We start from the raw sequence: 230,193 nt of genomic DNA on the forward strand, positions 1-230,193 counted from the left end.
AAATTCCGAGACTCAGTGCACTGACCAGTAAAGGCAAGTATACCATTGCTGCTTTCACTGTCCTGTCTACCTACAACTCCACTTTCAAGGAACTATGAGCCCTGCATTCTAAGGTCTCTGTTCAACAATGTTCCTCAGGATCTTAGAATTAAGTGTACAAGTCTTGCCTGATTTGCCTTTCCAAAATGCAGAACCTCACATTTATCTAAATTAAACTCCATTTGCCACTCCTCAGCCCTTTGGCCCATCTGATCCAGATTCTGTTGCACCCTGAGGTAACATTTGTTGCTGTCCATTATACCTCCAATTCTTGTGTCATCGGCCATCTTACCAACCATACTTCCTATGTTTGCATCCAAATGATTTGTACAAATGACAAAAAGTGGTGGAGCCAGCACCGATCCTTGGGGCACACTGCTCGTTACAGGTATCTAAATGGCTCGCTCTCCCTGTATTCCCTGTGATCTAACTTTGCTGACCAGTCTACAATGAGGAACCTTCTGAATGTTTACTGAAGTCCATATAGATCACATCCACCACTCTGCCCTCATCAATCCACTTTGTTACTACTTCACAAACTCAGTCAAGTTAGTGAGACATGATTACCCCTGCACAAAGCCATGTTGACTGTCCCTAATCAGTCCTTGCTTCAGGATTCCCCACAACAACTTGCACACCACTGAAGTCAGACTCACCGGCCTGTAGTTCCCTGGCTTTTCCTCACAGCCTTTCTTAAATAGTGGCACGATGTAAGCCAACCTCCAGTCTTCCGGCTCCTCACCTGTGGCTATCGATGATACAAATATCTCCAAATAGGGCTCAGTAAATCTCTTCCCTAGCTTCCCACAAAGTTCATCCAATCAAGCCCTGGGGATTTATCCATCTTTGTTTCATTTTAAGATGTCCAGTACCATCTCCTCTGTAAAATGGACATTTTCAAGATGTCAGTATTTCCCCACGCCCCTATCTTCCATATCCTTCTCCACAGTAAGCATCAATGCAAAGTACTCGTTTAGTATCCTTTCCCCCATCTGCTGCAGTTCCCTACATAGGCAACCTTAGAACTCAGAACAGTACAGGCCCTTCGGCCCATGATGTTATGCGGACCTATTATCCTACTGAGGTCAATCTACTCTGCATACCCTACATTTGACTATCCACCATGTGCCTATCCAAGAGTCACTGAAAAGTCTCTAAAGTATCTGACTCCACTAACCACTGCTGGCAGTGCATTCCACACACCCACCACTCTGTGTGAAGAACCTACCTCTATCTCTCCTATACCTTCCTCCTATCACCTTAAAATTATGCCCCCTTATAATAGTAATTTCTGCCCTGGGGGGGATTACCCACTGTACCAATGTCTCCTCATCTTGTTAATCCTATCAAGTTGGGCAGCACGGTAGCTCAGTGGTTAGCACTGCTGCCTCACAACACCAGGGACCCAGGTTCGATTCTAGCCTCGGCCTGTGTGGAGTTTGCACATTCTCTCCGGGTGCTCCAGTTTCCTCCCACGGTCCAAAGATGTGCAGGTTAGGTGGATTGACCATGCTAAACTACCCATAGTGTTCAGGGGTGTGTGGGTTAAAGGGGGATGGGTCTGGGTGGGATGCTCTGAGGTTCGGTGTGAACTTGTTTGACCAAAGGGCCTATTTCCACACTGTAGGGATTCTATACCTCTCATCCTCCTTCACTCCAATGTAAAAAGTTCCTGGCTCCCTCAACATTTCCTCATAAGACCTGCCCTCCAGTCCAGGCAGCATCCTGGTAAATCTCCTCTGCACCGAAAACTGCCACATCTTTCCTGTAATGAGGAGACCAGAACTGAACACAATATTCCAAGTGTGGTCTAACTAGAGTTTTATAGAGCTGCAGCATAATCGCATGGCTCTTAAACCCAGTTCCCCTGCCAATGAAAGCCAACGCACCGTACACCTTCATTACAATCCTCTTAGCTTGGGTAGAAACTTTGAGAGAGTCTTGCAGATCCTTAAGGGATCCTATTCTCTCCCTAGTTGCCCTTTTGTCCTTAACGCATTTGTAGAATCCCCTTGGATTCTCCTTCACTATATTTGCCAAAGCTATCTCATGTCCCATCTTACGCCCTCCTGATTTCCCTCTTAAATATATTCCTCCTGCTTTTATACTCCTCTGGGGATTCAATCAATCGCTAAACATGACATATGCTTCTTTCTTATTCTTGACCAAAGTGTCGATTTCTCTAGCCACCCAGCATTCCTGCCAGCCATGTCCTTCACCCTAACAGGAACATACTGTCTCTGGACTCTCATCATCTCATTTTTGAAGCCTTCCCACTTTCCAGCCATGCCTATGCCTTTAAACATCGTCCCCAGTCAACTTTTGAAAGTCCTTGTGTAATATCATCAAAATTAGCCTTCCTCCAATTTAGAATGTTAACTTTTAGATCTGGTCTATTCTTTTCATCACTATTTTAAAACTAATAGAATTATGGACACTGGCCCGAAAGTGCTCCCCCACTGACACCTCATTCACCTGCCCTGCCTTATTCCCCAAGACCAGGACAGGTTTTGTACCTTCTGTAGTCGGTACATCCACATACTGAATCAGAGAGTTTTCTTGTACACTCTTAATAAAAGTCCTCTCCATCCAAGCCTTTAACACTATGGTAATTCCAGTCTCTGTATATGTCTATGAATTCCCTACCATATTCCTGTTAGGCTTCTTGCATTGAAATTAATGCGGCTTAATTTTTCAGTCCTACCGCATTCTCTGCTTTATTCCTGCCTACCCTAACTGTTTGCCTTACTCCTTTTTCCAACTGTACCAGTCTCAGACTGATCCCTTTCCTCACTATCTCCCTGGATCCCACCCACTCATTACCCGAGCAGCTCGAGCAAATCTCCCTGCCATTCAGGTGCAATCTGTCCTCCTTATCCAGGTCATTTTTACCCCAGAAAAATTCCCAATAATCCAAAAATGTGAATCCATCTCCCCTGCCCCAGTTCCTCAGCCACACATTCATCTGGTCTATTCTCCTATTCTAACCCTCACTAGCTCATGGCACTGGGAGTGTTCCAGATGTTACTACCCTCGAGGACCTTTTTTTTTAAATTCTTGCCTAACTTCCTGTATTCTGTCCTCAGGAAGAGAAAAGGATAAGATTCTATGTCATCAGTTCCACTGTGTACAATGACCTCCTGCTTGTCGTCCTCCCCTTTGACAATATTCTGCACCCTCTCTGAGATATCGTTGATCCTGGAACCAGGGAGGCAACACACCATTCTGCTGTCTCGCTGTTAGCTACAGAAACATCTGTCTGTGCCTCTGATTAGAGAGCCCCCTATCACAGTTGATTGCTTGGAACCTGGAGTACCCCTCATTACATTAGAGCCAATCTCGGTACCAGAAACCTGGCTGTCAGTGATACATTCCCCTGTGAGTCCATCACCCCCTACGTTTTTCAAGTAGCTGTGGGAGTCGGTGGGTTTGTAGTGGAAAACTGACTCCCGCAGCTCCCTGGACTATACATCCTCACACCCCACTTTGTGTAAAGACTCCATCCCATTCTCCCAGTTCCTCTGTCTGTGTTGGACATGGTGCATCGCCTGCCCATTTACCTCCTCCCTCCCCAGTATCCAAGTGCCCAAACATACTTTCCAGATGAAGTAACACTTCCACATCCACATTCTGCTTGCAAAAAATACCCTGAACTACCTGTTACCTTTCACTTAAACACCCCACTCTGTTCCCTGCCCAACATCTCTGTCTTGCTGCAGTGTTCCAACGCAAGCTGGAATAACAACACCTCATTTTCCGCTTGGGGACCCTGCAGCCCTACAGACTCAATATCGAGTTCAATAATTTTACGGCCTAAACTGTCCGGTGTCCCAGCCCGATAACCCACACACCAGGACTTGTTACCACATAGCCTGCCATTACACACTACCTAGTGTTAGTCACTAACAGTCCCCAATAACAACCGTCCCAGCCTGATCGTTATCAACTCCTTTGTCTGTCCCACTGCTCTGTCTTTAGGCTCTATCCTATTAGAACATAGAACACTACAGCGCAGTACAGGCCCTTTGGCCCTCGATGTTGTGCCGACCTGTGAAAACAATCTGAAGCTCATCTAACCTACACTATTCCATTATCATCCATATGTTTATCCAAGACCATTTAAATGCCCTTAAACTTGGCGAATCTGTTACCGTTGCAGGCAGGGCATTCCATTCCCTTACTACTCTCTGAGTAAAGAAACTACCTCTGACATCTGTCCTATATCTTTCACCCCTCAATTTAAAGCTATACCCCCTCCTGCTCGCCATCACCATCCGAGGAAAAAGGCTCTCCCTATCCACCCTATCTAACCCTCTGATCATCTTGTCTCTATTAGGTCACCTCTCAGCCTTCTCTCTAACGAAAACAGCCTCAAGTCCCTCAGCCTTTCCTCATAAGACCTTCCCTCCATACCAGGCAACATCCTGGTAAATCTCCTCTGCACCCTTTCCAAAGCTTCCACATCCTTCCTATAATGCGGCAACCAGAACTGTACACAATACTACAAGTGCGGCCGCACCAGAGTTTTGTACAGCTGCAACATGACCTCATGGCTCTGAAACTCAATCCCTCTACCAATAAAACCTAACACACCATACACCTTCTTAACAACCCTATAAACCTGGGTGGCAACTTTCAGGGGTCTATGCACCTGGAAACTGAGATCTCTCTGCTCATCCACACTACCGGGAATCTTACCATTAGCCCAGTACTCTGTAATCCTGTTATTCCTTCCAAAGTGCATCACCTCACACTTTTCTGCATTAAAGTCCATTTGCCACCTCTCAGCCCATCTCTGCAGCTTATCTATGTCCGTCTGTAACCTGCAACACCCTTCCACACTATCCACAACTCCACCGACTTTAGTGCCATCCTCAAATTTACTAACCCATCCTTCGATGCCCTCATCCTGGTCATTTATAAAAATGACAAGCAGCAGTGGCCCCAAAACAGATCCTTGTGGTACACCACTGGTAACAGAACTCCAGGATGAACATTTCCCATCAACCACCACCCTCTCCCTTCTTACAGCTAGCCAATTTCTGATCCAAAACACTAAATCACCCTGCAGAGTAAACAATGGGAGAGATAATGGGAAGTGCAGATGCTGGAGAATCAGAGATAACAAAGTGTGGAGCTGGATGAACGCAGCAGGCCAAGCAGCATCTCAGGAGCACAAAAGCTGACGTTTCGGGCCTAGACCCTTCATCAGAAACACTCTGTACTCCATACCCCGCCCCTTTTTTCTGCATATTAGCTGATGTTTTCCCAGCTCCCATCACTTCTGAGGAAGGGTCCCTGGACCTGAAACGTTAACTCTGATTTTTCCTTCAATGATGCTGCCAGAGCTGCTGGGCTTTACCAGCAACTTTGTTTTTGCCCCTTATGAAAAAGGCCAACTTACTATTTGTCTTTCTAAACACCTGCCTGCATGCTAACTTCTTGTGTTCTTTCTTTGAGCACCCTCAACTCCCTTTCAACATTTACAGGTGAAAGTGACCTCACATGTACATTATACTTCATCTGGTAATAATTGCTACAAGTTTAGTCTTTCTAAACTTTGATGAGGAGAACATAGAGGCTACAGCTTACGGCCTGCCTGGATTTCTATTGTCAGTAAATTTTGATGCATTGGTCTCTCAGTCATTAAGATAGCTGGTAAACAGCAATGAAATCCCAGCAGTAATCCTTACAACACACCATTAACTGCAGCCTATTCCCCACTTCTGCATTTAGGCTAATACAACACCAATTCTTTGAAGCCATATCTTGTGTATTAAACTTTTGTGTGTCATTGTATCAAAGCTTTTTTGAAAGTCTGATTATTTCACAACGACTGGTTTATTTTTATCTGTCCAGCTAGTCATAGATTCACAGAATGAGAGGCCTTTTGTCCCATCAAATTAGTGCTCATCTGTCTATTCTAGCCCCACTTTCCACCTCATCACCCTTAGCCTTAAATGTTATGACATTTCAAGTGCTCATCCAAGGTTGTGAGGCTGATCCTCCCAGCAGTGCCTTCCAGACTCTCACTACACTCTGGGTGAAAACAAAAAGGCTTTCCTCAAATACTTCTAAATTTCCTGCCTTTCACTCAAAAATTATGGCCCCTTGTTATTGGGTCAAGAAGCTGATGTTGAATTCGTTAGACCTGAGCTGAAGGATTGTGTACAGTTGTGGACGCCACATTATAAGTAAGGTATAAACACAGTGGAGAGAGAGTGCAGTGGTGGTTGACAAGAATGTGTCGAGGAATGAGAAACCTCAGCTCTGAGGGCGGATCGAAGAAGTTGCAACTGTTTTCTTTGGAAAGAAGGTTAAGAGGAGACCTGATTAAGATTTTCAAAATCGTGAGCGACTTGGAGAAAGCAGATAAGGAGAAGCTGATCCTGCTCATAAAAGTGACAATAATGACAGAGGCAGAGAGTTAAAGTGATGTGCAATGAGGTTGTCGACTTGCTCGGGGAAGCTGGTTTGTTTTTGTTCGTACGTTTCGTCACCATTCAAGGTGATATCGTTAGTGGAACCTCCGAGAATGCGACGTTATTCTGCTCAGCTTGGAATGTATACTGTCCGGCTCGTTATGGTGAGTACTCTCATTTCCGGATTTGATCAGTGTGCGTTAGTATATGGGATCCAATTCTATGTGTTTGTTGATTATATTACAGGTGGAGAACCATGCCTCTCGGAATTCCTGTGTGTGTCTATGTTTCACTTGGGCTTACTTTGGTTACCCTGTTCCAGTTGAACTGATGGCGTTCATTGTCTGAGTGTCTCGATATTAAGGAAAGACTGTCATGCCGATTTGCTGCTGGTTGATGTTCATGTATCCTGATGTGCAATACAGGCAGGTTGTTGTGAGCAAAAGATTTTTCAGCAGGTTTTTGAAGTTTGGAATGGACAGTCTGGAAGAGTGCAGGTATGTTCAATTCAGTCATTCAGGAGGGGAACTGGCTATCAGAGGGTCAATATAAGGCCGCACTCTGGGAGGGTCAGCATTGAGGGAGCGCCGCACTGTCGGAGGATCAGTGCTGAGGGAGCGCCGCACTGTCAGAGGGTCAGTGCTGAGGGAGCGCCGCACTGTCGGAGGGTCAGTGCTGAGGGAGTGCCGCACTGTCAGAGAGTCAGTGCTGAGGGAGCACCGCACTGTCAGAGAGTCAGTGCTGAGGGAGTGCAGCACTGTTGGATGGTCAGTGCTGAGGGAGTGCAGCACTATTGAATGGTCAGTGCTGAGGGAGTGGGCACTGTCGGAGGGTCAGTGCTGAGGGAGCGGGCACTGTCAGAGGGTCAGCGCTGAGGGATCACTGCACTGTCGGAGGATCAGTGTTGAGGGGGCGGGCACTGTCGGAGGGTCAGTGCTGAGGGAGCAGGCACTGTCGGAGGGTCAGCCCTGAGGGAGCGCCGTACTGTCGGAGGGTCAGTGCTGAGGGAGCGGGCACTGTCGGAGGGTCAGTGCTGAGGGAGCGCCGCACTGTCGGAGGGTCAGTGCTGAGGGAGTGCCGCACTGTCGGACGGTCAGTGCTGAGGGAGCGGGCACTGTCGGAGGGTCAGTGCTGAGGGAGTGCCGCACTGTCGGATGGTCAGTGCTGAGGGAGCGGGCACTGTCGGAGGGTCAGTGCTGAGGGAGTGCCGCACTGTCGGAGGGTCAGTGCTGAGGGAGCGGACACTGTCGGAGGGTCAGCGCTGAGGGACCGCTGCACTTTGAGAAGCGCATTCCCTCCCACAAGATATTAATGTGAGCCTCTACTCTCCTGTCTAGATGGTTGTTAATGATTTTTTGACCTGTTCGAGGCAGTGAACTACTGCAGGGATTAGTGCTGGGGCCACAATTATTTACAACATAGAGTGATAAGTTGAATGAAGAAAGTGAATGTGCTATTGCCAAGTTTATGCATGACACAAAATTAAGCAGGTCGTGAGGATAGCATGAAGAGTCTACAGAGAGATGTAGTCATGTTAACCGAGTGGGCAAAAGATTGGCAGATGGAATATGGTGAGGGAAATTGATTTTCTTTGGCAGGGAGAATATAGGACTGAATATTATTTAAATGGTGAAAGACTGTAGAAAAGTACAGCACTGTGGGATTTGAAAATCTTCATTCATAATTCTTAAAAAGCTACCATCCAAATTCAGCCAATAATCGGGAAAGTAAATGGAATATTGGCTTTTGTTTGAAAGGGAATACAGTATAAAAGTAGGGAGATTTTGCTGAAACTATACAAGGTCCTCGTCAGAACGCAGCTGGAAAATTACTGTGATAATAAAATGTGAGGCTGGATGAACACAGCAGGCCAAGCAGCATCTCAGGAGCACAAAAGCTGACGTTTCGGGCCTAGACCCTTCATCAGACCCTCTCTGATGAAGGGTCTAGGCCCGAAACGTCAGCTTTTGTGCTCCTGAGATGCTGCTGGGCCTGCTGTGTTCATCCAGCTTCACACTTTGTTATCTTGGATTCTCCAGCATCTGCAGTTCCCATTATCACTGAAACAATTTTAACCTCACTGCGAAGCCTCTTCCAGGGATGCCTGACCTGAAGAAGTTACCCTCCTCCCTCCGGACCAACCTCAGGGAATCTCTCTCCCACTGCAACTCTTTTGTAATCTCTTCGGCCTTGAAACTGCTCGACCATGTCCTGAAGCAAACCAGGTACCACAGCCACATCACCTTCCTCAGCACCTGCCTACGGAACCGGATCATCCCCAATGGACTACAGTCTGCATTTCAGCCTTCCCAATTTGGCCCCAACCGTGACCACCTCTACACCCAGCATATTCAGACCCTTCAGAAGCGTTTCTCCCTGCGAGTCCTGAAACAGACACTCGCAGCCATGCGCCGGCACCTCCAGGCACTGCAATCCAGCCTGCCCCAGCTCAGAGCCTCCCTCTCCCAGACCTGCACAGGACCCCTGCTGTTTTTTATCCTCCGCAGGATCCACAGACTGAACACCCAGTTTCACTCAGCTTTACTGGACACCAAAAATCGTAAGTACAGCAAACTCACTGGCCCCTGCCACCCACTAGAGGATTCCTGCGCCTCCCAAATCCCGAGTCTGTCCCTGTCCCTGCCCCTACCCGACCATGCACCCGCCGCCATTGACCATGAGGACACGGCCGGAGACCCCACCGATGACGTCACATCCGCCTCCGCCGGCCACACCACTTCCGGAACCGCTGCTGCAGTCACCGCCTCCACTTCCAGGTACAACACCTCACACACCACCCTCCCCACAGCTGCTGCCGCCCACCCCGACACTCCCACCGCCGACGGAACCCCGCCCACGGCCGATGCCGATGGAACCCCGCCCACGGCCGACGACCTCATCGCTCCGCCCACAACCTCCACAGCCAGCAACCCCAGAGGAGACAGCCACACTGAGCCCTGCCACATGTTCACCGTCTCCCCAGACCTCCCACTGACTGAGGACGAACGGTCAGTCCTTAGCAAGGGGCTCACCTTTGGCCCCCTACAACCACACATCAAACAATACCAGTCACGGTTGGACATAGAGCAGTTTTTCCGCCGTCTTCGCCTTCACGCTTACTTCTTCAACTGGGAGCCTAACCCTCCCTCCACTGACCCCTTCACCTGCTTCCAACACAAGTCCTGCTCCTGGACACCACCCCCAGGCCACCTACCCTCCCTCGACCTCTCCATCTCCAACTGCCGTCGAGACATTAACCGCCTCAACATCTCCACCCCTCTCACCCACTCCAACCTCTCCCCCACAGAACGGGCAGCCCTCCGCTCCCTCCGCTCCAACCCCAACCTCACCATCAAACCCGCAGACAAGGGTGGCGCAGTGGTAGTATGGCGCACTGACCTCTACATCGCCGAGGCCAGACGCCAACTCTCCGACACCACCTCCTACCGCCCCCTCGATCGTGACCCCACACCCGAGCACCAAACCATCATCTCCAACACCATTCACGACCTCATCACCTCAGGGGACCTCCCACCCACAGCCTCCAACCTCATTGTTCCCCAACCCCGCACGGCCCGTTTCTATCTCCTTCCCAAAATCCACAAACCTGCCTGCTCTGGTCGGCCCATCGTCTCAGCCTGTTCCTGCCCCACCAAACTCATCTCCACCTATCTGGACTCCATTTTCTCCCCTTTGGTCCAGGAACTCCCTACCTACGTCCATGACACCACCCACGCCCTCCACCTCCTCCAGGACTTCCAATTCCCTGGCCCCCAACACCTCATCTTCACCATGGACATCCAGTCCCTATACACCTGCATTCCGCATGCAGATGGCCTCAAGGCCCTCCGCTTCTTCCTGTCCCGCAGGCCCGACCAGTCCCCCTCCACCGACACCAGCTCTGATGAAGGGTCTAGGCCCGAAACGTCAGCTTTTGTGCTCCTGAGATGCTGCTTGGCCTGCTGTGTTCATCCAGCCTCACATTTTATTATCTTGGATTCTCCAGCATCTACAGTTCCCATTATGTCTGGAAAATTACTGTGGTTCCTTTTTCTCGGGAAAAGGAACAATTTCCTGCTGTTTGGTTTTGTTGGCAGTGGCTGATCCTGGGTCTGGAGGAGCTGTCGAATGAGGAGAGGTTTAGTTGATTGGGCCTGTATTTACTGGAGTTTAGAAAAATAAGAGCAGACCTTATTGAAACATTGCAGATTCTTAGGGGATGTGACAAGATTGATGCAGAAAGAGTGTTTCCCTTGTGGGAAAGTGTAGGACCAGAAAGAATCATCTCAGAATTAGGCGTCACACATTGAACAGAGAAATGAAAGGAAACAACTTCTTCCAAAAGGGAGTGAATCTGTGGAATTCATTACCAGAGGGCACTGTCAAGGCTGGGTCATTAGGTTTAGTCACGGCTGAGATGTACAGATTTTTAACGAGTGAGGAGAACGAGGGTTCTGGGGAAAAGACAGGAAAGTGGAGTTGTGGGTTATCAGTTCAGCCAGGAATGGCAGAACAGAAAACAGGCTTTAGTGATGAGGCTAAGACTCCGTTTTTGTGGGTCAGGTAACTGGTCGGTGTGCATATCACTGGAATAAAATAAACAATTTCCTGTTGTTTGATTTTACAGCAATTAAAATAAATTTATTAGTCTGTTCATTTCTCATTTGGCCGAGGACAATGTTGATGCTGAATACTGGCTTCAGATGATGCTCACAATGTGAACCCGGCGTTGTGCACAGACCAAGGGATCCATCCTTGACTTGAGGGGTATATGTGTGATCACGTTGCTGTCCTGCAGGTCCACTGCAATGTTCTCTGCCCCCTGGTAGACTGGGCACTTGAAGGATGGGTAAAGGTACTGGGTGTTAGTCACCTCATTGAGTTCTGCCCTGAGCCACACCACTGGCAGGCTGCATGGTTTGACAGAGAGAGTGTCCTGCAGGAAACCGTTCGTTATGTCCCAGAGTGCATTGTGTATCCTGAGGCCAGTTATGTAGATACCATCCGCTGGGGGACTGCTGGGAGGGAGGGAACTCCCCAAGACCTGAAACATATTAAACAAAGGTCTCAAGATTGATCAACACCTTGTGGACAGATTGGCTTCACGATCAGCTGTCGGCAGAGACGGCCCAATTGAATCCCTCACTTCCCACCAGATTCCAGTCAGGGGCAGGAGAGAAACAGGAGGATGCACTGATCAGGCAGCAGCAGGTAATCGAGGAAGACACTTAACAAGAGAGAACAAGGTGTGGAGCTGGATGTGCGCAGCAGGACAAGCAGCATCTCAGGAGCACAAAAGCTGACGTTTCGGGCCTAGACCCTTCATCAGAATAAGCGCGAAACGTCAGCTTTTGTGCTCCTGAGATGCTGCTTGGCCTGCTGTGTTCATCCAGCTTCACACTTTGTTATCTCGGATTCTCCAGCATCTGCAGTTCCCATTATCTCAGGCCAATTAACAAGCAAGGTCATGTTCTGGGACAGGGGGAATGGTTGGGGGTAGAGGGTGTCATGTTCTGGTTTGGGTCACCTTCTGGGTTGGTGATTCAGCCCAGTTTGTGATGTGGGTATCACTGACAAGACTGGCATTTATTACCCATTTTTAATTCTCACCTTATGGGATGGGGGGGACGCGGTAGGCGCCTGGAGGCACTAAGGTAGGGATGAGGTTTTATACCAATTAACAGTGGTCATATGGTCACTATTGTGGGTGGTCTAAATGTACTGCCTGGGCGGGAGCTGAGGCACGAAACTTCACAAACTTTAAGAAAAGGTAATAACCCACACACCAGGCCTTGTTACCACATAGCCTGGCACTCCACACCCCCTGTTGTTAGTCACTAACAGTCCCCATTAACAACTATTCACCCTCCCAGCCTGATCGTTAGCAACTCCTTTGTCTGTTCAAATGTCTTTCTCTCTCTTTGGGCTCTATCCTATTGTTTACTCCCTATCCTACCCACATCCCTATTTTCTGCAGATAAACTGACAATTTCCCAGCCAACATCAGTTCTGAGGAAGGGTCACTGGACCCAAAACATTAACTCTGATTTTTCCTTCACAGATGCTGCTAGACCTGCTGAGCTTTTCCAGCAACTTCTGTTTGTGTTCCTGTGTTTAAAAAAGGTACTTGGATGAGCATCTGAAATGTCATTACATTTAGGGCTATGAGCCTTATTTGGATAGGCTAGTGCAGACTAAATGGGCTGAATGCCCTCTTCTCCACTTTGTGTATTTGTATGAGGCCGTTTTTTTTTATAAAATTGACTTTAAATGTGTCCATCACCCCTGATGGCATTTGACCCTATGCCTCCAGAGGTTCTGGGTTCCTAGTCAAGTGGTATGACCACTACATCAGCACCTCTGCTGAGTGCCATTGTCTCTGCTCTTCCTCCATGGTCCTGTCATTGATCCCTTTCAAGTATTTCTCCAGTTCCCTTTTAGAAGGCTCCTGGTGAATTTGTTCCCACCATCCCTTCAGACAGCACGTCCCAGATCACAGCAACTAGCTACAGGAAATAAAACCCCATCTTCTCCCCTAGTGCTTTGGAGAATAACTTCTTTGTGCAGGAAGATTAGTGAGGGGAACAGAGACTCAGCCAGCGTCAATATCAAAATGCTCAAAATAAAAGTATGCTGAAGTGAATGGAATCCAACAATCCCAGAGATTCATCCAAACAGGGGTTTTGCTCCAGGAGTCCTTCCTAGTAAACTTACCAGTTTTCTGAGGCCGCAGGATTGGACAGAAGCCTGAGTAGGAGGCAGTATTCCTCAGGGAGAATGGATCTGAACCAGGATGTAACTGGCCTATTGGTTTAGCTTTAGTTCTAGACACTGGGATTGGGGAAGGTCAGAGGTTGGGATTGGGGAGGGAGCTGGGTAGGTTCTGGTCTCTGCCCTGCAATGGTAGGGCCCAGGACATGCCTGGGCCTGGCCAGACTTTGTTACAGTGACGTACCTCAGTTTGTATGCTGTAACTGTTCAGATCAAGATGCTCAGACTGAGCTTTCTGCTGCAGCAGAGCTCTCAGTAAAAGGCGTGGATACTGAAATGTTGACAGGTTGTAGGAGACAGGAGGCTCTGGGCCAGCCAGATAATTGTTCAGAAGCTGCAGCCTCATCTTCAGGAGCAGTACCCACTGCGGGAGTGGTGCTGTCAGTCGGCTCAGTGACCTCCAGGCACCAGGAAGTTGGCCACTCCTCAGTGATTCAATCATGTCATCTGACTCGAGGTTGGAGACCCTGGATCCCTCCAGAACGTGCATCACATTGTTGAGGTCACACAGGACCTGGTTAACCAAGTGTTTGAAGTGACTCCTCTCCCTCAGGAGGAACCTCCTCACAAGCTCTGGGCTGATCCACTTGCCATCGCTGTCTTCAACCTCAAGGTTAGTTGTCATTGAGTTCTGCAGGTCCTGGAGAATGCTCAGAATCTCACTGGTAAAGGCTTTCATCTTCTGGTTGTGGCTGATATCTATTTGGAAAGGGTGAAGTGGGGTCTCAGTCTTGAAGAGAATAGAGCTCATGAACTCACTGCTTTGGATGAAGAGTTGCTCCTCGAAGCCATTGCAAATTCCTATAATGACAGATTCGATGGAGTGGGACATGCGGTTGATCCGTTTCTCAATGTCATCATGGGTGAGATTTGTCAATGGTGTCCCTGGAACAGAGCAAAAAGCAGAAGGCCATTACTTGGAATTTTTTATTCTCCCGGTTTCTCCTATTCTCAGCTTGTCTCACCATCGGACAGCCAATAACTGAGGCTGTAAACAAGTTGGGGGTTAAATGGAGCATGAAGGATACGATAGGAAGCAGAATTGAAATCCAGGGGGATATCAGTAAATTAGAGGATCGAGGGAAAACTTCAAACCCATAGGTGGAAGGTTATGAAGATTGATGGGAATGCGAAGCAGTCAGATCTTATTCAATTATGGAACAGGCTCAAAGGTGTCAATTGCGCTACATTTTCCCCTAATCTGTATGTTTCTACACAAAAGGGAGGCTGGAAGGTAACATGAATATTGAAAGGGACGGAGATATCTCTGACTAACAGTGACACTTTCCTCTGCTGCTATGCTTAGGCTTTGTGAGTGGAAACTACTGTCAGTCCAGAAAACACATCCTGCCTCCCCCACAATTGAGGAATGTTGTACATGAAGTTTAGTATTGGTGTCACATCAGCTACTTAGATATGACACCCCAGAAATTGGCTGAGCCAATCAAACCATTTGTCGTAGGCACCTACTCCCTCCACTGTATCAGTATCAGTAATGTGTACCATTTACAAGATGCGATGCATCTTGGCTTTACCCTTTGTAACTGAATCCCTCAGCTTTCTGACCCACACCCCACAATCAGTGAGGAAAGGTAACTGCACCCCGTCCATAAAAACAGTGAACACCGCAGCCCCCAAAGCATGTGCTCTCAGACCCTACTGTACTCCCTGTACACCTGCAGCCGCGTTGCCAAATTCCGAAGTTCACTGATGACACCACCGTGGCAAGATGGAGATCTAACAATGATGAGCCCAAATACAGAAGAGAGGTAGAGGGCTTGGTGACACACTGCAATGAGAACAAGGTCTCTCTTAACATCAGTAAAACTAAAGAACTAATCACTGACTTCAGAACGAAAGGGGGAGAACACACCCTCATCTACATCAACAGAGCTGAGTTTGAGAGGGTGGACAGTGTCAGAACGTCCTACGAGTAACAATAACCAGCAACTTGTCCTGGACTTCCCACGTAGATGAGACAGTCAAGAAGGCACAGCAAATGCCTCTTCTTCCTCAGGCAGCTCAGGAAATTTGGCATGTCCATGAGGACATCACCAACTTCTACAGATGCACCACTGAAAGCATAATGGCCTGATATGGCAACTGCTCTGCCCAGGACCATGAGAAACTACAAAAGGTGGTGTGCACTGCCCAGACCATCATGGACGCCAACCTTCCATCCATGGGCTCTATTTACTCGGCTCACTGCCGCGCAAAGGCAGCCAACATCATCTAAGACTCATTGCTCCTCGGTAACAATCTCCTACAAACTCTTTCATCAGGCAGAAGAAACAGAAGTGTGAACACATGCAGCAGCAGGTTCCAGAACAGCTTCTTTCCAGCTGTTATCAGACTGATGAATGGACTCTCTACCTTCAAATAATGCTGATCTTGCTAACGTTGATCTTGCTTTGTGCACTGCCTGTGCAGTTATGACTCGTAATGCCTCTGTTTCCTTTTAATTTCACCATATGATCTGTATGTTCTTGCTTATTATAATCTGCCTGTGCTGCTCATAAACAGAGCTTTTCACTGCACTTAGGTATACGTGACAATAAATCAATCAAATCAAATCAAATAACTTCCACCTAGAAGGACAAAAGCAGCAGATACTCGGAAACACCACCCCCTGCAAGTTCCCCTCCAAGCCATTCACCATCCTGACTAAGAAATTTGTATTCCTGTTCCTTCAGTGTTGCTGGGTCGGAATTTTGGAAAACTTACAACACATGAACTGCAGCGGCTTAAGGAGTCAGCTTACCAACACCTTCTCAAGGGGCAACTAGGGACGGGCAATAACTGCTGGCCAGCAGGCGATGCTCAACATGCCATAAAAAATAATTTAACTAGTGATAAAACAAAATGTCTACTGTTTGGTGATCCCACAACTGGGCAGCACAATAACTGATTTAAAATAACCAAAAGCTCAGAACATGATTCATTCCGCTTCCTAAAAGCGACATGCACATATTTTCGCATGGACTCATTCCGTGCAAAGAACAGAAATGTGCTCAAGCTGTGTGTCCTTTTTAAATTGCCCCGGAGCTGGGAGCCTCTAGTTCCCTGTTACCTTCTCAATGGCAGTACCTCAGCCAATTGGAGCTGACTGGTCCTTTCTTCTTTCCTCCTACACTGTGAAGTCTTATGATGGTTTTGAAATGGTTACATTCTAATGCTTGTCTTGATCAGTGCAAGATGGAAAGCTTTCAGCTACATCTGTCTTTTCAGCAACATAGGAAAGTTATTGAGGGTAAGGACAGTAGTGAGTGAGCAGTTGAAGATACAGAGCAGTCAGTGAAAAGACAGGTTGTGCAGAACACAGGTGCCAGAAACTACCCAAAGCCCACAGCACAAACTGTCCGTGGCACCTGGTGCTCCCAGAGATGGCACAACCACAGTTTGAGGTGTGTTTGTTTTCAGAGAGAGTGCAGCTATCTGCTGGTGGTGGTATCACTTAGTTTACTGACACGCAGCAGAAATGGACAGATAGTTTTACTGTTCACAACCTGAATGAGCAAACCATCTCCTATCCCACCGTCTAAATTGTGAAATTAAATTCACTGTTTGTCGCACAGTTTGAAACACTACATTGGACAAACTGGCAGAAAGCTAGCCACCAGGATACATGAACATCAACTAGCCACAAAACGACATGACCCACTATCACTCGTATCCTTACATACAGATGAGGAAGGACACCACTTTGATTGGGACAACACATCCATCCTAGGACAAGCCAAACAGAGACACACATGAGAATTCCTAGAAGCATGGCATTCCAACCGGAATTCCATCAACAAACACATTGACTTGGAGCCCATCTACCACCGTCTGAGGGGGAAAAACAGGAAATGACATCACCACATGAAATGACATCACCAACACAGGAAATGACATCACCAACCCAAGGAAACCTAAACACATAAATAGAAAGCGGGACATAACACCAGCGCTTCGTCAGAGGCTCACTGATGATGTTACCTAGAATGGTGATGAAACGTCTGAAAACTAACCTTCTAGCTCAGCGAGCAAAGTCACATCCGTAAGAATCTATATTGAGGACCAGAGAATTGTAGCTTGCAAACGGCATAAACACATGGAAAACAGGTGCAGGAGTGGGCAATTCAGGCCCTACAGGACTGCTCCACCATTCAATATAATCATCGCCAATCATCCAACTCAGTCCACTGTTCCCACTTTCCCCCATATCGTTTGATCTCTTTATCCCTAAGAACTGTACCCCAACTCCTTCTTGAAAACATTCTCCGCTTTCTCTGGCAGTGAATTCACAGGATCCTCACTCACATTTTTACTCAGCTCAGCCCTAAATGGCCTACTCCCTTTCCTTAAACTGTGACCCCCTCGTTCTGGACTCCCCGGCATCAGAACCATCCTTCCTGTGCTTACTATGTTTAGTCTTGTTAGAATTTTAGAGGTTTCTTTGAGATTCCCCTTCATTCTTCTATCCAGCTGTTATTACTGCTTGTTCAGCACAATGTTTACATGATGCCCGCAATTGATTTCAGGTTGTTACAGAGATAGTAGGAACTGCCGATGCTGGAGAATCTGAGATAACACAGTGTGAAGCTGGATGAACACAGCATCAGAAGAGCCGGAAAGTTTGAAATTTTGGGTTGAGACCCTTCTTCAAAAGACACAAAACGTCAAACTTTCCTGCTCCTCTGATGCTGCTTGGCCTGCTGCGTTCTTCCAGCTCCACACCGTGTTATCACTGATTTCAGGTTGTTTGCTTCCAATACAAACACTGCTTTTAAAGCAACTCTTTCTTGTTTCAGGCCATAGTTTAAAAAAAACACACACAAATTAAAATGGCATTATGTTTTCAAATTTAGAGAAAGGCCAATGAAAGTAAATTGTAAGACCACTGAGAAAGCATGAGGTGATGGGCAGAGATCTGTTAGGCAGAACTACGTCAGGTATGTGCCATGTGGATGTAGGAGAGTCAGGACCAAGAAAACAACACCGTTGTCAGCAGTACACTGCATCCACTGTACATCTGCCAGTGTGGTACACTGCATCCACTGTACATCTGCCAGTGTGGTATACTGTATCCACTGTACATCTGCCGGTGTGGTATACTGCATCCACTGCACATCCACCAATGTGGTACACTGCATCCACTGCACATCTGCCAGTGTGGTATACTGTATCCACTGCACATCTGCCAGTGTGGTATACTGCATCCGCTGTACATCTGCCAGTGTGGTATACTGTATCCACTGTACATCTGCCAGTGTGGTATACTGCATCCGCTGCACATCTGCCAGTGTGGTATACTGCATCCACTGTACATCTGCCAGTGTGGTATACTGTATCCACTGTTCATCTGCCAGTGTGGTATACTGCATCCACTGTACATCTGCCAGTGTGGTACACTGCATCCACTGTACATCCGCCAGTGTGGTATACTGTATCCACTGTACATCTGCCAGTGTGGTATACTGCATCCACTGTACATCCACCAATGTGGTACACTGCATCCACTGTACATCTGCCAGTGTGGTATACTGTATCCACTGTACATCTGCCAGTGTGGTACACTGCATCCACTGTACATCCACCAATGTGGTACACTGCATCCACTGTACATCTGCCAGCGTGGTACACTGCATCCACTGTACATCTGCCAGTGTGGTACACTGCATCCACTGTACATCCACCAATGTGGTACACTGCATCCACTGTACATCTGCCAATGTGGTATACTGTATCCACTGCACATCTGCCAGTGTGGTATACTGTATCCACTGGACATCTGCCAGTGTGGTATACTGCATCCGCTGCACATCTGCCAGTGTGGTATACTGCATCCACTGTACATCTGCCAGTGTGGTATACTGTATCCACTGTACATCTGCCAGTGTGGTATACTGCATCCACTGTACATCTGCCAGTGTGGTACACTGCATCCACTGTACATCTGCCAGTGTGGTATACTGTATCCACTGTACATCTGCCAGTGTGGTATACTGCATCCACTGAACATCCACCAATGTGGTACACTGCATCCACTGTACATCTGCCAGTGTGGTATACTGTATCCACTGTACATCTGCCAGTGTGGTACACTGCATCCACTGTACATCCACCAATGTGGTACACTGCATCCACTGTACATCTGCCAGTGTGGTATACTGTATCCGCTGTACATCTGCCAGTGTGGTATACTGCATCCGCTGTACATCTGCCAGTGTGGTATACTGTATCCGCTGTACATCTGCCAGTGTGGTATACTGCATCCGCTGCACATCTGCCAGTGTGGTACACTGCATCCGCTGTACATCTGCCAGTGTGGTATACTGTATCCGCTGTACATCTGCCAGTGTGGTATACTGCATCCACTGCACATCTGCCAGTGTGGTACACTGCATCCACTGTACATCTGCCAGTGTGGTATACTGCATCCACTGTACATCTGCCAGTGTGGTATACTGCATCCACTGCACACCCACCAGTGTGGTATACTGCATCCACTGTACATCTGCCAATGTGGTATACTGCATCCGCTGTGCATCTGCCAGTGTGGTATACTGTATCCGCTGTACATCTGCCAGTGTGGTATACTGCATCCACTGTACATCTGCCAGTGTGGTATACTGTATCCACTGCACATCCACCAGTGTGGTATACTGCATCCGCTGTACATCGGCCAGTGTGGTATACTGCATCCACTGTACATCTGCCAGTGTGGTATACTGTATCCGCTGTACATCTGCCAGTGTGGTATACTGTATCCGCTGTATATCTGCCAGTGTGGTATACTGCATCCGCTGCACATCTGCCAGTGTGGTACACTGCATCCGCTGTACATCTGCCAGTGTGGTATACTTTATCCGCTGTACATCTGCCAGTGTGGTATACTGCATCCACTGCACATCTGCCAGTGTGGTACACTGCATCCACTGTACATCTGCCAGTGTGGTATACCGCATCCACTGTACATCCACCAGTGTGGTATACTGCATCCACTGTACATCTGCCAATGTGGTATACTGCATCCGCTGTGCATCTGCCAGTGTGGTATACTGTATCTGCTGTACATCTGCCAGTGTGGTATACTGCATCCACTGTACATCTGCCAATGTGGTATACTGCATCCGCTGTGCATCTGCCAGTGTGGTATACTGTATCCGCTGTACATCTGCCAGTGTGGTATACTGCATCCACTGTACATCTGCCAGTGTGGTATACTGTATCCACTGCACATCCACCAGTGTGGTATACTGCATCCGCTGTACATCTGCCAGTGTGGTATACTGCATCCACTGTACATCTGCCAGTGTGGTATACTGTATCCACTGTACATCTGCCAGTGTGGTATACTGCATCCGCTGTACATCTGCCAGTGTGGTATACTGTATCCGCTGTACATCTGCCAGTGTGGTATACTGCATCCACTGCACATCTGCCAGTGTGGTACACTGTATCCGCTGTACATCTGCCAGTGTGGTATACTGCATCCACTGTACATCTGCCAGTGTGGTATACTGTATCCGCTGTACATCTGCCAGTGTGGTATACTGCATCCACTGTACATCTGCCAGTGTGGTATACTGCATCCACTGGACATCTGCCAGTGTGGTACACTGCATCCGCTGTACATCTGCCAGTGTGGTATACTGTATCCGCTGTACATCTGCCAGTGTGGTATACTGTATCCACTGTACATCTGCCAGTGTGGTATACTGTATCCGCTGTACATCTGCCAGTGTGGTATACTGCATCCACTGCACATCTGCCAGTGTGGTACACTGCATCCACTGTACATCTGCCAGTGTGGTATACTGTATCCGCTGTACATCTGCCAGTGTGGTATACTGTATCCACTGTACATCTGCCAGTGTGGTATACTGCATCCACTGCACATCTGCCAGTGTGGTACACTGCATCCGCTGTATATCTGCCAGTGTGGTATACTGTATCCGCTGTACATCTGCCAGTGTGGTATACTGTATCCACTGTACATCTGCCAGTGTGGTATACTGCATCCGCTGCACATCTGCCAGTGTGGTATACTGCATCCACTGTACATCTGCCAGTGTGGTATACTGTATCCACTGTACATCTGCCAGTGTGGTATACTGTATCCACTGTACATCTGCCAGTGTGGTACACTGCATCCACTGTACATCTGCCAGTGTGGTATACTGTATCCACTGTACATCTGCCAGTGTGGTATACTGCATCCGCTGTACATCTGCCAGTGTGGTATACTGTATCCGCTGTACATCTGCCAGTGTGGTATACTGCATCCACTGCACATCTGCCAGTGTGGTACACTGCATCCACTGTACATCTGCCAGTGTGGTATACTGTATCCGCTGTACATCTGCCAGTGTGGTATACTGTATCCACTGTACATCTGCCAGTGTGGTATACTGCATCCACTGCACATCTGCCAGTGTGGTACACTGCATCCGCTGTACATCTGCCAGTGTGGTATACTGTATCCGCTGTACATCTGCCAGTGTGGTATACTGTATCCACTGTACATCTGCCAGTGTGGTATACTGCATCCGCTGCACATCTGCCAGTGTGGTATACTGCATCCACTGTACATCTGCCAGTGTGGTATACTGTATCCACTGTACATCTGCCAGTGTGGTATACTGTATCCACTGTACATCTGCCAGTGTGGTACACTGCATCCACTGTACATCTGCCAGTGTGGTATACTGTATCCGCTGTACATCTGCCAGTGTGGTATACTGCATCCGCTGTACATCTGCCAGTGTGGTATACTGTATCCACTGTACATCTGCCAGTGTGGTATACTGTATCCGCTGTACATCTGCCAGTGTGGTATACTGCATCCACTGTACATCCACCAATGTGGTACACTGCATCCACTGTACATCTGCCAATGTGGTATACTGCATCCACTGTACATCTGCCAGTGTGGTATACTGCATCCGCTGTACATCTGCCAGTGTGGTATACTGTATCCACTGTACATCTGCCAGTGTGGTATACTGTATCCGCTGTACATCTGCCAGTGTGGTATACTGCATCCGCTGCACATCTGCCAGTGTGGTACACTGCATCCGCTGTACATCTGCCAGTGTGGTATACTGCATCCGCTGCACATCTGCCAGTGTGGTACACTGCATCCGCTGTACATCTGCCAGTGTGGTATACTGTATCCCCTGTACCTCTGCCAGTGTGGTATACTGTATCCGCTGTACATCTGCCAGTGTGGTATACTGCATCCACTGCACATCTGCCAGTGTGGTACACTGCATCCACTGTACATCTGCCAGTGTGGTATACTGATCCACTGCACATCCACCAGTGTGGTATACTGCATCCACTGTACATCTGCCAATGTGGTATACTGCATCCGCTGTGCATCTGCCAGTGTGGTATACTGTATCCGCTGTACATCTGCCAGTGTGGTATACTGCATCCACAGTACATCTGCCAGTGTGGTACACTGTATCCACTGCACATCCACCAGTGTGGTATACTGCATCCGCTGTACATCTGCCAGTGTGGTATACTGCATCCACTGTACATCTGCCAGTGTGGTATACTGTATCCGCTGTACATCTGCCAGTGTGGTATACTGCATCCACTGTACATCTGCCAGTGTGGTATACTGTATCCGCTGTACATCTGCCAGTGTGGTATACTGTATCCACTGTACATCTGCCAGTGTGGTACACTGCATCCGCTGCACATCTGCCAGTGTGGTACACTGCATCCGCTGTACATCTGCCAGTGTGGTATACTGTATCCGCTGTACATCTGCCAGTGTGGTATACTGTATCCGCTGTACATCTGCCAGTGTGGTATACTGCATCCACTGCACATCTGCCAGTGTGGTACACTGCATCCGCTGTACATCTGCCAGTGTGGTATACTGTATCCGCTGTACATCTGCCAGTGTGGTATACTGCATTCACTGCACATCTGCCAGTGTGGTATACTGCATCCACTGTACATCTGCCAGTGTGGTATACTGCATCCACTGCACATCGACCAGTGTGGTATACTGCATCCACTGTATATCTGCCAGTGTGGTACACTGCATCCACTGTACATCTGCCAGTGTGGTATACGGCATCCACTGTACATCCGCCAGTGTGGTATACTGCATCCACTGCACATCCACCAGTGTGGTATACTGCATCCACTGTACATCTGCCAATGTGGTATACTGCATCCGCTGTACATCTGCCAGTGTGGTATACTGTATCCGCTGTACATCTGCCAATGTGGTATACTGCATCCACTGCACATCTGCCAGTGTGGTATACTGCATCCACTGCACATCTGCCAGTGTGGTACACTGCATCCACTGTACATCCACCAATGTGGTACACTGCATCCACTGTACATCTGCCAGTGTGGTATACTGCATCCGCTGTACATCCGCCAGTGTGGTATACTGCATCCACTGTACATCTGCCAATGTGGTATACTTCATCCGCTGTACATCTGCCAGTGTGGTATACTGTATCTGCTGTACATCTGCCAATGTGGTATACTGCATCCGCTGTACATCTGCCAGTGTGGAATACGGTATCCGCTGTACATCTGCCAATGTGGTATACTGCATCCGCTGAACAACTGCCAGTGTGGTATACTGTATCCGCTGTACATCCGCCAGTGTGGTATACTGCATCCACAGCACATCTGCCAGTGTGGTATACTGCATCCGCTGTACATCTGCCAGTGTGGTATACTGCATTCACTGTACATCTGCCAGTGTGGTATACTGTATCCACTGTACATCTGCCAGTGTGGTATACTGCATCCGCTGTACATCTGCCAGTGTGGTATACTGCATCCACTGTACATCTGCCAGTGTGGTATACTGCATCCACTGCACATCCACCAGTGTGGTATACTGCATCCACTGTACATCTGCCAATGTGGTATACTGCATCTGCTGTACATCTGCCAGTGTGGTATACTGTATCTGCTGTACATCTGCCAGTGTGGTATACTGCATCCACTGTACATCTGCCAATGTGGTATACTGCATCCGCTGTACATCTGCCAATGTCGTATACTGCATCCACTGCACATCTGCCAGTGTGGTATACTGCATCCACTGCACATCCACCAATGTGGTACACTGTATCCACTGCACATCTGCCAATGTGGTATACTGCATCTACTGTACCCGGTGCGGCTTCCTCTACATTGGGGAAACCAGGTGGAGGCTTGGGGACCGCTTTGCAGAACACCTCCGCTCAGTTCGCAACAAACAACTGCACCTCCCAGTCGCAAACCATTTCCACTCCCCCTCCCATTCTCTAGATGACATGTCCATCATGGGCCTCCTGCACTGCCACAATGATGCCACCCGAAGGTTGCAGGAACAGCAACTCATATTCCGCCTGGGAACCCTGCAGCCTAATGGTATCAATGTGGACTTCACCAGTTTCAAAATCTCCCCTTCCCCTACTGCATCCCTAAACCAGCCCAGTTCGTCCCCTCCCCCCACTGCACCACACAACCAGCCCAGCTCTTCCCCCCCCACCCACTGCATCCCAAAACCAGTCCAACCTGTCTCTGCCTCCCTAACCGGCTCTTCCTCTTACCCATCCCTTCCTCCCACCCCAAGCCGCACCCCCAGCTACCTACTAACCTCATCCCACCTCCTTGACCTGTCCGTCTTCCCTGGACTGACCTATCCCCTCCCTACCTCCCCACCTATACTCTCCTCTCCACCTATCTTCTTTTCTCTCCATCTTCGGTCCGCCTCCCCCTCTATCCCTATTTCTTCCAGAACCCTCACCCCATCCCCCTCTCTGATGAAGGGTCTAGGCCCGAAACGTCAGCTTTTGTGCTCCTGAGATGCTGCTGGGCCTGCTCTGTTCATCCAGCCTCACATTTTATTACCTTTGTCAGCTGCGCCCAGAGAAACAGGCTCAGGTCAAAAAAACCATCTTGACTGAACTTGGTCAAAGCAGCAGAGTGTTAATTTTTAAACTGGCCGGCTGAACTAGATCCTGTATCAAACACAGAAATGTGGTGAATGCAGTCATAAAGACCAGCTCATGCCAAATTCCTGATAGGGTTGGCAGTTTAATCAATTGAAGGGATACATAGGCAACTAAAGAAATACCCATTTCTCTTACACCAAATTGATTATATCATCTAATGCCATTTGGGTGAAAGAGGCAGGTTCACTCGAGGGGTTAGGGTCGGGAATGTACTGTCTGAGAGTGTGGGGGGGCAGGTTCACTCGAGGGGTTAGGGCCTGGAATGTACAGTCTGGGAGTGTGGGGGGGGCAGGTTCACTCGAGGGGTTGGGGTCTGGAATGTACAGTCTGTGAGTGTGGGGGGGCAGGTTCACTCGAGGGGTTGGGGTCTGGAATGTACAGTCCGGGAGTGTAGGGGGGGGGCGGCAGATTCACTCGAGGGGTTGGGGTCTGGAATGTACAGTCTGGGAGTGTGGGGGGGTGCAGGTTCACTCGAGGGTTTCATAAGGATATTGGATGGTTGTTCAAAAGGCAGCAGTATGCAGTGTTAAAGCAAGCAGGCATTAAGAATGGCATTAAGTGAGATGCTCATTTGGACAGTTGGTGCAGACATGATGGGCCAAGTGGCCTCACTGTGCTCTGTAACAAGTCAATGATTCTGAAGCTAATGGTTGCTGGATTTGTTACCTTTGGTGCTGACAAGCAATGTAATGAGGCTACGAATTCCCTTGCGGGACTGGCCCTCGGAACTCCTCAGGCAGTGGTTAATAATGCTGTCCAGTGCTGTCTGATCCCCTCTGTCTAACACGTGGCCACTATATGCAGTCACACCTGGAACGAAAAGGGAGAAAAGCAATTACATCTCACTTTAACTCAGCAAGTTGTGCAGATCAGAGAGTAGGGTCATGATGCAGGGCACTTGTGAAAAGAGCAGGGGCCAATCTTTCTCCCTCAGTCAGTGGCACTAAAGAGATGATCTGGTCTGTAAACTGCCGTTAGTGTTGGTCGGATTTTACTTGGTGCAAACTGGCTGCTGCATTTCTGCTGACCTCAAAACAAATTCACAACAACCTGAGGTTATGAAAAATTTTATATAAATGCAGGTCTCCCTTTTTGTCACAGATTAATATGGAACAGGAAGAGGATCTGTTTGGTTATGACTTGCTCACTGAGCTGGTAAGTTTGTGTGCAAATGATTCGTCACCATATTAGGTAACATCATCAGCGTTCTGCCCCACTTGTTATTTATGTGTCTTGGTTTGCTGGAGTGGGTGGAATCATTTCCAATGTTAACCAACATTATTTACAAGATACCAAGCACAGGCTGCCATAAACATTACACAGGGCGAACCAGAAGGAAACTAGCCATCAGGATTCACCAACACCAACTAGCTACCAATAGACATAACCGACTCGCTCATTTCAAAACACATGGACAAAGAGGGACGCCAATTCGACTGACACAACATAGCCATCCTAGGACAAGACAAGCAAAGACACACATGAGAATTCCTGGCACTCAAACTGGAACTCCATTAATAAACATGTAGAGTTGGACCCTATATACCAGCCACGAAGAAACAATTCCAGTTATGATGTCACCCACCTCGACAAACCAAGACACACAATAACAAGCGAGACAGAACACTGACACTTCAGTGGAGGTGCACTGATGATGTTACCTAACATTGTGATGAAACATTTGCAAATGAACTTCCCAGCCTGGTGAGCAAGTCAACAACTGCATCAACAAGCTGAGCTACAAATCTTCTCAAAATCCTTAGGAGGATCTATTGGCCTGTTGAGTCTGTGTTAGCTGTGTGAAACATCCGTTCAATTAATCCCATTCCCCCTCATAATTCTGAAATCTATTTCCCCTTCAAGTGTTTCCTCAATTTTCTTTGGAAGCTCTTGTTGAAAGTTTCCATCTCCCTTTCAAACAATGTGCCCCAGACCACAACAATTCGCTGTGGAAAGTAATTTCTTCTCATTTCCCTCTTGCTTTTTGGCACTTATTGTGAATCTGTTTCCTTTGTTGTTTAATTATTATCGATTCATCGGATGAGAGTTTCACTGACCAGGCCAGGGTTCATTGTCCATCCCTGGACTGTTAGTGCACTTCTCTCCCTAAAACTTCCCACTTCTGTCTCTTTCTTGTCTCCCCTTCTTTCAGATACTTCGCAAAACTGAATAAACTAACCCAACTTTTGGTCTCCTGCTCTGATTCCTCACTCGACATCTTAGTGTCATATTCAGTTTGATGATTTTACTTGTGAAATCCCCAGTTTGCCCTGGTCTCGGGGTATGGACCCTGCCCTGTTAATTGATTACAGTGTTGGCTTCACAATCCACATGACGATCACTCCAGCCACTACCATCAACAGCCGCTCCCGTCACCACCGGCACTCATTAACAGCAGAGTCTACCATTGACAAGATTCGCTGCAGTAACTCAGGTGCTATATCAATGCAATTTGTTGTTCAGCTCACATCCCATGAGTGAATATAAAGAAAATTCTTACCGATGAGAAGTTCGAGCAGAGAGCCTGAGTCGTCCCAGGTTGTTTGTAGTTTCATCTGAGTTTGAAGGGCAGCAAACAAATCTGCCTGTGTCCTGTGGCAGGAAATGTCAAATCAGACTGGTGCAGCACTGAAAGTGGCCATTCAGCCCATTGGGTCAGCAGCTGAACCAATTAGCTCTGCATAACTTTGATCAATTATCTTCTTACCCGAGACCTTGGATAGGCCCATTCCAGAACAGTGTAGACACTGCTTTACCTGGTCCACAGGAGACACTCAAGAGAATGTGTGTGTTTGTGGGGAGTGGTGGGGAGGTTGGAAGGTAGAATTGAGGATGAAGATTCTTGGAGAGTTTTGGAACAAAGCTCATGTGTTCTCTGAGTCCACGAGTGACTTACCAGTTATAGGAGTGTGCCTGAGCCCAGTTCCTGTAGTGCTGTCGGTGAAGGAGGATTGAGTGTAGTGCAACGAGGAGGGTAAGGTGTTCTGCTCTCACTTTATCTCCCAGTTTCGTCTGGGCCTGTTTGTACGAGTGATGCAAGGTGTTTTGCAGCATTGACGGTGTCTCAATAACCAACTTGGTAACGTGGCGCCTTAATATCCCTGCAACAAAATGTTGTATAGGTCACAGGTCACAGGTTCAAACCCAGGGGTTGAGTGGAATGACACAAGAATGGTAGAGGAAAAGAAATAGAAGGAAGATCTAGTGATAATGGACATATACAGGGAACAATGTGGCTGAGCAAAGGTACTAAAGGGTACTTTACTCCAGTCTTAAGCAAGGCAGAAGCTACTCCCTGTGTCCAGGGAAAGAGGGGTCACTTGATGGAGTTAAATTTGTTAAAAAATATTTGAAAGGCTGTACACAAAGTTAACAAGTTACCAGGACCAGGGGAAACACATCCAAGAGCTTTGCAGGGAAATGAAAGAGGAAAGGACCTTCTTGTGGTACAGTGCTAGTGTCCCTAGTCCTGAACCAGGAGGCCAAGGTTCACATCCCACCTGTTCCAGAGGTGTACAAGTACAAGTACATCTCTGAACAGGTTGATTAGAAAACAGGTTAAATGAGAAAAAAGAGCGAGGATATAATCACCAGGATTTCCTCAGACAAGGGTGGAGATTTACAAATATTATTCCCTTGTTCAAAAAAAGTGTGAGAATAAACCTGACAATGACTGAGGTAAATACAGAATTATAGTTTAACCTCGGTGCCTGGGAACAAGATAAAAATGAACCAGGTCACCACTCAGGTCAGTGCTGTCTGCACGGGGACGGGGACAGGGGAGGGTGGGGGATGGCCAATGGGAAACTCATTCACCTTGTCTGCTCTGTGAGGGTCAGTCCCAGACACTTCTCTCTGACTCCTCACACTCACTCAGCTCCCACCACGGCTTTCACTGCTGCCTGTAGCATCTACATCACCTCACTCCCAACACCGACCCCTTATCCTCCCAAACCCCTGCCTGCCTTCGGTGCTGCCTCTTTCAGGGCAAATCACCACCTTTTACCCACCTGCCCCAGCACTAACAGCCACAACACCCACTTCCAGCTCACTCAATCCCTCCCTTTTTATCATTCCAGGAGAAGACAGCAGCCCAGGACAGCATCCAGGCGGACCCCTTAGGCACCTCACCCCCAACGAGGAGAAAATTATTCTTATTATTAATTAGTAAAGTTATGCTATTAAACTCAAATTGTGCAATAATACCCACTTATAACAGAAAAGACAACATGGGATTTGATTGGGTTCTGAGTAAATTGATCTGTGGTGGTGGTGATAGCATCAGATAATAATTTCAGTGACTCCCATCACAACATGTTGCTCCATCTTTGATGCTTCTCACAAGGAGCGTGGTGAGGTTCACACGAGGCAGCAGCCAGTTGCCAATTGACAGTGATAGTTACTGGTTAACGACCTTGTGAACAGCCCAACCTGCCTCTTTAGGACACAGCTTCCCATCTACCAAAGTCATCGCAACAAGTCCAATGTCAAGAAACCTCAACAAAGAAGCCATTGGTCTGAATGACCCCGATGTTGGACATTGGGCACTAAAATCCCAAGGCAATCCATGGGCACTAACTACACAGACCCATCATCAGCCACTGTGGGACATCATTGCCATCCTGGCAGGTCACCAAGGAGATACTGCAGGAACAATGTGGGTTAGGCTACATCCCAACACTGCTCCACTGACTGTCTGAGCACTCACTCAGTCCGAGCCCATCTGCTTTCTCACAGGGTCACTGCATTGCCACACTGGATCACTGATGTTTCAGCCAAGGCCAGCAACTCTCATTCCTGTCAATCTGAGGTGTTCTTTGGTGTGGAGATATAGACAGGATGCTGGTCATGAGAGAGATCTCTTGTTCGGGGTTGGGGGGGAACAGGGGATCATGTTGGTGAACTGCACACTGAGACGTCAGTCTCACACCTACAGCCTGCAGTCTGCATGGCAAACACGCTGCACCTTCATTCAGCCAAATGGCTACACCTGAAACTGGAGGGTGTGAGTCCTCAGTCCGGTCGGGGAGCGGGGATGGGGATAATGGTTGAGGGAGCTGGCAACATCACTCACAAGCATGATACACACTCAGACGGGGTCTTGGACACAATCAGTCTTCTCCTTGAACTGGTCACTGTCAAAGGGATACACTGCGGTGAGTGGGCACTCACTGGTTAGCAGTAATCAGGGGAAAGCAGAAGCATTTCCAAGGGGATCAGGAAGGCATCAAGGGAGAGACTCAAAGTGACTTGATGGGGAATGTGCTGAACTGCATTGGAGGGCATGGTGGGCTACAGCTATGAGAAATTGAGTGTTTGATGTGCATCTGGAGTGGAAAGGCTGTTGGACAGCTGCAGGCACTCCCTTCTCCATGATGTTAGGTGTCCCCTCAGCTGGTGTGGTGTGTTCACTAAGTTGCTGCCCAGATTGATTATGAGAATGAATGGACGATGGAGACGTGAGTCTCATTATCGGCCGTCTCACTGTGTGCCCAGCACCATCTGCACCATCTGCTGCCAATGGCCTCAGAAACTCTTCCATTCCCGTTTTAGATCATTTCTACCTGAGATCATAAGATCTGAGGGAAACAGAATATATAAAACATAGAACATAGAACATTACAGCACAGTACAGGCCCTTCGGCCCTCGATGTTGTGCCGACCTGTCATACCGATCTCAAGCCCATCTAACCTACACTATTCCATGTACGTCCATATGCTTATCCAATGACGACTTAAATGTACCTAAAGTTGGCAAATCTACTGCCGTTGCAGGCAAAGCGTTCCATTCCCTTACTACTCTCTGAGTAAAGAAACTACCTCTGACATCTGTCCTATATCTTTCACCCCTCAATTTAAAGCTATGCCCCCTCGTGCTCGCCGTCACCATCCTAGGAAAAAGGCTCTCCCTATCCACCCTATCTAACCCTCTGACTATTTTATATGTTTCAATTATGTCACCTCTCAACCTTCTTCTCTCCAATGAAAACAGCCTCAAGTCCCTCACCCTTTCCTCGTAAGACCTTCCCTCCATACCAGGCAACATCCTAGTAAATCTCCACTGCACCCTTTCCAAAGCTTCCACATCCTTCTTAAATTGCGGTGACCAGAACTGTACACAATACTTCAAGTGCGCCCGCACCAGCGTTTTGTACAGCTTCACTATAACCTCTTGGTTCCGGAACTCGATCCCTCTATTAATAAAAGCTAAAACACTGTATGCCTTCTTAACAGCCCTGTCCACCTGGGTGGCAACTTTCAAGGATCTGTGTACATGGACACCGAGATCTCTCTGCTCATCTTACCATAAGCCCAGTACTTTGCCTTCCGGTTACTCTTACCAAAGTGCATCACCTCACACACTTGTCCGCATTAAACTCCATTTGCCACCTCTCAGCCCAGCTCTGCAGCTTATCTATGTCTCTCTGCAACCTACAGCATCCTTCGTCACTATCCACAACTCTACCGACCTTAGTGTCATCTGCAAATTTACTAACTCATCCTTCTACGCCCTCATCCAGGTCATTTATAAAAATGACAAACAGCAGTGGACCCAACACCGACCCTTGCAGTACACCACTAGTAAGTGGTCTCCAGGATGAACATTTGCCATCAACTACCCCCTCTGTCGTCTTTCAGCAAGCCAATTTCCAATCCAAACTGCTATATCTCCCACAATCCCATTCCTCCGCATTTTGTACAATAGTCTATTGTGGGGAACCTTATCGAATGCCTTGCTGAAATCCATATACACCACATCAACCAGTTTACTCTCATCTACCTGTTTGGTCACCTTCTCAAAGAACTCAATAAGGTTTGTGAGGCACGACCTTCCCTTCACAAAACCGTGCTGACTACAGGAACAAATTCCTCTTGATGGAAGGATCAATGACTGAGGGGCACAGCTTAAAGTCAGGGAACAAGAAGTTTACAGAGAGATGTGAGGAAAACCTTTTCACCCAGAGGTGGTGGGACTCTGGAACTCACTGCCTGTAAGGGTGGGAGAGACAGAAACCCTCTGGACATTGAAGACGTATTTAGCTGTGTACTCGAAATGTCAAGGCAAATCATTTCTGTGAAGAAGGGTCTAGGCCCGAAATGTCAGCTTTCCTGCTCCTCTGATGCTGCTTGGCCTGCTGTCTTCATTCAGCTCTACACCTTGTTATCTCAGATTCTCCAGTATCGGCAGTTCCTACTATCTCTAGAACAGTTAGGTGGTTGTTTTTGATCAGCATGGTCATGATGGGCTGAGGGGCCTTTATGTCTTCTATAATCCTGACTTTGTACAATACGGTGGCCTCCCCGCTTCCCTAACCTGTTCTTCCTCTCACCCATCCCCTCCTCCCACCTCAAGTCGCACCTCCATTTCCCACCTACTAACCTCATCCCACCTCCTTGACCTGTCCATCCTCCCTGGACTGACCTATCCCCTCCCTACCTCCCCATCTGCACTCACCTTTACTGGCTCCATCCCTGACTCTTTGACATGTCTGTCTCCTCTCCACCTATCTTCTCCTCTATCTATCTTCAATCTGCCTCCCCCTCTCTCCCTATTTATTTCAGAAGCCCCTTTCCCCTCCCCCATTTCTGTAGAAGTGTATAGGCCTGAAACGGCAGCTTTCTGGCTCCTAAGATGCTGCTTGGCCTGCTGTGTTCATCCAGCTCCACACCTAGTTATCTCGGATTGTCCAGCATCTGCAGTTCCCATTATCTCTGATACAATTGAACGCTGGTATTGTTTTGCGTTTTTGACTGTAATTTTTCTTGTTCATTTGATAGAGAGGGCAGAAAAGAGACTGCAGAGAAAGGAGAGAGACCACACCACAGAGGGAGGGAGGGAGAGCACACCGCATAGGGAGGGGAGAGAGAGCACACTGCAGAGGGAGGGGAGAGAAAGCACACTGCATAGGGAGGGGAGAGAAAGCACACTGCATAGGGAGGGGAGAGAGAGCACACTGTAGAGGGAGGGGAGAGAGAGCACACTGCAGAAGACATGGGTTTAAGGTGAGAGGGGAAAGGACCTGAGCGGGATCTTTTTCATGCAGAGTGTGGTGTGTGTATGGAATGAGCTTCCAGAGGAGGTGGTATAGGTTGGTGCAATTACATTTAAAAGGCATCTGCATGGGGGTATGAATAGAAAGGGTTAAGAAGGATATAGGCAAAATGCTGGCAAATGGGATTAGGTCAGATTGGGATGTCTGGTTAGAATGAATGAGTTGGACCGAAGGGTCTTTTTTGTGTTGTATGACTCTATGATAGCAATAAGTACAGTTACTGTTCAGGTGTAATTACTAATGATTCTCAGGACTTGTGCAGACCTGCCTGCAGTCCTTATGAAGGTAAGTGTAGAACTCCCTGCCTCCACCCAAGGACAATGTGTGATTGGGTGGAGCTAATGTAACTTCAACAATAACTCTTTCAGAACTGCTCCATCCTACATCAGTATGCCTGCACTGCTACTCTGTAACCCATATTCTGTGGCTAGCACTTACTTAGCCAAGGAATCGTCACACACACTGCTGCTTTTTGTGGATTACAAGATTCATTTGCTAATTCTGTTTCAAAATTTGAGTTTGGAGGAATAGGAAAAGGATGAGCTGATCAGGAAAAGTAACAAAATGGGAAAGTATTGTGGGGAGTTAATGAACAAAGAAATTTGTTGAACATATTTGGGAGAAGACAGATTCTGCTAGTGCTCATTCTAAGAGGAATCAAACTTTTAAGTAATTTACTGGAGGCAAAACTTCAAGAGAAAAGAGGAAGAGAGAAGAAGAGAACGTTGATGTGGCAAAGATTGAAAGCTAACGTTACTATCAAATGAATGAGTGGCACCAGACACTTGACATTCAACTTGGGAGATATTGAGAGATGTGACAGCACACACAATATGATGGAGATGAGGCACGCACCTGGCAGGGAGACATTGGGATTGTTTTTGAAAATGAGCCAGAGGCGGAAATCCTGGTGGATGATGAGCCCGGAATTGGTCAGGACTGTCATTGCCTCCTCTTCAAGAACACGGCACACATCATATTTGGAAACTGCAATGGAAGCATCTTCAGTAGGAAGGTAAGCTGAAAGAAAAATGTTGCATTGGCTGGATCAGGAACCAGACGACACCAATTTAACGTGTTCAGCAAAAAGAAGCAATAGTGATGTGAGGAGAAACCTTTCCACGAGAGGTTAGGGTGTGGATACATGGCCAAGAAGCGTGGGGGAGACAGGCAACTGCGGGACTTTCAAATGGGATTTGGATTGTTACGTATGCACGGCTACAGGGAGGAGAGAGGGAGTGGAACAAAATGAACTGCTCTGGCAGAGAGCCAGCACACACATGACAGTCTGAACAATCTTCTTTTTTCATTATCCTGTCATCCAATAATTAATTAGGTCATTGAAACTGGCACATCTCCACCAATGTCAATACCTGTCCTGGGAGTGTTTGATGGGACAACAGTGTAGAGGGAGCTTTACTCTGTAGCTAACCTTGTGCTGTCCCTGTCATGGGAGTCCTTGATGGGGACAGTGTAGATTGAGCTTTACCTTAACCCCTGTGCCATCCCTGCCCAGGGAGCCCTTGATGTGCACAGTGTAGAGGTAGGCTTACTCTGTAGCTAACCCTGTCCTAGGTATGTTTGAGTGTTGGTGCCAGTGTGGAGGAAGGCTTTTTGTTGCAGCTTGTTGATTGGGTTTTGCCCTTACCTTTATAGGCTGTGAATAGCTGAAGGAGAAATTTGAGCAGCTCACTGTCCCAACGTTCTAACAGGTGACAATTGTTCAGAACCAGCCATCTTCCTTTGCTCATGCTTGTCTGTAAATCATTTTGAATCTTGTCCATGTCATCATGTGCTCCGCAAGCAATGACATGGATTTTATTCTGAAACACAGAATGGTCTGTCAAACACTGTTATCTGTCTCTCCAGGTAAGCTTCCCAACGTCAGTCATGAAGCTGAACAGCATCCAGGACAAGAGATAATGGAACTGTAGATGCTGGAGAATCCAAGATAACAAAGTGTGAAGCTGGATGAACACAGCAGGCCAAGCAGCATCTCAGGAGCACAAAAGCTGATGTTTCGGGCCTAGACCCTTCATCAGAGAGGGGGATGGGGAGAGGGTTCTGGAATAAATAGGGAGAGAGGGGGAGGCGGACCGAAGATGGGGAGAAAAGAAGATAGGTGGAGAGGAGCGTATAGGTGGGGAGGTAGGGAGGGGATAGGTCAGTCCAGTGAAGACGGACAGGTCAAGGAGGCGGGATGAGGTTAGTAGGTGGGAAATGGAGGTGCGGCTTGAGGTGGGAGGAGGGAATAGGTGAGAGGAAGAGCAGGTTAGGCAGGCGGGGACAAGCTGGGCTGGTTTTGGGATGCAGTGGGGGGAGGGGAGATTTTGAAGTTGGTGAAGTCCACATTGATACCATTGGGCTGCAGGGTTCCCAGGCGGAATATGAGATGTTGTTCCTGCAGCCTTTGGGTGGCATCATTGTGGCACTGCAGGAGGCCCATGATGGACACGTCATCTGAGGAATGGGAGGGGGAGTTAAAATGTTCGCGACTGGGAGGTGCAGTTGTTTGTTGCGAACCGAGCGGAGGTGTTCTGCAAAGCGGTCCCCAAGCCTCCGCTTGGTTTCCCCAATGTAGAGGAAGCCACACCGGGTACAATGGATGCAGTATACCACATTGGCAGATGTGCAGGTGAACATCTGCTTGATATGGAAAGTCATCTTGGGGCCTGGGATGGGGGTGAGGGAGGAGGTGTGGGGGCAAGTGTAGCACTTCCTGTGGTTGCAGGGGAAGGTGCCGGGTGTGGTGGGGTTGGAGGGCAGTGTGGAGCGGACAAGGGAGTCACGGAGAGAGTGGTCTCTCTGGAAAGCAGACAGGGGAGGGGATGGAAAAATGTCTTTGGTGGTGGGGTCGGATTGACTTCAGGTGGACTTCACAAGCTTCAAAATCTCCCCCTCCCCCCACTGCATCACAAAACCAGCCCAGCTCGTCCTCGCCTGCCTAACCAGTTCTTCCTCTCACCTATCCCCTCCTCCCACCTCAAGCCCCACCTCAATTTCCCACCTACTAACCTCATCCTGCCTCCCTGGACTGACCTATACCCTCCTTACCTCCCCACCTGTACTCTCCTCTCCACCTATCTTCTTTACTCTCCATCTTCGGTCCACCTCCCCCTCTCTCCCTATTTATTCCAGAACCCTCTCCCCATCCCCCTCTCTGATGAAGGGTCTAGGCCCGAAACGTCAGCTTTTGTGCTCCTGAAATGCTGCTGGGCCTGCTGTGTTCATCCAGCTTCACACTTTGTTATCTCAGCATCCAGGACAAAGCAGCTTCCTGAACCAATAGCCAAATCACTAGCTCTAACACTGACTCCTCCACCAGTGATGCTCAGTATCTGCATGGTGTTCTCTGAAAAGGCGCACTGTAATGTGGCACTCCCTGCTCTTGAGTGCAACTTACATTAGAGTGACAGAGTTCAGCACTTCAGAGACTTTGGCAGAGGAAGGCAAAGAAATGCTTTTGGTTGCTCTTGTCTAAACTTTTTCATCCTCTGGGAATTGATTGTTCTGCAACATGAGAAGAAACATCGAGAAGAGGACAAGGAGGTGACCATTCAGCCCTTTCAGCCTGCTCTGCTATTTACTCTGGCCATATCTGATCATCCAACTCAATTGGCAGTTTCTGCTTCTCCTCCATAGCCTTTGATCCATTCAGTCCCAAGTGCTATGTCCAACTCCTCTTTAAGTCATATAATGCTTTGGCCTCAAAAACAGAAGTTGCTGGAAAAGCTCAGTACGTCTGTGAAGAAAAATCAGTGAATGTTTCGGGTCCGGTGACCCTTCCTCAGAACATTTTGGCTTTGACTGCTTTCTGTGGTGGCAAATCTCACAGGCTCACCACCCTCTGGGTGAAGACATTATTTCTCAACTCAGCGTTAAATGGCTCACCTACATACTTAGGCTGTGATCCCTGCCTCTGGACACACTGGCCATCAGGAACATCCTTTCTGCATTTACCTTGTCTAGTCCTTTTTTTATGAGATTTCACCTCATTCTTCTGAGCTTCTGTAAATATAATCCTAACAGATTCAACCTTTCCTGATACTTCAACATACACTTCATTCCAGGAATCAGTCTGGTAAACCTTCGCTACACTCCCTCTGTAGCAAGAACATCCTTCTTTAGATAAGGAAGCCAAAGCTGCACACGATATTCTAGGTGTAGTCTCACCAGGGCCCTGGACAAGTGCAGCAAAAAATCCCTGCTCCTGTACTTGAATTCTCTCAATATGAAGGCCAACATACCTTGTGCTTTCACATGGCCTGCTAAACCTGCCACTTACCTCTAGTGACTGGTATATGACACCCAGGTCTCAGTGCACATTCCGCTCTCTAAAGTTATAGCTGTCAGATAATAGTCTGTCTTCCAGTATTTGTCCCAAAAGTATTTAGCTACATTGAATTGTATCTGCTATGCATTTGCCCACTCATTTAGCATGTCCAAATCACACTGAAGCATTTCAATGTCTCATCCAACTTTGTGTCATCTGCAGACTTTAATCTGTATGGTTATCAAGGGTTATGGACAAAAAGTAAGAAAATTGAGTTGAGCATTATCAGAGTAGGCAGGATTTCGTTAAACTGTGCAACAGACTCAATGGGCTGAATAGTCTACATCTGCTCCTATATCTTATGGTCTTATAATTCATCAAGGCTCTTTGGACCATTTCCATTTGGAAGGACAAGGGCAGCAAATACATGGGAACACCACCCCTTGCAAGTTTCCCTCCAAGCCAATCACCATCCTGACTTGGAAATATATCACCATTCCTTCAATGTCACTGGGTCAAAATGTTGAAATTCCCTCTCTAAGGGCATCATGGATCTACCCACAGCACACTGACGGCAGAGATTCAAGAAGGCAGCTCACCACCACCTTCTCCAGCAACGCTGACAGTTTTATGTTGTAAGAGAGGAAAGAACATTGAATGTGACTGGAATTTAAGCCCTTGAACCTAATGGCTAAAAGGTGAGTCCAGTGGCCAAGCAGATGTTGCGAACCATGCGTACAAAGAAGGGGTTGACACTAGCTTTTTGCGGGGGGTGTGGTGGGTAGCTGACAGGAGGGTCCATGATGGCCAGAGGGCAAACCCTACACCTCCCCCCCCCCACCAACACCGTCCAACTCTGCAACTCCGTCCTGCCAGTCTCAGCTGATGAGATGCTAAGGCCCACAAAGTTCATGGGTTGACCAAATCTGTCAATGAAAGACACTCACCTGCATCTGGTGCTGTCCCGCCATCTGTTCAATCCAGTAGATTGGGTGTGTGGAGAGACTCGGTGAACCATCTTCAGGCAGGAGAAACATGACTGGAACATTCTGCCAGCTGTAGTTGAAGAGGGACGTGATGTTGAGACGTAAATCTCTAGTCAGTGTTCCTCCCAGCTCACAGCTGACCACATCATTCATAATCACACTCAGCTTGTGGGGCTGGAAGAATTTCCACAGGATGGCCGTCTGGAAGGTGGTAAGATGTGCAAATGAGGAGCAAGGAATTGCACTAATCACAGTTGATGAAAGGCCAAAGTACTCTCGCCATTGATTGGCATTCTTGGTGAGGGACATTCTAAGGTTCTGAAATGCAGGCAACATTTCTAATATGGAGCAACTCTCCCAGGTCTCACGACTCACCCAACTGGGCTTCAGGACACAGGCATTCTGGGCTGATGCGTCATATTTTAGATCCTGGGTCCCCCTCAGAAAGAGTTCCCACTCCAACTTGGTTACTGTGTGCATTACCTTCATGTGGCCAACAGCTACGAGGAATCTGTACAGCCGGGCATGTTTCACAAAGAGACACCAGCGGAAGTATTTGTAAAGCTCAGACATGAGGTAATACATCAGGTCCATGAAGTGGTCTGTAGAGTGTCCTGTCCCCAAAGAACGAACTCTCAAATTCCGTTTTGACAGAACTTCCCTCACCACTTTCATGAAACTGGTTTTCGAGAAGTAATACAGAGGATTGAGTCGACAGATCTGAATCAAAGCCCAGTACATTTCAGAGCCGATGTTTGAGATAATGACGTATGGGTCCTCATTCACTCCAATGGCAGTCTTCTTACTTGCATTTAAAATTTTGAGATGACTGTGTATCTGCTCCTTGGTACCCTGACTTTCCACTGCTGCTGTCTGGATGCTCTTGTCATTGAGCAGACTCGTAGCAGTTCGGATCACTTTGTCCATCAGCTCTTCCTAATGGGTCATAAACAAAGCAGAGAAAGTGTTAATGACACAAACAGCCTCTTATTATCATCTGGGGCTAGTGCCATCTGTCACTCCTCAGATACTGAATCAGCTCATTTCTGAATGCAACAAGATATGGACAATATCAGGTTTGGGCTGACAAGTGGCAAGTGACATTCACACCACACAAATGCTAGGCTATGACAGTCTCCAAAAAGACTGTCTCTTGATATTCAATGGCGTTACCATCACTGAATTTCCCACTATCAATATCCAGGGGGTTTCCATTGACCTGCAACTCAAACTGGACTCACCATATAAATGCTGTAGCTACAGGAGCAAGTCAGAAGCTGGGAATACTGCGGCGAGTAACCCACCTCCTGACTCCCCAAAGCCAGGCCACCATCTACAAGGCACAAGGCAGGAGGGTGATGGAATACTCCCCACTTGCCTGGATGGGTGCAGTCCCCAACAACACTCAAGAAGCCTGACACCATCCAGGACAAAGCAGCTGCTCGATTGGCACCACATCCACAAACATCCCACTCCCTCCACCACCGACGCTCAGTAGCAGCAGTGTGCACTATCTACAAGATGCACTGCAGAAATTCACCAAAGATCCTCAGACAGCACCTTCCAAACCCACAATCACTTCCATCTAAAATGATAAGGGTAGCAGGTACATGGGAACACCACCCCCTGCTAGTTCCCTTCCAAGCCACTCATTATCCTGACTTGGAAATATGTTGCCGTTCCTTCTCTGTTCTGGGTGAAGATATTTTTCCTCATCTCAGTCCTAAATGGCTGACCACACATCCTTGAACAGTTACCCCTGGTTCTGTACTCCCCAGTCATTGGGAACATCTCTCTTGTGTCTACCCTGTCAGAATTTTAAAGGTTTCTATGAGATCGCCCCTCAATCTTTTGAATGCAGTGAATATAGCCCTAACCGATAGGTCTGTCTTCATTTGTAAGCCTCACCAGCCCAGAAATCAGGCTGGTAAAACTTCACTAAACTCTGCCAATGATCAGAAAAGGAGACCAAACCTGCATACAATATTCCAGGTGTGGTCTCACCAAAGCCCTGTATAACTGCAGCAGGACATCCCTGCCCCTGTACTCGAATCCTCTCGTTATGAAGGCCATCATACCATTTACCTTCTTTATCCCCTTCTGCACCTGAATGCTCAACTTCAGCAACTGGTGCACAAGGACACCCAGGTCCCACTGCACACTCCCCCTCTCCCAATTTAGAGCCATTCAGGTAGTAATTCACCTTCCTGTTTTTGCTCCCAATGTGGATAACCTCACACTTATCCACATTATACTTCACTTGCTATGCATTTGCTCATTCACTCAACTTATTTAATTCATACTCAAGCATATATATCCCCACAGTGTGGAAACAGGCCACTGAGCCCAACAGGTCCACGCCAACCATCTGAAGGACATCCCACCCAGATCCAGTTCCAGCCCCAGTCCCCTGCTCTATCCCTGTAACTCTGCACTTCCCATGGTTAATGCACCTAACCTACACATCCCGAGGCACAATGAGGAATTTAGCATGGCCAATCCACCTAACCTGTGTATCTTTGGATTGTGGAAGCAAATGGAATCACCTGGAGGAAACCCATGCAGACAAGGGGAGAATGTGCAAACTCCACACAGACAGTCACCTGAGGCTGGAATCGAACCTGGGTCCCTGGTGCTGTGAAGCTGCAGTGATAACCACTGAGCCACCGTGCTGTCCTAAATCAAAGTGATGCACTTTGGAAGAAATAACAAGGCAGGAGAGTATTCAGTGCATGCAAGGTCAGTAGGAAGCTCAGAGGAACAGAGGGATCTTGGGATGCTTGCCCACAGATCCCTGGCAGGTTAAGAGGGAAGTTACGAAGGTATTTGTGTACATGCATACAATGTAGTTAACTCAGCCACATTAGGGGCATTTAAACAGTCCTTGGATAAGCATTTGGATGATGATGGGATAGTGTAGGGGGAGGGGCTTAGATTAGTTCACAGGTCGGCGCAACATCGAGGGCCGAAGGGCCTGTTCTGCGCTGTATTGTTCTGTGTTCTATGTTCTATTTATACGGGACATTTGCCTTTATCAGTCAAGGCGTAGATTATAAGAGCAGGGAGGTCATGTTGGAGCTGTACAGCACTTTGGTTAGGCCACAGCTGATGCACTGTGTGCAGCTCTGGTCTCCTCCCTATGGGAAGAATGTGATAGCACTGGAGGGGATTGCAGGGGATATTAACCAGGATGTTGCCTGGGATGGAGAAGTTTAGCGATGAAGAGAGGCTGTTAAGCTTGGGTTATTTTCTTTGGAAGAGATGGTTGAGGTGTGACCTGAGAGGGACATGGACAGACTGGATAGAAAGCAGCTGATCACCTTAGCTGAAGGGTCAACAAATGAGGGAGGCATAATTTTAAAGTGAGGGGCAGGAATTTTGAGGAAAAATGATTTCACCTTGGGTAGTGGGTGTCTGGAATGCATTACTTGGGAGGGTAGTTGAGACAGGAAAGAAGTACTTGATATATCACAACATTCCAGGCTATGGGCCTAGTACAGGAAAGTGGGACAAGTACAGATTTAGAGTAGTTTTTATTGGTGCAGACTCGATGGACTGAAGGGGCTCTTCTGTATTGCATCATTTCAAGCTTTTAAGATCATAAGATACAGGAGCAGAATTAGGCTAATCAGCTGACTGAATGTGCTCTGCCATTCCATCATGGCTGATGTTTCTCAGCCACATTCTGCTACCTTCTCCCCATGACCCTTGATCCCCTTTCTAATCAAGAACCTATCTATCTCTGTCTTAAATACACTCAATGACTTGACCTCCACAGCCCTCTGTGGCAGTGAGTTCCACAGAGTCACTATCCTCTGGCACAAAAAAACACCTTCTCCTCTCAGCTCTAAAGTATTGTCCCTTTACTCTGAGGCTGTGCCTTCAGGTCCTAGTCTCTCCTATGAGCGGAAACATCTTCTCCTCTTCTATCTAGCCCTCTCAGTAGTCTGTTTGTTTCAGACCCACACCCCCATCCTTCTAAATGCTATCAAGTACAGACACAGTCATAGAGTTGTATAGCACGGAAACAGACCATTTGGACCAACTAATCCATACCAACCACGTGCCCAAACTAAATTAGTCCCTCACCTGCATTTCACACTAATCCCTCTAAATGTTTCCTATTCGTGTATTTATCCAAATGTATTATAAATATTGTAACTGGACCTGCATCCACCACTTCCTTTGGCAGTTCATTCCACAATTAATCACTCTCTGTGTAAAAGCGTTGCCCCTCATGTCCTTTTTAAATCTTTCTCCTCTCACCCAAAAAGATTCCTGGAAAAGACACTGGCTATTCATCTTACCTATGCCCCTCATGATTTTATAAACCGTTATACACACCGCTGAAAAAAAAGTCCGAGCCTACCCAGCCTATTTTTATAGCAAAAACCTTCCATTCCTGGCAATATCCTGATAAGTCTCTTCTGAACCCTCTCCAGCTTAACAATGTCCTTCCTATAGCAGGTTGACCAGAACTGCACACAGCGTTTCAGAAGAGGCCTCACCAACGTTCTGTACAACCCCAACTCCCACACTCAGACCAATAATAAAGGCAAGTGTGCTAACAATTCCTTAACCACTCTGTCTACCAGTGACTCAATTTCATTGCAATATGTACATGAACCCCTAGGTCTTTCTGTTCTCCAGCACCACCATGAATTGTATAAGCCCTTTCCTTGAAGTTTTACCAAAATAATATACCTCACATTTATCCAAATCAAACTCCATCTGCCACTCCTCAGCCCACTGACTCTATTGATCAAGACTTTTTTGTAATCTTAGATAACCTTCTTCACCATCCACTATATCATCAACTTCAGTGTCATCTATAAACTAACTGGCTGACTGTGCCTTCTATATTCTCATACAAATTCTTTATATAAATGACAAACAACAGTGGACCCAGTACTGATCCCTGTGGAACACCACTGGTCACAGACCTCCAGTCCAAAAAACAACCTTCCACCATCATCCTCCGTCACCTACCATTAAGCCAATTTTGTATCTAATTGGCAAACTCTCCCTGAATCCCATGTGATATAATTTTACTAATCAGTCTACCAAGTGGAACCTTGTCAAAGGCTTTACTAAAATCCTTGTAAACAGTGTCTACCCTTCTGCCCTTATCAATCTCTTTACTCATGTCCTCAAAAAACTCAATCAGGGAGACACAATTTTCCTCACACAAAACTATGCTGCTTATCGCTAATCATTTCTTGTTCCTCCAAATGCAAGTTTAAGGATCACCCCCAAAAGCTACATTATAAATATATTAAAGGGAAGAGGTTTATCAGGGAAAGAGAAGGGCCCATTAAGGACCAAGGGGGCAACCTGTGTGTGAAGTCGCAGGATATTGGAAGGGGTTTTTTTTAGATTGGATTCCCTACAGTGTGGAAGCAGGCCCTTCGGCGCAACAATTGAATGAATACTTCTCTATTCTTCACTCTGGAAAAGGGGAACTTGGTACAGAATTCAGGAAAGGGATTGTCAGGAACTTGCATAGTTTGACACACGAAATGGGGTATTGGAGGTATTGGAGGCTTTATAGAGCTGAAAAACACACAAATCTCCTGATCTGAATTAATTGTGTCCCCGGTTGCTGTGGAAGGTGAGGCAAATGTTGATAGTAGGGGATTGTGACAGTAACACCATTGAATGTCAAGGGATGGTGGTTAGATTGTCTTTTATTGGTGATGGCCACAGCCTGCCATTTGTGTGGCGCGAATATCACTTGCCGCTTGTCAGCCCAAACCTGGGTATTGTCCAGAACTTATTGCATTTGAAATGGGACTGCTTCAGTATCTGAGGAATCATGAACGGTGCTGAACATTGCACAATCATTGGTGAACATCCCCACTTCTGACCTTATGATGGAGGGAAGGTCATTGATGAAGCAGCTGAAGATGGTTGAGCCTAGGACACTACCCTGAGGAATCTCCTGCAGAGTTGTCCTGGAGCGGAGATGCGTGACCTCCCACATCCATGACCATCTTCCAATGTGTCAGGTATGACTCCAACCAGTGGAGAGTTTGCCCCCATACCCACTGATTCCAATTTTGCTCAGGCTCAGTTGAATGCAGCCTTGATGTCAAGGGCTATCGCTCTCACCTCACTTCTGGAAATCAGCTCTTTTGTCCATGTTTGAACCGAGGCTGTAATGAGGTCAGGAGCTGAGTGGCCCTAGTGGAACCCAAACTGGGCATCACTGAGCAGGTTATTGCTGAGCAGGTGCTGCTTGATATCACTGTTACTGACACCTTCCATCACTTTACTGATGACTGAGAGGAGACTGATGGGGCAGTAATTGGCTGGGTTGGATTTGTCCAGGCCAGAAGTTGAGAATACTGCAGCAAGTAACTCACCTCCTGACTCCCCAAAGCCTGTCCCACCATCTACAAGGCACAAGTCAGGAGTGTGATGGAATACTCCCCATTGACACCATCCAGGACAAAGCAGCCGCTTGATTGGCACCACATCCGCAAACATCCCACTCCCTCCACACCGATGCTCAGTAGCAGCAGTGTGTAATATCTACAAGATGCACTACAGAAATTTACCAAAGATCCTCACAATACCTTATAAACACACAACCACATCCATCTAGAAGGCAAGGGCAGTAGATGTAGGGGAACATCACCACATCCAAGATCCCCTCTGAGCTACTCACAACCCTGACTTGTTCCTTCACTGTTGCTGGATCAAAATCCTGGAATTCCCTCCCTAATAGCACAGTGAGTCAACCTACAGCAGGCGGACTGCAGCGATTCATGAAGGCCGCTCATCACCACTTTCTCAAGGTCAACTAGGGATAGGCAAGAAATGCTGGGCCAGCCACCAACACCCACATCCCACAAATGAATAGGAAAAAAAACCCCTATCCTTCCTACAAATGTGCATAACTCACCCGTTCCCACATTGCATTTCATCTGTCATGTCTTTATCCACTCTCCCAGCCTGTCCAAGTCTTTCTGCTTCCTCAGTACTACAATCCATCCATCTATCTTTGTGTTATAAGCAAATTTAGCAACAATACCCTCAGCTCCTTCATCCACATCCTTCATGTCTAATGTGAATAGTTGTGGTCCCAACTCAGACCCCTATGGAACTCCACTAGTCCTGAAAAAGACATCTTTATCCCTACTTGCTACCTTCTGCCAGTCAGCCAATCCTCTAACCATGCCAGTACCTTGCCCCTAACACCATGAGGTGTAATCCTATTTAGCAACCTCCTGTGCAGCACCTTGGCAAAGGCTTCTGGAAATCCAAACAGATCATGTCCGCTGGCTCACCTTTGTCTCACTTGCTCATTACCTCCTCAATGAATTCTAACAGATATGTAAGGCATGACCTCTCCTTGATGAAGCCATGACAACTCAGCCCTACTTTACCTTGCACTTCCAAGTACTCTGCAATCTCATTCTTACCAATGACCAAGGTCAGGCTATCCAGATTATTATTTCCTGTCTTCTGCCTCCCTCCCTTCTTAAACAGCGGAGTTACTTTAGCCTTATTCCAGCCATCTCTCCCTGACTCCAATGATTCCTGAAATATCGCCACCAATGCTTCCACAATCTCCTCTGCAATCTCCTTCAGAACTCTAGTACATGGTCCATCTGGTCCTGGTAACTTATCCACCTTCAGACCTTTCAGCTTCCCCAGCACCTTCTCCCTCGTGATGGTCAGTATACTCATCTTTGTCCCCAACTCTCTTGAAGTTCTACTGTGCTGCTCTTGTCTTCCACCATATAGATGGATGGTGAGCACTGTTTCAGTTCCACCACCAGACTCTATTACTACTTTTCCAGCCTCACTTTCCAGTGGTCCAAAGCTCATTTTTACCTCTCTCTTACCTAAAAAAACTTGGGCAATCTTCTTTTACATTACTAGCTAGGTTACTCTCATTTTCCATCTTCTCGAAACTTATTTTTTTTTGTTATCCTCTGCTGGTTTTTAAAGGCTTCTCAATTTTTTAGTTTCCCACTAATCTTCACCTGAAGATAGGCCAATGGATATTTACTACGAATGACACCAGAAAAGAAGGATTTTAGATTCAAGGAAAGGTGAGAGATTAGGCATATTCTTCTTGAAGCTGAGAACGTCTCCCACAGTACTGACCCTCCGACAGTGCCTGCTCCCTCAGTACTGACCCTCCGACAATGCCCACTCCCTCAGCACTGACCCTCCAACAGTGCCCACTCCCTCAGCACTGAACCTCTGACAGTGCCCACTCCCTCAGTACTGACCCTCCGACAATGCCCACTCCCTCAGCACTGACCCTCCAACAGTGCCCACTCCCTCAGCACTGAACCTCTGACAGTGCCCACTCCCTCAGCACTGACCCTCCGATGGTGCGATGCTCCCTCAGCACTGACCCTCCGACGGTGCCCACTCCCTCAGTACTGACCCTCCAACAATGCCCACTCCCTCAGCACTGACCCTCCAACAGTGCCCACTCCCTCAGCACTGAACCTCTGACAGTGCCCACTCCCTCAGCACTGACCCTCCGATGGTGCGGCGCTCCCTCAGCACTGACCCTCCGACGGTGCCCACTCCCTCAGTACTGACCCTCCGACAATGCCCACTCCCTCAGCACTGACCCTCCGACAGTGCCCACTCCCTCAGCATTGACCCTCCGACAGTGCGGCGCTCCCTCAGCACTGACCCTCCGACATTGCAGTGCTCCCTCAGCACTGACCCTCCAACAGTGTGGCGCTCCCTCAACGCTGACCCTCCGACAGTGCGGCGCTCCCTCAGCACTGACCCTCCGACATTGTGGCGCTCCCTCAGCATTGACCCTCCGACAGTGCGGCGCTCCCTCAGCACTGACCCTCCGACATTGTGGCGCTCCCTCAGCACTGACCCTCCAACAGTGTGGCACTCCCTCAGCACTGACCCTCCGACAGTGCCCACTCCCTCAGCACTGACCCTCTGACAATGCGGCGCTCCCTCAGCACTGACCCTCCAACAGTGCCCACTCCCTCAGCACTGACCCTCTGACAGTGCGGCGCTCCCTCAGCACTGACCCTCCGACAGTGCGGTGCTCCCTCAGCACTGACCCTCCGACAGTGCGGCGCTCCCTCAGCACTGACCCTCCAACAGTGCCCACTCCCTCAGCACTGACCCTCCGACAGTGCCCGCTCCCTCAGCACTGACCCTCCGACAGTGCCCACTCCCTCAGCACTGACTCTCCAACAGTGCCCACTCCCTCAGCACTGACCCTCCAACAGTGCCCACTCCCTCAGCACTGACCCTCCGACAGTGCCCACTCCCTCAGCACTGACCCTCTTCCAGTGTCTGATTTGAGAGCTGAGTGCTTCATGCAGAGAGCTGGCTGGATCATGTTGCTGTGTTTAACTGGACTCTTTCTTTTGCTCTCATACCTGTGTCACCTGCAGCTGGTGTTGAAGGTACATTGTGTCCATCTGCTGGGTATGCTGCATGTTGTTGATCCTGTCCCTATCAAAGTACAGCACCTCCTTGAGGAAGAGTTCCTGCAGTCCTGACTCACTGATGGTAAACGACAATGTTCTCACCTGCTTCAGGAAATCTCGATCAAATTCTGGTGACATCAGGAGAAAGGAAATTAATCAGTCAGTTTCAGTGCTTCATCCTGCGGCGTTCCTACAGGGGGATTACTCTCTACGGTCTGGAGACGGTTCAGCGGATTTGCCTGCAATGGGCAACACATACGGTTCATCATGGAAGTAAAAGAAAAAACTGTTTCCTCTGGAATGCAAGTAGGGAACAGAACACACAGCAGAGTGGGTTCTTAAGATGTTGTGCTGAAATGATGCTGGTCACAGGAACCCCAGGAATGTACAAAGGGCAGGACGCACAAAGGGTGGGAGAGGTTTGGAACTCTCTTCCACAAACGGCAGGAGGTGCTGGGACAGTTGTTAATTTAAATCTGAGCAAGATTTTTTTCTGTTAAGCAAAGGTATTAAGGGATATGGAGTTGGGCATCAGATCAGCCATGATCTCATTAAATGACAGAACACACTTGATGGACTGAATGGACTACTCCTGTTTGTATGTTCCTATAATGGAGGTGGAGGTAATGATTTGCAGAGGATAGGTTGAGAAGGTTTGGTTTGGGATTGGATTGGACAGGTTTTATAAAGAACTGACAGCAGGATGAGAGGTTGAATGGTCTCCTTCATTGATGCCTGCCACCCTGGAACCATTCTACAATCTCTCCAATACATGGATGAATAAAGATATTGAGCTTTTGGTCAATCAGCGGGCAGCTGAGAGTCATCATCAGCGGAATTCTGGGAGACATCACCACGGTCATTATAATAAAGTGTGAAGCTGGATGAACACAGCAGGCCAAGCAGCATCTCAGGAGCATGCTCCCGAGAGGCTGCTGGGCCTGCTGTGTTCATCCAGCTCCACACTTTGTTATCTTGGATTCTCCAGCATCTGCAGTTCCCACTATCTCTGACCACAGTCATTATGATTGTCCAGCAGGTTAGGCAGAACCTGGTGTCAAGGTATGGGTTAAACCTGAAACACTACACTGGGTTTCCCACTCTCCCTCCTTCTCTGACCAAAAAAAACAGTCTCTGTGAGGACCACTGGCAAGGTAAGGGTGTACAAGGGAGCAGCCATTAAACAGAGTGAGCCAGTGTTAGAGTGGAAATGCTGAGGCCTTTGCTTGAGAGGTTTCGGTGTGAGGAGGCTGAACAGGGAAACAGGTAAGAGCAGGTAAGGGCTCTTAACTCTACTTTCTTTCTGTCTAGACTGAAGGCAGTAGGGACAGCAGTTACAGCAGTGGCATGCTCCTCTTGCAGGATGTGGGAGATCAGGGAGACTTCCAGTGTTCCTGGTAGCTACGCCTGTGAGACATGCACCCAGCTGCAGCTCCTGACAGATCACGTCAGGGAATGGGAGCTGGATGCACTCTAGATACTGTTGGTGGGGGTGACCTTTTAGGGGCTAGCAGCAGCAGTCGGGTTGGTGGCTCTGAGCTCAGAGGGAAAGGGTACAGTCAGACAGAGCGATAGTGATAGGAGACTCAGTTGAGACGGGGACAGACAGGAGATTCTGTGGCCACAGAAGAGACACCAGGATGGTGTGTTGTCTCCCGGGTGCTAGGGTCAAGGATGTCTCTGAGCGGCTGCAGAACATTCTTACGGGGAGGATGAACAGCCAGAGGTCATTGTGCACATCGGTACAAAAGACAGAGGGAGATTAAGGAATGGGGTCCTGTGAAATGAATCTAGGGAGTTAGGTGAGAAGTTAAAAAACAGGACCTTAAGCGTAGTGATCTCTGGATTACTCCCAGTGTGACGTATCAGTGAGGATAGAGATAGAAACATAGGCCAGATGAATGTGAGGCTGAGGAGCTGGTGTCAGGGACAGAGTTTTCAGTTCTTGGGTCATTAGGATCCCTTTTAGAGTAGAGATGACCTGTACAAGAGGGACGGGTTGCACTTGAACCTGAGAGGTTCCAGTATCCTCACAGGGAGATTTGCTAGTGTTACCCAGCAGGGTTTAAACTAGTTTGGCAGGGGGTTGGGACTCTGAATAAGAGAAGGGTCATCGAGAAGTCAGGGGAAAATACATTAGCCATCAAGAGCAAATTTGCTATTCAAGATAACCGGGGCACAGTAAAGGGCGGGAAAAGACTTCTGTATTAAAGTGCACTTATGTCAATGCATGACGACTGACTGGTAAGGCAGATGAGCTCAGAGCATGGATTGGCTCTGGGGAGTAGGATATTGTAGCAGTAACAGAAACAGGGCTGAGGGAAGGGCAGGACTGGCAGCTCCGTATAGCTGGGTACAGAAGCTACAGGCATAACAGAGGTAGAAGTGAGCGAGAAGGGGGATTGCCCTTTTGATATGGGAGCACATAACAACAGTGCTTAGAGAGGATATTCTTAAGGGGTCATCAAATGACGCCAAATGCTTAGAACTTAGAAACAAGAAAGGGATGGTCACTTTGTTGGGACTGTATTATATACCAGAGGAGCAGATGTGAAGGGAGATTGCAGATATCTGTAGGAATAATAGAGTAGTATTGGTTGGAGATTTTAATTTCCCCTGTAATGACTGGGCCACCCAGAGTGTAAAAGGCCCGAATGGGGTGTAATTGTCCAAATAAGTTTCCTGAATCAATATGTTGAGGGCCCTACTGGGGAGAATGCAACACTCAACATCCTCTTAGGAAACAGGGTCAGGCAAGTGACTGGAGTGTCAGTCAGAGAACATTTTGGATCCAGTGACCATAACAATTAGCATTAACATAGTTATAGGAAAAGATGGGACAATTCCACAAGTTAAGGAGCTGAACTGGAGCAGGGCCAATTTTGGGGATTTCAAAGGAATCCAGGGAGTTACATATACATATTTATCAGTTAAAATCTTTGAACTGATTAAAGATTTAACATCATCTTAAATTTGTTAAATACATGCTCATCAGTGATGTGACCCTTTGATCTATTATTTATAAATTCTGTGTCTGATACTATCTCTCTCACTAACACCTGCAGAAGGAGGGAGGGTCCAAAAGCTTGTGTTTTCACATAAACCTGGACCATAGCCTGGTGATAATAAAATGTGAGGCTGGATGAACACAGCAGGCCAAGCAGCATCTCAGGAGCACAAAAGCTGACGTTTCGGGCCTAGACCCTTCATCATCTTATTATCTTGGAATTCTCCAGCATCTGCAGCTCCCATTATCTCTGATACCATAACCTGGTGACATGTGATTTCTGAACTTGGCTAGGGAGAGAACAGGTCCCCTTAAAGATTAACATGGCCATCTATGTATGGAGACACAGGAGATGGGGGAGATTTTTAATGAATTTTTATTCTCAGTGTTTATGAGGACAGAAACATGGATGCTAAGGAAATAAAGGGGAATGTTTTGGACTGCATACGTATTACCAGAGAGGAGGTGTCTGCAGTCTTGAAGTACATTTGTGTGGCTAAATCCCCTGGGCCTGATCAAGTCCATCCTCGGATGTTGTGGGAGGCTGCGGAAGGAATTGCAGAGGCTCTTGCAGTGACTTTTGCCTCATCTTTAGCCACTGGTGACGTTCCGGAAGACTGGAGGGTGACTAATGTAATTGCATTGCTTAAGAAAGGTAGCAAACACATCCCAGGGAACTACAGGCCAGTGAGTCTGACATCAGTGGTAGGCAAGTTATTGGAGAGGACACTGAGGGACAGGATCAACTTACTTGCTCACTGAGCTGGCTTGATTACATTCAGATGGTTCGTCACCTTGCTAGGTAACATCATCAGTGAGGCCTCTGATAAAGTGATGTTGTTCTGCTCCACTTGGAATTTACACTGTCCAGTCCATTATGGTGAGTTGTATCATTTCTGGTTCTGTTCTTTTATATGGGGTCCAATTCTGTACGTTTGTTGATTGCATTATGGGTTGATAACTATGCTTCTACAAATTCCTGTGCCTGGCTTGGGCTACTAGGGTTTCGTTGTCCCAGTTAAACTGATGACCTTCATTGTCTGAGTGCACCAATATTAAGGGGTGTTTGTTGTGTCATTTTGCTGCTGGCTGATGTTTGAGCATTCTGATGCTAGTTTCCTTCAAACTGTGCAATGTAATGTTTGTGGATCTTATAAACATTAATGTTGCATGGTAATTTGTAATCCACGTTGGTTTTACATGTCGTGGCTATAGGGTCTTTAATCCTTGTGAGTATCATAGTGTGGCTGTGGGCTTGTATGCCACCATGATTCCTAGTGGTCGTCCAACTCTTGTTGTCTGTTCTGATATGTTCTTAGAGTAGGACAGTGTGGCCAGTGTGTGAGGGCGTACTGTGTCCTCTTGGTGTTGTTTATTTAGTAGGCACCTGCAGATGAAGTTGTGGGTATATCTGTTCATTGCAAAGATTTTGTATAGGTGCTTTTCATCTTTCCTGCATAGTTCTGGGGTGTTGCAATGATTGGTGGCCCATTTAAATAGTGTCCTAATGCAGCTTTGTTTGTGGATGTTGGGGTGGTTGCCATGGAAATTGAGGATTTGGTCAGTGCGGGTTGCGTTTCTGTACACTGAAGTTTGGAACTCCCTGTTGGTCATACGCTGAACTCTGATGTCCAGAAATGGAAGCTGATTGTGGTTTTCTTCATCTCTCGTGAATTTAATCCCAGCAAATACGTTGTTGATGAGGTGGTGTGTTTCTTCCGACTTGGTGCATTTAATGATGATAAATGTGTCATTCATGTACTGGATCCACAGTTTAGGTTGAATGTGGGAGAGGGTGGTGTGCTCTAGTCTTTGCATGATTGCTTCTGTGACGGGACCTGAGATGGGTGACCCCATGCGTGTGCTATTGACCTGTTTGTAAGATGAAGTGTGTAGTGTGGAACAAGTCTAGTAGTTTGAGTATGTTGTCATTGCTGATGGAGCTGCTGGTCTGTGTTGCTGCTTCCTCCAGTAATGTGGGCAGTGTTCCTTTGGCTAGTGGGATGTCAATTGATGTGAACAATACTGTGACGTCAAAGGATACCATAATCTCGTCATCACTGACTTTTATATTCTTGAGGTATCGAGGAAACCTGGGGTTGAGTGAATGTAATGGGGTAAACAAGGTGTTTCAATCTCTGTTGTAGGTCCTTGGCCAGTTTGTGCAATGGGGTGCCTGGTATCGAAACAATGGGTCTGAGAGGGATGTCTGGTTCATGTACTTTAGGGAGTCCATTGAAACAGGGCGTGTTCTTGCCATCTGTTTTCATTCTCATGTAGTCCGTCTTGGTTATCTGCCCTGCATCCTTTAGTCTCTTCAACATTTGAGTGATAGTGTTTGCTCGCTGCGTGTTGGGTCTATCTTTACCTGTTGCTAAGTGTGTGTATCTGCAAGCAGTGCCTGTGCTTTCTCATTGTAGTCTAGTTTGTTCATGATGATGATCATGTGCCCCATTTCCATACAGACCAGAACTGGAAATGACACAAATTGTCATAACAGATCGGACAGTATAAATTCCAAGTGGCGTAGAAAGACATCACTTCATTGGAGGCCGCACTGATGATGTTGCCGAGCATGGTGATGAAACGTCTGAACAAGAGGAAGCCAGCTCAGCAAATCAAGAACCTTACCCACAAACTGAGCTACAGGTCTTTGTAAAAACCTTAAAGGATTAACTAACGTTTGGATAGTCAGGGTCTGAGAGAGATAGTCAGCATGGATTTGTGCGTGAGAGGTCATCTCTGACAAATCTTTTAGAGTTTTTCAAAGAGGTAACCAATAGGTATGGCAGTGGATGTTGTCTATATGGACTTTAGTAAGGCCTTTGACAAGTTCCCATATGGCAGGCTAGTTATGAAAGTTAGGCTGCATGGAATCCAGGGGGTGATTGCTAGCTCAAAACTAGCTCGGTGGGAAGAAGCAGAATGTGATGGTTGAAGGTTGTTTCTTAGACTGGAGGCCTCTGACTCGTGGTATGCCTCATAAATCAGTACTGGGACCTTTGTTATTTGTTATTTACATAGATGATCTGGATGTCAGTGTACAAGGCATGATTAATAAGTTTGCAGATGATACAAAACTAGGAGGTATCGTTGATAGCAAAGAAAGTTATCAGAAATCACAGAAGAATCTTGATCAAATGAGGAAGTGGGCTGAGGATTGGCAAATGCAGCTCAATATAGATAAGTCAGAAATCACACGACAACAAGTTATAGTCCAACAGGTTTATTTGAAAACACAAGTTTTCAGAGTCTTGCTAATTTTTCAGGTGTTAGTCACCTGAAGAAGGAGCAAGGTTCCGAAAATTTGTGTTTTTAAATAAATCTGTTGGACTATAACTCGGTGTTGTGTGATTTCTGACCTTGTCCACCCCAGTCCAACACCTGCACTTCCCCATCATTATTGATAAGTGTGGGATGTCGCACTTTTGAAAGTCAAACCAAGGTCGTACTTACACAGTAAATGTTAACGTCCTGGGGAGTGTTGTTGAACTGAGGGACCTAGGAGTACAAGTACATAGTTCATTGAAAATGGCATCATAGGTAGACAGAGGGTGAAGGCATTTACCACGCTGGCCTTCATTGGTCGAGGCATTGAGTATAGGAGTTGGGGCGTTATGTTATAATTGTATAAGTTGTTGTTGAAGCCACACTTGGAGCATTGTGTACAGTTTTGGGCACCCTGTTATAGAAAAGACACAGTTAAACTTGGACCTATGCAAAGAAGGTTTATGAGGATGGTGCCAGGACTAGTAGGCCTGAGTTATAGGGAGAGTTTGTCCAGGATAGGACTTTATTCCTTGAAAGTTAGGGAAATGAGGGGGGGTGACGTTTTTGAGATGCATAAAATCAAGAGGGGCATAGATAGGATGCAAGCATATAATCTTTTTCTCAGGTTTGGGGAATTGAAAACTGGAGGAATAGGTTTAAGGTGAGAGGGGAAAGATTTAAGAAGGACTTGAGGGGTAGCTTCACGCGGAGAGTTTTGCATATATGGGGTGGGCTGCCAGAAAAAGTGGTTGAGGCAGGTACAGTAGCAACATGTAAGAAGCATTTGGATAGGTACATGGACGGGAAGGGTTGAGAGGGATATGGACCAAATGCGGGCAATTGGAACCAGCTGTGTGGGCACCATGGTCAGCATGGACCAGGTTGGGGCTGAAGGGCCTGTTTCCATGCTGTATCACTCTATGGCTCTAAGAATAAGAAGGAGGCATATGTTAGATATAGACAGCTGGGATCAAGTGAATCCCTTGAGGAGTATGAGAACAGTAGGAGTGTACACCAGAGAGAAATCAGAAGGGCAAAAAGGGGTCATGAGATAGCTTTGGCAGATAGGTTAAAGATAATACAAAGAGATTCTACATATACATTAAGAGCAAAAAAAAATTACGGAGACATTGGGACCCCTTAAAGATCAAAGAGGTTGTCTGTGTTTGAAGCCAAAGGAGATGGGAGAAATACTAAACAAATATTTTGCATCAGTTTTTATTGAGGAGAAAGGCATGGAGGCATTTGATAAGGTTCCCCATGGTTGGCTCATTCAGAAAGTAGAGAGGCATGGGATTCAGTGAAATTTGGCTGTCTGGATACAGAATTGGCTGTCCAATAGAAGAAAGAGCTTGGTAGTCGATGAAAAGTATTCAGTCTGGAGCTCGGTGACCAGTGGTGTACCACAGGGATCTGTTCTGAGACCTCTGCTCCTTGTGATCTTTATAAATGACATGGATGACGAAATGGACGAGTGGGTCAGTAAGTTCGCCAATGACACCAAGGTTGGAGGAGCTGTGGACAGCATGGGGGGCTGTTGTAGGTTGCAGCAGGACATTGACAGGATGCAGAGCTGGCAAATGGAATTCAACCAAGAAAAGTGTGAAGTGATTCATTTTGGAAGATTGAATTTGGCAGGCAGGGCATTCCACGCCCTTACCACTCTCTGAGTAAAGAACCTGCCTCTGACATCTGTCTTAAATCTATCACCCCTCAATTTGTAGCTATGTCCCCTCGTACAAGCTGACGTCATCATCCTCAGAAAAAAAAGATTCTCACTGTCCACCCTATCTAATCCTCTGATCATCTTGTATGTCTCTATTAAATCCCCTCTTAGCTGCCTTCTCTCCAATGAGAACAGACCCAAGTCCCTCAGCCTTTCTTCACAGGGCCTTCACTCCAGACCAGGCAACATCCTGGTAAATCTCCTCTACACCTTTTCCAATGCTTCCACATCTTTCCTGTAATGGGGTGACCAGAACTGCATGCAATATTCCAAGTGAGGCCACACTAGCGTTTTGTACAGTTGCAGCATGACATCATGACTCCGGAACTCAATCCCTCTACCAATAAAACCTAACACATCGGAAACCTTTTTAACAGCACTATCAACCTGGGTGGCAACTTTCAGGGATCTATGTACATGGACACCAAGATCCCTCTGCACATCCACACTACCAAGAATTTTTCCATTGACCCAGTATTCTGCCTTCCTATTATTCTTCCCAAAGTGAATCACCTCACATTTATCCGCATTGAACTCCATTTGCCACCTTTCAGCCCAATTCTGCAGTTTATCCAAGTCTCCCTGCAACCTGCAACATTCTTCCACACTGTCCACCACTCCACTGACTTTCGTGTCATCTGCTAACTTACTAACCCATCCACCAATGCCTGCGTCCAAGTCATTTATAAAAATGACAACAGCAGTGGTCCCAAAACAGATCCTTGAGGCACACCACTAGTAACCGGACTCCAGGCTGAATATTTTCCATTAACCATTATGACTATTATGAGGGGTCATAATTTTGAGGTGATTAGAGGAAGGTATAGGGAAGATGTCACAGGTAAGTTCTTTACACACAGTGTGGTGGGCATGTGGAATGTGCTGCCGGCAGTGATAGTGGAGTCGGATACTTTAGAGACTTTTAAGTGACTCCTCAATAAGCACATGGAGGATAGTAAAATGTAGCGTATGCAGGGTAGATTGATTTTAGTATGATAATAGGTCGGCACAACACTGTGGGCCGAAGGGCTTGTACTGTGCTGTACTGTTCTATGTGCTAGGGAACTGAGGGAAATAAATATTGATGTCTCGAAAACAGTCCACATCAGAGGAGGGGGAGGTACTTAAAAAATCGTAGAGGTGGATAATTCTCTGGGGCCTGTTCAGAACGGTTTAACTCCCCAGGAGAGGAGGTACATTGGGTCGGGTTCAATCTTCATATTAAATGGAGGAGTGAGATCTGTGCCATGAGAGGCTGTGTTGGGGTGGGTTTACACCCCCCACCTCCCAAGGGTCTGGGTTCTACTCCCCCACAGGGTGAGAGTGCATAAGGATGAGGTTTACCTAAACTTATGATCCTGATGGGTAATATTGTGCTCAGGTACAGGCGGAATGTTGGCTTGATCTCAATTTGCTGCTTCCCAAAAGTCAGCTCCCAAGCTTCTTCGTGAGTCCACCAGGTTTGAATGTTTAGCAGCTTCTTTAGAAGGGGTGTGGGAGGCCTTTGCTCAATATTAGTCACCAAGAGTGCAATCCCTGAAAGATATTTCAAAACACTGTCACTGTGCGTGTGTTACCATAGTTTCACTGACACATAAACAAGAAAACTCAGGCAACACCTCACTTTCTCCAGCCAAACTTTGCTCATTTTTCTTCATTTGTCCACGGAATGTGAGCATCACTGGCTGGGCAGCCCGTCCCTAGCTGCACCTTGAGAATGTGAGGTGAGCTACTTCTTAAACCTCTGCAGTCCATGTATTGTAGACACACCCACAATGCCCTTGGTGAGGAAATTCCAGGATTTTAATCCAGCGACATTGAAGAAATGGTGATATATTTCCAGGTCAGGATAGCGAGTGGCCTGGACTCCTGGCTTGAGTCCAGTAGACGATGGATGGGCTTTGGGGAGTCAAGAGATGAGAGGTATCGGCCTAGTGTTATTATCACTGGACTGTTAATCTAGAGTCCCAGATAGCATCCTGGGTCTGAATCTCACCATGGCAGATGGTGGAATTTGAATTCCACAAAATATCTGGAATTCAGAGTCTAATGATGACCATGAATCCATTGTCGATTGTCAGGAAAAACCCACCTGGTTCACTAATGTCCTTTAGGGAAGGAAACTGCCATCCTTACCTGGTCTGGCCTACATGTGACTCCAGACCCACAGCAATGTGGTTGACTCTTAACTGCCCTCAGGGCAATTAGGGATGGGCAATAAATGCTGCCCGAGCCAGCGATGCCCTCATCCTGAGATTGAATAAATGAAAAGAAAATATTCCCAGCCTCTTACCTGCTCTTGTAGCAGCTGTTTTATGTGTCTAGTCTGGTTCAGTTTCTGCATAATTGTAAACCCCAGGAAGTCAGTTGTAAGGGATTCAGTGATGGTAATACCATTGAATGTTAAAAGACTGTGGTCAGATTGTCTCTTATCGGTGATGGTCATTACCTGGCATTTGTGTGGCACGACTGTTACTTGCCACTTATCAGCCCAAGCCTGGATATTGTCCAGAACTTATTGCATTTGAACACGGACTGCTTCAGTATCCGAGGAGTCACGAATGGTGCTGAATATTGTGCCACCATCAGTGAACATCCCCACTTCTGACCCTATGATGGAGGGAAGGTTATTGATGAAGCTTTATAATGAGACTGTAATAGCTGTAACACATCACCTCTGTCTCTGAACGTGTGGGGGTGGAGAGATTGAGTTGGTTTTATCTAAAGCCCCTTACCATTGCTTGCTGCAGTAAGCACAATGTGGTCCAGTTTCTCAGTGGTGATGGGATAGATCCACATGTTATTGGGTGGTTTCTCTGTTACCAACTCAGGGACCCAGTCAATCTCTCCATCTTCCACAGGAATTTCTCCAGTCAGAATGTCAGCCGCAATCCTGTTGCTCAATGATTCCACTCTAACGGTGTTCACAGATCCTTCTTCCTCTTCAGGGAAAGGGTTGTCAGCTACATTGACAACAAAAGAACTAACAGTGAAACCTTCCCTATAATAACCCTTTAAATCAAAATATTCAACTCTTTTACAATCCCTTCTCAAATGGTATCTCTCCATCATTCAGGAAATACGCTTACAATAAACCTTCCCTTTAATGAGGCCAAAGTCTAATGAAATTGCTACTGCCAACAACCTTTTTAATGCTGCAGAAGTGTAACCAGTTAACTGTATAGAATGAACAGCAGGAGGAGACCATTCAATCCCTGAGCCTGTACCTCCATCTGAATCACTTAGCTCCCAATATAATGACAGCTGGTTATCTGGTACAGGTATTGGCTGTGTCTCGGGTTTGGAGATGAGGCAGACAGTGAGACCTCCCTTCCTGTGTCTGACCCAAGGAGCCCCACAGATACATGGAGATGCTGAACAGCTTTTACCCAAAGAGCTGAGACTCTCAGCTCACCTGTGCCAGGGACTGACTCAAATTCAGGTTTCAAAGAGAACTTTTCAACAACTTCATCAACAAGAGTACTTTTAATCCATTGTCAGGATGTGGCTGTCCCTGGGGAGGGATTTTTTTTTACCTCAGAGTGGGGGTGATTGGGATGTTCAGGCAGTGAGGTGGGGACTTGAGAAGGCAGTGAGGAGTCAGCTATCAAAATAGGGCCATGGGAACTGGAGCAGGCCATTCTGTCCGCAGAGTCAGTTCCACCATTCAATGACAGCATGGCTGATGTTAATCATAGGAAACAGGAGCAGGAGTGAGCCTGCTGCACTATTCATTATTATCTTGTTTGATCATCCAATGCAATAGCCTATTCCTGCTTTTTCCCATATTCTTTTATTTCTTTAGCCCCAAGTGTTATATTGATCTTGAGATTTTACAATGTTTTGACCTCAACAGCTTCGTGCGGGAGCAAATTCTACACACTCTGGGTGAAGACATTTCTTCTTATCTCAGTCCTAAATGGCCTACACTGTATCTTAGACTGTGAGCCCCTGGTTCTGGACTCACAAGTCATCAGGAACATCCTTCCTGCATTAACCCTGTCTAATCCTGTTAGAATTTTGTAGGTTTTTATGAGATCGCTGCTCATTCTTCTGAACTCCAGCAAATATAATCCTAACCAATTCAATCTCTCCTCATATATCACTCCTGCCATCCCAGGTATCAGTCTGCTTAACCTTCGCTGCACTCCCTCTATAGCAAGAACATCTTTTTTCAGATAAGGAGGCCAAATCTGCACACAGTATTCCAGGTGTGGTCTCACCAAGGGCCTGTATAACTGCAGCAGGACATCTCTGCTTCTGTACTCGAATCCTCTCACAATGAAGGCCAACATACCATTTACCTTTTTCACCTCCTTCTGCACCTGCATGCTTACCTTCAGCGACTGGTGCACAAGGACACCCAGATCCTGCCACACATTCCCCTCTCTCATTTTACAGCCAGATCATAATCGACCTTCCTGGTTTTGCTCCCAAAGGGGTTAACTTCACATTTATCCACATTATACGGAAACTGCTGTGCTTGTGGCCACTCAATCAACTTGTCCGAATCACACTGAAGTATCTCTGCAGCCTCCTCACAGTCCACCCTCCCACCCAGTTTTGTGTCGTCTGCAAATTTGGAGATATGTCGTTTCGTTCCCTTATCGAATACATATTGTGAATAGCACTGATGTGGGTGGTACCCCACTAATCGCTGCCTGTCACTTAGTAAGACACACATTTATTCCTGTTCTTTGTTGCCCATCTGCTAACCAGTTTTCTATCAAGCTTAACACTCCATCCCCAATCCCAAGTGCTCTAATTTGACACATTAATCTCTTCTATGGGACTTTGCTGAAAGCCTTCTGAAAGGCCAAATAAACCACATCCACTGGCTCCACCTCATCAACTCTGAAACATATCTTCAAACAATTCCAATAGATTTGTCAAGCATGAATACCCTTTCATAAATCAATGCTGACTCTGTCCAATCTTGTCATTGTTTTCAACTGCTCTGTTATTAAATCTTTTATAATGGACTCTGGTATTTTCCCCACTACTGAGGTCAGACTCACTGGTCTGTAACTCCAGTTTTCTCTCTTGTGAAATACAGAGGCACCTACTAGCAACCCCCCAACTTGTGAGAACTGTTCCACGTTCCACAGAATCTTGGAAAGATAACCACCAATGCATCAACCATTTCTAGAGCCACTTCCTTAAGTATGCTGGGATGTAGATTATCAGGCCCTAGGGATTTGTTGGCCTTCAATTTAGTGACCATCAATTTTCCAAACACCTATATCTCTGCTGGAATAGATTTCCCTCTGTTCCTCCCTCTCTCTAAACCCTGTGCTCCCCAACATTTCTAGTACATTATCTGCATCTTCTTTCGTGTGCACAGACCAAAGTATATATTTAGTTGGTCAGCCATTTCTTTGTTCCCCATTATAAACTCCCGTTTCTGACTGTAAGGGTTATTTGTTTTCAATCGTTTTCTCTTCACATATTTAAGAGAAACATTTAATCAGTGTATACGGCCCCCACAAGGTTACTCTTGTTCTCTATTTTCTCTTTTAAATCAATTCCTTTGTTGCCCTTTGCTGAATTCTAAAATGCTCCTTCACCTCAGATCTGTTTTTTTTTCTGGCCATTTGATAAGGCTCTTCATTGGATCTAATACTGTCGCTAATCTCCATGTCAGCCACAGTTGGGCCACCTTTCTTGTTTTACTTTTGCACTAACAGGAAAGAATAATTGTTGCAGTTCACCTACGTGCTGTCTGAATGTTTGCTATTGTCTTTTCACCATCATCTGTGCAATCTGTCATAGCCAATTCATTCCTCATACCATCACAGTTTCCTCTGTTTAAACTCAGGACCTCTTAGCTGCCTCTTTCTCCATCTCATTGAGGAATTCTATTCTGGTTGCTCAGACCCAAGGGGCCTCACACAGCTAGACTGACAATTATTATTTTCTCATTTTGCATTCCCAAGTCTAGGACGCCGTACTCTAATTGGTTCCTCAACATAACAGCCCAGAAAACGATATTTTATACACTTTAGGAAATCCTCTTCTACAGTATCATTACTAACGTGAATTGTCGAAACTACAGACAGATTAAAGTCACCCATAATTACAGATGTTTTATTATTCTATGTGTCTCTAATTTCCTGTTTAATTCCATTCTTAACATCAGTCTAACAGTTTAGGGGTCAGTATACAAATCCCATGAATGTTCTTTGCTGGGTGGTATTTCTGAGCCTCCCCTGAAAGATTACACAACATCAGAGGTAATGTCCTTACCAAACTATCACCTCCATGTCATTTAGCCATGCTATCCTCATACCCTTTCATATCTTTAATACCCTGATAGATGGTGCAGCATCTACAGGTAAGACAAGGTGTGTGTAAAAGAGAAGATGGTATTGCAATATTGATCAAGGAGTTAATTATTGCGAATAAAAAGGCACAATATCTTTGAAAGTTCCTCAAATGAGGCCACACGGGTAGAAATTAAAAAGAAAAAAAGATAATCACTTTGTTGGGGGTGTACTATAAACCATGAACCATGAGGGAGAAGTAGAGAGACAAGTGTGCCAGCAAATCTCAGAAACATAAAACTAGTAACAGCAGTAATTACAGAGTCGTTTAACTGGGACAGACAAAATGCGGAAGGTTGACAGAGGGTGGAATTTCTAAAACAAGTCCAGGACGTGGTAGATGTGTGAATAGGGGAGATCTTGGTGATAGTTGTCATAACTCAGTGAGACTTTAGAGAATTATAGATAAGGATAAAGAAAAAGTGGGCAAGCGATAACACGGTGTGGAGCTGGAGGAACTCAGCAGGCCGGGCAGCATCAGAGGAGCAGGAAGACTGATGTTTCAGGTCTGCACCCTTCTTCAGAAATGGGGGAGGGGGAAGGGGGCTCTGAAAGAAAGAGAGAGGAGGGGTGGGGCTGGGGAAGGTAGGTGGGACGATGACAGGTGAGTGCAGGTAGGGACTATAGCTCCTCTCACCAATCTTACTGCAAGCATGTGTTCCTCTACTCCCAATTCCTCCGCCTCCAGCGCATCTGCTCCCAAGATGAGGTGTTCCATTCCCGAACATCCCAGATGTCCTCCTAATTCAACGACAGCAACTTCGTCCCTTCAGTGGTTGAAAATGTTCTCGACCGCATCTCTTGCGTTTCCTGCATCTCTGCCCTCACATCCCCTCCCCACTATATAAACAAAGACAGAATCCCCCTTATGCTCACGTATCACACTGCTAACCACCGGATTCAACGCATCATTCTCCGCCACGTCTGCCACCTTCAATCTGACCCCACAAGCAAAGATATATTTCCCTCCCGCCCCATCTGCCTTCTGTAAGGTCCGCTTTCTCCGCGACTCCCTCCTCTGCTCCACAATCTCTGCTACTCCCACCACCCCAGGCACCTTTCCCTGCAATTGCAGCAAGTGCTACACCTGACCCTACATCTCCCCCCTCACCTCCATGCAAGGAACCAAAAATCCTTTCACATCAGACAGAGGTTCACCTGCACATCCACCAATGTGGTGTACTGTATTCGCTGCTCCTGATGTGGCCTCCTCTACATTAGGGAGACCAAGCAGACGCTCAGAGACCGTTTTGTAGAGCACCTGCTCTCTGTTCGCGACAAACAACACCTTTCGGTCGCGAACCATTTCAACTCCCCCTCCCTGGGTGACATATCCATCCTCGGCCTCCTCGAGTGTCACAGTGACACCACCCGGAAACTGGAAGAGCAGCACCTCATATTCCACCTTGGGAGCCTACAACCCAATGGCCACAATGTGGACTTTACTCGTTTCAAAATCTCCCATCCCTGGCCTCTTCCCATGTCCAACCCTCCCTCTCACCCCACGTCCATGTCCTGACACAACCTGTCCATCTTCTCTTCCACCTATCCACCCCTCCCATCCCACTGACCAATCCGCACCACTCCCTACCTGCACTCACCTATCACCGTCCCACCTACTTTCCCCAGTCCCACCCCTCCTCTCTATTTATTTCTGAGCTCCCTTCCCCCTCCCCATTTCTGAAGAAGGGTCCCGACCCAAAACATCAACTTTTGTGCTCCTCTGATGCTGCCTGGCCTGCTGTGTTCCTCCAGCTCTATACTGTGTTATCTCTGACTCAAGCAACGTCAGTTCTTACCATCTCTGAAAGTGGGCAAGGCTGATTTTAATAAGATAAGGCAAGAGTTCACAAAGCAAGTGCAAGAACAAGTTTTTCGAAAAGCTCAGCAGCTCTGGCAGCATCGACAAAGAAAAATCAGAGTTAATGTTTCAGGTCCAGTGACCCTTCCTCAGAACCAAAAGTAAGTTGGGGTGGAAGGTGTTGGTGAAGTGGATGAACTGGAAGTTCGAACAGTTCATCCACTTCACCAACACCTTCCACCCCAACCTCTAGTTCACCTGGACCATCTCTGTTACCTCTCTCTCCTTCCTGGACCTTTCTGTTTTCTTCTCTGGCAACCACCTGGAAACCAATATCCATTTCAAGCCCACTGACTCCCACAACTACCTAGAATACACCTCGTTCGACCCACCTTCCTGTAAAAATTCCATCCGCTATTCCCAATTCCTTCGCCTCCGCTGCATCTGCTCCCAGGATGCGGCATTCCACTTCTGAACATCTCAGATATCCTTGATTTTCAAGGACCACAACTTCCCCCCCTGCAGTGGTCAAGAACGCCCTTGACCACGTCTCTCGCATTTCCTGCAACACATCCCTCACACCCCCTCCGCGCAATAACAACCAAAAGAGGATCCCCCTTGCCCTCAAATACCACCCCACCAACCTCCGAATCCAACACATCATCCTCCGACGCTTCCGCCATCTGCAATCCGACCCCACCACCAAAGACATTTTTCCCATCCCCACCCTTATCTGCCTTCCAGAGGAACCACTCTCTCCGTGACTCCCTTGTCCGCTCCACACTCCCCTCCAACCCCACCACACCCGGCACTTTCCCCTGCAACCGCAGGAAATGCTACACTTGCCCCCACACCACCTCCCTCACCCCTATCCCAGGCCCCAAGATGACTTTCCACATCAAGCAGATGTTCACCTGCACATCTGCCAATGTGGTATACTGCATCCACTGCACCCGGTGTGGCTTCCTCTACATTGGGGAAACCAAGCGGAGGCTTGGGGACCGCTTTGCAGAATACCTCCGCTCGGTTCGCAATAAACAACTGCACTTCCCAGTCGGGAACCATTTCCACTCCCCCTCCCACTCCTCAGACGACATGTCCATCCTGGGCCTCCTACAGTGTCACAACGATGCCACCCGAAGGTTGCAGGAACAGTAACTCATATTCTGCTTGGGAACCCTACAGCCCAATGGTATCACTGTGGATTTCATGAGCTTCAAAATCTCCCCTTCCCCCACCGCATCCCAAAACCAGCCCAGCTCGTCCCCGCCTCCTTAACCTGTCCTTCCTCCCACCCTATTGCCTCCTCCCCCCTCAAGCCCCACCCCTATCTCCTACCAACTAACCTCATCCCGCCCCCTTTACCTGTCCATCCTCCCCGGACTGACCTAACCCCTCCCTACCTCCCCACCTATACTCACCTTTATACAGGCTCCATCCCCGCCCCTTTGACTTGTCTGTCTCCTCTCCACCTATCTTGCCCTCTATCCATCTCCTAACCGCCTCCCTCTCTCTCCCTATTTATTTCAGAATCCCCTTCCCCTCCCCCTTTTCTGAAGAAGGGTCTAGGCCCGAAACGTCAGCTTTCCTGCTCCTCTGATGCTGCTTGGCCTGCTGTGTTCATCCAGCTCTACACCTTGTTATCTCAGATTCTCCAGCATCTGCAGTTCCTACTGTCTCCGTCTAGTTTTAGATTCCCGTACTGTGCGGAAATGATGTTGGCTATCTACCTTATCCATGCCTCTCCTGATTTTATAAATCTCTGTAGATCACCCCTCATCTCCTACGCTCCAGGGAAAAAAGTCCCAGCCTCTCCCTAGAACTGAAACCTTATAGCCCAGGTAGTGTGTATGGTTGAAATAATTTGTAAAATAACACAGATTTGCTCTAGATGCAGTGGGTAAAACCAAAGATCAGGAAACGAGCGCTTGTATTTATGTTGTGGAACGTGAATATGACATTTGTGACATTTTGACATGAGGCTGTTAGGGAAACAGATGAGACAGTGGCCACTTGGCCTCTAGGAGTGCACTTCTACTGACCAGGAATCGGTGTGGGCCTTGTCTGGAAAGGAGGCATTGCTCAAAATAAGTTGCAAAAATAACTCTTGCAATTATCATTCATGTTTTGTTTTGCAATGTACATTAAGGTTGTCTGAAATGGGTGTTGAGGGATAATGCAACAATCCTAAGGATGAATTATGTTTTTTAAAAAAAAGTGAATTTAAGTGGCAGACTGTTTTGATCCAAGAGGTATTAATGTGACCTGATGTGATTACCCTTTGTATCTGCAGTATCAGCCGTGATGAAGGTTTAGTCGGAATAAATGACTTTTTCATTGATGTGCTGAGTTTCTGAAGAGAGAAGTTTATAAAACCATGAATGGCATACAGAAGGTGATTAACAAGGATAAATAAAAACCAAAAGAACTGTGGAAGCTGTAAATCAGGAACAAAAACGAAGTTAATAAAATGTGAGGCTGGATGAACACAGCAGGCCAAGCAGCATCTCAGGAGCACAAAAGCTGACGTTTCCTCTCTGATGAAGGGTCTAGGCCCGAAACGTCAGCTTTTGTGCTCCTGAGATGCTGCTTGGCCTGCTGTGTTCATCCAGCCTCACATTTGATTATCTTGGAATCTCCAGCATCTGCAGTTCCCATTATCTCTGACACAAAAACGAAGTTGCTGGACAAACTCAGCAGGTCTGGCGGTATCTGCTGAGCTTTTCCAGCGACTTTGATTTTGTTCCTGATTTACAAGGTTGTTCTCCCGAGGGAGGGGGAATTGAAGGCATTTTTTGAGGTGAGAGGAGAAAGTTTTGAAAGAGACACGAGGGGTAACATTTGCACACAGAGTGGTTTGTGTGTGGAATGAACTTGCTGAGAAAAAGTGGTAGATGCAGGTAGATTTAGAACATGTAAAAGGCATTTGGATTAGCTCATGAATAGGAAAGGTTTGGAGGGATATGGACCAAACACAGGCAGCTGGGTCAAGTTTAGTTTGGGAAGGCTGTTGGCCTGGGCTGGTTTGACCAGAGGGTCTGTTTCCATGCTGTATGACCCCTCGACTCTAAATCTCTCAGGATAAGGGATTTTAATACTGGTCACACGCCATCTGGTGGCAATAATGTGTCAGTGTAAGGAGTCCAGGCACAACCTGCACCAACCACGTGTTGCCACCAGATGGAGGCATTCAGTACAAATTCACAACAGCAGCGGGAGAGGAAGGGGTGGGAGAGATGAGAGGGAAGGTGGAGCAAGGCTGGGGATGAGGGACAGAAGGCGTGAGGCTGGGTGTGAGGGGGCAAGGGGTGAGGTATGGGTTGCACAATTTACGTGGATCGGGTAGGGTGGAGACCTGAAGAGAATAAGAGGGACCAGGGTGGGAAGGAGGCAGGGGATGGGGATGGGTGAGAGTCCGGTGGGTGGGGGAGACAGGTTGAGGGAGTAAAGAGAAACATTGTTGGGGAAACTCTCCCTAACTTTCTTTTCAGCTCTTTCAGGTATTAAACTGGATAGTAAAGATCAAAGAAAATTACAGCACAGCAACAGGCCCTTCGGCTCTCCAAGCCTGCACCGATCGAGCTCCTCTATCTAAACCTGTCACCTATTTACAAGAATCTGTATCCCTCTGCTCCCTGCCCATTCATGTATCTGTCTAGGTACATCTTAAATGACACTATTGTGCCTAACTCTACCACCTCCACTGGCAATGCGTTCCAAGCACCCACCACCCTCTGCGTAAAGAACTTTCCACGCATATCTCTCTTAAACTTTCCTCCTCTCACTTTGAACTCATGAACCCTGGTAATTGAGTCCCCCACTCTGGGGGAAAATGCTTCTTGCTTCCACCCTGTCTATACCCCTCATGAATTTGTGGACTTCAATCAGGTCCCCCCTCAATCTCCGTCTTTCTAATGAAAATAATCCTCATCTCCTCAACCTCTCTTCATAGCTCGCACCCTCCATAACAGGCAACATCCTGGTGACCCTCCTTTGCACTGTCTCCAAAGCATCCACATCCTTTTGGTAATGTGGCAACCAGAACTGTACACAGTACTCCAAATGTGGCCGAACCAAAGTCCTATACAACTGCAACATCACTTGCCAACTCTTGTACTCAATACCCCGTCCGATGAAGGAAAGCATGCCGTATGCCTTCTTGACCACCCTATTGACCTGCGTTGCCACCTTCAGGGAACGATGAGAATTAGGGTCAGATCATTCAGGAGAAATGTTAGGAAGCACTTCTACACACAAAGGAGGTGATAATGGGAACTGCAGATGCTAAAGAATCCAAGATAACAAAGTGTGAAGCTGGATGAACACAGCAGGCCCAGCAGCATCTCAGGAGCACAAAAGCTGACGTTTCAGGCCTAGACCCTTCATCAGAGAGCCTTCATCGCTGATGAAGAGTCTAGGCCCGAAACGTCAGCTTTTGTGCTCCTGAGATGCTGCTTGGCCTGCTGTGTTCATCCAGCTTCACACTTTATTATCTACACACAAAGGATGCTGGATTAGTTGTTAATTTTTAATCAGAGACATTTCCCATTGAATGGTGAGACAGGCTTGAGGGGCTGAATGGCCTACTCCTAATCCTATGAATGATGATGCAATTATAAAAAAAACAACCAAGACTAATTTCACATCTGAACAAAACGATGTTAATCAGTGGAACGTAGGTGCAAAGTATATTGAATTTTATCCGAGGTGGGGTGGTCACTGTTAGATGCGTGCCATTCTCCAAGGGGCTGGTGTCATTCTCATTATTAGCCTCCTATCTGCTTCAATGTTACTCAATGATCAAGTCATTGATATCTTATCAAATAAAGCAGTGGTCCCAGCATGGAGCTTTGGTGAATAGCACACTTAGCCATCCCCCAGGCTGAAAGACAGACTCCCCTTGCTGCTGAAGACACTTATCCATCCAAGCTGACACCAATCCTCCTATCCATACAGTGCACCCAAAAGCCCTTCGGCCCATTGAGTCTCTGCTGACACAACTACCAGTAAAGGCTCGCGAATCCCAATTTCCTGCACTAGTCCCGTATCCTTGAACGTTATGATATTTGAAATACTCATTCAATTTTTTTTTAAAGGTTGTAAGTTTTCCAGTCTCCACTACCTTCCCAGGCACTGTATTCCGATTCCCACCACTCTCTGAGTGGAACAGTATTTTTCCCAAATTCCCTGTGAATCTCCTGCCTGTTACCCTACAACGATGCCCTTTCATGATTGACCCTTCAACCAATGTGAACAACTGCTCTCTATCCAGCCTGTCCATACCCCTCAAATTTCCATAAACCTCAGTCTTCTCTGCTCCAGAGGAAACATTCCCAGCCTATCTAGACTCACTTCTACAGCTCAGTTTCTTCATCACAGGAACATCCTGATAAACCATCTCTGTCTCTTGTCTAGTGCGACCGCATCTCTCCTGGAGTGAAGTGACTGGAACTGCACACAATACTCCAGTTGCGACCCGACCAATACTATGTAAACTCCAACGTTACCTCCTTGCTCTTATGCTGTATATGCCACGAATGATGAAAGCAAGTGTCCCATATGCCTTTTTAACTAACCTGCTCATGTGGTCCACTGACTTCAGGGATCTGTGAATAATAATCCAAAAATCTCTCTGTTCCTTTAAGCTAGCCACTGTCCTTCCGTTCATTAAATACTCCCCTATCTTGTTTGCTCTTCCAAAGTGCATCACATCACACTTATCAGGGTTAAACACCATTTAACCATCTGACCAACCCATCTTTATCTTCTTGTGACCTACAACCAGCTTCTTTGCTATTAACCACTCTACCAATCTTGGTGCTGCCTGTAAAATTACTTAACATCCCCTGCACGTGTTTATCCACATCAGTTATATATATAACAAACAATGACAGTCCCAATACTGATCCAATACACCGCTGGACACTGGCCTCCAGTCACTCAAACGGCTGTCTACCATTACCCTTTGTGTCCAAAAACTAAGCCAGTTTCCGATCCATCTCGCCAAGTTTCCTTCAATTCCATGTGCTTCTCAATCAGTTTCCCATGTGGGATCTTGCCGGAAGCTTTTCTAAAATCCATATAAACTACACAAACTGAACTGCCTCATCCACACACTTGTGCGCATTTTCAGAAAACTCTAACACATTTGCTGGGCTCGTAGTTGGCAAACCCATACTAACTGTTCCTAATGAACCCATGCCCCTAACCTATTGGGCATGAATTTCATATTGTGAAACAGGCAGGTAGGCTACAGGAGGTTGATGCTAGCAAAGATGAAGTGCTAGGAATTCTGAGGAAGTTGAAGATAGATAAGTCCCTTGGTTCTGATGGAACTTATCCAAGGATTCTATGGGAAGCGAGGGATGAGATTGCAGGGCCTCTGGTGATAATATTTTTGTCCTCCCTTTCCGCGGGTGTAGTACTGGAAGATTGGAAACAGGCAAACGTCATTCCCTTGTTCAAAAAAGGGAATAGGGATAGCCCTGGAAATTACAGGCCAGTTAGTCTTACGTCAGTGGTGGGCAAATTATTGGAAAGGGCTCTGAGAGATAGGATTTAGGATCACTTGGAAAGGCACAGTTTGATTTGTGATAGTCTGCATGGATTTGTGAGGGGTAGATCATGCCTCACAAACCTTACTGAATTCGCGGATGTGGTATACACGGATTCAAGTAAGGCATTTGATAAGGTTCCCCATGGTAGGCTCATGCAGAAGGTCAGGAGGCATGGGATGGGGGAAATGTGGCAGATTGGATTCAGAATTGGCTGACCCTTAGAAAATAAAGGGTGGTAGTGGATGGAAAATATTCAACATGCTGTTCAGTTACGAGTGGTGTACCACAAGGATCTGTTCTGGGTCCACTTCTATGTGATTTTTGTAATGTTTTCAATGAAGGAGTGAAAGGATGGATTAGCAAGTTCGTGGACGATATGAAGGTGGGTCATGTTATGGACAGTGCGAGGGCTGTTCTAGGTTACAAAAGGACATTGATAGAATGCAGAGTTGGGCTGAGAAGCAGCAGATGGAGTTTAACCCTGAAAAGTGTGAGGTGATTAATTTTGGAAGGACCAACTTGAAGGCAGAATACAGGGTTAACAGAAAGATTCTTGGCATTATGGAGGAGCAGAGGGATCTTGGGGTTCATGTTCACAGTTTCCTGAAAGCTGCCACCCAGGTGGATAGAGTTGTTAAGAAGGCGTATGGTTAGCTTTCATTAATAGAGGGATTGAGTTCAAGAGCCGTGAAGTTATCCTGTAGCTATATGGTTCGGCCACATCTGGAGTATGTGTCCAGTTCTGGTCACCTCATTACAGGAATGATGCGGAAATGTCGGAAAAGTTGCAGAGGAGATTTACCAGGATGTTGCCTGGAATGGAGGGAAGGTCTTACGAGGAAAGGTTGAGAGAGCTAGGGCTTTTCTCTTTGGAATGACGAAGGATGAGAGGTGACTTGATAGAGGTGTTCAAAATGATCAGAGGTATAGATAGAGTGGACAGCCAGAGACTTTTTCCTAGGGTGGAGGTAGCTTTTACAAGTGCACATAGTTTTAAAGTGAGTGAGGTAGATATAGGGGAGACGTCAGAGGTTCGTTCTTTACTCTGAGAGTGGTAGGGGTGTGGAATGCATTGCCGGAGAGGGTAGTGGAGTCGGCCTCATGAGGGGCATTTAAGCAGCTATTAGATAGGCATATGGGTGATAGTGTAAGGTAGCGGTGGAGGTTAGATTGACTTTAGCTCTACGGTAAAACTTTGGCACAACATTGTGGGCCAAAGGGCCTGTACTGTGCTGTACTGTTTTATGTTCTAATTTGCTCCTTCAGAATTTTCTCCAATAGTTTCTCTGCCACTGACATGAGACTCACCAGTCTGTGCTTCCCTAGTTCATCTCTACCACACCTCTTAAAAAGTGGAACCAAATTAGTCATCCTCCAGTCCTTTGGCACTTGCCCTATGACCAGAGAGAAATTAAAAATTTGGCAGAGTCCCTGCAATTTTCTGCCTCCTCTCCCACAGTGACCTGGAATGCAATTCTCCACAGTCACAGAATTTATCTGTTTTTAAGTCCTACAGAATTTCCAATACTTCACCATTTCCTATGTTGAACTGTGCAAGTTCCTCACAGTCCCTTTTCCTGAATTCCTTACCTAAACGAAATGTTAGTGTCTATTATAAAGGGAATAATAGCAGAATATTTGGAAATACATAATATCGCCAAGTAGAGTCAGCATGGGCCTTCATGTGGAAAACATGCCTTGGAAATTTACTGGAATTCTTTGAGGAGGTTTAAGCAGGACAGATAAAGAGGATCCTTTATTAGGTCACTTATTACGTTAAGAGCTCATGGTTTTGGTGGTAGTATTAGTGGGGAAAGAGGATTGGCTAACCAATAGAAGACGGAGTTGAAATAAGAGGGCAGTTTTCAGGATGGTAGCCTGTAACTAGTGTAGTGCTGCAGAGATCATTGCTGGGTCCACAATTATTTATATAATATGTATTACTGACATAGATATGGGAAGTGAATGACTGATTATCATACTTAGTTTAAAGGAGTGAAGTATAGGTGTAATCTTAAATAATAAGAGAAAATTAAACAGAATACTGGCCACAGGTCCTGACAAGCTTCTAAAGAAGTAGCTTTGAGATGGTAGCTACATTGTGATTTTCCAAAATTCACCTGCATCTGGAAAGGTCCCATTCGATTAGAAAATAGTGAAAATAACTCCACTGTTTTTAAAAAAAGAGGTAGACAGAAAACAGGAAACTACAATTCAGTTCATCTAACACCTGTTACAGGCTAGGACAAGTGGAATCATTTATTAGGGAGGTTATAATTGACATTCTGAAAATCTCAATGTAAACAGACAGTCTACATGGTGAAAGGGAAATCGCGTCATGTCAATTTCTTTGCATTCTTTCAGGAAGTAGCATGTAAAGTGAATAAAAGTTAACCTAGAGAACATATAGATGTAGGACACGTGGATTTCCAATAGGGACTTGATAAAATTACAAATCAAAGGCCACAAGGCAATATAAAATCTCATGGTATAGGGGACAATGTTTATTGATAGAAGATTTGTTGATTTACAGGATACAAAAGAGAAGAATAAATGGATATTTTCACATTAGCAAAATGTTGCAACTGGAATGTTACAGGGATCAGGTGGAAAGAGGATGCAAGGAGGCTACAAAAAAAAAATGTAGTTAGGTTGTGAATGGTATAAAAATGATCAGGTGGAGTAAAATATAGGAAATAAGAGGCAATCTTATTGGAATAGGTAAGATCCTGAAGGGTGGATGCCAACAGGATGGTTATGCATCACGGGAAAGATTGGAATTATCGGACACTTTTAAAAATCCAGCTCTTTCATTTAAGATGGAGATGAGGGAAGTATTTTTGTTCTCTCTGAACGTTGTGAATCCGTGGAATTCTATTTTGCAGACAGCAGAGGAAACCTGAATGTTTTTAAGGCTGAGGGTTTATTCATCTGTGGGATGTTGGTGTCACTGGCTGAGCCAGCATTTATTACCCATCACTTATTGGCCCTTGATAAAGTGGTGGTGAACTGCCTTCTCGAACCACTGAACAGTTCATCCATTTCACCAACACCTTCCACCCCAACCTGGGCCATCTCCAACACATCCCTTACCTTCCTGGACCTCTCAGTCTCCATCTCAGATAACCAGCTAGAAACTGATGTCCATTTCAAGCCCACCGACTCCCACAGCTACCTAGAATACACCTCCCACCCACCCTCCTGCAAAAATTCCATCCCCTATTCCCAATTCCTCCGCATCTGCTCCCGGGATGAGGCATTCCACTCCCGCACATCCCAGATGTCCACGTTCTTCAAAGACCGCAACTTTTCCCCTCCGCAGTGGTCGAGAACACCCTTGACCGCGTCTCCCGCATTTCTCACAACACATCCCTCACACCCCGCCATAACCGCCCAAAGAGGATCCCCCTCGTTCTCACACACCACCCCACCAACCTCCGGATACAACGCATCATCCTCCGACACTTCCGCCATCTACAATTCGACCCCACCACCCAAGCTATTTTTCCATCCCCACCCCTGTCTGCCTTCCAGAGAGACCACTCTCTCCGCGATCCCTTGTCCGCTCCACACACCCTCCAACCCCACCACCTTCCCATGCAACCGCAGAAAATGCTACACTTGCTGCCACACCTCCTCCCTCACCCCCATCCCAGGCCCCAAGATGACCTTCCATATTAAGCAGATGTTCACCTGCACATCTGCAAATGTGGTATATTGTATCCATTGTACCTGGTGTGGCTTCCTCTACATTGGGGAAACCAAGCGGAGGCTTGGGGACCGCTTTGCAGAACACCTCCGCTCGGTTCGCAATAAACAACTGCACCTCCCAGTTGCGAACCATTTTAATTCCCCCTCCCATTCCTTAGACGACATGTCCATCATGGGCCTCCTGCAGTGCCACAATGATGCCACCTGCAAGTTGCAGGAACGGCAACTCATATTCCGCTTGGGAACCCTGCAGCCCAATGGTATCAATGTGGATTTCACCAGCTTCAAAATCTCCCCTTCCCCCACTGCATCCCAAAACCAGCCCAGCTCGTCCCCTCCCCCCACTGCATCCCAAAACCAGTCCAGCCTGTCTCCACTTCCCTAACCTGTTCTTCCTCTCACCCATCCCTTTCTCCCACCTCAAGCCGCAACTCCATTTCCTACCTACCACTTCATCCCACCTCCTTGACCTGTCCGTCTTCCCTGGACTGACCTATCCCCTCTCTACCTCCCCCACCTATACACTCCTCTCTACCTATCTTGTTTTCTCTCCATCTTCAGTCTGCCTCCCCCTCTCTCCCTATTTATTCCAGTTCCCTCTCCCCATCCCCATCTCTGATGACGGGTCTAGGCTCAAAACATCAGCTTTTGTGCTCCTGAGATGCTGCTTGGCCTGCTGTGTTCATCCAGCTCCACACTTTGTTATCTTGGATTCTCCAACATCTGCAGTTCCCATTATCATTGAAAATAAATAGTCAGTTAACAAAAGGTGAGAGGGTAAACAGGAAAGTGGCATTGAGGCCATGGTGAGATTAACTGTGATAATATCAAATGGCAGAGCTGACTTGAGGGGCTGAATGGCCTATTCTTGTTCTGAGTTCATTTGCTCATGTGTTAATATGACAGTGAAAGAAATTTCTGCCTGTTCCCCTCAGTACGGAATCTCCTGTAACAATATCATTTCCATTCTTGGTTGTTTCGCTCTCCTCTACTCCTGTGTCCATTGGTGCCCTGAGCTGGACTATGCTCTGGGCAGCCTCCAATGCTGAGAACTCCCACAACAGCGGCAAACTCTCTCAAGACCACTGGCTGTACTCCTCTCCCTCCATCTTCCTGATGGGCACCCACTTTCCATCCTGACCTCTCTGCACACCTGTGACAGGAAATTCTCATTGCTCCAACCCTCTGCAGTGGCTCAGCTGTCCCTGAACTCTAGCTGGACACATTTCCTAGCCAGGGAACCACACAAGAATTATCCTGAAGCTCCCACATGGGGTCCAGTCATAAGACCACCCCTTAATCTTTGCAGTGAGGTGATTGAGCTCAAGCCTACCTGGGATTCCCAGCACCTCTCTATCGAGATGTGGACCACCACCCTCCTGTAAGACCTGTAGCCACATTGTGCACTGGTTATCGGGGTCAATGAAAAGCGGTATCGGCAATGGGCAGTATTTGGTCACGACCCGTGCAAGTAGAACGCTGACTCTGGCTGTGGCATTGACTGGAAGTTTAGCACTGTTCCATCTTAACTGCTCTCTCAGGGAACTGAGAATGTCCAAGAGCAGGAAGTCACTCCGAACAGGGATGACTTTAGATGGTTGACGGTTCTCTGTGTTTGATCTTGCCTTTTCTTGCAAAGTGGGGCATGATTTTTCTTGCAGCAACTTTACCAGTTCCAGTCGAACATCTTCTGGCTCCATCAGTATCTCTCCGGTGTAGCAAGCTGCCTTCCATTTCTTCAGAAGTTCTTCCCTCATCTTTTCACCAAAGGGAGTCAGGTAAACAATGGCAGCTGCTGTCAACAAGCTGTCCCCAGAAACTGTCATCCTTCTGCTTTTTGCTTGCTGCAATGCAGAGTCCCAGTCATACTGGTGAGGGTTCATCGCATGGATCAGCTCCTCAGCTTCACTCAGTTTCTGCTGCCATTCTGCCACCTCAGCTAAATATATATCATTGTCATCACTCAGAGCCTGCAGTGCCTCCCGCTCCTTCTCCTCCACCAGCTGGAACACTTCTGCATCGCTGAGGTCTGTCACCGAGTCAAAGCCAGACAAATAATCATCCCCATCTTCCTGTAACATGGCTACCAGTTTCTTCTTCATTTCAAATGTCTGCTTCCTCAGCATCCCCAGTCTGAGCTGGGCTTCTTCAATGTGGGATTGGTTCTCATTGTCAAAGGAAGGACTATACTGACGGACCAAGCTGGAATACTGGTAGATTGCTTTAATCCACATACTGAAGGATTCCAAAGCCCTGCTGGACTCCCGCACCACATCTGGCTGGAATTCAGGTTGATCCACAATGTCCTGCAGAGCCTTGTGCACGGATTCTGGAATGCTCTCCTTATCAAAGAATTCCAATTCCTGTACAGAAAGAATGGTAAAAGTTACAAATATTTTTCCACAGTATTTCTGTGGTAATAAGTCTCCCAACTGTGGTCCTAGATTATAAATCCTGTCAAAGGGTAATTCTGGGAGCCACACACCAGTAAGATGGACAATGGAAATTGAGAGGGGAACTAAGCAGGTTCAGCTTATTTGTAGAGAGACAGAAATCAAAATAACATTTCCAGTCCAGTCTGATGATCTGGAAGAGTTCCAGTTCCACTGTTGCAGTGTAGAACATAACACAGTACAGGCCCTTCGACCCACGATGTTGGGCCAAACTTTTACCCTAAACCTAAGGTCTATGTAACCTCTATCCCTACCTTATACTATCATCCATATGCCTATCTAATAGCTGTTTAAATGCCCCTAATGAGGCCAACTTTTGCTGATTTCCCTTCTTTAATTCCCTGTTTTGGCTAACTGAATCATGTCTTACATCAGCACCCACTCTTTCACCAAAGTCATTGACTCTCAACTTCCTGCACAGAAGCCAGTGTCCCATCACCAAGTCACCCTTTATGTACATGGGTCTGCCTAGCCAGCTCAGAGCCAGTCCCTAGACTGAGGAGACCTTCTGAATCTCCTGTTGATATGTGTCAGGCAGGGGTCCCTGATTGGTCCAGGTTAACAATCCCAATATAGGATCTTATAATCAGTGAGATCCACCCTGGCCCTCATTCCAATCACTACACCTCTTAAATAACCAAGTAAAGCCGCTCAGTTCACAGGCAGGCAGTGATGAACAATAAACTTTGATTTTGCCAACAATGCTCATAAATGATGATAAAATAAAAGGAGCAATAATGCAGACTTACTGCACCAATGGTCTGGACATGTGAGCTCAAATCCGATCACAGCCAATAGGAAATTTACATTCAACTAATTTCAGAAAAGTCCAAGATAAAACAAAGAGCTGACACATGTCAGCCTTGCCAGCTGCATCCACATTCCAAAAATGATTTAAACAAAATCGTAGAAACACAGAAAATAGGGGTGGGAAGAGGCCTTTCATCCCTTTGAGCCTGCTGCCCCATTCAATAAGATCATGGCTGATCATGCAGTGTCCGTATCCCACTCCCACCCTCTCCCCATACCCCTTGATCCCTTTAGCTGCAAAGGCCATGCCCAGCTCCCTCTTGAATATATCTAATGAACTGGCCCCAACAGCTTCCTGTGGGAGAGAATTCCACAAGTTCACAACTCTCAGTGAAGAAATTCTTCCTCATCTCAGTCCTGAATGGCTTATCCTTTATTCGTAGACCCTGACCCCCAGTTCTGGATTTCCCCAACAATGGGAACATCCTTCGGTCCCATCAGGATTTTATATGTTTCTATGAGATCCCCCATATTTTTCTAAATTCCCGTGAATAAAAGCCCAGTCATTCCAGTCTTTCCTCATGTGTCAGTCCTGCTATCCTGGGAATCAGTCTGGTGAACCTTCACTGGACTCCCTCAACGGCAAGAATGAGAGAAAAGAATAGCAAGAACCTCACATTTATCCACATTATACTGCATTTTCCAAGTATTTACCCACTCAGCCAGTCTGTTTGAGTCCCCCTGCAGCCTCTTAGCATCCTCCTCACAGCAGACGCTGCCACCCAGCTTAGAGCCATCTGCAAATTTGGAGATATTGCATTCAATTCCTTCATTCAATCATTAATGTATATTGTGGGTAGCTGAAGTCCCAGCTCTGAATCCTTAAGAATCCCACTCATCACTGCTTGCTGCTCTGAAAATGACCCACTTATTCTAATCCTCTGCTTTCCATTTGCTAACTAGTTCTCTATCCATGTCAATATATTACCTTTGATACCATGAGCTTTACTTTTCCTGACTAATCTCTTGTGTGAAACCATCTCAAAAGCCTTTTGAAAGTCCAGATATATAACATCTACTGTTTCACCACTGTCTACTCTACTGATCACATCCTCAAAAAATTCCAAAAGATTTATCAACTATGATTTCAATTGAGTGCAGCCCTGACCAGGACTGATTCTGTCACTGCTTTCCAAATGCTGAGTTATTACATCCTTAATAATTGACTCCAGCTTATCCCGTACCGATGTCAGGCTAACCAGCCTATAATTCCCTGTTTTCTCTCTCCCTCCTTTTTTAAGAGCAGAGTTACATTCGCTTCCCTCCAGTACACTGGACCTCTCCATGTTCTATAGAATCCTGGAAAATGATGTCTAATGTATCCACTATTTCTAGGGTCACTTCCTTAAGAACTCTGGGGAGCACAGCATCTGGCCCTGGGGGCTTGTTGGGTTTTAATCCTATCAATTTCCCCAATTCCATTTCCTGGCTCGTAGGGATTTCCTTCAGTTCCTCCTTTCGGCTTGATCCTCTGTCCCGTAGCATTTCCAGACGGTTATTTGTGCCTTTCCTAGTGAAGACAGATCCAAAGTATCTGCTCAACTGCTCTGCCACCTTTTTGCTGCCCATTATGAATTCACCCGATTCTAATTGTAAGGGACCTATGTTTCTCTTCACATATCTACAGAAGCTTTTAAAATCAGTTTTACTGTTTTCCACAAGCTTACTTTCATATTTTATTTTCCTCTTCTGAAATAAACCCTTTGTCCTCCTCTGCTGAATTTAAATTTCTCCCAGTCCTCAGGTTTGCTGGTTTTTCTGGCCAATTTATACACCTCCACTTTGGCTTTAACACTGATTCTGGTTTCCCCTGTTAGCCCTGGGTTGAGCCAACGTCACCGTTTTACTCCACAGGGATGTACAATTGTTGACTCTCATTCATCTGTCCTTTAAATGTCTGCCATTGCCTAGCACCATCGCCCCCTTAGTATCCTCGACCAGTTTATCCTAGACAATGTATGCCTCATACCATCAAAGTCAACTTTCTTTAAATTCAGGACTCCAGTTTCAGATTTAATTAGAACATAGAACATAGAAGAGTACAACACAGTGCAGACCTTTCGGCCTGCGATGTTGTGCTGACTTATTATCCTACTCTAAGATCAAACTACCCTGCATACCCTACATTTTACTGTCCTCCATGTGCCTATCCAAGAGTCACTTAAATGTCCCTAAAGTATCTGACTCCAAAGGCCACTGCCGGCAGCACATTCCACAAGCCCACCACACTCCTAGAGAACCTACTCCTGTAGAACCTATCTCTGACATCTCCCTTATACCTTCCTCCAATCACCTTAAAATTATGCCCCCCCTCATAATAGCTGTTTCCGCCCTGGGAAAAAGTCACTGGCTATCCACTCTATCTATGCCTCTCATCAACTTGTACATCTCTGTCAAGTCACCTCTCATCCTTCTTCGCTCCAATAAGAAAAGCCCTAGCTCCCTCAACCTTTCCTCATAAGACCTTCCCTCCATTCCAGGCAGCATCCTGGTAGATCTCCTCTGCACCTTCTCTAAAGCTTCACATCCTTCCGATAATGAGGCAACCAGAACTGAATACAATATTCCAAGTGTGGTCTAACCAGGGTTTTATAGAGCTTCAGCATAATGTTGTGGCTCTTAAACACAATTCCCCTGCCAATGAAAGCCAACATACCGTACGCCATCTTTATAACCCTATCAACTTGGGTAGAAACTTTGAGGGATTTACAGATGTGTACCCCAAGATCCCTCTGTTCCTTCACACTGCCAAGAATCCTGCCATTAACCCTGTAATTTGCATTCAAATTTCACCTTTCAAAATAAATCACTTCACACTTTTTTGGGTTGAATTCCATCTGCCAGCTCTGCATCCTATCAATGTCCCATTCAACCTACAACAGCCCTCCACGCTGTCCACAACTCCACCAACCTCTATGTTATCGGCAAACTTATTAATCCACCCTTCCACTTCCTCATCCAAGTCATTTATAAAGATCACAAAGAACAGAGGCCCCAGAACAGATCCCTGCGAACACCACTGGTCACCAAGCTCCAGGCTGAATACTTTCCATCTACTACCACACTCTGTCTTCTATTCAACAGCCAGTTTTGTATCCAGAGAGCCAAATTTCCCTGAATCCCATGCCTCCTTACTTTCTGAATGAGCCTACCATGTGGAATCTTATCAAATGCCTTGTTAAAATCCATGTACACCACATCCACTGATCAACCTTCATCAATGTTTTTTGTCACATCCTCAAAGAATTCAGTAAACCTTGGGAGGCATGACCTGCCCCTCACGAAGCCATGCTGACTACTCCTAATCAAACTGTGCTTTTCCAAATAATCATAAATACTATCTCTCAAATTCTTCTCCAATAATTTGCCCACCACAGTAGTAAGACTGACCAGTTTGTAATTCCCAGGATTATCCCTATTCCCTTTCTTGAACAAGGGAATAATATTTGCCACCCTCCAATCATCCGGTACTACCCCAGTCTATCCACATGTTTTTCAAAATTTCTAGCACATCCTACTTCCTAACATCAATCTGCCAGTTTCATGCTGTCCTCGCAAACGTCAAGGTCTTTCTCGCTGGTGAATACTGAAGCAAAATATTCATTAAGGACCTCCGCTACCACCTCTGACTTTAGGCATAAATTCCCTCCACGATGCCTGATTGGTTCTACCCTCACCCTGGCTATCCCCTTGTTCCTCATGCCTTGGGGTTTCCCTTAATCTTACCTGCCAAAGTTTTTTCATGTCCCACTCTAGATCTCCTAAGTCCATTCTTCAGTTCCTTCCTGGCTACCTTGTATCCCTCTAAAACCCTGTCCGATCCTTGCTTCCTCAACCTTAAGTAAGCTTCCTTCTTGCTCTTGACTAGATGTTTCACGGGTCTTGTCATCCAGGGTTCCTTCACCTTACCATTCCTTCCTTGCCTGAGTGGGACAAACCTATCCAGTACTTATAGCAACTACTCCCTAAACAACCTCCACATTTCTGTTGTGCATTTCCCCAAGAACATTTAATCCCAATTGGTGTTTCGCAGTTCTTGCCTAATAGCATTGTAATTCCCCCTCCCCCAATTAAATACTTTCCCATACCATCTGCTCCTATCCCTCTCCATGACTGTAGTAAAGGTCAGGGGGTTATGATCACTGTCACCGAAATGCTCTTCCACTGAGAGATCGGACAACTGGCCTGGTTCGTTGCCAAGCACCAAATCCAATATGGCGTCCCCTCTAGGCGGCCTATCTACATATTGAGTCAGAAATCCTTCCTGGAAACACCTGAAAAAATCTGCTCCAACCAAACTATTTACACGTTAGGAGGTTCTAGTCAATATTAGGGAAGTTAGTTGTGTCACTCTCCAACTTAATGAAAAATTCTAACATATTATGTCACTTGTCCCAAAGGATCTAGCACCACAATGTTGCTAATTAACCATCTCTCATTATACAATACCCAGTCTGGGGAGGCTTGCTGTATAGTTGGTTTCTTTACATATTGATCAAGGAAACCATCCCTTATATGTTCCAGGAAATCCTCCTCCATTACGTTGCTACCAGTTTGGTTAGTCCAATCAATGTGTAGATTGAAGTACCCACAATAACTGCTGTACCCCTACAGCATATATCTCTAAATTCCTGTTTGATACAATTTGATAAATCTTTCCACCCTGTCATATTTACAAAAACAAAAAACAAACAAATGCCCCACCTGGTAGAAGTTTGGCTGACTGATTAATTGTTTTGCGTTGTCCCAACCTTCTGGTTTTCCGAACATCAGGCACAGGGTGTTCATTACCATGACAACAGGAGGAGGGGGGGCTCGATATGTCCGTACCTCATCCAGATCGACAGAGCTCAGTGACTGAAGAGCTTTCAATGCTGTGGCATAGATTGGCTTCACCTGGAAGGCAAGAGATTGGAAAACAACACTGACAACACTGGATCGAGTTCAATCCATGGGGAAGAAAAATGACCTGTTCCTGTTGACTACAATCACCTAACAGGCCTAGGGATACAGTGATCTGATCTAGTGCTTCAGTGATCTGGCCTAGTAATCCAGTGACCTGACCAAGTGATCCTGTGACTCAGTGACCTGGACTGTAGTTGAGAAGGGATTTACTAAAATGATACTGGAATATATGGGATGTTTCATGAGCAAAGGTTGGGTGCAGGTTAAGTAACTTAAACATGAACTCTTTTGGAACTATAGCCTTAGGCAACATTTACTCCCCAGGCATTTACCCCCAGTTAAGCCATCGTACAATCAGATATATTAGTACACTACATCTCCCTCTACCATCTCTATTGCCCCCCCTAGCCTCCATCTTCACAAATTCAGGTCTCTGGACAGTTTCTAATCAGGAGGACATGAATCTTCTCCTTCACAAAGGAACTGTTCTCAGTTCACTGAGAAACTTGTCCCATAACCTCACCAGGGAAACCATAACACCATAAATGTCCCTTGTGTAACATAGCGGCTCCTGTGGAAACATGTACTTTCATTCCCTGTTTGTATTATCCTGGATTTCTGGACAGGGTACAGTCTCGCTGTTTCGTTGAGGTTTTTCAGTTTCCTGGATGCTGAGACCCAACAATTTCTGTGACAATATCTGACTCACATGGTGTTGAATACTCCTCATCTCTCTTGACTTATTCTTCCAGCTGGACTTCTTGGATCACCCTCTGCGGATGTTTAGCTTGTAATTTCAGTCTCTCAGTCACGTTACTGCTAGATTGTTGCTCATGCAGCATTATCTCTGTCACTAGCATTGACTATTCTATTTGACAAGACAGAAGAACAGACATTATTACCAAACCCTGTGGAATCTGTGACTCCCTGTGTTTTCCTATCTTATTCCAACATTATTGACCTAATTGGATTGTTTCATCTGTTTGTGTTCCACTATCCCTCTGCCCAGTGACTTCTTCCACCGATTGTCAACAATGGTTTGCTCCTGGTCCAGTTGTTCTCCAGGACAGTGCCCATTTCCTTTGATTGTGATGTGTGGGACTCAGTCATGCACACATGAAGTGAAGAGTTTTCATTATGAGTAACAACCTATGTGTGTTGTTTTGCAGTGAAATGTGTAAAATTCTGATGGTCCTGACAGTAATTCTGGTGCTTGATGCAGTCTCATTACCGTAAACAGTAATGTGTGCTTCTTCAACCAACAGGAACTGGTCTGATAGGACACTAACACATGCTCCAAAATCAAGTTTAAACTAACACAGTGTGGAGCTGGGTGAACACAACAGGCCAGGCAGCATCAGAGGAGCAGGAAGACTGACGTTTTGAAATGATTCCTGCAGAAGGGTCAAGGCCCGAAACGTCAGCTGCTTGGCCTGCTGTGCTCATCCAGCTCTACACCTTGTTATCTGCATAATTTCAGTACTGCTTTTCATCTAATGTTCTTCACGCTTATATTCTTTGATTCATTAAAATTGTAGTAAATTTAATTACTGAAGAGCTTGGTGGTCTCTAAGTATTTTTGTTTGCTAGTCTGTTTAAATTTGTATTGCTGTAAAGGTCTATTAAATTTGTCAATAAACCTTCAAATTTTTAAGTGGTGGACTTGCACTGATCTTCCGTTTTCAAAATTCTATTTATTTGAAATACTGTATCTCTTTCCTGCTTGCTAGTTTTTCTCTCTTTCTTTCGGATTTCCCAATATTTTTTAATGATTAAGATGTTGGCTTCTCATTTTCTTTCATGGTTTTCGTGCCTTCTTCAGCCAAGATGGAGTTGTCCTGCTTCTTCTGAGACAAAATGGACATTCTCTTCTTTTTATCGCTGTGGAAGAAATGCTTTCTTTTACATTTGCCTCAAACAAAGTTCGCTGCTGCAGCTCTTGTTAATCTTCCCACCAAAATTAAGGTAATTAATGACTGAGTCTTTGATCTTTTAAAGCTTTAATCCCTCTTGATTTTTTTCTTCTAGTCTCTTTTACTAGATTTCTCTACATTTGCTCTTAAGTACATCAGCTTAAGTTCTTTGAGAAGGTGACCAAACAGGTAGATGAGAGTAAACCAGTTGATGTGGTGTATATGGATTTTAGCAAGGCGTTCGATAATGTTCCCCACAATAGGCTAATGTACAAAATATGGAGGAATGGGATTGTGGGAGATATAGCAGTTTGGATTGGAAATTGTCTGGCTGAAAGAAGACAGAGGGTGGCAGTTGATGGGAAATGTTCATCCTGGAGACCAATTACTAGTGGTGTACCGCAAGGGTCGGTGTTGGGCCCACTGCTGTTTGTCATTTTTATAAATGACCTGGATGAGGGCGTAGAAGGATGGGTTAGTAAATTTGCAGACGACACTCGGTGGAGTTGTGGATAGTGACAAAGGATACTGTAGGTTGCAGAGAGACATAGATAAGTTGCAGAGCTGGGCTGAAACGTGGCAAATGGAGTTTAATGCAGACAAGTGTGAGGTGATGCACTTTGGTAGGAGTAACCGGAAGGCAAAGTACTGGGCTAATGGTAAGATTTTTAGCAGTGTAGATGAGCAGAGAGATCTCGGTGTCCATGTACACAGATCCTTGAAAGTTGCCACCCAGGTTGACAGGGCTGTTAAGAAGGCATACAGTGTTTTAGCTTGTATTAATAGAGGGATCGAGTTCCGGAACCAAGAGGTTATGATGAAGCTGTACAAAACTCTGGTGTCGCCACACTTGGAGTATTGTGTACAGTTCTGGTCACCGCATTATAAGAAGGATGTGGAAGCTTTGGAAAGGGTGCAGAGGAGATTTACTAGGATGTTGCCTGGTATGGAGGGAAGGTCTTACGAGGAAAGGGTGAGGGACTTGAGGCTGTTTTCATTAGAGAGAAGAAGGTTGAGAGGTGACTTAATTGAAACATATAAAATAATCAGAGTTAGATAGGGTGGATAGGGAGAGCCTTTTTCCTAGGATGGTGACGGCGAGCACGAGGGGGCATAGCTTTAAATTGAGGGGTGAAAGATATATAGAACATAGAACATAGAACATAGAACAGTACAGCACAGAACAGGCCCTTCAGCCCACAATGTTGTGCCGACCATTGATCCTCATGGATGCACCCTCAAATTTCTGTGACCATATGCATGTCCAGCAGTCTCTTAAATGACCCCAATGACCTTGCTTCCACAACTGCTGCTGGCAACGCATTCCATGCTCTCACAACTCTCTGCGTAAAGAACCTGCCTCTGACATCCCCTCTATACTTTCCACCAACCAGCTTAAAACTATGACCCCTCGTGCTAGCCATTTCTGCCCTGGGAAATAGTCTCTGGCTATCGACTCTATCTATGCCTCTCATTATCTTGTATACCTCAATTAGGTCCCCTCTCCTCCTCCTTTTCTCCAATGAAAAGAGACCGAGCTCAGTCAACCTCTCTTCATAAGATAAGCCCTCCAGTCCAGGCAGCATCCTGGTAAACCTCCTCTGAACCCTCTCCAAAGCATCCACATCTTTCCTATAATAGGGCGCCCAGAACTGGACGCAGTATTCCAAGTGCGGTCTAACCAAAGTTTTATAGAGCTGCAACAAGATCTCACGACTCTTAAACTCAATCCCCCTGTTAATGAAAGCCAAAACACCATATGCTTTCTTAACAACCCTGTCCACTTGGGTGGCCATTTTAAGGGATCTATGTATCTGCACACCAAGATCCCTCTGTTCCTCCACGCTGCCAAGAATCCTATCCTTAATCCTGTACTCAGCTTTCAAATTCGACCTTCCAAAATGCATCACCTCGCATTTATCCAGGTTGAACTCCATCTGCCACCTCTCAGCCCATCTCTGCATCCTGTCAATGTCCCGCTGCAGCCTACAACAGCCCTCTACACTGTCAACGACACCTCCGACCTTTGTGTCGTCTGCAAACTTGCTGACCCATCCTTCAATTCCCTCGTCCAAGTCATTAATAAAAATTACAAACAGTAGAGGCCCAAGGACAGAGCCCTGTGGAACCCCACTCACCACTGACTTCCAGGCAGAATATTTTCCTTCTACTACCACTCGCTGTCTTCTGTTGGCCAGCCAATTCTGTATCCAAGCAGCTAAGTTCCCCTGTATCCCATTCCTCCTGACCTTCTGAATGAGCCTTCCATGGGGAACCTTATCAAATGCCTTACTGAAGTCCATATACACCACATCCACAGCTTGACCCTCATCAACCTTACTAGTCACATCCTCAAAAAACTCGATAAGGTTTGTAAGGCATGACCTACCCCTCACAAAGCCGTGTTGACTGTATTTGATCAAGCCATGCTCTTCCAGATGGTCATAAATCTTATCCCTCAGAATCCTTTCTAACACCTTGCAGACGACAGACGTGAGACTTACCGGTCTATAATTGCCGGGGATTTCCCTATTTCCTTTCTTGAAGAGAGGAATTACATTTGCCTCTCTCCAGTCCTCAGGTACGACTCCAGTGGAGAGCGAGGATGCAAAGATCTTCGCAAGTGGCGAAGCAATTGCATTTCTCGCTTCCCAAAGCAGCCGAGGACAAATCTGATCCGGGCCTGGCGACTTGTCAATCTTAATGTTTGACAAAATTTTCAGTACATCAGCTTCCTCTATCTCTATCCATTCCAGCATGCACACCTGCTCTTCAAAGGTTTCATTCACTACACAGGTCGTTTCTTTCGTAAAGACAGAAGCAAAAAACTCATTTAGGGCTTTGCCTACCTCCTCAGACTCCACACACAAGTTCCCTATGCTATCCCTGATCGGCCCTACTCTTTCTTTGACCATTCTCTTATTCCTCACGTAAGTGTAAAATGCCTTTGTGTTTTCCCGGATTCCTTCTGCCAAGCCTTTCTCGTGCCCCCTCCTGGCTCTCCTCAGACCATTTTTGAGCTCCTTCCTTGCCTGCATGTAATCCTCTCTAGCTGAACTTGACCCTAGCTTCCTCCACCTTATGTAAGCTACCTTCTTCCTTTTCACTAGAAGCTCCACCGCTCTCGTCATCCAAGGTTCCTTTATCTTACCCCGTCTTGCCTGTCTCAGAGGGACATATTTACTCATCACTCCCAACAACTGTTCCTTAAACCATCTCCACATGTCTATAGTTCCCTTACCATGGAACAACTGCTCCCAGTCCATGCTTCCTAACTCGTGTCTAATCGCATCATAGTTTCCTCTTCCCCAATTAAATATCCTCCCATTCTGCCTAATCCTCTCCTTCTCCATAGCTATGTAGAATGAGAGAGTGTTATGGTCATAGGACAAATATAGGACAGATGTCAGAGGTAGTTTCTTTACTCAGAGAGTAGTAAGGGAATGGAACGCTTTGCCTGCAACGGTAGTAGATTTGCCAACTTTAGGTACACTTAAGTCGTCATTGGATGAGCATATGGATGTACATGGAATAGTGTAGGTTAGATGGGCTGGAGATCGGTATGACAGGTCGGCACAACATTGACGGCCGAAGGGCCTGTACTGTGCTGTAATGATCTATGTTTTAAGTAAATTTGGAATCTTCCTGACTCTGTTTAAATTACTTGTCTAGCCCTATCATAGTCCCTTATAGCTGCACCTCACAGCGCCAATTATCAAGGGCAGTGACATTTTTTGTGAAGTGAAAACTTCCTCCTCTTCTCTTCTTAGTCTTTGCACAGATTTCCCCTTTTTCCCTCAGGAATATCTCACTTTACTCCGAGATGTTTCCTTAGCTCCCTACAGAGATTCCCTCACTAAGATCTTTGCTTTTTTCTGAGCATGGCTGGTGTTTTCAATTGGTCACATACTTTTCCCTGTGCCGCTTACCAGCTCCTTGGTGAAGTTTGCCTTTGGAGTGTTGAATTTGTTCTGTGGCTCCCGCCACAGTTGCTGTTGTCTCTCTCTGTTGGATTTTGCTGCTAGCTGGCTGTGTTTTCTTGGGAAATGGGCAACTCACTTTTCTTCAGCAGATTGATTTTTCAGGTTCTTTGGGATTGTTATCCTCATGGTGGTGGTGGTGGTGGGGGTGTAAGGGCAATGCTTGAAATTCACATTCAAACTGTAGCTTCCGTGTGGTATTTGCACAGTCTGCCGCTGTTCACATCTCATGGTATTTGTCCTCTTCTGCCAGTATGTGGCTCAGGGTAACTGGTGTTTGAGGTAATGTGTTGCAATCCCTCTTCCTTTGTCTTCACTGTTTCCAGATCCTGTCTAATCACCAGTGATTTTGAAAGATCTTTCACAATTTTTGCATGTTTCAAAGCCAATGAATTATTTGGCGCAGATTAGGTGAAATGAATAGAAACAGCAGCAGTGTCATGTAGAACATGTTTTTTAAAAAATTCATTTATGGGGTGTGGGCATCCCTGGCTGGGCCCAACATTTATTGTTCATCCCAAGTTGCCCTTGAGACCGTGGGGGTGAGCTGCTTTCTTGAACCGCTGCTGTCCATGTGCTGTGGGTTGACCAACAAGCTCACTAGGGAGGGAATTCCAGGATTTTGACACAGCGACACTTAAGGAACAGCGATATATTTCCAAGTCAGGATGGTGAGTGGCTTGGAGGGGAATTTGAAGGTGCGATGTTCTCATGTATCTGTTGCCCTTGACTTTCTAGATGGAAGTGATCACGGATTTGGAAGTTGAGAAGCAAGGATGTCATACTGCAGTTATACACGGCCTTTGTCAGACCACAACAGCAGAGAAGTGTGGGGCTGAATGGCCTGATTCTGCAGTCTCTATCGTAATGTAGGAATCTTGCAGACAATTATAGTCCAGAAAATGCATGGAGTGAATGTAATATTGATCAGACAATCTAACTGTGTGACATTAATTGAGGGATGAATTTTAATATGGATGCTAAAGTAAACCCCCTCCCCCACTCATATTGGGTTGTGCCACCATTTGATTTAATGCCTGTTCAAATAATGGCACGTTTAATCTGATGGTACTGCATTGGGAACACCGGCTTCAATGGTGTGCTGAGCAAATGGACTGGGGCTGAATCTACGAATAAAAACCTAAAAACTGCCGATGCTGGGAATCAGAAACACAATCAGAAATTACTGGGAAAAGCTCAGCAGATCTGGTAGCATCTGTGGAGAGAGAACCAGAGTTAATGTTCTGGATCTAGTGACCCTTCCTCAGAATGCATTGAGGCACATTCATAGAATCACAGAATTTTGATGGAAGAGGCCACTTGGTCCCTTGCATATGGAGAGATAATGGGAACTGCAGATACTGGAGAATCCGAGACAACAAAGCATGGAGCTGGATGAACACAGCAGGCCAAGCAGCATCTCAGGAGCACAAGAGCTGCAGCATCTTAGGAGCACAAAAGCTTGTGTATGGACTTGTATTGGGAAATGATCCACTCAGACAGTGTGCATGGCTCCCTGGCAAAGAACAGCTGTGTCCCACTCAAGATGGAAGTCCCAGTTACCACAGCAGCAATCAAAACTCAATTCCTGATCATTTGACAGGTTTATTGATGGCCCAATCTGAATGACCTCAAGTCAGATGAACACTTACCATGGCAAATTCTTCATCAAATTTCTTGCGTGCAGCCTCCAGTTCTCGCATTAGCAGTGCAATGCGGAACTCCTCACTACGGCACTTAGACATGAGATCTATAAACTCTGCTTTCACTTTCCCAAACCGGTCAGCCAATTGTCTCCTTATCTGCAGCACATAAGAAGATCCAGTCAGACAGGGCTTCAGTTCAGGAACAGTCAGCAATTATTGAAAGGAGAGAGAGATAATAGGAGCTGCAGATGCTGGAAAATCTGAGATACCACGTTGTGGAGCTGGATGAACACAGCAGGCTAGGCAACATCTTAGGAGCAGGAAAGCTGACGTTTCAGGCCTAGACCCTTAGACCCGAAACGTCAGCTTTCCTGCTCTTAAGATGCTGCTTGGCCTGCTGTGTTCATTCAGCTCTACACCAATTATTGAAAGGAGGTTGGTGATATTGTGGACAGTGAAGAAGGTTATCTCAGATTACAAACAGATCTTGATCAACTGGGTCAATGGGCAGAGGGGTGGAAGATGGAGTTTAATTTGAATAAATGTGAGGTATTGTATTTTGATAAAACACACAAAGGCAAGGCAATTAAAAGTTAGGTAACTTTGGGTAGTGTTGCAAATCACACAGGCCTAGGGGTTGAGGTACAAAATTCTTAGGTAGGATGGTTAAGAAGGTGTTTAGTGTGCTTGCCTTCATTGCTCAGTGCTTTGAGGGTAGGAGTTGGGATGTCATGTTGAGGTTATACAGGATGTTGGTGAGGCCTCTTCTGGAGTTCTGTGAGCAGTTCTGGTTTCTCTGTTATGGAAGGATATTATTAAACTGGAAAGGGTTCAGAAGAGATTTACCAGGATGTTGCAGGAATGGTGGGCTTGATTTATAGAGGATGGATAGGCTGGGACTTTTCTCTTTGGAGTGCAGGGGGTTGAAGGGTGACTTTGTAAAATCATGAGTGGTATAGATAAGGTGAATGGCAGGTGTTTTTTTTCCAACATGGGGAATTTCAAGGCTAGGGGGCATATTTTTAAGGAGAGAGGAGAAAGATTTAAAAAAGATATAAAGGACAATTTTTTAATGCAGAGACTGGTTCACGTGTGGAATGAACCTCCAGAGTAAGTGATGGAAATGCGTACAGTTACAACATTTAAAAGACATTTAGATAAGTGCATGATAGGAAATATTTGGAGGGATATAGTCCAAAGCACGGGCAGGTGGGGCTAGTTTATTTGGGATTATGTTCAGCACAGACTGGTTGGACTGAAGGGTCTGTTTCCATGCTGTATGATTCTATGCCTCTATAAATAGAAAACTAAGGAAGTCTTGGTACAATTGTATAGGGGTTGATGACACCATATCTGGAATATTATGTTCAGATTTCAAGTGATATACTTGCATTCAAGGTGGGAGAGAAAGATTTTACTAGATTGGTCCCTGGGACTGTCCCTGGGAAAGTGGCCTTTCCCGAAGTGGGGCTTGGAATCCCAGGTGGGGTCATGAGCTGGAAATTTAAAGTTGTGAGCTCTGAGGCAGGACTCAGAGCTCTGACCAAGTTATTCCATCTGTACAGCTGTGTTCTCAAACTTTTCATTCTCACTCAAGGGTCATAACAATTGTCAAGCTCTGAAATTGGGTCACAGAGAGAAAAAAATTGCCACATTCTGTCCAATACTGATAATGCTACGTTGAAATAGTTAGAAATAAGGGCCATTCATAACTTTAAAAAAACTGGCATCATTCTAAACCTCAAAAAGCCTCAATCAACCAGTACATTAGACATAGAGGCCTCTTAATTCCATGCAAACATTGAGCTGTTGACATAAAGGTCACAGAGAAAAAACAACCTAGCTTATTATAAACTCAGAGTGCCGTCATTCAATTAAAGTAAAAAGTTCTCTGCACCTGTGTAAATAGAGTTAATCCTTTTGTAAGTCTGGGCTCTCACCCAAGTTATAAAGGAGAATGAGTTGGCACTAATTTGGCAAGAAAGGTGCAAGAGCTTCATGGGTAATATCAGCTTTAGCAAGTTTTCTGAATCAAAACTATGATGCATGAGTGCTCTGGGCGAGACATGGACAGGGTGGTGCTGGAAGATGCCATATTTTTGTTAATTCAGGAAGTGGGTGTCACTGGCTGAGCCTGCATTTATTGCCCATCCCTAGTTGCCCTTGAGAAAGTGGTGGTAAGCTGCATGCTGAGAGGCTGGGGAAATCCCAACACAAGAGCCAAAACTCAGAATAAGAGGGCATCCATTTCTGGCTGAGATGAGAAATGGCTTCACTCAGAGGGTTTTGAATCTGAGGAATTCTCTATCCGGTTGTGAATGCTCCCTGTTGAATGTATTTAATGCTGGGATAGACAGATTCTTGGTCCCATGGAATCATGGGATAGTGGCAATGAGCAGGTACATTTGCTGAATGCCAAAATCAGCCTTGACGATATTGAATAATCTAGCAAGCTTGACAAATATTTATTAGTAATGAAATCAAGGGTTATGGGGAGAAGGCAAGAGAATTGAGTTGAGAAACATGTTAGTCATGATTGAATGGTAGTGCAGATACGAGGGACCAAATGGCCTAATTCTGATTCTATATCTAATGGTCCTGTGGATGTGCTGAATGGCCTTTCCCAGCTCCTATTTCCTGTGTTAAAAGAGACAGCCAACAATCTGGTCAGATCTACATTGAGGTGTCCCGAACACAGCTGAGAACTATTGAGCTCAATGTCTGCTTTTATCATTAAGTCATAGAGTCAAACAGCATAGAAACAGACCCTTTGGTCCAATTAGTCAACACTGACAATGTTCCCGAATAAACTAGACCCACTTATAAACCAAGATATCCTCAAACTGATAGTAAAATGGGCAGCTTGAGATCCTTGGGTCAGAGTTCAAAAACTGACCTTTCAACTTCTGGAAACTGGGGTCAGATCAGCCTCATACACAGGGGACACATTGTATCCACTCCAGTCTGGAATGCTTAGGTCTTTCGGGTAAGGCTTTTTGGAATTTTTTGGGTGATGGAATAACGTTGGCATACCTATTCACATGTGTGTGATCCCGTAAAGGTGAGAGTTTTAAGAGCCTGAAGCATCAAGTATCATAAATCAGCAATAAAATCTATTTTATATCCAGATACCAGAGCTCATATGTTTCCACTTGCAGAGGGTGGTTCTAACTTGGTGTTGCAAGTTGGACTTATTCAAAAAATTTCAGAGCAACTGGTGTTTCCAAACAATAGATTTGCGATAACAGAAGTGACTGTGTATCTGATGCATTTGGTTTCATAGAGGTCCCACTGAAGAAATAGATTCCTTACTCTTAGTTAGAATTGGGGAGGGTCATTCTGGGGTGATCTGCTGTGCGTCAGAGAGAAGGGATCAAGCCATTCTGTCCTCATTATTACACAGTCCTGGTATCAGGCCATGACACTCCACTGATTGAATGTGGCCTATGAGGCTCTCAATTGGCCCATTGTCTAGACTGAGACAAGAGGATTACCTTTGCTCATGACTTTGTAACGGAGGAGGTTGCAATTCACTTAACCTCTGACCCAAGGAGAGTCAGTGCTGTTTGACCCTGAGCCATATGATTCAGAATAGGAATGGAGGAAGATGAGGGAAATCAAAACAGCTGGAAGTTATGGTAACATTCCATACCTCTGCCAGTTCATTGAGCTTGTGTTTCAGGTCATCTATGTGCTTCCTGTATTCTTCAGCTTCTTTATACACTTGCTGGATCTTATGCAGACCCATTCCCATCCTGTAAATCACACTTAGATTCTTTAATATCCTCCCAGAGCTATTCCAAACACAAAATATCAGCAATCTGAAGAGCTATGCCTTAGTCCCCTTCATATCTTAAACTTTTCAAATAGTTATCCATTTCCTTTCTACAAATGACTGGATTCCACACTCCCCTATTTCAAGTTAGATTACCCCTGAATTTATAATCATTTACACTAAAACATTTCTCCTAATTTCGTCATTTTAAAGACATTCTCTCAAGGGATGTGGATCCCTTGTTTGTCCTTAGTTGTCCCTTGAGAAGGTGGTGATGAGCTGCCTTCTTGAACCACAGTAATCCACGTGCTGTGGGTTGACCCACAATGTCATCAGGGAGGGAATTCCAGGATTTTGACCCAGCAACACTGAAGGAATGGTGATATATTTCGAAGTTAGGATGGTGAGTGGTTTGGAGGGGAACTTGCAAGGGGGTGGTGTTCACATGTATCTGCTAGTTTGGTGGTAACAAAATTCTGGCCTCTAGTCTGCAACTACATAACAAAGAAAAGGTTTTTTTTCCCCCAATTTAGCATAACCTGTCATTGCTCTGAGTTATCCTGAACCCTATTTGTTCTGATCAAATTCTGATCGTGGTTCCTTCAGTATTGCTAGATCAAAATCCTGGAATTTTCTTCCTCAGAGCATTCTGGGTCTACTTATAGCAGTGGACTGCTGCTGTTCAAGAAGGTAGTTCACCAGCACCCACCTCAGGGTAACTATGTACTGGCAATAAATCTTGGGCCCAGCCAGTGATGACCACATCCATGAATGAACTTAAAATGACTTCTGTCCTTTTCTCTGAATTCAAGCATCTCATATGTCTTCATTTCTAAAAAAAAAATTCCTGTGTGTTTGGGTGTGATATAGTATGGAAAAGGCATTTAGCTCATAAAGTCTCTACCACCAGCTCTCACTCCATTAAAAAATTTGCTGATGACACCACTGTCCTGGTTTGAATCTCAATCAATGACAACGCAGTATACAGGAAAGAGATTGACAGCTCAGTGGCCTGGTGGAAAGACAACCTCTCCATTAACGTCAGTAAAATGAAGGAGCTGGCCATCAAATTCAGGAAGCAGAGTGCAGTACGCACCCCTGTCTGTATCAGTGGTGCTGAGCTGGAGGTGATACAGTGCTCAAGTTCCTAGGAGTAAACATGCCAACAATTTGTCCTGGTCTGTCCACATCAACACTACGGTCAAGAAAGCTCACCAACACCTCTGCTTCCTCAGAAGGCTAAGGAAATTCAGTATGTCTGCAAAGACTCTTACTGAGTTTCATTGAAGCAGCACAGAAAGCATCCTATCTGAATGCATCGTGGCTTGGTATGGCAACTGTTCTGCCCAAGACCACAAGAAATTACAGAGAGTTGTGAACACTGCCCAGTCCATCAGACAAACCAGCTTTCTTTCTATCGACTCCATCTACAATTCCCGCTCCCTTGGGAAAGCAGCCAACATAATCAAAGGCCCCTCCCACACAGGTTATGTACTTTTTTCCACCCTCTTCCATTAGGCAGAAGATACAAAGGTTTGAAAACATGTGCCAACAGATTCAAGAGCACCTCTTCCCCACTGTTATTAGACTGCTGAATAGACCTCTAATATTAGAGTTGATGTTTCCCTGCATCTTCTCTGTAGGTTGTAACTCTATATCCTGCAGATAGCAAGAACTGCTGATGCTAGAGTCAGAGATACCACAGTACGGAGCTGGAGGAACACAAACTAGGCAGCATCAGAGGAGCAGGAGAGTTAATGTTTCAGGTTGGGATCCTTCCTGACCCAAAACATCGACTTTCCTGCTCCTGTGATGCTGCCTGACCTGCTGTGTCTTTCTAGCTCCACACTTACTAACTCTATATTTTGCATTCTGTTCTACTCGCCTGATGTACTTATGTCAGGTATGATTTGCCTGGACAGGAAGCAAAACAATATTTTTCAATGTATCTCAGTACATGTGACGATAATAATCAAATCAAATCAAATCACCAAAAATATACTCCTTACACCAGTCCCGCTTTGCAGTACTAAGTCCGTAGCCCTGATAATTATGACATTTCAAGTGCTTATCCATGAACTTTTTAAAGGTTGTTAGATTACCCACCTAACCCTCCTAGTCAGTGCATCCCAGACCCCACCACCAGAGAAGGAAAATCTTTGCCTCAACTCTTGTCTTAAATGCTTGCATTTCATTTTAAAATGATGCCACCGAGGCCGGCATTTGTTGCAGATCCTGAATTGAGAGATGGATAGAGCTCTTAAAGATAGTGGAATCAAGGGTTATGGGGATAAGGCATGAACAGGATACTGATTGTGGATGGTCAGCCATGATCATAATGAATGGTGGTGCTGGCTTGAAGGGCCGAATGGCCTACTCCAGCATCTATTGTCTATTGACTATTGTCTATTGAATTGCTCGGAAGGCTGTTAACAGTCAACAACACCACTGTGGGTCTGGAGTCACGTGTAGACCAGGCCAGGGGACAATGAAGGGATGGGTTTTTAACAACAATCAGAAACGGTGACGTGGTCATCATTTGGACACCTTTTTAAATTCCAGTCTTTCAATGAATTCAAATTGCACCTCTGCGATGGTAGGGTTTGACCCCAGTGCCCAAGCCATTAGCCTGGGCCTCAGGATTAAAAGCCTAGTGACATGATCATGACACCACTAACTCCCCTCCAGCCTCCTGCACTGGAGAAAGCTCATCACTGCCTTCAAACATCCTCCATTCCGGATGTGAGTTTGCTCGCTGAGCTGGAAGGTTCGTTTTCAGACATTTCGTCACCATTCTAGGTAACATCATCAGTGAGCCTCCAATGAAGCGCTGGTGTTATGTCCCGCTTTCTATTTATCTGGTTAGGTTCCTTGGGTTGGCGATGTCATTTCCTGTGTTGGTGATGTCATTTCCTGTTCTTTTTCTCAGGGGATGGTAGATGGGCTCCAAATCAATGTGTTTGTTGATGGAGTTCCGGTTGGAATGCCGTGCTTCTAGGAATTCTCGTGCGTGTCTCTGTTTGGCTTGTCCTAGGCTGGATGTGTTGTCCCAATCAAAGTGGTGTCCTTCCTCATCTGTATGTAAGGATACGAGTGATAGTGGGTCATGTCGTTTTGTGGCTAGTTGATGTTCATGTATCCTGGTGGCTAGCTTTCTGCCAGTTTGTACAATGGAGTGTTTGTCACAGTTCTTGCAAGGTATTTTGTAGATGACGTTCGTTTTGTTCGTTGTCTGTATAGGGTCTTTTAAGTTCATTAGCTGCTGTTTTAGTGTGTTGGTGGGTTTGTGGGCTACCCTGATGCCAAGGGGTCCGAGTAGTCTGGCAGTCATTTCGGAAATGTCTTTGATGTAGGGGAGAGTGGTTATGGTTTCTGAGCCCGTTTTGTCTGTTTGTTTGGGTTTATTGCTGAGGAATCGGCGGACTGTGTTCATAGGGTACCCATTCTTTTTGAATACGCTGTATAGGTGATTTTCCTCTGCTCTGCGTAGCTCCTCTGTGCTGCAGTGTGTGGTGGCTCGTTGGAATAATGTTCTAATGCAGCTTCGTTTGTGGGTGTTGGGATGGTTGCTCCTGTAGTTCAGTATTTGGTCCGTATGTGTTGTCTTCCTGTAGACGCTGGTTTGAAGTTCCCCATTGGCTGTTCGCTCTACTGTGGCATCTAGGAATGGCAGTTTGATGTTGTTTTGCTCCTCTTTTGTGAATGTTATGCCAGTAAGGGTATTATTGATGCCTCTTAGCAGAGGCAGTAATGCAGAGACTCAAACGAACAGCTCTGCCAACCATCCAACCCAAACTTTGGGTCCGCTATGTGGATGACACCTTTGTCATCACTAAACAAAACAAACTACAGGAAACCTTCAAGACGATCAATAATACCCTTACTGGCATAACATTCACAAAAGAGGAGGAAAACAACATCAAACTGCCATTCCTAGATGTCACAGTGGAGCGAACAGTCAATGGGGAACTTCACACCAGCGTCTACAGGAAAACAACACATACGGACCAAATACTGAACTACAGGAGCAACCATCCCAACACCCACAAACGAAGCTGCATTGGAACATTATTCCAACGAGCCACCACACACTGCAGCACAGAGGAACTACGAAGAGCAGAAGAAAATCATCTATACAGCGTATTCAAAAAGAATGGGTACCCTATGAACACAGTCCGCCGATTCCTCAGCAATAAACCGAAACAAACAGACAAAACAGGCTCAGAAACCATAACCACTCTCCCCTACATCAAAGACATTTCCGAAATGACTGCCAGACTACTCGGACCTCTTGGCATCAGGGTAGCCCACAAACCCACCAACACACTAAAACAGCAGCTAATGAACTTAAAAGACCCTATACAGACAACAAGCAAAATGAACGTCATCTACAAAATACCTTGCAAGAACTGTGACAAACACTACATTGGACAAACTGGCAAAAAGCTAGCCACCAGGATACATGAACATCAACTAGCCACAAAACGACATGACCCACTATCACTCATATCCTTACATACAGATGAGGAAGGACACCACTTTGATTGGGACAACACATCCATCCTAGGACAAGCCAAACAGAGACACGCACGAGAATTCCTAGAAGCACGGCATTCCAACCGGAACTCCATCAACAAACACATTGATTTGGAACCAATCTACCATCCCCTGAGAAAAAGAACAGGAAATGACATCACCAACACAGGAAATGACATCGCCAACCCAAGGAAACCTAACCAGATAAATAGAAAGCGGGACATAACACCAGCGCTTTGTCGGAGGCTCACTGTTGATGTTACCTAGAATGGTGACGAAATGTCTGAAAACGAACTTTCCAGCTCAGCGAGCAAACTCACATCCAGAACCTCAACCTGAGCTACAAATCTTCTCGAAACTCGCTATCCTCCATTCCCTTAAACCCATGTCACTGTAACCCCTTCCCGACTGCCTTCCCAATTGTTTCTCTTAACTCCCTATTCCCCCAATATCTTCTGAATCTCCTAATCCCTGCTGTTTTCACAATTCCCCCATTGCCACCACTAATCCCCTGCATTCCCTGATACTGCCTATTGCACATTGTTCTAATTCTGGTCCAATTCCCCTCATCCTTAATCTTTGCCCTATCCTGTTCTAGCTCCAGCTGAATTCACCTGCTCATTTCATGAAATAGCAATCACTTTCAGGAAGACAGTGGGAATAACTCACCTCTCACTTTCTAAACCCACACATTGATCCAGGTTATAGGACAGCATCCAGAAGAGGTCAATGAAATCAAGGTAGTGACGTGGGGAAATGAGAGGTAAGTTGGGGAACACATGATTCAAGTAGCTCAAAGCTGATTGGTGAATTAAAGCCATGACATTGGTGATTTCTGGGATCATTGTCCAAATCTGAGCGACTGATTGACCTGAAGTGAGAGGACACAATGTCATCAGCATGTAGATTCAGCAAATGTAGCCAGTCAAACACACAACACCACACAGCAGCTATAATATCGACTGCACAGAATCAATAACCTACTTTCATACAGTGTTTACGTTTTGGGTCCGGTAACCCTTCCTCAGAACTGCTCTGAGAAAGGATCACCAGACCTGAAACCATTAACTCTGATTTTTTCTTTGTCGGTGCTGCCAGATCTGCTGAGCTTTTCCAGCAACTTTATTTTTGTTCCAGATTTACACCACCTGCAGTTCTTTCAGTTTTTACATTTATTTGGCATCTTTCCGAAATCACAAAACTTTAGTTACCAATGTAATGGAGTGGGAACTCTTAGCTCAGTTGTAGAAGGCAGATAAAGCCTTATTTTAATGTTCCGGCTGAGAAACTGACCCTCCAACAGTGCCCACTCCCTCAGCACTGACCCTCTGACAGTGTCCACTCCCTCAGCACTGACCCTCTGACAGTGCGACGCTCCCTCAGTACTGACCTTCCAACAGTGTTCACTCCCTCAGCTACAGCTGGCATACTGTGACCAGTTTTGGTCCCCTTATCTAAGGAACGATAGACCAGCATTGGAGCCAGCGAAAGTTCACCAGGCTGATCCTGGATATGGAGGGACTGTCTTATGAGGAGAGGATTGGTAGGTTGGGCCTGTGTCCATCAGAGTTTAGAAAATGAGAGGTAACTTCATTGAAACAGCGCAGATTCTTTGGGGGCTCTTTCTCCTTGTGAGAAAGTGTAGGACCAGAGGTCATCATCTCAGAATAAGGAGCACCAATTTAAGACAGAGATGTGGAGAAATGTCTTCTCTCAGAGGGGACTGAATCTGTGGAATTCTTTATAACAGAGGCATGTTGAAGCTGGGTCATTGAGTAGATTCAAAGCTGAGAGAGACTGATTTTAATCAGTAAGGGAATTAAAGATTACGGGGAAAAGGCAGGAGAGTGGACTTGAGGATTCTCAAATCAGCCATGATCTCATTGAATGTCAGAGGGCTGAATGGCCTGCTTCTATTCCCATGTTTTATGATTTTACAGTAACTGGCTGACTGGGGAAGGCAGGGAAAGAAGCTGAATGATTATCATTTTGGTGGGAATAGGCAGGAGGAGGCTCTAACAAACTAGAGGAGCTTAGACAGGTGATGAGAGGAGTCAACAGATCTTCTGGTGAAAGATGTGAGGTCAGGGCTGGGGATGGGGGAGCTGGAAAATGCGATAGCATGTGGACTAGTGGGTTAGTGGATGTCAGGTCCTGAAGGCAGACTCACAGGAACAGGAAGATTCCATTCAGTCCCTTGAGCCTGTTCCACTATGGATCAACCTACAGTGAAACATTATCTCCATGCCTTGACAGAAGCCTATAAAATTATGTGATGCATAGATAGGGTTGACAGTCAGAATCTTTTTACCAGGGTAGAAATTTCTAATACAAGTGGGCATGTATTTAAGGTGAGAGGCAAGTGTTTTACACAGAGAGTGGTGGGAGTCTGGTACATGCTGTGAGGGGTGGTAGTGGAGGCAGATATGATAGGGGAATTTAAAAGACTTTTAGATAGGCACATGAATATGCAGGGGATGGAGGGATATGGATCAAGGGCAGACAGAAGGAATTAGTTTAATTTGGTGTCATGTTCAGTACAACATCATGGGCCAAAGGGCCCATTCCCGTACTGTATTATCTTCCATGTTCTGATTTCATGACTCTTTACCACTCTCCGCAAGTTACATCTGTTACTCTCACTGTTTACATTTCCACTGAGCCCCAGCACCAACAGTTTTCCTGGGCAGTTGATTCCAGATACTATACCCCTCTGTGTGAGGAAGTGCTCCCTGACATCAGCCTTGAACAGCCCAGCACAGGTTTGAAGGTTCTGACCTCTCCTTTCTTCTGGACTCTGCTTCAACCTCATCCCCTTCACCTGCCCTTCCCCAGAGGGAATAGTTTCTCTTCATTGACCCCCCATAGGATCCTTGAATCATTCTGAACATGTTGATTGGATTATCGTTTAATCTTTAACACTCGAGGGATTACAAGGTGGGTCTCTGGGGGGGAGCTTTGAGGATTGTGGAAATAGATGAACAGCCAAGATCTAATTGAATGGCAGAGCAGGCTTGATGAGCTGAATGGCCTACTCCTATTCCTGTTTTTGATAGCACTCCTGAACACTCAGCATTTGTAAATTACCCTCATAATGCAATCTTTTTATCCCTCTCTGAGGCTGACATCTCCTCCTGAGGTGTGGGCTGTGGATCTGAGCTCAGTGACTGTGCAGGATTGTAAAGTAATTACTCTCCTCTCTAGCCCGAGTTACCGCGGCCCTCCACCACCCTGAGCCCTGAGCCCTGCACCGAGGCTGAGGTGGGAGTCCGACTGACCATTAGTCCTGTTGATTGTTGAGAGGTTGCTGACTCCAAGTTGTGAGTTGGCGATCTGTGTGTAAGCTTGGTGTGGCCAAGGCTGCCAGACATCAATGTAGCTACAGTGCAGGAGGAAGTGAGCCAGGTATCCAGGGAGACCAGCCCTCAGTCCAGGTGTGTACGCATTGCTCCATGTGTTCAACAGCAACACCACATGGAGAGACTGCAATACAGCCAGGAAAAACCTATACCAGAGGGACAGAGTGAGAGAGAGTGAGTCAGCTGGAGCAACAAACCATAGAATCCCAACAGTGTGGAAACTGGCCCTTTGTCCCAACAAGTCCACACTGACCCTTGGTGCATCCCACCCAGACCTATCGCCCTTCTACCCACCTATTCTACAAACCCCTGCACACTACTGGCAATTTAGCATGGCTAATCCACCTAACCTGTACATCTTTGGACTGCAGGAGGAAACCGGAGCAACCGGAGGAAATCCACGCAGACACGGGGAGAATGTGCAAACTCCACACAGACAGTCGCTTGAGGCTGGAATCGAACCCAGGTCCCTGGTGCTGTGAGGCTGCAGTGCTAACCACTGAGCCACTGTGCCACCCTAAGGAGTGGCATGAATGGGGGAAGGGCAAATGGGGAGCAGCATGGGGTTAAGGATGCAATGAGGAGGCAGCCTAGGCTAAGTACAGTACAGGATGGGCAGCTGTACATTACTGGGTCACAACGAGTTTATCAAGTGATAACTTGGAACTGGAAAGTCAAATAGTTAACGAGAACTACGGTATATTTGCTGTTTACGAAACACAAGCCACAAGTGCTTTTGGAAAACAGCATCTAGCAAGTTTTAGAGTGTGATAAGGATGGAGTTTTATTGCTTTAATTGTTGAGGTGACAGATCTGATACATTGCCATTGCCTGGCCACAGTTTCTGGTCTGAAGTAGCTGCTGCAGACGCTTCTGAGGAGTTAGTACTGTGCTTCTCAGTCAGTAAGGATCAGTGTCCGGATATGAAAGCAGCACTGTCTACATCTCTCACAGTGAGGTGGATTGGATAAACTGGATCAAGTTTCAAACGTCAGAACTCCTAATTGTTTCTTTCCAGAATCTGAAATCTGGTTTGAAGGAACTTCAGGATAATAAAATGTGAGGCTGGATGAACACAGCAGGCCAAACAGCATCTCAGGAGCACAAAAGCTGACGTTTCGGGCCTAGACCCTTCATCAGAGGTGAAGGAACTTCACATCATTCTACCGCTTTAGTTTAGATCTTTGACTCACAAAGTTTTACTATTTTCTTACTCATAACTGCTCTTCACAGCTGTGTCCGAGTTTGTATGTGAGAGTGTGTTTGTGTGCGTGTGGATTAGAGAGAGTCTCTGTGCGTGTGTGTCTATGTATGAGAGAGTGTGTCTGTTGTGTGTGTATGTGAGAAAAAGAGAGAGAGTGTGATAGAGTGTCCGTGTGTGTGTGACAGTGTGAGAGAGTGTGTCTGTTGTGTGTGTGTCAGAGAGAGAGAGACAGAGAGAGAGAGAGAGAGAGAGAGAGAGAGAAAGAGAGAGCGAGAGAGAGAGTGTCTGTGGTCAGAACCTCAGGCACTTGGTGCTCACACCGTAAACTGAGATCAAAGGATTGAGACAGGGGCTCCATTTGGATGGAGCTAAGAAACAGCAAGGGTGGCACGGTGGCTCAGTGATTAGCACTACAGCCTCACAGCGCCAGGGACCCGGGTTCGCTTCCCGCCTCGGGCGACTGTGTCGAGTTTGCACATTCTCCCCGTGTTTGCGTGGGTTTCCTCCGGGTGCTCCAGTTTCCTCCCACAGTCCAAAGATGTGCAGACTAGGTGGATTGGCCATGCTAAATAGCTTGTAGTGTTCAGGGGTGTGTGGGTTATAGGGGGATGGGTCTGGGTGGGATGCTTCAAGGGGCAGTGTGGGCTTGTTGGGCCGAAGGGCCTGTTTCCACACTGCAGGAAATCTAATCTAATCTAAAAAAATGTAACAAACATAGGTGGAATTGTTTATAGGTCTATCAAGTTTGGGGGGAGCTTTGAGGATTGTGGAAATAGATGAACAGCTAAGATCTCATTGAATGGCAGAGCAGGCTTGATGGGCTGAATGGCCTACTCCTATTCCTGTTTTTGACAGCACTCCCTAACAGTCAGCATTTGTAAATTGTATTTGGATACCACACTCACTTACCTACCAGGTCCATAAAACTCACATCTGCCTGTCAGTACCTTCAGTTATACAGCTTGATTTGGAAGGGTTGTGAGTCTTTGGCACTCCTTACCAGAAAGGCCTGTGGGGGGGCAGATTCCTTGCGTATAGTTAAGGCTGAGATAGATTCTTGATCAGTCGGGGAATCAAGGGTTACAGGGAATAGGTGGGAAAGTGGACATGAGGAATGTTGGATCAGACATGATCCTATTGAATGTTGGAGCAGGCTCGAGGGGCTGAATGGTCTACTTCTGTTCATATTTCTTATAGCCTAATAGTCTAAGTCACCCAAACACACAGTGATGCTACCAGTGACATCTGCCCCTCTTTTATTGCAGTGACACACAGTACAGGGGAACAGAGCAGAACTGGCATGGCACAGGTACATCCTGGTGTTGGAGCTGCAGGAAAAGGCCAGAGATTGAAAGTTCTACACCTACCTCTCAATCACATGCTCTCTCTTCACATTCAGTGGCAGCCTCTTGATGTTGGAAAACGTCTTGACTAATTCCTCCAATTCACTGGCTGTGTAAAGCTCAGGATATTTACCCTCTGCTATCACGTCACTCAGATCTTGGAATGTGTCCTTCCTCAGAGCTCCATGGACTAGGATCACTGTGTCTCTTCCATAAATCCCAGCTCCATAACTTGCCTGCTTAATCACTTTGGCAATCTCCAGTTTCGACATCTGACCATTGATGTCAAAGAGGTCGGCCATAGTGAGGTAAGCAGCCAGTCTGACTAGTGTTTTACGGCCAGAGAAATTAGTGAGAGACAGCAAGACACAATGACTTCTGGGGGTGCACAGAACCCTGTAGATACGTACAAAGTGGTACACACATTCGTTGAAGAAAATGATTTGATAGTTGGTTTTGTTTTTGTGGTTCTGTTTCTGGACAATTAGCTGGAGCTGCTGAGCTAGAGTATCACAACTCACCTCCCGGTATGGGTTCCACCTGGGAGAGGTCATCTGCTGTTTATTAGCTGGACGGACAGCCCTCTTGCTGTAGATGAGGTTAACTATAGATTCCTCTGTGCGCAGTAAGTGGAACGGTAGCAGTGATTTTAGAGTTTCTGACCTTTTAGATTTCCTGCTGCGACTTCTGACACGTTTTTGCTTTCTCTGAACAGAGCTCTCACTTTCGGTCGGGCGAGTTGGATAGATGTTGATCTGTGGTACCCCAGTTGGAGAACGGCCTCTGGTCTTTGAGTCATGTGTCTGACCATCTGAGACTGAAGTCAACAAACTATAAACCTCAGAACTGGAAGATTCTCTCTTGGTGGTTCCTGCTTTCTCTGGAGACTTGCTTGAGATCTTTGATCCCGATTCATTGAGCTGCAGAGATTGTGGTAATTGGGTTTTGAGGTCTAGGTTAGCGGAAGCTCCAGCCTCTCTGCCATCATCACCAGATGTCTCTCTAGACCTATCTGCACTCTGCTCCTCCAGGGAGACTGGTATGGTGATTTGATGGAACTCTGCCACATTTGGTTGGTTCAAATGAGAGTCCTCAATTGAGGAGTCAGCTATTTCCCGCAGAGTCCGAAGGCTTTCAGCTCCACGTTCAATGGTACAGAAATGAAACTGAGCCACTTCCACCAGCATCTGTGTAAAAGTCTTCTTCTCCCCTTCAGTAAGGAGGCAGTCGGAGAAAGTCCTCATGGACTCATGTAGCCACAGATCGATGATGATTTTAATGACAGATGAAATGGTGAATGATACCTGAGATCCTGAATGCTTCTGTATACCTTTCTTGGGTTTGACCAGCATGGTGATAGAGGCAGGATTCAACAAGAATATACCATTCAACACTGACCCAATATCTACCATTGAGAACAGATAATGGGCACGGCTAGGTGATGGCTTCAGAGTCTGCCTCACCCTCTGGTAAACTTCCACTGTGGCCGAAACAAGGGCTTGGGTCAGAGCGGTGTGTCTGGTCAGTGTGTAGGTGGGGAAGCTGTTCAGCCACTGGGTCACACAGGGGGTATAAATGGCTGATAACATGGCCGAGGTCATCTCTGGGAGTGCAAGGACTGTGAATAATCGGGTGAAACGAGACGAGATAAAACCCATTCTTCCTCGGAGTGGTGCACACGTCATGATATAGTTGACACGGGCAGAATGGAAGTAACGGAACTGTTGACAGTTCCCATCATATGAGCCATGGCAGGTCAGTGAGTGACGGAATGTTTCGATGACTGGTTGGCATCCTGAACCAGGCTCTAAAAGATTTAAAAATGGCAAGATTAAACTCAACATCAACTCTGTCAACATAATGCGCTAAAATGTGTGGGTGCGTACTGGAGACAGGAGTGTGACATGAAAGGTGTCTGATTTATATACACATCATTTGATCATCAGGTAATGGCATGGGGGTTGGGTATTTCTCTGAAGGATGATTCAAAAATATCCAGGACTGATAGTCCCCTGGAGCAGTGACCCTAATCCAGGGTGTGTCAGAGAGGGACCCCCTGGATTTTATTTTGGTGCTTAATGATAAGTGGAGTAACAACTGATAGCATCAACTGGTTTTGGTTCTGGATCACTCAGTACAGCAGTATGTTGAAGTATCTGAGCAGCTTGATTCAAAATATCTACAATGGGCTATTTTGAGGGTTCCTGTGATAATGTCCATGTCTCTGAGCCAGGGGGCGCAGGTTCAAGTCTCACCTGCTCCAGAGGTCTGTAATAACATCTCTGAACAGGTTGATTAGAAAACATAATAATTTTACCATAGGAAAACAAGAAATTGAAAGTTTTAGTGCAGTTCGGACAAGTCCTGACTGAGGTGAGCAGCAAATGTAGTTTCCGTGCTAGAATGAGTCTAGGATAGCACGGGGAAAGAACACTAATTTCATTAGAAAAGTTTAATTTGTGAAACTTTCAAACCTGCAGTGTTTGGGTCGACATTTGAAGGTTACTAAATGCTGTGAAAGCCTGCACCCTCAGGTTCGAAAGTATTGTTTTAGAAGACTTTTGACAGGAAAAGAAGTGGGGAGGATCAGTAAATCTGAATGTAGAGATTTGATACAGGGGACAGTTTATCTGGATTTAAATCTCTGTGATAGGTTGTGTTGGGAAAGGGGATGAGACGTTGTTTTGCTGTGTTCTAAGGTCTTTTGAACTGTGTTCTACATTTAGATAGCTTGGTTTGTTATTTCTGTCTTTTGTGTGATATACTCCTGTTCTGCTGTTAAAGAAACACTGCAGCCTCATGTGACCATGTTTCAGTCTGCAGCTGCAACACCAACTAAAATAACAACAAACATATCTATCAAGCCAACTTTAATTCCTAAATTTGACTTGTCCAGTCTTTGCATCAACTGAGATCATTAGAAATGTGTGGGAGTGTGTGGGGTTTGAATATGGAGATAAGTGGGGTGTGGGGGGGCATCAGCTTTTGGGGGGTTAAGTATGGAGGTGAATATGGGTGAAAGTGTAAATGTGTTTTCAAGGCGGTGAGTGTGAGGGGGAGGTATTGTGCGAGTGGGATCATGTGTGTGAGGATAGTTACTATGACATGGCAGAATGGCTGTTCCCTCCAATGGCAGCCAGAGTGAGAACTTGCCTGGAACTCCAAGCTGTTGCTTGAGAAAGGTCAGGTGAGATTCGACACAAAAAAGAAAATGTAGCTCTAAGGGCCCTCGGTGACAGAACTGGTGAAGGAAGAGTATTCTTCACTGATGGCAAAGTTGGGTGATGGCAGCAGTGGGATGGTGGTCCTGGTTATTGTAGCTTGATTTGTTAACACAATCTGACCAACGTCCCATCAAACCTGCATGACAGCACCCCACAAACTCCACCATAAACAAAGTTATATTCAAAATTTTACCAGCATCTATTTGCCTGGTCCAGCGGCAGTGCAGAATTGGTGACGGTGATCGGGCTGTGGACTTACAAGTTCTGAAACATGGACCTGCACACTGGCATCACAGGCATGAAGATGATTATTCAGATGTGCTGTCTCTGGGAACTGTCCTCTGGGAACAGGATAGACTCTGTGTACTCCAAATGGGGAAGGAGCAAGAAAAGGAGCCCAGAAGATAATCTGCCCCAGTTCCTCCTGGTGGGGGAACCATCACCTGCAGGATCACCATTATCATAGTCACAATACAAACTTTAAACTCTGTACTTGGAGCATTTGAATACTCTTGGATAATCCCAAGAGGGACTGTCCAGAAACCAGATCTGTATTTGGATCATGTGAACCAGAAAGACTCCACATTGACACTGCCAACTCCAACACAGCTACATCCTGCTGGGGGTCAGGTGACAGTGAGACACCTCCTACTGGAAAGGAAAAGTGATCATGGACTGGCTTTAAGATGGTAATGTGGGAGTAACATGGGAGGGATGGTCAGTGCAACGGCCTTGGGATCAGGGTGATGGTGGATTAGGAGGAACAGAGATATTCTGGGGACATCAAACTAACAGTCTAGCAGGAACTCGGGAGGGGGATAGGAGCTGTCAGTCTATTGTTGGGGTGGGAGCAGGGGAGGGAGGCAAGTTTAGGGTCAGGCACTCTTGAAGTCAGGGTCACTCGCAGGCTCAGGTCACTCCTCACTCTCAGGGACCCTGTGTATTGATTCTCTGTATTTGTTCCGCGGTTTTGAACACAGTGGCGACCCCTCACTCACTGAAAGGAGCAGCGTGAATGTCATCCAGGAAGAAAAGGGTTTTGGCCTTGGCAGTAGCAGTCACTGCAGATGGTAAGGAGAGTTCCTGCTGCCCGCTGGTGAAGACCCTCTCTGTCAGATAGCATCGAGCATGTCTGGGCTGGCTGTTCGGGCTGATGGGCAGTCGATACATAGTGGGGCAGGAAATTAATCCTTTCAATGCCTGTACAAAGCTGGTCTTCCCAGAGAGCTGCTCACCAACCAGCAGTGCGGAACAACCTGATGAAAGCAGCAGCTCCAATAACTTCACATACCGCTCAAACTGTAAAAGAAACAATCAGATTTAATTTGGGCTTTAGAAAGATATTTGACATATATCTGTTCCTGTTCAGCATTCATGTACACACCCTCCAACAGTGCAGCTCCTCCTCAGCACTGACCCTCCGACAGTGCGGTGCTCCCTCAGCGCTGACCCTCCAACAGTGCCCGCTCCCTCAGCGCTGACCCTCTGACAGTGTGGCGCTCCCTCAGCGCTGACCCTCCGACAGTGCGGCGCTCCCTCAGCACTGACCCTCCGACAGTGCAGTGCTCCCTCAGCGCTGACCCTCCAACAGTGCCCACTCCCTCAGCGCTGACCCTCCGACAGTGCCCACTCCCTCAGCACTGACCCTCAGGCAGTGCGCGCTCCCTCAGCACTGACCGTCCAACAGTGCAGCGCTCCCTCAGCACTGACCCTCCGACAGTGCCCACTCCCTCAGCACTGACCCTCAGGCAGTGCACGCTCCCTCAGCACTGACCGTCCAACAGTGCAGCGCTCCCTCAGCACTGACCCTCTGACAGTGCCCACTCCCTCAGCACTGACCCTCTGACAGTGCCCACTCCCTCAGCACTGACCCTCTGACAGTATAGAAGTTGGGAAGTTGTACAGAATGTTGGTGACGGCACACTTGGAGTATTCAGTTTTGGTCACCTTGCTATATGTTATTAAACTGGACAATGTGCAGAAAATACTTACAAGTATAGTGCCAGGACTCAAGGGACTGAGTTACAGGGAGAGGTTGGACAAGCCAGGAGCTTTTTTTCTTTACAGTGTAGGGGACTGAATGGGAGGGTGGGATCTTATAGAAGTGTGTAAGATCACGAGAGGCATGGATAGGGTGAATGTGCCTGGTCTTTTTCCCAGGGCTGGAGAATCAAGGATTAGAGAGCATCAGTTTAAGGTAAGAGGGAAAAGAATACAATGGGGACCTGGGCGATAACTTTTTTTACACAGAGGGTGGCACACATATGGAATGAGCTGCCAGTGGAAGTGGCTCAGTTGATACATTAATAACATTTAAAAGGAATTTGGACGAATACGTGGATCGGAAAGGTTTAGAAGGATATGGGCCAAGTGCAGGGAAATGGGATTTGTGTGGATGGACATTTTGGTCAGCATGGACCAGTTTGGGCCGAAGGGCCTTTCTCTGTGCTGTAGGACTCTATGACTCTATGACGCCCTCAGCAAAAATTGAGTCCTTTTTTTTGACTGGAATGATTGAGAAGGTTGAATCTCTCGATATTCTGATGACGGGTCACTAGACTCAAAACATTAACTTGCTTTCTCCTCCCATGGGTGTTGCCAGACCTGCTGCATTTTACCAGTAATTTCTGTTTTTGTTTATGTGATGAGTCTAGTTGATTTTCTGATCAATGGTGATAGTTGGTGATGGTTATTCAGCAATGCTAAGCAGATTATTATTTTATTCACTTGTGGGATGTGGCTGTTACTGGCCAGGCCAGCATTTATTGCCCATCCCGAGCTGTCCTTCAGCTGAGTGTCTTACTTGGCCATTTCAGAGAGCATTTGAGACACAACCACATTCTGTGGCCCTGGAGTCACTTAGAAGCCAGACTAGTTAAGGACAGCAGATTTCCTTCTTTGAAGGACACTCATGAACCAGATGGAGTTTTTCCTGACAATTGGCAATGACATCACTAGTTTCTTAATTCCAGATTTTAAAAAAATTGAATTCAAATTCCACCATCTGCCATGGCCAGATTCAAACCCAAGTGCCCAGAACATTAGCTGAGGTTCTGGATTGATCAACCTAGTGACAAATCCACTAGGCCATCATCTCCCCTGAGATGAAGTGCAAACCTTTCTTTAGAATGCACATTCTCTTCCTGTTTGGAAACAGCCTCTTTCCCTCACCAGAGGCACTGGGCACAAGCTGATGGTGCACAGGTTTGGAGTCAGCACCCACTACTGGACTCCTCAGCTGGTGAACATGGACTGGCACCTCTATCTTGAAGGCATTTGACCCAGTGTTAACTAGAGCTGAGGTTGTGGGGATCACTTATAGGTTTCTGGCGAAGGGTTGCACTTTCAGGTGTTGTCAGTAAAACAAAATGGATGCCGACACTGTGCTACTTCCTGTGAGCTCCTTGCAGCTGATCTAACTCTAGCATGTCTTATAAGCATTCTATGCCTTTAAACTTAAACTCTTTGATCTCAGCTCGTGCATGCCCTCTGCAATGTAACCTGTATGCCTGGTCTTTTTGATCTGTACATCCTTGCTTACTATGATCAGCCTGTACTGTTCATAAACAAATCTTTTCACTGTAATTTGGTACATGTGACAATAAATCAATCAATTGATAAAGAGCTGCCTGCTGATTGAACTGCAGCCCAATGGAGCTGACACATTGGTGGTGGACTGACAGAGATCACAGTGAGGCTCTTAGTTTGTATTGTTCATTATGACACCACCCTGACTTGACAACACTGGAACCTGCTCTTAATCCTAACTCTTGACTTGAGCTTCTAACCACTAAGATGCAACATCCCAAAGACTCACCAACTTTCACTTCTGGATTATCTCAACTCTTCCTCAATGTCAACTGGTACTGGAAATCTGAGCCAGAATTCCACTGTTTCCTGATGATTCTGTCCCTCAGGTAAATGTCCTTCTCTATATCATTGACAAACTTCAGCTCATCGAACCTCTACATGCAATAAATCTCCTTCCCATATCACCCCAGTGATGGACAATTAAACAACTCACTGCAGGAGGAGGCTGCATAAATATCCCCATCCTCAATGATGAAGGGAGGGGCAGAGCACATCAAAGCTCTCACTTCACCTCTGGAATGCAGCTCTTTTGTCCATGTTTGAACCAAGGCTGTAATGAGATCAGGAGGTGAGTGCCGGACCCCACACTGGAAATCACTGAGCAGGTTATTGCTGAGCAGGTGCTGCTTGATAGCACTGTTACTGACACCTTCCATCACTTTACTGATGATCGAGAGGAGACTGATGGGGCGGTAATTGGCCGGGTTGGATTTGTTCTGCTGTTGTGTACAGGACATACCTGGGCAATTTTCCACATTGTCGGGTAGATACCCATGTTGTAACTGTACTGGAACAGCTTGGCTAGAGGAGCAGCAAGTTCTGGAGCACAAGTCTTCAGGACTACTGCCGGAATATTGTCAGGATCTGTATCCTTTGCAGTATCCAGTGTCTCCAACTGTTTCTTGATATCACATGGAGTGAATTGAGTTGACTGAAGACTGGTATCTGTGATGCTGGGGACCACTCGAGGAGGCTGAGATGGATCATCCACTCAGCCCTTCTGGCTGAAGATTGCTGAGAATGCTTCAGCCTTATCTTTTGCACCGATGTGCTGGGCTCTTCATTGAGAATGGGGAGATACAATTTATTTTAACCATTATTGTTTAGAACAGAAGTGAAGCATAATGATACTGTCTCTTACTCCACCAAGTCAGCAGCAATTAAGTGTTAACCACATTGTTATGGGTATGGAGTCACCTAGACTAGGAACAGAATGTTCCTGAAGAATTTTCATGATCATACAACAATTTGTTGGTCACTTTTAGCAATCCCAAAGCTTTTAGTTCCAGATATTTTGAAAAACTGAATTCAGACTTCCATGAACACAGCAGGCCAAGCAGCATCTCAGGAGCACAAAAGCTGACGTTTCGGGCCTAGACCCTTCATCAGAGAGGTCTAGGCCCGAAACGTCAGCTTTTGTGCTCCTGAGATGCTGCTTGGCCTGCTGTGTTCATCCAGCCTCACATTTTGTTGTCTTGGAATCTCCAGCATCTGCAGTTCCCATTATTTCAGACTTCCATGTTGTCTCAGTGCGATGTGACCTCACAATCTCTAATCTCCAGCTGTGTGGTTCTTTAGGCCAGTGTAAAAATACCCACTGCACTGGCAGGGGTTAACCCGATAACTATTGATGCCACTGACCATGTTCCACATCCCTTTTTATCTGCCCCACTGTCTGTCTGTCTCTCCTCTCAGCCTGACTTACCTCAGGAATGAGAATGTAAGCGGGAACTTTGCTCTTCTTGTTTTCTGATTCACTGTGTCTGAACAGACCCTGCAGGCAGCCAGTGGCAGGCTCGATGTAATAGTCAAAGACCAGGCCCTCTGAGGGTATGTTGATGTTGTAGTCACTGCTGCTGAGAGCGTGCCTGGCAAACTGGTCAAACTGAGGCCAACAGCTGTGAGAAGGGGTGCATTATTAATCAGGTTCAGGATCTATTTATTTTTCACATACTGACCAAAATTAAAAAGCCAAGGGTTTGTCTCAAAGAAAAGGCAACAAATTAAAGGCTAATTGTTGTTCCTGATTATAGCCAGAACAGAAGGAAGAACCAGTATAAGTTGGAAATTAAAATACTGGCTTGAATTTGTTTTATAGCTTCATGTGGAACTCTAACTCAAGCTAGTATAATTCATGCTTATTTCATTCACTCATGGGATGTCGGTGTTGCTGTCTGGACCATTCCTAGTTACCCTTCAGAAGGTGGTGGTGAGCTGCCGTCTGGAGTCACTATAGGTTGTGTGCTGCATGGTAGGTCCACAATGCCCTTAGGGAGGGACTTGGAGGATTTTGACACAGCAATATTTTCCCAAGACAGGATGGTGAGTGACCTGGAGGGAACTTGTAGGGGGTTGGTGTTCCCATGTATCTGCTGCCCTTGTCCTTCTAGATGGAAGTGGTTATGAATTTGAAATGTCCAGTCTGAGGATCTTTGGTGAATTTCTGCAGTGCATCTTGTAGATAGTACACACTGCTGCTACTGAGTGTCGCTGGTGGAGGAGTGGATATTTATGGAAGTGGCCAATCAAATAGGCCGCATTGTCCCTGATGCTGTAAAACTAGGGAGGATGGCCTAGTGGCATTATTGCTGGACTGTTAATCCAGAGACCCATGTAATAGCTTGGGAACCTGAGTTCAAATCCCAGGATGGGAGATGATGGAATTTGAATTCAATAAAAAAAAAACGAATCGAATAATGGCTGTGAATCTATTGTCAATTGTTGGGAAAAACCCGTCTGGCTCATGTCCTTTAGGGAAGAAAACTGCTTTCCTTACTTGGCCTGGTCTTCATCTGAGTCCAGACGTGTAGTAGTATGGTTGACTCTTTACTGTCCTTGGGGCAATTATGGATGGGCAAAAAATGCTGGTCCAGACAGCAATGCCCTCATCTTGTGAATAAAAGCTAAAAAGCTACTTCAGTGTTGATGTAGCGGCACCCATCCACCCAAGTGGGTACAATCACACTATAATCAATGTAACATTGTAACCTTTAGTTTGGGTTGGAGGGTATTGAGAGACAGGAGAGGAAGGTGAGGAGATAAGGATTGAGGGACACAGGGACAGTATGGGGTTTGAGGAATATGAGGAGAGGGTGGGTGGGTAGGTATTGAGGGATGGGGAGGATGGGTAAATTTTCACTGTTACAATAATAAGTAAGGCGCCGGATTAAAAAAGAAAGACTAGGATTAAAGGGATGACCTTTTACAGCCGAGACGAGGTGAAATTTCTTCAGCCAGAGGGTGGTGAATCTGTGAAATTCATTTCTGTTCAAAGCTAAGCCTTTGAGTGTCTTTAAGGTTCAGAGAAAGAAAGACAGATTCTTGATTTTAGTAAGGGGATCAGGACTATGGGGTGAAGGTCGGAGAATGGGAAACATGTCAGCCATGTCTGAAAGGTGGAAGAGACTCGATGGGCTGAATTGCCTAGTTCTGCTCCTTTACCTTGTAGACCTACAGTGAAGAAGACAGGATCAAAATGCATGGTCAATTTTTCTGCTGTTTCTTTGTTGCCTGTTGTAACTTTGTAATTTCAGATCACGTGACCTATTTGTCTTTGCTCATTTTTTCTCTTCACATATTTATCAACGTCTTTACAGTCAATTTTTATATTCCTGTGAGTTTGCTCACATACTCTATTTGTCCCCTCTTAATCAAACTTGTTATCCTCTTTTGCTGAATTCTAAACTGCTCCCAGTCATCTAATGCTATACCTAATTTTTCTTTCTGACCCTTGGCTAAGCCACATTTTCTGTTTTATTTGTGCATGATACATTAATGAAGAATTGCTGCTATTCAGCCATACATTCCTTCAATATTAGCCATTTCCTATCCATTGCTGACCGTTTTAGTAAGGTTCCCCAATACATCCAGTACATCATTGGGGCGGCACAGTGGCTCAGTGGTTAGCACTGCAGCCTCACAGCGCCAGGGGTCGGGTTCGATTCCCACTTCGGGCAATTGTCTGTGTGGAGTTTGCACATTCTCCGCATGTCTGTGCGGGTTTCCTCCGGGTGCTTCGGTTTCCTCCCACAGTCCAAAGATATGCAGGTTAGATGGATTGGCCATGCTAAATTGCCCATAATGTTCAGGGGTATGTGGGTTATAGGGGGATGGGTCTGGGTGGGATGCTCCAAGGGGCGGTGTGGACTTGTTGGGCCAAAGGGCCTGTTTCCACACTGTAGGGAATCTAATCGTGGCCTTGTTGTTCTTCCTCAGGACCCTACTTCTTCACTTTTTATTTTAATGAATGTTCTATCATTTTATGGTCACTTTTCTCTGATGGAATTAATCCTTTTGAAAGAAGGAACAAGACAAGGGATTACTCAGTGAATGCCGGAACACTAGGAAGCTTAGATGAGCAGAGGGATCTTGGGGTGCTTGTCCACAGAACTGTAAGGTGGCAGAACAGGTTAATAAAGTAGTTAAGAAGGCTTATAGACACTTGCCTTGAGCATTTGTGGCACAGATTATAAAAGCAGGGAATTTCTGTTGGAGCTGTACAGAATTTTGGTTTGGCCACAACTGGAGCACTATGTGCAGTTCTGGTCCCCACACTACAGGAAGGAGAAGATTTATCAGAATGTACCCAGGGAAGGCGCAGTTTAGGGATGAAAAGAGCTGGATAAGCTGAGGTTGTTTTCTTTAGAACAGAGAGAGAAGGCTGGGGGGTAACCTAATAGAGGTGTATAAGATTATGAGAGCCATGGGCAGCACGGATAGAAAGGAACTGCTCCTCTTAGTCATAGGGTCAATGAGAATGAGGCATCATTTTAATGTGAAAGGCAAGAAGTTTAAGAGGGGAGTTGAGGGTGCTAAGGTCCTGGAATGCACTGCCTGGGAGAGCATTTGAGGTGAGAAACATCACAACCTTTAAAAGGTGCTTGGATGAGTACTTCAAGTGTCATAACATTCAAAGCTATGACCTACTGCAGAAAAGCGGGACCAGTGTAGATTCGGAGATAATGGGAAGTACAGATGCTGGAGAATCCGAGATAACAAAGTGTGGAGCTGGATGAACACAGCAGGCCAAGCAGCATCTTAGGAGCACAAAAGCTGATGTTTCAAGCCTAAACCCTTCATCAGACAAACAAGGAGTAGAACTGAAAGCATGGATAATTTTAATCCATATATATATATATGACAAGACAAATTACTGTGGAGGAGGATTTCCTGGAGTCTAAGCATGATGGCTTTTTAGACCAATATATTGAGGAACCAAATAGAGAGCAGGCTATCCTAGGTTGTGCAATGGGAAAAAAAATCACTGAATCATACAGTATAGAAGAAGTCCTTTGGCCCATTGAGTATATACTGTCAAAGCACACCAAATCTACACTGGGATAACAAAGTGTGGAGCTGGATGAACACAGCAGGCCAAGCAGCATCTTAGGAGCACAAAAGCTGATATTTCGAGCCTAGACCCTTCATCAGAAAAACAGACTGAAGGGCCTGTTCTGTGCTGTACTGTTCTATGTTCTATATTCTCTTATACCCCTGATGACCTATCAATTTTGTCAATACCATCAGATTTAAATTTAATTGGGCTTTAGATTCCAGGGCCTGATTTCAACTAATGGGCTAAATTCAAATGCATTTTGTCTTGGTAAAAATGCTACTTTGCCTGTTAACATTTGATTCAATGTTTGAATTTCAAGAGCTGTGTGCATCTGCTTTTGCCCGAAGACATTTTTAATCTCCAAAAATACATCCCTTAAATGGACCACACACTCCTCCCCCCTATCATTTTACAAACAAATTCTAATCTACCTTCCAATCTACAAGTACTATACTGACTTCATAACAATTGTTGGTACTGTTATATACCATGAACATTTGCTGTTTGATGTGGTAAGTCTTCTTAGGGCCTGGGATGAGGGTGAGGTGGGAGATATAGGGGCAGGTGTAGCACTTCCTGCGGTTGCAGGGAAAAGTGACGAGGTAGTGGGGCTGGAGGGGAGTGTGGAGCAGACAAGGGAATCATGGAGAGAGTGGTCCCTCCGGAAGCCAGACAAAGGTGGGGTTGGAAAAGTGTCTTTGGTACTGGGGTCGGATTGTAGATGATGGAAGTGTCAGAGGATGATGCATTGGATCTGGAGGTTGGTGGGGTGGTACATGTGGACACGGGGGATTGTTTTGGTTCCAACCGGAACTCCATCAACAAACACATTGATTTGGAGCCAATCTACCATCCCCTGAGAAAAAGAACAGGAAATGACATCACCAACGCAGGAAATGACATCACCAACCCAAGGAAACCTAAACAGATAAATAGAAAGCGGGACATAACACCAGCGCTTTGTCGGAGGCTCATTGATGATGTTACCTAGAATGGTGACGAAACATCTGGGAACAAACCTTCAAGCTCAGTGAACCAGCTTACATCTGGAACAAAATAAAGGCCCACTCCTCTTGTGGACTGAGAGAAGGAGAGCACGACTGTGTTGGAGGTGAAAGGAGGACGTCGGGTTGGCTGTGCACCCTTGCAACCAGTGGATCTTAATGCTGGCTTCGGCCTAATGCTGGTTCAGGAGAGCAGCCAAACTGCAACGATGGCTGCGGCAAGTGCTCGTGCCCCAGGTTGGGGGTCCAGAACACCATCCGTGTTTCCGTAAAGAAGGTGGATGAAGGTGCACCTGTGGACCGCGCCTTCTTCGTGAAGAGGGTCCTGTTAGACTGTTGTGGGTTTGCTGCTGCGGACATTTACTGCCTGCAGGATTTCCCCGGAGGAGGTTTTTACGATGTGACCTTCAGGAGTGCCAAGCTTTGCGAGCGCTTCCTGGAGGTTTTCAAGGAGAAAGGAGTTGAGGGCCCCCTCTCTGTATTGACCGCTGTCCCGCTGTTTGTGATGTCAGCGCAGAGGAGCCGTATGGTGACTGTACACATGTACAACCCGCATGTGCCAGCAGTTGATGTCCTGAGCTTCCTTGGAAGGTACGTGAAGGTGGAAGGGGACCTAACTGACATCATGGACCCCTTTGGCATCTGGACCAGTAAGAGGCAGGTCAAGGTGACGCTGAGGATGGGCGCGGACGGGAATGTCGTACACCCACCATCCAGCATCGCGATCGGTGGGAGCAAGGGCTACCTGACCTATGCAGGGCAACCTAAAGTCTGCCATGCCTGTGGTAGGTCAGGTCACGTGGCGGCCGACTGCAAAGCCACCATCTGCAGGAACTGCAGGGAGGAAGGACACCTTGCAAAGGATTGCCCACAAGAGAAAAGCCGCAACCTTTGCGGGGAAACGGGCCACCTCTATAGGGCATGCCCGCAGCGGGGGACCACCTACGCCCAGGTCGCCGGCAGGGGCAATGCGGGGCCAGCCCCCCCGGAGGAGAGGAAGGCACCAGGACCCAGCAAGGACCCCACTAATGTGCAGGAGGGCCAGGTCGTGCAGGAGGGCCCAGCCCTGCAGCATGGGCCCGAGGCCAGCAAAGCGCCCCTGCAGGCTCTGCTCCCCCCTGACAACCCGGAGTCGATGGAGGCGGCGACAGGCGACCCAGGGGAGTGGACGACGGTCCGGAAAGCGAGGAGGAAGGTGCGTCGACGGGCCCAGGAACCGCAACCATCAGGCGGGAAGAGGCAGCTACAGGGGGGCTATAAGAGCTCCTCTGATGAGGGGGATTTGGAGAGGGCCCGCCCGAAGCAGACGTTAAAGATCTCGAGGGAGAAGGAAAACCGCACCCCGCTTCCAGGTGACGGGAGGCGTCCTGAGACTCCCTCCGACACCCAGTCAAGTGCCGCTGGGGCACTGGAGGGCCCCCCGGAACTTCCAGGCGGGAAGAAGGAAACAGCACGTCCCCAGCCTGACCCAGAGCCGGACCCTCCTGCCTCCGCACTCCTGACGGGGGGATGCCACCCGGAAGGCAGCACGGACAGTTTCCTGAGCCCGGAGAGCGTCCAACAGTTAGTCCAGGCAATGGGCATGAAGGGACAGATGGAGGGGCTGGACCTTGGACTTGGGGAGGGTACTGAGGTCACTGCCCACAATGGGGGTACGAGTTGCGAGCATTAATGTGCGCAGTGTCAAGTCCATCGCAAGATGTGTGTCCACGTTGGCCTACCTGACCACCAGCAGGGCGTACCTCCTGTTTCTGCAGGAGTGCGGGATACCGCTCCTCAGCAGGTACGGGAAATGGTCCGGCTCTGGACCTGTGGGCCTTCGATCTGGTCGGGGGGTAACGACTGTCGCTCCTCGGGCCTGGCTATTCTGCTGCGGGGGCGCGACTTCGCCATCTCTCAAGTTCAGGAGGTGGTGGGGGGGGGCGCCTCCTGGTGGCTGACGTCACCTACAGGAACGCTCCCCTGAGGCTGATCAACGTGTACACCCCAGCGGTACGGAGTGAGCGGTTGGCCGTCCTGCAGCGGCTTCCACCCCTGCTGGCTACGTCCAGGCCGGTCATCCTAGGCGGAGACTTCAACTGCATCATCGATGCAGATGGAAGATCCGGCGTGGGGACAGCGGGTGGGGGGAGTCAACTGGACGTCACGTCCAGATTCCTGATGGGCACGGTGAAGGACGCCAAGCTGCTTGACGTCTTCGGCACCCCTGCAGACGGAGCGCAGCGGAGGTACACCTGGTCGCGGCCAGACGGGTCTATCCTGTTTGTGTCACGGGCGTTCTTGGTCAGGTCCACTGGTGTCGAGCCGGTGTTCTTCTCTGACCACTGCCTCCTGCTGGCCCACTGTCACTTATAGGACGACCAGCCGGCTGGCAAGGGGACGTGGAAGCTCAACACGACTCTGTTGACCCCAGAGAATGTCGAGAGCTTAAGAGGGAGTACGCCGGTTGGAGAACCGTGAAACCCCTCTTTGAGTCTCCGGGCGACTGGTGGGAGATGGTGAAGGAGAGCATCAAGAGGTTCTTTGTCCTCAAGGGTGTTCAGAAGGCAAGAGAGAGGCGGGGAAAGCTGTCGCGACTCCAGAAAAGGGTGCACAACCTGCTCCTTCTGCAGTTGATGGGCGTCGATGTCACGGAGGACCTCTGCGAGGTGAGGGGCCAGCAAGCCTCGCTCTTCGCCGCGGAGGCCTCCAGGATAATCTTCCGGTCCAGGGTCCGCTCCATGGAGCAGGACGAGACGTGCTCGCGTTTCTTCTTTCAGAAGGTGCACAAAGAGAGCTCTGTGCTTAGCCGGCTGAAGGAGGACGACGACTCAGTGGCGTCGTCTCGGCCCGACATTTTGAGATTCAGCAGATCCTTCTACACCGGACTGTACAACACGAAGCCCACGGACAGCAGGGCCTCCGAGTCGTTCCTGTCGTCTACCACGGAGGTCTTAGACGACGGCACGAGGAAGTGGCTGGACCGGCCGATATCCCTGGACGAGCTGACCAGAGCCCTCAAGTCCTTGGAGAGGAATAGGACTCCCGGAAGCGATGGCTTACCGGTCGAGCTGTATTCCGCTCTGTGGGACCTGGTCAGCCAGGACCTGCTGGAGGTGTACGATAGTGCGCTTCGGGCAGGGGATATGTGCAAGTCCATGAGGAAGGGCATCATCACCCTTATTTACAAGAGGAAGGGGGAGAGGAAAGAAATTAAGAATTGGCGTCCCATTTCACTATTGAACGTGGACTATAAAATCCTGGCCAAGGTCATAGCCAACCGGGTCAGGTCTGTCCTGGAGTCGGTGATTCACCCTGACCAAACCTGTGCTGTGCCACGCAGGAAGATCGCTGAGAGCCTCGCGCTCATCAGCGATACGATCGCCTACGTACAGGACAGGCGGGTGGACACCTGCCTCGTCAGCCTGGACCAGGAGAAGGCCTTCGACAGGGTCTCTCATGCTTACATGAGGGACGTCCTCTCCAAATTGGGGTTCGGGGAGGGCATCCACAATTGGATCTGGCTGCTCTACGCCAACATCGTTAGTGCAGTCTCGATCAACAGGTGGGAATCGGACAGTTTTCCCATCATTCTGGAGTCAGGCAGGGCTGCCTGCTCTCTCCTGCCTTGTTCGTGTGCTGTGTCGAGCCCTTCGCCGCATCCATCAGGAAGGACGTGAGCCTGAAGGGCGTGACTATCCCAGGCAGCGGAGGCCTTCAGGTCAAGACCTCCCTGTACATGGACGATGTCGCCGTCTTCTGCACTGATCGTCGGTCGGTGAATAGACTATTGGACATCTGCGACCAGTTTGAACTGGCTTCGGGTGCCAAAGTCAATAGGGGTAAGAGCGAGGTCATGTTCTTCGGGAACTGGGACGACCGCTCCTTCATCCCCTTCACCGTCGGGACAGACTACCTGAAGGTGCTGGGTGTTTGGTTTGGTGGAGCTGGGGCATGCACTAAGACTTGGGAGGAGCGTATCACCAAACTGAAGCAGAAGCTGGGCAGATGGACGCTCCGGTCCCTCTCTGTCGCGGGCAAGAACCTAGTTGTCAGGTGCGAGGGGCTTTCAGTACTGTTGTATGTGGCGCAGGCCTGGCCTATTCCCTGGACCTGCGCTGCTGCAGTCACCCAGGCCATCTTCCACTTCATTTGGGGGTCAAGGATGGACCGGGTCCGCAGGGACACCATGTACAAAGACCTGGAAAATGGGGGAAAGGGCGTACCGACCGCCACCCTCGCCCTGACGGCTACCTTTGTGTGCGGCTGCATCAAGCTGTGCGTAGATCCTCAGTACACAAACACCAAGTGTCACTACTTACTGAGGTTCTACCTGTCCCCGGTGTTGCGAAGGATGGGCCTGGCCTCGTTGCTGTGGAACACTCCGAGTAGTTGGACCGTACCACCTGTCCTTCGTGGAGAAATTTTTGAAAGGAAACACCATTGACCACAAGGCCGTCAGGCAGTAGTCAGCACGTAGTATCCTTTGGACCCTTCGGGAAAAGGAGAGGGTGGATCCCGTCGTGTGGTTCCCCATGCAGACCGCCAAAGTCGTTTGGCAGAATGCCTCATCGCCAGAACTTTCAAACAAGCACAAGGACATTGCTTGGCTGGCGGTGAGAGGGACTCTGCCAGTGAGATCCTTTATGCATGCCCGGAATCTCTGCACCACTGCACGCTGCCCTCGAGGTGGCTGCGGGGGGGACGAGACTGTCGATCACCTCCTTCTGGAGTGTGCCTATGCGCAGGAGGTCTGGAGGGGGATGCAGTGGTATTTGTCGAGGTTCGTCCCGAGCAGCTCCGTGACGCGGGACTCTGTGCTCTACGGGCTGTTTCCGGGGACGCACACCGAGACCAACATCAACTGCGCCTGGAGGACCATCAATGTGGTGAAAGACGCTCTTTGGTCTGCCCGCAACTTGCTGGTCTGCCAGCTGAAAGAACTGACCCCGACCGAATGTTGCAGATTGGCGCACTCCAAGGTCCAGGACTACGTGCTGAGGGACGCGCTAAAGCTTGGGGCAGCCGCCGCCAAGGCGCGGTGGGGGAATACCACGGTATGAAACCCCTTGTCCAGAATAGAAAACAGAACCCTATCTGGTAACTGGACTCAGCTGGCGCCTTCCCCAACTGGTCAGGGGGCCAACGGGGACTGTGCGGGGTGACGACTGCCGGGGTGTTTGCTTTGTTTTTTTTTCCTTCTTTGTTTTTTTTCCTTTAGTTGGTGTATGTACCCCCTGGGTAACCCGGAGCGGCTTGCATGACTGGGTAGGTGTGTAAATATGTTTTATTTTTTGTACATCTTACGAATAAAGTATATTTTTTCAAATAAAAAAAGTGACGAAACGTCTGAAAACTAACCTTCCAGCGAGCAAACTCACATCCAGAACCTCAACCTGATCTACAAATTTAGTTTTATGGATTAATTTATAATCATCAGCCATTATCGCTAACTGTCTAACAGTTGCAATTCTTTGGTTTTCAACATGGGTTCTTATTATGGAAGGTCGTGCGTTTTTGAATTCTGCTAAAAGCTTCATACTTTTTTCAGTTTCAGTTTCTAATGCTCATGTCAACCTGTTAAAATTACTTTGCTTGACCGTTCTGAATTCAATATAGGTTTGCTAAGGCCGTTTCCTTTAATTCCAGAACCTTTGTCTGCGTGCTCCAGGTACTAACTCATATGTGGCCTCATTTGCAGCATCATAATCCTGAGAAAAGTCCTCTGACAGTGAAACAAACTTCTTGTACTTTATTCATCAATTTATACGAGCAAAGTCCATTGATGAGGTTGTAGACCTGCTCACCTAGCCAGTGTGTTTGATTACAGATGTTTCGTCACCCTTCTATGTAACACCATCAGTGTGTCTCCATTGCAGCGTTGGTGTTCTGTCCCGCTAGTTGTCTATTTGCCTCGGTTTGCTGGGGTGGTTGGCATTACTTCCAGCTCAGTTTTTCAGTGGTTTACATAATAAGTCCAGTTCAATGTGTTTGTTGATGGAGTTCTGTTTGGAGTGCTTGGCCTCCAGGATTTTCCTGGCATGTCTCTGTCATGCATTTATGGACATGTGGTCAATCTGCATTGTCAAATTGACAATAAGGACGAACGCCAACCAGCCACCAAGAGACACAACCGATTCTCACTCCTCTCAATACACACAGACAAAGGACACAAATTTGACTGAGACAACACATCCATTAAAGCATGAGCCCAACAGAGACATGCCAGGGAATTCCTGGAGGCCTGGCATTCCGAACAGAACTCCATTAACAAACACACTGAACTGGACCTGTTATACAAACCACTGAAAAACAGAACTGGAAGAAAAGCCACCAATCCCAGCAAACCGAGGCATATAAATAACAGACAGGACAGAACACCAACGCTGCAATGAAGGTGCACTGACGATGTTACCTAGCAGGGTGACGAAACGTCTGCAATCAAACACACCGGCTGGGCAAGCAGCTCTACAACCTCATCCACTACCCAAGCTACAAATGTTAGTTGTTCCTTTGGTTCATTTATTTGTATTGCTATTTTCTCAAAGGTCATAAAGAAAGGCCATTAGATATAGATCTTAGAACCAAAGAGATCAAAGAGTATGGGGAGAAGGCCGACACTGATCATATTGAATAGTGGAGCAGGCTCAAAGGGTCAAATAGCCTACCCCTACTACTGTTTTCAATGTTTCCCTTCAGGATCTTCCACATTTCAATAAGACCACCTATTATTCTCTTAAAGGAAGACGGAATGTTGATACGATTCCTAGGTTTGTTACTGTACCTTGAGTGCAGGTGTCCTCCGAAACCCCAGATGTAAGCCACAGCGAGGATGTTCTTGGCCAGTATGTAGTTCTTGGGCAGGATACTGTCATCAAGGCAGGCACGCTGATGTTGTGTTGTGACAGTGGTCTGCTCTGTACCTTCAATAGAAATGTCTATATTATTTGCAGCAATGTTGTGTCCACTGGACATGGGAAACTATGAAGAGATTCCCCTCAGATTCCAGAAATGACACCAGCATCCACCTCACACTGTTCTGAAGAAGAGTTACTGGGCTCAAAACGTTAACTCTGTTTTATCCTTCACAGATGCTGCCAGACCTGCTGAGCTTTTCCAGCAACTTTGCTTTTATTCCTGATTTACAGCATCCGCAGTTCTTTTTGTTTTTACCAGATTTCACCTGTTGGATAGGAGTCAGATTCAAACTGGCTTCACCTAACACTCGACCAGGGTGCTGAGAGAGACAGAGGGTGGTGGTGCTAAGCTGGTGAGAGGGAATGGGAGGCAGGATCAGGGTTTTTGGTGGGGTAAGAAACTTTCAGATGGTGGCGGTAGCTGGCAGTGATAAGGAGTTATATCAGGGTTCATTCTTCCACTGATTACAGGTGGGGCACTGGCAGCTGGTTGAAGGCTTTCACCACTGCACAAATGTAGACAGAAATTCTCAATCCATACTGCCTGAGCTGCAGTTTATATGTCATCCCAGAATTGAGCTTCACTCAGTACATAACCCTGTGCAATCAAACAGAAACACAGCATAAGACCGTAAGACCATAAGACATAGGAGTGGAAGTAAGGCCATTAGGCCCTTCGAGTCCACTCCGCCATTTAAATCATGGCTGATGGGCATTTCAACTCCACTTCCCTGCACTCTCCCCATAGCCCTTGATTCCTCATGAGATCAAGAATTTATCAATCTCTGCCTTGAAGACATCTAACGTCCCGACCTCCACTGCACTCCGTGGCAATGAATTCCACAAGCCCACCACTCTCTGGCTGAAGAAATGTCTCCTCAATTTCCATTTTAAATTTACACCCTCTAATTCTAAGGCTGTGCCCACGGGTCCTAGTCTCCCTGCCTAACGGAAACAACTTCCCAGCGCCCACCCTTTCTAAGCCATATATTATCCTGTAATTTCTATTAGATCTCCCGTCAACCTTCTAAACGCTAATGAATACAATCCCAGGTTCCTCAGCCATTCATCGTACATTAAACCTAGCATTCCAGGGATCACCCGTGTGAATCTCCGCTGGACACGCTCCAGCGCCAGTATGTCCTTCCTTTCCCTCCTGAAATATAGCATCCAGGTAGCTCTCCCCCTCCCAGATGTGCCGCAGTGTTTGAAGCTCAGATTCCAGATCTTCAACTCTGAGCCGGAGTTCTTCCAGCAACCAACACTTGCTGCAGATGGAAACAGACCCTTTGGTCTAACGCGTCCATGCTGACCATATTCCCAAACTAAACTAGTTCCACTTGCCTGCATTTGGCCCATATCCATCCAAAATTTTCCTATTCATATACCTGTCCAAATGTGTTTTAAATGTTGTAACTGTACCTGTGTCTACCACTTCCTCTGGAAGTCCATTCCACACATAAGCCACCCTCTGTGTAAAAACATTGCCCCTCATGTCCTTTTTGATCTTTCTCCTCTCATCTTAAAACATGCCCCCCTAATTTGGAACTCCCCCATCCAAGGGAAAAATCCCTTGCCATTCATCTTATCTATGCCCCTCTTGATTTTATAAGGTCTATAACCTCTATAAGGTCACCCCTCAACGTCCGACGCTCCAGTGAAAAAAGTCTCAGACTGTCCAGCCTCTCCTTATAACTCAAAACCTTCCACACCCAGCAGCATTCTGGTGAACTCTCTCCTGTAGGCAGGATGACCAGAACTGCACACAGTGCTCCAGAAGAGGCTTTACCAAGATCCTGTACAACATCAACGTGATGTCCCATCTTCTATACTCAAAAGTCTGAGCAATGAAGGCAAGCATGCTAACGCATTCTTAACCACCCTGTCCATGTAGGGAGAGTTCTACCTTGCATATAACCCCATGCTGTCCCTTCCCTGGGAGTGTTTGATGGGGACAGTGTAGAGAAGGTTTGCTGTGTATCTAACCTCATGCTGTCCCTGTGCTGGAAAAGGTTAATGGGGACATTTAGAAGGAGCTTTACTCTGTATCTAACCTCATACTGTCCCTGTCCTGGAAAAGGTTAATGGGGTCAGTTAGAAGGAGCTTTACTCTGTATCTAACCTCATACTGTCCCTGTCCTGGAAAAGGTTAATGGGGTCAGTTAGAAGGAGCTTTACTCTGTATCTAACCTCATACTGTCCCTGTCCTGGGAAAGGTTAATGGGGATGGTTAGAAGGATCTTTACTCTGTATTTAACCCTGTCCTGTATTGTCCCTTTGAGTGTTTGATTGTGTCCCTGGAAGGTGAGGTGTTCTGTTCACTGTTTTACAACACTCATCTTTGTTGGGTCATTGATCTTACCTGCTGAGTCCTCTTGCTGCTGGTCACGTAACAGGTGTTTATCAAGGAGAGCCTTAAGAATGTTTGTGAAGGTCACCACCTCTTGCAGGCCGTGTGCCACTCGGTTCTGTTGGATCATGCTGTAATCTGCTTGTTGGGTCAATGCAGGGATACAGTGCTGCTCCAAGAAAGCAAAAGTCTTTGGAATAAGATCCTGCCCAAGTCGTGAAAACAGCTCAACAATGTCACGAGGCACACTGTAGTTACTGTATATCTTCTCCAACATGTTGGCCAATACAGCTTCCCACATGTGACTTCCCTGACATTGGACCACGTTACACCAGGTCACTGCTGAAGGAGGGGCATTGCTGAGGTCCGTCACTTCAAGAATGAGGGAAGTTGATTCTATTAAGGGGATTTGGTCCCCATTGGCCAGGGTGAGGGATTGCTTGCGAGTTAACAAACTGCTGATGGGGCCCAGCCAATCTAAACACAGTTCACCATCCAACACAATCCACCTGAGAGGTTCTGGGCAGTGATAGACTTTCACCTGAGGTGACTGAAATTCCTTGACAAGTGCCCTGGCCTGGGACCAGCTTTTACCCTCACTCAACCACTTGGAGACAATCCCGTTCTTCCAGATCTGATGATCCATGGCTCCCAGGAGCTCCTCTGTGGATAGGCTGTTTGGAAAACAGACAGAGACTTGCACAGTTCTGTATGGGGGGTTAATACTTTCAGACTGATGTGCAGCCAACTTCGGCTCTTTTCTGGCCAAAAGATTCAACATCCTTGATAATGTTCTGTATGAGGTGGTCTTGCCACTGCCTGAACATCCAACCATGATCACTCCTTTGCTAACCTTTAGTGTTTGGTAAAGTACAAGGATGTTATTAACTGTTTGCTTGTTGACATAATGGTCTGTGTCCACCAGCTCCTGTTCAATTATGGACAGGAGATAGGAATCAGGCTCAGAATTATTAAATGGGATACAGGACTGTGGAAACAGGTCTGTCAGTAAACCCTTCAGACTGAGGAGGTTCTCCTGGTCTAACATAGCTGGAAACAGAGTTAAAATGAGTGCTTTCAGGATTGCATGTTCTTCAACCAAGAGAATCGATTTAAAAACAGGTGCTGATATATTTCCACTGAACTCTTCGGGCTCACTCGCTTTACTTGTTGAATTAGCAATTGGCTGCTGAGGTGCTAACAGACATGGTTCGACATTGTCTGCCTTCACCCTACCTCTGTCAGAGACTTCCTGTCCTCTCCTCCCCTTCTGCTCATCTTGGCCTTCAGAGGCTGGAGGATGGGGGTCTTTTGAAAGTCTTTTGGGCTGATTGCTAGTGGGTTCTGGCATCTTTGCCTGTAATGTTTGGTAAAGGACTTCTGCTGCAACGTCTATGACTTTTTCCATCAGTGGTAAGTAGCAGCAATCTGTAATGGAACCGGAATCCTTTATCATCTCGAAGATTGTAAGAACTTTTCCAGATAAATGAGGAGCCTTTAAAAAGCCAATGGAGATGAGTTTCACTTCAATGATCACCCTCACATCTGGCTCAATCACACTGACCGGCCTCAACAACAACCGAAGATTCTCGGGAATTGAAAGACTGGAATCAAATCTTTGAAGGGTTACAAAAGCACCATAATTCACCCTGGCTGGGATGATATTTCCTGCGAAGACAACACTTCCCAGGGTGGTTGGGTCAAACTGCCTCTGGCATTCAGAGCTCCAGGTATACCTGTAGCTGGTGTGCCTGTTCTCACTATCTGGTACCCTCACCAAATTGGTTTCAAACTCCTTCCTGTGAGGGCGAGTTCCACAGTCCATGTATGATCTGTCAGAAATATCTTTTGTGGTTAATTCCCTGTAGGAATTCTGAATGCTGCTCAAAAGCTGGCCCAGAACTGACAATGTTCCCATTGGCAGAACGTCAGTGTTCTCTAGCACCAGCCATGCACCCGATTGAATGGCACCACTCAGAATGCGGGTGATGAATGCCAAACTCATAGTCTTGCAGCACTGAAAGATGACCAGCTGACAGCCAAGCACCTGGGCCAAGTGTGAGGCAGTTGAGCTCTTGCCAGTGCCATAGGTCCCAACAAGAGCACATGGATTGAAGTTTTGAAGAGCAAGGATCATTGCCAGACACATTCTCTCAGTTACTGGATTCTGCACACACACAGTCTTTGGGCTGACATATTCATAGTCATAAAAGTAGTTATTGCCCAAGAGATTAATGTAACATCTTAGGCCAAACTTGGACTTGTCACTACCTGGCAATGAACGCCCAAAGTGAATGGCCAATGGTTTCAAGGATTCTCTTCTGGGGAAAATCCAATTAAAATCAAATTGATATTTAATGAATTTGTGCCACTCAAATGAAGCCTCAGATTGGATGTTTGAGGCAATAAGATTGTCAGCAATATCTCGGTGATTCATTGACTTGGAAATCAAACACTTCAACAAGAACAAAACACGTGGGTTGTCAGCCTCCTTATAGGAATGCTTGCAGAGCCCACGGACACTCATCACTAGTCGGTCGATCTTGGTACTGTAAAGAGTTTTGAACCACTCTTTGCTGATTGATCTCTTGAACAACACTTTCTTCATGTCACTGAGCCAACAGAAGTCTTCAGCAATCAGGATGCACTGCACTGGGAAACTACTGGCTAATTTTAAAATTGGCTTCATCAACTGTGCTGCCTTGTAGGCTTCTGATCTGCCCAAGGATTCCACCATGATCTTACTGTTGATTTCTCTTGCCAAAGCTGTCCTCTCTGCGACACAGTTGTCCAGGGAAAGGAACAGGTTTTGTTGAATCCGGAGCTCCAGGTTCCGTAACCAAGGGATGGCTTTAGGGTCGGCTTCCAGTGGTGGGGTTAGATTGACTCTTTCCTGTAGATCCCCATGAATTGCTAACACATTAACTCTAGGTGGGATTATCAGATTGGGACTGCTTATGACCTGATACTCAAGGTCCTGTATCCCCCTGAAACATTTTGTCACAAAAGGCAGCAGCTTACGGGGGTCAGAGCTCAGGGTCAGCAAATGCAACAAGTCATCATCACTCAGGAAGTATAACCGTGGGAATTCCTGCCGAGCAGATTCCAGGAGATGATTCATCTGGAGAATGATCTCTTCCATGGCCTCAATTCCGGTGCTGAAGATCATCCTGAGGGTCATCCCCTCGTACTTTTTAGTATCTTGGGAGAGGATGACAGATAGAACTGACGGGTTGCTGGATAGGGTTTGAATCACCCGGCGATACAATCCATCTATCACTTCAATCTTCTTCATCTAGGAGACAAACATGAGAGCTTGTGAAGCATTAATAATCCAGGACACAGACAGCACCTGTCCTGTCCACTCCTTGGCCCTCTCTCCTAACTGTGTCCTAACTTCCTGATCACCTTCTAGGCATAGCATTACCTCACTATAGGAACTGAGCACGGCAAGCTCCTTGTCCAGGGCACTGGTTTCTAACTCACAGGCCTTGTCAATCTGTTCCTGCTCAGATGCCCAGATGGAATAAAGATCTCTGGTTGAACAGTCAAAAGCAGTGAACCCAAGTAATGACAAAGCTCAGCTGTGCAGAGGTTGGCAGCATTTAAGGCCCAGTGGCGAAATAATAAGAATAAAGGACATGCAACTAAACAAGGACCAAAGAGAATGTTTCTCAGTCCCTGAGATACACAGGGCTTGTGGAGATGTTTCAGTTCAGGGCAGAAGGGGGTGAGAGGTGACACAATGAGGGAAGTGATGAGAGAGGAAGGGAGTGAGTACTTGGTTGTGGGAGGGGCCTGAGGAGAGGGGGAGGGGGTATGGGTGAGAAGAAGAAGAGGCAGGAGGGCAGAGTGAAGAGAGAGGGAGGAAGGAGACAGGAGTGAGGAGAGGGGGAGGGGTGAGTGAGAAAAGGAGAGGTGGAGGAAGGAGAGTGAAACAGAGGTGGGAACTGATGGATGGAAAGGAACAAAGTGGACCTGGGTTCCCCTCTCCACTCTGCCCAGGGGCATGCCATCTAACCTGGACAGTCAATGTGTCTCTAAAGTTAGACTATCAGGTACGTCCTGAGAAGAGGGGTGTGGGTGGGTAGGTTTATTCTTCACACCCAGACATAGAGGGTTAGTCACTCTGTGCTGCAGTCCCCGGCTCCAACATGCCATGGGGCATGTTGTGTAGTGGTAATGTCACTGGCGTGGTAAATCAGAATCCGGGCCTGGGATGTGGGTTCAAATCTCATCATGGCAGATGGTAACATTTAAATTCAATAACATCTAGAATTAAAAGCTGGTCTAATGGGACTAACCAAACTGCTACTGCTTGTTGTAAAATCCCATCTGTTTCACCAATATCCCTACCTGGTCTGGTTTACATGTGGCTCTTTATTGCCCTTCAGACAGGGGATCAGTTAGCCCAGTTGGCTGGACAGCTTGTTTGCAATGCAGAGAGACAGGTTCATTTCCCTCACTGGCTGAGGTTACCGTCAAGGTCCCACCTTCTCAATCTCTACCCTTACACAAGGCATGTTGACTCTCTGGTTAAACCACCATCAATCTTCTTTTTCTCTCTCTCTACGGTCAGAGAGCAGCTTTTATGGTCTGGTACGATCCATGACACTCCAGGAAATTAGTGATGCGGAATAAATGCTGTCAATGACATGTTCCATATGAATTACAAAAAAACCTACTTCTTTCTTTGATGAGGATGCAGTGGCACAGCCTCAGTGCTGGGAATGGAGTGAGTTGTAGGCTGTTTCAAACAGGTAACTCATCACCTGTACAAAAGTGAAATATTGTGGATGCTGGAAAAAAACAGAGGAGAGTGAAGAGAGGGAGAGGAGAGGAAGAGGGATGGATAAGGCAGAATGATAAGAGGGAAGGAAGGTGAGAGAAACAGAGGTGGGGGCTGGGGGATGGACAGCCTGGGTCTAGGCTCCCACTTGAATTTGCACAGCAACATGCCATCCAGCCTGGGCAGTGTGAATCTATGACTATGAGTGATAATGGGAACTGCAGATGCTGGAGAATCCGAGATAACAAAGTGTGGAGCTGGATGAACACAGCAGGCCAAGCAGCATGTCAGGAGCACAAAAGCTGACGTTTCGGGCCTAGACCCTTCATCAGAGAGGGGGATGGGGTGAGGGTTCTGGAATAAATAGGGATAGAGGGGGGAGGCGGACCGAAGATGGAGAGAAAAGAGGATAGGTGGAGAGGAGAGTATAGGTGGGGAGGTAGGGAGGGGATAGATCAGTCCAGGGAAGACGGACAGGTCAAGGAGGTGGGATGAAGTTAGTAGGTAGGAAATGGAGGTGCGGCTTGGGGTGGGAGGAAGGGATGGGTGAGAGGAAGAACAGGTTAGGGAGGCAGAGACAGGCTGGGCTGGTTTTGGGATGCAGTGGGGGGAGGGGAGATTTTGAAGCTGGTGAAGTCCACATTGATACCATTGGGCTGCAGGGTTCCCAAGTGGAATATGAGTTGCTGTTCTCACACACCACTCCACCAACCTCCGGATACAACGCATCATCCTCCAACATTTCCGCCATCTACAATCCGACCCCACCACCCAAGACAATTTTCCATCCCCACCCTTGTCTGCTTTCCGGAGAGACCACTCTCTCCATGACTCCCTTGTTTGCTCCACACTGCCCTCCAACCCCACCACACCCGGCACCTTCCCCTGCAACTGCAGGAAGTGCTACACTTGCCCCCACACCTCCTCCCTCACCCCTATCCCAGGCCCCAAGATGACTTTCCATATTAAGCAGAGGTTCACCTGCACATCTGCCAATGTGGTATACTGCATCCATTGTACCCGGTGTGGCTTCCTCTACATTGGGGAAACCAAGCGGAGGCTTGGGGACCGCTTTGCAGAACACCTCCGCTCGGTTCGCAATAAACAACTGCACTTCCCAGTCGCAAACCATTTCAACTCCCTCTCCCATTCTTTAGATGACATGTCCATCATGGGCCTCCTGCAGTGCCACAATGATGCCACCCGAAGGTTGCAGGAACAGCAACTCATATTCCGCTTGGGAACCCTGCAGCCCAATGGTATCAATGTGGACTTCACCAGCTTCAAAATCTCCCCTTCCCCCACCGCATCCCAAAACCAGCCCAATTCGTCCCCTCCCCCCACTGCACCACACAACCAGCCCAGCTCTTCCACTCCCCCCACTGCATCCTAAAACCAGCCCAGCCTGTCTCTGCCTCCCTAACCTGTTCTTTCTCTCACCCATCCCTTCCTCCCACCTCAAGCCGCACCACCATTTCCTACCTACTAACCTCATCCCACCTCCTTGACCTGTCCATCTTCCCTGGACTAACCTATCCCCTCCCTACCTCCTCACCTATACTCTACTCTCCACCTATCTTCTTTTCTCTCCATCTTCGGTCCGCCTCCCCCTCTCTCCCTATTTATTCCAGAACCCTCACCCCATCCCCCTCTCTGATGAAGGGTCTAGGCCCGAAACATCAGCTTTTGTGCTCCTGAGATGCTGCTTGGCCTGCTGTGTTCATCCAGCTTCACACTTTATTATCTTGAATCTCTGACTATGACTCTTTGTTTCAGAATGGTTCTTAAGAAGTCATACTGGACTTAAAAAAATAATGCTGTATCTCTCTCTACAGATGCTTGTAGACCTGCTGAGATTCTCCAGCATTCTCTTTGTTTGTTTCGATACCTTACCTGCTGTATTTGACACTCTTTAACCCAACTCCAATAATCCTTCTACTCCTCACCTTCCTGTCCCAGAGAGGCCAAGGTTCTGGATTTTCGCTCCTCCTTCTCAGCTGTGTGGCTGGGAACTGAGTGCTTCACAGCTCCAAAGATTAGGAAGCTGTTCCATCAAACCTTGGGCGAAAGGGAGCTGCCTGATCAGAGATTCTGAGATTATTAGTTATGTCTCTAATCCATTTTTCTTTCTCAGGTTCTGCTCTGACTTAGAGCCACTCACCAAACTTGGATCTGGTTTCCGAGCATTCAGCTCCATCTCGTAAAAGACCTGGTGAAGAAAGACCCACTTATCCTGGAACATCTTCCACAGATCCAGCAACTCTCCTGGAGAATGAGAGAAGGAGACATGGGAATACAGAATGCAGAGAAGGACCTACAGGACATAGATTTTTAAACCAAACAGGTTGTTTGTCAATTGGGTATTTCCATTTCTGGCTCTTTCAGAATTGGAGGTGCTGCTGTGCTGTGAGGATTGGGATTATGTTTAGTGGGCGGAGATGATTTGGGAGGCAGCAGTGTGGTGTGGAAGTGATGAGGGTGGGAGTAGGTCCCTGGGGACAATGTGTTGATGATTTCAAGGTGATGAGGCTGGCCAGCACTGGATGGAAAATGGGATCCGGAGTTTTAGTTTTTGTGGCTGTAAGATTAGTTGAAGGAAGGCTGATGATGTTAATATATAGATTATGTAACTTACCAAAGTGCTGGATCATTTCCATAAGTTTCTCAGCTTCTTCCTGAATGTTTCCAAGTGCTGTCGTAGACACAATCATGCTCAAGGTCATCAAACTATCCTCAGTCTGCCATCTCACTCTCTCCATCTCTGGGTCAGACAGGTGACATATCAGACTCATCAAAAAGCTGGTCAATGACTCATCTTTTACCCTCCCACTTTTCTCAATATAACAAACAATTTCACTTCATTTTATCTTTACAATTATAGCCAGTCTCACTCTTTGAACTCAGCCATTATCTCCTTAGCTCCGAATATCAAATCTAGCAAACTCATCCTTCTTCATTCAACATCAGCATTCTTGAATTCTAGACAACAACAGTACAGAAGCAGGCTATTCAGCCCGTCATATACATTCTGGCTCCTTCCAAGACTAATTGGGTTAGTCCCATTAAGAGGGAGCATACCAACACAGTGCCAAGAATATGAGGAACTTCAACTTCTCCCCCTCGCCCATTTTGGTTTGTTGAAGCAAGCTACAAGCAGCAGCAACACCTCAAATTTATATCAAACCTTTAATGTCAAACATTCCCAGGTGCTTCAATGAGGCTTAACAAGTTTAATTATCAGACTAATTTTCCTTGAGCCATGTAAAGAAATTTTCGCTTTATGTGTCCACAAGTTTGGTCAAAGGTTTTAAGGAACATCTTCAAAGAACAGAGTGGGATAGAGAGACAGAAAGATTTAGGGAGGGAATTCCAGACCTTGGGCCCCAAACAGCTGCAGGTTCAGGCACTGATGGTGGGTCAACTGAAAACAAAAAATTCTGGAAATTACAGCAACCTGTAATTTGGGAGGCAGCAGTGTGCAAGTGATGAGGGTGGGAGTAGGACCCTGGGGACAATGTGTTGATGATTTCAAGGCAATGAAGCTGGCCAGCACTGGATGGAAAGTGACAGGATCCGTGGAGAGACAGTAAGCAAACCTTTCAAGCCCAAGATGTCTCCTCATCAAATATTAAAAGGCTAAAGATAGTTACTTAAAATGATACATGACAAAAGTGACAGTGCAAAGGGATCAGTGCAGGAATCACTGATATTTATCATTTACAGAAGCAATTTTTACCCAGGAACTCCACATTTCATGTGGAATATAATGGGAGTTAGATTATCTATTTCATTGGGAGGAGTGGAGGTGCAGAATATTTTTTATAAAAGTAAGAGATTTGAACAAGTTCACGAAGGAAGTGGAATCTCTGGTCAAGAGGAAGAAGAAGGCTTATGTTAGGATGAGATGTGAAGGCTCAGTTAGGGATCTTGAGGGTTACAAGGTAGCCAGGAAAGACCTAAAGACAGAGCTCAGAAGAGCCAGGAGGAGACATGAGAAGTTGCTGGCGGATAGGATCAGGGTAAACCCTAAGGCTCTCTATAGGTATTTAAGGAATAAAAGAATGACGAGAGTAAGATCAGGGCCAATCAAGGATCGTAGTGGGAAGTTGAGTGTGGAGTCACAGGAGATAGGGGAAGCACTAATACTTTTCGACAGTATTCACTCTAGAAAATGACAATGTTGTCGAGGAGAATACTGAGATACAGGCTACTAAACTAGGTGGGATTGAGGTTCACAAGGAAGAGGTATTAGAAATCCTACAGAGGGTGAAGATAGATAAGTCCCCTGGGCCAGATGGGATTTAACCTAGGATCCTCTGGGAAGCCAGGGACGAGATTGCCGAGCCTTTGGCATTGATCTTTAACTCTTCATTGTCTACAGGAATAGTGCCAGATGACTGGAGGATAGCAAATGTAGTTCCCCTGTTCAAGAAGGGGAGTAGAGACAACCCTGGTAATTATAGACCAGTGAGCCTTACCTCAGTTGTTGGTAAAGTGTTGGAAAAGGTTATAAGGGATAGGATTTATAATCATCTAGAAAAGAATAATTTGATTAGGGATAGTCAGCATGGTTTTGTGAAGGGTAGGTCATGCCTCACAAACCTTACTGAGTTCTTTGAGAAGGAGACCAAACAGGTAGATGAGAGTAAACCGGTTGATGTGGTGTACATGGATTTCAGCAAGGTGTTCGATAAGGTTCCCCACAGTAGGCTATTGTACAAAATGTGGAGGAATAGGATTGTGGGAGATATAGCAGTTTGGATCAGAAATGGGCTTGCTGAAAGAAGACAGAGGGTGGTGGTTGATGGGAAATGTTCATCCTGGAGACCAGTTACTCGTGGTGTACCGCAAGGGTTGGTGTTGAGTCCACTGCTGTTTGTCATTTTTATAAATGACCTGAATGAGGGCATAGAAGGATGGGTTAGTAAATTTGCAGACGACACCAAGGTCGGTGGAGTTGTGGATAGTGAAGAAGGATGTTGTAGGTTACAGAGAGACATAGACAAGCTGCAGAGCTGGGCTAAGAGGTGGCAAATGGAGTTTAATGCGGACAAGTGTGAGGTGATGCACTTTGGTAGGAGTAACTGGAAGGCAAAGTACTGGGCTAATGGTAAGATTCTTGGTAGTGTAGATGAGCAGAGAGATCTCGGTGTCCATGTACACAGATCCTTGAAAGTTGCCACCCAGGTTGACAGGGTTGTAAAGAAGGCATACAGTGTTTTAGAGATAATGGGAACTGCAGATGCTGGAGAATCCAAGATAATAAAATGTGAAGCTGGATGAACACAGCAGGCCAAGCAGCATCTCAGGAGCACAAAAGCTGACTTTTCGGGCCTAGACCCTTCATCAGAGAGGGGGATGGGGTGAGGGTTCTGGAATAAATAGGGAGAGAGGGGGAGGCGGACCGAAGATGGAGAGAAAAGAAGATAGGTGGAGAGAGTATAGGTGGGGAGGTAGGGAGGGGATAGGTCAATCTAGGGAAGATGGACAGGTCAAGGAGGTGGGATGAGGTTGGTAGGTAGATGGGGGTGCGGCTTGGGGTGGGAGGAAGGGATGGGTGAGAGGAAGAACAGGTTAGGGAGGCAGAGACAGGTTGGACTGGTTTTGGGATGCAGTGGGTGGAGGGGAAGAGCTGGGCTGGTTGTGTGGTGCAGTGGGGGGAGGGGACGAACTGGGCTGGTTTAGGGATGCGGTGGGGGAAGGGGAGATTTTGAAACTGGTGAAGTCCACATTGATACCATTAGGCTGCAGGGTTCCCAGGCGGAATATGAGTTGCGGTTCCTGCAACCTTCGGGTGGCATCATTGTGGCACTGCAGGAGGCCCATGATGGACATGTCATCTAAAGAATGGGTGGGGGAGTGGAAATGGTTTGCGACTGGGAGGTGCAGTTGTTTGTTGCGAACTGAGCGGAGGTGTTCTGCAAAGCGGTCCCCAAGCCTCCGCTTGGTTTCCCCAATGTAGAGGAAGCCATATAGAAAATATGACCTGGCACATTTTGATAGGAAGAATATAGAAGTCACATTCTCCCATTGTTTGTGATGTCTCATGGTCATTACTGCTTTAAGAGGCATGCTCATGATATGACTACTGTATCACAGCATATAACCTGACACTATAAAGATCTCAAATTCCATAATAACAGGAAGGCCACCTGATATATGACTCGCTGTTGAAAATGTTCTATTATCTGCCACTGAAAAACTTAATCATATCTCAGACACTGAAGTGCCTGCAAATGTGAGATATGTATCTACCAGGAGCTGTAATAAATGTCTGTTGAATCTTTCAATACCACATTCTTTACATCTAATTCTGATGTTACACGAACTAACATAAGCACTGCCCTTTCACATACAAATATCCAGCTGAAGGCAAAAATCCAAAGCACTGTTGTAGATGTAGGTTCTGTGGGGTTAAAAGAGGGATAGAAACACCAAAAAATAGGGGTAATGTAGACCATTCAGCCCTTAAAGCCTGCTCTGTCTTTCAATACGATCATGGCTGATCATCCAACTCAGGTCCCTGTTCCTACTTTCTCTCCTTTCCCTTTTTGCCTTTTAGCCCAAGGATTAGATGTAAAACTCCTTCTTGAAAACATTCAGTGTTTTAGTCTCAGCTACTCTCTATCGTATCGAATCCCACAGGCTCCCCACTCTCTTGGTGAAGACATTTCTCCTCATCTCAGTCCTAAATGACCAAACCCCTATCCTTAGATGATGACCCCAGGTTTTGTTCTTACCAATAAGGGTCAGTGTTCCACTGTTTTTTGCAGCCCAGCCTTCCTGAGGTGGATGATGTTTTCTGCCTTGGGATCTTTCAGATCCACTGGGATGAGGGTCCTGATAATGAAACACTGCAATGTGTGTGACAAATTTGAACTCATAATGTTGCCAGAGTTTCTCTACTGACCGCAAGAGTTTCTGAAGTTCAAATTCCTTCTTGGCTTTGATTAATATCTAGAAAGAGGAGGACAAAAGAGATTAGCCAAAGTTATTAGAGATAATGGGAACTGCAGATGCTGGAGATTCCAAGATAATAAAATGTGAGGCTGGATGAACACAGCAGGCCAAGCAGCATCTCAGGAGCACAAACGCAGACGTTTCGGGCCTAGACCCTTCATCAGAGAGGGGGATGGGGGGAGGGAACTGGAATAAATAGGGAGAGAGGGGGAGGCGGACCGAAGATGGAGAGTAAAGAAGATAGGTGGAGAGGGTGTAGGTGGGGAGGTAGGGAGGGGATAGGTCAGTCCAGGGAAGACGGACAGGTCAAGGAGGTGGGATGAGGTTAGTAGGTAGCTGGGGGTGCGGCTTGGGGTGGGAGGAAGGGATGGGTGAGAGGAAGAACCGGTTAGGGAGGCAGAGACAGGTTGGACTGGTTTTGGGATGCAGTGGGTGGGGGGGAAGAGCTGGGCTGGTTGTGTGGTGCAGTGGGGGGAGGGGATGCACTGGGCTGGTTTAGGGATGCAGTAGGGGAAGGGGAGATTTTGAAACTGGTGAAGTCCACATTGATACCATATGGCTGCAGGGTTCCCAGGCGGAATATGAGTTGCTGTTCCTGCAACCTTCGGGTGGCATCATTGTGGCAGTGCAGGAGGCCCATGATGGACATGTCATCAAGAGAATGGGAGGGGGAGTGGAAATGGTTTGCGACTGGGAGGTGCAGTTGTTTGTTGCGAACTGAGCGGAGGTGTTCTGCAAAGCGGTCCCCAAGCCTCCGCTTGGTTTCCCCAATGTAGAGGAAGCCGCACCGGGTACAGTGGATGCAGTATACCACATTGGCAGATGTGCAGGTGAATCTCTGCTTAATGTGGAATGTCATCTTGGGGCCTGGGATGGGGGTGAGGGAGGAGGTGTGGGGACAAGTGTAGCATTTCCTGCGGTTGCAGGGGAAGGTGCCGGGTGTGGTGGGGTTGGAGGGCAGTGTGGAGCGAACAAGGGAGTCACGGAGAGAGTGGTCTCTCCGGAAAGCAGACAGGGGAGGGGATGGAAAAATGTCTTGGGTGGTGGGGTCGGATTGTAAATGGCGGAAGTGTCGGAGGATAATGCGTTGTATCCGGAGGTTGGTAGGGTGGTGTGTGAGAACGAGGGGGATCCTCTTGGGGCGGTTGTGGCGGGGGCGGGGTGTGAGGGATGTGTCGCGGGAAATGCGGGAGACGCGGTCAAGGGCGTTCTCAATCACCGTGGGGGGAAAGTTGCGGTCCTTAAAGAACTTGGACATCTGGGATGTGCGGGAGTGGAATGTCTTATCGTGGGAGCAGATGCGGCGGAGGCGGAGGAATTGGGAATAGGGGATGGAATTTTTGCAGGAGGGTGGGTGGGAGGAGGTGTGTTCTAGGTAGCTGTGGGAGTCGGTGGGCTTGAAATGGACATCAGTTACAAGCTGGTTGCCTGAGATGGAGACTGAGAGGTCCAGGAAGGTGAGGGATGTGCTGGAGATGGCCCAGGTGAACTGAAGGTTGGGGTGGAAGTTATTCCCTTGTTTAAGAAAGGAGCAGCGATAATCTAGGAAATTATAGGCTGGTGAGCCTGATGTCTATGGTGGGGAAGATTTTGGAGAAGATACTGAGGGACAAGATATATGCATATTTAGAACACAATGGACTAGTTAGTGACAGGAAACATGTTTTGTATGGGGAAGGTCATGTCTCATGAACCTGAATGAGCTTTTAGAAGGAGAGATAAAGATAATTGATGAGGGAAGGGCTGCGGATGTAGTTTATATGGGTTTTAGTCAGGCATCTGATAAAGTCCCACATGGCAGATTGGTACAAAATCTAAAATCACATGGGATTCAGAGTGTGTATTTGGCTAGATGGTACAAAACTAGCTTGGTCATAGAAGACAGAAGGTAGTGGTGGAAAGGTGTTCTTCAGAATGGAGGCCGGTAACTAGTGGTGTTCCACAGGGATCAGTCTTAAGTCCTCTGTTGGTCGTGATATATATAAATGATCTGAGGGGAAATGTTGGTGGCCTGATTAGTAAGTTCGCAGATGACATGAAGATTGGTTGAGTTGCTAACAGTGTTGCCAATTGTGAAAGGATACAACAGGATATTGATAGATTGGCGACTTGGACACGGAAATGGCAGATGGCGTTTAATCCAAACAAATGCGAAGTGATGCATTTTGGAGGGTCACATTTAGGTATGAATTATGTTGTAAATAGCAGAACCCTTAGGAACATTAATATACAGCTGTTGCCTGGTCTCAATGGCAGTTGCTATGGGGAAAGATCAAAAGGACTAGGATTTCTTTCATTGAAAAGTAGGCGGCTGAGAGAAGACCTGATAGAGGTCTCCAAAATTATGAGAGGCTTGGGGGATAAGGTGGATAGTCAGAGGCTTTTCCCCAGGGCTGAAGTTTCAGTTATAAGGGGACATCGGTTCAAGGCAAGAGGGGAAAACTTTGATGGAGATGTGCGAGGGAAGTTTTTTATACAGTGTGGTAGGAGCCTGGAATGCACTGCCAGAGATGGTGGTGGAAGCAGGCACGTTGGTGACATTTAGGCATCTGGATGGTTACATGAATAGGGAGAGAATAGTGGGATATGGACTGAATAAGGGCAGAAAGTTTGTCTTTTGGATTCGTCAGGGCGTGATGATCGGTACAGACTTGGAGGGCTGAAGGGCCTGTTTCTGTGCTATACTTCTCTTTCGTTCTTTTGATAATGGTGAACATCTTGCAATGTGCAGTGCATAAAATTATCAGTGAGACAGCAACATTCCCAAGGTTCCCGAGGAACAGCTACATGTCCCTACCTATTGACAACATGAAGACAGCACTACGGCTCAGCTCCAGGCTGAAAGCGACCTCTTCAAGCTCCAGGCTCTCAGTTGACTGCGGCCACATTTCCTTGCATACTTTGATGAGCAGCTTGTTGACTTTCTCCACTGACAGGAAAGTCACTGCCTCTGCACAAAGCTGGTTCGTGATGTGGCAGAACAGCTGTTTTACTGCGTACTTGCACTACATTTATTGCAACCAGGTCAGCCAGTTACAGCACAGAAAATAGGTGCAGCAGAACATTCTTCCCACCAAGACTGCTCCAGCTTTTATTACAATCAGGCCTAATCCTGGGCTTCATCTTCACATTCCTGCCCATTCCCATATCACTGGATTCCCTGGTAGCAATATTCATCTATTCCAGCTTTAAATATGTTGGGGTTGAGGATTCCAAATATTCACGACACTTGAAAGTGAAGAAATTCTCCTCATCTCAGTCCAAAATGATGGTCTCTTTATCCTGAGGCTGTATGTCCAAGTTCTAGACTCCTCAACCCAGGCAGAAACAATCTCTCAGTGTCAACCCTTCATGAAATTTCCTCATTCCTCACAGCTCCAGAGAAGATCCAACCTCTTGTCATCAGCCAACACACTCATTACTATGGTGATTCCAGCTGTTTGCCTGGACTGTGCTGACAGGGATAATTGTCCTTAACCATGGTTTCAGCTTGGCACTGTGTTGCACCGTTGCCCTACCACGGTGAGCTGGGTAGGTCCAAATAGGAATAGACAGAGATGTAGCCAATCACAGAGATTGCCTGTGTATTGCCAGCATTTGCCGTTTACAGTCATTTGCCAAGCCCTCTGTGTACTAACCCTCCCCTCTTCCTCTATTCCCGACTCCTTCCTGACCCTCTTCACTACTCCCCTTCTCCATTTCACTTTGCTCTGTTTCCATTGGTACATTAAGAGGCCATGCAGCCCTTACAGTCTATTCTGCCATTCAGACTGAACTGTGATAATCTCGTAAAAACCAAAAGAACTGCGAATGCTGTAAATCAAGAACAAAAAAAAAGTTGCTGGAAAAACTCAGCAGGTCTAGCAGTATCTGTGAAGGAGAAAACAGAGTTAAGGTTTCGGGTCAGGTGACCCTTCCTCATAATTTATAACCTAGTACCCTTTTCATAACAACTAATCTCCTAGTATCATTTTCAACATTCACAGTTGCCCCCCCATCTTGTGTGGACTTGTTTCCACATTTCATTCCTGAAAAGCCTGGCTCGAATTTTAGACTCACCCCTGAGTCTGAGATTCGTCCCCAGCACCTTGCCCCTCCCTCATCCCTCCATAGCCCCTGCTATCCCACTCTCTCCTGTCCTCAGTATTGTTCAGTACAGGTGGGTGCCTGCCTACTGAAGCAGTGTGTTTGGGACGAGGACCAGTGAGCTCACTTACCTGTGCAATAAAGTCACTGTAACTGGGAAGGTCATAGGACAGAAGCTCAGATAGGGTCATGTCCCACACAGGATTCCAGGTCTCTCCCATCTCTGAAACCAGAATATAGTTCAATCTCAGCCAACATCAACATCATTCTCAAACCCAAAATTAACCTCAGGCCCAGAATCAACCTTAAACCCAACTTCAACCTTAAACCCCAAGCTCAACCCCATGTTTGGTTTGGACTCTACATTTGGTTCTGATGCCAGTCCATTTTCACTCGCCAGGGCGGAACTGTGTGTGGGTTGAGAGTTTCGGTGAACTGAGTTTTGCTGCTCTACTCACACAGGCAATGCTTCATTGAGCAATCAACACATTCACAATAGTACGTTTCACCTAAAAGGCACTGTAGAAGCAATTACACCAGGACAGAATGAAACCTGGACTGAGTGACACCTGGTCAGAATAATACTGAGGCAAAATGACTCATGGTCGGAGGATCACTGGAGAGAGAGGCTATTTACACTGGGTGACATTTGGAAACAGTCAACACTTTACTGTACCCTGGTGACAGCACCTTCAAGACAGGACAGGACCGTGAGAAATTATGATATTGAAGCTAAAGTAGGCCATTCAGCCCCTTTAACCTGCTCCATCTTTTGATAAGATTGTGACTGTCTATGTGTCACATTCCCATCTACCCCTTAGATTTCCCACCTCTACCTTAAAAATATCCAATGACCTTGCCACCATAGGCTTCTGAGGCAGACAGTTCCAAAGTCACTCAATCCTCTCAGAGAATTTTCACCCTCACTCTCTAAACTCCACTGGAAACAAGGCCAGCCTGTATAATCTAACCTATTAAGGGGGAGGCTAGTGACAGTTTGGAAAATGTCGAATATCTTTGAACATTCAGTTCCCAGGGCTGGTATATCGCTATTATGACAATGAGATCATACCCCTCTTTCTCTGAATGTGCCTTTAGATCATTGGCTTTGTTGTGGGTAGTGTGTGTGTTTAGGTACAGTGCCCTTTGTCTTTTTTGACATCATACTGTTCTCAAAATGCACTCAATCCTCAGTTTTGTTTCTCTGGATTGTCTTCGGATCTCCTTGCAGCTTTCAACTTCCTGATACCAGCTTAATTACATTCCAGTTTGTGTTACCCGTCAGGTTCCTGTCCCTGTGATGTAGTTTAAACCTGCCCTAGCAGCCCTGGTACATCTCCCTGGGAGGATATGACTCCCAGGCCCATTCAGCTTGTTCCACCTGCCTCAGAACTGGTCCCCATGTCTCAGAATCTGATGCGTCTCTCCTACAGTAGTTCTACAGCCGTGTGTTCAATTGATTGACCCTCCTGGTCTTATACTTGCCAGCACATGGCACCGGGAGTAATTTTAAGCTTCCTTTCCAAACATCCTGCTTTTTAATTTCCTTCCCAACTCTGCCTTCAGGCCCTCCTCCTGCTTCCTCCCTCTTGTTTTCTGGACCACGATCTCTGGTGAACCACCCCCTTCCCCAGAATAATGTCCTGCAGCCACTCTGTGACCCCACTGACCCTGGCACCAGGAGACAACATACTGTCCTGGAGTTACATTTACTGCCACAGAAACACCTATCAGATCCCTGACTGTGAAATCCCCTCTCTACAGCCCTTCCATTTTTCTCTGTACACCCTCTCTCCCTTTGTACGACAGACACATCCTTGGTGTATGGACTTGTCTCTGGCTGCGTCCCTCTGTGGAATTATTGCCCTCACAAGTTTCTGATTGACAAGTACGATAGACTTAGGGGACTCTTGCACTACCTACTGGGTTTTCTTACACTACCAGGTGGTCATCCATTCCCTCGCTACCTGTCACTCCTAATTAGTCACTTCCTGCTCTTGCTCCCATTTTCTTGTATAAGTGCCATCCACAGACACACAGTGGTGACTCCAGACACTGAAAACCCTGAACTGAAGCTTGTGCAACCAGGGACACTTCCTGCAGTTTGTCTGGGACACAGGATATGGTCATGACTTTACACATTCCATAGGATGTACTGTCCATCTGGCCCAACTGACCTGACCTAACCCCAAGAATTATTTATTATCCTCTGAATTAATATAAACTTACTTAAATCTTACGCTCACATCATCAGTAATGCTGTTTCCCTAATGCTGGGTCCTCACCTCAAACAGTCACTTTGATCCCTGAAGCACACCACTGATTCCAGCTTGGTGACCAGAAGATATATCACTCATACCTACCCTCTGTTTCCTGTTAACCAGTCAATCTTCTGTCCATGTCAATACGTTACTTCTTTCACCATGAGCTTTTATTTTCTATACGTGGCACCTTATCTGAGGCCTTCAGAAACAGAAGTACAATACATCACTGATTCCTCTTTAATCTGCAGCACATTTCACTTCCTCAAAGAACTGCAATAAATTTGTTAAACTTGATTTCCCCTTGGATGAAGCTATGCTGACTCTTCTGGATTATCTTGGGATTTTCGAAGTGTGCATCTACGATCTTATTCTTGAAAATTCTACCACCTTCTACGCAACAGACATCAAGCCAACTGGCCTATAGTTTCCTGTCTTCCGGCTCCCTCCCTTGTTGAATAGATAGGTTATATAAGTTATTTTTCAGTCTAAGGGAACATTCCTGAACTGAGGGAAGTTTGGAAAATAAACATCAACACATCTACTAGCTCATTGACCACTCCTTTAAGACCCTAGGATAAAATCCATCTGGATACAAAGACCTGCCTATCAATTTGCTCCATACTGCTTCCCTCGAGATTGTAATTTCACCAAGTTCCTCTTTCCCTTTGACTTCCTGATTTACAGTGACAACAAAAACAAAGTACACCCTGCAGAGAGTGAGCAGCAACTGCAGGAGGGAGGGATCTGTACCCCACAGGGGTTGTTATAGTTGAGGAGCAGAGGGTTTACCTATGAAGATGGCCTTCCAATGCCTCTCCTGTATCTCGGGGCGATGAAGATCTATCAGGATTGGTAAGAACTTTTTAAACTGCATTAGCATTTCTTCTAAGACGCGCAGAATCTCATCATTGCGAGGGACAGATTCTCGAAGCTGGTTTAATGTCAGGAACCACTGGTCCAAAATCTTCATCACCTGATTCAGATCCAACTGAGGGGAAAATACAAGAACTGAGTATCAACTGTGTAGCTCCCAGATACTTCACAATAAAGCATCTCTTCCAACAACTCTCCACTCTGCTCTATAGCCTCTCACTATCCCCTCCTCCATTCCCCTTCCAATCCTCACAGACCGCTCTCCATTTCCCCTTTCCTTCCACCCTCTCCATTGTAAACTGAAACTAAAGCTCACTCTACATTGTTCCCCATCAAACACTCGCAGGACTGGGACAGCACGTGGTTAGGTACAGAGTAAAACTCACTCTACGCTGTTCCCCATCAAACCGTCCCAGGACGGGGACAGTACGGGGTTAGATACAAGGTAAGTCTCTCCCTACACTGTTCCCCCATCAAATACTCCAGGACAGGGACAGCATGGGGGTTGGATACAGAGTAAAACTCCATCTATACTGTACCCCATCAAACATTCCCTGGTTAGGGATAGCGCACGGTTAGATACAGAATCAGGGCAAGGTCTGGATGTTGAGTTACCTTTGGAAGCTGTTTATTCCTCAGAGCAGTTTTACAACAGGAGGCTCTGGGTGTTCTCACTATTCAAGTGAAATGAATGAATGTGGCAAATACCGATTGAGAGTGACCCATTGAAGGTCAGCGCCTCGTGGGTAGGTGGGTAGCCGCATGCAGTTACTATATTGGGGTTTACGCGTTTAGTGAAACACTCCGGATGAGCTTTACCCTTTTGTACACCGTCTTCTTCCAGTCCTTGATTTCCTGAGATGATGAGTAGAAGAGATTCCACAAAGCTTGCCTGGAAGTGATATTCTTTTCTGTCAGGTTAAGAAAAGCTAAATCAAAGGGTTCACCTGCAGAAAAGACAGTGCACAGGGAGATGCAGTGAGTGACAGACAACCACCAATTATATCCACACAGACTCACCAACTGTGAGGGAGTCACCCCAGAAAGTGAGTGATATACTTGACAGGCACGCAGACCTAACGCACTGATCCTGTCCCTCTCTCTCTCTCTCTCTCTTTTTTACACACACACGCACGCATGCACACACACACGCACACACAAAATGGGAGGAAAGGTCTTGTAAGTGTCTCCAGCTTGAGGAACAAAGTATTTGACACCTGCATCTCAGGGTTTTACATAAAGTAGTATACTTTAGTGGACGTGCCAGTATTGGGCTGGGGTGGACAAAGTCAGAAATCACATGACACCAGGTTTTAGTCCAATGGGTTTATTTGAAATCATAAGCTTTCAAAGCACTGCCCCTTCATTAGGTGAAGTGAAGAGAAACATAAGGCACAAAATTTATAGACAGAGAGATCAATAGGCAGAGAAATCAAAAGATCAAACAAATGATGTGAGTGGACTGTTGATAGACTGAATAATAATTCTCTTCAGGTGATCAGACAGTGTGAGATAGTGGAGGCATTGGCTGAAACATTCTCTCACTAGATTCCAGGAGTGTTTCAGCTGATTGGGAACCAGCTAATGCGATGCCCCTGTTCAAGAAGCAAGTGAGACAGGAAATGGTCAATAAGTCAGCCTAATGTCAGTTGTTAGAAAGGGGATTGGTAAGTCAATACAATTTCAAAAACAAATAACGTGACAGAGAGTAAAGAAGCAGTCAGGAATCCCACTTCAGGTACAGCAGGGAATGGCAAAACTATTAAAAGTATATTGAATAAACTGGTAGAAAGAAATAATAAAACAAGTGAATAAAGTATCAGTGCTGTGGGGTGTGTTCAAGTGGGTGGCTCGAAAGAAAGAGAGTTCTATGTACAAATACATGGAACATAAGGGATAAATTAAATGAGCTGCAGGCACAAATTCAAATTGGAGGTGATGAAATAGTAGGTATTATTGAGAAAAGGCTGCTGGATGATCAGAAGTGGGAACTAAATATATCAGATTACAAGGTTTACAGGACAGACAGGAAAAATGGCAGAGTTGGAGCAACCTTACTGATCAGAAACAAAAATATTCCAATAGTGAGGAAAGTTATAATGGGAGGAAGCATTCAGTGGAGAACATGGGGTGGAACTAAGGAACAGTGAAGAATCTAAAACTGTCATAGGTGTTGCGTATAGGGCCCCCCGGTAGCAGCTCTGAAGAGCCACATTGTATAAGTCCAGAAACTATACAAATCTGTAACAAAGTCAGAGTCGTATTAATAAAGATTTTAAATTTAACATAGATTGGGAGAGACAGATAAGCCTCTGTCAGAAAGGTGGAGCGTGTCTGGAATAATTTCCTACAGCAATGTATCCTAGATGTAACAAGGGGAGAAGCAGTATTGGATTTAGAAATGAGTAATGAGCCGGATTTAATTAGTGACCTAACTCTGTGGGAACATTTATCAAATAGTGATTCCAAGATGGTCAAGTTCAATGTGCTGTTTGAAAGTGAAAAGCATGAATCAGCTCCAAACGTTTTAGATTTAGGTAAAGCCAACTTTAATGAGATGTGGCAGAGACTGTCCACAGTAAAGTGAGAAAATCTACTCCTGGGTAAAACAACTGAAGAACAGTGGTGGATGTTTAAAGAAACATTTAACACACATCCCTGAGAGAGAAATGCACCACTACATGCAAAAAACAACCAAGGACAACTAAAGAGATAAGGGATGGAATAAAACTAAAAGAAAGTACTTTCAAAAATGCAAAAACAGCACAGACCTTGCCAAATGGGAAAGGTACAAAGACCAGTGAAGGGCCATGAAACAGCTTCTAGGGAGCTACTAAAGGGATTGTGAAACGAAAGGCATTCATGACCATTACTAGACCAGACAGAGGTTTCTGCTACCTTTTAAGATGTTCCTGGAATTGCTGAGCTGCCCCAGTGCCTCTTTCAGAGACCAGAAATTTATTTTCATTTCCAGGAGTTGCTGCAAGATGATGACTGCACTCTGTGAAGGATCCAAGAAGGGACCAGAGATGACGCTGGAATTGATCATATGGACCTCTGATGCAAGGAGCCGGAACCTCTGGTCCAGGCTGTCAATGATGCTGTCTCGCTGCATGATTGTGAACTCAGAGGCTTCCTTAAATTCCCGGAGAAAAGTACCCCAAAGTTGCTCGATCTGTTGTGAGAGTGGAGAATCAGCTTGGAGTAACTGCCCAGTATTGCTTTTTGTTTATATATGGGATGTGGGCATCATTGGCTCAATCAGCATTCATTACCCATCCCTAATTGCTGTGATTTGGAGTCACATGTAGGCCAGACCAGGTAAGGATGGCAGATTTCCTTCCCTGAAGGATATTAGTGAACCAGATGGGTTTTTGTGATAATCGATAATGCTTAAATGATCGTCATTAGACACTTAATTCTAGATTTATTTACTCAACTCAAATGTCACCATCAGCCATGGTGGGATTTGAACCCTTGACCCCAGAACATTAACCTGGGATTCTGGATTACTAGTCCCGGGACATTAATACAACAGCACTGCCTCTTCTGGAACATGGATTAAAGATCACATTCGGAAGCAGTGACCTTGGAACTTTGAGCAGGTTTAGGAACAGGAATGGGCCATTCAGCCCCTTGACTCTGTTCCCCTCTTTGTTTAGAACATGGAATAATCACATCAAAACTTCAGCTGCCCACTTTAGTTCTCTATCCCTTAAACCCCACTTCCCCAACAGTCTACCAATCTCCTTCTCAAAATTAATCAAACCCCCATGCCCAGCATCAAATGCTAATTGGGGGACAGTGTTGTTCTAGACTGCCACCCGCTTTGTGTGACATACCCTCCCCATCTCAAACAGCCTGAGCTGAATTTGAAGGATTTCTACAACCCACCCTACCAGAGGAAATACTTCCTTTCACTTGCCCTATCAGATCTTTGAATCCACTGAAACCCCCTTGATCATCAGATTACCCCTTAATTCTCATGGCCACCATGCAGGATATGGCCGCTGAACCTTGACCCTACGACGCTATGACTCTCCACTACTCAGCTGTTCGGAAATGTTGGCTTTCCAACCTGCTCCTCTTCTTTGTCCCCATATGAGGATTGTTGGTGGGAATGTAGGCGGATAATCTGGATGAGGGAGAGTATGTAGTCCATTCTCTGCTGAAAATCTGTACTCTGCGAATCATACAACTTGAACTGAGAAACAAAAAGGAGATGGTGAGAAACACAACAAATCTTCGCTTACTGAAACACTCACTTAGATGTTCCCAACAATAACAATCTAACATTAATGCAGCAGCGAATGTAGTAAAACATCCTGTGGTACTTATCAAAATGTGGCATGGCACCATATAAGGAGATAGTAAGTTGGGGGCCAAGAACTTTAAGGAAGAAGAGGGTTTAAGGAATAATTTAAAGGACGAGGGAGAGAGAGAAAATAGCGAGAGAGAGTGGAGAGAGCAATGAGAGACAGAGAAGGCAAGAAAGGAGTACAAGAAAGAGAAATGAGCGAATAGGGGGTGAGAGATAGAGCTGTGAAGTATAGTGTGTGCTTTATGTACATTTTTAACATTTTTATTTTAAGTTCAGATTTTCAAATTAATATTGCATGATTTTTTCTGTGCTTGTGAAGAATTTAATGATGCATTTGTAAATATTTCTATAACCATGATGATTTCTTTTTAAACAATTTGTGATAGCTAGCCTTCAGAGCAAACAATATATTGCGAACATTAAGTGTGTTTAAGACTGAGAATGGTAAACAGTTGTGCATCAAGGTTCATGTTCAAAATTTCTGGATTTGGGATTGATTTTAGCCTCATTGAAAATACCCATTACTTAAAGAGAGAGACAGAAAGAAAGAAATACAGAGACATAGATACAGAGAGAGACAGAAACAGCGAGAGATAGAGAGAGACATACAGACAGAGACAGAGAGAGAGAAAGAGAGAGAGGGAGAGACACAGGGAGAGAGAGAGACAGAAATAGAGACTTGGCAAGAGAGAGAGAGAGAGAGAGAGAGATTTTAATTTTAGACTTCGTTTTTGGGAGTCCAGCAGTGGCCCTTGAATGATGCATCAAACTGTTTCCTAAGAAAAGGAGAAGGTAAAAGCAAAATGCTGTGAATGCTGGAAATCTGAAATGAAAACAGAAAATAGGGGAGAAACTCAGAAGGTCTAGCACCGTCAGTGGATAGAAGAGCAGAGTTAACATTTTGAATTTTGTTACCACTGTGCAGGGTGTCTGTGAGGCCACACCTGGAATATTGTGTATATTTTGGACCCTATATCTGAAAGGGATACACTGGTATTAGAAATGGTACAACTGAGATTCGCTCTGCTGATTCCTGGAATGAAGGGGTTGATTTAACAAGAACAGCTAAACAGGTCTTTATTCAGCAGAGATAATAGATCTATTAGTTATATTATCCCAAAATTCCTCGGGTCTGGAATGGTTCCAGTGGATTGGAAAAAAGCTAATATAATACCCTTATTCAAAAAGGCAGGGAAGCAGAAACCGGATATTTGAAAAGTCAAAATGTGCAGCCTGTTAGCACAAACAGGAAGGCTGATTTTTATCTGAATGGTGATAGTGGGAAAGGAGAATGTTCAGTGAGACCTGGGTGTCCTCATACACCAGTTACTGAAGGTAAGCATGCAGGTGCAGCAGGGGGTGAAGAAAGCAAGTGGTATGTTGGCCTTCATCGTGAGAGGGTTCGAGTACAGGAGCAGAGATGTCCTGCTGTAAGTATACAGGGCCTTGGTGAGACCACGCCCTGGAATATTGTGTGCAGGCTTGGTGTCCTTATCTGAGAAAGGATGTTCTGCAATGAAGTGAATGCAGCGATGACAGAAAAAAACCAATGAACTCGAATTAGAACAGGAACAAAGAAAGTTACAGCACAGAAACAGGCCCTTTGACCCTCCAAGCCTGCGCTGATCCAGATCCTCTGTCTAAACCTGTAACCTATTTTCCAAGGATCTGTATCCCTCTGCTCCCTGCCCATTAATGTATCTGTCCAGATAGATCTTAAATGACGCTATCGCACCCGCCCCTACCACTGGCAACACGTCCCAGGCACCCACCACCCTCTGTGTAAAGAACTTTCCACACATATCTCCTTTAAACTTTTCCCCTCTCACCTTGAAATCGTGACCCCGAGTAATTGAGTCCCCCACGCTGGGAAAAAGCTTCTTGCTATCCACCTGTCCATACCTCTCATGATTTTGTTGACCTCAATCAGGTCCCCCGCTCAACCTCAGATAATAAGGTGTGGAGCTGGATAACACAGCAGGCCAAGCAGCATCAGAGGAGCAGAAAGGCTGATACTGCGTGCCTAGACCATTCAAATGACAGCTTTCCTGCTCCTCTAATGCTGCTGGGCCTGCTGTGTTCATCCAGCTCCACACCTTGTTATCTCAGATTCTCCAGCATCTGCAGTTCCTACTATCTCTGATAATAATTCCCCCCCACCAACCTCCGTCTTTCTAATGTAAATAATCCTAACCTACCTGACCTCTCTTCATAGCTAGCGCCCTCCATACCAGGTAACGTCCTGGTGACCCTCCTCTGCACCCTCTCCAAAGCATCCACATCCTTTTGGTAATGTGAAGACCAGAACTGTACACAGTACTCCAAATGTGGTCAAACCAAAGTCCTATACAACTGTAACATGACCTGCCAACTCTTGTACTCAATACCCCGTCCGATGAAGGAAAGCATGCCGCATGCCTTCTTGACCATTCTATTGACCTGCATTGCCACCTTCAGGGAACGATGGGCCTGAACACCCAGATCTCTCTGTTCATCAATTTTCCCCAGGGCTTTTCCATTTACTGTATAGTTTGCTCTTGAATTGGATCTTCCAAAATGTATCCCCTCACATTTGCCTGGATTGAACCCCATCTGCCACTTCTCTGCCCAACTGCCCAATCTATCTATATTCTGCTGTAATCTCTGACAGTCCCCTTCACTATCTGCTCCTCCACCAATCTTAGTGTCACCTGCAAACTTGCTAATCAGACCATCTACACCTTCCTCCAGATCATTTACGTATATCACAAACAACAGTGGTCCCAGCACAGATCCCTGTGGAACACCACTGGTCACAGTTCTCCATTTTGAGAAACGCCCTTCCACTACAACTCTCTGTCTCCTGTTGCCCAGCCAGTTCACTATCCATCTAGCTAGCACACCTTGGACCCCGCGACTTCACTTTCTCCATCAGCCTACCATGGGTAACCTTATCAAATGTCTTACTGAAGTCCATGTATATGACATCTACAGCCCTTCCCTCATCTATCAACTTGGTCATTTCCTCAAAGAATTCCATCAAGTGGTAAGACATGACCTTCCCTGCACGCAACTATGCTGCCTATCACGAATAAGCCCATTTTCTTCCAAATGTAAATAGATCCTATCCCTCAGTATCTTCTCCAGCAGCTTCCCAACCACTGACATCAGGCTCTCTGGTCTATAATTACCTGGATTATCCTTGTTACCCTTCTTAAACAAGGAGACAACATGAGCAATTCTCCAGTTCTCCAGGATCTTACCTGTGCTCAAGGATGCTGAAAAGATATCTGTTAAGGCCCCAGCTATTTCCTCTCTCGCTTCCCTCAGTAACCTGGGATACCTCCCATCCAGACCTGGGGACTTGTCCACCCTAAGATAATAAAATGTGAGGCTGGATGAACACAGCAGGCCAAGCAGCATCTCAGGAGCACAAAAGCTGACGTTTTGGGCCTAGACCCTTCATCAGAGAGGGGAATGGGGAGGGGGAACTGGAATAAATAGGGAGAGAGGGGGAGGCGGACCGAAGATGGAGAGTAAAGAAGATAGGTGGAGAGAGAGGGAGGGGATAGGTCAGTCCAGGGAAGACGGACAGGTCAAGGAGGTGGGATGAGGTTAGTAGGTAGATGGGGGTGCGGCTTGGGGTGGGAGGAAGGGATGGGTGAGAGGAAGAACAGGTTAGGGAGGCAGAGACAGGTTGGACTGGTTTTGGGATGCAGTGGGTGGGGGGGGAAGAGCTGGGCTGGTTGTGTGGTGCAGTGGGGGGAGGGGACGAACTGGGCTGGTTTAGGGATGCAGTAGGGGAGGGGGAGATTTTGAAACTGGTGAAGTCCACATTGATACCATTAGGCTGCAGGGTTCCCGAGCGGAATATGAGTTGCTGTTCCTGCAACCTTCAGGTGACATCATTGTGGCACTGCAGGAGGCCCACGATGGACATGTCATCTAGAGAATGGAAGGGGGAGTGGAAATGGGTTGCGACTGGGAGGTGCAGTTGTTTGTTGCGAACTGAGCGGAGGTGTTCTGCAAAGCGGTCCCCAAGCCTCCGCTTGGTTCCCCCAATGTAGAGGAAGCCACACCGGGTACAGTGGATGCAGTATACCACATTGGCAGATGTGCAGGTGAACCTCTGCTTAATGTGGAATGTCATCTCGGGGCCTGGGATAGGGGTGAGGGAGGAGTTCTGGGGGCAAGTGTAGCATTTCCTGCGGTTGCAGGGGAAGGTGCCGGGTGTGGTGGGGTTGGAGGGCAGTGTGGAGCGAACAAGGGAGTCACGGAGAGAGTGGTCTCTCCGGAAAGCAGACAGGGGTGGGGATGAAAAAATGTCTTGGGTGGTGGGGTCGGATTGTAGATGGCGGAAGTGTTGGAGGATGATGCGTTGTATCCGGAGGTTGGTAGGGTGGTGTGTGAGAATGAGGGGGATCCTCTTTGGGCGGTTGTGGCGGGGGCGGGGTGTGACGGATGTGTTGCGGGAAATACGAGAGACGCGGTCAAGGGCATTCTCGATCACTGTGGGGGGAAAGTTGCGGTCCTTAAAGAACTTGGACATCTGGGATGTGCGGGAGTGGAATGTCTTATCGTGGGAGCAGATGCGGCGGAGGCGGAGGAATTGGGAATAGGGGATGGAATTTTTGCAGGAGGGTGGGTGTGAGGAGGTGTATTCTAGGTAGCTGTGGGAGTCGGTGGGCTTGAAATGGACATCAGTTACAAGCTGGTTGCCTGAGATGGAGACTGAGAGGTCCAGGAAGGTGAGGGATGTGCTGGAGATGGCCCAGGTGAACTGAAGGTTGGGGTGGAAGGTGTTGGTGAAGTGGATGAACTGTTCAAGCTCCTCTGGGGAGCAAGAGGCGGCGCCGATACAGTCATCAATGTACCGGAGGAAGAGGTGGGGTTTGGGGCCTGTGTAGGTGCGGAAGAGGGACTGTTCCACGTAACCTACAAAGAGGCAGGCAGAGCTGGGGCCCATGCGGGTGCCCATGGCCACCCCCTTAGTCTGTAGGAAGTGGGAGGACTCAAAAGAGAAGTTGTTGAGGGTGAGGACGAGTTCAGCTAGGCGGATGAGGGTGTCGGTGGAGGGAGACTGGTCGGGCCTGCGGGACAGGAAGAAGTGGAGGGCCTTGAGGCCATCTGCATGCGGAATGCAGGTGTATAGGGACTGGACGTCCATGGTGAAGATGAGGTGTTGGGGGCCAGGGAATTGGAAGTCCTGGAGGAGGTGGAGGGCGTGGGTGGTGTCACGGACGTAGGTGGGGAGTTCCTACACCAAAGGGGAGAAAATGGAGTCCAGATAGGTGGAGATGAATTCGGTGGGGCAGGAGCAGGCTGAGACGATGGGTCGACCAGGGCATGCAGGTTTGTGGATTTTGGGAAGGAGATAGAAACGGGCCGTCCAACCTCATTGTTCCCCAACCCCGCATGGCCCGTTTCTATCTCCTTCCCAAAATCCACAAACCTGCCTGCCCTGGTCGACCCATCGTCTCAGCCTGCTCCTGCCCCACCGGCCCGTTTCTATCTCCTTCCCAAAATCCACAAACCTGCCTGCCCTGGTCGACCCATCGTCTCAGCCTGCTCCTGCCCCACCAAACTCATCTCCACCTATCTGGACTCCATTTTCTCCCCTTTGGTCCAGGAGCTCCCCACCTACGTCCGTGACACCACCCACGCCCTCCACCTCCTCCAGGACTTCCAATTCCCTGGCCCCCAACACCTCATCTTCACCATGGACGTCCAGTCCCTATACACCTGCATTCCGCATGCAGATGGCCTCAAGGCCCTCCACTTCTTCCTGTCCCGCAGGCCCGACCAGTCTCCCTCCACCGACACCCTCATCCGCCTAGCTGAACTCGTCCTCACCCTCAACAACTTCTCTTTTGACTCCTCCCACTTCCTACAGACTAAGGGGGTGGCCATGGGCACCCGCATGGGCCCCAGCTATGCCTGCCTCTTTTTAGGTTATGTGGAACAGTCCCTCTTCCGCACCTACACAGGCCCCAAACCCCACCTCTTCCTCCGGTACATTGATGACTGTATCGGCGCCGCCTCTTGCTCCCCAGAGGAGCTCGAACAGTTCATCCACTTCACCAACACCTTCCACCCCAACCTTCAGTTCACCTGGGCCATCTCCAGCACATCCCTCACCTTCCTGGACCTCTCAGTCTCCATCTCAGGCAACCAGCTTGTAACTGATGTCCATTTCAAGCCCACCGACTCCCACAGCTACCTAGAATACACCTCCTCCCACCCAACCTCTTGCAAAAATTCCATCCCCTATTCCCAATTCCTCCGCCTCCACCCCATCTGCTCCCACGATAAGACATTCCACTCCCGCACATCCCAGATGTCCAAGTTCTTCAAGGACCGCAACTTTCCCCCCACAGTGTTTGAGAACGCCCATGACTGCGTCTCCCGTATTTCCCGCAACACATCCCTCACACCCCGCCCCCGCCACAACCGCCCAAAGAGGATCCCCCTCGTTCTCACACACCACCCTACCAACCTCCGGATACAACGCATCATCCTCCGACACTTCCGCCATTTACAATCCGACCCCACCACCCAAGACATTTTTCCATCCCCACCCCTGTCTGCTTTCCGGAGAGACCACTCTCTCCGTGACTCCCTTGTTCGCTCCACACTGCCCTCCAACCCCACCACACCTGGCACCTTCCCCTGCAACCGCAGGAAATGCTACACTTGCCCCCACACCTCCTCCCTCACCCCTATCCCAGGCCCCGAGATGACATTCCACATTAAGCAGAGGTTCACCTGCACATCTGCCAATGTGGTATACTGCATCCACTGTACCCGGTGTGGCTTCCCCTACATTGGGGAAACCAAGCGGAGGCTTGGAGATCGCTTTGCAGAACACCTCCGCTCAGTTCGCAACAAACAACTGCACCTCCCAGTCGCAAACCATTTCCACTCCCCCTCCCATTCTCTAGATGACATGTCCATCATGGGCCTCCTGCAGTGCCACAATGATGCCACCTGAAGGTTGCAGGAACAGCAACTCATATTCCGCTCGGGAACCCTGCAGCCTAATGGTATCAATGTGGACTTCACCAGTTTCAAAATCTCCCCCTCCCCTACTGCATCCCTAAACCAGCCCAGTTTGTCCCCTCCCCCCACTGTACCACACAACCAGCCCAGCTCTTCCCCCCCACCCACTGCATCCCAAAACCAGTCCAACCTGTCTCTGCCTCCCTAACCGGTTCTTCCTTTCACCCATCCCTTCCTCCCACCCCAAGCCGCACCCCCATCTACCTACTAACCTCATCCCACCTCCTTGACCTGTCCGTCTTCCCTGGACTGACCTATCCCCTCCCTCCCTCCCCACCTATACTCTCCCCACCTATCTTCTTTACTCTCCATCTTCGGTCCGCTTCCCCCTCTCTCCCTATTTATTCCAGTTCCCTCTCCCCATCCCCCTCTCTGATGAAGGGTCTCGGCCCGAAACGTCAGCTTTTGTGCTCCTGAGATGTTGCTTGGCCTGCTGTGTTCATCCAGCCTCACATTTTATTATCTTGGAATTCTCCAGCATCTGCAGTTCCCAATATCTCTGACTTGTCCACCCTGATGCCTTTTAGAATACCCAACACTTCTCCCTTCCTTATGCCAACTTGACTTACAGAAATCAAACATCTATCCCTAACGTCAACATCCGTCATGTCCCTCTCCTCGGTGAATACCAACACAAAGTACTCATTAAGAATCTCACTCATTTTCTCTGACTCCTTGCATAACCTCCCTCCTTTGTCCTTGAGTGGGCCAACCCTTTCTCTAGGTTCCCTCTTGCTCCTTATGTATGAGTAAAAGGCTTGTTGCCACAGATGCTGCCAGACCTGCCAAGTTTCTCCCACACTTCCTGCTTTTCTTTCCAGTTTTCCAGCATCTGCAGTTCTTTGTTTTCATATTAGGTTGGATTGAGGATTAACTAACCAGCAAAAAACAGAGAGTTGGAATCAATAAGGTCTTTTTCCGATTGGCAGGAAGTAACTAGTGGGTTTGTTCCCTAGGCCTCGACAATGTACAATCTATAGTAATGACTTCGATACCAGGATAAATTGTACTATGAGCTAAATTTGCACATGACTCTAAAATATGTGGGAAGGTAAGTTGCAATGAAGAAATGAGGAATTTATAAATGGATATAGACAAGTTAAATGAATGGGACAAAATTTGGCAGATGGAGTTTAAGGTGAATAAGTGTGAGGTTATATATTTTGGTCAGAGGAATAGAAAGACAACTTATTGTCTAAATGGAGAGAAACCTCAGATTGCCTCAGTGCAGATGGATCTGGGAGTCCTTGTCCATGAATGACAGAAATTAATCTGCAGGTACATCTGGTAATAAGAAAGGCAAATGACATTTTGGCATTTATTGCTGAAGGAATAGAATATAAAAATAGGAAACTGATGCTGTAACTTTAGTGAGGCCACGGCTGGAGTTCTGAATAAAATTTTGGTCCCTTTACTCGAGGAGGGATGTAGTTGTATTGGGCACAGTTCAGAGAAGGTTCACGAGATTGATTCCAGAGATAAGAGGTTTGTCTAATGAACAGAGATTGAGTAGTTTAAGTGTATACTCTCTGGAGTTTAGAAGAATGTGAGGAGATCTTACTGACATAAATAAGATGGTAAAGGAGATCGACAAAGTAGATATAGAGTCGATGTTTCCTCATGTGAGGCAATCTAGAACAAGAGGTCATAGTTTTAAGATAAGGGGTAACAGAATTAAAACAGAGATGATGAGAAGTTACTTTTCTGAAATAGTTGTGAATCTCTGGAATTTATTATGCCAAGGTGTGGTGGATGCTGAAACATTGAAAAATTGTAAGGAGGAGCGAGATTTCTCATTAGTAATGGGTTGAAGGGTTTTGCGGAGTGGACAGGAAAATGGAATTGAAGCTGAGGTGAGATCAGTCATGAATATACAGGTTCAAAGGGCTGAATGGCTTCCTCCTGCTCCCAGTTCTGATGTTCATATTCCTTGTGAAAACTGGATGGCATGGGCAAATTAGGCAGAAGGGGCTGTTTCAATGCTGTAGACCTCTATGACTCTATGATGTTATTAGAGATTAGAAGCATGAGGGGTGGTCTCATTGAAATGAGGAGGATTCTGAGGCGTTTGACAGGTAGATGTTGAAGAGATGTTTTGATTAGAAGCATAGTTACAGAATAATAGGACACACATTTAAAACTTGAGATGTGATGGAATTTTTTCTTCAGAGGAGAGTGAATATCTGGAATTCTCCACTCCAGAGAATTGTGGAGGCAAGGTTGCTGAAAATATTTAAAGAGGTAGTGGATTTTAAAAAAATACTAGGGAGTTGCAGGCTTTTAGGAATTGACACAAAAGAAGAGGTGAGGACTGGATCAGATCAGCCATGAGCTAGTTGGCTGGCAGGGTATGCTCAAGGGGCTGAATGGCTGACAATTGCTCCTGTTTCTTATGTTTTAAATTGAGAGAGACTGGAGATGATCAACACAGAGATTCAGGGAAAGGGAGACAGAGATTTAAGGAGGGAATTTCAGAGGTTTAGGCCTAGGATTTTAAGGCACAATGAGCAATAGTGGAATGATGGGAATTGGGGAATGTTACTGAGGGAAGCGAGAGAGGAAATAGCCGGGGCCTTAACAGATATCTTTGCAGCGTCCTTAGATACGGGTGAGGTCCCAGAGGGCTGGAGACTTGCTAATGTTGTCCCCTTGTTTAAGAAGGGCAGCAAGGATAACCCAGGTAATTATCGACCGGTGAGCCTGACGTCAGTGGTAGGGAAGCTACTGGAGAAGATACTGAGGGATAGGAACTATTCCCATTTGGAAGCAAATGGGCTTATCAGTGATAGGCAACATGGTTTTGTACAGGGAAGTTCATGTCTTACCAACTCAATAGAATTCTTTGAGGATGTGACAAAGTTGATTGATGAGGGAAAGGCTGTAGATGTCATATACATGGACTTCAGTAAGGCGTTTGATAAGGTTCCCCATGGCAGGCTGATGGAGAAAGTGAAGTCACATGGGGTCCAGGGTGTGCTAGCTAGATGGATAAAAAACTGGCTCGGCATCAGGAGGCAGAGGGTAATAGTAGAAGGGAGTTTCTCAAATTGGAGACCTATGACCAGTGCTTTTCCACAGGGATCTGTGCTGGGACCACTGTTGTTTATGATATATGTAAATGATCTGGAAGAAGGTGTAGGTGGTCTGATCAGCAAGTTTGCTGTTGACATTAAGATTGGTGGAGCAGCTGATAGTGAAGGGGACTGTCAGAGATTACAGCAGAATATAGATAGACTAGAGAGTTGGGCAGATAAATGGCAGATGGAGTTCAATCTGGACAAATGGAAGATCAAATTCAAGGGAGAACTATACAGTAAATGGAAAAGTCCTAGGGAAAATTGATGAATTGAGAGATCTGGGTGAACAGGTCCATTTTTCCCTGAAGGTGACAATGCAGGTCAATAGGGTGGTCAAAAAGTCATATGGCATGCTTTCCTTCATTGGGCGGGGTATTGTTTACAAGAATTGGCAGGTCATGTTGCAGTTGTATCGGACTTTGGTTCAGCCACATTTGGAGTACTGTGTACAATTCTAGTCACCACATTACCAAAAGGATGTGGATGCTTTGGAGAGGGTGCAGGGGAGGTTCACCAGGATGTTGCCTGGTATGGGTGCATAGCTATGAAGAGAGGTTGAGTAGATTAGGGTTATTTTCATTAGAAAGACAGAGATTGAGGGGGGTCCTGATTGAGGTCTACAAAATCATGAGGGGTATAGACAGGGTGGAAGCAAGAAGCTATTTCCCCAGAGTGGGGGACTCAATTACTAGGGGTCATTAGTTCAAAGTGAGAGGAGGAAAGTTTAAGGGAGATATGCGTGGAAAGTTCTTTACACAGAGGGTGGTGGGTGCCTGGAACGTGTTGCCAGCGGAGTTGGTAGACGCAGACACGTTAGCGTCTTTTAAGATATATTTGGACAGGTACATGGATGGGCAGGGAGCAAATGGACACAGACCGTTAGAAAATAGATGACAGGTTAGACAGAGGATCTTGATTGGCGCAGGCTTGGAGGGCCGAAGGGCCTGTTCCTGTGCTGTAGGTTTCTTTGTTTTTTTGTTTCGAGGGGCCAAATAGAGGAACATGGAGATCTCGGGGGGCTATGGGACTGGAGGAGATTACAGAGATAGGCAGGTGGTGAGGACATGAAAACAAGAATCCCGACCTGCACTAGTATCAGTAATCAAGGCGTTGAGTATGGGCAGCAATGGCTGGGTGACAGGTGGTGAATGGGTCAACAAGCAGATGTTGGAGATTGGAAACTTGGGTAAAGATCCCAGGTGATGTGGGAGAAAATGTTTTTGCCTAGAGAGTTATCTGGATTGGAAACACTCGACCTGAAAAGATGCAGGAAGCTGATTCCATAATTAATTTCAAGACAGAGTAGTGCAGGAACCGAGGTTAGGGAACATACAGAGCCATGGACAAAAATAAAATTGGGGAATGGGACTAAATACAACCAAGAGACAACACAGAAACAATAGGGTCAACAGCCATAATTTGTTCTAGCACGTTCTCTGATTCTATGAAGCATGAAAGCTGAGAGAGATGAATAATTATGGAGGGACTCTGTATGTTAAATGCAGAGAAAAGATTTCTTCTTGTCGGGAAGAGCAAATCTAGGGGCTGTAAATATCAGACAGTCACTAACACATCCAATCTTGGTTCTAGAGAAACTAAATGAGTATTGCTGAGTGAAAGACTGGTTGTTGATACTTTTCATCTTATATTCTTTAGGACAGAACCACTAGAGCACCAAATCCTAAATAGGATAATACTTTATATTGCAAGACGGGAAGGAGTTGGCTGATTGGCATGTTTACTCTGCTAGAGGCATTGCAATGAAGCATGTCTTTCATGCTTTTGTTTATTTCAAAAAGGTTCAATGCCTCGTCATGCTCCTCTTGGCTGTGTGTGAATATATGTAGGTTCCAGCAATTGTAGATGGATGACACAGTGAGTGTGACTGATAATCTAATCGGGAGCTGGTCAAATTCTTAACACATTCGGGAATGCTGAACAAGTGGAGTCCAACCACTGATTGACACCTAATGTTAGACACAAATTTCGGAAGCACAGGCTGGTTAAGTGTGAGAAAGATAATGGGAACTGCAGATGCTGGAGAATCGGAGATAACAAAGTGTGAAGCTGGATGAACACAGCAGGCTAAGCAGCATCTTGGGAGCACAAAAGCTGATGTTTCTGGCCTAGACCCTTCATCGGAAAAGGGCCTTTCTGATGAAGGGTCTAGGCTTTTGTGCATCCTAAGATGCTGCTTGCCTGCTGTGTTCATCTAGCTCCACACTTTGTTCGGCTGGTTAAGTACCTGCCTGTTGCAAACAGCTGAAAGGATATGTTGTTTGATACAATCGTTCAGTGACCTGGCATCACACTGGCACTGAAATTCATAGACCACATTACTCATCTATGTGATAGGCAAAATATTTCTTTAGCTTGTTATGGTGTTAGCGCCCAATGTCACTCATGTTGCTCCTGCACAGGAGCAGAGTGAAACAGCTCCCTTCACCTCTTGCCCAAAATTCTGAGGTACCATGAGGACCTTTCATTTCAGACGTAACCACCTTCGGCCTGTTTGTGAGTTTGTGTGAAATACAAAGAGAAATATTCTGATTGGGGAAGCTGTTATCCTGCAGGATGGCTTTGATCTGCCCTCCCATTTCAGTACTGTTTGCTTGGTGAACAAGAGGCTCAGGCCCTATTTATGAAACAGTCAATAAGGCCAATCTAATAGCAGGCGGCACTGCAGTAATCTGTCAGAAACTATTACTAAAGTCATTACTACAGGGCATGTTCAAGGTAATCATGCAGAGCCAAAATGGCTGGTCAAAGAGAAATATGTTTGACTCTTTATTGGAGTTCTTTGAAGAAGTAACTTGCGCTGTGATAAAGGCAAATTTGTATTTAGATTTCCAGAAGGTATATCATATGATACCACAACAAAGCTTACTGCGGAAAATAAAAGCTCATGCTATTGGGGGTTTCATGTCAACACGGGTGGGAGATTGGCTGGCTAACAAAATAGAGAGTCAGAACAAGTTAACAAAGTGTGGATCTGGATGAAGACAGCAGGCCAAGCAGCATCTCAGGAGCACAAAAGCTGACATTTCAGGCCTAGACCCTTCATCAGAGAGTCAGAACAAGTGATTCTTTTTCAGGTTGGCAGGATGTCACAGGCGGTGTGTCACAGGGGTCAGTGCCTCAACACTTTTTTTCCTCTTTATTCAATCACAGGATTAGGCAGCATTTATTGCCCATCCCTAATTGCCCAGAGGGCAGTTAAGACTCAACCACAATACTGTGGATCTGGAGTCACAAGTAGGCCAGACCAAGTAAGGATGGCAGAGATAATGGGAACTGCAGATGCTGGAGATTCCAAGATAATAAAATGTGAGGCTGGACGAACACAGCAGGCCAAGCAGCATCTCAGGAGCACAAAAGCTGACGTTTCGGGCCTAGACCCTTCATCAGAGAGGGGGATGGGGGGAGGGAACTGGAATAAATAGGGAGAGAGGGGGAGGCGGACCGAAGATGGAGAGTAAAGAAGATAGGTGGAGAGAGTGTAGGTGGGGAGGTAGGGAGGGGATAGGTCAGTCCAGGGAAGACGGACAGGTCAAGGAGGTGGGATGAGGTTAGTAGGTAGCGGGGGGTGCGGCTTGGGGTGGGAGGAAGGGATGGGTGAGAGGAAGAACCGGTTAGGGAGGCAGAGACAGGTTGGACTGGTTTTGGGATGCAGTGGGTGGGGGGGAAGAGCTGGGCTGGTTGTGTGGTGCAGTGGGGGGAGGGGACGAACTGGGCTGGTTGAGGGATGCAGTAGGGGAAGGGGAGATTTTGAAACTGGTGAAGTCCACATTGATACCATATGGCTGCAGGGTTCCCAGGCGGAATATGAGTTGCTGTTCCTGCAACCTTCGGGTGGCATCATTGTGGCAGTGCAGGAGGCCCATGATGGACATGGACACTTGTCCCCACACCTCCTCCCTCACCCCCATCCCAGGCCCCAAGATGACATTCCACATCAAGCAGTGGTTCACCTGCACATCTGCCAATGTGGTATACTGCATCCACTGTACCCGGTGCGACTTCCTCTACATTGGGGAAACCAAGCGGAGGCTTGGGGACCGCTTTGCAGAACACCTCCGCTCAGTTCGCAAAAAACAACTGCACCTCCCAGTCGCAAACCATTTCCACTCCCCCTCCCATTCTCTTGATGACATGTCCATCATGGGCCTCCTGCACTGCCACAATGATGCCACCCGAAGGTTGCAGGAACAGCAACTCATATTCCGCCTGGGAACCCTGCAGCCATATGGTATCAATGTGGACTTCACCAGTTTCAAAATCTCCCCTTCCCCTACTGCATCCCTCAACCAGCCCAGTTCGTCCCCTCCCCCCACTGCACCACACAACCAGCCCAGCTCTTCCCCCCCACCCACTGCATCCCAAAACCAGTCCAACCTGTCTCTGCCTCCCTAACCGGTTCTTCCTCTCACCCATCCCTTCCTCCCACCCCAAGCCGCACCCCCCGCTACCTACTAACCTCATCCCACCTCCTTGACCTGTCCGTCTTCCCTGGACTGACCTATCCCCTCCCTACCTCCCCACCTACACTCTCTCCACCTATCTTCTTTACTCTCCATCTTCGGTCCGCCTCCCCCTCTCTCCCTATTTATTCCAGTTCCCTCCCCCCATCCCCCTCTCTGATGAAGGGTCTAGGCCCGAAACGTCAGCTTTTGTGCTCCTGAGATGCTGCTTGGCCTGCTGTGTTCGTCCAGCCTCACATTTTATTATCAAGTAAGGATGGCACTTCTGTTTCCTAAAGGGCATTCGTGAACCAGATGGGTTTCTCGACAATTGACAATGCACTCACAGTCATCATTAGATTCTTAATTCCAGATATTTATTGAATTCAAATTCCACAATCTGCCGTGGCGGGATTCGAACCCTGGTCACACACTGTTTGAGTCTCTGGGTTACAGCCCACTGATAGTGCCACTAGGCCATCCCCTCCCCACTCTGAACAAACCATTGAAATTAATTAGATGAAGGGGTCGAAGGTACGGGAGCTCAAATCCCCTGATGCCACAAAGATGGGTGGAAAAGCGAGCTGTGAAGAGGACATGAGGAGCCTACATCGGGATAGAGATAAGTTAGTGAGTGGACAAAGATGTGGCAAATGGAGTATAATGTGTGAAAGTGTAAAATAGTCCATTTTGGCAGGAAGAGTGAAAGAAGAAACAGATTATCTGACTGGTGAGGGGTTTCAAATCTTAGAGATACACAGGGATCTGGGTGTCCTTGAGATGAGTATGCAGGTACAGGAAGTAATCAGGGAAGCTAGTAGAATGTTGTGGTTTATTATGAGGGGAATTGAATGTAGGAGTAGGGAAGTTATGCTCCAGTTTTATTTTTGGTTTGATCTATTATTGTCACAAGCACCTAGGTGTAGTGTAAAGTTTTGGTTTGAGTGCAGACAGATCATATAGTTTGCAATAGGGTATTGAACAGAACAAAGAGTACAACAGAGATAATGGGAACTGCAGATGCTGGAGAATCCAAGATAATAAAGTGTGAAGCTGGATGAACACAGCAGGCCAAGCAGCATCTCAGGAGCACAAAAGCTGACGTTTCGGCCTAGACCCTTCATCAGAGAAGGGGATGGGAAGAGGGTTCTGGAATAAATAGGGAGAGAGGGAGGCGGACCGAAGATGGAGAGAAAAGAAGATAGGTGGAGAGGAGAGTATAGGTGGGGAGGTAGAGAGGGGATAGGTCAGTCCAGGGAAGACGGACAGGTCAAGGAAATGGAGGTGCGGCTTGAGGTGGGAGGAAGGGATGGGTGAGAGGAGGAACAGGTTAGGGAGGCAGAGACAGGCTGGGCTGGTTTTGGGATGCAGTGGGGGGAGGGGAAGAGCTGGGCTGGTTTTGGGACGCGGTGGAGGAAGGGCAGATTTTGAAGCTGGTGAAGTCCACATTGATACCATTAGGCTGCAGGGTTCCCAAGCGGAATATGAGTTGCTGTTCCTGCAACCTTCGGGTGGCATCATTGTGGCACTGCAGGAAGCCCAGGATGGACATGTCATCTAAAGAATGGGAGGGGGAGTGGAAATGGTTCGCGACTGGGAGGTGCAGTTAGCTGCAGAAAAGGTGCATACAGAGCTAGACCAACGTTAAATTTGAAACTTGAGAAGTCCATTCAGTACAGGACATCGGGAGACCACGTCTGGAATACTGTGCACAGTATTAGTCACCATACATTGAGAAGTACGTTAATGCTTTGGAAACAGTTCAGAGATACCTGGAATGAGAAGATTGCTTCATGAGGAAAGGCTAGACAGGTTAGGCCTGAATCCTCTGGAGTTCAGAACAGTCTGAGGTGACTTAGTTGAAACTCATCTTGCCTGGATGGATGTTGAAAGGGTGTTTCCTTTTGTGGAATCTCGAACTGGGGAGGGGGGAGGGTGGTGATCATTTAAAAATAAGTGGGTGACCATTTAAACAGAGATGAGGAAACTTTTTTTTCTCCACAGAGGGTTGTGAAACTTTGGAATTTTATTACTCAAAATGTAGTGGATGCAGAATATTTGAATATTTTCAAGGCAGAAGTAGATCGATTCGAGATTACCAAGGGGTGAAATGTTATCAGGGGTATGTTCGAATGTAGAGTTGAGGTTAAAACCAGAGCAGCTGCGATCTTTTTGAATGGTGGAGCAGGCTCGAAGGGCCGAGTGGCCTATTTTTGTTGTTTGTTTATGTGCTCTGTATTTGAGAGCTTCGACGTTATTGAGAATTGAGAACTCAATTTCTCAACCAAAATATTGAAGAGAAAGGGCTGGAGGAGGTGTGCTACTGGTTAAGGATAATGTCAAAGCTGCAGTAAGAGAGGACATCTGGGAGGGCTCTTCCAGAAAGAACATATGGGTAGAACCTAGGGATAAGAAATGTACAATCACTAAAGAAACACAGCAACATAGAAAATAGGGGCAGCAGTAGACCATTCAACCTTTTGAGTCTGCACCACCATTCAATAAGATCATGGCTGATCATGTAATATCCGTATCCCACTCCCACCCTCTCCCCATACCCCTTGATCCCTTTAGCTGCAAAGGCCACGTCCAGCTCCCTCTTGAAAATATCTAATGAACTGGCCCCAAAGCTTCCTGTGGGAGAGAATTCCACAAGTTCACAACTCTCAGTGAAGAAATTCTTCCTCATCTCAGTCCTGAATGGCTTAACCCTTATTCTTAGACTGTGACCCTTGTTTCTGGACTTCCCCAACATTGGGAATATCCTTCCCACATCTAACATATTCATTCCCATCAGGATTTTATATGTTTCTATGAGATTCCCCCCTCATTTTTCTAAATTCCAGTGAATACAAGCCCAGTCAACCCAGTCTTTCCTCATGTGTTGGTCCTGCTATCCTGGGAATCAGTCTAGTGAACCTTCACTGAATTCCCTCAATACCAAGAATGTGCCTCCTCAGACAAGGAGACTAAAACTGTACACAATACTCAAGGTGTGGCATTTCAAGGCCCTGTATTACTGCAGCAAGATATCCTTACTCCGATATTCAAATCCTCTTGCTATGAAGGCCACCGTGCCATTAGCTTCCTCTCTGCCTGCATGCCAACCTTCAGCGATTGTTCTGCCATGGCGCCCAGGTCCCATTGCACCTCACCCTTTTCTAAACTGTCAACATTTAGATAATAATTTGCCTTCCTGTTTTTGCCACCAAAGTGGATAACCTCACATTTATCCACATTATACTGCATTTTCCAAGTATTTACCCACTCAGCCAATCTGTCTGAGTCACCCTGCAGCCTCTTAGCATCCTCCTCACAGCACGCACTGCCACCCAGCTGAGGGTCATCTGCAACTTTGGAGATATTGCATTCAATCATTAATGTATATTGTGGACAGCTGAAGTCCCAGCTCTGAGCCCTGCAGCACCCCACTCATCACTGTTTGCTGCTCTGAAAATGATCCATTTATTTTAACTCACTGCTTTCCATTTGCCAATGAGTTTCAGTGGACAGAATTTTGGGAACAGTGATCATAATTCCATAGGTTTTAAGATAATTATAGAAAAGGATAAGGTTGGTCCTTGAGTATAAGTGCTAAATATGGAGAAGGTTAGTTATAGTGTTAGGCAGGAGCTAGAGAAAGTAGATTGGAGGTGGATGTTTGAGGGTAAATACACATCTGACATGGGCAAGTCTTTTAAAGGCCAATTGATCAGAGTTCAGGACCAGCATGTTCCTGTGAGGAACAAAAAGAAGTATAGCAAGATTCAGGATTCTTGGATGGTGAGAGATGTTGTAAGTTTAGCCAAAGTATATGCAAGGTTTAGGAAACAGAATTCATACAAGGCTCTTGAAGAGTAAAAAGAAATCAGAGAACAACTTAAAAAAGAAATTAGAGGGCTAGGGGGTCATGAAATGTCCTTGGCAAGTAGGATTATGAAGAATCCCAAGGCATTTTATACACATATACGTATAGAAGGAGCAAGAGGGTAATTAGAGGAAGGGTAGGACAAAGCAGGGAATGCATGTGCAGAGCCAGAGAATGTGGGTGAGGTCCTTAATGAGTATCTCATGTCAGTATTCACCAAGGAGGAGGACATGAATGATGGTAAGCTTGTTCTAGGGCATGTCAGTACTAAGAAGGCTGAAAGTTGAAAAACATGAAGATAAATAATTTCTCAGGGCCTGATGGTATCTATCCCAGGATACTGAAGGAGGCAAGGTAGGGGCCGTGACTGAGCTCTTTGTACCTCTTTTGATGCAGGCAAGGTCCCAGAGGACTAGAGAATAACCAATGTTGTTCCTTTGTTCAAAAAGGGCAAAGGGATAATCCAGGAAATTATAGGCCGGTGAGCTTTACATCAGTGATAGGGAAATTATTGGAAAGGTCTCAGAACCACAGAATCTGCACAATGTGGAAACTAGTCCACACAGACCATTCCCTAACTCTATATTTCCCATGGCTAATACAGCTAATCTGTGTACAGTTCTGGTTGCCACATTACCAAAAGGATGTGGATGCTTTGGAGAGGGTGCAGAGGAGGTTCACCAGGATGTTGCCTGGTATGGAGGGCGCTGGCTATGAAGAAAGGTTGAGTAGATTAGGATTATTTTTGTTAGAAGGATGGAGATTGAGGGTGGACCTGATTGAGGTCTACAAAATCATGAGCGGTATAGATAGGGCGGATAGCAAGAAGCTTCTTCCCAGAGTGGGGGACTCAATTACTAGGGGTCATGAGTTCAAAGTGAGAGGAGGAAAGTTTATGGGAGATATGCTTGGAAAGTTCTTTACGCAGAGGGTGGTGGGTGCCTGGAAGACATTGCCAGTGGAGGTGGTAGATGCAGACACGATAGTGTCTTTTAAGATATAACTGGACAGGTACATGGATGGGCAGGGAGCAAATGGATACAGACCCTTAGAAAATAGATGACAGATTTAGATAGGGGATCACGATCAACGCAGGCTTGGACGGCCAAAGGGCCTGTTCCTGTGCTGTAATTTTCTTTGTTCTCTGTTCTTTCTTTGTACACATCCCTGGATACAATGGACAATTTAGCATGGCCAATCCACCTAATCCGCACACCTTTGGATTGTGGGAGGAAACCAGAGCACCCAAAGGAAACCCACGGCAACACGGGGAGAATATGAAAACTCCACACAGTTACCCAAAGTTGGAATCAAACCCAGGTCTCTGGCGCTTTGAGGTAGCAGTGCAAACCACTGAGCCATCCTGCTGCCTGGACTGAATTTACTTGCATCTAGAAAGGAAAGGACTTACTAGGGATAGGCAACTTGGCTTTCTGCAGGGGAGATCTTGCCTCACAAATCTCATTGAGTTTTTTGAGGAAACGGTGATGAAGATGATTGAAGAAGGTAAGGCAGTGGGCTTTCCTAAAGCATATGACAAGGTTCCTCATGGTAGTCTGGTCAAGAAGATCAAATCCCGTGGAATCCGTGGTAAGTTGGCAAGCTGGACACAAAATTGGTTTGTTCATAGAAGATGGGGTTATTATGGATGGGTGTTTTTCTGCCTGGAGGTCTGTGACCAGTGGTGTTCTACAAGGATCAGTGCTGGGACCTCTATTGGTTGTAATAGATTTTAAAGGATCTGGATGAAAATGTAGGTGGTCTGATCAGTGAGTTTGCAGACAACATGAAAATTGCTGGAATTGTGGCTAGTGAGGAAGGATATCAAAGGATGCAGCAGGATATAGATCAGTGGGAAAGTTGGGCAAATGGAGTTTAATCCAGACAAGTGCGAAGTGATACATTTTGAGAGATCAAATGCAAAAGGAAAGTTCACAGAAAATGGCAGGACCCTTAGCAGTACTGATGTATCAGCAGGATGTTCGGGGTACAAGTCCATAAGACCCTGAAAGTGGCAACACAAGTAGACAGGGTGGGAAAGAAGGTACATGCCATGCTAGCCTTCATCAGTCAAGGCACTGATTATGTTAAGACAGGGAATAAGACCATAAGATATCGGAGTGGAAGAAAGGCCATTTGGCCCATTGAGTCCACTCCGCCATTTAATCATGGCTGATGGGCATTTCAACTCCACTTCACTGCACTCTCCCCATAGCCCTTAATTCCTTGCAAGATCAAGAAATTATCAATCTTTGCCTTGAAGACACTTAACGTCCCGGCATCCACTGCATTCCGTAGCAATGAATTTCACAGGCCTACCACTCTCTGGCTGAAGAAATGTCTCCTCATTTTCGTTTTAAATTTACCCCCTCTAATTCTAAGGCTGTGCCCACGGGTCCTAGTCTCCCCGCCCAACAGAAACTACTCCCCAACATCCACCCTTTCTATGCCATGCATTATCTTGTATGTTTCTACTAGATTTCCCCTCAATCTTTGACACTCTAATGAATACAATCCCAGGATCCTCAGTCGTTCATTGTATGTTAGGCCTACCATTCCAGGGATCATCCGTGCGAATCTCCGCTGGACACGCTCCAGGGCCAGCATGTCCTTCCTGAGGTGTGGGGCCCAAAATTGGACACAGTATTCTAAATGGGGCCTAACTAGAGCTTTATAAAGTCTCAAATGCACATCGCTGCTTTTACATTCCAACCCTCTTGAGTAAAGTGACAACATTACATTCGCTTTCTTCATCACAGACTCAACCTGCAAGTTAACCTTTAGAGAATCTGGACCAACACCTCCAGATCCCTTTGTACTTCGGCTTTATGAATTTTCTCACTGTTTAGGAATAGCTGAACTGCTCTGATAATTAAACTAAAACACAAGCTCCAATCTGTTATGATGGCAGTAGGGGTTCCCCTCTAATAATTACCACTGAAACACACAGAAAAGCTCACCTTTCACCTCATTATCTATTAAAAGAATGCTTCAAAAAAAGAAAATCCCTGATCTCCAATTTACAAATAACAGGAAACAATTTATTTGTTTAACCCTAACAATGAACAAATTAACAATGTTATGAATAAACCGAATAATTTCCCCCAGAGTACTAGCTGCTCCCTAGCTGGTCTAAATTCTACTGGAATGCTGTCTAAAGAAAGTCAAGTCCCATTAATACAAATCCAGTTAATAAGAAGCAATAAATTACAACTTAATGTCTCCAAGTTTGCACAGACTGTAGTCTGGAATATTCTATCATCTCTGCTCTCTTTGTAAATACCTTTTTTCCATTAATTCTGCTGTCAGAAATGTTTTATCTCCATAATTTCTTCATTGAGGACTTTGAGCTAAAATACTATGATACATTTGTTTAATTAGATAGGCTTTCTCTGAGAGCTGAATGGTGTTGACTGTGGCACGTGGCGGATGGCTCTCTCTTTCAGATGGCAGTTAGCTCTCTAAACGCTCTCATCTTATACACCCGTAATGACAATCAAATTCTTATAATTCAATTGGTTCCAGGTTATCAACACCATTAGATTTAAATTCAATCAGCTCTGAATTGCTGAGTTTGGTTTTAAATTAATTGTCCAAATTCAAACTTGTTATCACAACATCTAAACGAGACGGCTGTTTTACCTGCCACCTGTAAGGTGTTTTTTTGATGCACTTATTTCACTTTGTGAGGCTCTCTGTACTGGCAGCTTCAGATGCTGCTCACAGACATACATTTTTTTTCACATTTCTAAATGCAGACAAAGGATGAATCTCTTGAAGGAACCTCATATTTTAGCTTCCTGCCTTCCACTTCACAATTACTCTACCCAACTTTGTAACAAGTATAAAAGTTGGCAAGTCAATTTGCAACTGTGTAAGATTATAGTCAGACCACATTTGGAGTATTATGTATTGTTCTGGTCGCCACGCTAGAGGAAGGATGTGAAGGCTTTGGAGAGGGTCCAGAAGAGGTTTACTAGGGTGTTGTCTGGATTGGGATGTCTAAACAATAAGGACAGACTGGATAAACTTGGGCTGTTTTTTCCGAGCACTGGAGGCTAAAGGGACAACCTGATAGAAGTACATAAAAGAATTATGCATGGATAGGGTGGATAATTGAAGTCTTTTTCCAATGGTGGAAATATTAATTACTAGGGGGCATAGGTTTAAAGTGAGAGGGGAAGTGTTAAAGGAAATGTGCAAGAAAAGCTTTTTTTATACAGAGAATGGTAGGTACCTAGAATGTGCTGCCAGAGGAGATGGTAGAAGGAGATATGATAGCAAAATTTAAGAGGCATTTAGACAGACACATAAATGGACACAGAATAGAGGGATACAGACCATGAGCAGGCAGATGGGATTAGTTTGTATTGGATTATGGTCAGTGCAGACATGATGCGCTTGAAGGGCCTGTTCCTGTGCTGGACTGTTTTAGGTTCTATGAGAGGGAGCTCGTTATACTTCTCCATTTCAATGTGAAGTTAAGATTGTGGCCTCGTTCATAGAGCCATAGAGATATACAGCACTGAAACAGACCTTTCGGTCCAGTTGTCCATGCTGACCAGATATTCTATATAAATCCAGTCTCTTTGCCAGCATTTGGCCCATATCCCTCCAAACCCTTATTCATCTACCCATCCCAATGCCTGTGCTAAATGTTGTAATTGTATCAGCCACCACCACTTCCTCCGGCAGCTCATTCCATACACGCACCACCATTTGCATGAAAAAGGTGTCCCTTAGGTCCCGTTTAAATCTTTCTCCTCTCACCGTAAACCTATGCCCCTCTAGTTTTGGACTGCCCCACTCCGGAAAAAACAGCTTGGCTGTTCACTCTATCCCTGGCCCTCATGGTTTTATAAAACTCTATAAGGTCACTTCTCAGCCTCTGATGCTCCAGGGGTAGCATGGTGGCTCAGTGGTTAGCACTGCTGCCTCACAGAACCAGGGACCCGGGTTCGTCCCCACACTGTCTGTGTGGAGTTTGCACATTCTCCCCATGTCTGAATGGGTTTCCTCTGGGTGCTCCAATTTCCTCCCACAATCCAAAGGTGTGCAGGTTAGGTTAGGTGGATCGGCCATGTTAAATTGCCCATAGTGTTCAGGGATGTGTAGATTGGGGATTGGGTCTGGGTGGGATGCTCTAAGGGCCGGTGTGGACTTGTTGGGCCAAAGGGCCTATTTTCACACTGTAGGGATTCTATGATTACACTAAGTCAATGTTATTTATCTATGAAAACAGCCCCAGCCTTTTTCCGCCTCTCCCTATAGCTCAAACCCTCCAACCGTAGCAACTTGTAAATCTTTCCTGAACCCGTTCTAGTTTCACAACATCCTTCCTGTGGACGGGAGATCAGAATAGCACACAGTACTCCAAAACTGGCTTAACCAATGTCCTCTACAGCTATAACATGATCTCCCAGCTCCTATACTCAATGTACTGACCAATAAAGGCAAGCATACCAAATGCCTTCTCAACTATTCTGTCTACCTTCAACGCCACTTTCAATAAACTATGAATCTGCACTCGAAAGTCTATTTGTTCAGCAACACTCCCCAAGACCTTACCATTAAGTGTATAAGTCCTACCCTGATTTGCCTTGCCAAAATGCAGCACCTCACATTTTATCTAAATTAAACTCCAACTGTAATTCTTCAGCCCATTGACCCATCTGATCAAGATCTTATTGTATTCTGAAGTAAATTTCTTTGCTGTCCACTACACCTCCAATTTTAGTGACATCTGCAAGTTTACTAACCATACCTCCTATATTCACATCCAAATCATTTATACAAATGATGAAAAGCAGTGGACCCAGCACCGACCTTTTCCTGAGAGAGCCAGAACTTGCAAGCACAAGGAGGGGTTGAGGAGTGCGGAGTAGAAGTATTCTGGAGAATCTGGATAAATATAGGAGAGAAAAAGGAATGGACACCTGCTTTTGGGCTTGCCATGACTTCAGCTTGTGCCAAAGTACTCTACAACCAATGAAGATACTTTCGTGATGGACCCACTATTGTAATTCAGGAACTTTTAGGATGAAATGCTGTGCGATTCTACAAAGATTGTGGTGCTTGTAAGAATGATCCAGAAGAAATAATGATGAAATGCCTGTTAAAGGGGACTTCAGGTCCCCAACTCCCTCATGGGGACTCTCAGTCTATAGAAATATGGTACCTTTTTTGAGTACAAGGCAAAGGCAACATCTCCTGTTGGCTTGTCCTGCAATTCTTTGATGGCTGTTGACAGGTCAATGATAAGCTTCTCTGTACGCTGTTCACATTCCACTTTCGAAAACCTTAGAATTTCCAGCTGCATGGACTTCAGAGAGGGTGCTGCGAAAGAAGGGAAAGAGCAGGTTATTGAGGGTCATGTGCATCTGGGGTGAGAGAAATTGGCGTGGTACGTTGTGAAAAACCCAGGTCACTATATGCCGATGGAGGGGTGGGGTGGGGGGGGGGCGGGGGGGGTGCATGGTGGTGGTGGGTGGTTGTGGGGTCAGTACTGACACACAAGCACACAGCGCAGACATTGTCAGCTGGTTCGGGTGGCACAATGTTGGGTTTACCAGCAGCACCCACCCATCTTCTCGTGAACAATCGAACAGTCTAGAGCCAACACTCGATTTCTGGTAACATACAGACGATCAATTCCTTTCATCCTCCTCAGCCATTTCCTCATCTGCATCAGGTGGAGCTGGTACTGCTGCAGTTTCCAGTCTCGCAGCTTCTCCAGTTCATCTGCACTCCACGTGTAAAGCATTTGGTAAATTGCTGTGAGCCAAATGTGGCGAGCTCGGAACAGGATGATTTCCTTCATAGCGGCCTGAAAACACGGGAGATATAATCAGAGACCATCAGAAAAGAGAAAAGGATCAGGCAACTGCTCAGAAATAATGGGAACTGCAGATGCTGGAGAATCCAAGATAATAAAGTGTGGGGCTGGATGAACACAGCAGGCCCAGCAGCATCTCAGGAGCACAAAAGCTGACATTTCGGGCCTAGACCCTTCATCAGAGAGGGGGATGGGGTGAGGGTTCTGGAATAAATAGGGAGTGGGGGGAGGCGGACCGAAGATGGAGAGAAAAGAAGATAGGAGAAGAGGAGAGTATAGGTGGGGAGGTAGAGAGGGGATAGGTCAGTCCAGGGAAGACGGACAGGTTAAGGAGGTGGGTTGAGGTTAGTAGGTAGGAAATGGAGGTGCGGCCTGAGGTGGGAGGAAGGAATGGGTGAGAGGAGGAACAGGTTAGGGAGGCAGAGACAGGCTGGGCTGGTTGTGTGGTGCAGTGGGGGGAGGGGACGAACTGGGCTAGTTTTGGGATGCGGTGGGGGAAGGGGAGATTTTGAAGCTGGTGAAGTCCACATTGATACCATTGGGCTGCAGGGTTCCCAAGCGGAACATGAGTTGCTGTTCCTGCAATCTTCGGGTGGCATCATTGTGGCACTGCAGGAGGCCCATGATGGACAACTGCTCAACCTGCTTCAATATAAGCTCAACAGCCCTGTGTACACTCCCCCCATCACTAACCCCACCCACCCACTCAATCCCCCTCTTACAGCCCTGTGTACACTCCCACCATCACTAACACCACCCACCCACTCAATCCCCCTCCTAAAGCCCTGTGTACACTCCCCCCATCACTGACCCTACCCATTCACTTAATCCCCCTCCTACAGCTCCATGTACACTTGCCCCATCACTGACCCTACCCCCCATTTAATCCCACTCCCTCAGCCTTGTTCCCTCACAGGTTGACAGTGGAAAGGCAATGACAAGCATTTCAAGAGTGCATCGAGAATCTGCAACAACTATTCTTTCTTGCTTGTACAAAAATAACATGGGAAAGGCGGCCTGACTCTAGCAATCAAGGGAAATAGGGATAATATTTAATCAAAGGAAGCACATGAATTGGTCTGAAAGAGCAGCAGGCCTGGGGATGGGGAGCAGATTAAACTTCAGCAAAGGAGGATGAAGTAAGATATTAGTAAAGGGAGAGTATGAGTTGCTTGTGGAAACATAAGAACTGAATGTAAATGTTTTTACAAGTTTGTGAAGAGAGATAGATTGGTGAAGACAAATGTTGGTCCCTTACAGTCAGAAACTGGGGAACAAAGAGATGGCTGACCAATTAAAGCCATATTTTGATTCTGTGTTCACAAAGGGAGGACACAAATAAAGTCCCAAAAACTTTGGGGAAACAGGGTCTTGTCAGAAAGAAAAACTGAAGGGAAACACTATTAGTAGGGGAATGATGTTGGGAAATTGATGGGATTGAAGGATGATAAATCCCCAAGGCCTGGAAATCTACATCCCAGGGTACTCAAGGAAGTGGCTCTAGAAAAAGTGGATGCTTTGGTGGTTATCCTTCAAGATTCTTCAGACTCTGGACAGATTGTGGGTTGCTAATGTAACCTACCTTTCAAAATGGGAGACAAAGAAAAAATCAAAAATTACTGACCAGTGAGACTGATGTTGGGAGTGAGGAAAATGTTCAAGTCCATTATAAAATATTTAAATTTAATTACAAAAGGGAAATCATCCTTGACAAATCTTTGAGAATGTAATTAGTAGAGTTGATGAGGTGGAGCCAGTGGATGTGGTTTATTTGGCCTTTCAGCAATATCCCCCATAAGAGATTAATGTGTCAAATTAAAGTGCTTGGGTTTGGGAGTAGAGTACCGAGATGGAAAGAGAACTGGTTGGCAGGCAGGAAACAAAGAGCAGAAATGGATCAGAGATAATGGGAACTGCAGATGCTGGAGATTCCAAGATAATAAAATGTGAGGCTGGATGAACACAGCAGGCCAAGCAGCATCTCAGGAGCACAAGCAGAAATGGATGGGTGTTTTACCAAGTGGCAGGCAGTGACCAGTGGGATACTGCAGGGATCACTGCTTGGACTCCAGCTATTCTCAATATATAATAATGATTGGATGAGGGAACTATAAGAAATCTGTCCACATTTGCAGATGACGTGAAGCTGCATGGGAGGGTGAGCTGTGAGGGGGATAAAGAGATGTTACAGTGTGACTTGGACAGGCACAGTGAGTGGCCAATGAATGGCAGATGTAGTCTAATATGGATAAATGTGAGGTTATCCGGGAAAACAAATGATTATCTGAATGGTGATAGATTGGAAAAAGGGGAAGCGCAATGAGACCTGGGTATCCTTGTACACCAGTTGCTGAAGGTAAATATTTAGGTGCAGCAGATGGTGAAGAAAGCAAAAGCTATGTTCATCTCCATAGAAAGCAAGAGAGAGAAAGAGAGAGATTTACTGACAACAAGAGACAATGTAGAGCAACAGAAAAAACTGAGCTGGAGGTAGACTCAGAGACACAAAGACATACAGAGAGGGAGAAAGTGTGTTGTGCCAAGACTGGGGCAGACCCAGATTGCTGACTGATATTCTTACCTTGATGAGGAGTTTTTGCTTCCTCTGGGCACTCTGTAGCTTCCTGTCTGTTGTTAGCTCTGCTGTCAGAAGGTTGATGGGCATTGTGTTGAAATCAGCCTTCAGCTGCTCCCCAGTGACCATCAGCCTTATGCTGTCCAGCGGCCCAAGCAGGACTGACGGCCGTGGGATAGAGCACAATGGCTTAGAGATCAGATGCTGCGTGCTGTGACAGGGTCCAGTCTCTGCGTCTCCCGAGCCTGTCAGGAGCAAGGGAAGAAAGTGCTACAGTTTCTACATCCATTTAATCCTTAGGACATCCCAAAGCAATTGACATCTGATGATGTCTATTCAGTAGAGTCAGGGTCAGGGTGCAGAACACTTTCCGTTTTGGGTGCACCTACACTTGAGGGATGCAGAGGACCTTTAAGACATTTCGAAAGGGAGGGATAATTGCTGGCTTAGTCAGTGGTACCCACAACTCAGGAAAGAATCATAAATGTTATAAATACGTCTAAACACAACAGCCAATTTGAGTCCAACACGCTCACACAAACAAGGGTGGTATGTTGGCTCACAGCATCAGAGACCTGGGTTCGATTCCACCCTTGTGTAACTCTCTCTGTGGAGTTTGTATATTCTCTCCATGTCTGCATGGGTTTCCTTTGAGTGCTCCGGTTTCGTCCCATAGATGCTAAATTGCCCTGAAGTGTCCAGGGATGTGCACCTTCCTCTGTAACTGGTGAAGGTGCATCACCTGTCTATTTGCCTCAGCATCCAAGGGCCCAAACATACGTTTCAGGTGAAGCAACACTTCACCTGCACCAGAATCTAGTCCACTGCATTCACTGCTCACAATGTGGTCTCCTCTACACTGGGGAAATAAAGAGTAGGCTGAGTGATCACCAAACACAACATCTACGGTCTACTCGTGAAAAAGACCCTGAAATACCTGTTGCCTGCCACTTTAATGTACCACCCTCTGTCTCTGGCTTGCTGCAGTGTTCCAGCGAATCTCAACGCAAGCTGGAAGAACAAAACCTCATTTTCTGCTTGGGGACCCTGTAGGCCCCTGGGCTCAATATCGAGTTCAATAATTTTAGGCCCAAGCACTCCCCTATCCCCGCCCCCTGCCCCACACGCCAGGCCTTGTTACCACACAGCCTGCCATTACACACCCCCTGTTGTTAGTCATTAGCAGTCTCCTTAACAGCTATTCTCCCTCCTGGCCTGATCGTTAACAACTCCTTTGCCTATCCAACTGCTCTTCTCTCTGTTCGTGCTCTATCCAATCACTTACTTCCTACCCCACACCCCTCCATATTTTCTGCATATAGACTGACGTTTTCCCAGTTTCTATCAGTTCTGAGGAAGGGTCACCTGAAATGTTAACTGTGATTTTTTCTTCACAGATGCTGCCAGACCTGGGGAGCTTTTCCAGCAACTTCTGTTTTTGTACTCATCTTATAAATTCTCTATCTCCCTCTCTCTCTCTTCCCCCCTCCACAATGACTAACTCACTCTTACCTTCCACACACTCTCACTTACATACCTTCTACATTCTCTCCCTCTCTTTTCACTCTCTTCCTCTATTCCCCCACACAGCCTCCCTTTCTCTCATGCTCGACACTCGTCTTCCAGCCACTCTCCCTCAACGTTCACTCCGTCTCACTTATTCACTCACCTTCGTCTCCTGATCTTCCTCTTGCCTCCTGTTGGGTCCTGCACACATTACACACTGTCTCTGAAGGCTTGTTGGGCCCAGTCTCGGGTGAGTCTTTGCTCCTAGTGACCCCCTGATTCTCCGGTCCAGGTTTTGAATGGCCAGTATTCTGCGCAGACTCCACAACCTGAAGGTCAATGTTCCAGAGAGTGAGGGACCACCCGACCAATTGCTGCTCATACTCAGGTAGCTCCACAGCCCCTCTGTCCCATCGTTCCCTATCCCCGTCCCCCGTTTTGTGCCCTCACGTTTGTATCTGCTCCCTCTTACAGCCATCATCACTGTCACTCTCGCCCACTGACCCCCTCACTCCCTCCCTATCACTGCCAAACTCACTAACCCCATATCCAGCCCACCCCACCCTCCCATTTCTTCCCTGGCTACACCTCCCTCATTGCCTCCTCACATGCCTGTTCCTCTCACCATTCACATTAATGCTCACATCCACATAGCCCACACAGTAATCCTCTGACAGCGTGTTTTGCCTTCATTAATGACGCTCCGACAGTGCGGTGCTCCCTCAGCACTGACCCTCCGGCAGTGCCCGCTCCCTCAGCACTGACCCTCCGACAGTGCGGCGCTCCCTCAGCACTGATCCTCCGGCAGTGCCCGCTCTCTCAGCAATGCCTCTCCGGCAGTGCGGCGCTTCCTCAGCACTGACTCTCCGGCAGTGCGGCGCTCCCTCAGCACTGACTCCGGCAGTGCGGCGCTCCCTCAGCACTGACCCTCTGGCAGCGCGGTGCTCCCTCAGCACTGACCCTCGACAGTACGGTGCTCCCTCAGCACTGACCCTCTGACAGTGTGGCGCTCCCTCAGCACAGACCCTCCGGGAGTGCGGCGCTCCCTCAGCACAGACCCTCCGGGAGTGCGGCGCTCCCTCAGCACTGACCCTCCGACAGTGCGGCGCTCCCTCAGCACTGACCCTCCGACAGTGTGGCGCTCCCTCAGCACTGACCCTCCGACAGTGCCCACTCCCTCAGCATTGACCCTCCGACAGTGTGGCGCTCCCTCAGCACTGACCCTCCAACAGTGCAGCACTCCCTCAGCACTGACCCTCTGAGTGGGCAGAACTCTGTTAGATGCGCCTCTAAAATGTCAGCTTTTCAATTTTTTGTGAAGTGTTGTTTTACCTTGAAGCCAAACCTTCTACTTGAATGTCTAGCCATACACACTGCAACACTGTCTCCACCCAACTTCAAGATACAGCGCTGGAAGTCATTGCAAATGAAGTCTCTCTGATGTAAAGAAGTCTCAACAATTTGTATGAGCACCAATATTTGTTAGCAGAGACAACTGGGCTGAATGGCCTCAGCTTGGGCTGGCACTGTTCCCTCTCTGGGTATGGAACTGTGGATGCAGTGTGTTAATGAGCACAGGGTGTAGGACTGAGAATTTTTCTGTGGTGTTCACACTCACCTTGAGGATGCTATTGCCCACTGATTTCAGGATTTCCGACATTTTTGTGAAGAGGACGGACCGAGTTGGGGACACAGTCATGTGGCCGTCAGCATCAAACACCAAGTGCACCTTCAGGAAAGCTGGCCTCTGTTCAGTTGTGCTCTGTGAAGTAACACAATGCAGCATTTGCAGCCTTCACACACACGCACACACTCGCACCTTGCCACTCACTGTCCTGTACCCCCCGTCAACATATATTCTCTCCCCAACCCACACCCACTCCCCCACCGCACACACATTGTCCCCCCAGTCCACATTTACTCCCCTCATCCAACATTACACACATTGTCATGCCCACATGCTCCACACACACCTCTCCCCTGCCCCTGCAATGATTGGAATGACATCAGCCAGGTAAACCTCGCAGTTTGTCAGATCCCTGATTGGGGCTGTTAACCTGGTTCCATCAGGGAGCCCTGGCTGAGTTTCAGGGGTCTTGTTCACTCTGGCAGTTGACTCTGACAAGGCTGTACCAGAGTCAAGGACTCTCCATCTGTAAATAAAGGGTCACTTAAGCACTGCCCTTACTGGATTTGCTTGTTATGGGTTCACTAGCCACATGGGTGTTACCTGGTGGTGGAAATGTTGAATAAAGTTTTTTTGCATGTGGTTTCATTTATTGAGTCACTGCACATAAACACTCACACACCACAGGTGATGCATTGAAAATAAGCATGACTGCTGTGCAGTAGTAGTGTGGGGGGGAGGGGGTCAAAATAAAGGGTGACTTGGTGACAGGATATTAGCCTCTGAGGAGTTACTTCAGAGGTGACAAGAGTAATGTATGTACTGAAGAAACTCGTTTGCAACAGTTGTCTCTGAGTTGGAGTTCTGGCATCATGCTGCTTTTGGGAAGCTTGACTGTGATCCTGCTCTGAACCAGACAGCATGTGGACCTGTAGCTTTTTCAGTTATCAGAACCTAACCTTCCCAGAGGCAGTAGATACTGAAACCTTTCAAGAATTGACAGATTTAGTTCAGGAATATTACAACTTCAAGCCTTCTTTCATTCTGAGAGGCAATCATTTTTATTTGACAATTTGAGAACCAGGAGGTTCTTTGTCAGGATTTTTGACCAGGTTAAGATGACTAGCAGAGGCATTTGACATTGGTTTAACCCTCAGTAAAACACTGAGAGATCGGTTACTATGTGGGATTAATGATCTAATCTTGCAAAAGTGCCTACTAGCTGAAGCCGAATCGAACTTCAAAGAGACACTACAACTGGCTGTAACATTGGAAAATGTGGCATGTGGAGTATATGAGGTGTAGAGTATTCCAATGGATGTGGATACCCTCACTAGACCTACTGAACTCAGGGAACTACCATTTGAGTGAAGGCAATTGCGTAGCCTCACTCAGGGCGTATCTGGAACACAGGAATTCTAGGTCAGCCCACAGCAAAACCCAAAACAAAGCCAAGCTTCCACTAAACAGTTAAAATTTTCTTCAGGATCCAGGCCGGCAAGCCATTGTAGTATGGTATGTGGACTCAAGACAGCAAGAGTCCCCCAGGCCTGAATTGAGTAAGAGAGCTCACAGGCCAGTATCCAGGGCCATGCATACCCTGGAAAGTCTCCTTCCGTCTGGTTTGGAACAGCTAAACATCCAAGTCAGAACCAATCAGAATAAACATCTGGTTAATTGGTCACCGGGTTCTCATGGTGGTCAATACTGTCTCAGACTGATTCAGTGGTTGCAGACCAGTCTTTAAAAACATTCGCTCTGGATTCTGCCGCTTAGGTTTGTGCAAGACCTCGGCTAAATGAGAACTTATACAGGGGAACGATTACAGATTAAGGGTGAAACTTTGGTTGTTATCTCTTGTGAGAAGCAGCTGGTTCAGTTACCACTGATTGTCATAAAAGGCTTGGTCCCAAGTTTGATGGGGCAGAATTAGTTGAGCAAGATTCACCTTGATTGGCTCAATGTTTTGCGATTAGAAAATGGCTGCCTGAGTGAAGTCCTAATGAAATACCCAGAAGGTTTTCAGGAAGGTCTAGTGACTATCAGAGGAGTCAAGACCGTCTTGCATGTTGATCAGGAAGCAATTACACAATTCCGCAAGGCTCTCCCAGTGCCGCAGGGGCAAAATTTAGGAGGCTGGAAAGTGAAAGAATCATCAAACCCGTACAAAGATAACAAAGTGTGGAGCTGGATGAACACAGCAGGCCAAGCAGCATCTTAGGAGCACAGTGCTGCTTGGCCTGCTGTGTTCATCCAGCTCCACACTTTGTTCTCTCGGGTTCTCCACTACCTGCAGTTCCCATTATCTCTGATACAATCAAACCCATACAGTTTGTGGAATGGCCCCAGCACCAGTCATACTGATTGTGAAACCCAATGGGTCGGTTTGTTTTTGTGGGAATTTCAAACAAATAATAAACTGCTTTTCACAGCTGGATAAATATCCAATTCCTGGCCCTGAGGATTTATAAACAAAGCTGGCAGGGAGGTTGTCCTTCACAAAGCTGGACATGAGCCACGTGCACTTGAAATTACTACTTGCGACTAGATGAAGATTCCAGGATGTATGCTACAGCTCATATCTGAAAAGGTTAATATCAATTTTCAAGACTGCCATTTAGGGTATTGTCAGCCTGAGCAATTTTACAATTAATGGTGGAGAACATTTTACAAGGTCTACCCCAGGTCACCATTTATCTAGATGATGTGCTAAGGGAACAGTAAAAAAAAGCACTTAGAGAACTTGGATGTAGTCCTTAGACGTTTCTTAAGTGTTCCTCATTGACTCTTCCCTGTTATTAGCACATCATCTGGATAAATAGTGACCTAGGGTAGACCTTGTAAAATGTTCTCCACCGTCAGCTGGAAAATTGCACAGGCAGGCATATCCTTTAGAAATGTGCTCCAGGCACCCCCCAAGTGACCTATTTGGGCTACAGAGTCAACAAGACTGGGTTACACCCATTGGAAGATAAAGTGAGGGCGATCAAAAGTGCCCCAGATCCCAGATCTGTACAGAAGCTTGGCTTTTTCCTTGGGCTGGTGAATTATTACAGAAAGTTCATACATAACCTAGCCTCCATCCTGGCACCATAGCAGCAGCAGTGAAAATAGAGTCACCCTTGGTAAAAGTCAGGTAGCCACACCATAGCTTTCAGGGAAGTGAAGAAACAGCTGTCATCCTCTAAAGTGTCGGCACACTATGATCCCAAGGCAGATCAGATATCGACATGTCATTTGGCTCGTAGGTTTCCCAAGGGAGAGAAATGCCCACTAGCGAATGAACGTAGAACATGGAACATAGAATGTAGAACATAGCATGTATATCACAGTGCAAGCCCTTTGGCCCACGATGTTGTGCCTACTCGAAGATCAAACTACCCCGCATACCCTTCATTTTGCTATCATCCATGTGCCCATCCAAGAGTCACAGAAATGTCCCTAATGAATCTGACTCCACTACCACCACTGGCATTGCCTTCCACACACCCACCACCCTCTATGTAAAGAACCTACCTCAGACATTTCCCCTCTCCCTTCCTCCCATCAACTTAAAATTATGCCCCGTTGTGATAGCCATTTTGGCCCTGGGATAAAGTCTCTGCTATCTACTCAGCTCCAGGACATCTCTGCAGGATTTCCTCGGGACAGTGTCCGAGGCCTAACCATCTTCAGTTGCTTCATCAACAATCTTCTCTCCGTCATAAGGTCAGAAGAGGAGATGTTTGCTGATGGTTGCACAATGTTCAGCACCATTCGTGACTCCTCAGATACTGAAGCAGTCCGTGTTCAAATGCAACAAGATATGGGCAATATCCAGGCTTGGGCTGAGAAATGGCAACTAACATTCATGCAACAACACTCAAGAAGTTTTGACACAATCCAGGACAAAGCAGCCGCTTGCTTGGCACCACATCCACAAGCATCCACTCCCTCTACCACCGGCGCTCAGTAGCAGCAGTGTGTACTGTCTACAAGACAGAAACATAGACGATAGGAGCAGGAGGAGACCATTCAGCCCTTTGAACGTGCTGCGCCATTCTTCATGGTCATGGCTGATCATCCAATTCAATAGCCTAATCCTGCTTTCTCCCCCTAAACTTTGATCCTATTCACTCCAAGTGCGATATCCAGCTGCCTCTTGAACGCATTTAATGTTTTTGCATCAACTTCCAGTGGTAATGAAATTCCAGAGGCTCACCACTCTTTGGGTGAAGAATTGTCTTCTCATCTCCATCCTAAATTGTCTACCCTGAATCCTCATACTGTGGTCCCTGGTTCTGGACAGGATGCACTGCAGAAACTCACCAAAGATCCTCAGCCTGCACCCTTCAAACTCATGGCCACTTCCTTCCAGGAGGGCAAGGGCAGCAGATACATAGGAACACCACTGCATTCAAGATCCCCTCCAAGCCATTCACCATCCTGACTTGGAAATATATCACAGTTCCATCAATGTCACCGGGTGGAATTCCTGGAATTCCCTCCCTAATGGCATTGTTGATCCACCCACGGCAGGTGGACTGCAGCAGTTCAAGAAGGCAGCTCACCCCCCCTTTTGAAGGGCAACTCGGGATGGGCAATAATTGCTGGCCAGCCAGCGACACCCACATCCCACAAATGAATAAATAAATAAATATATTTTGTTGGCCATCGGGAAGCCTATAGTATATCCAACATCATAGTGATTGCACCTTTCTTATTCCTAAATTCTACCCATGTTGCGCACTGGATGAACCCTCCAAGATGTCCTCTCTTACTGCAGCCTTGATGCTCTCTTCAATCAGTAACTCCCCCTACCTTGTTTACATCCCTCTCTTTAATACTTGAAACATCAAAACCTGGAACACTGAGGTTTCTGTAATGGCTGCAACATCATATTTCCAGGGTCTAAGCTCATCTGTCTTACCTTCAGACTGCAGTGTTCATTAACGTGGCCCTACCTGCTATTCATAGAACATAGAACATTACAGCACAGTACAGGCCCTTCGGCCCTCGATGTTACGCCAACCTGTAAAACCAATCTGAAGCCCATCTAACCTACACTATTCCATTAATATCCATATGTTTATCCAATGACCATTTAAATGCCCTTAAACTTGGCGAATCTACTACTGTTGCAGGAAGGGCGTTCCGTTCCCTTACTACTCTCTGAGTAAAGAACCTACCTCTGACATCTGTCCTATATCTATCACCCCTCAATTTAAAGTTATGCCCCCTCAGGCTAGCCATTACCATCCTAGGAAAAAGGCTCTCACTGTCCACCCTATCTAATCCCCTGATCTTCTTGTGTGTCTCTATTAAATTCACCTCTTAACCTTCTTCTCTCTAACGAAAATAGCCTCACGTCCCTCAGCCTTTCCTCATAAGACCTTCCCTCCATAGCAGGCAACATCCTGTTAAATCTCCTCTGCACTTTTCCCAAAGCTTCCACATCCTTCTTATAATGCGGCGACTAGAACTCTACACAATACTCCAAGTGTGGCCGCGCCAGAGTTTTGTACAGCTGCAACATGACCTCATGGCTCCGAAACTCAATGCCTCTACCAATAAAACCTAACACACTGTACGCCTTCTTAACAACCCTATCAACCTGGGTGGCAACTTTCAGGGATCTATGCACATGGACACCGAGATCTCTCTGCTCATCCACACTACAGAGAATCTTACCATTAGCCCAGTTCTCTGTATTCCTGTTACTCCTTCCAAAGTGAATCACCTCACACTTTTCTGCATTAAACTCCGTTTGCCACCTCTCAGCCCAGGTCTGCAGCTTATCTATGTCTCTCTATAACCTGCAACATTCTTCCACACTATCCACAACTCCACCGACTTTAGTGTCATCCGCAAATTTACTAACCCATCCTTCTACGCCCTCATCCAGGTCATTTATAAAAATGACAAGCAGCAGTGGCCCCAAAAGATCCTTGCGGTACACCGCTAGTAACTGGTCTCCAGGATGAACATTTCCCATCAACCACTACCCTCTGTCTTCTTACAGCTAGCCAATTTCTGATCCAAACCGCTAAATCACCCTCAATCCCATGCCTCTGTATTTTCTGCAATAGCCTATCGTGGGGAACCTTATCAACCGCTTTACTGAAATCCATTTACACCACATCAACCGCTTTACCCTCATTCACCTGTTCAGTCACCCTCTCAAAGAACTCAATAAGGTTTGTGAGGCACGACCTACCCTTTTCAAAACCGTGTTGACTATCCCTAATCAAATTACTCCTTTCTAGATTATTATAAATCCTATCTCTTATAATCCTCTCCAACACTTTACCCACATCCAAAGTAAGGCTCACTGCTCTAAAATTACCAGGGTTATCTCTACTCCCCTTGTTGAACAAGGGGACATTTGCTATCCTCCAGTCATCTGGCACTATTCCTGTAGACAATGGCGACATAAAGCTCAGTAATCTCCTCCCCAGCTTCCTGGAGAATCCTAGGATAAATCCCATCCAGCCCAGGGAACTTATCTATTTTTACAGTTTCCAGAATTGCTAGCACCTCCTCCTTGGGAACCTCAATCCCAAGGGTCTAATAGCCTGTATCTCAGTATTCTCCTCAACAACGTTGTCTTTTTCCTGTGTGAACACTGACAAAAAAATTCATTTAGTGCCTCCTTTATCTCTTTGGACTCCACACACAACTTCCCACTACTGTCCTTGACTGGCCGAAATCTTACTCTAGTCATTCTTTTATTCCTGACATAGCTATAGAAAGCTTTAGGGTTTTCCTTGATCCTACATGCCAAAGACTTCTCATGTACCCTCCTGGCTCTTCTTAGCTCTCTCTTTAGGTCCTTCCTGGTTAACTTGTAACTCTCAAGTGCCCTAACTGAGCCTTCACGCCTCATCTTTACATAACCCTCCCTCTTCCTCTTGACAAAAGATCACAGTTTCCTCGCTCAACCACTTCCTCCCTACCCGACAGGTACATACTTATCAAGGACATGCAGTAGCTGTTCCTTGAACAAGCTCTACATTTCAATTGTGCCCAACCCCTACAGTTTCCTTCCCTGTCTTATGCATCTTAAATCTTGCCTAATTGCCTTTTCCCTCAGCTATAACTCTTGCCCTGCGGTATATACCTATCCCTTTCCATCGCTAAAGTAAAGGTAACTGAATTATGATCACTATCACCAAAGTGCTCACCTGGCCTGGTTCATTACCCAGTACCAAATCCAATGTGGCCTTACCTCTTGTTGGCCTATCTACATACTGTGTCAGGAAGCCCTCCTGCACACACTGGACAAAAACTGATCCATCTAAAGTACTCGAACTATTGCATTTCCAGTCAATATTTGGAAAGTTGAAGCCCCCATAACAACTACCCTGTTACTTTCGCTCCTATCCACAATCATCTCTGCAATCCTTTCCTCGACATCTCTGGAACTTTTTGGAGGCCTGTAGAAAACTCCCAACAGTATGACCTCTCCTTTCCTGTTTCTAACCTCAGCCCATAGTACCTCAGTAGGTGAATCCTCATCAAACATCCTTTCTGCCGCCGTAATACTGTCCTTGACTAACTTCCTATTAGAATTACTTGATTTAACACACTTTCTCTTCAATTACTCCATATGCTGGCTTGCTGCTCTGTTTTCCAGCTCCCTGCCATTGGAGTTAAGTTGAGATGAGGCCACAGTGAGATCATCCATTACCTCAGTGAATGTCAAAGCAGGCCCAAGGGGCAGAAGGGAAGAACTAAAATCAGGATATCTTAGAATTCAAGGCATGCAGAGTTTGTGGAGGGCTGCAAGACTGCAGGAAATTACAGCCACCCAGCAGTTTGTTCTTCACTTACCTGCAAAACATTTTGGACAAAATTTTGGACCTGGTCTTGGGCCACAGTAATGAGATTCTGCACTGTCATGTGATTGACCAGAGCTCCTAGGCGGCCCAGGCTCTGAACCACCTGCTCCGCATCTTGCAGGTGTTTCTCCGCCACCTCCTGCTTTTCTCGCTGCACGTGCAGAGACTCCTTCAGGAAGTTGGTTTCTATTAACTCCAGCTGTGTTCTACAGTCTCGAATAATCTTGTAACTGTCCTCACGTACCTGCATCACCAACAACAACAGTGATGTGATTCTAACTGCCATGGTGTTAAGAAGCATGGCAGAGTTAAACTAAGAGAAGGTTAGGAAGTTTTGAGGTTGCAGAAGCTGCTGTCAAAGTGCATTAGAGAGCAAACAGCTGTTATAGTCTTCATGGAGGTGTGGATTAGAGCTGACACTCTCCACTATGGATTGTTAGGGACTATTGTTTTAAATAGAGCTCAGCTTGGATGAAGACAATTCAAGATCAACAGAAAATTTAAGGCAGTATTCTGCATGAAGGTGAGGATTAGAGGATGAAGATTAAAACAGATGTATTTTGGGGTTATATAGAATTAGAACAGTAGTTACATGGTATTTGAGACACAGAAATATTAATGTGCTTTGGGGTCCATTTGCATACATCATAGCTGCAGAACATATTCAGACAGAGGGATTGACAGAATGCACTCTCATCACCACACAGAATCTTCGAATCACAGGATTGGTACATACCCTTCCTCTTGCAAACTGTTTTCTCCTTGGATAGTTATCTAATTCCCTGTTGAAAACTTCAGTTGACCCTGCCTCCTCCACACTCTCACACAGTACATTCCAGGCCCTAAACCCTCGAGTGAACCTGTCTCCTCCACACTCTCAGACAGTAAATTCCAGATTCCAATCACCTGAATGAACCTGCCTCCCCCACACTAAACTATCCTCCATGTGCCAATCCAAGAGTCGCTTAATTGTCCTTAAAGTATCTGAGTCCACAACCACTGCCCATAGCGCATTCCACATGCCCACCACTCTCTGTGTGAAGAACCTACCTCTGACGTCTCCCCTATACCTTCCTCCAATTTCCTTAAAATTATGCCCCCTCCTGATAGCCATTTCCACCCTGGGAAAAAGTCTCTGCCTCTCATCATGTTGTACACCTCTGTCAAGTCACCTCTCATCCTGGATAACACGGTTTGAAGCTGGATGAACACAGCAGGCAAAGCAGCATCAGCGGAGCAGGAAAGTTTGACGTTTCCGGTCGAGACCTTTCTTCAGAAGCTCCTCTGATGCTGCTTGGCCTGTTGTGTTCATCCAGATTCACACAGTGTTATCTCAGATTCTTCAGCATCGGCAGTTCCTACTATCTCTGTAATAATTTTAACACCTCTCATCCTTCTTCACTCCAATGAGAAAAGCCATAAGACCATAAAACCATAAGACATAGGAGCAGAAATTAGGCCTTTTGGCCCATTGAGTCTGCTCTGCCATTCAACCATGGCTGATAAGCTCCTCAACACCATTCTCCTGCTTTCTCCCCATAACCCTTGATCCCCTTGACAATCAAGAACCTGTCTATCTCTGTCTTAAATGTACTCAGTGACCTGGCCTTCACAGCCTTCTGAAGTAGAGAATTCCATAGGTTCACCACTGTCTGGCTGAAGAAGTTTCTTTTTATCTCAGTTCTAAAAGGTCTTCCCTTTACTCTAAGGCTGTGCCCTTGGGTCCTAGTCTTTCCTACCAATGGGAACATCTCAATATCCACTCTGTCCAGGCCTTTCAGCATTCTGTAAGTTTCAATTAGATCCCCCCCTCATCCTTCTTCACTCCAATGTGTATAGCCCTAGCTCCCTGATCCTTTCCTCATAAGACCTGCCCACCAGTCCAGGCAGCATCCTGGTAAATCTCCTCTGCAACCTCTCTAAAGCTCCCACGTCCTTCCTTCAATGAGGCGACCAGAACTGAACATAATATTCCAAGTTTGGTCCAACTGGAGTTTTATCGAACTGCAGCATAACCTAACCTCACGGCTCTTAAATTCAATTCCCCTGTCAATGAAAGCCAACACACCATACACCTTCTTTACAACCCTGTCAACTTGGGTAGCAACTTTGAGGGATCTATGGATGTGGCCCCCAAGATCCCTTTGTTCTTCCACACCCTGTATTTTGCATTCAAATTCAATCTTCCAAAATGAATCACTTCATACTTTTCCAGGTTGAATTCCATCTGCCACTTCTTTGCCTAGGTCTGCATCCCATCAATGTCCTGTTGCAACCTACAACAGCCCTACACGCTGTCCACAACTCCAACAACCTTTGTGTCATCAGCAAACCTACTAAATCACCCTTCCACTTCCTCAACCAAGCCATTTATAAAGATCACAAAGAGCAGAGGTCCCAGAACAGATCCCTACGGCACACCACTGGTCACCGAGCTCCAGGCTGAATACTTTCTATCTTTGGAATTCTTTGAGGACATTATTTGCATGGTGGACAATAGGGAACCTGTGGATGTGGTGTATCTGGATTTCCAGAAGGCATTTGACAAGGTGCCACACCAAAGGCTGCTACATAAGATAAGTGAGAGAGCACAGGTCTGGCAGATGGAGTACAATGTTGCTAAGTGTGAGATCATTCGTTTTGGTAGGAATAATAGGAAGATGGACCATGTTTTAACTGGTAAAAAATTGCAGCAGGCTGCTGTGCAGAGGGACTTGGGTGTCCTTGTACATGAATCACAAAAAGTAGGATTGCAGGTGCAGCAGTAATTAAAAAGGCAAATGGAATTTTGTCCGCCATTGCTAGAGAGATGGAGTTTAAAAACAGGGAGGCTATGCTGCAGCTGTATAGGGTCCTGGTCAGGCCACACCTGGAATACTGTGTGCAGTTTTGGTCTCCTTACTTGAGAAGCGATATACCAGCACTGCAGGGGTTGCAGAGGAGATTCACTTGGTTGATTCCAGATTTGAGAGGGTTGGATTATGAGGAGAGACTGAGTAGACTGGGATTATACTCATTGGAATTCAGAAGAATGAGGGGAGATCTTATAGAAACATATAAGATTATGAAGGGAATAGATAAAGTGAAGGCAGGTAGATTGTCTCCGCTAGCAGGTGAAACAAGGCTAGAGGTCTTCACCTCAAAATAAAGGAAGCAGATATAGGACTGAGGTCAGGAGGAACAACTTCACCCAAAGGGTTGTGAATCTGTGGAATTCCCTGCCCAGTGAAGTGGTTGAAGCTACCTCGCTGAATGTTTTTAAGGCAAGGCTCAATAAATTTTTGAACAGTAAAGGAATTAAGGGTTTATGGTGAGTGGGCGGGTAAGTGCAGCTGAGTCTCAAAAAGATCAGCCAAGATCTTATTAAATGGTGGGGCAGGCTCGAGGGGCCAGATGGCCTAATCCTGCTCCTAGTTCTTATCTACTACTGCTCTCTGTCTTTGGACGGCCAATTCTGTATCTAGACTGCCAAATTTCCCTGAATCCCAGCCTCCGTACTTTCTGAATGAGGGGGACCTTATCAAATGCCTTGCTAAAATCCATATATGCCACATCTACTGCTCTATCTTCATCAATGTGTTTTGTCAATCCTCAAAGAATTCAAAAAGGCTTGTGAGGCATGACTTGCCCCTCACAAAGCCATGCTGACAATTCCAAATCAAACTGTGCTTTTCCAAATCATCATAAATACTATCTCTCAGAATCCTCTACAATAATTTGCCCACCACAGAAATAATGGTCTGTATTTCCTGGGATTATCTGAATTCCCTTTCTTGAACAAGGGAATAACATTTGTCATCCTTCAATCATCTGGTACTACTCCAGTCTATCCTCACGTTTTTCAAAATTTCCAGCACATCCTCCTTCCTAATATCAACCTGTTTGAGCATATTAGCCATATCATATCATTCTGTCCTCACAAACATCAAGGTCCCTCTCACTGGTGAATACTGAAGTAAAGAATTCATTGGGGTCCTCCCCACCTCCTCCGACTCCAGGCAAAAATTCCCTCCACTGTGCCTGAGCAGCTGTACCCTCAGTCTGGCCATCCTCAAGGGTCAAGAGGTTTAGAGGAGATGTGAGGAAAAATCTGTTCACCCAGAGGGTAGTAGGAATCTGGAACTCACAGCCTGTAAGGATGGGAGAGGCAGAAACCCTCATAACAGAAGTATTCAGATCCGAACTTGTAACGCCAAGACAAACAAGGCTATAGGCCAAGCCACAGAACAGAATCATGGAATCACAGAATCTTACAGTACAGAAGTGGGCCCCTTGACCACTGTGTCCACTGAGCAATGCAGCTATTCCCATTCTCCAAACATATCTCCCTAGGTCTCTAAATTCATCATTTCCAGCCAAATGCTGGAAAATGGGATTAGAGTAGTTTGATGTGCTTTTGACCACCACAGCTTTAATGGGTCAAAGGGCCTTTTTCCATGTTGAAGATTCTTTGACTCTGTGATGGGCCAAGAGGTCTCATCCTGCATCATAACAATTCTATGACTTAAGGTTCTTGACTCAATTTGTAGCTCAGGTTGTGGATGCTATGATTGGTTTGCTCACTGAGCTGGTTCGTTAGTTTGCAGATGTTTCATTACCCTGCTGGTCAACATCATCAGTGCAGCCTCCGATGAAGTGCTGTTGTGTAGTAGTGCCCCTCAGCCCCATAGTCTCACTTCCAGGGACACCAACACACAGGTTAGCCAAGGAATTATAACGAAGGCTAAAGCACCCCATCAGCAAGTCACTTCATTCAATCCACTCAGCCTAGGAGTTCCTCAAATCCCTCAAAGGCATAAGATCAGACGAGGACGAGACCACGGTGTCCTTTGACATTACCGCCCTCTTCACATTGATTAACATACTATTGGCAAGAGAAACACTAGCAACACTTCTAAAAGAACGAGATCTGAGTGACAAAATCTCCACAGACAACATGCTGAAGTTACTGGACCTATGCCTCATGACCCACTTTACCTTTCATGGTCAAGCCTACGAATGAATCAATGGGACACCCATGGGGTCACCTGTTTCCAGACTAACAGCAGAAGCGGTGATGCAGAGGCTCAAAAGCATGGCCCTTCTGCAGATCCAACCTAAACTATGGATCCAATACGTGGACAAAACTTCCGTCATTATCAGATGGACTAAACTAGAGGAGACACGCAAACTAATTAACAACACTCTCACCGGCATCAAATTCACCAGGGAAGAAGAAAAGAATGAACAGCTCCCATTCCTGGGCAAGATGGTAGCATGCAGGTCCAATGGGGAATTCCTGACAAAGGTGCACAGAAAGGCCACATATACGGATCAAGTCCTGAAACTCAACTGTAACCACCTCAACACCCACAAATGAAGTTGCATAAAAACACTATTTAAACAAGTGGCAACACACTGTAGCAACCTGGAACTACACCAAAGCAAAGAAGAATACCTCCACCAAGTATTTAAGAACCACTGATACTCAAACAGCTGGGTCCGATGATGCCTATCATACAAACAACAGGGAGATACAGTATACCCTGAAACACACATCACGCTACCATACATCCAAACTGACCACAAGACTCCTATGATCATTGGGCATCAGAGTGGCACACAAACCTACATCAACCCTACGCCAACTGCTAACTCAAACCAAAGACCCCTTACCCACCATGGACAGAACCAACATGATATACAAGATTCCATGCAAAGACTGTGACAAACATTACACTGGACAGACAGGAAGGAAACTGACCACAAAAATACACGAACACCAACTAGCAATAAAAAGAAATAATAGGGACTGCAGATGCTGGAGAATCTGAGATAACAAGGTGTAGAGCTGGATGAACACATCAGGCCAAGCAGCATCAGAGGAGCAGGAGAACTGCCGTTTCGGGCATAGACAATTCTTCAGACTAGGCCCAAAACACCAGGTTTCTGGCTCCTCTGATGCTGCTTGGCCTGCTGTGTTCATCCAGCTCTACACCTTGTTACCTCTAGCAATAAAAAGACATGAGCAGTACTCACTGCTCCATTCACACGGATAAGGAAAACCACCAGGCTGATGAGGCATCAGGGTGCTAGGACAGGCCAAACAGAGACAAGCACGGGAATTTCTAGAGGCCTGATTCTCCACCAAGAAGGCCATCAATAAACACATAGAATTAAACCCTATAAATACACCATTGCGAAGAAAAACCGGAAATATTGTATTCAAATCCAACGGACCCCAGAGTTTAAATACCAGGCAGCAAAATACACAACACTTCATTGGAGGCTACACTGATGATGTTACCCAACAGGGTAATGAAACATCTGCAGAACAACCAACCAGCCACAAAATTCTATGATTTTGTGACAAAAGGACAAGTGCAGCGGATAAAAGGGACATTTCCCTTGAAAGCTCACGAGTTCCTGACTTGACATTGATGTTGTGGGTGTGTGCTGGTGCAGTGAGTGTGCAGTGATGCAGCAACTAGATCTGGTGTTATGGGTATGCATATACCATCTGGAGAATAATGTTGCAGTAATTGAAGAATTTCTCCAGTAGGTTGCAGGCCTCGGTGGTCCTGTGACTGTGGCGCTGCAGGAACTCGTCCAGAGTGTAAGGTTCAGTCACATCTATAGGTAGCCAGTGCACTTGTTGCAGCTCTTGTATCAGCCTGGAAGCAGAAACAGAGTCCGTTACATGGCTTAACCATGAGATTTCCTGAAGACATTGATTGCTCCTGGTGGAGAGGATGGGAGGGTAAAAGGTAGGACAGTTGATGAGAGGTGGACATTGAAATCCCCCACCCAGTGTACACGTTGTGCCCTTGTCATCCTCAGTGCTTCCTCCAAGTGTTGTTCAAAATGGAGGAGTACCGATTCATCAGCTGAGGGAGGATGGTATGTGGCAATCAGCAGGTGATTTCCTTGCCCAAGTTTAACCTGAAGCCATTAGACTTCATGGGGTCTAGAGTCTATGTTGAGGACTCCCAGAGCAACACTATCCCGACTCGATACTACTGTGCTGCCCACTCTGTGCAATAACCCCCCAATGTTAGTGAGGAGGACTTTGCAGGGTCGATGGGGCTGTTTCTGCTGTTGTCAAGGTCCCTGCCAGGTGATCCATCCCATTTCATTTCTTTGAGACTTTGTGGTGATTGGTACAACCGAGTGGCTTCTTTGGCCATTTCAGAGGGCAACTGAGAGTCAACCACATTGTTGTGGGTCTGGAGTCACATGTAGACTAGACCAGGTGAGGGTGGCAGATTTCATTCCCTGAATGACATTAGTGAACCAGATGCGTTTTTCCCCGACAATGATTTAACGGCGATCAGTAGATTCTTAATTCCTGATTATTTTTATTGAATTCAAATTCCACCATCTGCTGTGGTAGGATTTGAACCTGGAATCCCAAACCCTTTGCCAAGTTTCTGGGATTAATAGCCTGGTGAAAATACCACTAGGCCATTGACTACCCTGTAGGTGTGGGGGATCTGGATGTTCTTGTGCATGATTTGCAGAAAACTGGTCTGCAGTTGTCAGCAAGTTGTAAGGAAGGCAATTAGAATAATGGCATTTACTGTTAAAGGAACAAAATATACAAGTAAGGAAATATAGCTGCAACTCTACAAGGCATTGATGAGACTACATTTCGCGTCTTGCTATTGATTCCCTGACTTGAGGGAGGGATTTATTGAAAGCGGTTCAAAAGAGATTCAGTGGATTGTTTTCAGAAATGAGGGCTTGTTTATGAATAGAGATCGAGTCGTTTGGACCTACTGTCTCTAGAGTTCAGAATGATGCGAGGAGATTAATTACACACAAAGTGAAAGGAGATTGACAAAGTAGAAGCAGAAAGTATGGTTCCCCCTGACGGGCAATCTAGAACAAGAGATCATAGTTTTAGGATAAGGGGGAGCATATTTAAAATAAAACTAAGGAGTAATTACTTCTCTCAAAGGATCATAAATCTGTAGAATTCACGAGCTCGGAGTGGAGTTTTCTCAAAGTGTTGAGAGTCTGTGGAATCCCCACACAGAGGGGTGGATGCTGGGACAGAGTAAATTTAAGGAGGAGACAGTTTGATTTTTAATTAGTAACAGGTTGAAGGGTTATAGAGAACAGGCAGGGAAGTGAATTTCAGGCTGAGAGGTGATCAGGTATATCAAATGGTAGATCAGGCTCAAAGGGCTGAATTTCCCATTCCTGCTCCGAGTTCTTGCCTTATTATTCTGAAATATTGCTGTCTTATCCAAGACTCCTGCCCGGGGGAAACAATTTTTCTGCATCAACTGTGTCAAGTTTCCAAAAAATCATGGCTGTTTCAATGAGGTCACTTCTCATTCTTAAACTCCAATGAGTACAAGCCGAACATCATCACAGAGAGTCTCCTCAATGTATGACAGGGATTTGTCTCCGCACACAGACTGTAAAGGAGATCACTCTTAGTGGCAACAGCCAGTGGTAGGCCAGAGGATTGGAATTCTTTAGGATCTAGCAGCGGATGGCCAAACACATAATAATAAGGGAGAAAATTGATTCTGAAGGCAATTGACAAGAAATATAAAAACAAACAGCGAGAGCTTCTATGGATATATAAAAAGAGAGTAGCTAAAGTTACTGTGGTCAATTTGGACTCTATGACTGGGAGATTGATAACTGGGAACAGGAAATGGCAGACAATTTAAACCAATATTTTGCATTGGTCTTCATGCTGGAGGACACTATAAACATCCAAATATGACAGATAAGCAAGGTGGTAATGGGAAGAAAGGTGTTTTATCACAAGAGACAAACTAATTGGATTAAAGGCAGACAAGTTGCAGGACCTAATGGCCCACATCCAAGGGTTTTACAGGAATTGGCTGTAGAGATAATGGAGGCATTGGCTAATGCCTCCGGATTCTAGGAGAGTTCCACTGGATTGGAAAACTACTAATGTAATGCCCCTGTTTAAGAAGGGAGGGAGGCAAAAAGCAGGAACCTATTGACTAGTTGACCTAATATCTGTCATTGGGAAATGCTAGGGTCCATTATTAAGAAAGAAATAGCAGGACAATTAGAAAAGCTTTATACAATCAAACAGAATTAACATAATTTGTGAAGGGAAATCAGGTTTGACAAATTTACTAGAGTTCTTTGAGGATTTTACAAGCAGTGCTGTTAAAGTGGAACCAATAGATGAAGATTAGAAATGCATTCAATAAGGCACCAAATAAAAGGCTTTTACATAAAGTAGTGGCTCATGTTACTGGGGGTAATATATTCACATGGATTGAGGAATGGAAAACACATGAAAGACTGAGGGACAGGGTGAAGGGTTTGTTTTTTCAGGTTAGAGGAGATCCTCAAGGATCAGTCTTAGAGTCTCAATTAGTTACCATCTATACTAATGACCTGGAGAAAGATTCAAAGTATAATGTATCAAAATGTGCTGATAATATAAACATTGGTTGGAGACATGTTGTGATGAGGGCAGAAGGAATGTGCAAGGGGATGTAGAGAGGTTGATCACGTTGGCAGAAGAATGGCTGCACTGTCCATCGGAAGTACTTGGCGTTTGCTGTAAAGATTGCTGTGAGTGCTTCAGCCTAATCTTTTGCGCTGATATGTTTGGCTCTTCCATTATTGAGAATGTGTGGAGCTTCCTCCTCCAGTGAGTTATGATAGTGTTTAATTCAGTCCCTTCAGCTCGCTCTGCCATTGAATATGATCATGGCTAATCATTGAGCTCAATATCCTAATCTGAACCAGCCCCATATCTCTTGATCTCATTTGCCAAAACAGCTGTATCTACATCTTTGTTGAAAACATCTCATATCGTGGCCTAAAGCAATTTCTACGCTCATAAATTCACAAGCTCACCATGCTCTGAGTGAAGTATGTTCCGATTGACTATCTGACAGTGCTGCACTCCAGTGTACCAGTGCAGTGCTCCATCAGTACTGCCCCTCCCATTGTGTGGCACTTCTTCAGTACTGAACCTCTGACAATGCAGCACTCTGCCAGTGTGACGCTCCCTCAATGGAAGAATAAGGGGAGATGTCGGAGAAACAGATAAAGTCCTGATGGGACCGGACAGGCGGAAAGGACCTAGATGTGGAAAGAATGTTCTCGATGTTGGGGATGTCTAGATCTGGGGGTCAGGGTCTGCAAATGAAGGATAAGCCATTCAGGACTGAGATGAGGAAGAATTTCTTCACTGAGAGAGTTGTGAATTTGTGGAATTCTATCCCACAGGAAGCTGATGGGGCCAGTTCATTAGATATATTCAAGAGGGAGCTGGGCATGGCTTTTGCAGCTAAAGGGATCAAGGGGTATGGGGAAAAAACAGGAATGGGATACTGAAATTGCATGATCAGCCACAATCATACTGAATGATGGTACAGGCTTGAAGGGCTGCATGGCACACTCCTGCACCTATTTTCAATGTTTCTATGCTACTATGACAGTGTGGCATACCTTCAGCAGTGACCCTCCGAAAGTGCCGCGCTCCCTCAGCATTGACCCTCCGACAGTGCGGTGCTCCCTCAGCACTGAACCTCTGACAGTGCAGCGCTCCCTGAGCACTGACCTTCCGGCAGGATGGCACTCCCTCAGCACTGACCCTCCAACAGTGCCCACTCCCTCAGCACTGACCCTCTGACAGTGCGGCGCTCCCTCAGCACTGACCCTCCAACAGTCCCAACTCTCTCAGCACTGACATAGAACATTACAGCACAGTACAGGCCCTTCGGTCCTCGATGTTGTGCCGACCTGTCATACCGATCTCAAGCCCATCTAACCTACACTATTCCATGTACGTCCATATGCTTGTCCAATGACGACTTAAATGTACCTAAAGTTGGCGAATCTACTACCGTTGCAGGCAAAGCGTTCCATTCCCTTAGTACTCTCTGAGTAAAGAAACTACCTCTGACATCTGTCCTATATCTTTCACCCCTCAATTTAAAGCTATGCCCCCTCGTGCTCGCCGTCACCATCCTAGGAAAAAGGCTCTCCCTATCCACCCTAACTAACCCCCTGGTTATTTTATATGTTTCAATTAAGTCACCTCTCAACCTTCTTCTCTCTAATGAAAACAGCCTCAAGTCCCTCAGCCATTCCTCGTAAGACCATCCCTCCATACCAGGCAACATCCCAGTAAATCTCCTCTGCAGCCTTTCCAAAGCTTCCACATCCTTCTTATAATGCGGTGAGCAGAACTGTACACAATACTCCAAGTGCGGCCGCACCAGAGTTTTGTACAGCTTCACCATAACCTCTTGGTTCTGGAACCCGATCCCTCTATTAATACAAGCTAAAACACTGTATGCCTTCTTAACAGCCCTGTCAACCTGGGTGGCAACTTTCAAGGATAGACCTCTGACAGCGCGGTGCTCCCTCAGCACTGACGCTCCGACACTGCGGCGCTCCCTCAGCACTGACCGTCCGACAGTGCACGGCTCCCTCAGCACTGACCTTCTAACAGTGCCCACTCCCTCAGCACTGACCATCTGACAGTGCCCACTCCATCAGCACTGATGCCCTGACAGTGTGGCACTCCCTCAGCACTGACCCTCCGACAGCGCGGCGCTCCCTCAGCACTGGCCCTCCGAAAGTCCCCACTCCCTCAGCACTGACCCACTGACAGTGCGGCGCTCCCTCAGCACTGACCCTCTGACAGTGCTGTGCTCCCTCAGCGACAGTGCGGCGCTCCCTCAGCAGTGATCCTCTGACAGTGTGGCGCTCCCTCAGCAGTGATCCTCTGACAGTGCGGCACTCCCTCAGCACTGACCGTCCGACAGTGCCCACTCTCTCAGCACTGACCCTCTGACAGTGCGGCGCTCATTCATCACTGGCCGTCCGAGTGTGCAGCGCTTTCTCAGCACTGACCCTCCGACAGTGCCCACTCTCTCAGCACTGACATAGAACATTACAGCACAGTACAGGCCCTTCGGCCCTCGATGTTGTGCTGACTTGTCATACCGATCTCAAGCCCATCTAACCTACACTATTCCATGTACGTCCATATGCTTATCCAATGACGACTTAATTGTCCCTAAAGTTGGCAAATCTACTACCGTTGCAGGCAAAGCGTTCCATTCCCTTACTACTCTCTGAGTAAAGAAACTACCTCTGACATCTGTCCTATATCTTTCACCCCTCAATTTAAAGCTATGCCCCCTCGTGCTCGCCGTCACCATCCTAGGAAAAAGGCTCTCCCTATCAACCCTATCTAACCCTCTGAATATTTTATATGTTTCAATTAAGTCACCTCTCAACCTTCTTCTCTCTAATGAAAACAGCCTCAAGTCCCTCACCCTTTCCTCATGAGACCTTCCCTCCATACCAGGCAACATCCCAGTAAATCTCCTCTGCACCCTTTCCAAAGCTTCCACATCCTTCTTATAATGCGGTGACCAGAACTGTACGCAATACTCCACGTGCAGCTGCACCAAAGTTTTGTACAGCTTCACCATAACCTCTTGGTTCTGGAACCCGGTCCCTCTATTAATAAAAGCTAAAACACTGTATGATAAAATGTGAGGCTGGATGAACACAGCCGGCCAAGCAGCATCTCAGGAGCACAAAAGCTGACGTTTCGGGCCTAGGGTCTAGGCCCGAAACGTCAGCTTTTGTGCTCCTGAGATGCTGCTTGGCCTGCTGTGTTCATCCAGCCTCACATTTTATCATCTTGGATTCTCCAGCATCTGCAGTTCCCATTATCTCTAAAACACTGTATGCCTTCTTAACGGCCCTGTCAACCTGGGTGGCAGCTTTCAAGGATAGACCTCTGACAGTGCGGCGCTCCCTCAGCACTGACCCTCTGACAGTACGGCTCTCCCTCAGCTCTGACCCTCTGACAGTGCGGCTCTCCCTCAGCACTGACCCTCTGACAGTGCAGCTCTCCCTCAGCACTGACCCTCTGACAGTACGGCTCTCCCTCAGCTCTGACCCTCTGACAGTGCAGCTCTCCCTCAGCACTGACCCTCTGACAGTGTCCACTCCCTCGGCACTGACTCTGTGACAGTCCGGTGCTTCCTCAGCACTGACCCTCCGACAGTGCGGCGCTCCCACAGCACTGAACCTCCGACAGTGCGGCACTCGCTCAGCAATGACCCTCCGACAGTGCGGCACTCCCTCAGCACTGACCCTCCGACAGTGCGGCACTCCCTCAGCACTGACCCTCTGACAGTGTGGAGTTCCCTCAGCACTGACCCTCTGACAGTGTAGCGCTGCCTCAGCACTGACCCTCCGACAGTGCGGCACTCGCTCAGGACTGACCCTCTGACAGTGCGGCACTCCCTCAGCACTGTCCCTCCGACAGTGCGGCACTCCCTCAGCACTGACCCTCTGACAGTGTGGAGTTCCCTCAGCACTGACCCTCTGACAGTGTAGCGCTGCCTCAGCACTGACCCTCCGACAGTGCGGCACTCCCTCAGGACTGACCTTCTGACAGTGCGGCACTCCCTCAGTACTGACCCTCCGACAGTGCGGCACTCCCTCAGCACTGGCTCTCCGACAGTGCCCAGGTCCTCAGAACTGAACGTCCGACAGTGCCCACTCCCTCAGCACTGACCCTCTGACAGTGCGGCTCTCCCACAGCACTGACCCTCTGACAGTGCGGCGCTCCCTCAGCACTGACCTTCCGACAGTGCCCACTCTCTCAGCACTGACCCGCTGACAGTGCAGCTCTCCCTCAGCACTGACGCTCCGACAGTGCGGCGCTCGTTCAGCACTGACCCTCCAACAGTCCCCACTCTCTCAGCACTGACATAGAACATTACAGCACAGTACAGGCCCTTAGGCCCTCGATGTTGTGCCGACCTGTCATACCGATCTCAAGCCCATCATTGCACTATTCAATGTACGTCCATATGCTTATCCAATGACGACTTAATTGTCCCTAAAGTTGGCGAATCTACTATCGTTGCAGGCAAAGCGTTCCATTCCCTTACTACTCTGAGTAAAGAAACTACCTCTGACATCTGTCCTATATCTTTCACCCCTCAATTTAAAGCTATGCCCCCTCGTGCTCGCCGTCACCATTCTAGGAAAAAAGCTCTCCCTATCCACCCTATCTAACCCCCTGATTATTTTATATGTTTCAATTAAGTCACCTCTCAACCTTCTTCTCTCTAATGAAAACAGCCTCAAGTCCCTCAGCCTTTCCTCATGAGACCTTCCCTCCATACCAGGCAACATCCTAGTAAATCTCCTCTGCACCCTTTCCAAAGCTTCCACATCCTTCTTGTAATGCGGTGACCAGAACTGTACGCAATACTCCACGTGCAGCCGCACCAGAGTTTTGTACAGCTTCACCATAACCTCTTGGTTCTGGAACCCGATCCCTCTATTAATAAAAGCTAAAACACTGTATGCCTTCTTAACAGCCCTGTCAACCTGGGTGGCAACTTTCAGGGATAGACCTCTGACAGTATGGCTCTCCCTCAGCTCTGACCCTCTGACAGTGCCCATTCCCTCAGCACTGACCCTCTGACAGTGCGGCGCTCCCTCAGCACTGACCCTCCGACAGCGCGGAGTTCCCTCAGTACTAACACTCCGACAGTGTCCACTCTCTCAGTCCTGACCCTCCAACAGTGCGGTGTTCTCTCAGCACTGACCATCCGACAGCGGGGCGCTCCCCCAGCACTGACTCTCCGACAGTGCAGCGCTCCCTCAGCACTGACCCTCCGACAGTGCGGCGCTCCCCCAGCACTGACCCTCCGACAGTGCCCACTCCCTCAGCACTGAACCTCTGACAGTGCAGCGCTCCCTCAGCACTGACCCGCACCGTGTGGCTCTCCCTCAGTACTGACTCTCTGACAGTGCGGCGCTCCCTCAGCTCTGACCCTCTGACAGTGCGGCACTCCCTTAGCACTGACCCTCCGACAGTGCGGCGCTCCCTCAGCACTGACCCTCCGACTATGCGGTGCTCCCTCAGCACTCACCCTCTGACAGTGCGGCACTCCCTCAGCACTGACCCTCCGACAGTGCCCACTCCCTCAGCACTGACCCTCTGGCAGCGGGGCGCTCCACCAGCACTGACTCTCCGACAGTGCGGCGCTCCCTCAGCACTGACCCTCCGACAGTGCGGCGCTCCCCCAGCACTGACCCTCCGACAGTGCCCACTCCCTCAGCACTGACCCTCCGACAGTGCCCACTTCCTCAGCACTGAACCTCTGACAGTGCAGCGCTCCCTCAGCACTGACCCTCACAGTGCGGCTCTCCCTCAGCACTGACCCTCTGACAGTGCCCGCTCCCTCAGCACTGTCTCTCTGACAGTGCGGTGCTCCCTCAGCACTGACCATCTGGCAGTGCGGCACTCCCTCAGCACTGACCCTCTGACAGTGCGGCTCTCCCTCAGCACTGACTCTGACAGTGTGGCGCTCCCTCAGCACTGACCCTCCGACTATGTGGTGCTCCCTCAGCACTCACCCTCTGACAGTGCGATGCTCCCTCAGCACTGACCCTCCGACATTGCCCGCTCCCTCAGCACTGACCCTCCAACAGTGCGGCGCTCCCTCAGCACTGACCCTTTGACAGTGTGGCGCTCCCTCAGCACTGACCCTCCGACTATGCGGTGCTCCCTCAGCACTCACCCTCTGACAGTGCGGCACTCCCTGAGCACTGACCCTCTGACACTGCCCGCTCCCTCAGCACTGACCCTCCAACAGTGCGGCGCTCCCTCAGCACTGACCCTTTGACAGTGTGGCGCTCCCTCAGCACTGACCCTCTGACAGTGCGGCGCTCCCTCAGCAGTGATCCTCTGACGGTGCGGCTCTCCCTCAGCACTGACCCTCTGACTGTGCGGCGCTCCCTCAGCACTGACCTTCCGGCAGTGCGGCACTCACTCAGCATTGACCCTCTGACAGTTCGGCACTCCCTCAGCACTGACCCTCTGACAGTGCGGCGCTCCCTCAGCACTCACCCTCCGACAGTGCCCACTCCCTCAGCACTGACCATCTGACAGTGCGGTGCTCCCTCGGCACTGACCCTCCGAGTGTGCAGCAGTCCGTCAGTAAGAAAGAGCAGATTATGTGTGCAGTGAGTGAAGTGTGATTCAGGCCGCGGTCAGAGTTACTAACGAAGAGTATGATCGAAATGCAGTATGATAACCTGGAAATCTGTAGCAGAGCTGCTCCGAAATGAGGGATAGCTGGGAGGAGAGTATTCCACAACAGTTTCCGATGCCTCAGCATCCATAGGCATCTCACCTCACGATACCAACTGTGACATAGAAACAAAGATGAGGTTTTCACACCCAGCCAGTGGTTACATACCTCTCAGCATCAGTCAGTGCTAAAATGCAGCAAAACCAGCAGGTAATTTGTCATAGCTTCACAAAGGGCAATGTGGTAATCACCAAATAATCTGTTCTCATGATGATCACTTAGGAAGGAATATTTCACAACACAACAGGGAGGACTGCACTGCTCTTCATTACAGTGGCCCTTAGAGCTTTAACATCCACCCAACAGAGGGAAAGGTGCCTTCATTTCGAGTCTCACCAAAAGTCTGCACCTTTGTCAGTGCAGCATGCTTGCTCCCCAACAATGAATGACCTTTCCTCATTATGCCCGTCAATCACACCCAGGACAGGGACAGCATAGGGTTAGATACATAATAAAGGTGTCTCTACACTCTCCCCTATCGAACACTCCCAGGACAGGGACAACGTCAGGTTGGGTACAGAATAAAGCTCTATCTATAGTCTCCTCATCAAACATTCCCAGCATAAGGTAGATATAGAATAAAGCTCAATCTACATTTACACAATCCCAGGACACGGACAATGCAGAGTTAGATACAGAGTAATGCTCTATCTATATTCTCCCAAAAACACTCCCAGGATAGGGACAGCACAGGGTTTGATACAGAATTTGACTGACACATGAACTCAGTATGATGCCCTTTAAGAGTTGGACAGTGCTGAGAGTATGGGCTCACCTGGTGAAGGTTTTCTGCAGGAGATAATTTCTAAAGAAAGGAATGTGAGTCAGTGCACGCCACAGCATCACCTCGCGCTGCCAATCTGAGAGGGACATCACCTCTGTCCCGAGTCCAGGAGAAATGGCCAAGACTCCGAACGTGGAGAATATGTAGTGCTCGGCATTCAACTTATGTTTGGGAACGACAATGAGATCGTACGGCCTGTATCCAACACAATAAATAATATGAGTACTTTGACTGGAATCTGTATTGGATTGACCTATCGCCATGTCATTGGCTTCAGCAATCATTGACGTCGCCTCCTCTATCCTGTCTTTATGGTTGCTCCATCCAGTTATACAGAGGACACAGAGTCTGGATCCAGTGAGTGTGCGTGTGCTGGTCTGTTTCCCCATTAACTCAGTCCACAGCCCAGCACTCTGAACTCAGTGCAACCCCAGCATCATGGCATAAACTGGGAGTTAGTGATAAAGCTGTGAATGAAAAACAGGAAGCATGGGAATTCTTTAAGGGACGTAGTGAGGGAGATCTTTGGAGTGAATGGGAGGGTTAACTGGGTAGTAAAGGCTTCAGGAAAACTCTGTTAAGAACAGAATAATGGCAGAGCAACTTGAAAGGGCTGGCACAGGGTGTGATAGACTAATGCTCTCAATATGTATTGAAAGCTGGTATGAAAAGCACACAATGTGAAAACACAATAAAAATTTCAAGTGTCATGCATCAGTTATGCCTGTGCATACGCTTAGCCTGAAAGTACCTGTATTCCTGGTTCGGTCTGATGTTTAGGTAATAAAATTTTGTTTTTCCCAAGAGACTGTGCTTTGCCAGAACTTCCACAGCTGCTTCCCCTGTATGAGGCTCGGGAATAGGACATTCACCTCGCACGGGCTCAGACAGGTTCGTCGTCAATGTGGCATCCTGTAAATCCCTGAAACATCACACACTCCCCATGAATATAAACACTCCCCATGAGCATCTACACATTCACTGTGAGTATAAACACATTCCCCATGAACACTGACACACTCCCCATGAACATTGACACATTTCCTGTACACACTGACACACTCCCCATTGTTAAGATGGAGTAATTGACACCTCTCCGAATATTAAAATTGAACCACCCAGAGAGGCTCACCTCACCTCAGAGATAATGGGAGCTGCAGATGCTGGAGAATCTGAGATAACAAAGTGTGGAGCTGGATGAACACAGCAGGCCAAGCAGCATCTTAGGAGTGAGTCTAGGCCCGAAACATCAGCTTTTGTGCTCCAAAGATGCTGCTTGGCTTGCTGTGTTCATCCAGCTACTCACCTTGTTATCTAATCTCACCTCATAATCTGTTAAAGGAAATGTGAAAAGTGGTATATCTGCTTCTCACCTCTCAATCTGTTATAAAGGAGAGGTGAAATAAAATGAACTCCTGACAGTCACTCTACAATCAACTAGTGACAACTTATTCATCTAACTCTAGCAGTTAACAAATTAACAGAACTTCTGACAAAACTGAACAAATCCCCCTTAACTACTAACTGTTCCTGAATAAAACAAATTCTAATGGTATGCTGTTCTAATAGATACAGATGCCACTTATGTAAACCAAATTAATTTTAAAAAAGCTTAATCTCTCAAAATTACAGCCAGGATAAATCTTCTGGAATGTTTTTTGCCTTCTCCACTGCCCTCCAGTCAGGAATGCCTTACTCCGATGAATTTTTGTGTCAGGAATATTAGCTGAAAGTACCATAGTACCTTTATCTAGATGGTCCCTACTCGAAGGGCTTAGAGATTTCTGTGATAGACAGAGATTTTCTCTTTTTTTTAGAGCTGATGGCTGTTGAGAGCTGTTCTCGTAACAGATAGCAATTTGCTCTCATGCTGATTTTCGAGTGCCCTCTTCTTTTATACCCCTGATAACCTAATCTTACAATAGGATTGGCCCGAGGTTGTCAAAACTGTCAGATTTAAATTTAAGTGGGCTTTAGTATCTCGGGCCTGATTACAATTCATTGGCTAAATTCAAAAATCTGCTTTCTTGCTAAAAATGCTGCTTTGCCTGGTAACAGTATAGCCTTTTGAAACAATATTTTAATTTCAAAAACTCTACGCATCTGTTTCTGCCTGCTGATAATTTTTAATCCAAACCTTAAAAAATACAACTTTTAAAGGGACCACGCAATCTCCCCCTTACCATTTTAGAAACAAATTCTAACATCTTGCCTTCCATTGTACAAGTATTATACTAACCTTGCAACACCGTGCACACAGACACATCCCCATGAATACTGATAGACATCTCATGTACACAGACACAGCCCCCGTGAATACTGAAAGATGTCCCGCGCACATTGACACACTTACTATGAACAGTGACAAACTGTATACTGGCTGATTTCCTGTGAACAATGAACATAAAAATCAGGAGCGGGAATAGGTCATTAGCCTTTCAAGCCTCTTTTGCATTTAATATAATCATGGCTGATCTCATCTCATCCTCAAATCCACTTTTCTGCCCACTCAGCATAACTCTTCGACCCATCACTGATTAAAAATATTGAATCTGAAAAATAAACACGTCAGCCATAATCCTATTGAATGGCAAAGCAGGCTTGAAGGACTGAATGGACTACCTGTGTTCCTAACTGTATGTTCAGTTAAGAATTTTAAAGTCTTAGTTAATTGGTTAATTCAGTGTTAATTTTTTTTAAATGTAAAGTTGAGCTATTGCTTAACCATAGTCATTGTGGCTGAATGAACAGGACTTTCTGTGAGTTAGGGCCAGGGTTTGCAATAAGATCACATTTATGGAGGGTAGAATGGGGGTTTGGTAGGGGGTATAATGATAGTAACAAGGTTAGCTAACTGAATCTCATAGAGCACAAGTTCCCTGATTGGACTGGATTAACAGCCCCAGTTAGGGAGCACTGGCTAACAGATTAAGAAGGGGTGTGTCAGAAATAGTGACACTCTGGTACCTCACTCTGAATGAGGCAGTATTAAAGTCAAGGGCTGGTCAGGTGCAAACAAAGAGTGACTTGGTGACAGGATATGGGCCTCTGTGGAGTTATTTCAGAGTGCAGTGGAACTGTCAAGGGGACAGGGGAGGATGCAAGTTTCAGCAGATGATGAGCATGTTGATATTGAGACGCAGTACAGGAGCAGACAAGAATTACCTCTCTGTTTTCTCGGTGTGTGTTTGAGTCAGGCCATAATCTCCAGTCAGATTAACTTTGAATGCCTTTGACATGAGACCCAGCTTTGTTTGCCATGCAGCTTCTATCTGTGCAGCACTGGCCCCGATAATAGCGACAGATTCATGGAGGTCACCAAATGACAGCAGCTTCTGCCCATCGAGCTCCTGCAAGTTTTGTGCCAGGCTGTAGGTGCCGTGACAAGTGGCCATGTGGGGTATTCGGGGGGGTGTCACAGCCTCTTCTGGAAGGGGGGGCAGGTGAGTTGGAGTAATTCTGCGACCTCTGCCAGGCTTCCTGCTCTTTTCATACAAAGGGGAAGGGTCACTGGGGAAGGCTTTAGCCATTGCTCCCAGAATGTTGATGCCAGTGAGTTTAGAGCGGTTCATCTGGTAGTGATAATAGATACTTTCGAGGTGACGGAGCAGCTGGGGTTTGCCACGCAGATAATCACGGTACGGTGCAGTCAGGAGTAAAACCTCATACAGGTATTGCCATGAGCGCCTCTTGTTGGTCTGCATCACAGTGATGAAGGTATTTATCAGTTCGGTGACTAAAAGGTTGATGTCTGTGCCATCAGGTTTCCTGTTCCCTTGGATTCTGCTACTCAGCCGCTGCCGGATGCTGAGGGCCCAGATCGAGGCTCGATTACTGGGGTCTTGGCCGTCCATGGCAGCTGAAAGAGAGAGTAACGTTACACTGCACCATAAAACCCAGCTCGTTATAAAACCAGTGATAATGGGAACTGCAGATGCTGGAGAATCCAAGATAACAAAGTGTGAAGCTAGATGAACACAGCAGGCCAAGCAGCATCTCAGGAGCACAAAAGCTGACGTTTCAGGCCTAGACCCTTCATCTGATGAAGGGTCCAGGCCCGAAACATCAGCTTTTGTGCCCCTGAGATGCTGTTTGGCCTGCTGTGTTCATCCAGCTTCACACTTTGTTATCTCGTTATAAAACCAACTCATCAAGAACCCAGCTCAGGGTGGGGTGGGTGTTAATGGCCTAGTGGAATTATTGCTAGACTATTAATCCAGAAATTCAGCAAATGTTCCAGGGACCCAGGTTTGAACCCTGCAATGGCAGATGGTGGAATTTGAACGCAATAAGAAACATCTGGAATGAAAACTCGACTGATGGCCATGGAATTATCGTAGATTGTTGGGAAAATCCATCTGGTTCACTAATGTAATTCAGGGATGGAAATCTGCCACCCTCACCTAGTCTGGCCTACGTGTGATTCCAAACCCACAGCAATGTGGTTGACTCTCAGTTGCCCTCTGAAGTGGCCTAGCAAGCCACTCAGTTGTACCAATCACTACAAAGTCTCATCTGTCTACAACAGCATCAAAGAAATAAAACTGGATGGATCACCCAGCATCGACCTAGGCACCGGAAAAGACAATGGCAGAAAGTGCCTTGTCAATCCTGCAAAGTCCTCCTCACTAACACCTGGGGGTTTGTGCCAAAATTGGGAGAGCTGTCTCAAAGGCTAGTTAAGTAACACTATGACACAGTCATACTCACAGAATCATACCTTACTGACAATGTGCCAGACACCACCATCACGATCCCTGGATATGTCCTGTCTCAACGGCAGGACAGACCCCTGCAAAGGTGGCAGCACAGTGGGTTACAGTCAGGAGGGAGTCGCTCTGGGAGTCCTCAACATTGACTCCGGACTGCATGAAGTCTCCTGGCTTCAGATTAAACATGGGCAAGGAAACCTCCTGCTGGTTACCACACACTGTCCTCCCTCAACTGATGAATTGGCACTTCTCCATGTTAGACAACACTTGGAGGAAGCACTGAGGATGACAAGGGCACAAAATGTACTCTGGCTGGGAGATTTCAGCAGTATTACTGATGGAGCTGGTCGGGTCCTAAAGGTCATAGCTCCTAGACTGGGTCTGCGGCAGGTGGTGAGGGAACCAACAAGAGGGAAAAACATACTTGACCTCACCCTTACCAATCTGCTGGCTGCAGTTGCATCTCTCCATGACAGTAAGGGTAAAAATGACCACTGCACAGTCCTTGAGGGGATGAAGTCCTGCCTTCACATTAAGATTAATCTCCATTATGTTGTGTAGCACTATCACCGTGCTCAATGGGACAGACTTCAAACAGATCCAGCACCTCATGAGACACGATGGGGCGTCAACATCAGCAGAATTATACTCCAGCACAATCTGTAACCTCATGGCCTGGCATATCCCCCACTCATCCATTACCATCAAGCGAGGGGATCAACCTTGATTCAGTGGAGAGTTAAGGAGGGCATGCCAGGAGCAGCACTAGGCATACCCAAAGATGAGTAGTCAACCTGGAGAAGTCAAACAGGGCTATTTGCACACCAAACAGCATAAGCAGCAAGTGATCGACAGAGCTAAGTGATCCCACAACCAACCAGATCTAAGCTCTGAAGTCTTGCCATATCTAGACATTAATGGTGGTGGACAATTAAACAACTCACTGGAGGAGAAGTGCCAAGTAAGAATGGGTAAGATTAAGGAGCCTTGGATGACGGGAACAGAGGTGCTTCTCATCAAAAAGAAAAAGGCAGCTTACATAAGGTGGAGGAAGCAAGGGTCTAGCGCAGCTTTAGAGGATTACAGGCTTGCTCGGAAGGAGCTCAAAAGTGGACTGAGGACGGCCAGGAGGGGGCACGAAAAAGGCTTGGCAGGAAGGATTAGGGAGAACCCGAAGGCATTTTACTCATATATGAAGAATAAGAGAAAGATCAGGGAGAAGGTAGGGCCAATCAGGGATAGTGTAGGGAACTTGTGCGTGGAGTCTGAACAGATAGGGGAAGCCCTAAATGAGTTTTTTGCTTTGGTTTTCACGAAGGAAAGGGACCTTGTTGTGAATGAGAACTTTGAGGAGCAGGAAAACAGGCTTGAACAGATCGAGATTGAGGAAGTTGATATGCTGGAAATTGTGGCAAACATTAAGATTGATAAGTCCCCAGGGACAGGCCAGATTTATCCTAGGTTGCTCTGGGAAGTGAGAAAGGAGGTTGCTAAGCCGCTGGTGAAGATCTTTGCTTCTTTACCTCTACACGGGAGTCGTACCGGAAGATTGGAGGGAGCAAATGTTGTTCCTCTTTTCAAGAAAGGGAATAGGGAAATCTCTGGAAATTATAGACCAGTCAGTCTTACGTCTGTGGTCAGCAAAGTTTTGGAAAGAATTCTGAGGGATAGGATTTATGACTAATTGGAAAAGCGTAGCATGATTAAAGGGAATCAGCATGGCTTTGTGAGGGGCAGGTCATGCCTCACAAATCTTATTGAGTTCTTTGAGGAAGTCACGAGACACGTTGACGAGGGTCGAGCAGTGGATGTGGTGTACATGGACTTCAGCAAGGCATTTGATAAGGTTCCCCATGGCAGGCCCATTCATAAAGTCAGGAGGTATGGGATATAGGGTGATTTGGCTGTCTGGATTCAGAATTGGTTGGCTGCCAGGAGTCAGAGAGTGGTTGTAGATGGTAAGTATTCTGCCTGGAGGTCAGCGCTGAGTGGTGTCCCACAGGGCTCTGTTCTTGGGCCTCTGCTCTTTGTAATTTTTATAAATGACTTGGATGAGGAGGTTGAGGGGTGGGTTAGTATGTTTGCTGATGACACAAAGGTTGGAGGTGCCGTTGATAGTATCGAGGGCTATTGCAGGCTTCAGTGAGACATTGACAGAATGCAGAGCTGGGCTGAGAAATGGCAGATGGAGTTCAACCTGGATAAATGCGAAGTGATGCATTTTGGAAGGTCGAACTTAAATGCTGAATATAGGATTAAAGGCAAGATTCTCGGCAGTGTGGAGGAACAGCGGGATCTTGGTGTTCAAGTGCACAGCTCCCTCAAAGTTGCCACCCAAGTGGATAAGGTTGTTAAGAAAGCATACGGTGTTTTGGCTTTCATTAACAGGGAGATCGAGTTTAAGAGCTGCGAGGTTATGCTGCAGCTCTACAAAACCCTGGTGAGACCACACTTGGAATATTGTGTCCAGTTCTGGTCGCCCTATTATAGGAAAGATGTGGAGGCTTTGAAGAGGGTGCAAAGGCGGTTTACCAGGATGCTGCCTGGACTGGAGAGCTTGTTTTGCGAGGAGAGGTTGACTGAGCTCGGACTTTTCTCTCTGGAGAGAAGGAGGAAGAGAGGTGACCTGATCAAGGTGTACAGGGTAATGAGAGGCATGGATAGAGTTGATAGCCAGAGACTTTTCCCCAGGGCAGGAGTGACTGCCACGAGGTGTCATAGTTTTAAGGTGTTAGGAGCAAGGTATGGAGGAGACGTCAGAGGGAGGTTCTTTACCCAGAGAGTTGTGAGCGCATGGAATAGTTTGCCAGTGGTAGTCGTGGAAGCAGAGTCATTAATGACATTTAAGCAACTGTTGGACATGCACATGGACAGCAGTGAATTGTGGGGAATGTAGGTTAGGTTAGTTTATTTTTGGATTAGGATTAATACGCGGCACAACATCGTGGGCCAAAGGGCCTGTACTGTGCTGTACTTTTCTATGTTCTATGTTCTAAGTGGAAGACTCATCTCGGCCTCCTCCAGTGGTGCCCAGCACGGCAGATAACAGTCTTCAGCCAATTCGATTCAAAGAACAAACAAAGAACAAAGAAAATTACAGCACAGGAACAGGCCCTTCGGCCCTCCAAGCCTGTGCCGATCAAGATCCTCTGTCTAACCTGTCATCTATTTTCACTCCACGTGGTAACAGGAACCATTGGAGACACTGGATACTGCAAAGGCTATGGGCTCTGACAACCTTCTGGCAGTAGTCCTGAAGACTTGTGCTCCAGAGCTTGCCACTCCCCTGGCCAAGCTGTTCCAGTACAGATACAACACTGGCATCTACCCGATAATGTGGAAAATTGCCCAGGTATGTCCTGTAAATAAAAAGCAGGACCAACTCAACCAAACCAGTTACTACCCCATCAGTCTCCTCTCGACCATCAGTAAAGTGATGGAAGATGTCAGTAACAGCGCTATCAAGCAGCACCTGCTCAGCAATAACCTGCTCGGAGACACCCAGTTTGGGCTCTGCCAGGGCCACTCAGCTCCTGATCTTATTACAGCCTTGGTTCAAGCATGGACACAAGAGTTTAATTTCAGAGGTGAGGTGAGAGTGACAACCCTTGACATCAAGGCTGTATTCAACCGAGTGTGGCATCAAGGAGCTCTAGCAAAACTGGAATCTATGGGTATCAGGGCAAACATGCCAGTGGCTGGAGACTTACCTAAAACATAGGAAGGTGGTTGTGGTTGTTGGGGATCAGTCATCTCAGCTCCAGGACATCTGTGCAGGAGTTCCTCAGAATTGTGTCCTTGGCCCAACCATTTCCAACTGCTTCATCAATGACCTTCCATCCGTCATAAGGTCAAAAGTGGGTATGTTCGCTGATGATTGCACAACATTCAGCACCATTCACAACTCCTCAGATACTGAAGCAACCCATGTTCAAATGCAACACGATCTGGACAATATTCAGGCTTGGGCTGACAAGTGGCCAGTAACATTCACACCACACAAATGCCAGGCTAAGACCTATTCCTGATGATCGAGAGGACACAGATGGGTTGGATTTATCCTGTTTTTTGTGTACAGGACGTACTTGGGCAATTCTCCTCATTGTCAGGTAGCATTTGGTAGCTTGTTGGGCACTTTGGTCAGGAGGTGACTGAGGTTGTGGGCATTTGTTCAATTTGTTTTACCCAAAGCCCAATCTTTCCACTCTCTCCACCTTTCAAATTATTGCGTGTGCCCCATTGAAATCACAGACTCAGCTGGGCCCTCACAATTCCTTGACCTTCCACCATGAGCCTAGAAGTGACAGGGCATTTTGCTGTATTAGGAATTCTCCATCCCCTCCATGCCTGTTCTGAGGACAGACAAACCAATGTTTGGCAGTGTCCAAATGTATCCCTCCTGAAACCTGAAGGATTTGCTGATGTTGGAAACCTCAGATTTCCTGTACCTTGTTCGATATTTGCTCCAGGATTTCCCTGGGCTACACTGAATGGTCACTTGGAAGGCACTCACACCAGGAAGCACCAGCCCTATTTGAGGTCTAGGAAAGCAGAACCCAAAAATGTTCCTGAAACATCCCCCGTTGACTTGACTGAGGGCTACATCCTACAGAGTTTGAGACATGTTCATTTGGTGGAAGTAGCTATAGAGTGTTGGCTGTGACATATGGTGCAAGTGTGAGAGTGATCGAACTATTGAGGGTCATTGTTGGGTCTTCCTTGGCCTGTGCTACTACCTAGTGCTCTTTTTGGAGTCTGTATCTATACAGGAGGGTGGGAGCGGGAGCGGGAAGAGCAGCCACAGGGGTACGGAGAACGTGAAAACTAAACAGAAACAAGGCACTTTCTCACCGTTTGTGCTCTTGGAATCACAGGTTGACTCTGTCCTGCATTTGCTGCTGACACACTCACTACAAATTTACAGCAAACCCATGTGGATTGTCAAAGCCTGGTGTGTCACATGCATACACTCCACAAACCACATTCTGGCCTTGGACCATCTGTTGGATGCGCCTGAACTAAGTCACAGCTCATTTTCCACCTAAACACCATTTCAATGCAGCATTGCAAAATTCTTTGGTGGTGGTTAAGACCAAGAAATTTACTGATCTCTGTCTCGAGCTACCCATTGGGGTAAAGAGAGAATTCCAAAGGTTCACCGCCCTTCATTTCTGTCTTAAACTGCCTGCTTATCCTGGCATTATATTTCTGGTTCTAGACTCCATCCCTTTAAGGATTTTAGAAGTTTCAATGAGATTCCTTCTCATTTTTCTAAACTCTTGGGAATACATGCCCAGCTGAACCAATCTCATGCACCTGTATCAGCACGATGCATGATGGTTGAGGTGAGGGACACCATTAGTGTCCCATCCAAATACATCTGCAGGAAGTGCACCCAACTCTTGCTCCTCCAAGACCGCGTTAGGAAACTGGAGCGGGAGCTGGATGAACTTCGGATCATTCGGAAGGCAGAGTCTATGATAGACAAGAGTTATAGGGAAGTAGTTACTCCTAAGCGTGAAGAAAGCTGGGTAACTGTTAGAAGGGGGAAAAAGCAGTCAGTGCAGGGATCCCCTGTGGTTGTTCTCCTGAAAAACAAGTATACCATTTTGGATACTGTTGGGGGTGATGACTTACCAGGGGCATGCACTGGGGTGTAGTTCTGTCCCTCTTGCACAGAAGGGAATGGGGGACAGGAAGAGAGTGATAGTCATTGGGGCCTAATACTTAGAGGGACAGAAAGAAGATTTGTTGGGAACGAAAGAGACTCACGGTTTGTGTGTTGCCTCCCAGGTGCCAGGGTCCGTGATGTCTTGGATCGTGTCTTTGGGGTCCTGAAGGGAGAGGGTGACCAGCCCCAAGTCGCGGTCCACATAGGTACCAATGACATAGGTAGAAAGAGGGATAGGAAGGTCAGGCAGGATTTCAGGGAGCTAGGGTGCAAGCTGAGAGCTAGAAGAAACAGAATGGTTATCTCTGGTTTGTTACCCATGCCATGTGATGGGGGGGCGGAGAACAGGGAGAGATATCAGCTGAACACGTGGCTGCAGGGATGGTGCAGGAGGGAGGGCTTCAGGTACATGGACAATTGGGGCTCATTCTGGGGAAGGTGGGACCTCTACAAACAGGACAGTCTCCACTTGAACCAGAGGGGCACTAATATCCTGGGTGGGAAATTTGCTAGTGCTATTTGCGTGGATTTAAACTAGCTCAGAAGGGGGATGGGAAACTGAGGTGTAGTCCTAGTACACAGGAGGATGAGTGTAGGGAGGACGTGGTCAGGACCTGACTGTCACAGGAGTGTGCTGGCAGACAGCAAGCAGGATTGAAGTGTGTATACTTTAATGCCAGGAGTATCCGGAATAAGGTGGGTGAGCTTGCAGCATGGATAGGTACCTGGGACTTCGATGTTGTGGCCATTTCAGAGACATGGATAGAGCAGGGTCAGGAATGGATGTTGCAGGTTCCAGGGTTTAGATCTTTCATTAAGGTCAGGAAAGGTGGTAAAAGAGGGGGAGGTGTGGCTTTGTTAGTCAAGGACAGTATAACGGTGGCTGAAAGAACTTTTGATGAGGGCTCATCTACTGAGGTGGTATGGGCTGAGGTCAGAAACAGGAGAGGAGAGATCACACTGCTGGGAGTTTTTTACAGGCCTCCGCAAAGTTCCAGGGATGTGGAGGAGAGGATCGGCAAAGCTATTCTGGGCAGGAGTGAAAGGAACAGGGTGGTCATTACGGGAGGCTTTAACTTCCCTAACATTGACTGGAAATGCTATAACTCTAGTACGTCGGATGGATCAGTTTTTGCCTAATGTGTGCAGGAGGGTTTCCTGACACAGTATGTCGAAGGGCCGACCCGAGGGGAGGCCACACTGGATCTGGTACTTGGTCATGAACCAGACCAGGTGTTTGATTTAGTGGTAGGTGAGCACTTTGGAGAGAGTGACCATAATTCGGTTACGTTTAGTTTAGCGATGGAAAGGGATAGGTACATGCCACAGGGCAAGGGTTATAGATGGGGGAAGGGCAATTATAATGCGATCAGGCAAGACTTAGGAGGCATAGAATGGGGTAGCAAAATGCAGGGGACGGGGACAATCGAAATGTGGAGCTGGTTTAAGGAACAGATATTGCGTGTCCTTGATAGGTATGTCCCTGTCAGGCCGGGTGGAAGTGATAAGGTAAGGGAACCGTGGTTTACTAAAGAAATTATATCTTTTGTTAAGGGGAAGAGGGAGGCTTATATGACGATGAGACGAGATGGTTCAGATGTGGCGACGGACAGTTACAGACTAGCTAGGTAGGATTTAAAGAGAAAGTTAAGAAGAGCAAGGAGGGGACATGAGTAGACATTAGCAGGTAGAATAACGGAGAATCCTAAAGCTTTCTATAGGTATGTGAGAGAATAAGAGGATGGCTAGGGTACGAATAGGGCCAGTCAAAGACAGAAGTGGGAAGTTGTGTGTGGACCCTGTGGAGATTGGAGAGGTGCGAAATTATTATTTCTCATCTGTTTTCACTGAGGAACAGGAGAATATTGTAGAGGAGACGACTGAGTTACGGGCTACTAGAATTGAAAGGATTGAGATTAGTAAGGAGGAGGTATTATCAATTCTAGAAGGTGTGAAGGAAAATAAATCCCCTGGGCCGGATGGAATTTTTCCGAGGATTCTCTGGGACGCTAGGGAGGAGGTGGCGGAGCCTTAAGCCTTGATCTTTGAGTCCTCATTGTCTACAGGTTAAGTACCAGAGGACTGGAGGGTTGTAAATCTTGTGCCCTTGTTCAAGAAGGGCAGTAGGGATGACCCAGGTAATTACAGACCTGTGAGCCTTACATCTGTTATAGGAAGAATTTTGGAAAGAATTATAAGAGATAGGATTTATAATCATCTAGCAAGCAACAATTTGATTGGAGGTAGCGAGTTTTGAGAAGATTTGTAGCTCAGATTGAGGTTCTGGATGTGAGTTTGCTTGCTGAGCTGGAAGGTTCATTTTCAGACATTTCGTCACCATTCTAGGTAACATCATCAGTGAGCCTCTGGTGAAGCGCTGGTGTTATGTCCTGCTTTCTATTTATCTGTTTAGGTTGTGATTGGAGATAGTCAACATGGATTCGGTCATGTCTCACAAACCTTATTGAGTTTTTTGAGACAGTGACCAAGCATGTGAATGAGGGTAGGGCAGTTGACGTGGTGTACATGGACTTCAGTAAAGCCATTGATAAAGTTCCACATGGTAGGCTATTGGAGAAAATACGGAGGCACAGGATTGAGGGATATTTAGCAGTTTGGATTAGAAACTGGCTTTCTGTAAGAAGGCAACGAGTGGTGGTTGATGGAAAATATTCAGCCTGGAGTGCGCTTACTAGTGGTGTGCCTCAAGGATCTATTTTGGGACCACTGCCGTTTGTCATTTTTATAAATGACTTGGACGCAGGCATAGGTGGATGGGTTAGTAAGTTTGCAGATGACACTAAAGTCGGTGGAGTGGTGGACGGTGTGGAAGAGTGTTGCAGGTTGCAGGGAGACTTGGATAAACTGCAGAATTGGGCTGCAAGGTGGCAAATGGAGTTCAATGTAGATAAATGTGAGGTGATTCACTTTGGGAAGAATAATAGGAAGGCAGAATACTGGATCAATGGAAAGATTCTTGGTAGTGTGGATGTGCAGAGGGATCTTGGTGGCCATGTACATAGATCCCTGAAAGTTGCCACCCAGATTGATAGTGCTGTTAAGAAGGCTTACTGTGTGTTAGGTTTTATTGGTAGAGAGATTGAGTTCCAGAGGCGTGATGTCATGCTGTAACTGTACAAAACAGTAGTGTGGCCTCACTTGGAATACTGCATGCAGTTCTGGTTGTCCCATTATAGGAAGGGTGTGGAGCACTGGAAAAGGTGCAGAGGAGATTTACCAGGATGTTGCCTGGTCTGGAGTGAAGGCCCTGTGAAGAAAGGCTGAGGGACTTGGGTCTGTTCTCATTGGAGAGAAGGCAGCTAAGAGGGGATTTAATAGAGACATACAAGATGATCAGAGGATTAGATAGGGTGAACAGTGAGAGTCCTTTTCCAAGGATGATGACTTCAGCTTGTACAAGGGGGCATAGCTACAAATTGAGGGGTGATAGATTTAAGACAGAGGCAGGTTCTTTACTCAGAGAGTGGTAAGGGCGTGGAACGCCCTGCCTGCCAATGTAGTTAACTCAGCCACATTAGGGGCATTTAAACAGTCCTTGGATAAGCATATGGATAATGATGGGATAGTGTAGGGGGATGGGGTTAGATTAGTTCACAGGTCGGTGCAACATTGAGGGCCAAAGGGCCTGTTCTGCACTGTATTGTTCTGTGTTCTATGAACCTCCGCTGGACTCCCCCTATGGTCAGCATGACCTCTCTTGGGTAGGGAGACTAAAACCACAAACAATTGTCTGGGCATGGTCTCACCAAGGCACTGTGTCATAGAATCACAGAATCCCTACAGTAGGGAAGCAGGCCTTTTGGCCCATCGAGTCTACACCGACCTTCCTAAGAGCATACCACCCAGAACAACCCGTTACCCTATCCCTGAAATCCTGCATTTCCCATGGCTAATCCAACCAGCCTGCACATTCCTGGATACTATGGCCAATCTAGCATGGAAAATCCATCTCATCTGGATTGTGGGAGGAGACTGGAGGACCCAGAGAAAACCCATGCAGTAACAGGGAGAATGTGCAAACTCCACACAGACTGTTGCCTGAGGGTGGAACCGAACTCAGGTCCCTGGCGCTGTGAGGTTGTGTAACTGTAGTAAGCCATTACAGAATTATAGATATTTATAGTCCATAAAGAGACATTTGGCCAATTGTTTTCACCCCAGTCAAAAAGATCTTCCTACACTTATCCCAATACTCCAGCCCTAGGCCTATAACTCTCTAAGGCCAGTGACAATGCAAATGAAAACCTAAATATTGCTTCAATGTTCCAAGAGCTTCTGACTTGACCATCCTTTTGGGCAGTCAATTCCAGAGTCCTGCCACCCTCTGAATGAAAAAGTTTCCCCCCAACTCCCCCCATAGCCTTCTACCTCTTACTTTAAATGGCCCATGTACCCTTATGTTGAAATCCTCTGCCATGGAGGCCAACATATCCATTGGCCTTTCCAATAACTCGCTGTACCACCATCTCAGCTTTCAGCGACTCATGAATAAAGATACCTGCTCTTTAGGAATCAATATTCCCAGATGTCTCAGCATTTTACAAATAGTCTCCATTTCTGCCTTCCTTAACAAAGTACCAAACTTCACACTTACCACATTATAGTCCACGTGCCATGGTCTTACCCACTCACTCCGCCTAATCCCCATGAAGCCTCCCTGCATCCTCTTCACAACTCACATCCCCATCCAGTTCGTGTCATCAGCAAATTATGAAATAGTACATTTATTATTATTAAATAATAGTGGCCAACTTTGATTCATTAATTACAGAACCAAAAGGGTCCATTCAGCCCACTGTGTCCATGCTGGCTCTCTGTAAGAACAGATTACCCAGGCCAGCCAATTAAAGCTATGCTTGACAAAATACAGACAAAATACAGTGCTCTTTCAAACAGTGAATTCATTTTCCTAAATCTCTGATCATCACTTGCTAGGTTTCAGCTTTGAAAGCGGTTGTGATTGAGAATGCTTTGCTTAACAGGGCGGTGGAAGCAGATTCAACAGGAATTTTCAAAAGAGAATTAGATAAATACGAGTAGTGGGAGGAGTGTTGACAGGGCTAAAGGGGAAAAGCAGGAGAGTGAGGTTAATTTGGATAGATCTTTCAGACAACCAGTAGAAGCATTGATTGGCCAAATGGGGCTGGGGGGCACTCCTGTGCTGAATGATTCACTCCAACTTTCCCAGTTTGGACATTGGGTGGTTTCAATCAGGCCCAAGAACATTTCCTCATCAACAATGAGAGACTTTACCAGCATCACAGCGCTCAGAATTCCCTGTATGTGAGATTGAAGGCAGCTTGTTCTGGGCCAGTGTGGGAGCACCCCCTGCAGAGGCCATGGTAAGCAGGCATCAGCAATCCACCTGGAACAACATGAGACTTAGTTATCTGTGGCTGACAGAATAGATAATTAACTGAGTCACCAACAGTATTAAATACAGCACAGCATTAACTGAGGACTATCAACATTGTTAGACATAACACTGTATTCACAAAGTAACATCAATATTTGAGTATGGCTGGAAAAAAGAAATATTTTGTCGAAGCTTATCATCTTGTCCTCGTCAGGACATTTTTAAGAATATCAGCTTAAAAGTAAAATCAACATTGGTACTCTGTGAGGAGAGAGTGATGATTGGTTGGCAAGTGGACTGTGATTTGTAGAGACGTTCCATGGACAATGCACTAGGTATTGATAATTGGGAGTTAACTGCCAGGATTTGTTCAAATTTTAAATTATAAAGATTGTCTCTGATTGGTGAAGGTATTCCCCTGAGAAGTAAACTAGCAAATAGCTTTCATCTATCTTTTTAAATCAAAATTAGCATAGTTCACGTACATGTTCTCTGTCTGCAGTGAACAGGACCCAGTCTGTCGAGTAATACATAGAACTTTTAGTACGTGCTTTCTTTACTCAGAGAGTAGTAAGGGCTGGGATGCCCTGCCTGCAACAGTAGTAGGCTCGCCAAGTTTAAGGGCATTTAAATGGTCATTGGATAAACATATGGATGATAATGGAATGGTGTAGGTTAGATGGGCTTCAGTTTGGTTTCACAGGTTGGTGCAACATGGAGGGCTGAAGGGTCTGTGCTGCGCTGTAATGTTCTATGTTATACGCAAGTGTGCCACTCTGTAAGCCTGACTGATAATCCTAAATTCTTCACACACTTAAGATTATCCAGAAAATGTTGTCCGGTTGCAGAAGCACCTGTAATGTAGGACACTATGTTGGGAATTTGCAAGTGCATCAGGTCCCCTGGTTGGGTCAAATCAATATCTTGCATGTTATTAGCAGCTGAAGTAATGACAGTGCTATAGCTCAGTGGTTAGCACTGGTGCCTCACAGGGATAGGAACATGGGTTTGATTCCAGCCTCAGGTGACTGCCTGTGTGGAGTTTGCACATTCTCCCTGTGTTTGTGTGGGTTTACTCTAGTTTCCCTAGTTTCCTCCCACAGTTCAAAGATGTGCACCTGAGGTGGACTGGCCATGCAGAATTGCTTGTAGCATCCAGAGATATGCAGGTGAGGTGGGTTAGCCATGGGAAATGCAAGGTAAGGGGGTGGGTGTGGGTGGAATGCTCTTTGGAGTATCAGTGTGACTCGATGGGCTGAATGGCCTGCGTCCATACTAGGGATTCTACGATATGGTGTTTTTTTACCCCCAAACTCACACATGGGATGTGGGCATTGCCGGCTGGGCCAGCACTCATTGCCCATTCCTAGTTACCTTTGATATAAACCACGTCTTTGGGATGTGTATATTTGTCATCACACTGGCACTAAAATTTATACACCACATGACTCATTCTTTTGAGAAGTAGAACATTTTTTGTTTTGTTTGCAGCCCCTGTCATTGTTGAACACCATTTGTGTTGGTCCTGCATAGTAGCAGCATCGGGTAGCCTGCTTCACCTTTGTTCAAACTTTTGAGATACCTTACCCCTCCTGGGTAATCAGAGCTAGACTGGGCATGTTTGAGGACCAAAAGTAATGGTCTTAGGGATGTTCATAAGTTGTACGATATTCAGTGCGAAATAACATGATTGGGGATCCATTATCTGGCAAAATAGGAACAGAGTAGGCCATTCAACCCTCAAGCCTCATCTCCTATTCAATATGATCATGGCTGATCATCAAGCTCAATACTCTAATCCTGCCTCCCCCATATTCCTTGAACTCTTTAGCCCCAAGAACTATATCTATCTTGTCCTTGAAAACTCAATGTTTTGGCCTCAACCACTTTCTGTGGCAGTGAATTCCACAGGCTCAACATTCTCTGGCTGAAGATATTTAGAATCATAGTGCCATAGAGATACACAGGGTGGAAATAGACCTTTTGGTCCAACTCATGCATGCTTACCAGATATCCTAAATAAATCTAGTCCCAAGGTTTTGGAGTAGATATGTGGCTCCGCTTGTGAGTGTTGAGGTTGGTTGGCTCACCGAGCTGGTTTCTTGTTTTGCAGGTGTTTCATCACCATGCTTGTTAACATCCTCAGTGCAGCCTCTGATGAACTGTCGGTGTGTTTTCCCGCCTGGTTTTTAAACTCTGGAGTCCGTTGAGATGGACTGCCTCACTTCCAGTTTTCCTTCGTAGTGGAATGCATTTGGGGTCAAGTTCAATGCATTTATTAACAGCATGCTTTGTGGGGTGCCATGTTTCTAGGTATTCTCATGCTTGTCTCTGCTTTGCCTGTCCCAAGATCCTGGTGGTGTCCCAATCGAATTGATGGTTCTCCTTGTCCATGTGGATTGAGATGAGTGAGTATTGGTCATGCCTTTTTGCAGCCAGTTGGTGTTTATGCACTCTTGCTGTTAGTTTCAATTCCTAGAAGCATGGCACTCCACGAAGCATGTTATTAATAAACACATTGAACTCGACCCCATATACATTCCACTACGAAGAAAAACCGGAAGTGAGGCAGGCTATCGCAATGGACCCCAGAGTTTAAAAACCAGGCGGGAAAACACACCAACACTTCATTGGAAGCTGCATTGAGGATGTTACTCAGTATAGTAACAAAACGTCTGCGAAACAAGAAACCAGATTGGCGAGCCAACCAACCTCAAATCTAGTTCCATTTACTAGCAATTGACCCATTTCCCTCTAAATCCTTCCTATTCAGACACCCATCCAGATACCTTTTAAATGCTGTAACTGTACCAGCCTCCACCACTTCATCCGGCAGCTCATTCCATATAGACACCACCCTCTGTGAGAAAAAGCTGTCCCTTAGGTCCCTTTTAAATCTTTTCCCTCTCAGCTTAAACCTATGCCTCTAGATTTGGACCATCCCACTCCAGGGAAAGGACCTTGTGTATTTAACCTATCCATGCCCCTCATGATTTCCTAACCTCTATAAGATCATCCCTTGGCCTCCGACACTGCAGAGAAAATAGCCCCAGCCTATTCAGCCTCTCCCTTTAGCTCAAACACTCCAACCCTGGCAACATCCTTGTAAATCTTTTCTGAACCCTTCCAAGTTTCACAACATCCTTCATATAGCAGGGAGACCAGAATTGCACACAGTATTCCAATAGCGGCCTAACCAAGGTCCTGTAGAGCCGCAGTTTGACTGCCCAACTCTTATATTCAATGCATAGTCCAATAAAGGCAAACATACCAAACGCTTTCTTCAATATTCTACCTACTTACAACTCCACTTTCAAGGAAGTGAACCTGATCTCCAGGGTCTCTTTGTTCAGCAACACTCCCCAAGATCTTACCATTAAGTGTACAAGCCTGCCCAATTTGCTTTTCCAAAATGCAGCACCTTATAGTCATCTAAATTAAACTCCATCTGCCACTCCTCGGCCCATTGGCCCATCTGATCAAGATCCCGTTCTACTCTGAGGTAACTTCCAATTTTGGTGTCATCTGCAAACTTACTAGCCATACCTTCTATGTTCAATCCCAAATCATTTATATAAAATGATGAAAAGCAGTGGATCCAGCACCGATCCTTGTGGTACACTGCTGGTCACAGGCCTCCAGTCTGAAAAGCAATCCTCCACCACACCCCTCTGCCTTCTACCTTCTACCTTCGAGCCATTACTGTATCCAAATAGCTAGCTCTCCCACTATTCCGGGTGATCTAACCTTGCTAACCAGTTTACCTTCTCACCACATTCCCAACAGGTTTACCCCTCATCTTTAGACTGTGATCCCTAGTTCTGGAATCCGTAACCATCGGGAACATCCATCTTGCATTTACCCTGTCTGGTTCTGTCAGAATTTTACAGGTTTTAATGAGATCAGCCTCATTCTTCTAAACTCCAGTGAATACAATCCTAACTCTCTCATATATCAGTCCTGCCATCCCAGGAATCAATCAGGTAAACTTTCTCTTTACTCACTCTACAGTAAGAACATCCTTCGTCAGAGAAGGAGATCAAAATTAAACACATTACTCCAGGTGTGGCCTCATCTGTCTTGGATAAATGCAGTAGAACATCCCTGTTGCTGTACTTGAATCCTTTCGCCACGAAGGCCCACATAGTATTTGCCTGTTTTACTGCCTGGTGCTCCGAAAAGGTTATTTTCAGTGAATGGTGCACAACGTCACATTGGTCTTGATAAACATCTCTCAATGTAGTACAATTCAAATAATAATATGTCTTCCCATTTTTGGCGAATAAAGTGGAGAACCTCACATTTATTCACATTATACTGCTCCTGCCACGCATTCGCTCACTCACTCAACCTGTTCAAATCACACTGTGACATCTCGGCAAACATTTCGCAGCTCACACACCCACCCAGCTTTGTCTCTTCAAAAAATTGTCAGTGCTGAGGGAGCATCACACTGTCGGAGTGTCAGTGCTGAGGGAGTGGGCACTGTCGGAGGGTCAGTACTGAGGGAGTGGGCACTGTCGGAGGGTCAGTGCTGAGGGAGTGGGCACTGTCGGAGGGTCAGTGCTGAGAGAGTGGACACCGTCGGAGGGACAGTGCTGAGGAAGTGGCACTGTCGGAGGGTCAGTGCTAAGGGAGTAGGCACTGTCGGAGGGTCAGTGCTGAGGGAGTGGGCACTGTCGGAGGGTCAGTGCTGAGGGAGTAGGCACTGTCGGAGGGTCAGTGCTGAGGGAGTGGGCACTGTCGGAGGGTCAGTGCTGAGAGAGTGGACACTGTCGGAGGGTCAGTGCTGAGGGAGTAGGCACTGTCGGAGGGTCAGTGCTAAAGGAGTGGACACTGTCGGAGGGTCAGTGCTGAGGGGGCGCCGTAATGTCGGAGGGTCAGTGCTGAGGGAGCGGACACTGTCGGAGGGTCAGTGCTGAGGGAGCGGGCACTGTCGGAGGGACAGTGCTGAAGGAGTGGACACTGTCGGAGGGTCAGTGCTGAGGGAGTGCACACTGTCGGAGGGTCAGTGCTGAGGGAGTGGCACTGTCGGAGGGTCAGTGCTGAGGGAGTGGGCGCTGTCGGAGGGTCAGTGCTGAGGGAGTGGGCGCTGTCGGAGGGTCAGTGCTGAGGGAGTGGCACTGTCGGAGGGTCAGTGCTGAGGGAGTGGGTGCTGTCGGAGGGTCAGTGCTGAGGGAGTGGACGCTGTCGGAGGGTCAGTGCTGAGGGAGTGGGCGCTTTCGGAGGGTCAGTGCTGAGGGAGTGGCACTGTCGGAGGGTCAGTGCTGAGGTAGCGGGCACTGTCGGAGGGTCAGTGCTGAGGGAGCGGGCACTGTCGGAGGGACAGTGCTGAGGGAGGGGGCGCTGTCGGAGGGTCAGTGCTGAGGGAGCGGGCACTGTCGGAGGGTCAGTGCTGAGGTAGCGGGCACTGTCGGAGGGTCAGTGCTGAGGGAGCGGGCACTGTCGGAGGGTCAGCGCTGAGGGAGCGGGCTCTGTCGGAGGGTCAGTGCTGAGGGAGCGGGCACTGTCGGAGGGTCAGTGCTGAGGGAGCGGTCACTGTCGGAGGGTCAGTGCTGAGGGAGTGGGCGCTGTCGGAGGGTCAGTGCTGAGGTAGCGGGCACTGTCGGAGGGTCAGTGCTGAGGGAGTGGGCGCTGTCGGAGGGTCAGTGCTGAGGGAGTGACACTGTCGGAGGGTCAGTGCTGAGGGAGCGGTCACTGTCGGAGGGTCAGTGCTGAGGGAGCGCTGCACTGTCGGAGGGTCAGTGCTGAGGGAGTGGGCGCTGTCGGAGGGTCAGTGCTGAGGGAGTGGGCACTGTCGGAGGGTCAGTGCTGAGGGAGTGGGCACTGTCGGAGGGTCAGTACTGAGGGAGTGGCACTGTCGGAGGGTCAGTGCTGAGGGAGTGGCACTGTCGGAGGGTCAGTGCTGAGGGAGCGGGCACTGTCGGAGGGTCAGTGCTGGGGGAGCGGGCACTGTCGGAGGGTCAGTGCTGAGGGAGTGGCACTGTCGGAGGGTCAGTGCTGAGGGAGTGGGCGCTGTCGGAGGGTCAGTGCTGAGGGAGTGGGCACTGTCGGAGGGTCAGTGCTGAGGGAGTGGGCACTGTCGGAGGGTCAGTACTGAGGGAGTGGCACTGTCGGAGGGTCAGTGCTGAGGGAGTGGCACTGTCGGAGGGTCAGTGCTGAGGGAGCGGGCACTGTCGGAGGGTCAGTGCTGGGGGAGCGGGCACTGTCGGAGGGTCAGTGCTGAGGGAGTGGGCACTGTCGGAGGGTCAGTACTGAGGGAGTGGCACTGTCGGAGGGTCAGTGCTGAGGGAGTGGCACTGTCGGAGGGTCAGTGCTGAGGGAGCGGGCACTGTCGGAGGGTCAGTGCTGAGGGAGCGGGCACTGTCGGAGGGTCAGTGCTGAGGGAGCGGTCACTGTCGGAGGGTCAGTGCTGAGGGAGCGGGCACTGTCGGAGGGTCAGTGCTGAGGGTGGGTGTGGGGGTGGGGTGGTGTGTTGTATCGGGGCTTGTTCACCCCGTCCGCGATTGGGATCTTGCTGTGCCATCTCCTTACCCGGGCCCGAGCCGCTCCCGCTGTTTCCTGCCGTTGCTAAGACGCTGTTGATCACTGGGCGCGCGCGTCCCCGACGGTGTATGCGAGCGCGCTCCCTGTGGACATGCACCAGCGCGCGCACGGCTTCAGCTCCCGTCTCCCCCGCATTCAAGCCCCGCCCCCTCTCCCTCCCACTCCCTCTCACCCCCCCACCCCAACCCTTCACCCTCACACTCACCCCCTCTCCCACCCCCTCACCCCCTCCTCCAACCCCGTCACCCTCTCCCTCCCACTCCCCCTCAACCTACCCCACCCCCTCCCCCTCACACCTCCCCCCTCTCCCTCACCCCCACCCCAACCCCTCGCCCTCACACTCACCCCCTCACCCTCCCCTTCACCCTCACACTCACCCCCTCACACACCCCTCCCCCTCACCCCCACCCTCTCACACCCCCTCCTCCTCACACTCACCCCCTCACCCTCCCCTTCACACTCACCCCCTCACCCTCTCCCCCTCCCCTTCACCCTCACACTCACCCCCTCACACACCCCTCCCCCTTACCCCCACCCCTCGCCCTCACACTCACCCCCTCCCCCTCCCCTTCACCCTCACACTCACCCCCTCACACACCCCTCCCCCTCACCCCCACCCTCTCACACCCCCTCCTCCTCACACTCACCCACTCACCCTCACCTCCCTCACCCTCGCCCTCTCCCCAACCTCCTCACACTCACCCCCTCACCCTCCCCCTCAACTCTCCCTCACCCTCACTCCAGCTCCCTCCCTCACCCTCACCCCAAACCCCTTCTCTCGCCCTCACCCCAATGACCCCCTCACCCTCACCCCAACCCCCCCCACCCTTGCCCCAACCCTCACCCTCACCCCAACCCCCCCCACCCTTGCCCCAACCCTCACCCTCACCCCAAACCCCCCCTCACTTTCACCCCCTCACCCCAACCCCCCTCCCTCACCCTCATTGCAACCCCCCTTCACACACACTCACCCCAACTTGCACCCTCACCCCAACCCCCCTCCCTCACACCCTCTCACCCCAACCCCCCTCCCTCGCACCCCTCACCCCAATTCCCCTCCCTCACCCCAATCTCTCTACCACACCCCCTTACCCCAAACCCCGCCTTCACCCCCTCCCTCACACCCTGCCTCTAGGCTCCCTCCCTCAACCCCTGCCTCTCACCCCCCTCCCTCACCCCAAACCCCCTACCACAAACCCCACCTTCACCCCCCTCCCTCAACCCCTGCCTCCAACCCTGGTCCCTCACCCCCTGCCTCCAACCCACTTCCCTCACCACCCCTCCAACACCCCTTCCTCAGCCTACCCTCACCCTCACCTCCTTTCTCCAGCGCCCCTCCCACACAACCTATAACCCCCTTCCTCCAGCCTCCCCTCAACCTCACACCCTCCCTCCAACCGCCATCCCTCAGCCTACTCTCACCTCCACCTTCACCCTCCTCATCCTAACCTCACCCTCACCCCCTCCCTCCAACCACCCTCCCTCAGTCTACTCTCTCCCTCACGCCTCACTCCAACCTCCCTTCCTCATCCTACCCTCTTGCCCACCCCCTCACTCCAACCCACTCCGTCCCTCAGCCTACCTTCTCCCCCACCCTCAACCCCTCCTTCCAACCCCGCTTCTTCATCCTACCCTCTCCCTCCAGCCTACTCCCTCCCCCACCCCCTCCTTCAGCCTACCCTCTCCCTCACACCCTCCCTCCAACCCACTCCCTCTCTCAGCCTACTCTCTCCCTCACCCTCACACCTTCCCTCCAACCCACTCCCTCCCTCAGCCTACTCTCTCCCTCACACTCACACCCTCCCTCCAACCCACTCCCTCCCTCTCCCTCACCCTTATCTTCCAACCCACTCCCTCCCTCACCCTTTGGGGCGGCATGGTGGCTCAGTGGTTAGCACTGCAGCCTCACAGGCCAGGGACCTGGGTTCGATTCCACCCTTAGGTAACTGTCTGTGTGGAGTTTGCTCATTCTCCCTGTGTCTGCATGTGTTTCCTACGGGCGCTCCGGTTTCCTCCCACAGCCCAAAGATGTGCAGGTTAGGTGGATTGGCCATGCTAAATAGCTTGTAGTGTTCAGGGGTGTGTGGGTTATAAGGGGGATGGGTCTGGGTGGGATATATCAAGGGGCAGTGTATACTTGTTGGGCTGAAGGGCCTGTTTCCACACTGTAGGGAATCTAATCAAAACCCTCA

At 47.0% G+C, this 230,193-nt stretch overlaps 1 protein-coding gene across 1 annotated transcript; it reads right to left on the reverse strand.

Annotated features, from left to right (window-relative positions):
- Window positions 1-11,131: 11,131 nt before the first annotated feature.
- On the reverse strand, window positions 11,132-209,415 carry LOC125453602 (dynein heavy chain domain-containing protein 1). The gene is made up of 41 exons (XM_059646974.1): window positions 208,861-209,415; window positions 206,447-206,617; window positions 205,687-205,890; window positions 204,856-204,966; window positions 195,272-195,428; window positions 188,768-189,019; window positions 180,947-181,090; window positions 179,492-179,657; window positions 177,829-178,067; window positions 174,995-175,238; window positions 174,591-174,748; window positions 149,727-149,852; window positions 148,547-148,823; window positions 146,468-146,595; window positions 145,565-145,763; window positions 142,643-142,734; window positions 138,206-138,422; window positions 134,101-134,226; window positions 133,627-133,730; window positions 126,689-129,971; window positions 124,194-124,332; window positions 112,797-112,989; window positions 108,499-108,799; window positions 104,301-106,083; window positions 101,649-101,875; window positions 99,040-99,241; window positions 93,712-93,814; window positions 90,066-90,215; window positions 82,320-82,511; window positions 75,686-76,715; window positions 58,696-58,923; window positions 57,305-57,496; window positions 47,907-48,085; window positions 38,485-39,459; window positions 34,913-35,087; window positions 34,120-34,284; window positions 28,107-28,311; window positions 27,711-27,802; window positions 25,877-26,020; window positions 13,417-14,117; window positions 11,132-11,505 (listed from the first exon to the last, which is right to left on the reverse strand). The coding sequence occupies exons 1-41, from the start codon at window positions 209,397-209,399 to the stop codon at window positions 11,161-11,163; spliced, it is 14,658 nt and encodes a 4,885-aa protein (XP_059502957.1). The 5' UTR covers window positions 209,400-209,415; the 3' UTR covers window positions 11,132-11,160.
- Window positions 209,416-230,193: the final 20,778 nt, after the last annotated feature.

This window comes from Stegostoma tigrinum, chromosome 6, assembly GCF_030684315.1.
Source record: "Stegostoma tigrinum isolate sSteTig4 chromosome 6, sSteTig4.hap1, whole genome shotgun sequence".
Taxonomy (NCBI): Eukaryota; Metazoa; Chordata; class Chondrichthyes; order Orectolobiformes; family Stegostomatidae; genus Stegostoma; species Stegostoma tigrinum.

What these genes read in the sequence shown, in the direction of transcription:
- LOC125453602 (XM_059646974.1), bottom strand. Translation starts at nt 209,399, where the DNA reads ATGCAGACCAACAAGAGGCGCTCATGGCAATACCTGTATGAGGTTTTA. An exon ending in AGACCGAACCAGGAATACAG is followed by an intron (nt 205,891 to 206,446) that starts GTACTTTCAGGC and finishes TGTTGGATACAG; the next exon opens with GCCGTACGATCTCATTGTCG. An exon ending in GTGGGTTTAGAAAGTGAGAG is followed by an intron (nt 93,815 to 99,039) that starts GTGAGTTATTCC and finishes TGTGATTTACAG; the next exon opens with GATGGGAATGGGTCTGCATA.